The 241842-nt window shown below is 47.0% G+C and overlaps 3 protein-coding genes across 6 annotated transcripts; 2 read left to right on the top strand and 1 right to left on the bottom strand.

Annotated features, from left to right (window-relative positions):
• Positions 1-47704: 47704 nt before the first annotated feature.
• LOC142925150 (uncharacterized) lies at positions 47705-60951 on the top strand. Of its 3 annotated transcripts, XM_076068123.1 has the most exons (8): positions 47710-48044; positions 48935-48994; positions 49434-49513; positions 51113-51240; positions 53349-53435; positions 55577-55645; positions 57727-57865; positions 58723-60951. In XM_076068123.1, exons 3-8 carry the CDS (start codon positions 49485-49487, stop codon positions 58856-58858), a joined length of 588 nt encoding a protein of 195 aa, XP_075924238.1. In that variant the 5' UTR covers positions 47710-48044; positions 48935-48994; positions 49434-49484; the 3' UTR covers positions 58859-60951. The 3 variants fall into 3 exon arrangements, with proteins under 3 accessions (XP_075924237.1, XP_075924238.1, XP_075924239.1); XM_076068122.1 differs by lacking the exon at positions 49434-49513 and having other exon boundaries at positions 47705-48044; positions 51118-51240; XM_076068124.1 differs by lacking the exon at positions 49434-49513 and having other exon boundaries at positions 47719-48044.
• A 1210-nt stretch (positions 60952-62161) lies between these two features.
• On the top strand, positions 62162-98766 carry LOC116943742 (uncharacterized). 2 transcript variants are annotated; one of them, XM_032956873.2, is made up of 13 exons: positions 62162-63970; positions 67495-67516; positions 67652-67723; positions 75144-75274; positions 83664-83766; positions 84943-85034; positions 85831-85909; positions 89472-89630; positions 92309-92371; positions 93579-93803; positions 94482-94583; positions 95652-95739; positions 97663-98766. In XM_032956873.2, exons 1-13 carry the CDS (start codon positions 63918-63920, stop codon positions 97749-97751), a joined length of 1278 nt encoding a protein of 425 aa, XP_032812764.1. In that variant the 5' UTR covers positions 62162-63917; the 3' UTR covers positions 97752-98766. The 2 variants fall into 2 exon arrangements, with proteins under 2 accessions (XP_032812764.1, XP_032812763.1); XM_032956872.2 differs by having other exon boundaries at positions 62177-63970; positions 84943-85061.
• Positions 98767-103254: 4488 nt separating this feature from the next.
• On the bottom strand, positions 103255-234927 carry LOC116943733 (receptor tyrosine-protein kinase erbB-4-like). The gene is made up of 28 exons (XM_076068121.1): positions 234705-234927; positions 177695-177846; positions 173502-173697; positions 170004-170141; positions 166234-166299; positions 164645-164763; positions 162676-162817; positions 160760-160879; positions 159532-159658; positions 157539-157612; positions 157009-157099; positions 153663-153856; positions 150757-150889; positions 145555-145645; positions 136020-136177; positions 133495-133545; positions 130045-130183; positions 128423-128545; positions 126708-126806; positions 120931-121116; positions 119132-119287; positions 118303-118378; positions 117232-117378; positions 114231-114328; positions 113832-114014; positions 111448-111498; positions 109674-110019; positions 103255-107434 (listed from the first exon to the last, which is right to left on the bottom strand). Exons 1-28 carry the CDS (start codon positions 234772-234774, stop codon positions 106815-106817), a joined length of 4146 nt encoding a protein of 1381 aa, XP_075924236.1. The 5' UTR covers positions 234775-234927; the 3' UTR covers positions 103255-106814.
• Between the last annotated feature and the right edge of the window lie 6915 nt (positions 234928-241842).

Raw genomic sequence — 241842 nt, 5'->3', positions numbered from 1 at the left:
CTGGGTGAGTTTGTGCCTGGGTGAGTTTGTGACTGGGTGAGTTTGTGCCTGGGTGAGTTTGTGCCTGGGTGAGTTTGTGCCTGGGTGAGTTTGTGACTGGGTGAGTTTGTGACTGGGTGAGTTTGTGCCTGGGTGAGTTTGTGACTGGGTGAGTTTGTGCCTGGGTGAGTTTGTGCCTGGGTGAGTTTGTGACTGGGTGAGTTTGTGACTGGGTGAGTTTGTGACTGGGTGAGTTTGTGCCTGGGTGAGTTTGTGACTGGGTGAGTTTGTGCCTGGGTGAGTTTGTGCCTGGGTGAGTTTGTGACTGGGTGAGTTTGTGACTGGGTGAGTTTGTGCCTGGGTGAGTTTGTGACTGGGTGAGTTTGTGACTGGGTGAGTTTGTGACTGGGTGAGTTTGTGACTGGGTGAGTTTGTGCCTGGGTGAGTTTGTGCCTGGGTGAGTTTGTGACTGGGTGAGTTTGTGCCTGGGTGAGTTTGTGCCTGGGTGAGTTTGTGACTGGGTGAGTTTGTGCCTGGGTGAGTTTGTGCCTGGGTGAGTTTGTGCCTGGGTGAGTTTGTGCCTGGGTGAGTTTGTGACTGGGTGAGTTTGTGACTGGGTGAGTTTGTGCCTGGGTGAGTTTGTGACTGGGTGAGTTTGTGCCTGGGTGAGTTTGTGCCTGGGTGAGTTTGTGACTGGGTGAGTTTGTGACTGGGTGAGTTTGTGACTGGGTGAGTTTGTGCCTGGGTGAGTTTGTGACTGGGTGAGTTTGTGCCTGGGTGAGTTTGTGCCTGGGTGAGTTTGTGCCTGGGTGAGTTTGTGACTGGGTGAGTTTGTGCCTGGGTGAGTTTGTGCCTGGGTGAGTTTGTGCCTGGGTGAGTTTGTGCCTGGGTGAGTTTGTGACTGGGTGAGTTTGTGACTGGGTGAGTTTGTGCCTGGGTGAGTTTGTGACTGGGTGAGTTTGTGACTGGGTGAGTTTGTGCCTGGGTGAGTTTGTGCCTGGGTGAGTTTGTGACTGGGTGAGTTTGTGCCTGGGTGAGTTTGTGACTGGGTGAGTTTGTGACTGGGTGAGTTTGTGACTGGGTGAGTTTGTGACTGGGTGAGTTTGTGACTGGGTGAGTTTGTGCCTGGGTGAGTTTGTGACTGGGTGAGTTTGTGACTGGGTGAGTTTGTGACTGGGTGAGTTTGTGACTGGGTGAGTTTGTGACTGGGTGAGTTTGTGACTGGGTGAGTTTGTGACTGGGTGAGTTTGTGACTGGGTGAGTTTGTGCCTGGGTGAGTTTGTGACTGGGTGAGTTTGTGCCTGGGTGAGTTTGTGACTGGGTGAGTTTGTGACTGGGTGAGTTTGTGCCTGGGTGAGTGTGTCGGTGAGGGAGTGAGCAGTTAGCGTGCTGCACTGCGAACCCGGCCACCCAGGTTCGATTCACCACTCACGACCAACACCAGGGACGATTGTCTGAACGGGTCCTAGGCCTCCCCCCTAGGTCGACTCAGCCTCAAATGCGTACCTGGTGCAGTGTGTAAACATCGCCACTAGGGAGACAAAGGCAGGCGGGCGTGTGCCGTGCCGGCCTTCATAGGTGCTCGCTAACAGCGCTTGCCCCAACAGTCAGTTTCAGTCTATACGGGGGGATCTTTGTGTTGTTGTGACCTGCTGTGTGTTGCCTGGACACTATGGATGAGACAAACCAGTCAGTCTGGTAGTCCGAGTCCTCGACGTGGTGGAAGGAATCAGCGAGTGGAGCTCACGGGAACAGCAACCACGGTAGTAGCGACAGAAGAGTGATACGGAGGTGACTGACCACCGGTGCAGCACAGCTCTGCTCTGAGTGCAGGTGAGCCAGTGACTGAAGTGAATCGGTGAGTGCGGAGATGAATCACCCTGCATGCTCCATATCACATACTATCGAATACAATGTGACAAATTGTGGCAGAGAAATTTGTACGAAAAATTGCATTGTTTGCTCAATACAGTGTTAGGATCACGAGGATATATATTTTCCATCAGACGTCAATAGCACATCCAACACTCCCTCGTAATGTCGATGCTGGATTGCAGGGGGGTGAGACTGGATTGCAGGGTGGTGAGACTGGATTGCAGGGGGGTGAGACTGGATTGCAGGGGGGTGAGACTGGATTGCAGGGGGGTGAGACTGGATTGCAGGGGGGTGAGACTGGATTGCAGGGGGTGAGACTGGATTGCAGGGGGTGAGACTGGATTGCAGGGGGGTGAGACTGGATTGCAGGGGGGGGGGTGAGACTGGATTGCAGGGGGTGAGACTGGATTGCAGGGGGGGGGGGGTGAGACTGGATTGCAGGGGGTGAGACTGGATTGCAGGGTGGTGAGACTGGATTGCAGGGTGGTGAGACTGGATTGCAGGGGGTGAGACTGGATTGCAGGGGGGTGAGACTAGATTGCAGGGTGGTGAGACTGGATTGCAGGGTGGTGAGACTGGATTGCAGGGTGGTGAGACTGGATTGCAGGGTGGTGAGACTGGATTGCAGGGGGTGAGACTGGATTGCAGGGGGGGGGGGTGAGACTGGATTGCAGGGTGGTGAGACTGGATTGCAGGGTGGTGAGACTGGATTGCAGGGTGGTGAGACTGGATTGCAGGGGGTGAGACTGGATTGCAGGGGGTGAGACTGGATTGCAGGGGGGGGGGGTGAGACTGGATTGCAGGGTGGTGAGACTGGATTGCAGGGTGGTGAGACTGGATTGCAGGGTGGTGAGACTGGATTGCAGGGTGGTGAGACTGGATTGCAGGGTGGTGAGACTGGATTGCAGGGGGTGAGACTGGATTGCAGGGGGGGGGGGTGAGACTGGATTGCAGGGTGGTGAGACTGGATTGCAGGGTGGTGAGACTGGATTGCAGGGGGGTGAGACTGGATTGCAGGGTGGTGAGACTGGATTGCAGGGGGGTGAGACTGGATTGCAGGGTGGTGAGACTGGATTGCAGGGGGTGAGACTGGATTGCAGGGGGTGAGACTGGATTGCAGGGTGGTGAGACTGGATTGCAGGGTGGTGAGACTGGATTGCAGGGGGTGAGACTGGATTGCAGGGAGTGAGACTGGATTGCAGGGTGGTGAGACTGGATTGCAGGGTGGTGAGACTGGATTGCAGGGTGGTGAGACTGGATTGCAGGGGGTGAGACTGGATTGCAGGGGGGTGAGACTGGATTGCAGGGGGGTGAGACTGGATTGCAGGGGGGTGAGACTGGATTGCAGGGGGTGAGACTGGATTGCAGGGGGGGTGAGACTGGATTGCAGGGGGGTGAGATTGGATTGCAGGGTGGTGAGACTGGATTGCAGGGGGGTGAGACTGGATTGCAGGGGGGTGAGACTGGATTGCAGGGGGTGAGACTGGATTGCAGGGGGGGGTGAGACTGGATTGCAGGGGGGGGTGAGACTGGATTGCAGGGGGTGAGACTTGATTGCAGGGGGGTGAGACTGGATTGCAGGGGGGGGGGGGGTGAGACTGGATTGCAGGGGGGTGAGACTGGATTGCAGGGGGGTGAGACTGGATTGCAGGGGGGTGAGACTGGATTGCAGGGGGGTGAGACTGGATTGCAGGGGGTGAGACTGGATTGCAGGGGGTGAGACTGTTATCGGAGAAATATCTGTGGGGAATTTACTATTCATCTCCTAATTTGCACTAACAGGAAAACCAGTTCACAAATTACAGGAAGAATTACAGACAGGCCAAGCCTAGTGCATACCAAGATGTGCTGATCAAAATTTCCACTTCACATAACCATGTTAACATTGCTCGTGGTCTCGATGCTAGTTGAGCTAATTACTTACCACCGTTCACAACAACAGAGCTTTGTGTTCTGTGACATTCTTGCCAATGGACTGAGCACTTCGCTTGATGCTGTGCGCGAAGTCCAATCTTGAACAATCCGTGGTTAGCCAAGGCACTCTGCGGTTAGTGGCTACTGTACACACGTGAGAGTCATTGACCTGCAATTACCTAATACCGTCATAGCAGCTTGGAGCACAGATGTTAATTCACAGATGATGATGATGACGATGAATTCTCTGCACACTTGTTTTTGCCGTATATTGTTCCTAATATTCTAAATGCAGTGCTTACAAATGAGCCTTTGGTCACCTCCCATGTGAGAACACCACCTACATCTTCTGTATCGCGTTCGTCATTGTCCATATCGGCAATATCACTGTCATCATAAGCAGCAGCAAAAACAATCATAACAGCAGCGTCATCACCATAATCAATATAATCATCATTACAATCTTCATCATCATCATTCAAACCTACAGCATAAGTCATAATTCTATACGTAGGTTTTCACAACCAATACAATTAATGTCGTTTCTTTTGGGTTAGTTAATGTTGGTATAACTATTCTGGATGTAATATGCAGCCAAATGCAGTCCAAAATAGGAAACATTTTCCTTTTGAACATTCCAGTTTTGCTGATAAACTGAAACAATTGGCATACAGTATTTGCCCTTCATTTGATTGACTATGTCGGGTGGTAGAGGGTTATAGTTAAACACATTTACATTCCACCCACCCGATGTAACCCAAAATAAACGAATTATGAATCAGCATTAGTGAAAAGATCATAATTAGGTTTAATCATCATCGGCATCTCCTTTGTGTTGCCACCTTCACGCAGCAAAGCCAACAGCGAGGAAACATTCCGCTCGAAATTTTACGTCGAAATCTCAAGCGGCGGCGCGCAATGGAGCACAACCAGACGCGCACATGAATGTGTGCGGTGTCCCCCCTACCTCCACCGACCCGCTCCAACACACATCCTCTCCAGCTGCTCCCCACACAACATAGAGACGTCATCGTGACTAAAGCCATTGATGCCACCACGACCAGAGGAGCACTTCCCAGCCAACGGATTCTGCCACCCGCCGGCAGTCCGCAGCCGCGCTGCACCGCAGACACGCGGCGACCACCAAAATCCCGCAGCCGGACAGCCTCCCAACCCCCTGCTCTCGGTCTTCTCTTCCCTCTTGGTCGCCGTACCCGACACCACAAGCCACACCAGCCGAGTCTTCTTTTGTTGTCCTTCTCCCCGGCACCTCCGATTAGCGTGGCTGGCTACGTGCGGTTCCATTGGACATTTATAAAGAATATTTATAAAAGTCAAAGATCCCCCCCCGTGTCATCTTCAACAAACCGTTGGGGAAACGTGTTATAAGCGAGCACCTATTAAGGGCAGCATGACGAGGGATGGTGGCTAACAACACCCCCCCCCCCCCCCGCTGCTTTTGTTTCTCCTATGGGGCCGTCCATAAATGACGTCACGCGATTTTGGACGATTTTTGACCCCCCCCTCGTCACACGGCGTCACAAAAAGTCAGACCCCCCCTCTCAAATATGACGTCACAAAGCTCTGCCCCCCCCCCCCCCAAATAAATAAAACATGCTTCAAATCGCTTTAAACTATTGTCATTGTAGTGCGTATTTAATGTGGCGCTGCACTCTGATGTTGTAGGAGAAAACATTTATTAAAAAGTCTATTTAATTAAGTAGAACATGTTGTCTATATTTATTTAAAGTTGCGCTTTTTGATGTGACGTCACATTTCTCAACCCACCCCCACTTCGTCACGCATCGTCACAAATGTCTGACCCCCCCCCCCCAGGTGCGTGACGTCATTTATGGACGGCCCCTATGCTGATGTGCGCAAACATCACACTGGGTATTCATTTATGGTTGAGTCGACCTAGGAGAGAGACCCAGGACCGGTTCAAATATTTAGAAGTTCGACACATACAGTGAGGGAAAAAAGTATTTGATCCCCTGCTGATTTTGTACGTTTGCCCACTGACAAAGAAATGATCAGTCTATAATTTTAATGGTAGGTTTATTTAAACAGTGAGAGACAGAATAACAACAAAAAGATCCAGAAAAAAACGCATGTCAAAAATGTTATAAATTTATTTGCATTTTAATGAGGGAAATAAGTATTTGACCCCTCTGCAAAACATGACTTAGTACTTGGTGGCAAAACCCTTGTTGGCAATCACAGAGGTCAGACGTTTCTTGTAGTTGGCCACCAGGTTTGCACACATCTCAGGAGGGATTTTGTCCCACTCCTCTTTGTAGATCTTCTCCAAGTCATTATGGTTTCGAGGGTGGCGTTTGGCAACTCGAACCTCCAGCTCCCTCCACAGATTCTCTATGGGATTAAGGTCTAGAGACTGGCTAGGCCACTCCAGGACCTTCATGTGCTTCTTCTTGAGCCACTCGTTTGTTGCCTTGGCCGTGTGATTTGGGTCATTGTCATGCTGGAATACCCATCCACGACCCATTTTCAATGCCCTGGCTGAGGGAAGAAGGTTCTCACCCAAGATTTGACGGCACATGGCCCCGTCCATCGTCCCTTTGATGCGGTGAAGTTGTCCTGTCCCCTTAGCAGAAAAACACCCCCAAAGCAATAATGTTTCCACCTCCATGTTTGACGGTGGGGATGGTGTTCTTGGGGTCATAGGCAGCATTCCTCCTCATTCAAACACGGCGAGTTGAGTTGATGCCAAAGAGCTCCATTTTGGTCTCATCTGACCACAACACTTTCACCCAGTTGTCCTCTGAATCATTCAGATGTTCATTGGCAAACTTCAGACGGGCATGTATATGTGCTTTGTTGAGCAGGGGGACCTTGCGGGCGCTGCAGGATTTCAGTCCTTCACGGCGTAGTGTGTTACCAAATGTTTTCTTGGTGACTATGGTCCCAGCTGCCTTGAGATCATTGACAAGATCCTCCCGTGTAGTTATGGGATGATTCCTCACCGTTCTCATGATCATTGTAACTCCACGAGGTGAGATCTTGCATGGAGCCCCAGGCCGAGGGAGATTGACAGTTCTTTTGTGTTTCTTCCATTTGCGAATAATCGCACCAACTGTTGCACCTGCTCACCACGCTGCTTGGCAATGGTCTTGTAGCCCATTCCAGCCTTGTGTAGGTCTACAATCTTGTCCCTGACATCCTTGGAGAGCTCTTTGGTCTTGGCCATGGTGGAGAGTTTGGAATCTGATTGATTGATTGTTTCTGTGGACAGGTGTCTTTTATACAAGTAACAAGCTGAGATTAGGAGCACTCCCTTTAAGAGTGTGCTCCTAATCTCAGCTCGTTGCCTGTATAAAAGACACCTGGGAGCCAGAAATCTTTCTGATTGAGAGGGGGTCAAATTCTTATTTCCCTCATTAAAATGCAAATCAATTTATAACATTTTCGACATGCGTTTTTCTGGATTTTGTTGTTGTTATTCTGTCTGTCACTGTTCAAATAAAGCTCCCATTAAAATTATAGACTGATAATTTCTTTGTCAGTGGGCAAACGTACAAAATCAGCAGGGGATCAAATACTTTTTTTCCCTCACTGTATATAGTTATTTTTCAGAAGCGATCTGTCCACAGATGATAGCTCAACCAAGTGGCTTATCCCGTGTAAATGTATAGCAGCCAAATACTCTAAACGCGTGATGTTGATTCTAAATGTGGAGGGGAAAAAAACCGGAGGTGCCGGAGAAAAATCCACGTGACCACGGGGAGAGAGACACACAAACTCCAAATAGACAACAGGTCGGGATCGGACCCACGACCTCCTGCACTCCAGGCGAGGTGGTTAACATCTCGCCACCGTGGCCCCAATACGAGAGCGGGTGGGGGGGGGGGCACTGGCAGCAAGGTTCCACATATTTGCGTAACCTTTTGCTGTTGCCGGCTCCGTTCGTAAAACTCTCCCGTTATGGTACCATGCCACCACTATGCCTTGAGGAGCGCGTTGATTGGAGCGAAATTTATCGTTAAGGAATTGGCCGCACATGAATTGTAAAACGAGGCGAAGGTTTTTTTGTTTACGATTTCGTACGAAATTGGCCATCGTTCTGCCAAACAAGTGGTGGAATGACGTCCAAAGTAGCGACACGACTTGGGTCCCTGAGTTAATAAGGACATCTTCTAAGCCAGTGCTTCTTCTTAACCTGGGGTGCACGCACTCCCTGGTGGGGGGGGGGGGGGGGGGGGGTGGGAGATGTCCTTTCTGGGGTTGCGGGACATGGCCAGATTTTTTTTAGAAGATAAACCATCGAAAACACAAATGAGCACGGGCACGTAAGTACAATGTACGTTGTTTCATCAAACCCTCTGGCGTATGTGTTAGCATTCTACATTGTTTAACGAATGAGAACCAAAGGGGTGCAAGGCCGCAGTAGAGGTTAAGAAGCACTGCTCTAAAACATTCTATAACTGGACGGCGAATCGATTTCAAAACCCGATGAAACAACGCAGAAAATGCCGCGCGTAATTTTGCACCGCACCGATATCGTTGCGATTAACCGAAGGGTTGTACACAACTAAAGAGTCGATGTCTGTCAGCACACCAAGATATGCAGGCCATCGAGAGGAGAGGGGTACATGCTTCCATGCGATTGCTTTGGCCTTACAGTGACACCCACTGACCGGCGTATTAGGTCCAGCCATGTCGTTTGAACTCTGTTGCCCAAAAAAAATATAGCGCGAAAAATAAACACGCTCCTGTGTTACTAGAATGTGGTCCTACTGTAACAGCATATTGTATACATAATGGCAACATTTGTTCAACAACTGCTTGCCATTAATCAGGACACGCAAAGCATGCTAATATCACGTGAAGCAAGTACCTAAGAACAATATGGAGCAATGAAAACCTATTAAAAATAACTGAAAAACTTACACCGTGCTTTGATTTCCTGTCGATGCATATCACTTAATTATGTATTTAAAACCGTTGAAATGACCAATTCCAACCAACGTTCAGATACATTCTAAACTTTATTTATTTATTTCCCCAGTCCTCCTGTTACCGAGAAAACAATAAAAACGCCCGTTTCGGGGAAACCATTTCAGTCGCTACCACGCACTTCCACTCCGAGATCAGCCCGTTCCACCAGTTTGCAAACGGCACCACGTGGGATCTATCGAGTTGTCACCGTATTGCGGGGTTTTTTTTCTCTTCGAAATGTTGTTTCAATTAATCTAAGTGTTTGTACATTTTTTTTTTTTGGGGGGGGGGGGGGGGGGTTTCGAGCGTGTACCTCGTTCGACAAAACACAACAATCGCGCAGGTTACATTCTTAACGAAAATAATCAATTCTGCCCCTTTCGTGTATTCAAAACGCAAGTCATCGGCTTCAGCTACATTCTTAGGCACGAGAACGACATCTGCACTGTAATGTGTTTTTTTTCTCTGGTGGTCTTTTCAAAGAAATTGTAAGGAGTAGTTTCTTACTCCACCCCCCAACCCCCCCCCCCCCCCCCCCGAAACCGTAGCCGTAGCTGGGCCACATCATATGCGTGTGCAATGCAAAGTAGTTGTCATGATTCCATCCCCACGTGGGAGGTCAGCCCACTCGTGACCCACGCATTTTACAGACAGGGGCGCATTTTACAGCAAGCGCTCAATTGACGGGGGTGGAAAAAACATCGCGTTACTATTTTTTTCACTCAAATTGGAAGCAGATGTTCAAGAAACCTGCAAGTGTACAAGGTCTAGGCATGCTTAGAAAATCCCGAACGCTGTTTTTCTTCTTTCTGACAAAGAAAACCCAGTAGCTCCCTTAAGATTGGGCTTCTCATATCTATAACACAAACAAAGCGTGTACGCGCGTATGTGTGTATGGGGTGATGGTGGGGGGGGGGGTGTCCTGCGGTGCTTAGCGCAATGTAATGCCACAAAGCCCGATTACCGAGTTCGATTGCCCACTCACGACCAATAACGGTGGTCGACTCAACCTTAAATGAGTACCCAGTGCTGACGTGCGCGCACATCAGCACTGGATGTTGGCCTCCCAGCCCCGTCATGCGCCATGCTGGCATTAATAGGGGCTCGCTAACAGCACGTTCTACAACGGTCTGTTCAAGAATATACAGGGGGGGGGGGTCTTTGTCTTTTATAAATACTATTACAATTTTTTGTAATGGGCAAATGCAGCCGTATCTGAGTGGACTGTACATGGAAAAGAGACTTGCCAACGGTGAGGTTTTTGGAGAATAAGGGGATATATCTTTTATTGAAGGTAAAATGGGAGTTTATGGGCGTGGAGGGTAGGAATTGGAGGGTGTTGGATGGGGTCTAAGAGGGTTGAGGTACAGGATAGGTGAGAATGAATGGGGGGCACCACGGTGACTAGGAGATGTTAACTACCTCGCCTGGTACACAGGAGGTCGTGGGTTCGATCCCGACTGACGCGAGCTGTATATTTGGAGTTGGCGTGTCTTTCTTCACGTGGTCGCGTGGATTTTTCTCCGGGTCCTCCGGTTTCCCCCGCAGGTTTATAAACACGCGTTTAGAGTATTTGGCTGCTATACGTGTCCACAAGATAAGCCGCTTCGTTGAGTTATCATTTGGGATAGCCAGGTCGCTTCTGAAAAAGAGCTACAGAGCTCAGTGGGGCCTTACCTGGTAAAAAAAAATAGTTTAGTTTAGAAGATACTGCAGAGAAATACATAAAACAAAGAAGATCAGAAGCTTAAACCTGCCTGGACCTCAGCGGGCTCAGGGGATCCGGCAGTATGGATAGCCAGCGCGGTTGTCATTTCTGAGAGCTCTTCCTTTATCCTCATTGCCAAAAACATATTTTTACTTGGCAGCCGCCTTTAAACCAGGCCAACTTTTTGCCTTGCACCGATGTATGTCAGATCCTGTGTTTTGCCATTGACCATTGGCTGGCTGATTTGGAACCCCAACAGCGACCCTCGTGCGAGAGAATGCTCCAGGCCGGTGGCAACTGCTTCCCGTGTTCTGCAGCCACAATATTAACGCGTGTCGCTGCTGCTGCTGCCGCTGCTACACAAGCCAACCTGGTCCGTAGCAAGCGGCTGGTACAGAGTAGCGATCGGTGAGCGTCACATCTGTGCTTGCTCGCAACATCAACATTGCCCATCCTGTTTCATTCCCACCCCTGATTCGTTCGTTTGCTTGTGTGTGGGGGGGGGGGTAACGGAGACCGGGGTGGAAGGAGGGCGAATTGAGCAATGCCTGGTGATGAATTCACACGCACATTCACGTTAAAATAATCACCTAACATCTGAAAATTGGGTTGGCACGCGTTAGAGATTGAGTACATTTTTATTTGTTACTCGGATGATGATCCCGTTTTGGCAGTTGCCCAGCTATTTTACACCGGAGATCCGTGGTGCTGCGCGAGCCGCAGCAGCAGCAACAAAGCAGAAGACAAAATCATCAACATTGCAGAGAAAAATAGTCCAGGGTCCTTAAGAAACATCGCACGACTAACAGACGAGGTATTTAACAGCTGTAGACGAAACACCGTCGCTAAGAATCAATCATAGGCAGCAAAAAAGGCCATTGGACAAATGCTAAAAAGCGCTCAAAGGAGCGTGGCGAGATGCACACTTGGAATTAGCCTGAGAGACAGGAAGAGGAGCGTGTGGATTCGAGAACACACTGCCAATAAAAGACTGCCAAGCAATGTACGTGATCCCAGCAGAACGCATCCCCACAAGGGATGATGGCCCACGTACCAGAAGCAGAATCAGAATATTTATTTATCCTTGAGGCATAAATATCCTAATTGGTACGTTTTGTTTACGTGACACACCTTACTAATTGGCTACATCGGGTGGTGGCGGGTTAACGACACGTTTATACTTACGCGATCTAGCCCCAAAAAAAACCTCTATTATGAATATCCCGGAGAAATCCGATGAGCTACGAAGCTCTTTTTTCACAGAATGTCCAGGAGGGGTGGGTGAGCACATGAGAACAACACACAATACATCAACACGATCGGAGTGCGTGGATGCTGATGCCAGGCAAAGGAGGGGACGCGCCTGAGAGGACAACCACCGTAGAGATGGAGCTAATGTGACCGCGGCGTCATATGGATCGTGGCATCGTATGAGGAGGCCATCATCCAGCAGTGGACAGAAAATGGACAATTTTGATAATAGGGGTTTCCCCTTTTTTCTGGCAACAAAACAGGTGTTAAGATATTCTTAGTTTTTTCGGTAAAGTCACGTTGAAGAGAAACAACAAAATAACAAAATATATATAAAACAATAAAAAATTCTCACGACGTTTCGACCATAACTCAAACGGTCATCATCAGGTGTGTCGGTTTGCATAAATTTATTTTGAAAACGGCATATTTATTTATATATAAATATAACGTTTGCGTCACGCCCAACGATTGGCTGTTTGCCAGGACTAGTCCATCTATTTTTTGAAAAGAGGAGGGGGGAGACGAAATTTTTTTTTATGTATGCTGTCTGAAAGCCACTGTAAGCGTGAACAATCAATCAAGAACTGAAATGATTTATCAAATCTTTCCAATGATTGCTAAGATAGAATCCATCTTCTCGGTTGAAATTGTCTCTGTGTTTGTATATGTGGATAGCCTCATGAACGAATCTCTCATGGAAGCCAGATGGCTTACAAAGAACCTCCGTCTTGGAAAAGTCAATGGCATGTGAGCCTACTGAATTAGAACAATGATCTGCTACGGCCGAGGTGTTGGTCCTACCGTGTTTAAGGTCTGCTTTATGTTCACGAATGCGGTCCGAGATATGGCGTTTGGTTTCTCCAATGTAACTACTACCACAGAGGCAACTTAGTTTGTAGACACCAGGGTATTGTATGTCCGGAATCACATCTTTTACAGACGGAACCAGATCACGGATTTTATGTAATGTGTTGAAACGGACCTGGATCTTGTGTTTATTCAAGATTTTGGAGATCTTTTTTGTGATCCCAGCAATGTAGGGTAAAGTGATGGTTTTGAAAGGCTCCTCAAGAGGGTTCTTCTTCATGGTTTGAGTGATAGCTTTGCGGATTGTATAGTCGGAGTAACCATTAGCCCTAAGAGCTTGGTGTACGTGCTTGAGTTCACTGCTTATGTGTTCCTGGTCGGATATGCATTGGGCTCTATGATACAGAGTCTTGATGAGAGAATTCTTCTGTGATGGATGGTGGTGGGAATCCGGTTTCAGATAAGCATCCGTATGGGTAGCTTTCCTGTAGACAGAGTGGCTCATTGAACCATCAGGTCTCTTTTTAATTAGGACATCCAAAAAAGGTATCTTGCCATCTATTTCGACTTCCATGGTAAATCTGATGGCTGGGTGTATGGAATTGATGTGGTCGAAGAATTGGTCTAGAGCAGGCCGGCCATGTGGCCAGATGACAAAAGTGTCATCCACGTACCTCTTCCATAAGGTTGGGCGCAGAGTGGCAGTCTGGATGGCGTCGGTCTCAAATTTCTCCATGAAAATGTTAGCTATAACTGGAGAAAGGGGGGAGCCCATTGGGGTGCCCTCAGTTTGTTTGTAGAAAGTTCCATTCCAAGTGAAGTATGTATTGGTTAAACAGTGTCTCACCAGGGGGGGTACCTCAGTGTTTAGTCCTTGATGAACCAAGTCTTCAATGATTGCAATGGTGTCAGGTACAGGAACCTTGGTGAATAAGGAAACTACATCAAAGACTTGGTTCATCAAGGACTAAACACTGAGGTACCCCCCCTGGTGAGACACTGTTTAACCAATACATACTTCACTTGGAATGGAACTTTCTACAAACAAACTGAGGGCACCCCAATGGGCTCCCCCCTTTCTCCAGTTATAGCTAACATTTTCATGGAGAAATTTGAGACTGACGCCATCCAGACTGCCACTCTGCGCCCAACCTTATGGAAGAGGTACGTGGATGACACTTTTGTCATCTGGCCACATGGCCGGCCTGCTCTAGACCAATTCTTCGACCACATCAATTCCATACACCCAGCCATCAGATTTACCATGGAAGTCGAAATAGATGGCAAGATACCTTTTTTGGATGTCCTAATTAAAAAGAGACCTGATGGTTCAATGAGCCACTCTGTCTACAGGAAAGCTACCCATACGGATGCTTATCTGAAACCGGATTCCCACCACCATCCATCACAGAAGAATTCTCTCATCAAGACTCTGTATCATAGAGCCCAATGCATATCCGACCAGGAACACATAAGCAGTGAACTCAAGCACGTACACCAAGCTCTTAGGGCTAATGGTTACTCCGACTATACAATCCGCAAAGCTATCACTCAAACCATGAAGAAGAACCCTCTTGAGGAGCCTTTCAAAACCATCACTTTACCCTACATTGCTGGGATCACAAAAAAGATCTCCAAAATCTTGAATAAACACAAGATCCAGGTCCGTTTCAACACATTACATAAAATCCGTGATCTGGTTCCGTCTGTAAAAGATGTGATTCCGGACATACAATACCCTGGTGTCTACAAACTAAGTTGCCTCTGTGGTAGTAGTTACATTGGAGAAACCAAACGCCATATCTCGGACCGCATTCGTGAACATAAAGCAGACCTTAAACACGGTAGGACCAACACCTCGGCCGTAGCAGATCATTGTTCTAATTCAGTAGGCTCACATGCCATTGACTTTTCCAAGACGGAGGTTCTTTGTAAGCCATCTGGCTTCCATGAGAGATTCGTTCATGAGGCTATCCACATATACAAACACAGAGACAATTTCAACCGAGAAGATGGATTCTATCTTAGCAATCATTGGAAAGATTTGATAAATCATTTCAGTTCTTGATTGATTGTTCACGCTTACAGTGGCTTTCAGACAGCATACATAAAAACAAATTTCATCTCCCCCCTCCTCTTTTCAAAAAATAGATGGACTAGTCCTGGCAAACAGCCAATCGTTGCGCGTGACGCAAACGTTATTTTTATATATAAATATATAAATAAATATGCCGTTTTCAAAATAAATTTATGCAAACCGACACACCTGATGATGACCGTTTGAGTTATGGTCGAAACGTCGTGAGAATTTTTTATTGTTTTATATATATTTTGTTATTTTGTTGTTTCTCTTCAACGTGACTTTACCGAAAAAACTAAGAATATGAATTACTGCAGTCACGAAAGCTTTAAATCAAAATTTAATCGCCTCTACGGGGAGGGTTTTCACATAACTTTAAGATCCTTCAACAAACTCCGGGATAAGAAAGCTCAGCTGATCGAGTCTCTCACCTTCCTGAAGAGATGCCGCGACTCTGGGGTAATACCAATCGCATTTACACTCACCTCTGCTACTGTAACTTCTTCTAATGCGAAACGAATTCTTTTCAAAACTAGCTTAGCTCTTATCTCAGAAAAAATCAGACTTATACGCACAGAACTAGATCAGTTAGACAAGACACTCTACAAATCACACTTATCATTGACGGCAATAATGTCCACATCGGATTGGGAACATGTAGACAATATGACTGCCTCTTCAGCTGCTACTATGTCGACCAAATGTAAGGAAAACCTGATTTCCAAATTTAACCTCCTCTTCAACAAAAGACCGGACCCACACACTAAAAAGTTAGACGTTAATAAAGTCGTAATTAATCGCAGTAACAGTTCTATTTCCGATGGTCTGAAATCCGTTTTAGCTAAAGGTCTAAACTTTGCAGTCACACCTAAACACATACCAGTTAATGATATAATTGCCCAAGTAGACGTTGCTCTCAGGGGCCTGGGTCACATCGCTGCAGACGTAGCAAGATCTGAAATCGCTGCAACCCTCAAAAACGCTAAGATGCCAGCTAGCAACCTCAGCAAAGATGAGCGTTTTGAATTATATAAATTAAAAAAGAGGAATGATATTGTAGTTCTCTCAGCTGACAAAGGCAATGCTACTGTTATCATGGATAAAATAGAATACAACAACAAAATTAAAGAATTACTCGACGATGGTAGTTATACAAAAATAAAAAGAGATCCCACCAACAGCCTCGTCACACAAACCAACAAAATAATTTCTGATTCAACCGCATTAATTGATCAATCTAAACAGTTTTCGTTGAAACCTTCTGCTGCCAGGCCACCAAGATTATACGGCTTACCAAAAATACATAAAGTTGATACACCTCTTCGTCCCATAGTCTCTACTATCAGCTCCCCCACCTACAAACTAGCTCGTTTTTTGTCTGAAATCCTGCGTCCTTTCACTGGAAAGACCACCTCTACGGTACAAAATTCTACTCACCTGGTATCAACAATCAAGGGTATTTCCCTGTCCCCAGACGACCTGCTTGTCAGTTTTGATGTAGTTTCCTTATTCACCAAGGTTCCTGTACCTAACACCATTGCAATCATTGAAGACTTGGTTCATCAAGGACTAAACACTGAGGTACCCCCCCTGGTGAGACACTGTTTAACCAATACATACTTCACTTGGAATGGAACTTTCTACAAACAAACTGAGGGCACCCCAATGGGCTCCCCCCTTTCTCCAGTTATAGCTAACATTTTCATGGAGAAATTTGAGACTGACGCCATCCAGACTGCCACTCTGCGCCCAACCTTATGGAAGAGGTACGTGGATGACACTTTTGTCATCTGGCCACATGGCCGGCCTGCTCTAGACCAATTCTTCGACCACATCAATTCCATACACCCAGCCATCAGATTTACCATGGAAGTCGAAATAGATGGCAAGATACCTTTTTTGGATGTCCTAATTAAAAAGAGACCTGATGGTTCAATGAGCCACTCTGTCTACAGGAAAGCTACCCATACGGATGCTTATCTGAAACCGGATTCCCACCACCATCCATCACAGAAGAATTCTCTCATCAAGACTCTGTATCATAGAGCCCAATGCATATCCGACCAGGAACACATAAGCAGTGAACTCAAGCACGTACACCAAGCTCTTAGGGCTAATGGTTACTCCGACTATACAATCCGCAAAGCTATCACTCAAACCATGAAGAAGAACCCTCTTGAGGAGCCTTTCAAAACCATCACTTTACCCTACATTGCTGGGATCACAAAAAAGATCTCCAAAATCTTGAATAAACACAAGATCCAGGTCCGTTTCAACACATTACATAAAATCCGTGATCTGGTTCCGTCTGTAAAAGATGTGATTCCGGACATACAATACCCTGGTGTCTACAAACTAAGTTGCCTCTGTGGTAGTAGTTACATTGGAGAAACCAAACGCCATATCTCGGACCGCATTCGTGAACATAAAGCAGACCTTAAACACGGTAGGACCAACACCTCGGCCGTAGCAGATCATTGTTCTAATTCAGTAGGCTCACATGCCATTGACTTTTCCAAGACGGAGGTTCTTTGTAAGCCATCTGGCTTCCATGAGAGATTCGTTCATGAGGCTATCCACATATACAAACACAGAGACAATTTCAACCGAGAAGATGGATTCTATCTTAGCAATCATTGGAAAGATTTGATAAATCATTTCAGTTCTTGATTGATTGTTCACGCTTACAGTGGCTTTCAGACAGCATACATAAAAACAAATTTCGTCTCCCCCCTCCTCTTTTCAAAAAATAGATGGACTAGTCCTGGCAAACAGCCAATCGTTGCGCGTGACGCAAACGTTATTTATATATAAATAAATAAATATGCCGTTTTCAAAATAAATTTATGCAAACCGACACACCTGATGATGACCGTTTGAGTTATGGTCGAAACGTCGTGAGAATTTTTTATTGTTTTATATATATTTTGTTATTTTGTTGTTTCTCTTCAACGTGACTTTACCGAAAAAACTAAGAATATGAATTACTGCAGTCACGAAAGCTTTAAATCAAAATTTAGGTGTTAAGATGTTAAAACACCAAACTGAAACCTTTTACAAAGAATCATGTCTGCAATAACCACAATGCTTGTGGTCAGAATTCAAACAAAAAAACATTCTCTGATAATATCAATGCATTGTCCTTGAAACTGATTGGTCCACGCTCTTTGGTTCTTTCGGTAAAGGAGAAAAACCTATTATCATATTTTGGTACTGGCAAAGGAGGTCCCATGAAATGGACAATTATATTTAGGCTCGTGGCATGCAGGATGCTGTTATGATGACCTCATTTGTTAATGTTTACAAATGACAAATACGTTGGTAATTTATTAAAAGTTGGCTAACATTTGATAGAAAACAAAGTCAATTTTACCACCTCCAGACACGTTGAGTCATGTGTCGTCTCTGTTGGCAACTGTGATGGACCGTGGGGGTCATGATGTGCGTACTTTTCTTTGAGCACGTAAACTTGTCACATCTTTGTAACATTGAAAAGCAATGTCTGTCTTTCGTCAATTGAAGCTATTTGCCTGCCCGGAAGAGGGAGGATTGTCAGGTAATTAGTGTCCAGACACCACTGCCCACAGCGCGGAGTGAGTAATGTTTCAGTGCCTTGGATACCAAACATTTTATTAAACACATTCAATAATAACACTGTGGCCATAAATGGAGGGGAAAAAACCTAAAATAGGTGACGTTTCAGGCAATAGCCCTTCTTCATAGCATGTATAGTGGGTGGCCAGAGTCAAGAGTGGATAATAAGAGTTAGAAACTGCACTTCATGCCATGGAGTCTAATGACAATAATTTTTTTCGATGACCAGTTTTGTTTTTAATCGACGTACAAATAGTTACGTAACATGTTTGCACGGCGAGCTGAGAGAAGATATTGTGCAAAATCTATCACCAACATCGTCTTGTGTCAGCTCGGCGTGCGGACAGCCATTGTCCAACCCAAGTGGCTCGCCACTTCAACAGCACGGACCACAGCCCCAGTGACATCTCGGTGTGCGGCCTCGTCGGGATCTCTGATGGGGGCAATGAGACCAGGCATGGGGCAGAGGGCTTCTTATTCAAACTGAACGCGACATTCCCTCGTTATTCGCGAGGGATGCGTTTCCGGAGATGCTCGTGAAGAGCAAATTACGCGGATGTATGTACGCATACAGTTCGTGTTGAACTTTTTTCGCACCGTATGTAGCCAGGCCCGTGCTAATCGGAGGTACGGGCGAAGGACAACCACACTAAACACAAAAAAGCAGTTCGAAAGAAATTGATTTTCAATCTAATATCAGAAGGAAAGATAATGATCTTGGCCTATGAAAACTTTTAATTAACTTTAAATATACATAAATAAGCTATTATAAATAAGCTATTAAATACATGCTAATTTTCATGATCATACAAAAATGGTTATAATAAGCATGGAGTAAATGAAAGAAAATAGTAAGTATTAAATACTAGTTTATAAATGAACTTACCTTAAATTATGATGATGCTATGTTTCATCACTTTATCTCATCACTTTCTCACATCACATTCTCTATCATAACTTTGTCTCATCACTTTATATTCATCACTTTCTTTCTTTCTCTCTCGATACAATAGTCGTGTAGAGTTCCAGCTGCGATTCGTGGATAGCCAAAATCGCGGATAGCAAATTAGTGAATAACGAGAGAATGCTGAATACCGCTCAGCTGGCAGAACTGAGTGAACCCCTAACCTTTACTTGAAGCATTGCTGTATTTTTATTATGTACTAGACACACATTATTCCCTTTTTAGTGTCGTTTCATTAAAATGGCATATACAGTTGACTCTTGATTATCCGCGTGCGGCTTGGAACTGTTTATTGCAAATCGTGTGCTTAAACCGAACAAAGATGTGCTCTGGTTAATCCAAAATTTACGTGATCGCCTCTACAGTACAGTAGTTGCAGATCCTTACAACAGTGGGCAGAGTTTGATTGATGTTGATTGGCGTGGCTCTGCTGCTGTCCACTTTGTGGGCCGAGTCTTATGCGCGGGAACAGGAAAATGTTATCATTGAGCACACGTATCGATCGATCATTTGTATTTGTTTTAAATCGAAAGAGTATTCTTTTAACTTTAACTGTACAGTATTAGTGTGTTTTAGCGCGATTTTGAATTACGTGCGGCCATCCTCCGCGTCATTAGCTTGGATAATCTAGCGTCTGCTGTATGTATACCTCACATATATGAAATTAGTTTCCGTAGCAGCAATAGGCTGATGCACAGCACGTGTAGTGAAAACCCCCATAGAAAATTAAATAATACTAATAACCTGGGTTTGTTGTTCTGAGTTTCCTGTTTGTTTCTATAGAAAGGCTGTTTGTAAAGACAATACCTTTGGAGGTGACATCTTAGACGAGACCTGAACCAATAAACAGTGCTGAGTGATTTATTTACAACAGATAAACAATAACAACAAACAACATCAGAATCCATTGCATGGCCGTGAAACAATGAGTCTCAAGGCTAATCCGTGAGATTTTAAATATGTACAAATATGTTTTTAAGTGGGATACATTTAAACACTATGGTAAAACCAGGGAAAATGCAACAATATAATAAAGTACTATAGGTCATATGCAGTTATATTCTGCACAGTTATTACAACTTTAAATGCACTTACGACATCAATAAATGAGGGCCCTCTTTGAAAAAATACAATCTTTGGTCAACAAAATTTGACTGTGTAATTATGATCAATGAAAGTTGTGTCTTATGAAGGGACATCATGAAAAGGGCGCACAAACATTTGGTAATGGGAGTCACGTGACATGGCCACTTTTTTTGTTCGCAAAACAAGCAAATGCCCATTGCGGCAACAATTTAACCGGGGAGACTCCCCTCGCCTCACAATCCCAGGGACGCACAGGAAACAAAAAGGCATGCCTGGGCAACGTTAGCCAAGCTCGGGAAAAGTGGGCCGGTGTTAAATTAGTTTTGAACAAAGGGTTTCCCAACTTCATGAAATGCACATAACGTACCAAGGAAATCACAATAGGAATTAAGTGAGTTAAACACGCAGTTGACTTTCACGACAAATAATATGTGTAATAAATGTTTTTTTTGTTACATCGCGTAAATATTAATGTATTGTTAAACCCACCACCACACGAAAGAATTTTGGATAATCGCCTGGTGAAGCTGGTTGTAATCACCAGCAAAAATGTTAAACTCGAATTGTAAATGTTGTGTGTTTACTCTCCAACGCACCAGGTGTGCTGAAGTAGTAACTAACTGGCATGTTTTATTTACGTGACAAATCTTACTAATTGGCTGTGTCGGGTGGTGGCGGGTTTAACGACACATTTATATTCACGTGATCTAACCCCCCCCCCCTCCAAAAACCCCTCTTTTTTTAGTAATTGAGTGCGACGATAGAGGTAAATACCGCAGGTTGCCTTAAAAACAAGCTCAACACAATCATCAGTGACACCGTGGCCTACAAAGGAAGATGCATATAATAGGTGACGTTTCAAGGAATTACCCTTTTTCGTAGCACGTACATAGAGAGACCACAGAGAGATAGAGTTTATGGATATTGCAATTTACAACAAGGACTTGATTAAAATGTAATTTCAAATGTTTGCCACGTGAATAGTTACCTAATATCAGCTATTGGGTAACAGACAAACTCTTCAATTATCAAAAAGTATTACTAAATTAACTAATTTATAGTAAAAGTATATATATTTTATTTTGCTGGCACATTTCATTGAAGGAAGATTTGTTCTCGTGAGGACCAGGCACAACCTCCCCAGCAATGCATTTCTGGGCCCAATCACCATCTCTACAACAGGAACTTAACAATCCTATGTTCAGAGGAATCTGATAAATAAAATGTGAAGTACACATGTGATACAGAAAAAATACAATCAAACAAAAAAGAGATAGAGTTAATCTAGCTTCATTGCGAGGCCGAAGGCCACTGGCGGCCCCTGGTGGCCTTTAGTGCGGCCCCTGACGTGCGGCGTTTCTCATGAGACGGTGGGCAAGTGTGGGTGGATTGACAGTTGGAAAAGTCAGCAGACTATAATAATGCACCCAGGTTCACCTGCGGAGATTCACCTGACCGGTTCACCTGGGGGAGATTCATCCGACTGGTTCACCTGGGGGAGATTCATCCGACTGGTTCGCCTGGGGGAGATTCACCCAACTGGTTCACCTGGGGGAGATTCACCCAACTGGTTCACCTGGGGGAGATTCACCAGACTGGTTCACCTGGAAAGATTCACCCGACCGGTTCACCTGGGGGAGATTCACCCGACTGGTTCACCTGGAAAGATTCACCCGACTGGTTAACCTCGGGGAGATTCATCCGAATGGCTCACCTGGGGGAGATTCATCTGACTGGTTCACCTGGGGGGAGATTCACCTGACTGGTTCACCTGGGGCAGATTCACCCGACTGGTTCACCTGGAAAGATTCAGCCGACCGGTTCACCTGAGGGAGATTCACCTGAACGGTTCACCTGGAAAGATTTACCCAACTGGTTCACCTGGGGGAGATTCACCTGACTGGTTCACCTGGAAGATTCATCCGACTGGTTAACCTGGAAAGATTCACCCGACTGTACGGACCCAATTTGAAGGAAATAATGATGAAGGAAATGATGATGAACGAAGTGATGATGAAGTCACTTCCATTTGGATTGCAGTGAGTGAGGTGAATCATCTGCACGCGCCACCTGCGAGTGGGGAAAACCCGAGGCGGAGGTTCGCGTTTCTCCTAACCGGAGCAGCTCTCTCGCTCTCTTTCTCGTTGTATGGGATCAGTGCACGAGAAAAAAAATGCGCGTAATTAATTATTTTTTTTCGATTTAAAGCTTTCGTGACTGCAATGATTAATCTTCTTTGGTTCTTTCGGTAAAGTCACGTAGAATGAGAATAAAATAATAAATTGATAAAATAAAATAACACAATATTTGTTTTTTAAATATCCCACCTGGAACATCTCGTTTGCGATAATCTAGAGGGTGTCAAGTGACACACACACATGGCAAACACATGACGACACTCGTGTACCAACATTTGACATCGATAACGTATACCGTGTGTATTGATTCAGTGAAAATCGCACCCGGTCAATTAAATCAACGCATAACTAATTCCTTGGTGCACACCGCGGGTTTGCATAGAATGTACTCAAGCCGCAGCAGTCGCAAATGTCGTGTGGTCTTTAATTGCAGATTGTAAATCAACTGAAACTGGCAGCTTATTTTGCTCCGCCTGGGAAATGGTTCCGTGCGGTGAAAGCGACGCTCTTGTCGGTGTTAGAATCCACGACTGAGCCGAACTAAGCTGGGCGCGGGGCGGTAGAAATACGCAAAAGCTTCAAAGTCTTCTTATTCCACGCGTTCGTCCCACTCATGTGGGGGGTTCTGCTGCCCTTGCCGCTCTGTCTGTCTCCACGCCGCCCTGTCCTGCACCATCCCTCTTTCCGCGACTCAGGCCACCATGTCCGATCGCACCACATCGCCCCACCTCTTCTTCTGCCCTCCTCTTTATCTCTTTGCCTCCCCTTGCATCACTTGCAACCTTCTGACCGACGTAATTTTCCTGTCGTCTCTCAACATGACCGAAGTCAAAAATGTAAAAGTGTTCCGATACCGAAACCAACTTTGGGCTATTCGTTCAGATTACACATTACTGTGGCAAGGGATCTAACGTTGAGGATCTACGGCGTCTGAGTGTGTCCCCTGGGTAGCAGATGTATATTTGGAGTTTGCACGTCTCTCTCCCCGTGGTGGCATGTATTTTTATCCGGGCCCTTCATTTTTCCACCTCTACATTTAGAATCGCACTTTTAGAGTATTTGGTTGCTATACATTTCAACGTGATAAGCCACTTCGTTGAGTTAGCATTCGTGGTCAGATCGCTTCTAAAAAAATAAAGCTGTATAGCTTAGTTGGCCCTACCTGATGAAATAAATACAGTTTAGTTGTTTTAGTCTAGGAGGAAAACTACGACTTCACACCCGGGTGGGCTGGCCTCGTAAGCTTTTCTTGACAAGTAGCCAGCCCAGGAAAAGGACAACTTCAAAGACAAATCTCTTTGCCTTATGAGTCAGATCTTTGGAGGATCAAAGGCTCGGTCCACTACCACCACCACGCACATCGGTGGTTAGCAATCAGGAAGGGCATCTGGCGGTAAAACTTGCGCTCCAAATCGTTTTGTCGGGGACTCTCTTGAACGCGACAGAGCTGAGGGCATTCTCGATAGGCGACGGGGCAGCCCGGCTGGCTGTGGTAAGTGGGTGAGGGGGGTGGCAGCGATAAACTCAACACTTTATTTTGTTTTACCAGCTCAGGCCCACTATTGAGCTACGTAGATATTTTTCAGAAGCGACCTGGCCATCACAAATGATCGCTCGACGAAGTGGCTCATCACGTGGAAATATATAGCAGCCAGATACTCGAAATGCGTAATAATGCTTGTTTTGAATAATAGCTGCTCAAAATTATGCACACCCAGAAGGCCGTCGGGCTGATGGTTGTGTAAATTAATGCCGAACTTTTGTTGTTAATGTCGAGAGACAGATACGCGAAGGAGTCATATTGTCCGTTTATCTGTTTTGATACTAGATTATAACGGAATGATTCTTGGGGCAGACTTAAATGCGAATTTTGGAAAGAAAAAAAAACCAGAGCGAGGATTCGTCCTCGTGGTCCGTGAAGGAAAGAAGGATGTGGACGAAGAAAAGAGGGAGGAGAGAATATACTTGAGATGGCAGAGAGCAACTTCCCACGGATAAGGAGTTGATGACAGACAAAATTTGAACAACATAATATTCAGAAGACCACTCGTTTGAAGAGTACCATGCGAGGCATTCATATAATAATAACCTCTATTTTATAAAGTGCCTTTCGTATTGAAGTATCTCAAAGCGCAGCACATAAAAATAAAACTACGCTCACAAATATAGATAACATCTAAGCGAAGTAGAAAGCTGATAGTAATCTGATAATAACACTATGTAACAGTTTTTTTGTTGATGGGAGACTACATTTGGGGGCTGATTCGTGAAAGTGATTTACAGTAGAATCGTAAATCTCTAAAAACTACTCACTTCTAAATCTTTTGTAGTAATTTTTGTTTTACTTTAGTATAAATACATGTTAATTTTGATTCATATGTTTTTTTCTGACTTTATGTGAAGGAATGACACAAATTCGTCCGTTTTCTCATTGAAGATAGGTATATTTCAAAATACCACTGTCCTGGTAACAAAAGCAAAGTTTGTGGGGAATAATGGGCATTTTTTGTACTTTTGAGGCATAAGCAATTAGGAAATGACACCTACTACCCAGGAACAAAAAAAATGGTTACGCAGTGTAAAAATATCAATGACAACTCTCAGTCGTAACAACACGGGCTGTTGGTAACTTGCACAAAGCGTGAACAATAGCAGAAGAAGAAAATGAGAAAAAAAAAACTCAGGAGAGAGAGTTAAACTGTCGAAGCGGAAAGGAGATGACATTAAAACATGCAAAGCAAACAAAAAATTGAAGAGAACAGAGGGCGCAACTGGAAGATGCATCACAGAGCTTTGAATGAATGAGGGAGCGGGCGACGCGATGGGAGACAACACGAAGAGAAACGGTGACGAACTGTGCGGAGGATTTTCTGTGGCTTTGTTATTGTTAAATCGTGGCAAGAACATGAGCCCGGTACAACGCGCCGGAGGATTTCTGGAGGGGAGAACAGAAAACCCCCAGGGAGATGGAGCGGGGTGGTACTATCGGGACTTCAGGACCAGACTTAGGTGGGCTCGTTGCCCCGACCAAGTGGAGTTTTTTACGTCGTGGGGATGAGAGTGAGGGCTTATATATAGGAGGGGGGGGGCAAAGAAGGGAAGAGATAACCAACATTCGAAGGGGAGACTGTGCGGAGTTTTTTTTTTAATAAAAAAAATGATTACAGGAAGGATAGAGAGAGGAAAGTTGAAGATGATATGGAAGGGTAACATGACCAGGAAATACGTGCGAGTGGCTTGAGGTGACAACATCGGGGGGTGGCGGCCGTCCACAGCCGGGTGGAGGATGAGGAGGGAGGCCTAGGTGGCTGACCCCCATAGCAAAGCGAGGACATCGGCCGTGAGGATATGGCTAGGACAGGGACGAGTCTGCCCACACGAGAGTCACAGCTGACTCTTGTGAAGGCAGTAGTTACGAGTTTTCTCGACCTCCGGCCAAAAACAAGTTGACGTTCCCAACTTTATAATTTCCCAACTTTCCCACTGTGAAAGTTGGGAACATCGCAGCACCACCTGGATGGTTTGCAGGACGATGGATTTCCTAAAAGTGGCCTCTACCACTTTACTGCGTCCGTGCTGGTAACGTTCTGAATGCACGAGTGAGGCATATGTTAGTTATTACTGGCAGGCTCAACGTTTCTGAACAACAATAAAAAAAACCTGCTCCTTTGGGGGATGGTGAAAACAAGGTTCCACAGGAAACTTTATTGAGCATTATATGCAGCAGACCTTTCAGCACATTACTGACTTCAATGCCTTTTATTGACAGCAGCAAATGGCTGCATCTACACACACTGAGCTCTTCATCTTGATAAAACACGTATTTCTTTTAATCATCCACATGCTATGAAGAAGGCATATTGCCCAAAACGTTGTCTATTATATACAGGGGGTGTCCGAAAATGAATACACCAAAAATAAAGTTGAATCGTTTTATTGCTATTCGAGATACTGACACAAATTTGATATGAGTATATGCATTGCACTTTAAAGTTTTCATTTTTTATTTAAAGCTTTCGTGACTGCAGGGATTCATATTCTTGGTTCTTTCGGTAAAGTCACGTAGAAGGGAAACAATAAAATAATAAAAAATGAAGTTTTTGTTTGTTGTGAATATTGAATTAGTTATTTCTGTTTCAGGAGAAACCCCACTTTCTGATACGATGACATGTCCGCCCACTCACCCGACTTAACGCCATTAGATTTGTTTTTATCTCCGGTTTAAAAAAAAAAGTAGTTAAGTCTTACACTATCAAACCAAGGGACATTAAAGAACTTAAACATCGTATTGTTGATACTGCTGCTGCCCTGTGATCATCCATCCCTACAGCTGTATTGGAACGTGTTTTCTCAGAGTTTCGAACGCCAAATTTGATTGCTTATAGTGAACGATCGACCACATGTAGAAGTTTATTAATACTTCGAGATATCTAATCAATACCATGCTTTTTTTTTTACAAACTAAAATTCATAAGCCTCTATGTATGTCGATATCTCGAATAACAATACAACTATTCAACGTTACTTTGTTGGCATTTTCGGTGAGACCCCTTCCAAGGCCAAAGTACGATTGATGGATGAGTCGGGGGTGATCGTTATTCGTGCTTTGTGTGCAACCACTGCCAAAGCAGCATCGCCAAAGCATTTGCTTATCGCTCTATTGCAAGGTCACTTTTTGATTTTCTGGCAGAGACACCGCGTCCTCGTGATTTTATACTATGCGATGTTTGTTTTCAAATTGGCTTCAATTTTCTTCTTCTTCGTCTTCTGCTATTGTAATAAAAAAAACCGCGAGCCTGCCGCACAACCGGGTGTCGTCACATCTCCCCGACGGGAGGACAACAGTCCCGATGCAACTGGACCATGCAAAGGTGGAGGTAAAATGTGTGTGTGTGGGGGGGGGGATATAGGGGGAGGGGAAGTATAACCAACCTAATGTGGGAGACATATGGTAGGGGTGGGGTGGGATTAGCTAATCATTTTAATATCTCCTACTGTGAAGCGTTAGCATCTGGTGGGCCTGTCCAACGAAACACACACACTTTCTCCTTCACTCAAATCACCACAAAGTAAAGCTCCGGCAAGCCTCACACCAATTACTACATTCACGTGCGGTGTTGAAACATCGTTTGAGGTTCATCTTAAGTAGATTTAAGGTGTCTGCGGCTTTGATTATGATTATTTTCTGGGTACGACTGGATATATTTTTTTTAAATAAGATAATGCACCTTCATAGGGTGTGGCTTATTGGGGAGTTCTTATTCTAGACGTTATGTTACCCACAATATTGCAGGTGGCAGAATTAATTTTGGTTACACGTTGGTTTTCCATAAAAAACTAAATACAAATAATCAATATACAGTCCTGTAGTATCCTTGAAACAATTTTTTTCACAAATTAGCAATGATCTTCTCCACCATGCGTTTGACCTTGTTTGAATGTATTCAATATGTTGACGAGGGCGAACACATACGTATGTAATATACTACATTATTTTCTTAAACAATATAGCATATTCTATGGTTGTCACCTGTCTGAGCTTGACCCAGTTTGACCCAGACAATGTGGGAATTGCCACCTATGTTCAGGTGGCAAGAACTGATTTGTATCGAGATGCCCGGCTACTGTGTCTGGTGGTACAGTATTGCTTTGAACTGATAGGCACCCAGGCGGCGAGCTGGTGCCAACAATAGCCCAAGCTCTGCAGTCCTCTATATCGTAAGATGTTTTCAGCCAATGATGGTGTGTTTATAGGTGACGTCTTGCACAGCGGCCCTTCTTTAAAACACATGAAGGTCCATAGCTATGAAAATGGGTCATTGCCATACCTGTCAACCCCTTATCAGTGCCCTACCTTATTACAGACTAATTCAGACCTTACTGGTCACCCCGTGCCCTTATAATTATCAACGTTCATCCTACAAAGTTCCCATCACAAGGGAAAAACACAAATAGACAAAAATTAGGATTTGTTTTGCTGTACGCCATGCGGACCTCAAAATTTCCCCGTACAAGAATACAGAAAAACAGCACTGGTCGACACGGTATGCAATTGCCTGCAATGTCGCCTATTGTGTTTCAATGTTTCGTTCTTTTTGTTATTGCCGAATGCGATCAGTCTGTTTTGTTCCTTGTGCTTGTGCACCACTGACAATGGTGCAGCGCCAACACAAATGTGCTGCACCGTACGTAGTATTAACACATTCTCCTGCGGAGGGAGCTGGTAGGAACGTTGGGTTGCTCGGTCAATGGCCAGGGTCAACGGCGGCACCACGTGGTGTATTCCACACAATATGCCCGACTGTGAGGGCGGGCACAAGCCGGCGTGAGTAGGTTAAACGTTGAGTTTTATAAGGGCACCACGGGGTGACCAGCCCCTCCCCACCCAGCCCCACCCCTCCCACCCCCACCCAGCCCCACCCTCCCAACCCAGCCCCTCCCCACCCAGCCCCTCCCCACCCAGCCCCTCCCCACCCTCCCCTCCCCACCCAGCCCCTCCCTCCCCACCCAGCCACTCCCCACCCTCCCCTCTCCACCCAGCCCCACCCCTCCCATTTTTGGATGCACGACGGATGGACGGACACAATAATCCCCTGTGGGCTGGTGTAACCAGGAGGTTCCTACCAGTATTATTCTTCTGCTATGGTCCTTGTACCGTAGAATGTACTCCCGCGCGGTTTACACTTTCAGTGGACGGCGCTGCGTGAACGCCGCTCCGCGCAGTGCAAGCACGAGCGGCGATTTTCTGCACGCAGCATCTGCGTGGTTCAAGCAGAATTGCATTTGCACATGATATTCACGAGATCGTTACTCTGGTTTAAAAAAAACCGCAGTTGCCTGAGCACTTGGTGCTACGGTCTGCAAAAATATGGCTCTGCTAGAAGTCCAACAAAAAAACAATCCCATGTCAATTATTTTTGAAACCCACAAAACAGCAGCTGCTGTAGCAACCACGATAACACTAACATCAGCACATCGCACTATAAAAAAAAATCCAAATCAAATACCACAGAAAACAGGGAGCCTAGTTGATACACCAACAATCAGTACAAGCGATGAAACATGGGCCCAGTCGTTGGCTAAACAACAGATACTAATTGTACGTGGTGAACATCAGTAACAAAATAAATACACCGATAATTCACCTTCCCATATCTTTCCCTACATACACACACAATTGAAGTTTTTTTTCACATCCCATCTGAATGGCATAAGACACTAAATGGTGAAACCGATCCAGTTTACTTGTGGTTCAATCGACGCTGCTAAAACTATGCACTCCCAGAAGGCTGTGTGGCAAGTGGGCTGTGTAAAAAAAAAAAGTTACATTTTAATGTGGGTGGACAGATATCGGATGTAGGCGTATTGCCTACGGATTTATATCATTTTACTTAATTGCATGTGTACGGCAGTACGTGTAGAAACCCTTCTGAAGAATGCAAACTGTAACGGCTACGGAATATGCTCATGAGTCACCCGAAAACTCTCCTCTCGCTTGGAGAGGAGCATCGCGTGGGCAGATGTCTTGATGAGCCTAACGGCTGTCGTCGTTCTTGGAATATTTGCTTCCCTCGATAATTCGAAGATACTTTGGCAAACTGGAGGGGAAAAATACGCAGGGGTTTCTCCTTGAGTTTATCAGGCTTGAGCTTCCTGTTTCAATGCAGTTGCACCACGTTGAGGAGTCGGGGCAAAGGATGCCATGGTGGCTAGGAGATGTTAACTTCCTCGCCTGGCATGCAAGGAGGACGTGGGTTCGATCCCGACCCTGACGCCTTCTGCTGTATATTTGGAGTTTGCATGTTCACCCCGTGGTCGCGTGGATTTTTCTTTGGGTCCTCAGGTTTTTTTCCCCTCCACGTTTTGAATCAACATCACGTGTTTAGAGTATTTGGCGGCTATACATGTCCACGTGATACGCCAGTTCGTTCAGCTATCATTTGTGATGGCCAGGTCGTTTCTGAAAAAAAGAGCTATACTGTATAGTTCAGTCGGCCGTACCTGGTAAAATAAAAATAGTAAAACAAATTATGAAATGTCTATTTTCCTAAGGAGACGGCTTGCTGTTGTCCAATTTTTTTCTCCATACATAAATGTGGAACACGTCAAGATGTGGACACTGAGTAGCAGAAGAGACACTGCTCTGCCGGCTAAAGAATGCCGTTTACATCCATGGCGCAGTGTGTGTGTAATGGGGAACGGTAGTGTCGTGGTTAGGGGCCATTCATTTATTGGTACGCAAAAATTTGTCAAAACTTGACCCCTCCCCTCCTCCCTGTACGCACCCGGACTTTATACCCCCCCCCCACCTGCCTACGTTCGCCTGACGCGCCCCCCCCCCCCCCCGATTCCTATAGAACGGCAGATATTTAATCCACATAAAACGATCAAGGATTAATACTATTAACGTGTTTAAGCATATAGATAGTCCGCATCGCCGGACTATCTAACTAATTTGAAGGCCAATGTAGACAAATTATTGTCGAGGCTTCACCCCCCCCTCCCGTTTCCTATGCGTACGTACATTGTCAGTAGACCCCCCATACACAAGCGTACGCATTTGGGTTAAACAACCTCCCCTTTCCCCTCCATGCGTACGTACTAAATGGATGACCCCTTATAGCGACCAATAACAATGGCGAATATATGAACCGATCCTGGGCATCCTCTATGTCGACTCAGCCTCAAATGAGTACCTGGAGCGGTGTTTAAACATCACTACTGCGGAGACAAAGTCAGCCGGGCGTTGTACGGGCCACCCACCCTCGAGTGTGACGTGCCTGCATTCACAGGTGCTCGCTAACAGCACTTGCACCGACAGTCTGTTGAATGGATGATCTGGATGATCTTTTGACTTTTGGAGTGGGATCTATATTTTTAGAAAATTTCACCGCAACTGCTTTGTAATGGTCGATGCAAAATCACAGTGTTTGACTTACAATCACGTCATTAAATCTTAACATGATCAAGGACTGATGCAGCCGATCATCTTTTTGGGTAGATCAAATAAGTACCACCCTGTGAGACGTCAAAGTGGTGGTCTTCCAGATTAAACTGATCTCTATCATAGGAATGTGGAATTTCCACCAGAGTTTGAGGACAATCACACAGTGGTCCATTGCATCAAAATATTAATTAATACTGGAGGAATCCGATGAGCTATAAAGTTATTTTTCACCGATGTCCGGTTGAGTGATCATAAACTGATTTCATGACTCATGACTGCTACAATTCCCTTGTGGAGCAGCTGTTCATGTGATCAGGGTTCCGTTGCAAATGGCATAACTTGTGGACAAGAGAAGTTATCTTTATATGGTAAAAATGAGGCGATCTGTAGTCTGCATTTTATTGGCGTATGTGATCGGTTCAGTATGGGATTGGTCTGATTCAAATTATCCGTGGCTGTTACTCATTGCTCCTGTAGCTCAGTGGTTAGATTACCTCATCCTAATTCATGTTGCGTCAAACTAGTGGTTCCATATAGTTGAGAGGGCACCTGCCTCTAAGATTGTGGCAGTTGACCAGCATTGCTTTGTGGCAAGCCTGACTCTGCCGATGAGACACTGCGTGTCGAGCCTGGTCCAAGGGTTGCTTGTCTTTAATCAATGCTGCTGAAATCATGTACTCCCAGGAGGCCATGTTTCAATGAGTTGTGTGAGAAGTACTTTACTTTTCTATATGTGGAGAGACGGATATGTGATGAATACTTATTGTGACTGCTAATCTGGTTTGTTATTTATATTTCCCACAATGATGCTCTAACTATTATGAGTTCCGTAGGTTTTGAGTTTTGAATGTAATTGAGGATATGTTTATGTTGTCATACAATTAAAATGTATCTGATTAAAAAAAAACACTTCTGTTCAAAAATACATTCCAATCATGCCAAGTTTTTAAGGCGTTCAATCTGAAACGTGCAGGTTCAAGGTACACAACACAAACTCAGCATGGGCGTCGTTGGGTACGAGTAGGTGAGTTGGCCTCAGAATTTAGCCTTCCTAGGTGGCAACCAATGACAGCATAGCATCTTTTTTTCTAGTTACGTAATGCTCATGAAAAATAAACGTACGTACAAATATATTCGTCTGAAACAAATATTTAGCCGAATATATTGGTCTTTTTTTATTTGTATCGGTCGGAGCAGACTGCTGAATACGTGGTAAATACATGAACTAAGCACACCAAGGGCGGCTTGTGTGTGCGCCAGCCACTTGGGCTGGACCTGAGCAACGTGCAGGGAACCGCTTTCTGCTCGTGCAAGCGGCTCATGTCACACTACACACGGGCAGGCAGAGGGGAGGGGGGGCAGAGGGAGTGGGGAAAGGGGCAATGCAAGTCAGCGGGGGAAGAGAGGAGCGACTGTGACTCACTCCTTTCGCAAGATGACTAGACAGTGTCTATTGTCGGTCTATTAGACACCTGCTAGTCTGTGTGTGAGCTGGGTGCAATTTGATGGGGAATGAATTCCCTGGCTCGTGATTTGTCTTTTTGGGTTTGTAACCTCAGGGATACACCTTCAGTTGTCATTCTGGTTGCTTGAGCCTGTGTGAGTGTATTCGTGCTCGTGGTCAGGATTGACGAGCGTTAGCTGAGCGGCGATTGCGAATCCGGGCAGTGGTGGCGATGCACGCCCGTGATCGAGCACTGGGGAGGCAGTGAGGGTTGGTGGATCACATACAGATGTCGTGTCGGTCCCTTACCATGTGCGTCGATGTGCCCATCTCCCCTGGATTGCCAGGAGAAGGCAGCAGTGCAGAGAATGTCGACTCCACACCAGTTCAGGCTCATCTTGTCTTTAACGAAATTTACACCAACGTGTGAATGTAATGGTGGAGATTAAGTGAATACAATAGATGAGAGGAAACAATATAATGGGAATATGAAGAGGGAAGAGTAACGGCGGTGGTTATGAGGGGGTTATTAAGGGGTCGTGGGGTGAGCTCTGGAACTATAAGTGAGTTTTGAGTGCGGAGCGGAAACGAGAGAGCGAAGTTGACTGCTTAATGTGGAAGGGCAGTTTGTTCCAGTGAAAGGGGGCGAGAAGAGAGAACGCGTGGATTGAGCACAAGGAGAAGGAGGAACGGAGATAGAGTGTTGCCCCCTCACACACACGGATATTCTACATGTGCTCCAGTTCCCCCCCCGCCCCCCCACAGTGTAAGCATTCATAGGCTGATAGCACCTTAATATATAGAGGACTGCAGAGCTTGGGGGACTGACCGCCTGGCTGCCTTTCCCGCTGGTCTGTGGTTCCTCATGCCTGAGTCATTCTCTGCCTTCGAGAGTAAGTTAATACTGTGCAGGGCTTTACAATTTACGTAAGCAACTGATTATTAAAAATGAGTGCCACGGTAGCGAGATGTTAACTACCTCGCCTGGTATACAGGAGGTCGTGGGTTCGATCCCGACCCTGACGCCTGTATATTTTCGGTTTGCATGTTCTCCCCGTGGTCGCGTGGAATTTTCTTCGGGTCCTACGGTTATTCCCTCCACATTCAGAAACACGCGTTTAGAGTATTTTGCTGCTATCAGTTTCCATATGATCACCCACTTCGTTGAGCTATCATTTGTGATAGCTAGGTCGCTTCTGAAAAAGAGCTATATAGTTCAGTGGGTCTTAGCTGGTTAAATAAAAATCGTTCTCAAATCGTATTCGCACGGTTGCCTACGTACGGTGCAAAATAAGTTCAACAACACATACACGTTTAAACAATATTTTATTTATTAATAATACATGTTAGTGAGTGGTGACTGACGGGTATTAGTTTTAGAGACAGCGGAGCTTATTCTTGGGCACACACAGGTGCCCCAGACACTGCGGCCCCATGAACCTAGACTCCAGAGACCGATGATTAGTCACCATTAACAGCGCGCCATTCATCACGAGCCAGCCTGGGGAACCGAGGTCGTGCGGTGGTCTCCAGCATGAGCTCGTCGCTGTCTGCAGCCGATATCAACCTGCCCGCGGACGATGAAATCATGCGGAGCAACGCGCTTCTGTCAAATCCCCCCCACCACCTACCCACACCGCAATCGCCGAGTTGTGCGTAGGCGAGCGGCCCCATATGCCCTTAAAAGGTTTCATCCCACCAAGGGGTTTGGAGGGGGGGGGGGGGTACGAGAGCGAGCAGCGGGCGGTCAACGTTAAAGCGAGTTGTGGGTGAGTGAGTCATCATTTGGTGGGTGCTGCCCTATTTGTTGCGAACGGTCATTCCACGGCTGTGCTGATAAAACACCGCTCCAGAGGGGTTTAAAAAAAAAACGTAGAACCAATGCTACTGAAATCGTGCACCGCAAAAGCGTACCACTCACTCACGTTTACCAAGCTGGTACCTTTAACTAATAGAGCCCTAACCCGTGTAAACTCTGACGAGGGGCAGAACGGGGCAAGTGAGTGGCGCGTGAGGGTTTCGCAAAGCCGAGGCGGCTCCAATTGTGGCACATTTTGACCTGGCAACGTTTGCTATCGTATTTCCAAGCGGCTGGAATTTCTTTAACGTGACTGATGTGTACGAGACGAGCAACGTTGTACCCGTGGCACGCACCACGCGAAAGGGAGTAGAGTCAAGGATATGTTGCACGGGAGAATAAAACGAGGAATGGAAAAGTTTCGAGAGAATATAAAGAACGTGAATAAGATGACAAAAAGGATAAGAACGGAATGGAAAAGGAGGAACAAAGGGGCCAGAAAAGTTGAGGGCATCAAGGCCTCGACACTGCCGCATGGAGCGGCGTCTGTTTTCTGCAGCGGGCGGGGAGAGGGGTGGGATTCAGAGTGGGAGTGGCCACTCGATTTACGGGAGGCTTGGGGTCATCTAAATAAAGCGATATCTATATTATGTATCGTAAGCTTATAACACAGTAAGAGGCTGAGGCTTCGTAGCTCGTATGCTGGTTACCGCTGGTCATTACCAAAGCACATTTGATGTATGTACGTTGAACTTTTCGCACCGTACATAGCCAACCGTGCTAATCGGAGGTGTGATGTAATGAGATGAACTAGACAGCGTGACATTTTTAATAGGCAAGACTGTGTGCAGATGGAGTGGAATTTAAAAACCTCCCGAGTGATCTCAGCTGAGTCCATGCGGAATTTCTGCAACTGGCTTAGAGGCACCGAATATGCTAAGAACAAAACGAACTATTCCACAGGCATTTGTGCAGGGGAGCCACTGAACTATACCCAAAACCCTGTGTCCAGAGACAAGACCTATTCTTTTCAACGCATGTGGTCTTTAATTTTGGAGGTATGCCATTTCCGTAAATAAGTGATATTGCCTTTTAAGGCAGTCATTTAGGCTTCACTGTTAATACGCTGCAGATGGTTTCAGCTACTCTTACAGGCCCCACCACAGAAAGTCACGGATGTTAATGGATGTGATTTGCTGGAGGTCACGGTGGATGCCATAAATAAGGCAAATGGAATTGTTGGAGCAATGGGAGCACTCTCAATTTTAAAGACCCAGTACGCGAGTACCTTAGCTCCGAATAAGGCCATTGTCACCGTAGCTTCGTATAAGGCCATTGTCACCGTGTATTATTTCACGTGTGTAAAGTGCGGCCCTTTTTGTCAACCCACTGCTATATGAGGGCCTCTGCACACACTACGGATCGTGGGATTATTTTGAGCATCCTTCCCTTTGCTGGGTATTTCAATGAGCAGACCTCCGCTTAGGTGTTACAATATTAACATGTTCATCTATCCGTATATGTGTGACACGGCCTATGAGCCAAATTTCCAGTAGTGTGCAAATCCTGCAAAGGTCGTGGAAGCTTTGTAGGGTTGATCCTGGACAGTTCTCGAATTGGTGAGCATACCATGTACGCAGTGCCGGATTATCCCCGGAGCAAAAGTAGCTACATATGTAGCTACGGGCTCCGCGCTAAATGATTTCAAGCCATCAATTCCGGTTCAGTGATTCTGCACTTGCTCTATTACTATAGTACTATACTGCCTTCAACGTTTATGAACGACTGGGTGTTTAAGGTTAGCGAATTGTCGTTATTATCTGGCTGTATAGCAAATGAAAAAATACAATTACTTTACTGTGCAAGTAAAAAATTCTTGTTTTAATTTTTTTTTATTTAGGGCCCCTTAATAACTTATACTACAGGCCCCGCACTAGCTTAATCCGGCACAGCATGCACGACAGGCTGTGTTATACGCGGCTACGGGGTGGGCAGCAAGTGGCAGTGTAGAAAACACCCATTGTTGTACTGTAAACCTATGCTCTTTGCCTTCACCAACCAGCACTGACCAACGTGGTGAAGTTATGATCAGATAGCTCCCACGAGCCACATGACGTGGGGTGGCCCTCGTTCGGCAGTGGATTGACCAAGGGGTGGTACTTGTACATTTAAGGTTACTTTGATTAATATGGAAAGAATATCTAAATTCTCTCCATTTTAATCATTGAAGCAGTGTGCCCAAGTGGATAAGCTGATCACAATGAGTCAGCGTGTATTCTGGTTAACGTAAGCATTTGTTGTGTTACAATTGTACGGAGGAAAAAAAACTCATGGACATGAATAAAATATGATTGTGACATAGCAGTAGTAGATTCTCAGGTCTCCACAGTCAATAATTAGCCGAACGAATGAACACATTGTGAGGTTGCACTCCTTACACACAAAGTGCTTGCCACAAATGAGCCACAATACCTTGATGATCTCGTCAAGGAGCATACACCATCACGCGAACTCTCACGGTCATCATAGCAGCAGCGGCTTCTGGCTGGCCAATGAACAAAGACGGTCACTGCATCGCGCGCTTTCAGATGCCCTTCTGCGGCCGTCTGGAACGCTCTTCTTTACCATATTAGGAATTCACTGGAGCTACGCACTTTCAAATCTAAATTGAAACTCATTTCTTTAGAATAGCATTGTGTGTTTGGTTTTTTTCTCCTTCCCCCGTCACCTCCGATCAGCACGGTTGGCTACATACGGTGCGAAATAAGTTCAACATACGTACATGTTGTCATGCACAATGTTGGTGAATGCGTCCGTGACTCGTGCACACGCGGCAAAATTCACGCAGTTTTTCAGTTATTTTTAGTTTAATTTATTTGGTATAGCCCTGTGGGCCATTCGGCTCTTGAATCGGGTGCAACCGCAACAAACAAAAAACATGAACAAGAAAACATCTTAAAGTGACTATGCGCAAACAGAAAAATCCAGGAAAAAACAGCAAAATCTTCCAGAAAAAGCACCATACACCAACGCTGTCTGCAAAAATCCCAGTGGGATGCAAGTCAAACAACAACAACAACCACAAGACAACTTAGATTAAAGCCATCAGTTTAACTCCGTACTACAACAAACATGACCAAACCAAAAAACGTTTCTAAATCACCAAAATAAAGCCATAAAAACAATGTAACAGTGATCATAGGAACTGTGACCGAAATTTCACAATAAACGACATAAACAACATGTACCACCAAACCCTGTAGCCATAGCTGGCTGCATGAGTCACTCCACAACAGCAGGAGCATCAGTCGGAGACATCGAAAAGCAGGCACACGCAAGGTGTCAACAACAAATGTCAGCCTTCGCAGAGCACTTTATATTCCTAATGGCTGGTACAAAGGCACCGTATTAATGTACTGTAAATTATTGTTACGGTGTGAACAATAGCTGAGACCTCACAATCTGCGTAAACGTTTACCCACTTAGCAGACTTCAACACCACCCGGGTATCACCACGTCTGTGCCGCTTTTTTGCCGAAGGCATTAAACCAGGCTGGGGACAACGTGAGCCGGCTACACAACAACCGCCATTCGCCACTAAGTGTCGGTGACGTCCCACGACGCTTGTGCCAGGCTATGTACACCTTGAGGCCACGTGAAGTGTCGAACGCCCGCTGGAAGGTCACGGGGCAGACCCAGGTGCCACGGGTCGGCTGACTGAGATGACTGGCTGATGCACCACCTGTGCCCCCTACTGTGCCAACTTGCTGTGCTTTAGCCACCCGGCGCTCCGCTAGTTGTTGTGAGCGTCGCTCCTCCGCCCTCCGTTGTTTTTGGAGGGCGACTGCCTCCAACGTCCTTCACGAGCCTCCTCCACTGAGGCCGATCTTGACACCGCTGGTACCAGTCATCGGCAAGTCCACTCAGCTCCACGTCTTCCTGTACCACATAACTCCATCTCTTCTCTAGCCCGTGCCGCGCCCGTTTAGCCCCCTCTATCCGGCTGAACAAAAGCTGTTTAGGCATGCAGTGGCTGGGCATGCAGGTTATATGACCCAGCCAACGCAGCCATGCCTGCCGGAGGAGCTCACCGATGGGACTTTGCCCAGATCTTTCAAGGATTTGTGAGCTCACACAATCCAGGATGGATCGTAGGCAGGCCAGCCTAAATGTTTCTAACCGGCGAAGATGTTCCATTAGGGGGGGTCCACGTTTCGCAAGCGTAGAGAAGGGAAGGAATGACCGTGGCCGAGAAGACCTGAAGCTTCGTGTGGAGTGACAGACCAGGTAGCTTCCACCCGGCTACACCCACACTGTGACAGGCTACACCCACACTGTGACACAGGGGAGGCTCAGAACAGGTTCAGACAATCGTCACTGATGTTGGCCGTGAGCGAGAATCTAACTCGGGTGGCCAGGTTCGTAGTGCAGCGTAGCGCTGACCGAGTCTGGCTCTACCCAGACTCGGCGTTGGGGTCTAGGGCCCTACCTCCAACTTTACTGCTGATGATGAAGCAGCAGCAGCAGCAGCTGTCACGTGTACAAATATGTATATAAAGCGTGGAAATCCAACTGTTCTTTCTTTCTACCAGACCTAACAAGAGGTTCACAATAGCTTATATATATATTACCTATCATTATTTTCACTGTGAAATGTTATACAACACGCAAAGTGCCAATGGGGGTTTCCCCTCCCACAGTCAAAGTTAATTCGGAGTCTCGCGTGGCTCTTCCGTGAAGAAATCTCCCTCGGGAAGATCACGCCATTTCCAGTGAAACAACGCAAGGGCCCCGAGCTTCCAGACTTAATGCGAGGGGCCATCCATTGAGTCGGCAACACAAAAATCTGTCAAAACTTAACCCCCCCCCCCCACCTGCGTACGTACAGCCTGACGCACCCCCCCCCCCCACCCCGAATCCTATAGAACGGCCGATATTTAATCCACGCAGAAAAGATCAAGGATTAATAATATTAACGTGTTTAAGCAAACAGTCCACCGCCGGACTATCTCACTCATTTGAAGGCCAATGTAGACAAATTATTATCGAGGCTTCCCCCCCCGTTTCCTAGGCGTACATTGTCAGTATACCCCCCCATACACAAGCTACGCATTTGGATTAACCCCCCCCCTACCTCCTCCATGCGCACGTGTAATGTAGCTCTCTCAGAGACACCGCCTTGTCTTCTGCATATTTATTATGAATAACTAGTAACCACGAGCTAGTGAGACGACTCTACTCAGAGACAACGTAGCTTCTGGTCTCCAAGACAACTCGCAGACGATGGAGACGACCCCGTTCCAAGGCGACTTCGGTGATTCCCCCCCACACACCAAGAGCCACCGGCTCGCGACGGCTCTTAAGCCTCGCCCGGTCCGGCCACGTCCCCCATTCTGGAATCCTCTTCGCCGCACTTGCCTCCTGTCAATCACCGCCCTGATTACACTTCCCGTGCTTCCCTTCACGTGACCCTGTCGACGCTCGTCCCATCAATCATCATGAGCACGTCCATTCGTAATAATGGTCCCGGGGAACCATACTGGCCCACTATCGCTCCGTAATGTCTTTACATACGTGCTCAATGGACGGCGCCTGACTGGTTCCCTCCCCGCCCTCCATCCTTGTTTTGTTTCATGCATGGCAGAGCCGAGAGAGGATGTAATCTGCTTCGATTTAAAGCTTTCGTGACTGCAAGGATTCATCTTCTTTGGTTCTTTCGGTAAAGTCACGTAGAATGAGAATAAAATAATAAATTGATAAAATAAAATAACACAATAATATTCTCACGACGTTTCGGCCACAACACAAGCGGCCTTCATCAGGTGAAGGGGACGAGTGTCTGGACGACAGCGCTGGAGTGAGAATATTATTGTGTTATTTTATTTTATCAATTTATTATTTCATTCTCATTCTACGTGACTTTACCGAAAGAACCAAAGAAGATGTAATCTGCTGTTCACTCACTCCCTTCGTGCGCCGTCCCGGCCTTCACAGATGCCACTCGCAAACGGCACTTGCCCCGAAAGTCTGTTAAAGGATATAGGGGGAATATTTGTCTTTGAAAGTGCCTGAACTTGACTACATAACGAGACAATATGCATTCGGCACCCTCTCCACAAGATAATCAGAATACTATTCCATTGTTATCCTTCTTCATGTGTTGGTGACGACGCTTCTGCTCCTTCGTGTGATCACCCTGCAATGATGTCCCGAAGATTCAATAGACAGCGCTTCGTGAACTTCCATGTTCCATGTTGGTTTTCAGTTCCCGCACCGAACCGCAGTGTGAGATCGAGGCGTGGAGGTGCGGCCACCGCCTCCTCCTCCTCCTCCACGCCCGGGAATTCAGGGAATGCAAATCTGAATTGTGACTGTCGTGAAGTGCAGTCCATCACTCACACACCGCGCTGTGCTGTACAGTGTGTGCCTCTTTGTGAGACTGTACTTGAGAGCCTGTGGGTCTCTCTGCGAATATCTATCATCAGTGTACTTACTTGATAGATATTCACCAGTCACAATTAAAAGAAGTATCATTGTGATTGGTGAAGAGAAATCCAGCACAGCACATTGTGTTGTACGGTATGGGTCTCTTTGTGAGACTTTATGTGAGTCTGTGGGTACCCTATGTGAGTATCTATCATACGTCGAATTGTGACTAGTGAATATCAATCCATCACTCACAGCACATTGACTTTTTGTATAGTATATGTCTGTGTGAATCTGTGGGTCTCTTTGTGAAGTCTGTGGGTTTCTCTGTCTCTGTAATGTGTATTCGTGACTGCAGTACAATCCATCACACCACTGATCATTGCCCAATCCATGTTATTGCAGGAAGTCCAAATGTTATCTATCTGGTGACCCCAGACACCACCAAATGGCGTTTCCAAACTCAAAAACAAACAACATCCGCATAGCCTTAACAGATTTGAGGCAAGTGCTTGTTAGTGAGCACCACCTATGAAGGCCGGCACGGCACACGAGGGGGCAGGTGGCCAGCACCACGCCCGAGCGCCTTTGTCTCACCAGTGGTTTACACACTGCACTAAGTACTAATTTGAGGCTGAGTCTACCTAGGGGAGGCCCATGACCGCTTCAAATATTCGCACTATTCCTGGTCGTGAGCGGGAATGGAGTTTGTAGCGCAGCACGCCAACCACTGCGCCACCAAACTCAACGCACCGGTACAAACACAATTTATTGATCAAGCGCCTTACAAAAGAAAGACTGCATGATTTCATTTCTTAAATTGCTCTCATTCACACTGTACAATACTTTATACAATGCAATACAGTAAATGGTACTGTAGTGCATTGCGAAAACACATTTCCTAATGTGTAAGGGGTTTACGTTCAGCATGACTACAGTACTTCTGTGCCAGGAACAGCAAACGTCGATCCAGAGCGGTTGAGCCTGGGGGAATTAAATTCCATATGTGTCTTCTTTTTGGAATTTGGCTGCAGTCTGGCTGGCTCACGTTCAGCTGGAATATTGAGAAGCGAGTAACAAGACAGCCCCCTCCTCCCCCCTTCCAAATGCACCACTCCAACTATCCACCGTTTTAATCTTCCCAGATCGCAGCGTAGCATCAATTTGTTTAGCTCAACACGCCGGTTGTTCTTACATTATACACGATGCAGTGCCAGGTACCGACAATCACGTGCTGGACTTTCAAATGCCCTTGCCACCCTTTTCTCACGTGAACATCGGTCACCTCATTGTTGCAATGCCACATGTCGCCAGTTTTGGCTGTCCAGTTTTTACCAGTTTATGCCAGTCCAGTTCATACCAGCTTATGCCAGTCCAGTTCATACGAGTTCATGCGAGTCCGGTTTATATCAGTTTTTGCCAGTCCAGGTTATACCAGTTTATACCAGGTTATGCCAGTCCAGTTCATTTATGCCAGTCCAGTTCATACCAGTTTATATCAGTTTTTGCCAGTCCAGGTTATACCAATTTCTGCCAGTCCTGTCATAGCTGTGTTTGCCAGTCCAGTTGATTAACACTAGCTGCCCCGCCCATCTCTAAACCTGTATAAACAGTTTGCCCTCAGATGCTAACCTCCCTGTTCCTGATGACGACCGCTTGTGTTGCGATCGAAACGTCATGACATTTTATTATTTTTGATTCACTTTATTTTTTTTCTATCTACGTGACTTTACGGAAAGAACCATAGAATATGCCAGTCAAGTTTATACCAGTTCACGTTTTGGGCAATGGCCCTTCTTCGTGTCCCATGAAGAAGGGCCGTCGCCCTAAACGTCGGCTGCTATATATTTGTTCGTCGAAGTCAGTTGTCATCGACGAACGCGTTGCGGGTTTTTTGTGTGAATAGCGGAGAGCAGAGTGCATTGTTCCACTGGACGGTACCGCATGGTGGCGCTCACCACCACTCCTGTCTGCAACTCTCGATGATGGAAAAGTAGGCATGTCAATGCATACCTGTCAGTCCCTTATCAGCGCCTACCTTATTACAGACCAATTCAGACCGTATTGGTCGCCCCGTGCCCTCATGCATCTCAACATTCATCCTACGAAGTTCCATCACAAGGGATAAATTCAAACATATAGACCTTTTTTTGCCCGTATTGAAACAGGTTTACGCCGTATGGACCTGAAAACTCAATTTCCCTGTCTAAGAATACGGGTAAACCATATGGGTTGACATCAGGGACGTGCGGTCAGGGGAGCCAGGGGAGGCAGAGCCTCACCTGTCATACTCCAATGAAAATAGCTGTTACGAAAAGTAAAAAAAAAGAATTATCAAATACAATAAATATTAAGATTTTTCCACTGATGTGTTATAAATGTCATTTTTGTACGATTCCAATCATTTTTATAGTCAAAAACGCCAAATTTGCGGAGCTCCGCTGCAAATACAGGAAGAGACGAGGGGTGAGGCAGCGACGAACTCAGCCTCCCCTCTGATTGCGCAACCCCTCAGTAACTGGATGGAGCGCAGGCAATAATCGCGTGCCTGTTACTATCTGAGTATGTCACCTTAATTTCATGTCCTCGCCTTCCATACTCCAGGTAACTTATTTCACGTATGTGTATAAATATATTTAGGTTCGCTGGTCACGTCGTGAAACTGCAATGAAAAAGCACCAGGGGAGGCAGTTATCACATCTGCCTCACTGAGGGGGGACGTGTCTAACACGCCCCCCTCAGTGAGGACACGCCCCCTCAGTGAGGCCACGCCCCCCCTCAGTGTGTGAATCTGGCTCTGACACTAGCCAGTGCCTCCCAGCCACTGACCTCACCGCACGTCACTGGTTGACACGGTATGTCAATGACTATTGCAGCTTTGCCTACCTGCACGGTCCGATTCTACAACCGTGCGTGACGTGCCATCTGCGATGCAACGCACGGTGGGTCATGTGGAATTGTAAGACTTCAAAACCACGTGGTTTCAAGAGAGGGCAGTACAACAAATGGCTGTGTCCAGCCACCTGTGGTGGACTTTCAGTGCTCCGGTTTCCCCCCCACACAAAAACAAGTTTCTATAGGAACGAATTCTGTCTAATATACCGACGCATGGCCCTCCTTCGTGTGTCTTGAGACTCGAGATAATAATAATGACATTTAGAACGCGCCAGATTTTGCAGACGAGTCAACAACTCAGAGGCGTGGAGTCAAGCTCAGGGCTGCTCAAAAGCCCTGACCCAAATCAGATAGAGGCCTTTAGATGTTCATGCTGCGGATGTGCAAAAAGATTCGAGAGTTCCACCCTGAGGGGGGGGGGGGGGGGTGGCAGCGCAGAGAACCAATGTGAGACTGTAACAGTTTGAGACCATTTATCCAGATACCTTTCTGATACCAGATACCTTTCTGGATAAATGCTGTAATGAAAATAATAATTGTTTATTATGATAATGCGATTTAAGTTTGCACCAGTGAGTAACGATGTAATACGCTGCATGCTTCACGATGCACAGCTGAACATGCGCGCACCGACTGCCTTGCAATCTACAGCAGCGTTCCTCATTAGCAAGGCCCGCGATGCCACTGGCGTCCCCCTGGTGGCCTTTAGTGCGGCCCCTGACATGCGGGCCCCCTACAATACACACAACACGTGACAACACCTCCCATCATCATCATCATCAACCCCCCAATGGGTTTCAAATGTGTGGCGGCCCTCCCACTAGTGATGTATTATCGGAAAAAGTGCCACCCACCCCCCCTAAAAATTAGTGAAGAACATTGGTCGACAGGGTTGTCCAGATGTCTTGTGACCCCCCCCCCCCCCCTTAATTAATTGACCCCTAACATTTTTTCAACCTTTGCATATTAATTTCTGTTTTGAATAAACCTTCCTTACAAAAAAATTCAGCTTCGGAGAATTAAATGGGGGGTCACAATACATCGGGACCACCTTTTTACGTACAGAGTACATAACTCGTGGAGCATGCAGGGACAGCGGATTGTCGATTTGCGCATCCTACACGGAACGCGATGCACGCGTTCAGATCGGGATGAACTCGGCCCTTTGTTGACATCGTAATGCACGTATGTTGAACTTCTTTCTCACCGTATCCAACCGTGCTAATTCATTTGTGGGCAATGCTAATCGTGACCGACAAATCGGTAATGTCTGGCAACTTGGAAGCGCACGTGGTGACATTTTATCTGTGTACAAAAACAGCAATGGAAAAGCTGCAAGACGCAACACTGGAGCCCGTGTATTTAGGCTGTGATGAATAAACACATCTCTTCTTATCTGCTCCTTGTCAATCCACTGTCTGGATAAAGCCACCGCCCCCCCCCCCCCCCTCGTCGCCCCCCAAACGACCTTTCAGTGATTGGCGGTTGGTTGACCATACTTCACTACGCCGGTCAGTGCGGGAGCATGGGGCACCCAGGACCGGTTCGAATATAACTCGCCGCTGATGTTGGCCGTGGCCTGGAATCATACTCGGGTCAATGGATTTCAACGTCAATGCAGCACTCACCAGGACCTCCACTAGAGGAAGCTGTCTCGAGATTGCCCTAGATCAGTGGTATTCTTAACCTGGGGTGCACGCACTCCACTGTCGAGATTTCGAGATGCCCTTTCAGAGGGTGCGAGACGTGGCCACAGTGTAAACAATCGAAAACACAAATTAAGCACGTGCACGTAAGTACAGCTTAAGTTGTTTCATGAAAAACGATGTATCTGTTAACATTATACGTTTTTAATTTTGACTTAAAACTTTCGTGATTGCAGGAATTCGTATTCTTTGGTTCTTTCGGTAAAGTCACGTAGATCTCCGTGACTTTACCGAAAGCACCAAAGAATATAACATTATAAATTATAGATTGTTTAACAATTGGGACCCATGGGGGTGCAAGGCTGCAGCAAACGTTAAGAAGCAATGATCCAGAGCAGGGGTCGGCAGACTACGACTCCCTCGCCAGAACGAGGCTCTTTGGCTGCCCCCTTGCGGCTCTTTGGCTGCCCCTTTGCGGGCAGCACGTTTTAAAGAACATTTTAAATTTAAATCTTAAACATAATTGAACGTTAAGATAATGTATTAAATATCGCGGAGAATGGAGTCACTGTGGAATGTCTTGGTGACAACGAACTGTACAACAGTCAAACTGTATTGCTAAAGGGTAACTCGGGAGAGGGGGGTGGGGACGAATAATAAATGTGACCTAAGGTCCTCGCTCATTTACCAGCTTCACATTCCTTATTGCCGTACAAATACTGGAGGAAGGGCCTTTGCTGTTGATGCCCCCAGGGTCTGGAATGCTATCGCCAATAAACGGCAACTTGGATCATTACCTGTGAGATCTACACCCCTAGGTGCCACTGCTATGCAGGGTGGACCGAAATCAATTGCATCATTCCGGATAACCGCTGCAAAGTATGATCTTGAGTTGTGATTTTAGTGTGCTGATCTTTAAAGGTGCATTGAAAAATGTTGATACTCCTGTTATGGAGTGACTCAAGCTGCCAGCTATGGCTGCAAAGTTTGGCCGTACATGCTATGTATATCGTTTATTGTTAAATTTGAATCCTATGATCAGTTACATTGTTTTTACAGCTTTATTTGGTGATTTCGAAAACGTATGGTTTATCCATGTTTGTTTGTTGAAGTAAAGAATTGGCCTGATAACTTTAATCTAAATTGTCTTATGGTTGCTATTGTTTGACTTTCATCCCACTGGGATTTCTGCACACAGCGTTGATATACGCTGTTATTTCCTGTATTTTTCTGTTGCGTGTAGTCCCTTTAAGATGTTCTTGTTCATGTTTTTGTTTGTTGCGGTTGCACCCGAGTCAAGAGCCGCATGGCTCACAGGGCTATACTTAATACAGGAAACTGAAAACTTAAACTGAAATCGACGCAGTTTTATTCCATTACCTATTTTGTTTATTTAAGTCAGAGTGTGTTGTTGTTGTTATCTGCTGTGTTTGGGTACAAGTAGCTCCGCGTGTGATGCGCCTCTCGGAACAATTTATAAAATGCTCTTATTCTTCCTCGCAGTCGTCGGCAGTAACACTTCATGTTATTATTCTGCTAGTTTGCCCAGACAAGAAAGCCTCCCTGAGTCTCCAGACTATTGTTTCAGGAGGGAATTAGCATCTCGCCACCTAGGCGCCCCGAATCAATGGCAAAAAAACTCACCTTAGTCAATTAAACTGCCTTCGAAGAAAAATATACAATCGGAGAAGTTTCGAGCAATGGACCTTCACATCCTATGAAGATGCTCTTTATAACCACCTAAGGTCCCACTGAGTCCTGGATTATCTTTTCCAAGAACGACCTTGGTTTAAAAAAGATGGGTCATTAACGCGTCATTGCCAGAAATGTTGTCGATTATATATGTTTTTTTGTTCTTGTGCGCCACCGCCAACGCAGCATGACCAAATCCTTAATGTGCAGTATTTTATAATGGCAAAGCCCCATCCAAGCGCGTTCAACGCGGTCGCATGTCGCCATCTGCTGGCAGATAAACGCCGCATGCAGGGGGAGGGGCGGGGGCGGTGACGGGGGGAGGGGACCCCGCCCCTACGGCTAGCGGGTGCGAGGTGGGGGGTGGAGAGAGGGGGTGGGGACGCGCGAGGACGCGTCACGTGACGCGCTCGCGCGCTGGCAGATTTGACGGGTGACAGTTGACGGGTGACAGTTGACAGGTGACCATTGACATGTGCCCGTTGACTTGACCGTTGACATGTGACAGTTGACAGGTGACCGTTGACATGTGACAGTTGACATGTGACAGTAGACAGGTGACCGTTGACATGTGACAGTTGACATATGACCGTTGACATATGACAGTTGACAGGTGACCGTTGACATGTGACCATTGACATGTGACAATTGACGTGACAGTTTACATGTGACAGTTGACAGGTGACCTTTGACATGTGACAGGTGACCATTGACATGTGCCCGTTGACTTTACCGTTGGCATGTGACAGGTGACATGTGACCGTTGACAGTTGACAGGTGACGGACGTGACACGGGTCAGTTAGGAGATGGTCAGAGCTGACAGCGGGCGTGCTCTACAGGGTGGGTCTATGGGTTAACCTTCGGGTTAATGAGTAACGAGTTACATTTCATGTCGCGTTTGTAATTACGTGTGTGTGTGTAAGTCCATGTGTGTGTGTGTCAGTCCACGTGTGTGTGGCTCTATGTGCGTGTGTCAGTCGATGTGTGTGCGCCAATGTGTGTATGTGTGACAGTCCATGTGTGTGTGCGTCGATGTGTGTGTGTGCGTCCATATGTGTGTGTAGTGTGTACATTCATGTGTGTGTGAGTCTATGTGTGTGTGTGAGTCCATGTGTGTGTGTAATTCCATGTGTGTGTGTCTTAGTCCATATGTGTGTCTTTGTAAGTACATATGTGTGTGTAGGTCAATGTGTGTGTGAATTTATGTATGTGAGTGTGTGAGTCGATATGCGTGTGTAAGTCTATGTGTGTGTGAGTCGATGTGTGTGTGTGCGTCACTCCATGTGTGTGTGTCTAAAGTCGATGTCTCTATGTGTGAGTCCATATGTGTGTGTGTGTGCGTCTAAATCGATGTGTTTATATGTGTGTGGGTCGATGTCTGCGTGTTAGTCGATGTGTGTGTCTGTCTTTTTCGCCCGGGCAACGCCGGGTACTTACCGCTAGTGCTGAATATTCCGATGTATACTAAGACTACTACAACAATAATTACATAATGTATTAATCAATATTGTTCAGCCCATCTTGACCTCGCTTCAAGTGGTGTCCGATTCATATTGCACGAGTCTTAGATCGACGACTACATTTTATTCGCAATTTCTAACAATTGCTGTATGCCGAGACTTATCTGTAAAGTAATGACCCTTACATATTTTTCATTTTAAGTGATTATTGGACGAACGTGTTGAGTTTTTTTTTCATCCTCTTAGCTTTGTTTACAATTGTGTTTGCAGACGATCCGTGGATGCGGGGCACATACTGTAGCAGCGGAAAACTGGCGTCTCCAGAGCCACGTGCGCCTCTTGACACTATCCACATTGCGGCTCTATCCACATTGCGGCTCGATCGAAGGGGAATTTCGTGGAACAAACTATCAGTGTAGTAGCAAAGAGCAATGAGCGTCTCCCGTGCTGTGCCGAAAACTGTGAATAGATTACTTATATATGATACGCTTCGCTCTGTGCAGTACTCACGGATACTTTTTGGCTCTCGGTTTGTAACAGGTTGGCCAATCCCTAGCCTGTAGAGCAATTATTACTGTTCGTAGCGTGTACAGTATTCAAGGATGATGTTACACAATTTAAAGTTATTTCTGAAATAATCGTATTAATTCGCGTCAACAATTCTGCCGTAAAAGAAAATATATAATCGCCGACGTTTCGGGCTATGGCCCATCTTCGTAGCACGTGATTTGTTGTTGTTCATTATGCTTGTGTCCCACTGCCAACCAAGGAGCAGCAGCAGCAGCAGCATCAAATCATCTCTTAATCATTCTACAAGGCAATGGTGAAGCCTCAGTTGCACACCTTCAGGTTTAACTTTTTGACTCGTTTACACCATCTTCTTGGTCACGTAGAAGGGTCACGTAGAAGGGAAATAATAAAATAATAAAAATAAAACATTATAAAATAAAATTCTCACGACGTTTCGACCGACAGCTGTCTTTTTGACAGCTCTGTTTCTTCACCTGAGGACGGCTGCTTGTGTTGTGGCCGAAACGTCGTGAGAATTTTATTTTATTATGTTTTATTTTTATAATTTTGTTATTTCCCTTCTACGTGACTTTACCGAAAGAACCAAGAAGATGAATCCCTGCAGTCACGAAAGCTTTAAATCGTTTACACCAATTATGTATTTATTGCATGTAGCATATTCATATAGAGTTCGCCGTGACCCAACGTTCTTCACGCTACGTAAATATTGTTTGGAAAGTTAACGCGTTGGAGGCTTTTTCGATCAATATTATTAATAGTAGAGGTTTTGGGGTTAGAGTGCGTAAATATAAATGCGTCGTTAAACCCGCCACCACCCGACACAGCCAATTAGTAAGGTTTGTCACGTGAATCAAACGTGCCAATTCGTTATTAGTTGAGCACAGCGGTTTAGAGAGTAAATCCACTAAGACATTTGCAACGCGAGTACCGACACGTTTCTCCAATAATAACAACCGGCATGGTTAGGTGACAGCCAGAGTTGTGTTCGCTCTCCAACACACCGGTGTGCTGAACTAGTAACCCATTTGCGTGTTCTTTTTACGTGACAAACCTTACTAATTGGCTTTGTTGGGTGGTGGCGGGTTTAACGACACATTCATGTTTACCCGATCTAACCCAAAATCCTCCATTAGGTATTGTTAGGGAATTCTCACATTAAGCCATACATAGAATGAACAACGATCATCATCAATGTATCACGATATTTTGCGAAACGGACTACACGACTCCACTGGTCGTCGTATCCCGACACTCCCCTAATCACCAATCATTAAACTCACGACGATAACAATGAACGCGGACTGCGACGGCATAACCGATATATTGCTGATATTAGACAATGGAATTAAGGGGCGCGTGTCACGTCATTACTCGATCCATGCACTGATTGGCAATGAATCGACAACCCGCAAATTATTATTAACCCGGTACGGGGACTCCTCTACTTACGAACGAGTTAGGTTCCAGAAGGTCTGCCCGTAAGTCGATTTATTCGTGAGTACAACTTTACTCCTGTCGATTTTAAACACGTTGTACGGCATGTACACTAAACACGGAGAATGGCTTTAAAAGTTGTATATTCTCCTGAAGATGTCACTGGTTATTCATGTTCTGCAGATGTAGATGCCACCACTGCCCTCTATTGCGCGGCGGCTGAACCTACGACTCTCGATCCGAATAGGCAACTTGACATACGGACGGGTTTGTTCGTATCTCTGAAAGTTCGTAAGTCGACTGTTCGTAAGTAGAGGAGTCCCTGTATTTTTTTATTTGTGTTTATTATGGATAGACTGAAGCGAAATCGATACAATTGATCTCGATCAACGATCCACGATCACCATATATAGGGGGGTGGGGTCGTGGGGGGAATCTCTGCTCGATTATTTTGTCGGGTGCCCGATTTTATCGCTCTCTTAGAGCAGCACCACGTGCCGAGCTGTGGCCTCGTGCTCCACCCCGCGGCACAATGACCCAACCGCTGCTGCTGGGCGTCGCTCTCCTCCTCGTTCTCTCCCCCTGCGCCCTCGCCCTGCCGCTGCCCCAGGGTGAGTGACCCAGCGCGTTGTCAATTCACACGACGGGTGAATGCCTCATCCAGCCTGCCCCCCACCCCCACGCCGGCACACTGGCCGCCGTTGGTGCGGCTGTTTTTGACCGCGATTCACGCCGATTCGATCAGTGCGAGTTGGTATTGCTGGCCACTGATGTGATCATGCAGTTGCCATATGTCTGGCTTTGTTAGATGGACGAAATATTTTAGTTTGCTTCAGATGCCCAACGCCTCACCAGGTTAGGCCTTGTTTGCCTACGTTCATTTGTTACATGCCGCATTTGTGATTTTCTTGTCATTACGACTTTTTTTTAATTCCTGCCAAAAAGGCAAAGCGTTCCCAAAAAGTAACGTGTTGAAGATTGTGCAAATTGTAGCTGTTTAAAGAATAAGTACAGTTACCGAGGCATGTTATACCTTTTTAAAAAAAAATGCTCATACAGAAGAGCATATACGTACATTACAGGACAGAAGAGGGTAATCACCTTTTAAGTTCAATACAAAATGGGATAGTTTTAAGCATTGAGGATATACTGTGTTTTCCCGCATATAACCCGCGGGGTATACCACTTTTTACAAACAAAACAAGACCCTGCTGGGTATATGGAGGTGCGGGCTATCCCAAAAATATTTTACACGTGTGACATGTCATGAATCGTTTAATGTTTTCATGGTAGGACTATCCACTATGCAACACTTACTGAGCACTGCTGAATAAACCACTCACACTAAAATTGCACATGTTATCACGTTTTAAATTATTTGAATTGTTTGTACAATGAAACGACAATGTTTGAAGTGGGCACACTTTGTTTACCGTAATACTTTCAGTGGCTGTAGGGGGCTGCGAAAGTTTCAGCTGAGGCTATGGATTGCACAATGGGAAGGGCCTTAACAAGCGTCTACCAGACGTGGAATCATAATTGCCGAGTCCCTTAGGCCGCTGCGATTGGCTGAGCACTATACAGTCGCGACCATGAGCTTTGTTTCAAACTTCCAATGGCTTTGTTGCCAGGAGGCAATGGCGTTACCGTAGTGCCACTATTGTCTGCGCAGTGCGCAATCTACCGGTGCTAAAACTGTACAGGGGTAACTACCGGTCCAGTAGCTGTAATATGATGAGGTCGAATGCTGGTAAGCCTAACAGTACGCTTACTTACTTATCTACCAGTTATGTGTTACTTATTTATTAGATATCTACTTTTGTTACTTATTTACTGTTTTAAGTTAACTTGTTTCCGGTTAGTTTGTTTTCTTTGTGCACGTTATGATTTTAATGTTAACAATTGACGTTAAAGATATGAATGCATGCGGGGTATATGGAGGTGCGGGCTATCTGAAATTTGTTTTACACATAACGCTATTTTTGCGGGGTATATGCGTGTGCGGGTTATATGCGTATGCGGGCTATACGCGGGAAAATACGATAATCCAGGAGAGGGGCGAGATACGACACATGCAGGATGGAGGAGATTCACGTTTATTGATTTTACCAGTTGAATACTCAAGAGACCAGGATAATCGCATTTGCACGAGTGACGATGGGAATTCGTCCGCCAGTACGGAGCAATGAATGGTTGCTGCGTACAATTCCAATTAAGTAATTTACGGGTAAATTTCAAAGTTAGATACCCTGATGCCAGCCCGCAATAACCTACAGGTGTGAATGACGCGGAGGGGATATTTAACGTCCACTGTGAATTTATACGATCATTACATCCATCGTAATAACCAGGGCGACTGCTGGATTGGAACCGTGAAGCTCTGCTACAAGCGGCGAAATTCCTGCGACCAGACCTTGCCACCGCCCTCGAGGAGGGAAGATTTCTGAGGCTGGCATTAGAGTAGTCCCCATATATCACTGAGCAAGTCAGAAGGTGGAATGTAGAATGAGTGTACCACAAAGGTCGGATGTAGCCTTGGCAACAATTATGACATCTTGTAGAGAAAACTAATGCTGGAGTAGTTCCACTCACAACAGTGGCCTTGGTGACCTTGACCTTGGTGACCTTGACCTTGGGCCTATGCACTCCGGTTACTGTAAAAAATAAAGCTGAACATATTACATGCCAAACGACCTAACAATTATTTATGTTGATGCAGAACCACCGGAACATCTCGGAAAACAGGAAACCATGAACAGGCGACTGAAGGCCATACAAGAAGCGCTCATCAAACTTAATAATGAAAGTATGATTTATTACGAAAAAAATGAATTTACTGCACCAGTACAGTAATTGTATCTTGATGTGGCATGCATTCTCAATTTATATACATTTATTTGTATGTATGTAAGTACAGTATGTTGAACGTATTTTTTCGCACGGTACGTAGCCAATCGTGCTAATTAGCGGAGGTGCAGGGGGAAGGGCAACAACACTAAACACAAAAAACAAGAAATTAATTGTCAATCTAGAATCTTTGAGAAATAGTGAATCAAAGAAACACTGGTCTACGTAATACGATGGAAGTTAATGACAACACGTAACAGTATTGCTCTTAACTCTCGAACTTATTTGTAGTAATTTCTGTACAACTATTCATTCGGATGGTAATATAGAATGTATATAAAATACTGTAATCGTGGAACTGCATCAAGTGAAGATATAATTGTCCCAAAAATATGACCCAATGCATAATTTATTAATGTCAGTTGTAAAGATGTTTTTTAGAAATTACTATATCTGGAGTTGGTAAGGAATTATTTTTAAAAACACGAAATAATCGAACAAATTATTTTGCATAAAGTGTTTGCGTCTGTATCAAACCCCAGCTCTACTGATTAACAGCTGTTGAGCAGACAGGCTACAATTCAGTTCAACCACAATATTTGTGAAAATGAGTCGTTAAGGATCTAATTGTTACCAAGGTGTCCGGATGGCTTTGGGGGGTGGGGGGGTAATGCCACTTCATTGGCGATGAGAAAATGAATGCTGAGATGCTGGGTTCACGTCCAGGTTCCCAACACCAATGATACATAATAAAGGTTTTTGGGTTAGATCGTGTAAGTATAAATGTGTCGGAAGCGTATTATTAAGTAATACATCTTACAACTGCATTCCTTATAGAGGAAACACATCTATTATATAATTACAATACCTCCCCCCCCTACTCCGCTTCTGATCTCTGCACCTGATGGGTTCAGTGATGACGTCGTCCTGCTGCTGCTGCTGCTCTATTTAAGACAGGAAGCAGGTGGATGGCTTCACTACTCTGGCAAATCGCCCGATGATGCTGAATGTAATTACCAGCGAAACATCGTACTTACATTGTAAATGTGTGGCTTTACTCTCCAACACACCGGTGGGCTGAAGTAGTAACTAATTGCCGCGTTGTTTACGTGACAAACCTTGCTGGCTGTGTCGGGTGGTGGAGGGTTACGACACATTTACACTTACGCGACCTAACCCAAAGACCTTTATTATGAATAATATTGGCCGCGAAAGTCTGCTACGTGATAAACCGATGAAACAACCAGTTCTCAAGTTTAATCCGTTGATGGTCTCAGCCTTATTGCAAATGTGTATGAAAACATTGAGTTTTTCGTTTACTTTTGCTTATCCTAGCTTGATTAACAGACAGTGAACGCTGTTTGCATTCTACGTATGTATGTTGAACTTCTTTTACACCATACGTAGCCAACCGTGCTAATCGAAGGTGCAGGGGAAGGGGAACGTTGTGGATAAGTGGCTAAACGGCAAGTGGACTATGAGGCCCACAGAAACTATTGAGTTCGTAGCAGATGTGGTCCACAGGAAGCATGAGATCTAGCGAGCCCATAGAGTCCACAGGAACTACGACATCACAAGCCGTTGAACCTACAGAAGTCGCAAGGTTCCCGAAGTTCTCCTTCTAGGCCTATACAAGTTAGAGCAGTGACAGTGGGCGCAGAGAATACATTGGTCTCAGGAATAAATAAGTAAAAACTGGATGTATAACTGATGCGGAAATCCACCGTTTGCTTCCTCCGAGTGCGCAAGGAAACTCACAAAAATAAACCCCTCGGTGATATATCTCAATTTTATTTTTTTCCGTTATTATTACTACCGTGCTAGTTTATCCAGGAATGCCTTACTAAGTGTCATGACTTTTCAGGACGGTTTTCGTAAGAGGGGAGGGAGGGATGATTGCTCTGTATATTACAATTAAGTAAAAACAATAGTTTTACTTATACAATCAACGGTTTACACAATCTAATTCAATGTCATAACAATGTAAGTCATCGTGTCTGGAAGCACTGCAACTCTAAGAAAAAAAAAACAAATACCCGATTCAAAGAATACAATAACGACGTTAACGCAATAACGGATATTTTTTATTTCCATTCGCAGGAATTCAGAAGGGAATGCTGAAAATGGCAATGAGAAATAAAACCCATTCTGGTTCGCCAATCAATCAAGGTAAAGTGTTTGTGGTCCGTAGAACATTAAGTTCCCAATTGGAGCCCTCGATTAAAACATGAAACGCATCTCTCTTGTCTGTTGCTACTCCACGGGTAATGAATCGTATTCATTCACCAGATTCTGACGATAACGTGTGTTCAGATTAAGGTGCGTTTCCATTGAGTGTTACAGATCCTTGTGAACACATCTTGGGAAGTTTATGTGCCGTGCGTTATGTAATGCCACGATCACACACACTGACTGTACTTTACACAAACTGATTCAATGAACAAGTCCAGTTTGCTTGCAGGTGAGGCTAGTTCATGGTGGCGAGATGTTAACTCCCTCACGTGGTATACAGGAGGTCGTGTGTTCGATCCTGACCCTAACGCCTGTATATTTGGAGTTTGCGTGTTCTCCCCGTGGTCGCGTGGAATTTTATCCAGGTCCTCCGGTCTTTCTCTCCACATTTATTCGGCTGCTATAAATTTGCACGTGATAAGCCACTTCGTTAAGCGATCATTTGTGGCCAGGTCGCTTCTGAAAAAGAGCTATATAGCTCAGGAGGCCTATCTGGTAAAATAAAAAAAATAGTTTTCGTTTAAATCGTTTTAATTGAGTGAAATAGACGTAGACAATTGGCTACGCTTTTGAATAACACTAATCGTATGTTTCGATTTAAAGCTTTCGTGACTGCAGGGAATCATCTTCTTTGGTTCTTTCGGTAAAGTCACGTAGAATGAGAATAAAATAATAAAATAAAAATAAGACAATAAAATTCTCACGACGTTTCGGCCACAACACAAGCGGCCTTCTTCAGGTGAAAGAACAACTGTCAGGACGACAGTGCTTCAATGTATTGTCTTATTTTTATTTTATTATTTTATTCTCATTCTACGTGACTTTACCGAAAGAACCAAAGAAGACTAATCGTATGAACAACCCGCTCAATGGTTACTGAGAAGACAATAATATGAATTTACATTTGTAAGGGTAATTTTATCCATAGATCCCAACGCACCACGTATGGAAAGCAGGAAATAAACAGAACCTGCAGGGCAAACGGCCAGAACTAGGGGGTAAAGATCAGTTTACAGAGGGGAGTTTTCAAGACCGCACTTAAATATATCTAACGACTCTTGTCTTATTTGAAAAGGCAAGGATTCCAAAGCTTGGGAGCTGCACCGTCGCAAAATCCCCATCAGCCCAGGAACAGAGAGAGCCTTGCCCTCTGAGTGCTTGGTAGAGATGTCAAGAGTGTAGTGGGTAAAACACGATTTAGCAATAGTAAACTTTGGTGCACACAATACATTTTTGTACAGATTTAGTGTCATATTACCGTAGTGTTAAAGCAAACAATGCTAATTTAATTGTTATTTAAAAATGAAATGTTTGGCAATGGCCACGAATGCCACGAGGTTGTGCTGTACGTGTATGCATCGCATTTTAGCTCTTCTGTAGGGAGAATTGGGGGGGGGGGGGAATCGTGCGAATAACCGGGGAGGTCTTCCTGTTATCTACCTTTTTACTTACAAATGAAGAGTAGGTGAATGATAAATTAGTTCTGTTGTGTACAATATTGTGGATAAATATTTAGTCGACGAGGAGAGTTTTTCTTCTGTTTTTATCACGGATAAGAGCATCAAAACGTATTTCTCCCATAGGAGAAATCCCACAGCATTTCTAAAAATGTATTATGTTGATTATTGGTGTAAATTGACGATGTATTGACCTATATAGTATGATAACTGTTTGGATAAAATCAGGAAGCAATGATGTTTTCACTATCTCTTGGATACAAACTTTGTTGTCACTATGCATGCTCATTAGTTACACCCTGCCAACTGCGCATTTCGTTGTTGGTCGTGTAGTACAGAGCGATCTCTTTACATGCATATATATAATAAGAATGCTAGGTGAAGATTAATAAACTGGTTATAACAACGGGTACATGCTGTGGGTAACGCAACCTTCCACTACACAAGGATCTTAACAAGTACTCACGGTAACGGTTAGTGCAGATACTCATTTCAGTGATGGTTGCGTGTCTGTGCATGCAGATGATCATTTCAGTGATGATTGCGTGTCTGTGCATGCAGATGCTGGTTGCAAGAGGGGATATTTGTCGTCCAGTGCAATCACAGGGATGACGGAATTCATCCTTGCCAGCTTCTGTGGCTGTATGTGCATCATCCTCGTTTTGTTTGTGGTGAAAATCTCATTGGGACAAAATAACAGGTAAGTGACGATGCTTGAATGCACCTTAAACACAATTGTTTTATATACAGTATATAGAAATTGTTTAGAATATTAGGCTGTTCCTAATAATTAACACAAGGACAGATTTTAATGTTAGCTTCACCTCTAAGGTTTGTTCCATGAAAAATGCTGGTGCCATGGTTAATATTGGGCATAATTTTGCACAATTCAAAACAGTTAAACATTTTAACTTTTGAGCGTTGTTGTTTTTGAAGCTGTATCTGGAGCTTTTTGAGGGTGCTGAATCTCCAAACATGATATTCGATTAAACATGCCAAATTTAACATTTTGGGCACATTTCAGTTTTGAGAGGTAATATTTATGAACCTTTAAATTGTTTAACCAAGGCCAACGAATTTGTGTTCCTTTAAGTTTTTCAATGAGGACATTTTTGGGTACTTTTTGGAAGTGTCATTTAAAAATATTTTACCTGGAAAATCCCTTAAGATGGAGCATCTCATTCACAAAGGTTGCCCAGAAGATAATGGGAGAATGCCATGTTTTATGAGAGTGACAACCTTTTATGCTACACACAAGGAAAACTTCAAGTTAACAAAATCACATGGAAACAGTGCCGTGATGACAACTATAGTTCCAACTCAAAATTAAATTAATCATAAAAACGATGTAGATATCATGGGGGAAATGTAACCATTTTGGAAAAAAAAGTTTTTGTTAAAATCATAGATTTGACTATTGATTTCAAATTTCAGCTTTATAGCTCTTCTAACACATTAGAATGTGCACGCGTCATTTATTCATTCATGATCATCTACAGGTATGTAACATTCATCTTTTTTACGGTGCGTTTAATCCCTTGTTTTGTCACCGTCTAGAACTCCTGCCGTCCGCGGTGAAGTGAGGGAGCGCGTCAGGGTTATGAGTGACGAACTTGACACCGCGTGGCCAAGCCCCTCACGTGCCACATCCCCGGTGGAACAGCAGCAGCAGCAGCGGCAGAGGACTCCTTAGGGGCCACTCCCTTTCATCCAAAGGGGGTGCACCAGTCAAGGAGCCAGGAAGTGTCCCATTGCACCCACATGGGAGGGTAAACAAGCCATCTCATCTTACCACTCCACCCTTAGGCCCCACCATTAAACAAACCACCCGGGATGCAAGAGGCAAAAGCATTAGGTTGAACTAACTCCAGTGTGCGGCATGTATTCCTAGATGGGTTGTAACGATAGCTGAGTTGATGCTCTGAGGCAGCGGGGTTTTTTAGGTGACTCGGAGTCACACACCCAGCAACTGGTGACTCCAGAAAGATGGACTCGAGCAAGGCTCGGTGCTGGCACCAGCTTTGTTGAACGTATTCACCCTTGACCTGGCAAAACATCAGTCTCCAGGCGGTTTAATTATGCTCGTGAGAACTGTTTGGTCTCAAGAGACTGAGACTTCTTCGAAAAGATCAAAGAGATCTTAAACACAGCCATGAATATCAAGAATGACTCTAAACGGTGGCCATCTAGGAGTTCCTGCTCTTTGTTCCTCATGTGTCTCCCCGAATTTTAAGAGCTCAGCTCACCTAATGATAAAATGTTTTAAAAAGTATCAATTATACCATTGCCATCATGGCATGATAATTTATGTTTATTCTTAATTTATTTACATATGGCATTTTAAAAAAGCAGCAGGCTAAATTTGTATTTTTTTATATAAGCCATTTAGGGTAGCTGATCAGAGACCGTTTGCTCTGCCGGAATCCGCATGTGTTGGACAGTCGTCGGTGAAATGCCTGATGCTCGCTGTTTGGCGAGTCCTTGAGCTTGCATTTATGGAGGAATGTCTACACTGTTCCACGTCCGTTTATATGCTATGTTAGTAACGGATTACTAACATAGCATATAATCACTAACACACATTACAACTCATTACTAATCTACAACTCATTACTAATCATAACCATTGACTGATTACTAATCGATTATATAATTACAATACCCCCCCTCCACCTCAAATCACTGCACCTGAAATGAGTTAAATGATGACGTCACCCTGCTGCTCTATTTAAAACCGGGAGCAAGTGAGGGCTTTACCATTCTGGCGAATTGCCCGATGATGCTGGATGTAATTACCAGCGAAACGTCGTACTCAAACTGTAAATGTTGTGGATTCACTCTTCAACACACCGGTGGGCTAAAGTAGTGAATTATTTGTCTTTTGTCAACGTGACACTTTTTTTGCTGATTGGCCGTGTCGGGTGGTGGAGGGTTACGACACATTTATAAATAACGCGATCTAACCCAAACACCTTTATTATGAATACTGTTCCACGTGTTATTGGGACTGTTTAGAGCGGTTCTTGTTTGGGACTCCACTGCTTCTCACGTCTCCTGCCATTGGGTGGCGGGGATATTTACTGAGTCCAGGAATGTGTCCAACTTGAATCTCTCGATTTCAAACAAGAGGGCGGTGGAGATTTGATGTTCATATACAGAGGGAGATCTTAAACGTCCTAATTGTTGCAACATCCCGTCAGATGTTCGATGATGGGGTGTTGGCAGCCACTGCGGTGGCATAGATTACAGGAAGCCATTTGCCACATGCAGCCACAGTGTTGATTTTGGTGTCAACGAGCCGGCTTCTACAGCTGTTGTACCAGCCAAGACAAGTGGAGCAATATTCTGCCGTCGGGCCTATGTTGATGTACGAAGGGTCCCAGTGTCACATCCCCAGGAAGTCCCTGCCAACTTTTTGGATGGCGTTGACCCTGGATTTCATCTTCTTGCTGGTGACTTCGAGGTGATGGTAATAGCTGTGAGTCTGGTCAAGGGTGACTCCAAGGTATTGGGGTTTTTGGTCATGGGAAGGTGAGGGGGGGGGGGGTCACAGAATTTGACCTTGCGTGACCGAGCTTTCGATGTTGTTCGAATAGAAGGAGACCACAGACACCTTCCCCTGCATCGGGCATCGCGTGCCACAGCCGTTCTCTCTGTTGCCTCGAATGTAGAGAGGCTTGGGTTGCCGGTCACAATGTCGTCCACACATGAATTTGATATTCGCAAGACTTTGTCAATGAAATGTCACTGAGTGTCAAGGTACAATAAAGCCGGAGCCAGGGTGGACCCGAGTAGGAGCCCCCCCGCGCGGCCCTTTGAAATGCCAGGGCGCACGTTGAGAGTTCGGTTGCTCGGCATTGCGTCGATGAGAATGATGGTGGGGCGACGTCGGATGACGCGCGGCAGCTCCGGCCGACGCTCGTGAGACGACCTCCTCGCGCCGCGCTCTCGTGCGAGCGCAGCACGAGGTTTTGACAACGCGGGACGACCCCAAGAGGATCGTCACCACAGACAACGTGCACCCGTGTCTCGGCATGTTCGGTTATTCTCATCGTCCGGCAGACGCGCAGCGTGATCGCACCACGAGAATTATCGCGGGCACGTTGAAACGCAGGCAACCCCCCCCTCCCGGGCGGTAACGAGGCCTCGCAGTAGCGCGTCCGCCGCTCGTTGCAGAGGTTCACGGTTCGAATTGCAGCATTTGCCCTGATTAGTAGCGTGCGTGGGTAATACAAATACGCGCCATCTTTTTCACAGTGGACATTGACTGATCTAACTTGCCTCAGAGATGCTACTGGGATCGTGTTAAATAAATCAAAGTACATGACGCCTTTCTCAAATGAACGTTGAGACGATGCACCTCTCCTCTCTGCAACCCTATGGAGGAGCCGAGTGGCACTTATTTTATAGTCCCCGGAGGGATGATGGGCTGGGTCAACCTGCAGTCAGGTTTTGAACCTTCACGCTACCGATTGTGAGCCGCTTGCTCGACTGCTTAGCGACCTCACCGATTAAGTGCTGCTGGGAAATCTCACCTGGTAGGTGACAGATCAATTTAGTGGCGCTATGGTAACACGAGAGCGTGCAATGTATTATCTTTATAATGAGCAGGTAAGTACGCTACTCTATCAGATGTTTATATTTGTATTACTCCTGGGGCCTGGCCACAACCTCTCCTCATGAGGAATTACCACCACCGATGTCAGCTGCGATGTTGCCAATCTGGCTTAATGAACCCCTCGATGAAATCCGTGACGTTAACTGATGATAGACCTTTTGATTTAAAGCTGTCGTGACTGCAGGGATTCATATTCTTGGTTCTTTCGGTAAAGTCACACCTGATGATGATTGCTTGTGTTGCAGTCGAAACGTCGTGAGCATTTGATTGTTTTATATTTTTTATTATTTTATTGTTTCCCTTCTACGTGACTTTACCGAAAGAACCAAGAATATGATGATAGACCGTGACAATACGATATCACTGAATGTTTTTATTATCACCGTTGTTGAACACAGTGGCCAAACGTCCAAAACGTGAAGCGACCGGCAACGAACAGCACTAGCAACGTAACAGAAAAGAGCGTTACAAATCCTGGATTGATTGAGTGAACACGTTTCTTGGATTGAGCAAATTTATTCGAAGAACTTGGGAAGAGAGATGACGGGGGGAGGGATTTACACTGCAGTGTGGTGAGTGAGTGGATGGGTGTGTAATGTGACCTGCAGTGTGGTGAGTGAGTGTGTGTGTACTGTGACCTGCAGTGTGGTGCGTGAGTGGGTGTGTACTGTAACCTGCAGTATGGTGAGTGAGTGGATGGGTGTGTAATGTGACCTGCAGTGTGGTGAGTGAGTGGGTGTGTGTGTACTGTGACCTGCAGTGTGGTGAGTGAGTGGGTGTGTACTGTGACCTGCAGTGTGGTGCGTGAGTGGATGGGTGTGTAATGTGACCTGCAGTGTGGTGAGTGAGTGGGTGTGTACTGTGACCTGCAGTGTGGTGAGTGAGTGGATGAGGTGTGTACTGTGACCTGCAGTGTGGTGAGTGGATGTGTGTGTAATATGACCTGCAGTGTGGTGGGTGGTTGAGTGAGTGTATTGTATGCATGTTGAACTTCTTTTGCACCGTACGCAGCCAACCATGCTAATCGGAGGTGCGGAGGAATTACCGCCACTGATGTCATCCATGATGTGACGTGCATTATGGTGGTTGGCCAGAGTGTGGATGGGATCTGAATCAGAATTATATATTCATACTTGAGGAATCTGATGAGCTTCAAAGCTCTTTTCCCAGATGTCCAGTCGTCACAAATGTCCAGTAGTGAAACAGCCAGTCTGGTTAATTGCTGTTGTGATTTCTGCTGGGAATGATGAGAGTTGAGGGCATCCACTACCTTACCTATCCCCCACCCCCATCATTCCAATTCTGATTAGCTCCACCAGTTTTAAAGCTTTTAAAGCTAAGCTTTAAAACTGGTGGAGGTCAGTCGGCACAACAACAAGAAGAAGCAAAACATTCGTGAACATCTAGTCGGCTTCAAAAGACAACAAAATACGCCGGCCAATGCAGTTATTAGGCGTCGCAGCACGTGCAATGGTTAAATAAAAAAAGGCATTCGGAGGCCACACAACCAACCACGCTCGCACATGCGGTCTTCAATTGTCCACCCGCCGCTTAAGCGGCGCTCGTGTGTGTGTTTATCTTTTTTTTATCAAGTCGAGCCTCTAGCAAACACTCGAGGACGACGTTGTGTGCTTCAGCGACGAGAACTGGAAATGTTCGTCGATGTTTTAATTCGCCTTCACTTGCAACTGGTGGACGTGCGTGGCACGTATGCAGCCTTCAGCTCGAGCCAGCTCCACACAAGGCGGCATGGACAGGACGCCAGCGGTGAATGGACGCCAGGTTACGTGACGTCGTCGTTTTGTCACAACAATGAGGCTCAAAGATAACACCGCGCAGCCCGTTGCACGAGTCCAGAAAAGGGGGGACAATGGCCCTCGCTTCTGCCCCACATGACTCGCAGCTTTACGGTTTGTTGTTGGATACTGGAGTCCATGGAAACATGTCTATGTCATAAAGACTCAGGGGCAGGTCAGCACAACAACAACCCAACAAACAAAAAAGGCAGGCATGTGGCCCTGCCTGTGGCTTTGGTTTTACAGACGCTATGGGAATAATTTGAACTGCTTTAAAATATATATATAAAAATTGCAGACCATTTAGACGCTTTAGGTGCAACGGTTAAACGTTAATAATGGGAGTGTCGTTTCCGGACACGCCACATTACTACACCTGGGCTGAGTTAAGGTAAGACTTAAATACCCTTCTGTGCACGTTCGGTCCAGACTGGCTTGATTAAAGGTGACATGGACTGTGTAGTTGTGTATACACTGTGTTTGACAGGTAGTACAATTACAATGTTTTATTGATGTGTTTAAGTGGATTATTTTAATAATTGATTATGGAGGGTTGGTTTTTTTACATTCTTACAAAATGTTACGTAGAATTACATTGTGAATACATGAGCGACCGTCATTTTCTTTGATTTGATCGGTATTTACGTGACAACTTTAAATCTTGATTTGCACAAAGCCGAACCAAATGTGTGTTTTCCCACACACTGCCACTGATTCACTGTGGTCAGTTTGCATTGCCCAATTTTGCAGTCATTGCAGTGTCAGCAATGCCATTTTCCTGCCATGGTACCAATTGCACGTCTGGAGATGGCCTGATAAATACACTATACGTGGAACGATGCTTTGTTTACATTGATGATACTATATGATTGCACCTTGCTGATGTATTTATTACTCGTTCATAAAGCCTGTCTTCGCCAGGCAAACGTTTAAAATAAATCTAATAATGGACCTCATGATTTTTGACAATTATGATCGACGATCAGACACTAACAACTACTCCAAAAATGTATCTTTTTACGCAAAAAATGTTTTGTTGACGATTTCATTCAACTTAATAGATTTAAAAACGTACTCATCGGAAACCACTCAATTTCAAGATTCCGTTCTTTTTTTTATTAGAAAGAATAAAATTAAATAACTTAATTCTCTACGAAGGGAAGCTCTCCTATCTTTTACTGTTTTGGAATAATTCAGATTTGAACATTGTAAAATGCGTATTTTTTTCGTTCAAAACTACTTGAATCCGAAATATCTAAAAAACAATCAAAGATAGAATAGTGGTTCTCGCTTTAATTGTGTTTGCTGTTTAACGCTCTATCAAATGAAAAAAAACCGCAATGTTATATTTTGAACGGTTTCTGAATGACACCGGGCACAAACATTTTTTGGGGCACTAAAAATCGAGATTTGGGGGCCTAAGGTCACAATTACCCACGTAAAGATGATCCAAAACGGGCAAGACTTTAAATTAAAGTGGCGTTGCTAGGAGGGACTTACCCGGCAGAAAACTGGCAACATTTTCCAAACGGTTGCCAAAAATAGCCACGATCCATAGCGAAGTATTTCAAATATGAAAACGCATTTTGTCCTGACGGCAGGCTACCCGTCAGCTTCTGTACCGCTAATTAAATACGAAGAGAAAACGCGTGTTATAAAGGGTCACACACAATCCACGCCAGTGTTCTTAACAAATTTACCAAGTGGGAGGGGGGGGGGCACTTTCGCCGATAAGACATCATCAGTGCGAGGGCCACCACACATTTGAAACCATTGGGGATTTTCAGAATTCTCTGCCCGTTGTTTGTCTCCTAAAAGCTGCCTATGTACCAAATGTCAGCTTTCTACCTTGTCGAGGTTTTTGAGACATACATACAGATTAAGGTCTTCATTTACATAGAAGATAAAATGGCATTATTCTACGAAATGTATCGACAGCATCGTGACTGTTGAACAAAAGCAGCGCGATAGCTGACCGGAAAATCACGCACACTGTGAATTGCGTAACTATTCAAATGTCAATTTCAAAACTGCTCATCGGAAAACAATGTTTTAATCCAATTCTCATCAGGCCCGTGGTGTAAAGAGCAGCCTCCAAGGCTTATTCACTTTACCTCGGTGGCCTCTCTGTGCACCACGAAGAAGGGCCATTGTCCCAAACCTTTGCCTTTTGTATACTGCACTTCCCTTTAAGGGAGTGTAACGTGTTTAGCTTCAAGTGAGAAGTTGGCTCTCCTCTCTAAATGAATCCGATGTCGAGATGTCTTTCCTTCTCCGCTGTTGTCCACAATGTCTGAACTCGCTTCCCTGGCCATCCGCGTCGTCGACTTACCTTACTCACCTCAATCACCTGCCCCTGTTCCAAGTCCAGGCTCAACACATTCCTTTTCTCCTCTCTGTATGTATGAAAGTTGACCTTCTTTCGCACCGTACGTAGCCAACCGTGCTAATCGGAGGCGCGGGGGAAGGACAACAAACTAAACACAAAAAGCAGTTCTAAATAAATTCGTTTTTTCAATCTGGATGTAAAGTGCATAGCTCCAGTGACTTGCTAATATCGGAAGGAAGAGTGTTCCAGACGGCCGCAGAAGCGCATCTAAAAGCGCGCAATGTAGTAACCGTCTTTGTTCGATGGCCAGCCACGGTCTTCAACCGAAAACATGTTTCGATTGTGCCTCAAATTAAGAATACACACACACACACACCAGTTGTGTAGCGTCGTGAGAAGCAGTTGCATAGAAACGCTAAACAGCATTGTAACTGTATACATCCACATCTCGTTTTCCATTCGCCTTTAACGCCCACACGTTCCATCAGCAGCTGTCATTGCGCTGCAGTCTGCAGTTAATACCTTTCAAATGCTCTCTACTCGACTGTATTGATATTCCAGTGGGCACAATGCAGCTCAGTCTCTTGAACAGGTGGAAGATTGCCCAACGTATCATCTCGATTCCCGCATTTCAGTCCACGCTCCGTCTCGCCCTCTGCGTTCACAATCCCAGCTGTCGTCTCTCTGTCTCTGTTCCCCCTCCTCCTTGTGCCCAATCACCATTCCCTTCTTTCTCGCTTGTGGTCCCCGTAAACTGGAACAAACTGCCCCGTACACGGTCAAACAATCACCCCCAGTATGAAAAATAAGAATACGTTTTTATCATGTCTGACAATAAAACAGATGTTAAAATGGTCAAACACCAAATAGATACCTTGTGCAAGGAAACAAGTCTGCATCAACCACATGTGTACCTGTGGCAAAAACATGCAAACTGATCATTATGAAACTGATTGGCCTACACCAGACAGCCTTCTGTATGGCCTTGTCTCACCACCAGTGTTATCATTCACCCACCTATCCATCTATCCACCCAGCCACCCATCCACCTACCAGAGGACGCCTCTCCGTCATTCCATCCACATTTTAAACAAATCCACTTAAAGATATCAGAATCACCCTCACTGTTTCTTTTTCGTTCTTCCCTTAAAGCACTCACTTATCGCTCTCGCTAACCCAAACACCTCTTCCCCCCTCCCTTCCCCATCATCAACACCGTCATGCCCTCTTCTTCCCAACTTTTGCCGACCCATTCATCATTACACGCACTCATCATTAACCCACTCATTGTCACTTTCATCGTCCTTTATTTCACGCATAATCCTATTCATCATGCACGACCATCCTCATCAACTCATCATCTCATAACTCCTTCAGTGTCATCAAATCATCTCACTTTCTTGCACCCCGATTGAGTTTTCGCCTATTTGGGCCACGTGGAAGTTTGACCGAAACGAATCCTGCCGACTGTGACGGAGAGAAACCGACGCTGATTACCGTGGGGTGAATTGCTTACCGTCCGTGTTATTGAGACTTAAACACGCGATACTAAAAATGTATAACCATGGTTTCTCCTCCCTTCCCAGGATCCTTGCAACAGCATTGGGAGTAAGTAGTCCAGCTGCACATTTTACTTTTGAACAGGACAAATGACTGCACAACTTTCGTTTTAATTGTATGTGTATTACAGTACTGTATCAATTCATTAAATTAATAAATAGTGTTGTTTTCTCTTTCCATCAGTACCCAAGGAATACAATTGTAAACTGCTTGCACAGCATTGGCTACAGCAGCGAACTGGGCCTGAGCTCAAAGGTAATGAATGGATACCTCTTGAGTACACATTACAGCGTATTTCGAAATCCTTTGAATAAATACGAAAGTCAACGTTCACCGGCACTGTATATAAGTTGTTGGCCTGCTCAAATGTATCACGTGCTAGCTTTACTAGCCGGCTTCGCCCGAGACTTCGACTCTTGTCTTGGATTAATGCACGGCCTACGCGAAGGGTGGGGGGGTGCGTGACGTCAGCAGGCACACTGCGTGACGCTGCCGCATGCGGGTGACATCACAGATGTGACGTCACCGCTCACTTGCCGTGCAAAGTATGACCAATATTGCGCCCCGCTCCCCTCCCCCCAAAAAATACAAAAGTCTATGTTTATACTTTTTCCATTTTGTACAGTCTGGAAGCTACCCACATGCCAAATTTCAAGTTTGTTGCATGTTCGCAAGTATGCTAAACATTTCGAACAGACACACATGCTCACAAATTTCTCTTTTATGTATACTGTATACAGATTACTTAAAGAGACGCTAAAATGTTGTGGGTGGGGAAATGGTAGCCGTCACGCATCCCACATGACGTGTATCATAGCTCGACTAATCCATAATGCAGGTTGTTTTGGGTTAATACCACCACTTGTGGCTTTTTATTTGGAAAGCGTTTATAATATGTCGTTTATATATGTTTAATTTCAAGTACCGTACGTGCATGTGTAAATCCCGTCTGTGGGTAAAAAAAAAACTACTTATTTTAAAGTACCAAAAAAGCATCCCAAGAAGAGTGGAACCTGAGAATAGGGTTTCCCCTTTCTTCTGGCAACAAAACAGCGGTGTTAAGATGTTAAAACACCAAACTGAAACCTTTTACCAGGAATCATATCTGCATTAAGGGGCCGTCCATAAATGACGTCACGCACCTAGGCGGGGAGGGGGTCAGACATTTGTGACGATGTGTGACGATTGGGGGGGGGGTGTTTGAGAAATGTGACGTCACATCAAAATGCGCAACTTTAAATAAATATAGACAACACGTTCTACTTAATTAAATAGACTTTTTTAATAAATGTTTACTCCTACAACATCATAGTGCAGCGCCACATTAAATACGCACGACAATGATAATAGTTTAAAGCGATTTGAAGCATGTTTTTTTTTGGGGGGGGGAAGTTTTGTGACGTCACATTTGAGGGGGGGTCTGACTTTTTGTGACGCCGTGTGACGAAGGGGGGGGGGGTCAAAAAATAGTCCAAAATCACGTGACGTCATTTATGGACGGCCCCTAACCACAATGCTTGTGGTCAGAATGCAAACAAAAACACACACTCTGATAATATATGCATTATCTTTGAAACCGATTGGTTCACACCAGAGACAGCTTTCTTTTGAGCCTCGTCTCAAAACGGTTTAGACCAGAGGACGCCATAAGGCGAGACCCAGAGACTACTCACACAACAGAGACTACTCACAGAGCAGAGACAACTCATACAGCAGAGACTACTCACACAGCAGAGACTACTCATACAGCAGAGACTACTCACACAGCAGAGACTACTCATACAGCAGAGACTACTCATACAGCAGAGACTACTCATACAGAGACTACTCACACAGCAGAGACTACTCATACAGCAGAGACTACTCATACAGCAGAGACTACTCATACAGCAGAGACTACTCATACAGCAGAGACTACTCACACAGCAGAGACTACTCATACAGCAGAGACTACTCATACAGCAGAGACTACTCATACAGCAGAGACTACTCATACAGCAGAGACTACTCACACAGCAGAGACTACTCACACAACAGAGACTACTCATACAGCAGAGACTACTCATACAGCAGAGACTACTCACACAGCAGAGACAACTCACACAACAGAGACTACTCATACAGCAGAGACTACTCACACAGCAGAGACTACTCATACAGCAGAGACTACTCATACAGCAGAGACTACTCATACAGAGACTACTCACACAGCAGAGACTACTCATACAGCAGAGACTACTCATACAGCAGATACTACTCATACAGCAGAGACTACTCATACAGCAGAGACTACTCACACAGCAGAGACTACTCATACAGCAGAGACTACTCATACAGCAGAGACTACTCATACAGCAGAGACTACTCATACAGCAGAGACTACTCATACAGAGACTACTCACACAGCAGAGACTACTCATACAGCAGAGACTACTCATACATCAGAGACAACTCACACAGCAGAGACAACTCACACAGCAGAGACTACTCACACAGCAGAGACTACTCACACAGCAGAGACTACTCACACAGCAGAGACTACTCATACAGCAGAGACAACTCATACAGCAGAGACTACTCATACAGCAGAGACTACTCATACAGCAGAGACTACTCATACAGCAGAGACTACTCACACAGCAGAGACTACTCATACAGCAGAGACTACTCACACAGCAGAGACTACTCATACAGCAGAGACTACTCACACAGCAGAGACTACTCATACAGCAGAGACTACTCATACAGCAGAGACTACTCACACAGCAGAGACTACTCATACAGCAGAGACTACTCATACAGCAGAGACTACTCATACAGCAGAGACTACTCACACAACAGAGACAATTCATACAGAGACTACTCACACAGCAGAGACAACTCATACAGCAGAGACTACTCACACAGCAGAGACTACTCATACAGCAGAGACTACTCACACAGCAGAGACTACTCATACAGCAGAGACTACTCATACAGCAGAGACTACTCATACAGCAGAGACTACTCATACAGCAGAGACTACTCATACAGCAGAGATTACTCATACAGCAGAGACTACTCATACAGCAGAGACTACTCACACAGCAGAGACTACTCATACAGCAGAGACTACTCATACAGCAGAGACTACTCATACAGCAGAGACTACTCATACAGCAGAGACTACTCATACAGCAGAGATTACTCATACAGCAGAGACTACTCACACATCAGAGACTACTCACACATCAGAGACTACTCATACAGCAGAGACTACTCACACAGCAGAGACTACTCACACATCAGAGACTACTCACACAGCAGAGACTACTCATACAGCAGAGACTACTCATACAGCAGAGACTACTCATACAGCAGAGACAACTCATACAGCAGAGACTACTCACACAACAGAGACTACTCATACAGCAGAGACTACTCATACATCAGAGATTACTCATACAGCAGAGACTACTCATACATCAGAGACTACTCACACAGCAGAGACTACTCACACATCAGAGACTACTCATACAGCAGAGACTACTCATACAACAGAGACTACTCATACAGAGACTACTCATACAGCAGAGACTACTCATACAGCAGAGACAACTCACACAACAGAGACAACTCATACAGCAGAGACTACTCATACAGCAGAGACTACTCACACAGCAGAGACAACTCACACAACAGAGACTACTCATACAGCAGAGACTACTCATACAGCAGAGACTACTCATACAGCAGAGACTACTCATACAGCAGAGACTACTCATACAACAGAGACTACTCACACAGCAGAGACTACTCATACAGCAGAGATTACTCATACAGCAGAGACTACTCATACAGCAGAGACTACTCATACAGCAGAGACAACTCACACAACAGAGACTACTCATACAGCAGAGACTCCTCGTTTGTTGTCCTTCCTCCGCACCTCTGATTAGCACAGTTGGCTACGTACGGTGTAAAAGAAGTTCAACATATAGTACATACATACAGCTCACACCTAAGAGCAGGGTTGCCTTAAGAATATCTCCTCACTTTTCCCTTAAATTGCTTTCTGAAACATGTTTAGATCAGGTAAGCTTCAGGAAAGTAGAAAACTGAGGTTAAAGGTCACTCATTGATATGATGCTGCAATGTTTTATCGTTTTCGTCATATCCTACGTTTGTTGAACCCACAACGTCCTGTATACCAGGCGAGGCAGGTAACATCTCGCCACCATGGCGACACTGTTTAAATATGTGGCTACTATCAATCTGTATCAGGTTAACAGGTAAAAACGCGTTCCCTGATGGTGATTGTGAATGCGTGAATCTGGGCTGCGCCAATAGTACATGTGTTTTAATCACTGTGCGTGCCACTACAAGTCATAAGACTAGCCCTGTCAATCATGTCTTTTTTTGTATGTTATGCCCTCTTTTTTTAAGAGCTTTAACCGGTTTATTATCAGCATAAACGTGCGTTTAACACTTTTTAATGTTGCTCTTGGGCTTGATGACATATCTTTCAGGAGCATAATGAATACTTAGACTCCTATCCTTTGATGGAACGCTTTTTAGAGGTAGTTATCGTTCCGATGCCCGGATATGAAGGGCAGTGCATCCAGTATGTCGTTACACAGTGCAGCAGAGCGGATATCTACCCGGAGGCTGTCAATGTTTCACGTGTAGCAAATGAATACAGTGTACATCGTACGATTCTGCAATCATTGGCCAGAGGCAGTTGTGAAGCATTTGCTTGTACAGTGCTGTATATATGTTAAACTTCGTTCGCACCGTACGCAGCCAACCGTGCTAATCATTATAGCGTGGTAAGTTTAGTTTTTTTCTTTTCTTGTGGGACTTTAAATGAATTCGCGTCATGCTCATCATAGCAGTCTGGGAGATGAATGGCTTCAAAGTAACAAAATAAATAAGCAGACCAGACTGCCTCCTCCGCAATAATGTGTCTGTCCCTCAACATAAACCAACTTTGTTTTACACATCCCACCAGCCACACAGCCTTCTGGGAGTTCATAATTTCAGCAGCATTGGTTTATGTTCCAGATTTGACGAAAAAAATGACCCCACAAAGTGCTCAATTGAGATTACACGTAACATCAATCATCACCCCCATACTGACAGACTCACACTTATCCGGACTGGTGCTGAGTCACTCTGTGCGGACAGAAACAGCTGCCACTCGGGGTTGCCCTTTCAAATTTGTTTTTAAAGGCCATGAGATGTGAGGGAGCGCCGCAGTGGCGAGATGTTAACTACCTCTCCTGGTATACAGGACGTCGTGGGTTTGATCCCGATCCTGATGCCTGCTGTATATTTGGAGTTTGCGTCTCTCTCTCCTTGTAGTCGCGGGGATTTTCTCCGGGTCCTCTGCTTTTTCCCTCCACATTTAGAATCAACATCACGCGTTTAGAGTATGTATTGTCTATAAATGCCCACGTAATAAGCCACTTCGTTGAGCTATCATCCGTGGTCAGGTCGCTTCGGAAAAAGAGTGCTATGGCTCAGTGGGCCTTACCGTGGTAATACAAAAAATAGTTTAGATTAGAGTTGATCCTGGCATTTAAAGTGCTCTGAGACGCCCCAGGGTATCATGGCTCAAAAAAAAAATAATAATGACTATTAACACAAAAGTAAGTAAGAGTCAGACTTTATTCATATTCATTGATGCGCAAATTGTGGTGGTGGGGTTTGTGGATAGAAACTCCTATCATCTGCGATCCTATTCTTCCTGTAAATTTTTCCATAAGTCTTTGTGGAACCGCATTAGATTTGCGATATATTTGCGGATAAGAGGAGTCTCAAATACATCAAATTATCCGTGAATGATTCACGATTTGGTTTTTATATAGGCACTGCCGTCAAAGCAAGTGAATGAATGGGATCTGCTTTGATCACCCAATACACCAGACAACACAGACACACATTGGGACACTATCGCTCGAACAGACACACACACACAGATGGAGAAGGTATTCAGCAAAGTGCAGACTCATATCATCTGCCCCATCTGGGGGGCTCTGGTTTCCTCCCTCAAGTATAAACACTCATTATTTGTATGAATATATCTCAATATATATGCATCTAAAAATCATGATAAGCCCATTATTCCCTGATACCGTTACACAATCTCTGGGCTGCCCTTGCTGCTCAACAAATCACTCAAATGAACGAGCTCAAAAACATTGCAGCTCTGTAATTTTCTGGCCATAAAAAGCCAGTTTCTTTCCCAGGTTAGAGCACCCGATGGATATACACAGATTGTAGGAACACAAACCAAAGCAGACGGCTTGCTCATATCTATTTCAAATGTAGTGTTAGCTTTACACGTAGGTTTTCGCAACCAAGATTATAATTCACAATCGATTATATTGGTTTAGGCCCAAACCTGAGGATGCTTGACGTAGTTTCAAGCGAAACTTCGGATCTAATTACTAAATTTGGTTGTGAAAATTGTTCTTCAACTCACAGGTGAGCTGAAACAATAAGAATAACAGAAGAGCTAAACGCTTGTACGCGTGACTATTTAATTTGTTTGGCCATGTCGGGTGGTGGAGGGTTCCACGACAAAAAAATCTGGCATAGATCATTACGCGGCCCGACCCAAAAATGAAATACAAATCGTAAAATGTTGCGTCTGTGGCAAGGGTTAAACAGACTAGAGTCGCGTGTGCCCATTAAGCAGTCGCACGCGGGCACGTGGGAGCGAGATTTCGATGCTGGCAGGGCAAGCGACCTCCGAGGTCCAATTTGGAGTCGCCGAGGGGGGCCATGAGGTTTGGTAATCGAGGGGGGGGTACCACACGTGACTCACCGCCTCTGTCGAAAAACGGTGAGAGGGCTTCTTTCCACAGTGGCACAAGCATCATGTACCTACGTACGTGTGTTGAACTTATTTCGCACGACCGTACGCAGCCAACGGTGTCTAATCGGAGGTGCGGGGGGACAACAAACGGAACACAACAAGGAGTTCTAAAGAATTTAGTTATCAATCTAGGATGGGCTTTTTTGTTGTTGAGCAAGTTTATTCTAAGAACTTTGGAAAAGGGATAACGGTAGGAAGGAATTCCACCGTGTGAGGGAAGAAACAGAATGAGAAGTGAGATGACCTGCAGTGTGATGAGTGGGTGAGCTAGCTAGTGAGTGAGTGGGTGGTGGAGTGGGTGAGCTAGCTAGTGTGTGACTGGGTGAGTGAGTGGGTGGTTGAGTAAGTAAGTGGGTAAGTGTGAGTGTATTGTACGTATGTATGTTGAACTCCCTTCGCACCACCCTACGTAGCCAACCGTGGATAATCGGAGGCGCGGGGGAAGGACAACAAACTAAACACAACAAGCAATTTTAAAGAAATTCGGTTTTCAATTTAGAATGTGTTTAACGACATTCCATATTGATATGGTTTGATATTCAATCCAAATTCACCAATGTATATACGTGTACTGTCACACCACTCATCGTGCTATTTTGTGTGATTGGTAAGGAAGTGTTACTCCCAGCATTTGTTGGGAAGGCGGTTTTGAGTAACTCATTCAAAATGTTTGGCTTCCTCTCATTGAAAAACAACTTACATGCAGACTGCTACACTTCAAGTGGCATTTTTAGACAGTTAGGAGCATTGAATTAAAGCGAAACATCGGTTTGCAGCCGATGGACAAGCGTCACGGCGTGCTCCGTGTTGCAGGACCTGTTGAAGCACATCGAGTTGGGCCAGCTATACGAACCCCTTCACTTCACGTACAACCTGAAGACCGGCTACCACAACGCGGCCGTCATTAGGAAATGCATCGAGCTGCTGGATGCCAGAGTACTGAGGTGAGACGCGTCATTACACAAACAGGCAACGTGGCCCGTTTGGAAAGAGGCCGTGGGTTGTCCTCCTACTCGTAGTCCCAGCGCGCGTGGAGCAGCGAGCCCAATTTCTCCCCCCCCCCCCCCCATCTCTGGACCCAGGAGGGCTGAGTTGGGGCTTTAGTCCGCAGAGATTTTGTATCTCCCCTCCCTTTGTCGCGATTCTTGTTTGCGTTGCAAAAAAAATTAAACGGGCCATGCTGCCTCCAACTTACTCGCTCGGAGGTACCCGAACATTCTGCTTCAATACGAATCTCTCACGCGTGCTCAGCGCTGTCTAGCCGGGCCTCTGCTATTCTTGGTTTCCCGCATTGGGGACACATTCTGCGAGCCACCCGGTCAACTCATCATGAGTGACCCCAGGCTTGCTGTCTCAGCCTGCAGCCCAAATGCAGACCTGGGGAAAATGACAAATAAAATCCTCGGAATGCAAAGAGCATCCGTCATTTTAGCTGGGTAGTGGTGGCTACGCACACCTGTAACTGGGCCCTCCGGGTTTTCTCTCCACATTTAAAAACATGCTTTTAGATAATTTTGCTGCTGTTAATGACCACGTGATAAGCCACTTTGTTAAGCTATCATTTGTGGCCAGGTCGCTTCTGAAAAATAAGCTGGTAAAATAAAAAAAAATTGTTTAGTTTTATTTGTGTATATATATATTTTTTAAAATTTTTGACTTAAAACTTTCGTGACTGCAGAAATTCATATTCTTTGGTTCTTTCGGTAAAGTCACGTAGATAGAACAATAAAATAAAAAGAAAAAAGAATAAAAAATTAATAATAATAAAAATGTAATAAAAACACAAAAACTTACGACGTTTTGATCGCAACACAAGCGGTCGTCATCAGGCAGAGACGACCGTTTGTGTTGCGATCGAAACGTCATAAGTTTTTATGTTTTTTATTAAATTGTTATTATTATAGATTTTTTATTCTTTTTATTTATTTTCATGTAAAATTAACAATTTAATTTTTTACTTTATTTTTATTATTTCTTTAGGTTTTTTTTTTAATATATGTGACTTTACCGAAAAAAACAAAGAATATTTATATTTTTTAAGTTTATCTTTGGGGCCGTTCATAAATGACGTCACGCGATTTTGGACGATTTCCCCCCCCCCTTTGTCACACGGCGTCACAAAACGTCAGACCCCCCCTCAAATATAACGTCACAAAGCTCTGCCCCCCCCCAAAAAAAAAAAACATGCTTCATATCGCTTTAAACTATTGTCATTGTAGTGCGTATGTAATGTGGCGCTGCACTCTGATGTTGTGGGACAAAACATGTATTAACAAGTATATTTAATTAAGTAGAACGTGTTGTCTATATTTATTTAAAGTTGCACATTTTGGTGTGACGTCACATTTCTCCAAATCCCCCCCCCCCCTCGTAACACATCGTCACAAATGTCTGACCCCCCCCCACACCCGAGGTGCCTGACGTCATTTATGGACGGCCCCTTTCCTCTACTTAATACTCCTCTCTTGTTTTGTACTGTTTGTTTTTGTAACGTTCTGACCCGCCTCTACTTGACATCTGTGAATAAGAGCTTTATAGCTCATCGGATTCATGCTGTGGAGGCGGTGAGGGTTGTTGGATCACACAAATGTTGATCAATTCCCTTCCCTGTGGGCGTCAACGAGATGATGGCACAGCGAGATGCCACCTGGGATGCAGTGTTGCCCCCTCGCACTTGTGGATTTTCAATGGGGGCTATGGTTTGCTCCCACGTGTCAACACTCATTAATTAGCCGATAACACCTTAATGTCTAGAGAACCGCAGAAGTTTAACACGTAGGCTTTCGCGACCAATATTATTCATAATAAAGGTTTTTGGGTTAGATCGCGTTTATTTATAAATGTGTCGTAACCCTCCACCACCCGACACGGCCAATCAGCAAAGAAAAGTGTCACGTTGACAAAAGACAAATAATTCACTACTTCAGCCCACCGGTGTGTTGAAGAGTTAATCCACATTTACAGTTTGAGTACGACGTTTCGCTGGTAAATACTTCCAGCATCATCGGGCAATTCGCCAGAATGGTAAAGCCCTCGCTTGCTCCCGGTTTTATATAGAGCAGAAGAGTGACGTCATCACTTAACTCATCAGGTGCAGTGATTAGAGGCGGAGGGGGGGGTAATGTAATTATATAATCGATTAGTAATCAGTCATTGGTTATGATTAGTAATGAGTTGTAGATTAGTAATTCTTTAAATCAAAATGTAATGTGTATTATTTAATAATACGCTTCCAGGCCGCACTGAGCCGGTAGCTGTCAGAGCGATTAAAGTTATTCTTGTTCCTCTCAATTTCAATGGATTCTCTAATTAGTCTTTGCCAGTAATAATTAGTTTTACACACCACTGCAACATTGTCAAAATCAATTGAGTGTCCTTGTTGACAAGCATGTTCTGCCACTGCCGACAGTTGTGTTTGAGATAATTTAATATTTCTCTGATGTTCTTTTAGTCTTACGCTGATGTTACGTCCCGTCTGCCCAATGTAGCAGCTGCCACATGAACAATTAATCCGATATACACCTTCTGTTGATAGTTTAGGTAATGCGTCTTTAGTGCAAGATACTAGTTTTTGAATTTTGTGTACTGTACCAAATCTTACTGTAATGTTTCGCTTTTGCAAAACGCGGGCTAATTTGTCAGTTACTCCTGAGATATATGGAATTTTTATTGTTTTAACAATCTGGTCGCTTTCAGTAGTATTGCTTTGCGATCGTGATTTGGCATTCAGTGCTCTGTTAATTTGAGCATTATTGTAGCCATTCTGTCGTAGTGCGTCTTTAACGTGTTTAATCTCTCTCACTAGACTCTCACCATCTGACACTGTTTTCGCCCGATGCACGAGCGTCTTAATAAGAGAGGATTTTTGAGCTGGATGATGATGTGATTCTGCATTCAGATAGGCATCAGTGTGCGTTTGCTTTCTGTAAACGCTGTGTGTTATTTTACCGTTTAGGCCATGTCCAAGCAAAATATCTAGGAATGGGAGTGTATTATTCACCTCCATTTCCATGGTGAACTGGATGGCCGGGTTTTGTGCATTGAGATGATTTAGAAAATCATTAAGTGTATCTTTACCATGTGGCCAGACAACCAAAGTGTCATCCACATACCTAAACCAAAAGGATGGTTTTAATGTGCTCGAGGCAAGTGCTCTTATTTCAAAGTTTTCCATGTACAAATTTGCTATAGCAGGGGATAAAGGAGAACCCATTGCTGCTCCTTCCTTTTGTTTAAAGAAATCCCCTCTCCATAAGAAGTAAGTGTTATTTAAGCAATGGCCAGCAAGTTTCGGAATATCTTTTTGTAAACCGGTATTCTTTACTAGTGTATCAAGTAATTTAAGCGATTCGTCCACTGGAACCTTAGTGAATAGAGAAATCACATCAAAGCTTACCAGAATATCATCAGGAGTAAGTTTAATATCTTTAATCACATTCACAAGATGTTCTGAATTTTTTATGAATGAAGATGTCTTACCGATGTAGGGCTGTATTTGTTTGGTTATATATTTTGCCAATTGATATGTGGCAGAGCCAATTGTACTGACTATGGGTCGTAATGGGATGCCGATTTTATGAATCTTTGGTAGCCCATAGAGTCTAGGTGGTTTTGAGGCCCTTGGCTTAATTAGGTATTGCTCATTTTTAGGGATTAATGAATTTGCAATTATTGCAGTGGTCTTACGTTCTAAAGTATTAGTTGGATCTCGTTTAATTTTAATGTAGGTACTTTCCTCTAGTAAATTTCTAATTTTATTATCATAATCGGCTCGTGACATCAGTACAGTAGTGCGGCCTTTATCAGCTGCTAGGATTTGGATATCCTTATTTACACGCAGCTCTCTTAAGGCTTTTGCCTCGTTAGAGCTAATATTTACTTTTGGAACTTTGCTATTCTCAATTATTTTAGCAACCTCATGTCTAGTCATCTCTGCCTCATTATGTGGAAGGAGTCTAACTGCTGATTCTACCTCAGCAATTATCTCATCCACTGGAATTGTGCGTGGGGTAACGGCAAAGTTAAGGCCTTTAGAAAGGATAGAGACCATGTCACCGGTTAATACAGTGTTGGTCAAGTTCAGTACAGTTTTGTTTTTACATTTTTGGTTTTCAGTAGGGATTTGTTTATTATGTAGTCTAGAAAATTTATTAATTTGGTTAGTTTTTGTTAGTTTAAACACATTATCAGCCGATTGTTGTGTTATGTTATCGATTATATTCCAATAATGCATAGATACACTATTGCTTATATCTAAGTGTAACTGCTTTAGCGATTCCGAAATGTAAGATAATTCACTCCTATTGTGCTGTATTCTCTCTATTAATAATAATTCGCTAGCTTTGTGTAGTATTTGGTTAGCTTTAGAAGACTTTATGTGATGTGTTATTTTAACTGCGTTTGGTATTACCTTTGAATCTCTGCACCTTTTGAGGAACGCCAGTGAAGATATCAATTTCATCCGCTTAATGCGAAGCTTCTCCAATTTTCTGGTTTTAAGAAAAGTATCCTCCCCATAGAGGTTAGTCAGTTTAACACGTAGGCTTTCGCGACCAATATTATTCATAATAAAGGTTTTTGGGTTAGATCTAGCGAATTATTATTAATAGAGAGAATACAGCACAATAGGAGTGAATTATCTTACATTTCGGAATCGCTAAAGCAGTTACACTTAGATATAAGCAATAGTGTATCTATGCATTATTGGAATATAATCGATAACATAACACAACAATCGGCTGATAATGTGTTTAAACTAACAAAAACTAACCAAATTAATAAATTTTCTAGACTACATAATAAACAAATCCCTACTGAAAACCAAAAATGTAAAAACAAAACTGTACTGAACTTGACCAACACTGTATTAACCGGTGACATGGTCTCTATCCTTTCTAAAGGCCTTAACTTTGCCGTTACCCCACGCACAATTCCAGTGGATGAGATAATTGCTGAGGTAGAATCAGCAGTTAGACTCCTTCCACATAATGAGGCAGAGATGACTAGACATGAGGTTGCTAAAATAATTGAGAATAGCAAAGTTCCAAAAGTAAATATTAGCTCTAACGAGGCAAAAGCCTTAAGAGAGCTGCGTGTAAATAAGGATATCCAAATCCTAGCAGCTGATAAAGGCCGCACTACTGTACTGATGTCACGAGCCGATTATGATAATAAAATTAGAAATTTACTAGAGGAAAGTACCTACATTAAAATTAAACGAGATCCAACTAATACTTTAGAACGTAAGACCACTGCAATAATTGCAAATTCATTAATCCCTAAAAAATGAGCAATACCTAATTAAGCCAAGGGCCTCAAAACCACCTAGACTCTATGGGCTACCAAAGATTCATAAAATCGGCATCCCATTACGACCCATAGTCAGTACAATTGGCTCTGCCACATATCAATTGGCAAAATATATAACCAAACAAATACAGCCCTACATCGGTAAGACATCTTCATTCATAAAAAATTCAGAACATCTTGTGAATGTGATTAAAGATATTAAACTTGCTCCTGATGATATTCTGGTAAGCTTTGATGTGATTTCTCTATTCACTAAGGTTCCAGTGGACGAATCGCTTAAATTACTTGATACACTAGTAAAGAATACCGGTTTACAAAAAGATATTCCGAAACTTGCTGGCCATTGCTTAAATAACACTTACTTCTTATGGAGAGGGGATTTCTTTAAACAAAAGGAAGGAGCAGCAATGGGTTCTCCTTTATCCCCTGCTATAGCAAATTTGTACATGGAAAACTTTGAAATAAGAGCACTTGCCTCGAGCACATTAAAACCATCCTTTTGGTTTAGGTATGTGGATGACACTTTGGTTGTCTGGCCACATGGTAAAGATACACTTAATGATTTTCTAAATCATCTCAATGCACAAAACCCGGCCATCCAGTTCACCATGGAAATGGAGGTGAATAATACACTCCCATTCCTAGATATTTTGCTTGGACATGGCCTAAACGGTAAAATAACACACAGCGTTTACAGAAAGCAAACGCACACTGATGCCTATCTGAATGCAGAATCACATCATCATCCAGCTCAAAAATCCTCTCTTATTAAGACGCTCGTGCATCGGGCGAAAACAGTGTCAGATGGTGAGAGTCTAGTGAGAGAGATTAAACACGTTAAAGACGCACTACGACAGAATGGCTACAATAATGCTCAAATTAACAGAGCACTGAATGCCAAATCACGATCACAAAGCAATACTACTGAAAGCGACCAGATTGTTAAAACAATAAAAATTCCATATATCTCAGGAGTAACTGACAAATTAGCCCGCGTTTTGCAAAAGCAAAACATTACAGTAAGATTTGGTACAGTACACAAAATTCAAAAACTAGTATCTTGCACTAAAGACGCATTACCTAAACTATCAACAGAAGGTGTATATCGGATTAATTGTTCATGTGGCAGCTGCTACATTGGGCAGACGGGACGTAACATCAGCGTAAGACTAAAAGAACATCAGAGAAATATTAAATTATCTCAAACACAACTGTCGGCAGTGGCAGAACATGCTTGTCAACAAGGACACTCAATTGATTTTGACAATGTTGCAGTGGTGTGTAAAACTAATTATTACTGGCAAAGACTAATTAGAGAATCCATTGAAATTGAGAGGAACAAGAATAACTTTAATCGCTCTGACAGCTACCGGCTCAGTGCGGCCTGGAAGCGTATTATTAAATAATACACATTACATTTTGATTTAAAGAATTACTAATCTACAACTCATTACTAATCATAACCAATGACTGATTACTAATCGATTATATAATTACATTACCCCCCCCTCCGCCTCTAATCACTGCACCTGATGAGTTAAGTGATGACGTCACTCTTCTGCTCTATATAAAACCGGGAGCAAGCGAGGGCTTTACCATTCTGGCGAATTGCCCGATGATGCTGGAAGTATTTACCAGCGAAACGTCGTACTCAAACTGTAAATGTGGATTAACTCTTCAACACACCGGTGGGCTGAAGTAGTGAATTATTTGTCTTTTGTCAACGTGACACTTTTCTTTGCTGATTGGCCGTGTCGGGTGGTGGAGGGTTACGACACATTTATAAATAAACGCGATCTAACCCAAAAACCTTTATTATGAAGAACCGCAGAACTTTGGGGAGGGAGGGGGGGATTGGCACCGGCTCACCACGTGGCTGCCTTTCCCGCTTGTCCGTGGTTCCTCCTCCAGCCTCTGAGCCATTGTCTGTCTTCAAGAGCGAATGAATACCGTGCGGTGCTTTACAAGTTGAAATTATTACTATTGTTGCTCCAGTAGAACCCCTCTTAACGACCACCCCTGTTCACGACTAATTGCTTAACGACAAGCCTCCACACAGCCCAGTGTGTAGAGTAGTGCATTGTAGTGGAGAGTTGTGTAGTGCCTCCATAGAGCCCAATGTGTTCGCTTACCGACCATTCCCCTGTTAACGACAGGCTTTTGTTGGTACAATGAATATTAATTAATGCACTGATTAACCGTGTTTCTTTTAATATTATGTGTTTATAATGTTGTTAGTATCTTTATGTATGAATATCCATTGTTTAAATATTGTAAAATATGTTTTTTGGGTGAAAATGGGTAACTTTCGATGCCATCGGAACGAATGAAGCCTTTAACCTGCATTTTCTATACTCACTTAGCGACCAAATGACTTCAGGTTCTACTCTATTACACAACCGTTAAAATTTAGATTTAAAGCTTTCGTGACTGCAGGGATTCATATTCTTGGTTCTTTCAGTAAAGTCACGTAGAAGGGAAACAATAAAATAATAAAAATATAAGACAATAAAATTATAACGACGTTTCGACTGCAACACAAGCAATCATCATCAGGTGTGAAACCTACAGCAAGAAAATTTGAAAAAAGTGGCGTTTTTTTTTTTAGCAATCATTGGAAGGATTTGATAAACCATTTCGGGTCTTAATTGATTGTTCACGCTTACGGTGGCTTTCAGACCGCATCCATTATTTTCGTCTCCCCCCTCCTCTTTTCCGAACATAGATGGACTCGTCCATCTGAATAACTGCCAAATCGCTCTCCGTGGTGCTAACGTTAAAAAAAACGCCACTTTTTTTTCAAATGTTCTTGCTGTGGTTTTCACACCTGATGATGATTGCTTGTGTTGCAGTCGAAACGTCGTGAGAATTGTATTGTTTTATATTTTTATTATTTTATTGTTTCCCTTCTACGTGACTTTACCGAAAGAACCAAGAATATGAACCGTTAAAATGTTGAAATAAGTGAATTAAGTTTTAGCGAACCGTGTTTGTGCGCTACTATGTTGTTATCATCCATGGCAGCTTTCCCGAAATACGGAGCGTTGCTCTGGCTTTCACGGCGTACGACCACTTGGACCAGAAAGGGATTGAGGTGGAGGAGCGAACCCTAATACGGGCACTCAAGGTATAACGACCTCCACTGTCATCCTGTGTCATCCTTTGTCGTATTAATGGACTTTCCAAAAATAAAAATAAAAACTTCACACTTCCACGTCCCGCTATAACTTCAGCTTGTTTTCAAAACTGTGCGCGTTACAAGTTGTCATACTATAATTATCATAAGATGTTTTTGATGTCCCTTGTTTTGGTCGCATTGTCCATTTCCTCCCACCTTTTTTATTTGTTAAGTAGTTTTTTATTATTATTATCTGTGTATGGAACTGGATAATTATTGATGTGCAGCGTTGTGGGATGCAATTGTATGAATGACGCTCTATAACATGAAATTATTATTATTACCTGCTTCTGGAGATAATCGAATGTTGAAACATTTATTTTTTTACTTTGTGCAGTTACCCTTGAATGGGGCCCAAATTCTCTCCTGCTGTTCTCTAGCAGGCTGCTCAAGGATCTTTCCGCTCGTATTAGGAACTGTTTCAGGAAGATGTTCGATCGGAAGGAGCCACAGAAAGTTGAATCACCAAAAACGTCAATCAGTGGCAGAAAAGTACTTTAAAAAAAACTAAAAACATCACTGAATTATTTAAACTGAATAAAAACAGGAGGATTTCTCCACAGCTCTGGCAGTCGCCTGATGATGGTCGTTGTAATTACTGGCGAAATGTCGTACTCGAATTGTAAATGTTGTGGGTTTACTCTCCAACACACAACCGCTGTGCAGTACTAGTAACGAATTGGCACGTTTTGTTCACGTGGCAAACCTTACTAATTGGCTGTGTCGGGTGGTGTTGGGTTTAACGACGCATTTATATTCTTGGTTCTTTCGGTAAAGTCACGTGACTTTACCGATAGAACCAAGAATATGAATCCCTGCAGTCACGAAAGCTTTAAATCAAAATTTGACGCATTTATATTTATGCAATCTAACCCAAAACCTATATTACGAGGAACGGAATTATTCTGGAATACGTAGATCCATGGTCGGAGTTTGACTTCTATATAAGGGTTCGCGAAGTGCATCGAGCAACAACCGCTTTTACGTCACGAAGCGGCGGTTCACTCCAGCACCGTCACGCCTGTTAAACGCCCTTTGCAGCATGTTGTCATGTAACGGTTGACAAGAAGTGCCGCTGCATATCCTCAGCGCTGTGTGCGCCGCTTGCTACTGCTGCTCGTACAGATGTGCGGACGGATCACAGCCCCGCGGCGGTTAATGCAGTACATCCACAGCAAGCAAAGCGAAGGATACGTGGAGCCCGGCAGAATCCAGATGTACGAATTCATGGACCTTCTGCCTCTGTGAGATATTTTCATTTCCGAATAACCATGGGGTCCCACCGCCCACATTTCAGTTCATTATTTGTTATTTTGCTATGAATAAAGGGCCATTGGCCAGATTGTCAGCTATTTTATATATACTGTATCTTTCTTTTTTTACTTATAAGGCAGTAGTACGTTTTTTTCAACATTTGAGGATAGTTAAGATCTTGCTTAATATGTCGCTTTCTTCACGTTCGTGTTGGTATAACAGCAACGCGCGGCGTCGTTGAATATTTCAAACAACGTAGAGTGAAAATAGCACGTCTTACACAATGATTTTATGTCATGCATCATTCTCATTTAACTGTATACCCAGTAAACACGGAACGTTGAACCAACGTTGGGTCCAACGTTCTGGCCAACGGTTCCAACCTTTATGCCAACATTTGGCCTACATTGAGTTGTTCATTGGGTAAACGCTTTTGCAGTTCTACTGCTAAATGTACATTTTCTACTTGCGGGGTATTAACAAAATTCCTACCTACGTGACTTTGCCGAAAGAACCAACGAGTATGGATCCCTGCAGTCACGAAAACTTCAAATCTAGATTGGATATTAACAAGCTATGCTAGGCGCCGCGGTTATGCAGGAATTTGCTCTGTTATAATCGTCAGCGTGTGCGCTCCATCAGGTGTGACTTTTCCTCTTGCTCATTCCTCGAGTTGTCCCTGCCTGGAGCAAATTGCTGTCTGCCTGCGGGATCACACCCGGCAGTGCTGCCTTACAACGGGTGTCTCTTTGTGCGCAGCTGCGTGGCTTTGGACACCATTCACCTGCACGAGACGAGGGTCGGAACCACGGAAAAAAGCTTCAGAGGAATTTACGAGGTGAGAATCGATGTCGAGCAAAACGAACGTGTGGCCAATACGCCACGGGCGTTTTCACGAGCAGTTAAAACCCCTCTCACCTCGAATCCTCTCATTTCACGACGTCTGCGAAGTTCGGCGAACTAAGTGTACATTGCTTTTGGCGTTCTCTGGTCTAATACTTTGAGACTAGGCTCCAAAGCTGTCTCTGGTGTGGACCAATCCATTTCAAAGACAATGCATATATAATTATCAGAGCATGTTTTTTTTTGTCTGCATGTTCACCACAAGTACGCGTGGTTAATGCAGACAGGATTCATTGAAAAAGGATTCTGTTTGGTGTTTTAACATCTTAACACTTGTTTTATTGCCAGAAATGGTAAAACCAGTAAAACCTATTGTTAGATATTCTATGGTTCTTTCGGTAAAGCCACGTACATAGAAAAAAATAACAATAAAATAATAAAAAGAAAGTGTTAGACTCACAAAGTTTAAAGGCAATGCATGTCAGGGAATCCTGCCGCTATGTTACGTGTAACATGAAGAAGAGTTCTGCATTTCATTCATAGTTACCCAAAAATTGTTCACACACACACATATATATAATCATGTTTTATCCGCTGTTAGTATAATGCTTTTAAAAGTCAACAACTGACTCCCAAAGGTTGTGAGTGCTAAGTGCACTTTTCACAGATGGCTCCAATGCTGCCAAGCATGCTCTCAGGTGAAGTCGGGCTTATTTGGGCCGTCACAATGATCTGCCGATGCGGCAGTTTGAAGAACTGATGCCATAAACAAATTGGTTGGCAGAAAAGTGTTCCTCTTAACCAGTTTAGTTTTTTTTGACGGGTGCGAAGTGGCGTTCGCAGAAATAACAAACTCAACGTATTGTGGATATGAAGAGTAAAGGGTGGCACAGTGGTGAGACGTTAACTCTCTTGCCTGGTATACAGGAGGTCGTGAGTTCGATCCTGACTCTGATGCCTGTATATATTTGGAGTTTGCATGTTCTCCCCGTGGTCGTGTGGGAAAAATAAAAAAACTCCACACTTCCACGTCCCGCTATAACTTCAGCTTGTTTGCAAAACTGTGCGCGTTACAATTTGCCTAATTATTATAATAATTATTATAATTATTGTTATAAGATGGTTTTGCTGTACCTTGATTTGGTCGCATCGTCCATTTCCTCCCACCTTTTTTTATTTGTTAAGTCGTTTATTATTATTATCTGTGTACGGAACTGGATAATTATTGATGTGCAGCGTTGTGGGATGAAATTGCATGAATGATGCTCTATAACATCAAATTATTATTATTACCTGCTTCTGGAAATAATCGCATCTTGAAACAGTTCGATCCTGACTCTGATGCCTGGTGTATATTTGGAGTTTGCATGTTCTCCTAATGGTCGTGTAGATGTTTTTCTCCAGGTCCTCCAGTTTTCCCCTCCACATTGGAGAATCAACATCACGCCTCCCGCGTATTTGGCCGCTCTACATTTCCACGCGATAAGCCCCCTTTGTTGAGCTAGCATTTGTGATGGCCAGAATTGGTGCAGTGGTTAGTGAGCTGCGCTATGCACGTGGCCACTTGGGTTTGATTCCCGGCTAAGGTCTAACACCACCAGTGGTGAGTGGTATCAGAACTGGATCACCCCCAACCCCCTCCCCCACTGCCTTTACTCCAGCATATATTGGTGAATTATGGTCAAACAACCCCATGACAGATGCAGTGTGACATGGTTTGTATCCAGCAGTGGATTGAAAATGGTATGTAATGACGATTAGTTAGAAATATGTTCTACTGTTGAAGGATCTTAAGGTTATGTGGAAATTTAACCGCCTCTACGGGGAGGGATTCCACGTAACCTTAAGATCCTTCAACAAACTATTACTTCGTGTCCATTCTACGTGACTTTACCGAAAGAACTAAGAAGATGAATCCCTGCAGTCACGAAAGCTTTCAATCGAAATATGTTCTACTGTGTTCATCAAATATCTATATCTTTTAAAATATGGTCTATTTCTCTTTCAACGGTGCGTGTCTTCATAACGCGAATTGGATATAATGCAATGAATGTATCAGGGAACACATTTTTTATAACGTGGATGTGAACAGAACTACGTCGCGCGAGTAGGAATAAGCAGTACGGCTGCCTCGGCGTAGCATCGCACGAGGCATTGGGATGCTGCTGGATGCTTCTAGATGCTACCCACGCGCCTCAGTCTTTGTTCAACCTGCGTACGCATCTCACTTGTTATCGCTGACTGCTCTTTACCCCATACCTGTCAACCCACACGGTTTACCCCGTATTCTTGTACAGGGAAATTGAGTATTCAGGTCCATACGGCGTACAGCGGTTTCAATACGGACAATTTATGTTGTATATTTGTTTGTGTTTCTCCCTTGTAATGGGACTTTTTAGGATGAACATTAAGATTTAAAAGGGCGACCAATAAATGTCTGAATTGGTCTTTAATAAAGTAGGCACTGTTAAGGGTTTTACAGGCATGGCTTTGCCCTATATTATATATTATTTATTATAACACCATTCTTGTTCTTTAGGAACGCAAACTACCGTCTTTTAGGAAAATGCCAATTCTTACGAAAGGCTAATAATTCTGGCTGCAGTCTGCAATAGTGGATGCTAGAGATTAGCTTCCAATTTCCAGATGAATCCAACACAATCCCAAAAAACCAGGCCAAGATTCACATTTAGGATGTTTCAAAGAATATATGTTTCAGATTGATCCGAATTGAGATGTAACAGGAAGTGATGTCACTTTCATGACATCACATGAATGCTTTTACCGCCAAAAAGTTCCGTCACAATGACGCCACTTTTGTTTAAATTATGAAAACACGAAAAATATTAACATTAAAATGATTGTTTCACTGTTGAATTTTATATGTTCGAACGCATATGATGCAGTTACTAATGGGGCTAAACCTCCTACACTTCGTTACTCAAGAAGATGTAACGTGAAACCCATGCCACGTGTCTATGGTATGCTGAAATATCTATTTTTTATTATTACATGTGAATAAAAAAAATTGGGACTAAAATTTTAACATTCCGTGACGCAAGATCAACGTGAAACACATGCCGCGTGTCTACGGTGTGTTGAAAGTTAATTTTAATTATTACATGTGAATTAAAAAAATATGCAATAATTGGGACTAAAATTTCAACATTCCGTTATGCAAAAACATCAACGTGAAACACATGCCGCTTGTTTACGCTGTTGTGTTGTCCCCCGTTATGGGGAGCGGTAGTGTAGCGGTTAGCGCGCTGCGCTATGAACCTGGCGACCCGGGTTCGATTCCCGCTCACGGTCAACACCAGTGACGATTATCTGAACCGGTCCCGGGCCTCCCCTGGGTCGACTCAGCCTCAAATGAGTACCTGGTGCGGTGTGTAGTAAACATTGCCACTAGGGAGACAAAGGCGGTCGGGCGTGGTGCTGGCCACCCACCCCCTCGTGTACCGTTCCGGCCTTCATAGGTGCTCGCTAACAGCACTTGCCCCTACAGTCTGTTAAGGCTATATGGGGGATCTTTGCCTTTGTTGTCCCCCGTACAGCTGGACGACATGAAGGCCCTGCTGCTGACCCTCGACGCCAAGCGACTGGAGCACATGAACAAGCTGTACCGGCAGGAGCAGCGAGCCCAGCGCGAGCAGCGCGGTGGGAGCGCCGCTGTCAAGGCCTTCGGCGGGGCAGACGAGACATGGAAGCAGCAGGTGTGACGAGAAGAACAAATAAAACCTAATATTTTTTTTATTTTACCAGGTAATGCCCCATTGAGTTGTAAAGCTCTTTTTCCAAAGCGATCTGGCTATCGAAAATTAGAGCTCATTGAAGTGGCTTATCACGTGGAAATGTAGGGGAGATGTTAACTACCTCGCCTGGTATGTATGAGGTCGCAGGTTCGATCCCGACCCTGACGCCTGCTGTATATTTGGAGTTTGCAATTTCTCCCCGTGGTCGTGTGGATTTTTCTCCGGGTTCTCCGGGGTTTCCCTATGCATTTAGAAACATGCTAGAAAATATTTGGCTGCTATAAAGTACCACATGATAAGCCACTGCGTTGAGCTATAATTTGTGGCCACGGTCGCTTCTGAATAAGAGCTCAGTGGGCCTTACCCAGTAAAATAAAATAAAAAAGTTTTTATAGCAGCCAAATATTCTAAATGCACGTTGATTCTAAATGTGGAAGGAAAACCCTGAATTAAAAATCCACAATACCACGGGGAGAATATGCAACTTAAAATATACACCAGGCATCAGGGTTGGAATCGAACCCACGACCTCCTGTATAACAGGCAAAATAGTTAACATCTTGCCACCGTGGCATAGAAGTGTCTCGGCCCAGTTGCATAGAAGTGTAAATAATTATTACTGTTAAAGGCATCAAAAATGTGTTGAGTTTTCAAGTTTATTTTGCTTAACGCAGCTGAGAACTCAAGAGACCAAGGAACGTCTCATTTGCAAGAGTGACCTGGGTCAAGCAAACAACATGAAACTAAGTACGAAAATGAAGCAATTATAAATCAAGAGTACAAACAATAAAAGAAAAATTGGAGAGAAAAAACACAGCATGCGAAATTGAAAAGGGTGCAAAACCATAATCACTCAGATATAAATTGAATTTACAAACTACCCTTAATGTGGAATCTCACCGTATCTATTTTACTTAATTTGATGAGGCTGCTGTGCTATTCAGGTCACATATCCTTTATGTGAGTAGCAGGTGCCATCACCTACTACTACGCTATACTGTGATGACCAGGGCTGTCAGGTCCCACTTATTAATAAAGACAAATACAAAGATCCCCCATATAGCCTTTAACAGATTGTTAGGGCAAGTGCTCTGGACAATTTTGACTATCATTTTCAAAGTTTTGCTTTTCAACAATTGGCATATTTTTCCACGTGACAACTTGATTTGATTGACTCTTTCGGGCGAGGGAGGATTATAGCAAAACATTGAAATTATACCCACATGACGATCTAACCCGAATGAATTATGAAAAATGAAATTTATCATGAAAGCCTAAGTATGAAATTCATTTAAAATGCTTTGACTTTTCAAAGATCATATTTCATTCCTCTCCCACAAGATAGAAAATTGTCGCATGGGCAATCATCTTGAAGTCATCCATCACGAGTGACAACAGTCGGCACTGAAGCCTATTCTGGTCCTGATGATGATGAATATGAATCATATAACAACACACAGAAGCCCCAAAGAATACACACTTAATGATGTAATATTTAAACAAAGCAAGTCTTTGTGGCAGTTAATAAATTATAGATGTCTGCCAATAAAGTTAGGAATAGTTCTTGGAAAACACATGCCTGCATAGCCTCAACATAATATTGAAAAAAAATTCCCCCTCTGGCTCATAATGCCATATGCTTGTGAAAATGATCAGAACCTACCAGACAACTGAAATAACAATTTGAAACCTAACATCTGAGTGAGGTCAGTCTACTAGCGGCATGGTGTGACGGTTAGCACAGTGGACTTGCACAGTGGACTTACAATCCAGAAGTCGTCGATCGTAAAAAAGAAATGGTGCAACTTTCTCAGAATTCCCATCCCCTTCTTCTGGGCGCCAAGTTGAGAGTCTACCAGTGCTGTGTTTTGTTGGTGTCGTTGTACCGTGGTGTGGAGGCCTGGACATTGCTTCAAGCCGATTTGGATTGGTTGCAGTCCTTCCACACGCGATGCCAAAAGATGCCTCTGTGGCATCCGATGGCTCGACTTCGTCAGAAATGTCACCTTCAGCATCTGCGACCAGTCCCCTAGCGATCGAGAGCTCAGTTGGAGAGACACGGCTCTGTCACTCTGTGGACACGGGGCCCCGTCTTGATGCGCAAACTCCAGCAGCGAATTACGAAACTTCAGCTGGCGGTCGACGTTCGAAGCGGACTACGACCCTTAAAGGAACGGCGCTGCTCCCCGTGATCGCCCATCACCCCGTGATCGCCCTCCGTGGTCGCCCCCCCGCCCCCCTCCGTGCTGTGTACGGCAGCGAGAGCAGTTCATGCAAACTGCTGCTGCAAGAGGTCACAAGTTTAGCGCAATGCTCCTTCGCTGATTACGCGTGATGAGTTAATTAATCTTCTGTCCTCCCAACAATCTAAGTGGGTACATCACAGGTCGCCGATTGGCAGGTGGCTTGTGGTTGGGGTAAAGTTGCGGGTACTCCCAGCTTTTCCAAGACGTCTCGCCAGCATGGAAGAGTAGGCCAAAATACTTGGGCGAAGGCCCTTCCACCAGGCATGACGTAAGCAAGTAATCCCACGGCTGCACCATTTGAACGCGATGTTATTTCACATTTGGTCGCGTTTTGGTTCATGTCATTTTTTGAAGGTGTCACTGTTTTTTGTTTCCTCTGAAACTTCACGCTAGATGGAAGCTGAGAAATTACATCACCAGATGCTGAAGCAACAACTGCAACTCTCTGCTATTCAGGTGGCTAGTCACACTTTACCAGCCAACTATATACAATATGTTTGTACGTTGAACTTCTTTAGCACCCACAATTAATCCAGTTCTTAATTTTCCTGCTGTATATTAATTATAACCCGAAGAGATTTTGTTCATTGACAAACTGAACCAAAGATTTGTCATTATTTTTATTAACTCAAATTAAGCATTCGCATGGTAGTGGAAAATATGAATAACAAACTAAATAAGCAGACAATATATCTCCTTCACATCCCCTTCTCTTCACGTAAATAAAAAAGTATATCCTAGACAACCCAACAACCGCACAGCCTTCTGGGAATGCGTAATTTCAGCAGCGTTCTTTCAATCCAAGCAAACTCGACATGCAGTGCCTCATCAGCAGAGCCAGCCGCACTTGCTTCGATGATGGAGAACTGCCGATAGTACAGGCAAGGACCCTCCTCGCTTGACACTTTGGGGTCCTTAGTTCGATGCAAATTTATATCAAAATGCATAATAATCATTCATGCCATTTTGGACAGTACAAATGACAAAATAAGTAATCAGAAATGGAATAGCACTTTCATTTTATATAGCGTAATTTCTGCGAATAGCATCTCATAACGCTGTACATGGATTCTATATAAGGGGACCAAATCCCATATACAGCCATTACCAAACAAATGAAAACCCTACTACTACTAGCAAAATTATTTAAAATGAATAACAGAAATAAAGAAATGGCACTGAAAAAAAAGCACAAACAAGATAAAGGTTATCATTACAGAAATTAGTCCATTAGGTCACATCCCAGACGACAATACGTGCGTCTCCTTCATATACCCATCTTGACACGTAAAAAAAACAGTATTACTCTTTTAGTTTAAAATAAAATCATTAACCTCTTCAAAGCAATAATTCATCCTACAAAGGCAATGGGGTTTAATTATTCTCTGTGCGCACGTAAAGCTGAGCCCCCTTGGTCGGCACGAGCCGTTAACCCAGGGGTTGCGGGTCGGCAACCTGTGGCTCTGGAGATGAAGGTCCGCTGCTTCGCGACGTTATTTATTAAGGGACCACTGTCTCGTATTCACCACAGTGCATTGCGGCTCTTGAAATATTGAGTTTTTGTATGAAATAAAAAAAACATGGCCCTTCTTGTTATTTCGGGTTGCCGACCCCCCCCCCCCCCCACCCCTGGGTTAACCCAACCGCTGGCCGTTTGTCCCAGCTGCGCGGGGCGCGCACGCGCGACTCGCTCCGGACGTCGAGGCCCACGACCGCTCCGATGTTCCCGAGCCGCCCGACGAGCCACAGGAGTTTGCGAGCGTCCTCCCAGGCAGCCCGCCGGACGTCCCCTCGCAGCGCCGCCGTTCACGCGACGCCCGCCCAGGAGACGCCCGCGACACCCTCCGCCGACGCCCCCGCCGGCACCACCGCTCTGGTCTCCCGGCAGGTGTTTGCTGCGTTGCACAGCCAGACTCATTGGCAACATTGTCATCCGTGCAACACTTTGGCTTTTGCAGCCAATGGTAGCGATTCACAATAGCGGTTTTTTTTTTGGGGGGGGGGGTGGGTTAGGCCACTTAATTATCTGGCCTAATGTGTTTTGGTAAGAACCCTCTCTCCAGCACCGGACATAGCGCGATGAATTAAATTGTCACGTGGTGCACAGGCGTTCAACAACGTGCCAATCGTTATTATTTCAGCTTGATCACTGCTGAGTTAGAACACAATTCTCACAAATTCATTTAACAATTAGACACGTGGCGTTTCACTTGAAGCTTGTGCGAAGGATCTTCATGACAGAATTCAAGAAGTCAGAATAACTTTCTAAATTTGTCAGAATCGTTGTTCAACTTACCGGTGAGCTGAAACAATCGTAATTGATGTGTTAAAGGTTTGCCCACGTGACAATTAATTTGTATGGCTGTGTCGGGTGGTAGAGAAATACACAAATATGGCCGGTTCATTCTGTGGCCTAACCAAAAATATATATTTAATTACATGCTTTTGCATTACATATTTATTATAAACGATCAAATAAACCTTTTCAGCATTTCACCAAGCTCTGGCTTTTGTGCTCATGGCTCCAGCGAGATGCTCTGACCTCTTGTTTTTTATTTTTCTGCAGATGACGCCAGCAACAGAAAAAATGCATTTAAAATTTGCAGATGCTGTTAAAGATCACGTGACTTCGACGAATGAACCTGCGATATCTGGCACTCGTAACCAGGTGAGTCACTTGATTGCATTGCACAATCGTGCCTGTGGTGCAGTGGGGCTGAGCGTAGAGATCATGATGGTGGTTGCGTGATGGTGGTGGTTGTGTTCTGGGGAGCGGTAGTGTAGCAGTCAGTGCATTGCGCTATGAACCCAGGGACGATTATCTGAATTGGTTCTGGGCCTCCCCTCGGTGGACTCTGCCTCAAATGAGTACCTGTAGCAGTTTGTAAACATTGCCACTCGGGAGACAAAGGCGTCCGTTTGTGGTGCTGGCCACCCACCTCGTGTGCCTTGCCGGCCTTCATAGTTGCTCAGCAACAGCACTTGCCCCAACCGTCTGTTAAGGCTATACGGGAGATCTTTGTGTTCTGGTGGTGGTGATGATAATGGTGGTTTTAGTTGTTGTGGTGGCAAGGGTGGTGATTAAAATGGTGTTGGAATGATAATAGTGGTGGTGGTGGTATTGGCGATGGTTTTGGTGGCGATGGTGAGTATGGTAATTATGTTGGAATTGCTTGTGAATCCCCAGGCTCAGAACTCACCACTGAGCGGGGGCTTAGCAGATTGGGAGTGACGGAGAGGGAGAGAGAGCTATACACTGAGACAAACCAAATAGCCAGATAGCTTTAGAGATGCAAAGACGAAAATACAGAGAGACAGGAAGCCACTTAACATAGACATACAATCTTCTGTGTTATAGCAATCACATTATATCTGAGGAGATTTCCTCAATGTTTTTTTTTCCTGATATAATTACAAAACAAGAAGATTAGATTAGTCTGTCAGGGGGAATGAGACCCCCACCACCAACCCCCCCCCCCTCCAAACCCACTTTTCCATGCAGGAGTGGGGACTCAGCCCATGGACCCAAGGATGCTGCCACCACAATAAAAAAAAATAAGATCGCCCTTAGGACGTGGCACAAACCTTTCCACTCACTGCTGCTCTGAGCCGCTATCCCCAAGCATTCTCAATCGCACGCGAGGACACAACCGAATTCAGCAATGCTCCCAAACTGTTCGCGGATGCAGCCGTGAATTAACGTGCTCGTTGAATTGCTTATCTTGTTTGGTCTCAGCCAGAGAAAGACAGATGGGCACAGAAGAAGACGCTGGGCCATCGATTTCCAGGATACAGGGACCATTCTGCCCCAAGGCCTCTCACAGGTGCCACTGACAATTGAATTTGACATCCTCATCTTTGTCTACATCTTTCCTACAGCATTCTGTACACTCAAGCTTATTTTAGCCAGTGTTCCAGAGCAGGGCCTGATTTTTGGCACTGAACCGATCCAATTGCCACTGATAAATATTGTCTTGAGATGTTGCGATGCCTCCTCCGCCAGAGAGACGTGTGCGGGAGTGGTTGCGCACGACGATAATAGCCCACAGAAGTTTTCTGCGCGGTTGTAGATTCGGTGTGCAACACGAGTGCAGACATTGCTATCGAATTCAGAGTGTTTGTGCAGAAAGACTCCATGCATAGTGCTAATTCAGAATCGGAATATGTATTTATCCTGGAGGAATCCGATGAACTCTGAAGCTCTCTTTCACAGATATCCAGTAGGGACGGGTCAGAACGTTAAAAAAAAAATACAGAAATACGATAGGAGTGCAAAGTATAGGAAAGGTAAACAATCACACTAACAAAAATTCAACTGAACTATTTTGATTTTACCAGGTGAAGTCCCCTTCTTTATTTATTGCGGTCTGGCCACAAATGATAGCTCAACAAAGTACATTATAATCACGTGGACATATAAAGCAACCAGATTGTCTCGCCACTGTCTTGCCCGTGCTCCTTCCCATGTTCGTGCTGCCACATGCAGAATGCTGCGGTGCTGTAGGATCATCACGTATAGTATAATATCCACGTCTTTACCGCCCTACCCGCGCTTCGGTGGGTCACGTGGAATTGTAAGACTCCAAAACCACGTGGTTTCAGGAGATGGCAGCACAACGATTGGCTGTGTCCAGCCACCTGTGGTGGATTTTCAGTGCTCCGGTTTCCTCCCACACGAAAACAAGTCTCTTTATGAACGTATTCTGTCTAACATCTCGATGCAAGGCCCTCCTTAATGAGTCTTGAGACTTGCGATTCTTTTATGGATAAATGCTGTTATTAAAATGAAAATGATTTACTATTATGGTAATGCGATTTAAGTTTGCACCAGTGAGTATCGATGTAATACGCTGCATGCTTCATGATGCACAGCTGAACATGCGCGCACTGACTGCCTTGCAATCTACAGCAGCGTTCCTCATTAGCAAGGCCCGCGATGCCACTGACATCCCCCTGGTGGCCTTTAGTGCGGCCCCTGACGTGTGGCCCCCTACAATACATAAAAGTGAAAACACCCCCATCATCATCATCTTCATCATCGTGCTGCTGTCAAAGCCACAATGGTTTTAAATGAGGCGGCCCTCACACTGACGATGCCTTATTGGCGAAAGTGGCCCTCCTCTGAAAACGAGTGAAGAATACTGGTCTGCAGGGTGGTCCAGGTGTTTTGTGACCACAAATTCAGTGACCTCTAACTGTTTTTCCCTTCGCATATATATTTTCTATGTTTTAAATAAAATGCACTTACAAAAATATTACGTTTAAGATCATTGAATGGGGGTCACAAGACATCTGGACAATCATTTACAGCTAAATATAGAGGCCAGAGGTATAATAATGTATAATGACTCTGGAGCGATTCTACCTCTCTGGCTTCTGCATGTGCTATTCGGAAGGGTCATTGCCCAAAACGTCGCCTATTATATATTTCTGTTTCTTTTGAAGGCCACACAGTGTTATTGACGAATGTGTTGCGTTTGTTTGTCCTCTGTCCTAGTTAGATCGCCAAAATAATGTTTCCACAAATGCTGTTTTCTACCCGTTGGTGGCAGATCGACAGCTTAAACCACCACGCACATTGTGCCACTTTTTACGTGTTAAAACAATTACGCAACAATGCGTTTCAACCAATGATCAAATAAAACATCGGTCTGTGTCATTGCAAGCTCATTGGCGCCTCTCATTCGCACGGATGTCCTTTTGAATCGGAGCTCCCTGCTGACCTTCCACATTTGCATTCTTGTCAGCCCCGGCGGTGACTCGCAGGGTCCGAAGCGTCAGCACCGGGCATCGCACCACAGATGCCTGGGAGCGGCTGATGTCAAGCGGTAAATAGGTCGTCATCTGTAAGAGGTTTTTTGGGGTTAGATTGCATACATATAAATGTGTCGTTAAGCCCGTTACCACCCGACGCAGCCAATTCAGTAAGGTTTGTCACGTGAACAGAACATGTCGCCTGATGAATCTTGTTGTAATTACTGGTGAAACGTGGTACTCAGATTGTAAACGTTGTGGATTTGCTCTCCAACACATCGGTGTGCTGTACTAGTGTTGTGGTGCAAGTGACGACACTGACGCAGCGGTAGAGTTGCCACCTTGTGCGGGATTTACCCAGGCAGGTGGCAACCCGGATTTAACCTGAGCAGTGCAGGGAATTAGCATCAGTGTTCGGTTGGCAGGAACTGATCGTTACTGAGATCTGCGTACCGGTGTTGATTTCAACCACGTGACATTCTACTGCACAGTTTCCATACACCCAGGCTGACTGAGAAACAAATGCGCCTGCGAAAAATGTGGTGACCCGATTCTTTATAGCCGCCAGAGTGTTAGAAAGTTTAACATTGTAAGGGCTTAAGATTGTAGTGGAAACTAAAAACATGCATGGGGGTGGGGTGGGGGGTAGCGTTTTAAACAAGAATTTTCATGGTGAATGTCAAAGTAACATTTCTTGCCGTGCAAAGATGAAGACACGGCATTGCGCGTGACTCATGAAAAGCCTCCTGAGGCTCGAGTCCCAGGGTTGATGATCTTCCTATGTTCGCGCCTTACGCGATCGCCCATTCCTACCCAAGGCAAAAAAAAACCGAGGTCACTGACACCAATTAAGTGTAAAAGCACAACGTTGCGTTAACGATGACATTTAAACGAAGCTCGTGAACTAGGCTGTAATTAACTTTGCGTGACAGCCACTAGAGATATGTAATCCCAGTTCGAGCGAGCTGTTTGTGTAATAAACACCGATACTGTACTTTATTTAAAATGATGGCTCGCCCATGGTTGTGGAAAGTGGAGAAACGTGACCAGTGACATCAAATGGATTGTGGAATAAATAAATAAATTCATTTAACGATTCCGCGAGAATTTGTGTGTGTGACTTGCGGGTCTGCAACTTCAACGATACGGTGCGAGTCTGTTCCACCGTTCCCTTATCTGGGGAGCCATCCTGGTCGCAGAGTTCCCATAAGTCTCAGTCAGAATTCGGTGAATTCAAAATCTGACGTAGGGTGGTGGTGCGGGGTCAACGCAGCCCATCACCTCGCCAGGGTGGGCACCGACTTCTCCTGAGAGGTCCTCAGTGGTCGTTCTATCGAGAGACTGCTCCCTGCCATGTGGATGTTCGTTTGAGTTTGACTTCTCTATTTGTGGTGGGGGGGGGGGGGGTGTGCGGTAGGCAGTGGTTCGCTTTGTCCCTCACATTAGGAATCTAGGGTACATATAATTTATTTACAATCTTGATTGTAAACTACTGAAAATAAATTAATAATGGTGTACAATTTGGGAGGGGGGGCATTGCCCCCCACCGCGTGCCCCCCCCCCCAAAAAAAAACCTTCGACCATCGCTGAGGACTACCTCCCGAAATAACCCCACCAAACCTTCACCTCAGTCGAGCGACAACGGTTACCGTCACATTAAAACAAGGACGTCCATTATATAAACTTGGTAAATGTCTACCGTTGCAGAATTCCTCTCCCCCCCCCCCCCCCATTCGTAACGTTCCAGAATCCCGTGCCGCACTTGAGCGTCACCTCGCGCAGCGCTCGGAAGTGTGGGGGGGTGGTGGTGGTGGTGGACAAGTGCTCTCTCTCTCTCTCACTGCGCCCAATGCCTTCGAGACATCCTGGAACAAGCGGCTAGTCCACCTTGCAAACGTATTGACCCAGGCGCCGTGGGACATCATGAGAGAGCTCACACGTCAATCACAGCCTCTGCCCCGGCGCTGCGCTGGACCTTCAACTCGCGGCCACCGCCGTCTGCAGCTTACCACGCAATCTTGTTCTAGATAACAATATAAATACATTATCCGTAATAGAGGAGGGTTTTTTATTTTCTCGGGTTAGATCGCGTGCATATAAATGTGTCGTTAATCAACGCCACCACCCGACGCAGCCAATTCGTAAGGTTTGTTGCATAAACAGAGCACGCCAATTCGTTGCTAGTTCAGCACAGCCGTGTGTTGTAGCGCAAATCCACAACATTTGCAAACCGAGTATGACGTTTCGCCAGTAATTACAACGAGCAGCATCAGCATCATCAGGCGTGTTTAACGACGCGTTTATATTTACGCGATCTCACTTTAAAAAAACTGATGAAGCGAATTGTGTTGGTGATGCTGCTGCTGCATTGGCAGTGCTGCACAAGCACAATCAACAACCTCAACAATCTAGGTTTGAAACTTTCGTGACTGCAGGAATCCATACTCTTTGGTTCTTTCGGTAAAGTCACGTAGGTAGAAAATAAAACAAATTAAATTAAATCACGACGTTTCGGGCGCAACACAAGCGTCCGTCATCAAATGGGACAACCCCCTGGCTCCCCCCCCCCCCCTTACCTATATAGCCTCTTGTTACAGCAGCTCCTTTGCCCACTTCAGCAATTTGTTTCTAGCTGTGGTTGTCCCACCTGATGACGGACGCTTGTGTTGTGCCCGAAACGTCGTGATTTAATTTATTTTATTTTATACCTACCACGTGACTTTACCGAAAGAACCAAAGAGTGTGGAGCCCTGCAAGTCACGAAAACTTCAAATCAATATTGCATATTCCAATTTCAAAACTGGTTATCAGAATTTGTTTTTAAGATTTTGTTTTATTTAATTCTAATCAGGCCCCGTCGTGTAAACTAAGTACGCTCTCCAAATCTTGTCCACTACGGCCTGTGTATGTGTGTGCGATTAAGAAGAGTCATTGCCAAAGAAAATTAACCCGTCATATAAAACAAATTCCTCTTTAGGCCCACCACCATTGTTACTGAAGAATGTGATGAGATTTCAACGGAAATAACGAGGCTCACCCAGACGCCTGCGTTGCTTGCTTTGTAGGAGGGCATTCGAGCACACATCGAGTTTACTCAACAAGTAAAGCCCCAAACACGGCTTAACATTCTTTGGTTCGTCCGGTAAAGTCACGTAGAAAGAAAGTAAATAACAGAAATACGACGTCTCGATTGCAACACAAGCAACCATCATCAGGTACAAATGAATGAGAAAACAAACAGCGAACTTGGAAATACAATGCAATACAACACAGAGAGTAGGCTAACACAACAGTCAACACCCCACCTGGTTGATTACGTTCTTCCAAAGATTGCTAAATTTGAGAGAGAGACAAAACGCAGATACGGAGACACACAGACAGACACACAAGCTGAGAGAGACTCACACAGAGACAGAGAGAGACACACATAGGCACACAGAAAAACAACGTCTCTGTGTCGAGGCCTTAAATTGAGAGAGAGGGGGGGGCAGAGGGGGAGTTGTGTGGAATTCCTGTCCATAGGGGACGGATGAGCTGGTTGCTTGTGTTGCAATCGAAACGTCGTATTCTATTATTTAATTTATTTTCTTTCTACGTGACTTTACCAAAATAACCAAAGAGTAATTATTGCAGTCACGAAAGCTATGAATCTAGTTTGAACGGCTTAAATAGTGAACATCACATACGCAGTGAGGCTTCTGGTCGTCAATTATTGTTTAAACGACATGCAAGCTCTGTGTTTAGTGTGTTGTTCCCACCCCTCCTCCACGCACCTCCGATTAGCCACAGTTGGTGCGAAAGACGTTCAACACACACGCGCACACACGTGCATTATACACCAGAATACCAGGGCCCGCAAGTAACAATCTTGGAATTCATATTCTTGGTTCTTTCGGTAGAGTCACGTAGAAGGGAACTAATAAAATAAAACATAATAAAATAAAATTATCACGACGTTTCGGCCACAACGCAAGCAGCCGTCCTCAGGTCATTAGGACGCTGTCTTCCCTGCAGTCACGAAAGATTTACATCGAAATTTAAATCTTGTAATTGGAGAAAATGTTGGGTTGAAGGATGTGAATGCATGCCTGATATTTATTTATGTATTTCGCTGACCGGCATTGCAGCCGACGTCATCTGTAAACAAAAGACAAAGAACCCCCGTATAGCCTTAACATACTGTTGGGGCAAGTGCTGTTAGCGAGCGCCTATGAAGGCCGGCACGGTACATGAGGCGATGGGTGGCCAGCACCACACCCGGTAGCCTTGGTCTCACCACTGGCGATGTTTACACACACTCACCAGCTACTCATTTGAGGCTGAGTCGACCTAGGGGAGGCCTAGGACCGGTTCGAATAATTTTCACTGGCTTTGGCCGTGAGCGGAACATCGAACTCGGGTCGCCGGGTTCGTAGCGCAGCGCGCAAGCCACTATGCTACCGCTCCCCGTCATCTGCAATACAAATTCTTAATGTTGTGGATTCACTCTTCAAATACACGGGTGGGCTGTAGAAGTAACTAATTGGCGTTTTGTTAACGCGACACATTTTTTACTGATTGGCCGTGTCGGGTGGTGGAGGGTTGCGACGCATTTATAATAACGCGATCTAACCCAAAAACTTTTATTATGAATAATACTGGTCGCGAACGCCTACGTGTTAAACTGCAATATAAAAAAACTCACGCACACTCCTCGTGACCATAGTCCACTTAATCCGCGCTGTAAAGAAGCCCGGACGAAGATGAGAAGCTTGCACCGTGACAGCAGCCGCAGCCACGCCGTGTGTGGTCCATTCCCCTTGCTCAGTGTGACCCGCACTTGTCAGACGATGAGCTCAATTACAGTGCACCATCACTTATTCAGTTTTCTACCATCAGGGAACATTTGGTAATGTGGCGCCGTGGTGTAATGGCACTGCAATGCAGTATTTGTGTTTTCTCCTCCCCATGAGACACTTTCCCTCCTTGACGATGCAGTCCTAAAAGTAGTCAGCAACTCGGGAGCATGGTGCCACGTAGAAAGCCTCACTTAGTCTCAGGAGGGTCCTGTCGGGTTTCCTCAGCAAGGAGTGATGATTTTCTGCGCGTAAACAAACTGAGCAATTTGCAAATCCATTTTTTTATATTTGGGCCATGGCTTACTCTTCCGAATAACGTAATGGGATCTTTAAACGTCCGCTGTGAGGCAGATGGAGTGGAGTATTTCCGGTTAATACACCTGCAGTATTAACCAGGGCGACCACTCGTTTCGAACCGCGAAGCTCTGCAACAAGCGGCGAAAAAGCGCTACTGCAGTACCATAAGCAAGGTCTTCTTTGTCTGTCTTAACTCCACCTTTCCATGGTGTGCCACGGGTCAAAGGTTCCGCAGCAGCCATTCATTTGATGTGCGTGTGGTCATCTTTGGTTCACGCGCTTCGAGCTGTAGTCGCAAACCCTGGCTCGAGATGATTTTGCTTTGTACTCGGGGGGGAAAAAAATGTTCTGTGCTCTGCAGCCTTGCGCTGGTTCCGTCAACAAAGAGTTGTAGTAATTCGTGACAGCGAACGCGGGCAGGGGGGGGGGAAGGCACAGCGCAACAGCTCACACAGTCATGTGTAAGTTTTATTACGTCTCTGAATAATAGATGATACATCAGATTTGGGTCACTCTAATGGCCTCTATTTTAAGATCGCGAGAGTGATGCTACATTGCAATGCGGGAGGAGTGCTCTTACCCAAAAAGTATCCACCGGTGGTATTCCAACACTGTCATGATTACTTTCACGAGTAAATAATTCCCCCGCCCGCCCTTCCCAATAGTGCTCACAGACGCACGGCGCTGTCATTGTTGATGAAAAGTACCGTGATAAAAGTGGATGTCTCTCCACCTTTATCACGGTACTGCACCGGTGAATGCCCCCCATTCACCGGTGCAGTTAAAGAAGATTCTTAATTCTACATCACGGGAGGAAGAAAAAAAATGTACACACCCAAAAAAACACAATTAATTCATACAACTGTACCTGTTATCGTAAAAATTATACTACACGTCAATTTTAAATAGTCGCTATACAACAAAAAAAACACACATGAGCAATGCTACAACATTTTACAATCCGAAAATCATTCACGCTTAGACACTAGCATATCAAAACTGAAACGAGAATATAACCCAGCTATATTATATTTGTGTTAAAACAACGATATTATTTGGCGTACCATACATTATCCGTCGACACTCTGATATATTATTTAAAAGTAACGCACTTTCCAGAACTAAATGTAACCACAATAATTCGACTTGCTTTTTGCATTATTATTATTATTTTACGTGGAGGCATTTCCACATAGTTTATGATCATGATAATTAATTACAACGGAGGAGCTAAACAGGGATTAGATCTTCTTGGTTCTTTCGGTAAAGTCACGTAGAATGGAAATAAAATAATAAAAATAAAGCATAGTAAAATAAAATTCTCACGACGTTTCGGCCACAACACAAGTAGCCTTCTTCAGGTGAAGGAACAGAACTGTCGGGACGACAGCGCTTCAATGAACACTGCTAAGCTTCGCAGCATCTTTTAAGCTGGGTGGGAGGAGCAGAGCGCCTTGACAAAGAAGTTTACATATCAACAGAATAATTTAGCATTGAAGTAGCTGTGTTAATGTGTTGGATTAGCAGGGTGTTAAAGTCAGAAATTAGCATGTAACTGGGAGATTAGTATGATGTTAGTGTGAGGGATTAGCATGTAACTGGTCACGGAAGTAGCTATGTTAAAGTAAGAGTTTACATACCAACGGAGGCATTTAGTATATTGACGCTAAAGAACTGCAACTACCCAACTATCATATATGTTCAGTCAAGCACATTGAGTCAAATACGCCAAAATCAGAAGTGTAACAACTCTAAGCCTGAACGCTAGCAAAAGGAATGCTTGATAATACCCATTAACGCTGTACACACAAACACTAAATACTGCAATGTTTCCTGGAAAATAACTTACACGGCAAGGTGCTTGCTAATTCGTCTTCGTTTACTTTGTACAAGAGGATAATAATAAAACGACGAAACTCGCACAAAAAACAGCGATTGGCGGAGACTAACAAGACATTGCCTGTGGCTTAGCAGCTACTTTTAGTTTACAGCCAGGCCATCACGAGTCAACTGTGATGGAGTATATGCTACATATAACCCCCCCCACCCCCGTGTTGATATCAAATAGCTCAACACACTCGTCAACAACGCTGCCTTAAAGGATACTGTCAATATATATAATGGCTCTTCTTGACAGCACGTTTCAGGCAATGGCCCTTCATCATAGCGTGTGCCATGAAGAAGGGTGATTGCCCAAAACGTCGCCTATATATATTTTTGTATTGTTAAGGCAGTGTTTTCTGAAGGCTGCATTGAGCCGTCTGTTGCTTGCGCGTGTGCACCGCTTTCCAATGCAGCAGCGTCACCAGATGATCCGTTCACCTCGTCGATATCAAACACCGCAGCATTACAGTCGGAGCATCACTTTGCCGACCTTCGTTACTGCAAGTCCGGTAACCTTCAGTGTCAAAGCCCAGTCAGGGTCATCGCCGTGGCCGAGCTTCCTCTCGCACGAACAAATACAATTCCACCACCACGTCCCGTGACTGCTCACTGAGCTCGGTCGTGGCCTACGATTCTAGTCACACGCTCGACAAGAACTCGGTTGGCGATTGGGGACTTTGATTTAAACGAGTGGCTGTGAATCAGTGCACGGGAACCAGCGTCCGCTACACAGTAGTCACGACCCCAGCCAACGGTGGGCAGAACTTGGTAGGCAAACAGAGAGGTCAAAACGTAGTCATTGGAACTGGAGGGGAGGGCTAATCTCTCATTTTGGCTGGTACAAGTACTCATGCATCATAAGGGGGGGCATGAGGAGAACACTCAGCTCTGGGATTTACATAACTCTGCTTTAGAGTATGGGCAATGTTGTCAATAACGGATTGCGATATAATGTGATCACTTCCATTCTAGTGCAATCCTCTCATCGTGGCGATTCGCGAGCCTTGTACAAGGCGATGCACCAACCTATCCACTCGCCGACTCAATCTTTCCAACGGCGGTGCTTGCGAACCCTCTTACAATTAGTGCCGGTGTCTCACAATCACTGGGGAGACGGTAATCAAATAATGGAACGCATCATCATCATCATCAGTCGCCCACAGCGACACTTCAATAAAACCTCCATTTCATCAACAGCACCACCACCCGAAGCCGTGACGTGGCTCATGGCACCTTGACATTCAAGTTTAGCTTTTCACAGATAATTCCAGAAGAAGCATTTCCACGCTCCGAGGAGACATGGGGCAGTCCTGAGCCAGCGGCGGCCTTTCCCGATTCCTGACGCAGGGGGCTATTCTCTCCACCGGATGATCATTGCTGCCTACATCCAGTAAAATGGTTCATATTGTACTGACTCTGGAGGCAAGATGGGGTGAGCTAACACCCCCACTGGTTGAAAGCTAGGGTGCTTCTAACCGCAGTGCCACACAGCACTTGACACACAGCACTTCATATTGCTTCCGAGCCATGCTGTTTGCAATTCACCCTCGAGTGTGTGGGGGGGGGGGTGTTAATCTTAATGACCCAGTGGCTCTCTGGTTGCATTTTCATTAATGAGAGCAGTTGTCTATGTGAGTAATCTAATGATAACGAAAAACAGCATGACCGAACTACGTACGCATTCGTATGCATCGTTACACTTACGTATAGACATTCGCATATTTATGCAGGCGGTGATGTATTATCTGTGTTAATCCAAGTGACAAGGTTTCACAGTTTCAGGTGACAATATTGCCTTTTTTTACGTGACCAGGTGTGGTGAATATACATTTTTTTCTGCTGTCATTTTCAAATATTACCATATACTGCAGTGAGTTTTTTGTTAAATGGCATCCGCACGACATCTGTGTGTGAAACGCAGCCGATGACAGTGGCATTACAATTGTACGTATTTTTGTTCCCTCCAACCGTTCCAAAATCGCGACGACTGCCCCCCACGTAAACCGCAAAGGGTAGCCTGCGCTTCCCCTTCGCAAAAGTCTGAAGCCGCCGCGATCACGCGAAATCCGACAGGTACTCCAAGTTCTCCGCGGCGGAAAACTTGGAGTACCTGTCGGATTTCGCGATCACGCGAAATCCGACAGGTACTCCAAGTTCTCCGCGGCGGAAAACTTGACGTGTCGGCCGGGCTTGAGCAGCGACACGGCGAGCGCCGTCTGCAGATAGCTCGGAGTGCCCAAGCTGTCCCGGTTCGCCTCCGTGGGGAGGCTGTCGTGGCTCCTGTTAACCGCGTGGCCACTCTCACTGGCGCCGGGCGCGTCTGCCACCCCGAAGGCGGGCTGCGGCACGGGCGGCGACAGGTACTCCGCGCTCTCGTCCGGCGATCCGTCCATTTCCATGTACTCCGTCCCCCTGAGCGCGCCCGCTTGGTCCGGGTTCCCCCCCGCTCCCCCGGCGGCGCCGTCCGACGGCGAAGCGTCGCCCTTTGCGCCGTCTTCCGCCTCCCCGTCGCCCCGGCCGTCGGGGCCGACGTCCGAGCGGGCTCCGGAGAAGGCGACGGAGGGCGTCGGCTCGCGCGCCGAGGGCGCCGGGTGGCCCGCGGCGTCCCGCCCGGGGCTGCCGGGCACGGCGCGGGAGGGCGGCGGAGCGGGCGCTCGCAGAGGAGGCACGGAGTACTCCGACGGGCCGTCTCCCAGCGTCAACCGCTGGCCCGGCGGGGGCCCTGCCGGCAGAGGCCAGGAAGATTCTGGGGGGCAAAGGCACAAATTGGTCAATGAGAGGCGCAGGCGGGTATGGGTGAAGGTTACGGGTGAAGGGTACGGGTGAAGGGTACGAGTGAAGGGTACGGGTGAAGAGTACGGGTGAAGGGTACGGGTAATGGGTACGGGTGAAGGGTACGGGTGAAGGGTACGGGTGAAGGGTACGGGTGAAGCGTACGGGTGAAGGGTACGGGTGAAGGGTACGGGTGAAGGGTACGGGTGAAGGGTACGGGTGAAGAGTACGGGTGAAGGGTACGGGTGAAGGGTACGGGTCAAGGGTACGGGTGAAGGGTACGGGTGAAGGGTACGGGTGAAGGGTACGGGTGAAGGGTGCAAACCTGCTAGTGCTAGCCCACGCCGCCGCTAATGCCGCTGGCAAAAGGGGCCTCGACCAGAGCGAACGCTCGGAGGGTATTTGGTCTACTATTCCACGTTGACCATTTGCCTCACCTCACGCGACCTGCCAATCGACTGCCTGTGGTGTTCGACGTTACGCTGCTGGGTGAAAAAAGGCAGTGGGTGGGGGGGAGAGATTTGAGAAACTTGCTCCGATGTTTAAATTGCCGCGACAGGCGATAGCATCGAACCATTGGCCTCTGGATTGTAAGTTCGGTGCGTTAACTCTTACGCCAACGCAGCTCTATTGTATCAAATACCGATTTATTGAAATTGCTGTTTGAATGTTCACGCGTGGCTGTGGATGCTGTGTAATAGCACGCGTGGATGTGCATGCTATTTAATAGCATGCGTGGCTGTGGATGCTGTTTAATAGCACGCGTGGCTGTGCATGCTGTTTAATAGCACGCGTGGCCGTGGATGCTGTTTAATAGCACGTGTGGCTGTGGATACAAGTGGAGCATGTGAAATGTGGCTGCACGGTACAATTAGTGCACCCTGCCCGAGAGCACGACGTCATGACCAGTGAACTCAAAAGGTTAAAAATGTCAGACACATTTACTAATATTGATCAAAATCATCTTGCGAAGCCCGTCGTAAAGGTTACGGCACATGTGTGACAGTTATCAGGATGAGCTAGCTCCCTCCAGCTAACAACTGCAGCTTCACTATTCGGCCAACAATTCTTCCAGAGGAGGATTAAGGGAGCCAACAGTACGAGAGACGCAGACACAGTTTGCCTTCGGTAAGCCATACCCAGGTGTGGCCCCTGCCAATGAAAGCGCGGTCCGTTCAACATGGGAGAAGCACGCAGAGAAACGGCGAGGTGCTCGTAGGGAAACGGTGAGGAGCTCGTAGGGAAACGGTGAGGATCTCACAGACGAGTTCGTAGGGAAACGATGAGGAGCTCGTAGGAAAACGGTGAGGAGCTCGTAGGGTAAAGATGAGGATCTCACAGACATTAACTCTGATGACTTTGGGGTTCATCCAGTAAACGCCAAAAAACGGTTATTCCATCAATTTTGAAACAAAGTTGAAACAATCTGCAAATAGTTTATTTTGTTCACGTATTTTTGTTGTTAACTAAAATAACTGTTGTTTCATAAAACTAAAATATATATAAAAAACAGATAGCCTCATAAAGCAATGAGACCGTATCCTGGTCTCATGAGTTCTTACCTCGTTCAACAAAATAAAATAAACATGAAACATGTACCCATGGGGCACGACGGGAAGGGGAGTAGAGGCAAGCGATATAATAAACGGGAAAATAAACATTAAAGGAATAGGGAAGAGAGAAGAGAAAGAACGGAAAATAAGAGGAAGGGGATGGAAAAGTAACAGAAAAACTGTACAAAGGGTCAGGAAAGAAGAGGAGGCCCTCGACGTCGTTGCATTGAGCAGCGTCTCTTTTCACAGAGAGTGGCGGGGAGCAGCGGAGAGATTTAGAGTGGGGGTGGCCACACAGAAGTCATGTGGTGTATGGGGAGGCGTGAGCGGATTTAGATCGATAGAGAGATAAATAGATGAGAGGGGAGGGACCCAGGGTAGGGGTGGCCACATAGAAGTCACGTGATGTACGGGAGGCTTGAGAAGATCTAGATAGAGAGATATGTATGTTGAACTTCTTTCACACCGTATGTAGTCAACCGCGCTAATCGGAGGTGCGGGTGAAGGACAACAAACTGCATCCCTTCCCCTCTCACACAGATGACAGGGGTGACCGCACAAGAGTCAGGTGGTGTACGGGGAGGGCTTTAATTGGTTGACGCATAGAGCCGTGGCCACACGTGAAGGGATGCACGACGGCCGCGTGCAGTGGGCGCAGACCTGTCTCGCGGGGCGCCTGGCTGCATGGCAAGGGCGACACGTAGCCATCGCAGTCGGGGGACTCCACCTCAGCGAAGGCGGCGGCATCCGTCGGGTCCCGGCTGTAGCGCAGACTGCCGCCCTCCGCGTCTTCCGCGCCGTCCCGGCGGCCACGCTCCAGGCCGCGGGCCGCCGGCCACTTGCCGAGCGCCGTGGGGTCGGCGCGTCCCGCGGCCCCCGTGGCCGAGGCCGCCGCCGCCGCCGCGGGGCCCGGCGCCGACAACGTCTCCGAGCGGCGCGACAGGCTGCGCTTGATGCTCCGGTCGCACGCCGCAGGCGTCCCGCAATCCGGCTCGAAGTCGACGCTCTGTGGGATTGCACCACGTCACGGTCGCTTCGTAAGAACCCCCAACCCCCCCAAGGTTGTTTCGTAAAAAGTCGAAACGCTCCAAAAACACTCTGCGGAGCGACGTGGGTAAACTATACTGAGCATGTGGAAATCCGCGTGCTCAGCATAGCGGAGGGAAAAACCGGAGGACCCAGAGAAAAATACATGCGACCGCGAGGAGCGCATGTAAACTCCAAATATACAGGCCTGAAGGTCGGGATCAAACCTACTACCTCGTCCATACCAGGCGAGGTAGTTAACATCTCGCCACCATGGCGCCCCATACTCTTTGTTGATGTTTCTAACGTGCACATATTCTCTAATCCACTTATTCCTCTTTCAATCTTTCAATGTCATTCCAAGCATGTATTTCTGTGCTTCTTTGCAATACTTTTTAGCTCCTTAGGCAAAGTTATTTGTCCATCTCCCACGTTTCCGATCCATCCTTATAGTGATGATTTTGCACCCGCATTTTTTCACATTCATTTTCCAGAAAACGAAAATAACACTTAAATTAATTGAATATAAATAAAAATAAGAAATGAATATTAATCACAAAATGTACTGATAAGAGTAATGATAAGCAGACCACGTGGTGGGGCTTGATGCACGTTGATTGACAGCGGAATGTCGCATCCCATTGCGTGCCGCTCCATTGGTGCATGGACATTTAATAATTTCGGGTAGCCTTCCCAGCATGCCCCACATTCCACCATTTTCCGAGTTCAACTTGGTGGTTTCAATATGCGTCTCTCCACGCGTGTATTTGTGCGCGTTTCTGGCAAAACAATCTCCACCTCCTGGTGGTGCCAGACGCTAACGCTGCCGCTGCATCGTGAGCAATGTCGCGCGGGGGAAAGGCTGACGTTCGTCGTTTAAACGCGGGCATTTTCTCGTGTTGTAAAACACCGCGCAGCTTGTGTACCTGCCAGTGCTTGCATTTCCCCTGAGAAGTTTCCACTGAACTAATGTGAGCATTAATAATGCACACCTGCACTCTTCCACTCCAAGACCTTCATGCTCCATGGTTCCTACTGCCGAACTCACGATATCCTCATCCTGCAGATTTAACCTGGATAATAATGGATCACATTGGTCGCGAAAGCCTACGTGTTAAACTGAGTGTAACCTGAATACAGTTCTCCGATAACGCCGCGTGTTGTTTTCATCACGTGAATTGGATAGAACGCGATGAATGTATGAGGGAACGCATCGTTTAAAAGGGTTTCAATAAAAAAAAAACACAGAATGTGGTTTGCATCAAGGGCACAATGTGTTCCGGATTCTATGGAAAATGTCCAAATATTTGCTTGCGGTACGCGACGCAGATAATAATCTGCGCCGCACTCGAAATTGGAAAATGATGCGTTTTGAGGACTTGGAAAAGGGTTCGGTGTAAGCGCGTACCCCAGACATTGGCGTGTAGGGTGGCGGAGGTGAAGTCCCATCTTTGCTGCCCTGCAAAAAAACAAGCCGTTTGTAAAACATCACCTTGGATGAACGCGAGACGTTCTGTGATAGCCGGGCGGCGGTGGTCATGCACGTGGCCCGTAATCCAGCACAACACTGGAGGATCACACGAACGGTGTGAAACTCCCTTCCTGTGGGAGTCAAGGAGCCATACCCTGACTCGCCAGGAGAAGAAAAGGAGGGCACGCCGTGAGCCGGTACCAAATTCCCCCCCAGCCACCCCACCACAAGCTCTGCCGGTCCTTTATATATTCTATATTCTGTATTGGATCTATAAAGCACCTTTCAACAAGGCGCTTCACAATGCTTACCGACTACGGTACAAAATGGCAAGATAAGGGATGGGGATTGGGTAGTGGCAAAGAGTGGAGAGAGCGAGGTGGAGGCTGCGGCGGTGGGGGCGTTAGGGGTGTTAGGTGGTGCTGGTAGGGGTGGCGGGAGAGGAAGGGAAGAGGCGAGTAGAGAAAAGAGACAGGACCTGAGGGCAGTACGAAAAGCGGAAAGCGAGGGGCAGAGTCGGATGTGGAGAGGGAGTTTGTTCCAGTGTAAGGGGGCATGCTGAGAGAAGGAGCAAAAGCGAGATTGGGCACAGGGTGGAGGAGGGACAGCAAGAAGATAGGCAGCTTGTGACCGGAGCGGATGTGATGGGACATATAAGGAAATGAAAGCTTTGAAAACTAAGGTGAGCAATTTAAAGAGGCAGCGGTGATCGATAGGAAGCCAGTGAAATTGTTGAAGGAGTGGGGAGCAATGAGCGGTGGAATGGGAGGTTAAGGATGGTGCATGCAGCTGAGTTTTTTTTATTTGTTGTAGAGGGGCAAGGGAGTAGCAGGAAGACCGACTAGGAGCGAGTTGCAATAATCCAGACGAGTGAAACCTATGGAGTGCACAAGACGTTTAGCAGCGGTGATGGTGAATTTTCCTGATATTTAAAATATGGAAGCGGCAACGTGCGATTGGTGTTGGCGATGTCGGAAGTGAAGGAAAATGAGGATTCAAAGGTGACGCCAAGAATTCGTACGGAAGCGATCGAAGTTGGACTGAGCGTGGGGAAGATATGGAGGGGGGAGGAGAAGGTGGAGGAGAGCAGGAGGTGGGGAAGTAGAGCACGGTGGTTTTAGATGGATTAAGGGAGAGGAAATTTCGTGTCATCTATGCTCGGATGGCCATTAGGCAGGATGAGATACGAAATTGTTATTGGGAAATTCACGAGTGTTTACTTGTGGGCGGAAACCATTTGGGTGGGCAGGGAAATGTTTCTGCTGCTGTATTTATTCAAACACTCTTGTATTTACACCAAAAGGCAAAAAAAGACAGCTTGCACTATCTCGTGAAAAAGACCCCGCAATTTTAGTGTCATTATTTCATAAGCAGGCTGCTATGACAGGCTCTTCCCAGTTCAAATTCTATATCTACAGTTTGAACGTTTTAATTTTAGATCATATAAAAACATTAAACATAATTTGTTGATAATGCGTTGGCAGTCGTGCACAAGCACCAAATGACAAAAAAAATATCTCAACACATTGCTTGATAAAAATGTGGACGTAAAATGAATAAATAAAACGGGTCATCTTTCAGCCAATGGCCCTTGTATATCGGCCAGAGTGGTGCTAGAGTGACCTTCCTCGCTGGCCTCTCTCTGTGCTCTGCAGAAGGGCCATTGCCCGAAACATCGCCTATTTTTCATTTTAAGATCACAGTGTTATTAATTGATGAACGTGTTGAGTTTTTTGTGTTATTTTAACGTGATTTTCTGATGATTTCAGTGACTGCTGTTTGCTCCCTACCAGTCGCAAAGTCATTTTGGAGCTGTAGGTCTTGCATTAAACAGAGCTGTAAGATTGACCTGAGTCTGAGTATTAATTGATTCGTTACATGGATGGTCCAATTTAGCCAGCTTCATGCTTGACTTAAAGCTATCGTGACTGCAGGAATTCATACTCTTTGGGTCTTTCGGTAAAGTGACGTAGATAGAAAAATAATAAAATAATAAAAAAAATCGTCTTCAGGTGAAAAAATACAGCAGGCGGACTGCTGAGGCAGGAAGAAATACATGATATATATCATATAATAGCTCTAGGCTGCTTTGCAAAGGGAGATAGGTGGCGCGTGAGCACATCAACAACAACGTCAATATCCCTCAATGCATATTGCAACACTAATACAAATGAGGCATTTACCGCATTAGATGCTCGGTAAAAAAAAAGCCACCAATCACGACTGTGATTAATTTGTCAACGGAGAAGAGCTGGCGTTGCCACATCAGAGCTTTCCCAGGCCCCATCAGCGTGGGTGAAACTGGGAGCCATCCTGCTCACCAGTGTGGCGGTGTCATGCCGTCGGCCCGAAGGCGGAGGCATAAGGTGGAACGGGCGCGTGGAGGAGTTCAGGAAGGTCTCCTCATGCATAGAGACGACTCCCAGCTCCTCGTTGCTATCCTGCAGGAAGCTCTTGTAGAATTTGCTGTCCGTGGGGCTTGGCAAAGCCATAGGCTCATCTCCCTATAGCAACAGCAGCAACAGTAGCAGCAGCGGCGGTAGCGATAACGACATTTTAAGGAATGGGAACATTAATGCTTGAAGCAACAGTCTGATTTACCACAAGATGTGTGTGTATGTGTGTGTAGCCTGGCACAAGCGTCGTGGTGACGTCACCGACACTTAGTGGCGAATGGCGGTTGTTGTTGTATGTGTGTGTATGTGTGTGTGTGTTATCACCTGAATGACCAGGTATCTGGAAGGATCACGAGCCATCTTGGAAAAGTCGGTAGCCAGCTCGCTAAACCGGGGCCGGGACTCAGCATCGATCATCCAACCTGAATTGAGAAACCGTGACCAGATTACAGAAATTGTATTTATCCTGGAGAAATCCGATGAGCTATAAAGCTCTTTTCCACAAATGTTCAATAGGTGTAGGTCAAAAAGTAAAAAAAAAATAGAAAAAAGAATAGCACTGCAATGTAGAGGAAAGGTAAGCTAATCACTAAAATAAATATATAATTACTAATACATTAAGTATATAAGTAAAAATTGCGTAAGTACATCAATTTCCAAGCTTGGGCAAGGCAGAAAAACATCAGAAAAAAACAGTCTCAGAGCACACCAAGACTGGCAAAAAGATCCCATAGATATAACTGCTCGACCCGAGCTATAAGCGTTCCGATATGTGCATTGTCTTATTTACTGTTTGCCTTTTGGCGTTCTCTGGTCTGACACTGGTGAAACAAGGCCATAAATAAGGCTGTCTCTGGTACAGGCCAATGCATATATTATCAGATAATGTTTGTTTGCACGTTTTGCCACAAGTACGTGTGGTTAATGCATCAAGCCTTGCAAAATGTATTTATTTGGTGTTGAAGATCTTAACACCTATAATCTTGGTTATTTCGGGTAAGGTCACGTAGATAGAAAACAAAAATAGAAATTTAAAGAAAAAAAGACCCCACGACGTTTCAATCGCAACACAAGCGGTCTTCTTCAGGTGGAGAGAAAAGAGGGGGCAAGCTTCCAAATGCAGCTGCTTATAACACCTACAGTTTTCTTGCCAGAGAGGGTAACGCCTATTCTTGTTTTTCATCATTAACTGATACTGGCAACATTTTTTTCCATAGACATTAGTTATTATGCTCGTTTACCAAGAGGAGTCTCAGCAGGTCCTGTCAAGTTCCCGTGGTAGGGAGGCGATGTTGCTGCTCTGTGTAATCCCAAATGAGCAATTTACAGGGAATGTTTCAGCATTGGGATGTTTTGGCCAATACCAGTTACATTTTGTCGTTTTAATGTTTTAGCTATGACAGGACACCAGAAAACCCTGATATAACACATGCTGAAGAGGGGGGGAACATACAAAATGCACTCACAAAGAAAAAAACAGATCCCCCCCGTATAGCTTTAATAGTCTGTTTGGTTGAAAGTGCTGTCAGTGAGCACCTATGAAGGCAAGCACCACGCCCATTCACATTCACACGCACTCACACTCTGCAGAACAGGGGGAGAACATTGAAACTCCACGCAGAGTTTGGAATCAAACCCAGGACATTCTTGCTGTGAGGCACACGTGTTACCACGATGTCACCCCGCCGTCCATTCATATGAACATGTTGTGAACAACATCAAACTGGTTCATACCTTGTACCACCAGCCAATCAATGTAAATGAATATAAAATGCATATCTTCGCACTCCAAAGGGCTGAAGAATGTCAAACAAATGCATGACACAAATGTGTAACAAACAGCGATGATTGACAGAGCAGCAAAAAATAAAGTATATGGATACTCAGCAAGTGCGCATATTGCAGTGGTATATCCAGCAGGCAGCATTGCGATCACGCCCTCAACCGAGAAGCTATCTGACGCGGAGGATCAGGATTGTAAACGTTAAATAAATGCATTTGGTATTTATTATCCCTTCTAAATGTTAAGGGAAAAACTGGAGAACCCAGAGAAAAATCCACGTGACCACGGGGAGAGAGAGACGCAAACTCCAAATATACAGCAGCAGGCGTCAGGGTCGGGAGCGTACCCACGACCTCCTGCATACCAGGCGAGGTAGTCAACATCTCCTAGCCACCGTGATGATGATGATGAGAGAGAGACACGCAAACTCCAAATATACAGCAGCAGGCATCAGGGTCGGGAGCGTACCCACGACCTCCTGCATACCATGCGAGGTAGTCAACATCTCCTAGCCACCGTGATGATGATGATGATGAGAGAGAGACACGCAAACTCCAAATATACAGCAGCAGGCGTCAGGGTCGGGAGCGTACCCACAACCTCCTGCATACCAGGCAAGGTAGTTAACATCTCGCCACCATGGCGTCCATGCCTAACTCAATGCCACACTTAAAACGTGACCATCTGCCATCCTTTATCTCTTCTGTGCCGACAACCATTTGTCCATGGCTCTGTGCACATGCGCTTGATATAATTTCATATGGTCACCATTATAACCATGAGCAACTGTGTCCTCTCTTGCATGCAATTCGCATCACCAGCTCCGTCCTTTGGGGTGCCAGAGCCAATCTTGAGGAATGAATCACGTGAGTGGAAAGTATATATACCGTTTGTATGCTGAACTTATTTCGCACCGTACATAACCAACCGCGCTTACCGGAGGTGCGGGTGACGGACAACAAACTAGACACAAAAAGCAGCTCTAAAAACATTCGTTTTCAATGTAGCAACATCGTCCCCAACTGGCTAGACGTGCTCATCTGCGAAACACAGTGCCTCTGTGATAGCCTTGTGCTATAACAATGGTGCAGATACCAAAGTCAAGTAATTATTCATCTTATTAAGGGTAAAGACGGGGAAGGATTGGGGGGGGTTGCTGGGTTCATGAAGCCAAGCGGCCCATGCGACGCGAGGATTGGAACTCAGGTCCTTGTTGTTGCCGCTCGTGGGTCAGTCCTAGAACAGCCAGGCCCATCGTGCCAGCGCTCGTTAACACGTAGCGCCGCGACCAGCCTCACTCAAGGTGGGTTGCAGGTTAGCTTCACGTTACACGCTGACCTCACGGCACCGTCCGTAATCAGGGGGCCCCACGAGCCTGGGCCGTGTCACGCGTTACCATCGGGTCGACGTCACGAGTAAGTTTCCGGTTACAGCAAATCGCCAGCGCGGGCACGCTGAGTTGGCTTCCATCGCGCTGTACCCTGCTGCTCGTAGTGGTGGGGTGAAGGGGGGCGGTGGAGCGGGCCACGGGCTGCGACGTACATTTCACCATGATCATGTAGACGTCGATGGTGCACACCGGGGGCTGGGGGAGCCGCTCCCCCTTCTCCAGGAGCCCGGGGATGTCCCGCGCAGAGATCCCATCGTACGGCTTGCCTCCGAACGTCATGAGCTCCCACACGGTCACGCCTGTGACACGAGAAACCACCGTTGTCGTCGTCATCGTCAACTCGATTCTGATGCAGTGCCGACCGTAGAATAGGATGGGCACGGAGGACCAACCGATCATATTGCAACTAAGAAATATATATATCGACAACTAGTTACGAGCAATGTTAAAAACACAGTTCGTAAGCATGGATTCGTTAATGCTGGAGGTGCACCGAATATTCGCTTTTACTTCAAATTCAGCCAAAACACCAGCTATCTTTCACTCTTCATATTTCGCCGGACTAATGCCAATTATAGCTTTTGAATACCGAGGGCCACCATAGTCATGTGACCAACAGCGGGAAAAACGTTTCAAGTTAATTTTTTTAACCAGCTGAGACCGGGATAGTCGTCTTATATGCAAGGGTGGCCTGGGGCATTAGTCTGCCAGTAGGGGGGCGATGGTTGCTGCTGTGTGTGTAATCCCAATTCAGTAATTCATTGGTCATTTTCGATTTGGGAACAATTGTACCCTGACGCCGGCTCACAACGGCCTACTCTTGCGAATGACGTCAGGGAACATGACATCCACTATGAAGAATGGTTATGACATAAGGGTTTAAAATCAGTGGGCTTTACGTGGTAAAATCAAAAAGCTTAGTTGAGTAATTGAAATGACATTATCTCATTGGAAATGGCATTAAAAGCAATGACCTGGTATGAGTTTCACTTGCGCTATTTATATGTCAAGGTGGGGTAGCACTGAAGCACACGCAGCACGATATATCCGGCGACCCGGGTTCGATTCCTGGTTCTGGGCATCCACTTTACCAACCCGTGCTGAGCCGCATGGTAAAGTTCGGTCAAAACAACTCTCATGGCCAACATGGTGTGGGGGAGGCCTTCATCCAGCAATGGATTGGGCAGTAAATTATTACGTCAAGGTGGCTTACGGGTACGTACCATAGCTCCACACGTCGCTCTGGTGTGTAAATTTTCTGTACTGTATAGATTCGAGAGCCATCCACTTTATTGGCATCTGGAAAGAGCAACACAAAGCACGATTTAACATTTGATATTCATGGGCGCACAATGGACGTCGAGGAGGTGCCGTGCCATGGCTCGCCAGAAGGCGGTACAGCAAGTGGAGACAAACATGGTCCGTCTCTTCTGTAAGGGATAGAGCATTGCCCCCTCGCACGTTTATGTTTTCACCGGGTGCTCCAGTTTCTTCCCACATGCAGAAACGCTCATTAAGTGGCTGAAAACATCTTAATATAAAAGAAAAACAATGCAGGGCCCAAATGAAAAAAAAAGTCCTTGGACCCGGCATGGCTTCCTGGGTAAACAAGTCATTATTATAATTATAATATCCTTTCAGCACATGACCTGCACGTGATGGAGAAGGAGGCTGTCACATGGCTCTGTGGCTACGTGGGCTGATGTCCACTCACAATATAACATTGAGAAGCATATTTATAGATTTTTCGTGCATATCTGGTGCTCTAAATTAATTAATCAAACAAATTTCGAGGATCACAATTGTAAGAACTTTATAAGTAAAAAAAAAGCATCAGGAGATCAACAATGGTTGTACATAGTTACGTAATCTAAACACATCGTTTATTCAGCTCTTGACACTGTGCGGGATTTTCTTCGAGAAGAAATTCCCTGCCGCCGATTGTCGCACTGCGGCACTGCACATTAGCAATGGGGGGGGGGGGGGGGGGGGCAGTGTGCGGTGCTGCGCGGGGAGCGACGGCAATGACGGCGACGTGTGGGGGGCACGCACCTTGCCCCCCTCGGCCTGGTACTCCTGCTCGTTGACATCGAGGAGGCGCGCCAACCCAAAGTCGGTGATCTTCACGTGGTTGGGGGCCTTGACGAGCACATTGCGCGCGGCCAGGTCGCGATGCACCAGCCGCCTCTCCTCCAGGTACATGAGACCCTGGGGGGCACAGTGGCGGCAGGTGGCGGGAGGGGGGGGGGGTACCCACAAAACGTGAGGATGTAACGAGCTCGCGGCGTTAATGCCGAAGCGATTCACGTCGCGGTCGTGCCAATGTTTTGCGTCGTCGATGCTTTGAAAGAGATTCGCGCTCGCCAAAGTTATTCGGGGCGGCGTTCGCAGCGGCACCACAAGACGGACGAGATTAAAACAAGGCACGAACATAAACGCAGAGGTCGTTAACCATGTCAGATTTGCGTCTGACATCGTCACTGTAACAAGCAGTGGAGATGAACTACTGGGAACGACTGGAGACGCAAACTTCACACTACGCACGTGAAGCTGAACACGATGGGTTCAATGTTTGACCCGACCATGATCCTCCGCACGAGCTCATGATCGACTCCCCTTTTTGCGTGCAACCACTCTCGCGCTCACATGCCTTCAAAGTGCATTCGCTGCCACGCGCGATCACGCACAGGTGTGTAAACCGCTGTTTGTGCACTTGCACAGACAACTCGGCTGATGCTGTATTTCTAATTTGACAAAGCAGACCATTTGAAGGGCTTGGATCTCACTTGCATTATGACATAAACGCAATTTATTTTGTAAACGATGTTTTTTATTCGCTATGGATTGATGGGGTTTTTGTTATTTTGCAAACGTAAGATTCGTCTATGGGGTTCTTAAATGAGCAACATGTCCTATGTTGCTCATTCATAATAATAATAGTGTAATAGCAATGCCATTTATTTTTTTCCAGGTATTTGCTACGAGTCTCAGGTCACTCTTGCTAATGAGGCTATCCTGGTCTCTTGGGTACTGAAATGTTTTCACTTTTGGCTAACCATCGAACAAAAACGGTCACCGTATCGCGTGCTTTCCGATGCACTTCTATGGCCGCCTGGAACGCTCTTCCTCCCGATATTGGGAAGCCACTGGAGCTATGCATTTTAGACCTTGATTGAAATCTCATGTCTTTAGAACTGCTTTATGTGTTTAGTTTTTTGTCCTTCCCCTGCACCTCCAATGAGCACGGTTGACTACGTACGGTGCGAAAGAAGCTAAATATACATACATACAAATGCTCAAAAGGTCCACACCTATGGGTTCACGAACCCATTCCCTGGGTTTCTATGTGAGCGAGACGTAACGTTCACCTACAAATCCAGGGAATGGGTTCGTGAACCCATACGTGTAGACCTTTTGAGCTCACCAACTCACTCACCCACTCACCCATTCAGCTTCTTTCCTCACACTGCTCCACTTTGCAGGCTTATTTTTACTCTCATCGCTTTGTTCAATTCAAGAAACGAATGCTTACATTCTATTACACCTCTTCAAAAGTGCTGTTTGCGGCTTGGAATTTCGAGCCCTTTTGTGCCCGTAGCTCGGCAAGGGCCTTGGATTCTGAAGCGTGACACAATGAACAGCGACTACGGCGTCCATTGTCCGAGCACGAAAGCCACAGAACTGCTTCAGGTGACGCTAAACCAATTGTCGCCACTGCTGCGGCCTCCGCTGAATTTGCACAAGGCGGTGGCGGTTCGCAACGCGCTCCGCGGTTCGGTGCGCCGACTCCTCTCTCTCTCTCTCTCTCCCTCCCTCCCTCCACGGTCGCGTTTCCCAGCGTGGCCACTCACCTTGGCGATCTGCACGCACCAGTTGAGGATGAGCTGTGAGCCGACGCGGCCACGGTGCTCGCGCACGTACTCCAGCAGGCAGCCGTGCGGCATGAGCTGCGTCACGAGCTGCGTCGTCGAGCTCATGCAGATGCCCAGCAGCCGCACCAGGTGGGGGTGGTCCACGCTCGCCATCAGGTACGCCTCCTGCCACGTGCACGGAGATTACCGCGCGACCATCGCCAAGGGCCCCCCGATGACGATGGCGCTCGAGGCGCCTTGGCCGCCGAAAACGCGGGCGGAAGCGTGCGGTCGAGCGAGCGCGCGGAACGTCGTCGTTGTTGTGGAACGGCGTCGTTGTTGTGGATGTCGTCATTGTTGTTGTGGGACGTCATCGTTGTTGTGGAACGGCGTCGTTGTTGTTGTGGAACGTCATTGTTGTTGTGGGACGTCATCGTTGTTGTGGAACGTCATCGTTGTTGTGGAACGTCGTCGTCATTGTGGAACGTCGTCGTTGTAGTGGAACGTCGTCGTCGTCGTTGTGGAACGTCATCGTTGTAGTGGAACGTCATCGTTGTTGTTGTGGAACGTCATCGTTGTAGTGGAACGTCATCGTTGTTGTTGTGGAACGTCGTCGTTGTAGTGGAACGTCATCGTCGTTGTTGTGGAACGTCGTCGTTGTAGTGGAATGTCGTCGTTGTTGTGGAACGTTGTTTCGGAACATCGTCGTCGTTTCGTGATGATGTCATTTTGGGATGTCGCCATCGCGGAACATCGCCATCGCAGGACCTAGTTGTCGTGGAACGTCGTGCAAACGTCAGAACATTGTAGTTTTAGAACGTCGTCGTTACGAAACGTCATCGTGGAACGTCGTCGCTTCGGAACGTCGTCATTTCAGAACGTCATCATTTCAGAACGTCGTCATTTCAGAACGTCATCATTTCAGAACGTCGTCATTTCAGAACGTCATCATTTCAGAACGTCGTCATTTCAGAACGTCATCATTTCAGAACGTCGTTGCTTCAGAACGTCATCATTTCAGAACGTCATCATTTCAGAACGTCGTCATTTCAGAACGTCGTCATTTCAGAACGTCGTCATTTCAGAACGTCATCATTTCAGAACGTCGTCGCTTCGGAATGTCGTCATTTCAGAACGTCGTCATTTCAGAACGTCATCATTTCAGAACGTCATCATTTCAGAACGTCATCATTTCAGAACGTCGTCATTTCAGAACGTCATGGTCGTGGAAACGCTTTACCAGACGACGACCTCGAGAGCAGCGGCCTCAGGCTCAACCGCTGTGTGGAGCGAGACCCGAAGAAGCCCCGGATTTTCCAGCGCCCCGAGACGCCCTCGGAATGATTTAGCGTTTCTTACTTTGAAACTTCCATTGATTCAAGTGACGGGGGCACAACGGGAGGAACAAGTGTTTTTTCCCCATGGATGGTACTCGTCAGGGGGAGCGCAGGGGGGAATGCCTACTCCTCCATTGCGAAATGTTGTTTAAAGAGGGGGCTGCACCACTCTAACGCATACTCCCACCTTGGCATCCCTCCTCCTAGAAGTTTCCGCCCTGCTACGATGCAATGTCTCTGCTTTAACCGTTGACCGCAACAACACAGAAACAACCCGCTGGTTATTTATTAGTCCAGACTGGGGCTTTTTTTTTTTCTGGAACGTAAAGTGACGGAACAATTTATTTCCATTTTGCTTTGATGAATCAAGCGAACGGCCGAACCGTATCGGCACCTGCCGCTGAGTTTCTGAAGGGTGGTGCAGCTGCAGAGTGTCGACCGGCGGTAATGGCAGTCGGTGCTGAACATGGACGACGCCGCGATTGGGCTCAGGTACCACGGGCCACATAGTGCACATGACCCCCGCATGTTATCCCTGGGTGGTCACTCTACGCATTTCCGCTGTAGAGACCTCTTTCTATTCCCTTGGAGGAACGGCACCGTGGTTCCCCCGTGAATAAGATTACAAATGCGCGACACGCGCAGGACGCCTGTGAAATATAGTCAGACAGCTTATTTGGCCCATTCCTGATTAAATAAATAAGGTACAACTATCTGCCGTGAGCGAGTGCCACGACACAAATAAAGTTTGCGTGCTGAACGTGGCAAGAAGGACGAGCAGCAGCAGCAGCAGCACCACCACCACCACCACACGCTCTATTCTTCGGTGCATTAAACCCGTGGTGGAAATAGGTTACCTTCCTTTTAACCCTTTTTTTTCTGAAGCGAATCTCCCGATGCCGCCTCACCACACACACACACGCCACTCAAAACGTCCCCCGGCGTTTTTGGACGAGCAGAACGGGCACCGCGCGGGGCGAAGCCACGCGAGCCGACCGCCGAGCGGAGTGGGGGTTGGGGGGGGGGTGGAATTTCGTTGGCGGCGTGTGGCATGGCCCACCTCTGGGATTTGCAGGGTTTTGCGGGATGTTTACACGGTCGCGCGGGGTGGGGGACCCCTGGCCGGGCTCACGAGGGAACTTCAAATCTAGAACCGCAGGAGCTATAATAACGTCTGACGGTGCCACACTGCTGTGCGCGATTTTCACGTTGAGTCAATTAACGTTCATTCCACATGCAACTTGCTAAAAACAACGGAAAGTTAATGGCGAATGAAATGCGAATCGTGGTTAGCGTTAAGTAATATGACGTTCATCGAGTGCAAGCTTACTGTGAGAAAAAAATGTTGATTCGTAAACATCGTCAGCATTTCGAGGGCAATGGTGGTGGCGCAATTTTAAGTACCCTGTGCAATGAAGCCAGTGGGTAGAGTTGGATATAACTGAAATATAACTGAACCTCCCCTTCGCCAACCCCAGCATGGGCAGCCCTTCATCTAGCAGTGGATTGACAAATGCTCGGACATTATAATTATTATGATGATTAAAATTCTTGGCTTGGGATTGTTATTATGTGTACGGTACTGCGCTTGGCCTCCCATGACGTGGAGCGTGATTGTTGAACACACGGTACGCTGGCTTGGCTTGTGAACGTAGTGCAGGCTTGGCCAGGTATAAAGAATAACTATTGACAGTCAATTTGAAAGAAACACGTTCCAGAGTGGAAGTAAAATATTAACGGGATTAAACTTTTAAAACAATACGATACATAGTTGGCCGGGGTGGCGGTCTACATTTGCTCTTTGCAGGAGTTGATTCCATTAGCGTCGATGCTGGCGCCGGTCCCTGCAGGGCTGCTCACTTAGCAGGGCTCGCGTCGGCACGCGGCACGCGCCAGCCGCGTGCCGACTCCAGCACGCAATGCGCATCGCACCCAGTCGAACTGCGGCACTTAAGGGACGCTGGGGACCCCGTGTGCCATGCTGGAAAAACGCAGGGCAGCGGCCCAGACTGGCAACTATCACAAATAATCATTCCAACTTGCAACATGCGGCACGGTATTCGCTCGCGCTCGAAGAGGGAGAACGACTCCGAGGCACGGGGAGGAACCACAGACGCCCCCAGCAAGCTCTGCAATCCTACGTATATTAAGGTGCTATTGGCCACTTATTGAGGGTTTATTTGGGAAAGCGGTAGTGTAGCGGTTAGCGCAATGTGATACGAACCCGGCAACCCGAATTAATTTCCCACTCATGGCCAACACCGGTGATGATTATCTCAACCGGTCCTGGGCCTCTCCTCGATCGACTCAGCCTCAAATGAGTATCTGGTGTGGTGTGTTAACATCACCACTAGGGAGACAAAGGCGGCCTGGCGTGGTGTTGGCCACCCACCCCCTCGTGTGCTGTGCCGGCCTTCATAGGTGCTCGCTAACAGCACTTGCCCCAATAGTCTGCTCAGGCTTATACGGGGGGGATCTTTGTTTTTTGGACACCAAAGCACCTGGAGAAAACCCATGTGTGTGCAAGGGGGCAACACTCTATCCCATGGGAAGATAGGATATGGCTCCTCCTCGACACCCACGTGAAGGGAGTTCACAACATGCGTGTGATCCACCAACCCTTGCGATCTCCACACAGCTGGATTACAGTGGTGCAAAGCCGCCGCCAGGCAACCACTTGAAAAATGTTCAATATGTGCATTGTCCACGTTGAAATGAGGACAGCCAAGGGCAACGGGAGGTGCAACGTCCCACATTCGGTCATGGAAATTTCTCTTAGTTGAGGGCACCATTCCGTATGGGTAAGCTTTACCCAGGATACTGAAAATGAAAAAGCAGAAGCCAGTAGCGCTCTCTGCAATGCAGGCAATGTAACTTTTCCACATTTTAAGCCTTGACCAGAACCTGACCATCGCAATTGCAAAACATTCATTTCAGTCTAATTGAATGTGATAAGGTCCGCAAATTTTGATGCATTGTTGGTATCTGGACTATTAGGTAGGCAACGTTTATGGACATGATAATTACATAACAAGTCATGCCTTTGGAGTAAAAAATGCATTTTGTTCAATTTAAGAGCAAATATATTTTTACTACATTCCATTTGAGCAGCACACTGAAGATGAAAGGTGCATTAAGTATGGCATATGAACTGGACAGCATTTTTCTGTTGGACATGCCAACATAAAAATCCTTGGTCAATCTGGTTTAAATTGTTCCCTGTTGTCTCCCTGCGCTCCATCGCTTTGGGGTGGAGAGGCTTTGTGGTGAAAAAATGTGGCCCCTGTGAAGTCACAGCCGATTCAGAATTCTGAAACGTGTGATGAGCAAACACAAACACCTGCACAATCAGTCCCCATTCTCAAATGAGCAACGGGCTAAGTAATCAACACTCATTCACCAGGTTTTGAACTTACAAGTCATGTTTGTGTTAACCACAGCACCACTCAGCCGCTTGTGGCAAAGCAGAAACTCTTTGATCTGTGTGCGTGTGATTCGGCACATGCCCAATTGCTCCCCACACCCGGTATCCCACACCGCGTGGCTCGGGATGCGGTGACCGCTGGGTGTGAGCAGAGTGCCGCCATGCTCATCTCCATCGGCAGCCCTTAGCCTTCGGTATAAATTCCACATTCCCGTGACAGGGGCCAGCCTATCCGTAAGGACAACCGCAAAAACGTAGTTCAGGAACCGTTTGGTGGATTCTGGAGGGATGACAAACTTGGTCAACCCCGAGCTGGGCTCTCAGACTCATGACCACAACCACGAGCGGTGTCCTCTTTGCTCCATTGCCACTGGATGAGACATTGGGGCTCAGTGTGTGAGCACTGCTATGCTGGCTTATTACCCAGGAAAGCCTCATTGAGTCTCAAGACTGTTCTACTTTCAGGAGTGTCCTGCAAATGGTTTGTAGTTGATGATAATGTTGACGTGTGATCCTAATTGACTAAATTGCTGGTAATTTTTCAGCATTGGTATGTTTGTCCAATGCCAGTTACGATAGGAGGGCAAAGGAGATCACAGAGGAAACCCATGCAGAATGGCGAGAAAACATGCAAAGCCCACGCAGAAAGCCGCCTCAGTCGGGAATCAAACCCAGCCCCTTCTTGCTGTGTGGCACGAGTATTAGCACTGACTGCCCTGCCACCCACTGGGTAACATATGCGTGCATCCGAGTTCAAATCTTAGCGAAACGCCGTTCAAATGAACTCTATCGCAACACTGTACACGATCATGCCGACAATAAACCTCAAATGAACCCACAGTCAAATATCAAGAGTGACGGGTTTTTTTCCCAGCATCGGTGCCTTTTAGACTATTACATTACTCAAAACAAGCATGTTAATGGAGACAACTCCATCATCAATAGTACTTAAAACGTTTGGTGCTCGTTTAAAATATATACACACACGTGTGTACTTTATTGCGTTAAATACGTACATCAAGAATGTCCTTGTTGGCTTTCGAGGAGGCAGAGTCCCTCAGCACCTTCACGGCCACGGCGATCTTCACAGACTCCCCCTCGGGGACCCAGATTCCCTGCAGCGGAAGCAAAACTCTGCTCATCCTCACAGCGGCGGCTTTTTGGCTGGCCATCGAACAAGGACGGTTTCTGCGGCTGTCTGGAACGCTCTCCCTTCCGATATTAGGAAGCCAAATGGAGCAATGCACTTTTAAATCTAGGTTAAAAACGTATTTCGTTAGAACTGCTTTTTGCATTTAGTTTTCTGTCCTTTCTTGGCTACATACGGTGCCAAAGAAGTTCAACAAAGACACGGGGTTACCATGGCACGGCAGGCTCGCCAACACGATACACAAGCAAGCATTCCAAGCGCCACATTTTAGTTTCGTGATAATTATCCCTCATGGTTGTTTCTCCAACCATGACATTTACGCATCCGCACCAGGTACTGATTTAAGGCTGAGTCGACCTAGGGGAGACCAGGATCAGTTCAAATATTCGCCAGTAATTGGCCGTAAGTGGGAATGGAACTCAGGACGATGGATTCGTAGCGCAGTGCGCTAGCCACTGCAGTACCACTCTGTCTGTGTGTGGCTATCAAAGACAAAGATCCCCCGTATAGCCTTAACAGACTGTTGGGGAAAGTGCTGTTAGCGAGCACCTATGAAGACTGGCACGGCACACGAAGGCGTCAGTGGCCAGCACCATACCTGCCTGCCTTTATCTTCCTAGTGGCGATGTTTACACACCGCACCAGGCACTCATTTGAGGCTGAGTTGATCTAGGGGAGACCCAGGACCGGTTAAAATAATCGCCACTGGTATTGGCCGTGAGCGGGAATCAAACTCAGGACCCTGGGTTCGTAGCGCAGCGCGCTAACCGCACAGATATGTACACTCACACACAGACTGACGGACATTTTACAACATGCTTTTTGTCAATAATAAACTAATTCATGAAGTCAATTCATTTTGCAAATTATAGCTTTTGCTATGATCCACAAACACTTTAACACTTCCACATGGTCGAGACTCCCACCAACGGTGAACTGCATTGGTCATGAATTTTGATTTAAAGCTTTCGTGACTGCAGTAATTCATATTCTTAGCTCTTTCGGTAAAGTCACGTTGAAGGGAAACAATAAAATAATAAAATATATGAAAAACAATAAAAAGCACCTATATATTTTATTATTTTATTGTTTCCCTTCAACGTGACTTTACCAAAAGAGCTAAGAATATGCATTGGTCATGGTTGCCACCGTCCAACAGCCCACCCGCCCATCATCTCCTTCGGGTCAGAAAAATATGGCAGGTGATGTAGGGTTGTTACACTTTTCACTGCATACCAAACTCAGACATATTTCCCAATCAACCTAGGTCTATCAAAACTGTCAAGTATACTGAAATGCATTTCAACAAAACACCACCAGACGGTACAAATCAACGCCTGCCGCGCAAACACATGAGAATTCCCAGACTGGCTGGGTCAAACCCAGACAGAGGTGGCAACGCTGAGGAGTTCGGGCACCTCCTATTAGCACGGTTGGCTACGTACAGTGCGAAATAAGTTCAACATACATACATAAGCATTTAGCTGAGAATGAATGGGCTGCCAATGACAGTAGAGTGCCCGGTATGTTACAAGCTGCATAAAAGAGACGTCCGGATGTTGCCGCTGTATCTGCACTCACTTTGTAGACAGTTCCAAAGGCCCCAGAGCCGAGGACCTTCCCCTTTTTGAGCTCCGTTTCCTTGAGGATTCTCAACTGCGCTTGGTTCGGCTGCGCTCCACTTGGCGTCAGCGGCTGCACCAGCTGTGACCGATACAAAAGGAGCAGCAGCGGCAGCCTCGTTAATTTGACACAGCAAAAAAAGGTACACATCGTGGAACAGACGGCAGACAGCGAAACTGTGTGCTCACTTACACGAAATGCAACCTCGGACACGAATACGCGTTGTGCGATTATTTTCTCGTGAACCGGACCTGAACTACTGCTGGAACATGGTCCCTATTGAAGGGAGCAGTGTATCCGTAACCCAGCCTCAGTTGCCTTGTCACATATTAGTACACAAGGAGGTACTAAAGCCCGTTGTCTCTACGTGTAGTACACCGCTGTTCCAGGGAATTTCAGAGTCAGTATCCCATAATGATTCCTAAAGAGAATGATGCGTAGCCTTTATGGCCTAATGACAGAGTATTTGCTCAGTCATACCTGAATACATAAGTCTTAAAAAAAGACCCAAGAATAAGTCATAAACAAGTTGAGAATCCAGTTTCTCTGAAATTGTAATTTCTGGCCATTGAGAATAGGTGCTAGGAGAATGCTAACAACCTCATGGTAATATTGGAATAGAATGTAATAAGGCAGCGCTGTAGACCCAATGAACCAGAGGTCAGTGGTCGTAGTGAAGACCCCCAGTTAGCGAGGTGATGGACTGCCATAGCAGACCTGGGCGGACAGGGATAAGAGTTACAGGATCTGGCAAAAGAGGAAGTGATGACAAGTTGCGACCTCGTGATGTCAGTCACTCCTTGAACAGGAATAACATATTTCCAGATGCACTTTTATTTTACTCACCAGGAGACTGCACAATGTTTCATTTTAACTGCAAATTTGTTTTGCGAAATTTTACCCCACTGCCTGCATCACCGCTCCTCGTGCCCCTTGGGCTGGGCACTGTAAACTTTGCACAAAAACTCGCTCTGCCCAATTCATGATCACAATTACACAGAATTCCTCTGGAGAGAGGGGGGTCGTGCCTGTGTTTACTCGACAGACAGCAGCCGATGCTTAGAACAGGGCAGCATCTCAACAGGGTGTCACGGCACCACGGCTTAATGCCCTACCCTGGACAGAGCCACCCAATCAAAAGCCCCAATTGGTCTGACCCACAAATAATAAAACTCCTTATATTAACGACCCAATTATCCGTGATTCCTTTTATCCACTGCGGCTGTATGATCCCCGAAACTCCTATTATCTGTGGCCCTAGATTTGATATTATCCGTGCTTATCCACGATAAGTTACATCCTCTTTTCGATTATTTCTTCACGGGTAAGTAGATATCGCATGGCCAATTCATCTAATTTCCCACTACACAGCACGTGTTTGAAGCGCGGTCGAAGGGTGTTCGTAAAGCACAGGATGCGTTCGAAAAATAACTACCAATTCCCGCGGGTTTAACAACTCCTACCGTCTGCTATTTTCTTTTGCGGATACGTGAAATCACATGGCACGAGTGGAATAACAAAAAAAAAACGTCGATCAGCCGGCGGGGACGACGGGCGCGACATGAGACGGCTCCGCTCACCTCGTTCTCGACGTACTTGCGCAGCGTGCGCTTGCGCAGCGCGTTCTGGTGTCGCTTGTAGATGAAGAGCGCCAGCAGCAGCAGGAAGACGGCGAAGAGGCCGCTCACCACACCCGCCGCGATCACCGGCACCTTGTTGCTGCACGCAGAGCAACGGCGACACGCGCGGCGACACAGGCGCGATCCGAGTCAGCTGCCGAGTCAGCAGCCACGCGAGTAGTCGTCACGCACGGTTCAGATGGCCCCGGTAAATTTTTTGCGTACGACTCACCCCGGGAGCGGGATACAAGCACGACACTGCTGGCTTAAAATTATCGGCGATGCCAATCTCTTCAGAGTGCTATTAATTATTTGGAGATGCTGTCGCTGCTGCTGCTGCTGCTGCTGCTTCGTCAGCAGTGGTGCACAAGCACAATTAACAAAATAAACTCAACATTTTCGTCAAAACCACCGTGGCATTAAAAGGAAAAAGTGTATAATAGGTGACATTTTGAGCAATGGCCCGCCTTCATAGCACTTAAAAATTATATATTTTTGTTTGAAGGCCACAGTGTTATTGACAAACATGTTGAGTTTTTTTTTTATTAAGGCTGATATGATCGTTTAATCAACAAGTGCGTGAAAAACGTCACAAAAATCATCATCATTATCACCATGATCCATGGGCAGATAGCCTGTAAGTGTCCACTGCACATTTCGTCACTGGTTTCCACTTTCCTCTGTCTTGTTCCAATATGCTCCAGTAGTGCCACATCTTTCTGGCACCAATCTATTATGATGTCATCGTCAAGCCATTCTCTGTGAGGTCTTCCTCTCTTTCCTGTTCCTTCCATTTTTCTGAACAACACACTTTGAATTTCCCTGTTGTTGTCCATCCTACACGTGTGTGTAAAAATGGTGCCAGCTTCATTCTCATCACTGCCTGCACCATCAGGTCGTCTTCTATGCGCAAACTTTTCCTTACTTCTACGTTGGCCATTCTTTGGGGTCCAGTTTTAGATGCAGTATCCTTCTGTAGCAGTACATTTCTAGTGCCAATATCTTGAAATTGTCCACTGCGTGTTTCACGCATTAACGATAACGGTGAGATCCCAACCTACTGCTTCTCCATCATCTTTATCTGGCTTAACCTCTTCATCTATGAATAATCTTTGCGCTCACCCCTGTAGTAGGTGCTCACCTACAACCCCATGGCTTGCCTGCCTCAGTGGTGGAAGTTCATCATACACGTTCGCATTTCGCACATTGTTCCGGCCCCAATTGTCCCAGAAACGTGTCGCGAAAACTCACTCTTTCTTCATTCTCAGTCTCTTCATTTTGACATTCGTGGCATCAACCCAACCCCCACCCCCCCGATTAACCGAGCCTGGGCTCCGTAAAATCGTGTTGCCAGCGAGCAACCACCCACCCGGTAATCCGATCTTTACAGCCACGCTTGAACAGTTAATTGTGTTAGACGTCTGTGTCACGGCGCAGTGGTTTGTCCACAATTGGCTTATCAGACGCGCAATCATCTGCCCCCCCCCCCCCCCTTTGGGTTTTCAAAGCTACAATCAAACCCAGGTAGGGGGTGGAATGGGCCTGTCCCACCACCCTTGCTGCTGCTGATGCTGCTGCTGCTGTTGGTGCAATTGGCCCCTAGGAGGCACCCTTTGACTGGAGTTGCATTACAGGGGTAGTTGGGGTCGTCGGGCAAAGGCAAAACCTGCCGGCTTCCAAGGCCCCCCGCATTGATGTTGAACTTTCTTTCGCGCACCCTAAAGTAAGCCGACCGTGCTCATCATTGGAGGTGCCCGGGGTTTGTTGTAGCGGGGAAAGGACAAGAAGAGAATGGCGACTCTGTGAGGACGACTGACTTGCTTCGTGACGATATTTAGTGAGGAGCACCCGTCTCTCGTGTTCGCGTTGCATCGCGGCTCGTTAAATATTTGAGGCGTTCGGTTGCTTGTTTCACCGAATTCGAAAATAAAAGGCGATTTTGTTTGTGTTTTTTTTTTTAACACGTCGGCTTTCGCGACCCAAATATTATTCATAAGGAAGGGTTTTGAGTTAGATCGCGTAAGTGTAAATGTGTTGTCGTAACCCTCCACCACACGACACAGCAGGTAAGGTTTATATTCTTGGTTCTTTCGGTAAAGTCACGTATAAGGGAAACAATAAATAATAAAAATATAAAACAATATATTATTATTTTGTTACCCTTATACGGGACTTTACTGAAAGAACCAAGAATATGAATCCCTGCAGTCACGAAAGCTTTAAATCAAAATTCAGGTAAGGTTTGTCACATAAACAACAACGTGCGCCAATTTGTTTACGTGACAAACCTTACCGGCTGTGTCGGGTGGTGGAGGATTACGACACAACATTCATACTTTCGCGATCTAACGCAAAACTATTAATCTTTTGGTTATTTTCGTTTTGACGGACCCACCCTAGCCCTCGCTCTCCACATTCCCAACCTCCTCGTTCCCCTACCCATCGCGGCCTAGTATCTGACCCCAGTAGGGTGCACCTTTACTGGGCAGGAATCCAGGTCATGCCGGGGGGGGGGAGAGTGGAGTGGGGGACAATATATATTTTATTCTTAAAGCAAAGAAGCCTACAGGCGTTACTCGTGTTCATCTGCGCCTATCAGGCCTTTAGAGGTGACGTTCAAATCAATCCAATAATCTTACACATACACCAGCTAATGTCATCGTTTTCATCTCCGTGGAGGACATCCTGTCAGGCGCTCTCTCCTTTGGCTGCCACTCCGTGTCGAGATGTTGACCACCTCGCCTGGTACACAGGAGGTCATGGGTTCGATCCCGACCCTGACGATGCCTGCTGCTGTATATTTAGAGTTTGCGTCTCTCTCATCATCATCATCACAGTGGCTAGGAGATGTTGACCACCTCGCCTGGTACACAGGAGGTCATGGGCTCGATCCCGACCCTGACGATGCCTGCTGCTGTATATTTAGAGTTTGCGTCTCTCTCATCATCATCATCACAGTGGCTAGGAGATGTTGACCACCTCGCCTGGTACACAGGAGGTCGTGGGTTCGATCCTGACCCTGACGATGCCTGCTGCTGTATATTTAGAGTTTGCGTCTCTCATCATCATCACAGTGGCTAGAAACCAAAGAGTATGAATTCCTGCAGTCACGAAAGCTTTAAGTCAATATTTAACCGCCTCTACGGGGAGGGTTTCCACACAACGATTAGATCTTTTAACAGACTTCGAGACAAGAAGGCTCATCTGATCGGGTGCTCTTGCTGCGGTATTTTTCCTGCCTCAGCCTGCTGCATTTTTTCACCTGAAGACGATTGCTAGTGTTGCATTCGAAACGTCGTGGGGTTTTTTTTTTAAATTATGATTATCTTTCTATCTACTACGTGACTTTACCGAAAGACCCAAAGAGTATGAATTCGGAATGTTTTAGACGCTGTGTGAATCCGCCGTTACCTGGGCAGGTACGATGGTCCCTTGCAGTCTTCTTGAGTGGGCCCAACGCATCTGATGGAGCACAAGCCCCATGACACACAGAGACACGTCGTAGAAAAGCACGCACAGCGGAGGTTAGTTTGGCGATAGTCTTACGGTGAATAACGCACGTAATTAAAATAATTGTTTAAATTAATCAAGTCAATTTGGTTCGCGTGGGAAGGGCTGGTCTCTCTATGGATATAAGATTATAGAGCGAAATAACAAGAAGAGCCATTTTCTTCGAATTCGGTAACAAAAAAACTAAACATTTGAATACAAGTCGGTCCTGAATGAGTAACGTCAAAGCGTAAGTTTTGTGACCCCCTGTTTTAAGAACAGCGGACGCTGCTCTTAAAACAATGATTTGTAATGCGGCATTACAAATAATTGTTGGGCGTTTTGACATTCACCGCTTATCTATATAAATAATTATCTTAATCTTCTTTGGTTCTTTCGGTAAAGTCACGTAGAATGAGAATAAAATAATAAATTGATAAAATAAAATAACACAATAATATTCTCACGACGTTTTGGCCACAACACAAGCGGCCTTCATCAGGTGAAGGGACGAGACTGTCTGGTAGGACAGCGCTGGAGACAGTCTCGTCCCTTCACCTGATGAAGGCCGCTTGTGTTGTGGCCGAAACGTCGTGAGAATATTATTGTGTTATTTTATTTTATCAATTTATTATTTTATTCTCATTCTACGTGACTTTACCGAAAGAACCAAAGAAGATGAATCATTGCAGTCACGAAAGCTTTAAATCGAAAATTATCTTAATCTGCAGCTCAAAAACATCCAGGGTACTTCCTGACAAGATAGAAGGCCGAACTTTGGTAATATAGGTAGCTTTTAGGACACAAACAACAGGAAAAGTTCTGCAAATCCGAGATTTTTCATTTTAAGGCCTCCAAATCTCGATTTTAAGTGCCCCATAGACATGTTTGTTCGTGTCATTCAGAAACCGTTCAAAATATAACATTGCGGTGTTTTCGTTTGATAGAGTGTTAAACAGCAAGTAAAATTAAAGCGAGAACCATTCTATATTTTATTGTTTTTGAGATATTTAGGATTAAAGCGGCTTTGAACTAAAAATACGCATTTTATGATGTTCAAATTTGAATAATTCGAAATTAATAAAAGATAGGAGCATCCCCTCATATAGTATTAATTTCAATCATTTCTGTTCTTAATAAAAAATATAACGGAATCTTTCAGTTGAACGGTTTCCGATGGCTACGTTTTTAAATATAAGATGTTTAATCAAGTTGTCAACAATTTTTTTTTTTGTAGAAATTTTTTTTGGAGTCGTTGTAAGCGTCTGATCGTAGATAAAAATTGTAAAAAAAATCATATCAGGTTCATTATTATATTTATTGAACACTTTTGCCTGGCGAAGACAGGCTTTATGAAAGTCAAAAATAATTATCTTAATCCTTGCCTGCGTGTCACCTCTTCCCTTCACTGTTGCCACTCTGCAATGGCTTCCCCCAATCAATCCCTCACAGCAAATCTCTTAAATGGTCCAGAATGCCGTGGCTGCACTTGTTACCTGAACCTGTAACCACATTGCCTCGAGATTCATCAAATGCCACTGGCTCCAAATAGAATCCTCCATGGACCTGGCCCTGCCTACCTCTCCAATCTCATCTCATATTTGTTGTCCTTCCCCCGCACCTCCGATATAGCATGGTTAGCTACGTACGGTGCGAAAGAAGTTCGTCATACATCTCATGCTACTCCCTACCCTGTGCCCTTTATTTCAAGAACCAAGGCCTTCGATCAATGGGTTAAGACCTTCCCCTTTATCTCAGCCTACATCTCTCTATAAAGATCCAGCGTCTTCATCCTCATCTACACCTTGGTTGCAAGGACTTTAATTAATACATCACTTTCCTTTGAGTGAAATGTCTCTTCTTCATAGTCTACAAAGGCTACGTGTGATCGTATTTGATATAAATGTTGTGTGGTCGATGATGGCAGATATTCCCTAAACACAGCTTGCTGGCATCATTGATTGCCCATTATTCCATGTATGTATATTTGACAGGTCTATACTTTTTCCAGTCAGTGCTGCCTTATCTTTAAATTAAAGAATGATCGAGGCATTTAATTTTTATGTAAACATTAAATACGCCTGGTCATTTTGAATCAACATCTGTTCCCAGTTCATTGATAACATCTAAAGTTGTTCAATCTGGTTTGGAAGTTCTCATTTTGTTATACTGCAAAGGACAGTTTACTTATACAAGTGTGGTACTTCTTAATCTGATCAATTGTTCTGATCGAAGCGAATCCGCCTCATCAGCCGACTAAAACTTGATTTCTCACAAAGCCTGCATTCCTGAATGTTGACTGCGCACGAGAGTGCTGCGATATAAAAGTAATTCTGCACTGCGCTACCGAACGTGTATCTCTACAGTTGGAGCCGTCCACGTGAGTGTCCCACGTGGACGACCAAGGAACCACCGAGGCTCCGGCCGAGCGCGCGTCCACTGCTCACCCTTGCGTGCAGTTGTAATGGCACGGGTGGCAGACGCCGTCCTCGTCCGGGTATTTGTAGATGAGCTCGCCGGACTCCCCTGGAACTCCCTCCGGGCAGAATCCCACGCAGTGAGGGCCCTCCCTGTAGTTACGGCACCGCGTGCAATTGTCTGGACCCTGCCAGGGTTCACCGGAGCGGGGGAAAGTGGCGGCGGCGGGGTTGGGAGGAGGTCGGGAATTGGGATTCGGGGTTCGGGTAAATCGAGGAGTTTGGGGTGGTGAGGGTTGAAAGCGGGGGAGGGAGGGGGAGGGGGTCGTTTAGTGCGTGGAGAGATGACACGGAGGTAAGACAATTACGGGGGGCGGGGGGGGGGTAAAAGAGTTTTATGGGAGGGATTCATCCATGCGACGCCGTAAACGGTAGGGTGGTGTGCATTGGAAGGGGCATTAACAAGGCAAGTAGGAAAAATACAGCAACGTGTTCAAGAGAAGAGAGAAGGGGCGTGGTGTGAGAACAAACAAGAAGACAAGAGACCAAGCACTGGAATGATCTAGCGCTTGGGTGTTCAAACATGCTATAATGTGTGTTTGTATCTTCAAAGCCAACACCATCTGGATAAAACAGGACACCCGATGTACAAAACCACTCAGAATACGTCTCTCGTCACTTACTGTATGTCCTGTGCTGGGGCTATATCGTTTAATCAAACATTGTTGTGTCTGTACGCAAACATTTCCAATAAGTGTGAGAATTTGTATTCGTGCATTTGATCAAAGTGAGCTCCTCCAACATCAAAACGTCATACAAATACGTTTAATTGTATATCACCCTTGGATTGAAATTACACGTGACTTTACTTTAACACCACCTTGGTAACTGAGATGCTGTTCTCTTGTTTAATGTTCACGTCTAAATTTAACAACGCAAAAATATTTTCTGTTAGACAGCAGGAAGGCATGACTTCCATCGTGCCATGCATGCATGTCATGTGACCACCACACAGCATGTACAATAGTCACATCAAAGAGATGTCCTACTTAAATGAGCATTCAGGCATCTCCTTATCTCCTATTCACATCCTTGAGCCAGTGGCAGAGATTCCCCATTCCTATTGCGGGCCTGAGTATATCCATCGGACCATCACTGTTGACTTCCCCACGAAGCGATGACTCATTTAATCAATCCCGGACGGATGATGGGCTAAGTCAACCCCCAACGACGATTTGAACCTTCTGATTGATTCGCTGTTCGGTTTCAGTCGTGCGAGTAAAATGTCCATGAGATATATGCGCCCTCCACCACCCGACACAAACAAATATTCTCGTCGCCTGGTTGTTGTTTGTCAGCGAACAAATCATTGACAAGATCAGTGAGAGACAGAATAATAAAAAAATGCAGAAAAACGCATGTCAAAAATGTTATATGTGCTTTCTTGAGCAGGGGGACCTTGCGGGCGCTGCAGGATTTCAGTCCTTCACGGCGTAGTGTGTTACCAATTGTTTTCTTGGTGACTATGGTCCCAGCTGCCTTGAGATCATTGACAAAATCCTCCCGTGTAGTTCTGGGCTGATCTCTCACCGTTCTCATGATCATTGCAACTCCATGAGGTGAGATCTTGCATGGAGCCCTAGGCCGAGGGAGATTGACAGTTCTTTTGTGTTTCTTCCATTTGCGATTAATCGCACCAACTGTTGTCACCTTCTCACCAAGCTGCTTGGCAATGATCTTGTAGCCCATTCCAGCCTTGTGTAGGTCTACAATCTTGTCCCTGACATCCTTGGAGAGCTCTTTGGTCTTGGCCATGGTGGAGAGTTTGGAATCTGATTGATTGCTTCTGTGGACAGGTGTCTTTTATACAGGTAACAAGCTGAGATTAGGAGCACTCCCTTTAAGAGTGTGCTCCTAATCTCAGCTCGTTACCTGTATAAAAGACACCTGGGAGCCAGAAATCTTTCTGATTGAGAGGGGGTCAAATACTTATTTCCCTCATTAAAATGCAAATCAATTTATAACATTTTTGACATGCGTTTTTCTGGATTTTTGTTGTTGTTATTCTGTCTCTCACTGTTCAAATAAACCTACCATTAAAATTATAGACTGATCATTTCTTTGTCAGTGGGCAAACGTACAAAATCAGCAGGGGATCAAATACTTTTTTTCCCTCAACTGTATATTGAAAAAACAAGCAAAATTGTCAAATCTTCCTCGCTTTTGACAAATTCATTTGTTTGGTTGTGTCAGGTGATGGAGAGTGCACAGCTTTAATCGGCTTTATCCCCACACTACCTGTCCCAAAACACGAAATACGAATGATAATATCGGCCGGTAAAGCGTACGTACGCAATGAACCTTGCCGATTGTGAGTCGCTCGCTCTTGAGCCACCTGGCCGGATCGCGCGTACATCGCCCTCAGCCCTACCCGTGTAACCTCTGCGTGTTACGCAAGTGCGAGGATAGCTAATTATTCAAGCTGTGATGTCCCATCCTGCCCCCCCCCCCCCCCCCCCCAGCAAGAGATACTGCACCTTACTGAGGCTTTCTGATCTGTTCATGAATAAATGAGTTGAATTGTTACATTATACGTGTTATATGTATTGGTGGTGCAGGGTGCGGTGACTAATGCGATGGCGAACCCATTTGCTCCCCAGTGTCATAATGAGCGATCTTATCATCCGCTTGGAAGCAAACGTCTACCGCCGTCTTAGTTTTACATCGCGCAAGCCTCGCGCAAGAGTCAGCATTATTGGTCGACCTTCAATGTAATAATGTACGGGTTCAAGTGTCGTGGTCGACCACTGCGTTCTGTGAATTTGAACCTCCGTACGATTGCTGCGTGCATGCACAGTTACTAAGTAGGTCGTGCGCATGCGGCATACGTAGCGTGTGGCGATCGCTCGTGCAGTCAGTCGTAGCGACAGGTCGTCGTTGCAGCGTGTTCCTGGGCACTTTAAAACCACATCCATAATATTTAACAACAAAAAAAATAACAAAAGTTATATGCTGGGAAAAAGGGCCATTGCCCCAAAATGTCACCTGATTTTTTTTCTTTGAAGACCGCACAGTGTCATTGACGAACGTACTGATATTTTATTTTGTTAATAGTGCTCGTGCAAGAAAAGCAACAGCAGCAACATCACCAAATAATCCGTTCCGTAAAATGTAGCTTTGGCCTCTCTTTCTCCATGGTCAAAGCTGCTTGTATGGGATAGGTAAATATTTCCCCTCGGCTTTTGAAACGAATTCCGTAGTTTTTGTAATTACTCTGTGCATTTGGCACTCGTGAAAATCAGCCTGTCTCACTCTGCTACCCTGGTCTCTGAATATAATGCAGCTATAGAATTATTATTATTACCACTACATTTGTTTGTCCAGAAAAGCCTCACTCAGTCTCAATACTGTGTTCTATTTCAGGGAGGAGGGTTCCTGCCAATTTTTTGCAGAAGGGCGGCAATGTTGCTGCCATGTGTAATCCCTATTGCAATGTTTCTAGAGTACCAGGTGGTAGTCTTTGGTTCTTTCGGTAAAGTCACGTAGAAAGAAAATAAATAATATAGTACGACGTTTCGATTGCAACGCGAGCAATTGTCATCAGGTAGAACTAAATTTGAGAGAGAGACAAAACACAGACACGGAGACACACGTGCTTGTGTGTCTGTGTGCCTCCGTGTCTGTGTTTTGTCTCTCAAATTTAGTTATACCTGATGACGACTGCTCGCGTTGCAATCGAAACATCGTATTTTATTATTTAATTTGTTTTCTTTCTACGTGACTACCGAAAGAACCAAAGAGTAATTCCTGCAGTCACAAACGCTTCAAATCAAGTTAGTACCAGGTACATTTTAGCTATGGAATGAAACCGTAAAATCCCTGTAGAAACCCATGCATAAGAAGGAGGAGAAGGTACAAGGAGGTCCCATGATGTAGAACGGACAAACTCCACACACAAAAGGCACCAGTGGGGAGTCGAACCCGGGAATTTTCCTGCTGTGAGGCTCATGTGCTACCACTACGCCACCCTTACGCCCAGTAAACAATGTAAAAAAAACTCAATGTTACAGCCATGCTATTTTCTTTCTGAAGACACTGTGGGCAGAAGGGTTTCCGATAGAAGAGAGCTCTAGAAGAGTCATTCTAGAGGGTGTTTGGTCTATCCTTCCATGCTGGTCAGACTCAGAGATAACTCTTGTCATAATCTTGTGGCCTGTTGTCTGTAACACGATGGGTTGCACTCCTGTGCGAGAGATCCAAATGGATGCTTGGGGTCATTACGTAAGGTTGGTAGCCCACAGGGTGAATGACGAAGCATTGTTAGAGAAATACATCGTAGAATCCCTCCTATTTGTCATAAGCTCATCCACAAATAACGTTATCCAGCACGACCAAAGAATCCACCGATTCCCCCAAAACAGTCAAGACTATTTGGGTGATTGACGGGAAGATTTCCATTGCAGCACAGCTGTGGTTTAAGTCTCCAGATTTTTCATGAAATGAAAATGGGATGGAGCACGGTGAAAAAAAAAATCGGCAAAAATAAAACGCAGGAACCCGGTGCGTGACGGAGTGGAGGTGGGGGGGGGACACGGATTCCTATGATCGGAACGGGCCGTAATTACAGTGACCATGAATAAATAACCATTGAACTTTCACCTCTGTTCTCTCTCCCCGTGCATTTTGTGATCTATCGGAGCGACCGTAGGCACCCTGGGGAAGGAATGTGGAATGCCCACAGGTGGCTGTGCGTTCGAACAGCGATGACCAATGAAAGCCAGAAGTGATTTCCTGCTCAGATTTGCATTGCTGCTCACCAACTTTTCACGTGCCTGAGCCAAGTGGCAGAAATTCCACATTCCTATATCGGGGGCTAGCCTATCCAAAGGACAACTACGGATGGCATCCCCCCACAAAGTGGTCCCCATTTTACTAAACTCATGGATGAGCAGTCGCCCACCCTCATTTAAGCTATTTAACCACCTGACTGTAACAATATATACAGGTCAATAAACTATGACAAAAAAAATATGTTACTAGGTAAGGCCCACTGAGCTACGTATATAGCTCTTTTTCAGAAACGACCTGGCTATCACAAATGATTCCTCAATGAAGTGGTTTATCATTATGTGGAAATGTATCGCAGCCAAATACTTGAAACGCATGGTGATGATTCTAAATGTGGAGGGAAAAACCGGAGGGCCTAGATAAAAATCCACACGACCACGGGGAGAGAGACATGCACTCCAAATACAAAGCAGGCGATCCACTTATGGATGAGGTACTTCCCACACCATTTAGGTCGTGTGCGTTATTCAACCACGCTAGTGAGTGCAGGTTTTCTTGGAAGGTGGTAAGAACAGACATAGGTACGTGGACTTACACAATACCTGTCAAATATTTTTTTAAAGCAATACATATTTCTAATATGATACTGTCTGGCACTGTAACTTCTTGTTTTTATATAAATTACACCGCCGTGGCTGACGTAAATGCTTTTAAAATAAGCTGGGTTGCACCTAAATGAAGAAAAACCAGTCTCGCACATTTAAGGGCTCAATCCCCTAATACCGCGGCCGGCACAATTGACTGGCACATGTGGAACAGACAGTGAAGTCGAGCGACTGCTTGCAAGGGGCTTGGCCAGGGAACGAGCAGGCAACAAACTCTGATCCCCCTTAAAGCCACCCACAACAATTCACACACAATCGGGGTGGGCAATAAAAAAAACACCATTTTCAGTTCTCTGCATACCCACTGCTACATGAATCACTTCCCACAGCCAGTGGGAACTGCGCTGGCTCTGTGCTGGCCACGCTTCAGCTACTAGAGCCGTGTCCCCACGACAACCAGATGAGGCCTAGTGAAACTCAGACTCTTGGGCCCCTAGGGCTCTGCTTCTCAACCCAATCCACACACTTAAGGCCAGCTCTAGGGTTGTCACCTGCCCGGGTTTGATCCAGACAGTCCAGGAATTAGCCATCTGTGTTCGGGCGGCAGGAATTGTTTCGTACCGAGATCTGCTACCGGTAATGAGTTGAACTTATTTTACAGTCCACTGCACAATTTCGATAGACATAGGCTGAGTGAGAAATATGTACGGGTTAGGTCTACGGTGGAAAAGGTGGCGATGCTCGGCCAGGTGGACCCTGAAAACTGCTCGTGATGTCACAGTGTCAACTTGGAAGTGACACGCACTACCACCACCACCACCACCACGGTGTCACCCGAATGTCAATAACTTCAATAATTCTTATCCGCAATAACCCACAACCAGTAATTGATTCACAACCAACGTCTTAAATGTATGGAATTCACTGCCCTATACTGAATAAACCAAGCCAGAAAAAGGTTCTCCCTCAGCTGCGTCATGCGTATTAAGGCACTGTGGTTTGGATTTTAAAAAATTGCATGTGTACCACACCTGGCGCGATTGACTGCCAATTTTGAGTGTCAAAAAAGGCGAGGGTGGGATTATCCTAAAGCAACGTTTCAGCTCTCATTTTCCATCTCCTCAAGTGCCGCCTCACCTGAGAACCGTCAGCCCAAAAAAAAAACTGGCACGCAATTTTTTGGAACAGTTTTTTACATTCTGGGTCTCATCAGCTTGTTGTCGAAACCGGTCGAGAGTTTGCTTCCCTGAGGCAACCTATTATCCAACACCTTTCTAGAAAATTGTGAAATATTACGACTAACCTATTCAAATACGAGTTTGTTCCCTACGCAAAACATTTTTTCTTAGCACCACAGACGACTCACAGGCAGCGCGTGATCTCTTACACACACGAGGCCACGTCTTTAATTCTCCAGACCGGTGATTCTCAACTTTGTTAACTCCACGGTGCAGTCACTTTCTGGCTCCCCCGATCTCCACGGCACACGCCGTTTGCCCGACTGTGCATGCTCGACCGAGGGAGTTTATCAGACTCAGAATCAGATGATTTATCCTGGAGGATTCCGATGAGCTATAAAGCTTTTTTTCACAGATGTTCAGTCGGGGCGGGTCAGAAAGTTACAACAAACAATACTAAAACATCATAGGAATGTGTAAAGTATAGGAAAGGCAAGCAAAACACTAAAATGTGTCGACATAGCTATGTTTATTTTACGAGGTAAAGCCCACTGAGCTATTAGCTTATTTTACAGAAACGACCTGGCAACAAATGATAGCTCAACGAAGTGGCTTGTCACGTGGACATTTATAGGGCTGGGAACTGACGGGCGTCTACTGACGGACTACGTTGGGACCAACTGAGAGGGGAGGGCGGGTGGTGAGGTCTGGATCAGCCACTGGATGTCATGGAGGAGGAGGAGTTCGTCCGCCCCAGCTTGTAAACAGTGACGCTCTCTCCTTTCCGATGATTCAGAAAATACTGCGACACACCTGGGCTTTTACCGCGGCAAAGTGCGAGGTGTGGGCAGTGTCTTGGACGACAACATGGGAAACGGCCTACAGGCGGGTCCACAGCGAAGCGGCTTAACTGAATGCCATTGGGGTGCATGCAACCGAATCGCTGACGTGGATGCTTCTGCAAGCACAGCTATTCCCGTGGTTCCCGTGGAAGCAGAAGAAATACATCAAATGTGGGCTCCACCTGTTCCCTCTTGTGTTGGATGGTGTTTGTCCCCTCGCGTGTGTGAGCTTTCTCTGGGTGCTCCGGTTTGCTCCCGCAGGTAAACCTTCGTTCATTGGCTAATAAACATATTTAAATATATATAGAGGACCTCAGACCTTGGGGGGAGGGGGGAATTGGCACCGGCTCACTGCCTGGCTGCCTTCCTGCTCATCTGTGGTTCCCCGTGCCACCACCCCATCATTGTTTTCTCTCTCTTCCAGAGTAAGCAAACACTGTGCAGGCACATTACGAGTTGAAATTATGATTAATTATTAAGTTGCGCGATTTCAAGAGCAATTTGGGTTGCGCAACTGATAACCTAGGTGTGAGCCCGGCCTCGAATACATCAATAACCTGAGCAGCATTTTATGCAAGTCAACAATGCTACACATACTACGCCTAGACCGGGCCCTGTGACGGGAATGCTGGATTTCACCTTTCCCATGCTTGACCAGGCAACGTGCTATCCCATCTCGTGTTCCAGAGCAAGGGAACGCGAGATACCCGAGCAAGAGGGCAGCAAGAGGCTGTGGTCGCAGTCTCCCTTAAAGGAAACAACTTCCCCAGATGTGTTTCATCCACTTGATTGCTCTTGATTTAATAATCGCTCAATGGGCCCAGTGGCCACTCGCTGCTGCAGCCACAGAAACGGCGTGCAGCGAAACACTCGTGCCTGCCAAAAGCCCCAGAGTACCAAGTCATTTTGCGAACGGCCTTAATAGGCAAATTCAACAATAAAAATCAAACTGGCATGCAGAATAATCGCCGCCGTATGTATGAAAATAATTAATTTAGTAAATGTTTCACTGTGAAATAAATTAACTGGAAATCGTAGTGAGTGCATAACCCACTATTCGGGGCTAATAATGCAGGGCTCAGTGGGGCTACTCTCAAGGGCAAATGTCGATCGCTCCAATAACATTTTCCTTGGTTATTTAAAATCAGATTGAGTGGCACCGTCGGTGGAGTGCTTTACTGCCCACAATGAGAAGGTCTCGTCATCTCCCCTCCAGCATCAATACAACCGAGTTCCAAATATGAAAAGTCAACAATGATCCCATCACGCAATGCATTGGCCCCTCGTCAGGGCCGGATTACCCAATAGGCACAGGAGGCACTGTGTGGTAGGCACTGTGCCTAGGGCCAAAGAACAACTAAAGGGCTTATGAAGGAAATACGGCCATGCTTTTTTCTTTGTTCGTATGATAAACAAAAAAGTAACCGAGACATCTTCTTGAATAAATATATTTTACATCGCAAACACAGCCACGGTGTAGATACAAAGAGGCAGAGCCACGTCAATCGGCTTTTTTTTGTCTTTCAAAAAGGGTGAGAGAAATTAACACCGGAGATTAACTTGTCGAGATGTTTTCATTCCAAAATTACCGAGAACATCTTCAAATGGTGTTTTTCGCACAATCTCATTCTCAATAGAGAGTGGTGAAAGGGAAAACAAGGCGTTGTTATCCTTTGGTTGATCGGAGACAGTTTAAAAAAAAATCAGCTTTAGCGAGTGACAGCGGCAGTAGTAACATGGGGCAGCGGTAGCAAACGTACAGAGTTATCACTGAAGGTCTACGAAACAGAAGTGCCTAGGGCCTTACAAGAACCTCAATCCGGCCCTGCCCCTCATAATGATGGTAACTTGTAGGCGAGGATCATGGTTCACACTGAAATTGTGTAGTTCAGTTTCAGGTTGACAACTCAAGAGACCAGGATCGTCTCAATTGCAAGAGTAACCTGGGTCACAGTCGCGCGTGTGTGTGTGTGAGAGACACTGAACTGTGGAAGAGGCCTCAATATCCCTGTCAGAGGTACAGCAAATAGGTTTCTGCTTATTCTCCGTACTGAGTCGTATATGTGTAGTTCCTCCGAGCACTCTGCCATCCTGCACCGTGTGAAAATAGAGGCCCTGCAAGGAGGAGAGGTTTTTGTGCGTGGCGGGTTACCGGGCCGTGGCAGGTGAGGCTGCCGTTGATGAGCATGCACTCCGCGTGGCACGCGATGCACAGAGCGCCACTCACAAACTCGCGCTCGTCCCTGCAGCAGAGAGGCGGATAAACGAGCACACAACGACAAAGCAATGACAAAGATCTCCCCCTGTATAGCACCCAAGTAGGCCTACGTGGCTCCATGAACAATAACTCAAATGTGGCTTAAAGCTTTCGTGACTGCAGGAATTCATATTCTTTGGGTCTTTCGGTAAAGTCACGTAGATAGGTAAAAAATAAATAACAACAAAAAACTACGACGTTTCGATCACAACAAAGCAATCGCTTTGTTCGATCGGTTTGTTGTGATCGAAACGTCGTAGTTATTTATCATTATTTTTCAACCTATCAACGTGACTTTACCGAAAGACCCTAAGAATATAGCTCAAATGTGCACAAGCACGTGCAAGTTCACAGACGACAACAACAGTTCTACTGTGATCGATCTCTAACTGATCTCCCTATTCATGCGTGAAGTTGTTAATATCTTCTACCGCTTTCCAACCAACTTTGAAAGCGTTAATGCATCATCTCTGTAACGTGAGGTGATAACTTTCGTAAAGATTATTCAATATATAAATGTTACATTTTTCTACATATTTGTGTTGCTACTATGGGTTACTTCGTTCCTTATACAGTGAGGGAAAAAAAGTATTTGATCCCCTGCTGATTTTGTACGTTTGCCTACTGACAGAAATTATCAGTCTATAATTTTAATGGTAGGTTTATTTGAACAGTGAGAGACAGAATAACAACAAAAAATCCAGAAAAACGTATGTCAAAAATGTTATAAATTGATTTGCATTTTAATGAGGGTAATAAGTATTTGACCCCTCTGCAAAACATGACTTAGTACTTGGTGGCAAAACCCTTGTTGGCAATCACAGAGGTCAGACGTTTCTTGTCGTTGGCCACCAGGTTTGCACACATCTCAGGAGGGATTTTCTCCCACTCCTCTTTGCAGATCTTCTCCAAGTCATTAAGGTTTCGAGGCTGACGTTTGGCAACTCGAACCTTCAGCTCCCTCCAGACCTTAATGGGATTAAGGTCTGGAGACTGGCTAGGCCACTCCAGGACCTTAATGTGCTTCTTCTTGAGCCACTCCTTTGTTGCCTTGGCCGTGTGTTTTGGGTCATTGTCATGCTGGAATACCCATCCACGACCCATTTTCAATGCCCTGGCTGAGGGAAGGTTCTCACCCAAGATTTGACGGTAGATGGCCCCGTCCATCGTCCTTTTGATGCAGTGAAGTTGTCCTGTCCCCTTAGCAGAAAAACACCCCCAAAGCATAATGTTTCCACCTCCATGTTTGACGGTGGGGATGGTGTTCTTAGGGTCATAGGCAGCATTCCTCCTCCTCCAAACACGCGAGTTGAGTTGATGCCAAAGAGCTCCATTTTGGTCTCATCTGACCACAACACATTCACCCAGTTGTCCTCTGAATCATTCAGATGTTCATTGGCAAACCTCAGACGGGCATTTATATGTGCTTTCTTGAGCAAGGGGACCTTGCGGGTGCTGCAGGATTTCAGTCCTTCACGGCGTAGTGTGTTACCAATTGTTTTCTTGGTGACTATGGTCCCAGCTGCCTTGAGATCATTGACAAGATCCTCCCGTGTAGTTCTGGGCTGATTCCCCACCGTTCTCATGATCATTGCAACTCCACGAGGTGAGATCTTGCATGGAGCCCCAGGCCGAGGGAGATTGACAGTTCTTTTGTGTTTCTTCCATTTGCGATTAATCGCACCAACTGTTGTCACCTTCTCACCAAGCTGCTTGGCAATGGTCTTGTAGCCCATTCCAGCCTTGTGTAGGTCTACAATCTTGTCCCTGACATCCTTGGAGAGCTCTTTGGTCTTGGCCATGGTGGAGAGTTTGGAATCTGATTGATTGATTGCTTCTGTGGACAGGTGTCTTTTATACAGGTAACAAGCTGAGATTAGGAGCACTCCCTTTAAGAGTGTGCTCCTAATCTCAGCTCGTTACCTGTATAAAAGACACCTGGGAGCCAGAAATCTTTCTGATTGAGAGGGGGTCAAATACCTATTTCCCTCATTAAAATGCAAATCAATTTATAACATTTTTGACATGCGTTTTTCTGGATTTTGTTGTTGTTATTCTGTCTCTCACTGTTCAAATAAACCTACCATTAAAATTATAGACTGATAATTTATTTGTCAGTGAGCAAACGTACAAAATCAGCAGGGGATCAAATACTTTTTTCCCTCACTGTAAATGTTATGTTGGGCAAACAGGACGAATGATCAGCACGAGACTAAAAGAACATCAGATAAATATTAAATTCTCCCAAATGCAACTGTCAGCAGTAGCAGAACACCCGTGCCAACAAAGACACTCAATTGATTTTGATAATGTTGAAGTTTTGTGCAAAACTAGCTACGACTGGCCAAGGCTAATTAGAGAATCAATCGAAATTGAAAGAAATCAAAATAACTTTAACCATTCGGATAGCTACCGTCTTAGTGTTACGTGGAAGCGAATCATCAAATAATACATTATTTAAATGCATGCCTACAAAGGGCAGCGTACTTCAATAAGGATTGCCGTTGGTAGGGCTATTTTAATAAACACAATAGACAGGAAGGACAAGTTCAAAGGGCTCGCATAATGCACATGCATAATGTACGTTGCCTCAGTAATCCCGCCCCCCTCCCATCATTGTGCAAGAGTTTCATAGTTTCATAGTTTAATTTATTTGGTATAGCCCTGTGAGCCATTCGGCTCTTGAATCGGGTGCAACCGCAACAAACAAGAAAACAAAAACATGAACAAGAAAACATCTTAAAGTTACTATGTGACTGTGCTAAAAGAAAATCCAGGAAATAACATCAAAATATTCATGAAATAGCACCGCAGACCAACGCTGTGTGCAAAAATCCCAGTGGGATGCAAGTCAAACAACAACAACAAGAAAACTTAGATTAAGGCCATCAGTCTAACTCCGTACTACAATAAACAAAAACATGGCCAAACCAAACAACTTTTAGAAATCACCAAAATAAAGCCATAAATGCAATGTAACAGTGATCATTGGAACTGTGACCGAATTTTTAACAATAAACTACATCAATAACATGTAACACCAAACCCTAGAGCCATAGCTGGCTGCATGAGTCACTCCACAAACAACAGGAGCATCAGTCGGAGTATCACATTTTTCAATGCACCTTTAAGATCAGCACACTAAATCAAAATACAGATAATACTTTGCAGCGGTCATCCGGAGCGAAACATTTTATTTTATTTTAGGCCACTGAATAGCAGTGGCAGCTAGGGGTGTACAACTCCTCTAGAGCAGTTTTTAGTGAAGATCTCATAGGTAGTGATTCAAGTTGCAGTTTATTGGCAATAACATTCCAGACCCTGGGGGCATCAATAGCAAAGGCCCTTCCTCCGGTTTTTGTTAGGCAATAGGGAATGTGAAGCTGGTAGATGAGCGAAGACCTGAGGTCAAATTTGTTCTTTGAAACAGAGAGGAGATCCAGCAGGTAGTCTGCGGATTTTTTTGTAAGTACATCGTGAATAAATAAGATCTGGTGTACAAGCCGTCGAACATTAAGAGATGTTAAGTTTGACCCAATGTAGAGATCACAGTGGTGAGTCCTATATGGGCAGTTCAATGCAAATCTTAAGGCCGAGTGATAGATGGAATCAAGAGCGCAGAAGGGTGGTCAACACATCTACGCCTCTAAATAAGGAACGAAACAGTAAGACTTCTCCACAAATCTGGCTGTCGCCTGATGAAGTTAGTTGTAATTACTGGCGAAACGTCGTACTCAGTTAGTAAATGTTGTGGCTTGGCTCTCCAACACACCGGTGTGCTGTACTAGTGACGAATTGGCCGCATTCTGTTTACGTGACAACCCTTACTAGTTGGCTGTGTCGGGTGGTGGCGGATTTTAACGACACATTTATATATTTATGCGATCTAACCCAAAAACACCTTTGTTATGGATCCTTGATTTTGTATTCATCAAGGCTTAGTTGGGTACTGATAAATTGAATACATATGATGCCAAATTGAGGAATCGTTAAATTTTGATTTAAAGCTTTCGTGACTGCAGTAATTCATATTCTTAGCTCTTTCGGTAAAGTCACGTTGAAGGGAAACAATAAAATATATATAAAACAATAAAAATTCTCACGACGTTTCGACCATAACACAAACGGTCGACACACCTGATGACGACCGTTTGTGTTATGGTCGAAACGTCGTGAGAATTTTTTTTGTTTTATATATATAATTATTATTTTATTGTTTCCCTTCAACGTGACTTTACCGAAAGAGCTAAGAATATGAGGAATCGTTGTTGAGCACAGACACGTATCCAACGCTCTACAGGCAAGGGTTGGTGGCTCTCATAGACCGATTCAGTGCTTATCCCCCTGTTCGCAGCCTTGAGCCAGTGGTGCAAATATCACATCCCTAAGGTGGTGGCGACTCCATCCAAAGGGCAACTGTCATTGACAGGAGGTGGTGGAATCAACGTGCGTGTATGGTATTCGGCTGCTATACATTTCCACGTGATGAGCCACTTTGTTGAGCTATCATTTGTGCCTAGTTCGCTTCTATAAAGGAGCCACATAACTCAGTGGGCCTTTCCTGGTAAAATAAAAAAATAGTTTAGTTTATACAGTGTTCTCCTATAACTCGTGTTTTCATATTACGAATTGGATATAATGCAACGAATGTGATTGAGTGAAGATAACTGCATCGTGCCAGTAGCAATAAGCGGTCGTACGGCTGCCTCGGCATAGCATCACACAAGACGGGATGCTGCTGGATGCTTTTATATGCTACCCACGTGCCTCAGTCTTTGTTCAGCCTGCGTACGCATTTCACATATTTTATATGATTTATTATAACGCAATTTTTCCATAATGTGGTGTTCTTCAGGAAGGCAAATACGGTACCGCGTTCTAGGAGAACAGACCGTAGTTTAGTTTATAGACATGCCCACAAAGAGGGCACTCGTTTTCATCATCGCTGGAGGGTTGATGGGCCGAGTCAACCCGCCAACCTGGGACTTGAACTCGCAGCCTTGCGACCGCGAGGCCCCTCGCTCGCACCGCTGAGCCACCCGGCCAGTCTCCCCTCGCGGGGAAGGGGCTTCCCCTGCGGTGGAGCCGCGACCGTACCCGTCAAGCACGCTGCAGGACTCCACGCACGTCTTCCCACGCTTGTGGAACTTGCAGCTGAGGCACTGCATGGGCCCGGGGCCCCAGCAGCCCTCTGCCGAGCACAGGGCGTCGCAGACGTAGCCCTCTTTGCCTGGCCGGTCACACGCACAGCAGTGGCGTCCGTTGCTCTTTGTACAAAATAACAACAAGAATGGTTTATCCATAATAGAGGTTTCGTTTTTGTGGGGGGTTAGATCGCATAATAATCATTGTGTCATTTGTAAGGCCAAAACAGGAGGAATTCTCCACAATTCTGGCTATCGCCTGATGATGGTCGTTGTAATTACCAGCGAAACGTCACGGTACTCGAATTGTAAATGTTGTGGGTTTACTCTCCAACACACAACCGGTGTGCAGTACTAGTAACTAACTGACACATTTCATTTACGTGACAAGCCTTACGAATTGGCTGTGTCGGGTGGTGACGGGTTTAATGACACATTTATATTCACGTGATCGAACCCAAGAACAAAAACCTCTATTATGGATAATAATAATAATAATAAGACAGAAATTGTAAAACGACGCCGGTTTCTCGTTCACTGCTGTCATGTGAATGATTAACCATCGCAATTAGACAACAATGCACACCAATTGGCTCTCTCCACTTTGTGTTTCATTAAATAAAATATTTCAACGAAAACCCCCAAAAATCCCTCGAGATGAAACATCTCGTTTGAACGGCGTGTCCAGGCGATCAACCAAGGAATTCGTCCGTAGCTCAAGCCTCTGATTCACGCAATGTACTCAACATTACACTTCCCTGAGCATCGTCGTGAACTATTCTACCCACGTCTACCCATTGCCATGTGCACTATCAATACTCCTTCCTGCCACTAATGGTGCAACCGACCCATCTCGATCCTACACGCTGACTGATGTCACCCTGCTCCATCTCGACGGTTGGTCTTATTCTCCTCCAAAGATGTCACTTTGGCTGTCACTCTACAGTCGTGTTTTGGTACCGTGTGTTGCTGTAGCGTTCTTACCCGCCCATACTGGACATCTGTGAACAAGAGCTTATAGATCATTAGACCTTCTTTGCCAGTACCAAAATATAATAATAGGGTTTTTTCCCCCCTTTTTTCTGGCAACAAAACTGAAACCTTTTTACAATGATTAATGTCTGCATTAACCACAATACCTGCAGTCAAAATGCAAACAAAAATACATACTATGATAATATATGCATTGTCCTTGAAACTGATTGGTCCACACCAAGGGACGGCTTTCTTTTGAGCCTCGACCCAATTGGTGCTCGACAAGATGACGCCAATAGCCTTTTGGCGTTTTCACGAGCAGTTAAAACCCCTCTCACCTAGAATCCTCTCATTTCACGACGTCTGCGAGGTTGGGCGAACTAAGTGTACATTGCTTTCGGCGTTCTCTGGTCTAATACTTCGAGACTAGGCTCCAAAGCTGTCCCTTGGTGTGGACCAATCAGTTTCAAGGACAATGCATATATTATCATAGTATGTTTTTTGTTTGCATTTTGACTGCAGGTATTGTGGTTAATGCAGACATGAATCCTTGTAAAAGGTTTCAGTTTTGTTGCCAGAAAAAAAAGGGGAAAAACCCCTATTCTTGCAAGAGCTTATAGCTCATCGGATTCCTCCAGTATGAATACATATTCTGATTCCAATAAAAATGGAATATGCCAAACATCCCTTTGCAAGGAGTCTTGAGATGCAATTAAGCTTTTCTGGATAAAATAAAATAAATACAAAAATATGCAATTTGACCACGACTCATCTAGCAAGGCATCGCTAACATCCCGTAGTTATTCACTGCCATTGCCACGGCCATCCTTAAATGTGTAATTTGTAATATACCATTCACTACATACACACTCCTGTATTGTGCTTCAACTACGGAAAAAAAAACACTGAAACCAGCGTGTTTACAACTCTGCCTCGAACGTTTATAGGCTCCCCATTCCCTCGCGGCATTATTGGCCAGACATTCAGTGCGACTACGGGTGCACGAGAGGAATTCACGGAGATGGTCCAATGCGGTAAAACGCCCTAAGCGAGCGGTGCTTAATCAATAACTCGGTGAGGTCGCTGCAGACCACGGCATGCGTGAAGGAAAATAACCAATCGGTGAACGGCACCTTTTATCAGCTTTGCTGTTGCTTTTCAAATAGAACTCTGAAGGCGGCCGAAAAAAACAGGTCATCACATTGTACACAAACCGCCAGATTGCCAAAAAATGCAGATTATAAGCTCATGAGACTCTGCTGATGCGACTTAAAATGTCAAAACCGGTCCCGAGGATGTATGGGTTTTGACAGAAGGAAACAATGGCGAGATGTGATTGCATCAACAGCCTTGACCATGGTCAGTGGTGGATCCAAAGGGTGGAGTGGGGGGGGGCATGGGGGAAAAAGCCCCCTGCCTTGAGACCCCAAACGTTGGTATTTTAATAATATTCACCACAGGAAATCAATGGAATGCTACATCATGGGACCTCCTTTGCCAGTTCCAAAATATAAGAATAGGAATGGGATGAAACGAGGCTCAAAAGAAAGCCGTCTCTGGTGTGGACCATTCAATTTCAAGGAAATGCATATATTAGTGTGTTTTTTGTTTGCATTTTGACCACAACTATTGTGGTTAATGCACACATGATTCCTTGTAAAAGGTTTCAGTTTTGTTGCCAGAAAAGAGAAAAACCCTATTATTATATTTTGGTACTGGCAAAGGAGGTCTAATGATGTGGAATGGAATGCTTTGTATTATTATTATTGTAGAGCCCAATGAGAAAGTGTTGGGACTGCCCCTTCCCCCTTCCTTGGGAAGTTTCTAGATCCGCCTCTGGCCACTGTGACCCCGTGACCCTCCGGCTGCAGGGGCTGCACTCACTGCAGTTGTCTTTGGGCGGGTCGTAGAGCAGGTGCGGGCGACTTGACCTCAGCAGGCGGGTCCAGTTGACCGTGTTGTGGAAGCAGAGGTTCCTGTTCCGTCGAATGAAAATGCCGCCCTCGCTGATCTCCTCCAGAGACTGGAAGCTCAGCGATTTTATGTGCGGCAGGTTGGACACCAGGAAGGAATAGCCGCTGGGGGAAAAAAAAAAACGAAAATATAAAATACAGTTGCGTTAAATAATAGTTTTCCGGGTCAAATCGTGCCAGTGAAATGCCAATGTGTGCCGTACACGTTGGCATGGGGGAGGGTACACGACACACGTTGGCAATAGATATTTTTACATCATGAACTCACGTAACATTTTTTTTAATTACCCTTGAAAAACAAATCTTCAACAACTCGCACCTCCGAATAGCATGGTTGGCTACGTACGGTGGTAAGAGAGAAGCTCAACAAACATACGACTTGTTCACAGCAACCACCGATTGATGAGCGATACACATTTATTTAATTCGAGTGCAAGCCACCTCGAAAACACGCATCCTGTACGGGAATTTAAATAAATATCAAGAGGTATAAGTAGGAGAAATAACAGAAGTGTCGTTTTGAAATAAATAAACACAACTAATTGGTGTGGTAGCAGATTCACTGGGATGCTTCGAGGGGCACCTCGATGAGAATGAGATTCTAGAGTTGATCCGCTGCTCACAACTTAGGCAGCCGCACGGAGCTGAATGGCTCCTTTCGCTCTTTTTTTTTCTCCAAAAGTATTTTATTGACAAAACGACATCAGGTAGACAACGCAGAGGATATGAACAGGGTTCGACACAAGAACAAACACAGTACGGATTACATTGCAGTGGAAGCCTGTCTACAACCGCGATGTCTCAACTGTTTCGATAAACTCGACAACCCCCTGGCGTCTTCATAAGCTCTCCTGTAGGAGAAGGGAAAAACAGGGAGGGGAGGGGGGGGAGAAAACTGGGGGGGGGGGGGGTGGTGCCTAAATGCCCTCAAGAAAGCTCTTAAGAATCAATGCCCAGCCCGTCCGCTCCTTTGTAACCCTCCCTCATGCTCGCCAATAACCGTGTGATCTTATCGCCTGCACCTCCGATTAGCACGGTTGGCTACGTATGGTGGTGCGAAAGAAGTTCAACGTACATACTTATCCTACAGTACAAGTCCAGTAAGTAGACATCAAAGGGCCATTACCAGGAAATAATCAATGAAATACCGATATAAATGTGGACATATATTTTGAAATCCATTACGATTAAATAATCATTACATTAATAATCCTAACACAAGTGACACAATTACCAAATATTAACTCGTCGAATATAAACTGGACCCAAATAATGTTGAAACAAAACAAAAAATTGGATGCACTGTAGCAGTTACCTGGAAGCTCTTCACATACGTGCAGTAACGCATAACGACCAGACACCGCCGATGAGAATGGTGGCGATGACAGGTGAGTCGCAGCGACACATTCCTCCGAGGGAAACCGAGCGCCGTTCACCCTCGTGCAATGTCCTTGACCAAAGTGCATCGTGTCCGCTTTTGTCAACGATGAAGCCCGTCCCAATGGAGCGTGAATGCGAAGTGTGGGGAAGTATTGACCGCGGGTACTGGGGTCAAGGTGAATCCTTTGATGCGACCACTCCCTCCCCGGCGACGCTTCCTTCCCTTTTGCTCGACCTCGCAGCTGTGGCAGAGTCAAAGGCAGGCCTCTCACCGCCGCTATCTGAATGTTCCTCTTTGGCTTTTGGATCCCACTGCAGTGCCTGTCTCAGTGTCCTCCTGTCCTCCATCCCGCACACACATACACGTGACTCATCCAACGTATCCTCCTTTTTCCTGAGTATGCCGAAATAATAATAACGTCACATACTCAAGTACAATGTTGCTCTATACCAAACCCTAGCCTTACCCTTCCCCGAAATCCCGAGCATTCTTCAAGTGTATACTGTTAGACCAGACGAGAAGTCAAGAGACATGGATTATTCTCATTTGCAAGCATGACCTTGCATGAACAAGAGTGACTTATGGACCAGCAATACATGTAAACGCCAGAATTGTTTCCTAGATGGTTTACTTAAGTCCAGATGTAGCCCAGTGGTGCAAAGGTTAACACGCTGGACTTGCGGTCCACAGGTCAACAGTTCAATTCCATCGCAAAATCATGGGAAGTTCACCTGTCTCCAAAACTTAATCCGGGCGTGCAAATTGGGGAACATGGTGTGAGATGGTAAAACGCAGCGTGGGTAGCTAGCAAACTGTGGATAGAGATGAAGACCAAGCCCGCGGTGTTTGGAATTAGAGTACTAAGTCGATATAAATACAGGGACTCTTCTACTTACGAACGAGTTAGGTTCCAGGTCTGTTCGTAAGTGGATTTGTTCGTAAGTCCAACTTTACTCCCGTCGATTCCAAACGTGTCGTACGGCGTGTACACTAAACACGTGGGAATGGCTTTAAAAAAATGTATAATCTCATGTAGATGTAGATGCCTCTGGTTCTTCTTACTGCCACCTTCCACACTTTCACCACTCTTACGCTTCTGAGATATGATGGGGGTTAATAATGTTCGTGAAAAGAGCAGAGAACGTCGGAGTGAACCGCGCAACGACAACGCAACAACAGACAATGACGGCGGCCCAGGCAGAAATGCTGGGCAATGACACCAAACAACCACCACCGTCTATTGCGCGGCGGTTGGACTTACGACTCTCAGTCCAATCAGGCAACTGGACCATAGGTTTGTTCGTATCTCTGAAAGTTCATAAGTCAAATATTCATAAGTAGAGGACTCCTTGTAATAAAAAAGGCAACACCTGCCAACGTACGGGATAATGGTTCAGATATTCGGTGGCAAATATCTCAACCGGTCCTGGGCCTCCCCTGGGTCGACTCAGCCTCAAATGAGTACCTGGTGTGGTGTGTAAACATTGCCACTGGGGAGACAAAGGATGTTGGGCGTGGTGCTGGCCACCTACCCCGATGCGCACCGTTCAGGCCTTCATAGGTGCTCGCTAACAGTACTCGCCGCAACAGTCTATTAAGGCTATACGGGGGAATCTTTGTCTTTATCTTTGGATGTGAGTGAGTAGGTGAGTAGATGCGTTAGTGAGTGCATGATCTTGTGAGTGTGTGAGTGATCGCTTAAGTGAGTGGGCGTGTTGTCATGACCTGCAGTGTGGTGAGGGTGTGTACGATCAGGTGAGTGTGTGAGCAAGCTGCAGTGTGGTGGTTGAATACAGCATGACTGAGATGAAACGGCCAGTCCAGTGAATGGCCACACGTGGCTTAAAGTTCTTCTGACGTGGGCCAGCAGTCTCACCGTCTGGTGTCCCTGCCTCTCACCGTCCTCAGATTCTCCAAAACGCTCAGGTCTGTCCTGTTTTCTGGCCAAGCTTCAATGTTGAGGTAACCTTCAAAGCCGACGAGTGAGATCACGAGACAACAATGAGTTCGCGTTCATTTCATCAGTGATGGTCGCATGCTGGACAACTCTTACATGAACTCACTTGATTACCGTTGAGCCCAAGATAGACAAATTTCTTTACAGTGAATATACCACACTCATTATAATGAATACCACATTTTATTCCGACAAAAGTTAAGTTTAACACCGTATGAAAACGTTTTTTTTTACTTCATCAAGACATGCTATTTAATGCAATGCCAGGCATTATACCCCTAACATTATTCACATTGTCAAGGAAGTAATGATATCCAGTGTGCTGTCTATATATAGTACTTGTGTACAGGAGTACATCAGGGCAAACATTTAACCACTGTCGAAGCATCGTCTGTCATTGCCAAAATCCGACAAGACTAAGATAATGCCACAATGAGAAGCGGGCATACCTGTGACCTCTTGCACATTGTGGAATATATCGAGGGTGTCCGGGTCCAGAGGAGGAATGTTGTAATAGCGGTCGCTGAAACACAGGACATATCCCCGTTCACTCCAGGTTATCATGTGAACTATTGCACCATCGTACGACGGATGAGCTTGAATGCCCTTGCGACTTCAGCAGCGATCGGCTAGAGCACAACTTGAACCCCAGTGTGGCTCCTCCCAGAGCATGGGGTCCTTGCGATTCTATGCAAGCTCTAGGTAGATAGGTCCACAGTGATGACATCACCTTTACCCCTCTATTTAAGACCGAGGCAGGAAGACTTTATTCACAATTCTGGCTAATAGCCTCATGAAGCTGGTTGCAGCCACCAGCGTAATGTCGTACTCGAATTGTAAACGTTTTTGGTTTAACGACGCATTTGTATTAATGAAATCTAACCCAAAAAAAACATTTATTACAGAGAGGTCAGATTTATTACAGAGAGATCACTTTTATTACAGAGAGGTCACATTTACTACAGAGAGATCACATTTATTAAAGATATATCACATTTATTACAGAGAGATCACATTTATTACAGAGGTCACATTTATTAAAGAGATATCACATGATTAAAGAGATATCAGATTTATTACAGAGAGATCACATTTATTACAGAGGTCACATTTATTACAGAGAGATCACATTTATTAAAGAGATATCACATTTATTAAAGAGAGATCACATTTATTACAGAGAGGTCACATTTATTAAAGAGAGATCACATTTATTAAAGAGAGATCACATTTATTACAGAGAGATCACATTTATTAAAGAGAGATCACATTTATTAAAGATATATCACATTTATTACAGAGGTCACATTTATTACAGAGAGATCACATTCATTACAGAGAGGTCACATTTACTACAGAGAGATCACATTTATTAAAGATATATCACATTTATTAAAGAGATATCACATTTATTAAAGAGATATCACATTTATTAAAGAGATATCACATTTACTACAGAGATATCACATTTATTAAAGAGATATCACATTTATTACAGAGAGATCACATTTATTAAAGAGATATCACATTTATTACAGAGGTCACATTTATTACAGAGAGATCACATTCATTACAGAGAGATCACATTTATTACAGAGAGATCACATTTATTACAGATATATCACATTCATAAAAGAGAGGTCACATTTAATAAAGAGATATCACATGTATTAAAGAGATATCACATTTATTAAAGAGATATCACGGTCAACTGCTGTAGGCTTTGGCAACATCGTGGCTTGACGTGAATACCATTTTGAAAGCGGCAATTACTGAAAACATAATTGCACAATTTAGACCACTGCCTACAAAGTTAGCCTACCATATATATTCATATACTTATATTATAAGACTGTTACTAATGAAGATGGTGAGTTAGTTTAATTTTTTTTATAAATTCGCTCCCAATATTTTGTTGGGAAGTAACAGGGTTGTGTATGTCGGGCCATCCGGTGACTTTAGAGCTGCGAGCAATCTGACTCTCACACTGGCAGAGCAAACCTGGCAAGGTAGCAGTTGTGGAGTGGTCAACTCAGCTATAGAGCAGCAAGTTCAACTCCCAGACGGGGGGGGGGGGGTCAACACACTTCATTATCCTCTCTCGAGTACCGTAATTTCGGAGGCCAACACAAACTGCCGAATGGAGGGACTGCACTTGGCCCTTAGAATGTGGAATTACACCACTGGCTAGCTCAGGGCTAGCCAACAGCGACGAGCACACCACCCCACGCATATTTGAGCAGAGATACGCTGCGACCTGCACCAAGGGGAGATCTCCACAGCCCAGCCAGATGACAATGCTGTGACTCGCTCCCGGCCTGTGCGCCTCAGTTCAGTTAGAGCCCCTTAGAAATCGTACGAGTTCAGAATACGCAATGCACCGTGGGACTGCTTCGATGTGAGCATACAAACACGTGACGTCGTTTTGGAGGTGCCCATTACCCATCGAATCCATTTCGCAGGAAGATCAGGTTCCCACTGATGGTCGTGCAGTTCGAGAAGAAATGGATGTTTTTAGCGTCGACCGTTTGTGCCTCTTTCAGTTTTCCGGATCCAATGCCATCGCAAACTGTAGAGAGACACAGGTGCAATGCACGGGTGGAATCAACACGCGACAAGCTTGACTTTCAACAGAACTCCACGCAGAAATATTCGGAAGTTACAAGGAAATCTATGGTTAGAAATTATGAAAAAAAATATGTATTTGTGTAACTGACCATTTAAAATATGACCCCTTCTTTCTTGACCAGCCTTAATTTTTTTTTTAATAAAAATGCGTATAATATATAATAAAATATTGCCTGAATATGCCTAGTTTGGATAATTCGCTTCATGTTCAATAAAGTAGAAAGGGGCATTGTAATGCAGAAGTATTAAAATAAATATTTTGATACTTTATGTTATGATATATCACAGACGTTCACATACATCGTGAATGCCACTCAGTGTAGCAAATAAAGAACTTAAAAGTTAATTTTTACAGTATAAAGCAGTTCATGCTCGAAGAAAAATGGTCTTCATGTCACAAATGATTGTGCATCTACAATGACGCCGGCACTCAGTCAGAAAACAAATGCGAACCATTGCCGTAAACTCTTAAAATAATAAATACGCCTCCAGCGGCTTTGGCAAGCAAGCTCGCAAGTGTGATTCCAGTTTCTCTTCACAATTTCTAATCACGATGAGAACATCCCGAGAGAAACGCTGCAATTCCCGGGTAACAAAGGGTGACGGGGACGGGCGATAGCGCGTTTTCCGCTCGGTTTGGAAGGATTCACGGTTCGAAACCAGTGGTAACTAAATCGGCCACCCCGGTTATAACTGCGGTGCGCATATCCGTTAAAAGATATGGCGACGCCGTCCGCTTCATGTTGGAGATGTAGTTCGCGAGAGAAGGCCATCGTGTGCCAGCGACACCATCCAAATATTGCCTTTTTATTTTGTTATTAACCCTGCCAATGACTCTATTGTAGCAAACACAAGCAATCATCTGGCAACGACTGCAAAAACTTGGCAGGAAAAAAAAATGTTTGTCATGAGGCTTTCCGAAGTAAACATGCATCATAATAAATACAGTGCCAGCCTGGCTACTAAATGACTGTGGCGAGAGGTAGCTCAGCAGGTGCCCAATAATCCGCTGCGTTGCGACGCTCGCTCATGGGTGTGTGACCTTTAGGACAGAGATTGTCCGGGCAGGGTTTGCAGTGCTTCACTCCACTGCCATCTTCCACCTCGGTCTTGTTGACCGGGCACGAGCGCACGCAGGAGTTGTAGTCGACGACAAAATTCCCTGCGGGGAAATCGGCAACAACAACAACAAACGTCTGTCAATGAATTTCCCCATCCACACCGGTTTCGACCAATCGATCCAACGATTGTACTTACTTCATTGCCCCAACTGACAGCCCCCGCGGCCATCCGCCAATCCCACTCCAACATACATACATTTGTGGTCACGGCCTACATCAGTGGCGTGCGATATCTCAACCGGTCCCACCACCCCTCTCCCCCCCCCCGATTCCTCACCCACCTTTCACCAATCCGCTGCAACCAGCGTGGTAAAGTATGGTCAAACAACCCCTGTGACCCATTGCAAGCGTGCGAATGCCTTCATCCAACAGTGTATTGAGGAAAGTGCTAAAAATTATAATTTTTTAAAACCCATATTCCCCGTACATGCAGCGCATAAGGGTACAGATGTGTACATCAGTGTACAGATGTGTCGACACCGCTCAGGCAGTGTGCACAGAGGGCCCTACTGTGGACACGTATGCGCCTTTGCTGCACTATACTCGGCTCACGTGCATTATTATGAAAGCAATTTGCCCACCCCTAGATCACATGCCTATGCAAGTTGCATTATTTTATACTTCGCAGGAAGTACATTTCAATATTAAACCAGTTTTATTGTAATACACATACATATAAATGTGTCTTTAACTGTTCTGTTAATGGTAGCTCAGTGCATTGTTTCTTTCACAAATCCCATTAGATTATACACGTGTATATAACTCGAGTGGGTGTATTATTGAACATGCAATGTAAATTAGAAATACATATCTTGGAATTTGGTTCTAATTGCATTTAAACTCGAATGTTACTTAACTAGATATTTTCTAAATTCTGAAGCTCAAAATTGTCTTTTAGTGCTGAAGCAATCAATCACATTTGTGTGCATCCCTCAACAGCTTTAAATCTCCATGTTGCTTTTCAAGACCGAGGCCATAGTCGTCAGTGTTACCACCGCACCTCAAAAACAACACTTTTATCCAGTATTCTTCATTGCAGATCTATCTGTAATAAATGTGTGGCCTCCCGACAATGCACAAAATGTGAGAAACACCCCCCCCCCCCCCATCATCTTCATCATCGTGCTGCTGTCAAACCCCAGTGGTTTTAAATGTGTGGCAGCCCTCACACTGACGATGTCGTATCGGCGAAAGTGACCGCCCCTCCGAAAATTTGTGAAGAACACCGTTTTCATTTACACCTCTGCCTGATGCCACAGCTGCTGCCGCACAGTGACCTCCAAGGTCTGCCCTGGCAGTGCCCCACCATCTGCCCTTAGGTCTTCCCCTCGGTCGGTGGACCGGCTCGGCAACCATCTTTCCGCCTTCCCCCACACGTCCCACCCAGTCAAGGGTACGGCGACTTTCCCTATAGGTCCGGGGGCCTTGACAGAGCCTAGATCGGTGGTTCATAAACACCAATCCTAGACCATAATATTGATGCCCTGATGCTCCCATGTCTCAGATGCCCTACATGCATCCAGAACAGACCGTAACAACATATAACGATGAAACGCACAAGCAATGCACTCCGCTTCTCCTGACACGGTTGCCCGGCTTGACCACCTGTAATGTGAAGTTGTAGTCATTGCTCTGCATCTACATCAGCCGCCCTATGATGAGAAAAAAGTGCTTTCTGGAGTCCCCGATAATAACCCCCCTCCACAATCCGCCTTTGCGTGACAGTTGAAAATACCGCCTCTCTGAGCAATTGCCCCTTTTACAAGTGGCCCACGGTAGGCAGGAGGGGGGGGCGGGCGGGGGGGGGGGCGGGGGGGGGGGGGCAGGGGGCACGTACTGGGGCACTCCTTGACGCAGGATGCTCCGTAGCTGTACATGACGTTGGGGTTGGACTCCAGCTGGAAGGTGGACGGGTTGTAGAAGACCGGAGCCGGGCAGTGATCCACGCAGGCGCCGCTGTCGTTGAATATTCTGCACGCCTGCACGCGGACGGACACGGCGGGCACGGAGGTGTTGGAAGCCACGTGGCGTATCGGGCAAGCCCGAGCACACCCGCAGGTGTCTCACTCGGCGGCGACGGTTGGTGAAACGTTGAGGGGGGAGCACGCTCGATGTCGTCACATCGTCCCCCGCTGTGCCTGCCGCAGCGCGAGATTGCCGCGTGGGGGATTATCGAACTGATATTTGTATTCTGGAGAGCGCCTTCGCTCGAGGCGTTTGATGAGAGAGCTTACGAAGCGGTGACACAGAATGGAATGATGGGAGTCGGCAAGGGCGCGCTACGTCGTATGGCGGAATGAGTGACGGCGTTAGAGGGGGTACTTGGGGATCACGAAATGGTAGGGGAGGGACGGGAAGGAGCGGAGGGGGAGGGAAGAGGAAAAGAATGGGCAATGGAGAAGAGGTGAGGCTTTACGGGAGGAACGGAAGGAGGTTAAGGAGGGGGGGGGGGTACTTAATTCACAGGGCTATCGCACTGCAGGACGCACGGGCTCCGAATATCTACAGTCTGGCTGCTAATTAACGACGGGCTGTGTGAATTCTAAAGCACTAAAAACACGGACAGCACTTGCTTTTCACTGAGCATTGAGGACTTTGTAACGGTTGACCGGAACAACGCTTTGTCTTGAGCCCTTTCAGAGGAGGCAGGGAGACTGCTTTCTGGGGGGGCGGGGGGGGGATAGAGCCCTGGTTTCAAAGTTGATGGAGAGGCGACCCTCCCAGGTCCAATGATACATTCGGGCAAATACCGGCTCAGTTTGCAGGAGCAGGCGCGCGTGTTTATCTCCGGCTGCGGATGCTAATGCGGCGGCGTCACTCGCGAGGCGCTGCGTGGAAGCCAACTCGCCGTTTGAAAACGCGATGCATTTTTTCGTCTCTTTATCCCCCCGGTCGCACTTTTCCATTGCGGACAAAACAACTCCAGATAAATATGGACAGCGGCACGGTGTCGGGTTTTCGCGTTTGCTCTGATCAAAGGCCCGCTAAATGTGTTTAATGGCGCAGGCATCAACGTGTTATCGGCGTGGGCCGTGGCTCGATGTTAAAGAGCTTCACTCCGTCACCCATCAAAACAGCCGCGTAAAGCGGGGGGTGATTTTGTTTTTTAAAAAAAAAGTCGATTGATGGAACTTGTGTAGTTCGCCAATTAAATGTTGGTGATCGCGACGTGCATGTCGAATGCATGGCAATGGTTGAACACGTAGTAGGCTTTTGCGACCAATGTTATTACGCATCATAAAGGCTTTTTGGGCTAGATCGCCTAAGTATAAACGTGTCGTTAACCCGCCACATTTATATTCATGTGATCTAACCCAAAAAATACTTTATTTATGTTCACTACAATATATTACCAACCAATATAACGTACTGGGGGAAAGTTTTTTGCACAAATGTATTAACTTATAACCTTACAACCGGGCAGTGGGGGTGGATCTTACCAGCTGAAATAATAGTCACCGAGTCTGAGTTTCAACTAAGGTTGCCTTTAATCTCTACGTGTGTAGACCATGATTGTAATTTCCCCATGGATTTTAACTCTTCGGTTTTGTGCATTTGCCCGGTGTAGTCCCAAAGGCCCCAAAACCCCATCAAGCGGCCAGCGACAAAACGGCACCGTCCATAAATCGTGACGGAAAAAAAGAGCCCGCACAGCACGTTGTCTTGAATTGAGGCGCGGCTCCTCCAAGAGCTTGCTGGGTGAAAGGGAGGACGATGGGAGGAAATTCCCAAGCAGTGCAGGGTTTCCCCTGGAGTGAGCGAGGGCGAGAGCGCGATGGGATGGGAAGGCGGCGGGGGGGACTTACGAAGCAGTCGGTCTCGCGGGGGCCGGTGCAGCCGCTGGCACAGTGCTTGTGACAGCACTGGTTTGGGTCGAGGCCGTAGCAGCGCCCGTCGCACTGCTTGGCGCAGATTGTGCTGGTGACTGCGTCCCCGATGGGGTTACGGGAGCGGAACAATCACGACGGCAGCGTGAGCAGAAGACGTTTCTCCACAGGGCAGCAGATCCAGTGCGACGTTTCTCGAAAGGGCGCTAATTCTAGAACATTGCGCTGCTTACCGCAAACCCTATATGCACACCACTTGGATAGTATGTTACGTATGTTATATTTGTGTATTACGTGCAGTCCCACCTGCTGACACCTTTTGTGGAGTGAGGAATAAAATCACATTTAATCCGTTATTCAGGATGGTTATTAAGTCAAGCGAGATGTTAACTAATATAATGGCAATTTAAATAATAATGTACAAACCGTTGTCAGTACACTGCTGGATAAAAGCCTCCCCAAGCTGTGTCAGTGACCGGGTTTTATTAAACTATACTTCACCAAGCCGTGTCAGTGACGGGGTTTTATTAAACTATACTTCGCCAAATGAAACTATGAAACTAAACCAAGCCGGTCAGCGCGGACCGGTGAAGCGGTGCCCGACACCGATTTAGATGTCACTCACACCACCACCAACTCCAGGTCTACCAGCACGTCAGCCGCTCCGCCAGCTCTCCACCACCACAACAACAACCGGTTAACGCTCTGACGGACGCAACTTAATTGTACCCCCCTTGTCCATTCAAGCAAATTTAATTTGACGGCGTTTCGATATGAGTCGGTGGAACGCAATGTGTGCATTAACTGGCCCTGCGATTATCGGGGGTATTTGAAAACATGATGATACGTGGCTGTTAGCAATCTCAATGATGATGATGATGACAAAAATGTATATATATGTATTGTCACTGTTAGTGCAGCACTATGTCGCAGCGCTGCCTATTCACATTCTGAATGTGCAGTGTGCGTCGGTGAATTCGATCCCGACCCTGACGCCTGCTGTATATTTGGAGTTTGCGTGTTCTCCCCGTGGTCGCGTGGATTTTTCAGAAGCACCTCTGGCTTTTCCCTCCACATTTATAAACGTGCGTTTAGATTATTTGGATGCTATAAATTTCCACGTGATAAGCCACTTTGTTGAGCTATCATCTGTGGCCAGGTCACTTCTGAAAAGGAGCCACTCCATGGTGAGATGTTAACTACCTCGCCTTATATACAGGAGGTCGTGAGTTCGATCCCAACCCTGATGCCTGCTGTATATTTGGAATTTGCATGTTCCCTCCACATTTAGAAACATGCGCTTAGAGTATTTGGGAAGCTATAAATGTCCACTTCATTGAGCTATCATTTGTAATAGCCATGCCACTCCTGAAAATGAGCCACTATATAGCTCAGTGGGCTTTCCCTGGTAAAATAGAAAAAAATAGTTTTGTCTAATGCTGTGCCGAGATGCTCAGCACCGATCCTGCCCTGGTGTTGAGTTGGAGATGCGTGGCCGTGCTAAGGGGCGGCCGCGACGCGTGGCGAGCCGGTGGAGTGGTGATGCACGACGCGGACACGCCACGTACACGTTTGGCAGTACTGGGGTCCCGATCCCCAGCAGAAGTTCTTGCACGAAGGGTGGCACGGCTGGCCTGCAGACATCGGTTTTCACGCAGTCACTCACAGCAGGGACGTTGCCTTACGCATTTAACAACGAATTATTTTATACATGTTCGTAATTTGCATGCTTCTCTGGACAGCACGTACGCTCGTCCGAAGAACTCCTCCGAGGTTGTGTTGGCAGCAGTGCACAAGTACAAATAACGAGAATAACTCGAGACACTCGTCAATAACAAAATGCGTGGCATTAAAAAATGGAATATAATAGCCAACGTTTTGGGCAATGGCCCTTCTTCATAGCGCGTGCGTCACATGTTATGAAGAAGGGCCATTGCAATTGCCCGAAAAATAGATCATAGGTGCTGTTTTGAAACATCGTCTATAATGTTTCCTTTTAGGGCGGCATTGTTGATGAATGTGTTGAGGATTTTATTTATGTATTAATTGTTGCTTATGCACCACTCACCAACGCAGTAGCATCGTCAAATAATCCGTTCAACATTTAATAAGTAGCTACGTGAACAGCATAATCCAGTTGCTCTAAATATTTGTGGCACGGTGGCCTCTCAGTCAGGACCACCGGCCTGCCGCCTTCACCAACGCACGGGTGCACATTGTCCGCTGTGCTTCTCCAGGTGTGAACCTCCCAACAGAAATGTTTACCGGAGAGACGGAGCGGATAGTAAGAGTCGGAGACTCCACTCTGCACCATGGGGCCTGATGAGAATTACATTTTCTTTGTTTTTGATGACCAGTTTTAAAAAAAAAACTTGCCGATGAAAGTCACCCAGACGACGCCGCCAATTTCTCTGCCTCTCAACTTACGCTCAGCGCACGAACCTCGCTTTCAAACATTATCTTGCGAAACGTTGTGCATTTTTTTATTATTAACTCTTATTTGCGGTGCTCTTCTTGTGTTATTATTAACACGACGATAATTCGTGTTTTATCGTACAATCATCATTAATCACATTCACCAAACTGCAATACACAAATCGCAGGGAGGTGAATACATTCACTCTCAGTCATTGATTACTGTGAATATCATCGGGCTGCTTTCCTGGTAGTTTGCAAGTGTTGCTCAGACTGGAGTGATTATAATGAATCATTTTCCTGTGTCTCCGTGCCACAAGCCATACGGTGCCCATTGAGAGATATCCGATTTCTATTTAGCACAGGTACGAAACGGTGAGGACTTTTCCTTCCAAATTACATTTTAAAGAGCGTTGCTTTCAAAGTGCTCTGGAGAATAAATATGAGCGGTACCTTTCATTTTGCCCAACTAAAGCTTTTGGACGCACGTTAAGAGCCAAGAGCTACTCTTCGAAAATACGATTGCAATCAGCCAGACGGTCAACTGCATGTTATTTATCAAGCAATGTGTTTAAAAGTAACAACTTTTAAAGTTATATTACTCCCAAAAGTGGTGCCTGAAAGTGTTAACTCTTTCATATGGTAACTCATTTGTATCAACAGGGCAGTGGGTAACCCACAATCGCGTAGTGACTGCTTGTGTGATCACTGCACATCCACTGCACGATTGTCACTGCAAGGCCCCCAGTGCCTTTAAAGTACGAAGATCACTCCAATAATAATCCCGCACTAGACGAAACAGGTTTCATCATTCTGCGTGTGTTTTTAATGTCACATCAACTTGTGATTTACACGTCACTACCTATAGCAAAATATAAAACACGAGAATAATTTCCATTGCCATTCTCCCTTTAGGTTCTCAATCAATCAACCAAATATTCTGACTGATTATTTCCTGACAATGAAACGCTACTGAAGTCACAAGCTACCACAGGCAAAAAAACAAAAAGCACAATCGATGTCTTTCAGTGGGTGTAATGCAACGCCTCCTGCCTGTCACCTCAATGTCCACGAACGCAAATGTGCACAGAAAATCAGGAGCCAACACATTCTCCCATGGACTTCTAGACAATCTCCAAAATGTTACGACAAATACGCCAACCGGGAATGCCGCATCGCTCTCTCGACTGTTAGGTTGGCATGAAGAATTGTGGCTAAAATGAGGCTGCGACATTCTCTGTGATCTAAAATGTATTCGTGGGTTGGGCCACCGAATGATGTGGCCAGACTTAAAGAACAATTCCAAACTTTGCAATATGCAATCTGTATCTAAATACTAAATGTGTCTGTCCCTCAAATCACCGGTGAGTGAGGTGAAACACATAACAACTGGCTCTGTTGAGCGGTGGACGGGTTTCTCGACATGCATACATTCGCCCGATCGTTACAAGCCCTTAACGCAAACAAAAATGAAGTGAAGTTAACACAAAACGTGTTCGAAAATATGCACCCTCATGAACCAGAGAAAGAAGATGTCACCAACCCCAGTAATAACAACCAAAGTCTACGTGGAGTTTTCATTATGTAAATGTCCCCATCACCTTGCTTGTCTGATGGTTTTGCACGGCAGCCTGATATTCCTTGCATAAGCACGTTCACGGGACAAAGTCACACTCACGTATTAATTCCTTATATTATGAGTCGCTCACTGACCGACCCTGACATACACATTATTCAACAAATTATTTGGTGATGCTGCTGCTGCGTCACCAGCGGCGTGCAAGCACAAATAAATAAATAAATATGCAAATACTCAACACCCTTCGTCTATAACAACACTTTTGTGCCAGTTAAAAGGGTAAAACCTATTCCTATATCTTGTTTCTAGCAAAGAAGGTCTCATAATGTTAATGCTCACCCCGAGCCCTCAATACTCTGATAGTGCGCTGTTTTTGAGTTGTACGCCTTTTGGCGTCTTCTGGTCCAACACCAATGGAGACTAGGCTCTAAGAAAAGCTGTCTCGGGTGTGGACCAATCAAATTCAAGGACAGTGCATATTATTATCAGAATTGTCTTTTTTGTTTGCATTTTGACTGCTTGTGTTGTGGTTATTGCAAACATGATGCCTTGAATAAAGGTGTCAGTTTTTGTGCCAGTTAAAAGGGTAAAACCTATTCCCTAACACTTGTGCTCTTTAAACACCAAAGTGTATAATCGGTGATGTTTTGGGCTATGGCCCTTCTTCACTGCAGGAACCGTGCGCTATGAAGACGGACCATTGCCGGAAACGTCAATCATTAAATATTATTTTTAAGATATAATTTTTCATCTCATAAGGTCACCAGCGTCATTGACGAATGTGTTGAGTTACCTGTTTTTTTTTTGTAACTTTACACAGATTATTTAAGCTTCCACACGCGAACTCGAGGATCGACTCGGACAAATAAGTCCCCAACAACAACGTCGGGGCGATCCCCCCCACTCCCCTCCTCGACGCGAGTGCTTCGGTTCGCATCGCCGGTGCTTCAGGCGACCCTCTCGTCGCTCGTCGCAGCGCCGACGACGGGCCGGGCGGATGGACGGACAGACGTAGAGATGGATGGACGGATGGAGAGACGGACAGACGGACAAATGGACGGGCAGAGAGACAAAGAGACGGAGAGACGAACAGACGGAGAGACGGACAAATGGACGGGCAGAGAGACAAAGATACGGAGAGACGAACAGACGGAGAAACGGACAAATGGACGGGCAGAGAGACAAAGAGACGAACAGACGGAGAGACGGACAAATGGACGGGCAGAGAGACAAAGAGACGAACAGACGGAGAGACGGACAAATGGACGGGCAGAGAGACAAAGAGACGGAGAGACGAACAGACGGAGGGACGGACAAATGGACGGACGCGGCGCCGCCGCTCACAGGACTGGCTGGTGGTGAAGTTGAGGCGGCTGCTGAAGTTCTCCTTGCTGTTGCGGTTGCGGATGTCGTCCCAGTTGACGGTGTTGGCGTGGCACAGGAACTCATTGCTGCTCACGTAGACGCCTCCACGCAGGATTTCTGAGCGGTGGTGGGGCGTTGGGGGGTGGGAGTGGGTGACAGGGGAGGGGGTGTTGGAGCTATCGTGCACAAGCACGGCGCGTCGTCCCTGTTCGCGGTGCGTTAAGGTATATTGCACAGCAAAGGAGGTGGTTAATGGTCGTGAACGCAACAAGCGCGCAAGGTGAAAAAACCACGAGAGTGTGAGAGCAAGAGGAGCCAGAAAAAAATGGTCAGCCAATGCTGGCATCCCCACAGGCGGTACTCGTTGATCAGCCCCAGCGGGAATGAAGCGACCTGGCCACAAATGATAGCTCGATTAAACTGGCTTCTCATCATGTGGAATTTATAGCAGCCGAATACTCTAAATGCATGTTTGTAAATGTGGAGGGAAAAACCGGAGGACCTGGAGCAAAATCCACGCGACCACGGGAAGAGAGAGAGAGAGACACGCAAACTCCAAATATACAGCAGCAGGCGTCAGGGTCGGGATCGAACCCACGACCTCCTGTATACCAGGCGAGAGTGTCAACATCTCCTAGCCACCGTGATGATGATGAGAGAGAGACACCGCAAACTCCAAATATACAGCAGGCGTCAGGGTCGGGATCGAACCCACGACCTCCTGTATACCAGGCGAGAGTGTCAACATCTCCTAGCCACCGTGATGATGATGAGAGAGAGACACCGCAAACTCCAAATATACAGCAGGCGTCAGGGTCGGGATCGAACCCACGACCAGGCGAGGGCGTTAACATGTCGCCACACACAGGAGTATATCGTGTGAATGCTTACCGTACTAACCTCACATCCTCTTACTATCACTATACAGTATTACCATGAATTCCACTGTAATAGTGCAAAGTTATCATTCCCGCTACAATACTGTTAGAACTCAATTCCGTGAACCTACAGAAGGTTCAACAACCAGTTGTAACTTTAATTGTGGAATCAGCATTGTGTGCATTTTTTCTCAGGATCCTCCAGGTTTTCCCTCGACAGGCGTTAGGATATATTTGGCTGTTATAAATTTCCTGGTGATGATAAGCCACTTCGTTGAGCTATCATTTCCTGGATTTTCTGTTTGCACAGTCACATAATCACTTTAAGATGTTTTCTTGTTCATGTTTTTGTTTTTATGTTTGTTGCGGTTGCACCCGATTCAAGAGCCGAATGGCTCACAGCGCTATACCAAATAAATGAACTATGGAACCATTTGTGTCCGCCGGGTCGCTAGTGAAAAAGCGCTACATAGAGATCAGTGGGCCTTACTTGGTAAAATAAAAATAAATAGTTTTAGTTTAGTTAAGAGTTGCTGTTCGCTCTTCCAAACGCGAGAAGAAGTAGAAGATGACGAAGAAGAAGAAGAAGGTGGTGCGCTCGGCGCTCCACCGGCAACACGGCCGCAGCGGCACCGACATCATCATCATCATTCGTTAAAATTCGCGAAAACGTGTCGGCCGCGTGCCGGACTCCCACTTAGGAGGCACATTCCTCGGCGAGGCCCTGCTCACACGATCACACGCTGGGCTCGCGTAAGCAGTTTTTGTAACGGTGGCCGTAAATAAAAAAAGCCACCGTGCCTCCGAGTCAGCGTGCAGCGGCTATTCAATGGAGATTGTGAATGCACCTGTCGGGAATTTCCCATGCTAGTGATTGAGAGGCACGACGGATTGCCTTCACTCAGCCTGTGCAGCAACAACAGACGCTGCTGTCAGTCCGCCCAAGTGTGACCCATGGTAATTTCTAGCCCATGGCCCCAGGCCTAAACTTTTGGATGTGATCGCCAATTTAAACTGCTGCCAAATCCACTTATACTGAGGTGTTTTGCCTGCATCTCTTCGTGCATATACAGTCGCCAGGATCGTGGCCGTATATAGATGGCATAAAGAGGAATGGCAAATCATAATAAAGTAAAACATTAACACCGAATTTCAACACAAAAGCGAAATTCTGTTACGACAACTGGCCGATCGGGCGGGACTTTATCAGTGCAATGAGAAAGAAATGAAGAAAAAAAACACAACCGCGAAACGTGGAAATGTGTTAAAATGCCAAAACCCATGTGAGGGCCCACAGAACGATCGACACATCGCCTCTACATAGGCTTTGAGAACCCCCCGGGTGTGAGAACAGGGGGACATCTCATTCTTATAGTTCACAACGCCCTCTTGGTAGCCAGTGACCATATTCTGCGTGAACAAGTCTCGCTTTGGCGCAGTCGCCAAGGAGAAAGCACGGTAATGCGTCGACTTTTCCACCATTTAACATCCAATGGCGTGAGTCTCACGAAGGAGGGAGGGGGAGGGAGGTGGAATTCTCGTGGCAGAGATCCACGCGCTGACTCGACACACAAGCGCACACGCCCCCGCTGCGCGTGTGTGTGTGTGTGTCACCCCTTACAGTCACAGCTGATCTGTGCCCAATCCCTCCGACACGTATGGGTGACACGGTGGCTAGGAGATGTTATCTACGTCGCCAGGTATACAGGAGGTCGTGGGTTTGATCCTGATCCTGACGCCTGTATGTATTTGGAGTTTGCGTGTCTCTCTCCCCGTGGTCGCATGCATTTTTCTCCGGGTCCTCCGGTTTTTCCCTCCACATTTAGAAACATGCGTGTAGAGTTTGTGGCTGCTAGATATTTACACATGATAAGCCACTTCGCTGAGCTATCATTCGTGGCCAGGTCGCTTCTGAAAAAGAGCTATAAATAAAAAAAGAATGCATTTTCTAGTTTTTATGTATGCATGTTGAACTTCTTCTGCACCGTACGGAGCCAACTGCAGATGATGGAGCCTTTGAGGTCATTATTTATTATTCAACATCGACTGCACCTGTACCGATGAGGCTTAGGAGCCATCACCTAATGCACGATGAAGGATTTGTTTCTCTGGACGTGTGGTTGGCACTGCGAAGCAATTGGCATCTGACGTCGTTTGTCTGGAAGGTGTCACGGTAAATGGAGCTCCCAGCAGCGGCATTACCCAGCGAAGCATTACCCGTCAGGGCGTTACCCGTGAGGACGTTGCTCAAAGAGGGCATTACCGTCGATGGAGTTATCCGGGAGGGAGTTACCCGTGATTACGTTACCTGCGAGTGGGCGTTACCGGGGAAGGCGTTACTCACGAGGTGGCGCCACGCTGGTGAGATGTTAACTACATTGTCTGGTATACAGGAGGTCGTAGTTTCGATCCCGACCCTGATGCGTGTATATTTGGAATTTGCGGTGTCTCTCTCCCCGGTTTTTCCCTCCCGCATTTAAAATCAACAGCCACTTCGTCGGGCTATAATTTGTGACTGCCAGCTTCTGAAAAAGAGCTGTACGCAGCCCAGTAATGGACCTTACCCCTGGCAAATAAAAAAAAACAGTTTTAATTTTACCCGTGAGGCGAGTGAGCCGTAGCTCCTTGAGTCCGAGGCGCTCCTCGGGCACGGAGTCGTTGTAGTTGAGCAGCACGGTGAGGGCGTAGCGCTGGTCGTAGAGCCGGGTGCCGCGCACCACGCGAAGGTTCTCCAGCGGCACGTGGTCCACTTCGTTGAGCGCGATGAGCACGTAGCCCGACACCTCCCGGATCGTCTGTAGCACCCCCGCCCCCCATCGCGCACACCGGCACAGCGGCCGCGACGGCGGAAACGACAGGAGGGAGGGAGGATTTTTCCACAATTCTCTGGCTGTCACCTGATGAGGCTCGTTGTTGTTGGTGTTGTAATTACCGGCCGAAATGTCACGGTCCTCGAATTGTAAATGTTGTCGTGGGTTCACTCTCCGACACACCGGTTGTGCTGAACTTGAAACGAATTGGCACTTCTTGTTTATGCGAAAAACCTTAGCGATTGGCCATGTCGGGCGGTGGCGTGTTTAACGACACGTTTATTCTTAAGCGATCTAACCCAAAAAAACGTTCATTGCGGATGATATTGGTCGCAAAAGTCGACGACCACTACGTGTTAAACAGCGATCGACAGTGACGCCGCGACTCCAACAACTTGTAGAGAATTCGAGGATTTAAACGTTCAAGGTAACAGGCTCACGACGAATTACGCAGACACCGTCTATTCATAAGAAGAAAAAAAAGCCCTTTATTATGAATTATATTGGTCACGAAAGTAGTCTACCTTCTGTACATTTGGAATTAACGCTGTGGCCCTAAAAGGAGGAAAAAAATGCATATTCAGTATTCCCTCGTTCTTAAAGATCGTGCTATCCAATTCGCATCTGGAACTCTACACGACTGCATCGAGAGAAGGCAAGTGATGAGAGAGAATATGATGAGATAAAGGGATGAGATAAAGGGATGAGAGAGAACGTGATGAGATAAAGTGATGAGAATGTGATCAGATAAAGTGATGAGATAAAGCAATGAGAAAATGCGGTGAAATCAAGTGAAGAGAGATATCGTCGATATTTTAATAGCTTATTTATTTCAGGTGGCCCAATATCGTGCGAAATTCGCTCGTCACGAGCATCCCCAGAACGTATCTCTCGCGAATAACGAGGGGATGCTGTCATCTGCAATGTGTTGGGCAATAGCTCATCCATCCGAGTGCTAAGAAGAAGGGCCATTGCCTGTAACATTACCTGTTGTATCTACAATTCCTTGTAAGGCCACAATGTTATTGCTGACGAATGTGTTGTGGTGGTGTTGCTGTTGTTGTTATCTGTGCTTGTCCACCACTTCCAATGCAGCAGTAGCAGCAGCGTCACCACCACAAACATGTCATCTCATAAATCGAAAATTACTCTGAGGAACGTTTAATTTTTAAATTCAGGTATGTGCTCAGGTACTTACACGTATAGTTTTTTTTCCTTCCCCTGAGGGATTTTGGCAAAGTTCAGAGCAATGTGGTTACGTTTGCATAGGCATAGAAAGGCCAAGAATACAGTACAGTACGGTCCTAATAATGCATAAAACATACTTTGAGCCGTTTATTTAATTTGCAAAATTTTAAGTGAATCGTAAGAACCAAAGATGCTGATAACCGAGTAACTTATAAACAATTTGTATACTAATAATGATGATGAACTCATAAAAACGAAAGTATTTGATTTCGTCAGGTAAAGCTCACTCAGCTATTAGGTCTTTTTTTCAGAGGTAATCTGGCCACACGTGATAGCTCGTTGAAGTGGCTTATATCATCATTACGCGTGGGAATTTGGAGTCGCAACCAAATAATCTAAACGCACGTTGTTTCTCAATGTGTGAGGAGGAGGGCAAAACCGGAGGAACCCGACGAACAACCCCCACTACGACCACCACGGGGAAAAAAAGAGACCACGCCGACTCCAAACATCCAACAACAAGCATCGCCAGGGTCCGGCATCGAACCCATGTGCTCCTGCGCCCCAGGCGACGGAGATAACATCTCCTCGCCACCGTGGTGTGAACTTGCATCGGACGCAATGGTTATTTTTTTTGCCAATAAACCTTCTAACAGAGGCACAATGCGCTCAAAAAACAACAATGCAGCGGCGTTGATGCAAAACCACGGACACAGTAACATTAAACTATTAATGAATGCAATAAATGTGAGTGACGCGTGCGAGTTATTTGTACTCACTGCACCATGATTACAGACCAAGTCATTCTGCACATGCAAGCGGGCCCGTTCTGAAACAAGGGCCTTTGACGCCTCCGACAAAGGGGAACGTTTGACCCTCGTGCGGGTACAGGAATGGAATTCAATGTGAAGGGCCCCTATGTCAGCGATTCCCCCTTCTCTCCTTCCACCAGCTCCCGAAAACCCCACGCAGCTCGGCAATCCCTGCTCTTCCAGCTCGCAGCCGAGACACAAACACTCTCTCTGTCTCCACGTTTGTTTCTCTCTCACTATGCCTCTTCTCTCACGCGTGTCTAACCATCGAGAAAACTACGGTCACCGTAGTGACCGTCTGGAACGCTCTTCCTTCTGATATTAGGAAGCCGCTGGATCTATGAACTTTTAAAGCATCTAGATTGCAAGCTCACTTATTGAGAACTGTTTTTTGTGTTTAGCTTGTTGTCCTTTCCCCCACCCACACACTCCGATTAGCACGGTTGGCTACGTATGGTGCGAAAGATGTTCAACACACATACATACGTGTCTAATCTAGATTTAAAGATACGTGTCTCTTCCTCATCTTTTTAAAGCTCTACCCATCGGGTCTCTTTTACGTTGTCTCTGTGACTGCCGCTTGCCGAAATGGTTGCTTTTAACGTCTCCCTGTTTATTTCCTCAACCCAGTCTATTTATAAACTCTTTCTCTCCCCTGATATCTCTCTCGAAAAAAGTATTTTATCAATCTCCTTCGTATGTTGAACTGCTTTCGCACCACACGTAGCCAACCGTGCTAATCGGAGGTGCGGAGTAATAACAACAAAACTAAACACAACAACAAAGCAATTCTAAATAAATTAGTTTTCAATCTAGATGATTTAAAAGTGCATAGCTCCAGTGAGTTCCTAACATCGTGTTTCTCTTCCAACCACTCTTCTTCGTCATCTCTCTCTGTGTGTGTGTGTTTCCTGGCTCTCCCTGTGTCTCTCATGCGTTTCCTCTTGTTTACTGGAGCCCTTCTCTTCTGCCCTCATGCAGCCAGCTATGGCTCTAGGATTTGGTGTTACATGTTATTTATGTAGTTTATTGTTAAAAAATCGGTCACAGTCCCTATGATCACTGTTACAATGCATGTATAGCTTGATTTTGGTGATTTCGAAAAGTTTTTTGGTTTGGCCATGTTTTCGTTTATTGTAGTACGGAGTTAGACTGATGGCCTTAATCTTAGTTGTCTTGTGGTTGTTGTTGTTGTTTGACTTGCATCCCACTGGGATTTTTGCACACAGCGTTGGTGTACGGTGCTATTTCAGGAATATTTTGATGTTTTTTTTCCTGGATTTTCTGTTTGCACAGTCACATAGTCACTTTAAGATGTTTTCTTGTTCATGTTTTTGTTTTTTGTTTGTTGCGGTTGCACCCGATTCAAGAGCCGAATGGCTCACAGGGCTATACCAAATAGATGGAACTCAGGAACTCTCTCAACTCTCACCCAGCATCTCACGTGGCTATTGTTGTTACTCTCTCTCTCACTCTCTATACGACCTGACCACTTTCCTGCGCTTGTGTTCCCGAGTTGGGTCTCCTCCGTTCGTCTTTATTTTGATTGCCCCCTGTCCAGGTTAAGGTAACCTTTCGCCGTTCAGCTTGACCGCTGGCTTCTTCCGAATTACCGCCGCACGCGCGTTATCGCAGTCACTACTTGTAGCTTTCAAAATGTGGCGAGATGTCAACTACCTCGCCTGGAATGCAGGAGGTCGTGGGTTTGATCCAGACCCTGATTCCTGCTGTATATTTGGAGTTTGCCTGCGTTTAGAGTATTTGGCTGCGACTTCTTTGAGCTATCATTTGTGGCCAAGTCACTTGTGAAAAAGAGCTATACAGCTGAGTGGGCCTTACCTGGTAAAATACAAAAAAATATATAGTTTAGTTTACTTAAGAGTTGCTATTCGCTTTGCCAAAGAAGAAGATTAACAAGCCAAAAATATGTTGTCTGGGCCCGTGGCCCTAATGGATTTAGGGCCGCCGTTGGTCTGGCTCACCCGCAGGAAGGAGAGGTCGGAGCCGTTCCGGATGTAGGTGATCTCCAGGTTGCCCATGACCACCTCGCAGTTGGTGTACATGCTCCGCAGGGTGTTGTACTGCTTCTCGGCACTGCCCAGGAGGCTCATCTTGTTCTCAGTGCCCACGCAGTCTGCACAACAACAACAACACCACCGCACGGTTACCAACCGATGCAAACGCGCGTGGTTTCAACCGTCTGAGCTACGTATCCCCTCCGCGTCTTCTAATCGCCGTACGTATGTATGTGTGTGTGTACGATTAACCTCATCATGGGACCTCCTTTGCCAGTACCACAATATGAGGAGAGGTTTTCCCCTTTTTTCTGGCAACCAAACAGCTGTGTTAAGATGTTAAAACGCCAAACTGAAACCTTTTACAAGGATTCATGTCTGCATTACCCGCAATACTTGTTAGACGAGGCTCCAAAGAAAGCTGTCTCTCAAAGACAATGCATCATATATTATCAGAGTATGTTTTTTGTTTGCATTCTGACCACAAGTATTGTGGTTAATGCAGACATGATTCCTTGTAAAAGGTTTAAGTTTGGGGTTTTAACATCTTAATCACCTGTTTTGTTGCCAGAATAAAGGGGAAAATCTATTCTCATACGATTAACTTCTTTCACACCGTACGTGGCCAACCGTGCTAACCGGAGGTTTGGGGGGGAAGGACAACATACTAAACACAAAAAGCGGTTCTAAAGAAATGGGTCTCTGTGTGAATCTCTGGGTTTCTATGTGAGTCTATGTATGTATGTACGTTGAACTTATTTCGAACCGTACGTAGCCAACCGTGCTAATTGTAGGTGCCGGGGTGGAAAGGGAATCAGCACTAAAGCACGAAAACAAGTTCCGAAGAAATTAGTTTCCAATCCACTTTAAACAACTAAAATCCCCATCAATCACTCGGAGGCATCTATTTTTTTTACCGAACAAATGTCGTCAATCGCCGCGTCTGATAACGAACAGAGTCAATTTATATCGAATCAGGTTAAGACCCCTTGCAACGGGTGCGATTACGCAAAGCCGTCGATGTAGCGCGGGTCACGTTACACATTCCCATGAGTTCCGCAAGCAGGTGGAGGGATTTTTTTTTAAATAGACAAAAATGCCGCCAGCGCGACTGACACAGCCCATTAACGCGACAAGACAGCGAACACGGCGGGGTTAAGCGCCGCTTAAACACTCTGACGATGGCGACGAACGCCCCGAGGGGCCGTTGTCCCGAGACGTTTGATGACGGGCGTCTCGTCGGAGCAACGGGCCACTGGGTAACGCACACGCACGGAGCCCCAGGGGCGGTGGGGGGGCGGTCAGGGGAGAGGAGGAAGCCGGCGGACGGCGTTCGCACAGCCAGACGCGGCTTCTTCGGCGAGCTCGCCCGCTCCGAGGACACGGCGGGAATGCCCGACGCACGCCCCCGATTGTGCACACGGACGTCGGCACGCGTTGCACGTTCGAACTCAGTGGGGGCATTTTTTTTATTTTTCCAGGTAAGGCCCACCGAGCTACGTAGCTCTGTTTTTCAGAAGCGACCACTGGCTACCACAGATGAAAGGTCAACGAAGTGGCTTGTCATCACGTTCAATTTTATCGCAGCCAAATACTCTAAACGCGTGACGTTGATTCTAAATGTGGAGGGAATAATGGGAGGACCCAGAGAAAAAATCCACGCGACCACGGGGAGAGAGAGACACGCAAACTCCAAATATACAACAGGCGTCAGGGGTCGGGATCGAACCCAAGACCTGCTGTATTCCAGGCGAGGTAGTTAACACCGCGGCGCCCCCAAAATAATTTCTCCTCGAACAAAGAACTCGTCTTGAATCCGTCAGCGTGCTGTCACGTTTATTTCGTTATTTATTAATTTAATATTTTCAACCAGCGCAACATCGCCTTGAGACGATGGAGCATCCCGTTTTGGGGGAAACTGTTGGGAAATATTTCTCGGAGCTGGTTCACATTAATGGTAAAGCATTCACATGTGAAGATTCTTTGCAGCGAATGGACACAAAGGAATGAGTCTGGCTTAGTCATCCGTCACAAACACAGGGGCCACAAATGAGAAGTCATTATACTTTTTTCGTGTTTTAAACCATGATTCATTTCTAAGCAGCAAGCCTGACTCGCGTGTGAGTGTAAAGGCAGTTTCTGCTGAGATCTGAATACACAAAACACTGCGATTCTGCCTGTTATTGTCATTATTATAAAATCATTGTATCAACTCTGTTTGCACCAAGACATTCGTCAGGTGGAGACACTCATTTATTAGAACTTGAACCCAAGCACAACATTTGTTTTGTCAATTCCATCTCACTGACATCCTCTGCAAATAATCTCACACAGCAAGGAATATGTTCATATATATTGTATCGTATCGTCATTGGTTACACCCATACGGAACGTGTTCATGTTACAAGCAGGTAGTGGGGTGGCACTCACGCAGTGGCGTAGTACTCATCGATGGCCCTGAGCGAGGAAAGCACAAATTCCACATTCTTATGGCAGGGACAGCCACAATCAAAGGACATCCAATGTCGACTTCCCACAAAGTAGTAATTGCCTCGTTGAGATTGTAGGGGAACCAGTTGCCCCCCTCCCCCCCCGATTGTGATACGATTGTGAATGTGCATTTGGTGCTGTGCTAATATAATAATACAAGTGTAGGCTTATAGTGTACGCAGGATTCACGCGGTGAGCCGCTGACACGCGTCAGAGGTGCGGAGCGTCGCCTGAGACCTCTTCCGCACACGGAGGCGTCGTCAGCTGCCTCTTGACGAGCGGACCCGCTCGCTCATTGCGTACAACGCGCGGGGAGCGGGGGACGGTCGACCGAGGCTTCCGCTAAAGACGCGACGAGACGCGGGATGAGCTGGGAGTCCAGTATGAAGCCTCGTTGTAGAGCAGGCCATCCTCCCACGGCATGAGGCGACAGAGGCCAGAGAGACACGGTGGAGAACACTGCAGAGGTCGACCTCAAGACGCCTCTCACGCCAGAGCCAACATGCAAGACGATCCTGCAGCTGCAGAGGTGAGTGGCTCACCACGGTAGTGGGCCGATGTGCAGTTTGTGCGAGGCAAGATTAAGGGAATTAAGGCTAAACCGAAAATTGAGGTTTTGTGGAAGCGCTGAAATGTAATCTTTCGTAGCTCGTCATCGTTCGCGTGGAAGCCAACTGGTCCAAAAGGGGAAATGATTTCACGAGCCTGGTGGCATGCCAGTGCACGTTTAGTACGGAGTGCGCTCTGTGGCCCTAAACGATCCCGCATCCATCCGCTAAGCGAGCATGAACACGTGGTGACTCCAACCAGGTGGGGCTGTGGTGGTCACATTAACTCGTGGTGCTAAAGACAAAACCATTTCCTGTGCCTCCGGAGTGCATTCTCGCAGCATTACAAATGACTGCGCGAAACGACCATCACATAAATGAAGGCTTCTTTTTGTTCTGTGTAAGAGCTGACGGTTTTGCCAGGTCCAATGTTTGTTACTCCCACCCGAGAAGCACGGACTCTTTGCGTACGTTTACTATGCCTGTCTGGCTCTCGCTGTGAAGGGGAGAATTCGTAAATGCCCCATTTGCATTATCCAGCTGGGCAGTGGCACAGCGGTGGGGCACTTGGGCTGCAATCGGAGGCCTGCACCGGCTAAGGCAAACTCTGTCACTTTTGGCTTGTCATCGAACAAAGACGGCGGTGGTCACCGCATCGCGCCCTTTCAGATGCGCTTCTGCGACCGTCTGGAACGCTCTTCCCTCCGATATTTGTAAGCACTGGAGCTATGCGCTTTCAAATCATCTAGATGGAAACCTAATTTCATTCACCCACACCTCCGATGAGCGTGCGTATGGTGTGAAAGAAGTTCAACATACATACCTCCCCCCTTGTTGATATTAAATGAGCACCATCTTTTGAAAGGTGACCAGAAGCTGTCTGTGTATAGACTCACAACGCCCCCCCCCCCTGCCAAAGGAATGTGAAGTTTCCAGTCACAGCTCAGGGCTGTAATCTGGAGATGAGCCCCCAATTGCTGTGAGCGCAAGAGGGAAGCCACCACTGACCTCTTCGTGTTTACCGTCTCTCTACGGGGTGAGAAGCGGTACCAGTTGATACCGTGGGTCAGACAACACGGAAATATTGACACGACACCAGAAATGGGCTTGTTCAGGAATGGGTGAAAATAAATTAGGGTAGAGCTCCCATCACAGCAGTGAATCAGTTCAGTGTTCACCGTAACCGTGCCCAAACGCACATAATCCACGCCCTTTGGAAACTCGTTTAAAATATTATATTGTTAAGGAAAGCATCACTGTCTCAAAACTCTTTTCAAAAAGTTTCAGCATTGAAGTGTGTGGGGGGTTTTGGGCGATGGCCCTCATTCTTCACAGCACTCAAATGGAAAGGCCAGAAGAGAGACAGAGTGGATAGGGCCTTATGGGAATTTACATGATAATAACATCTTTTCTGATGACCACATTTTTTTTAATTGGCCATTTCAACGGTTGCCTGGGCCACAGACAAAAGCCTTGTCCGTGCACCGCTGCCACAACGCAGCGTCACCAAACGATCCGTCGCAGGTTTTACGCGCGGCGCTTCGCACGTGCGAAGCAAAACAGAGGCGCGGCGTGACGAAAACACCCAGAGAACCTACTCGCTGTACTCCCCATCCCCTGGAACACCCCCGCAGCTCGAGCGGGTTCCGGGGGCGTCTCGCTGCACGGCGTGGGGGATAAATTGTCGTTTACTCGCAGTTACGCCGCTGTTGCCGCTCAAGTCCAAGACGATTTACGTTCCTCGAGGTGCAGAGACTCGGCTTCTCCCCCAATAATCTATTTTTATTTTATTTTACCAGGTGAAGCCCACTGAGCTATATAGCTCTCTTTCAGAAGCGACTTGGCCACTAATCAGAATTAGAATCTGATGAGCTATGAAGCTCTTTTATTTTATTACGTTTTATTTATTTTTTATTTTTTTTCCATTCTACGTGACTTTACCGAAAGGAACCAAGAAGAAGACGTCCAGCAGTTTTCACAGATCTCCAATCGTTCAAAGATGTCCCAATGATAGCTTAACGCAGTGGCTTATCACGTGAACAATTAGAGCATCCAAAGACCCTAAACGCACGTTGATTCTAAATCTGGAGGGAAAAACCGGAGAAAAATCCACGTGACCAAGGGGAGAGAGGCACGCAGACTCCAAATATACAGCAGGCGTCAGGGTTGGCATTGAACCCACGACCTCCTGCATACCAGGCGAGGTAGTTAACAACGCTGAGTGGCTTGCACCGTCACGGGGCGACGTCCGCGCTCCCATGCTGACCTCACCACCTGCTGCCGGCGGTGGTTCACCACCGGCAAGCACCCTGCCTGCGCCAAACGCACATGCTAGCGTCACTGCAGGGAGCGGCAGCGCAGCAGTTAGAGCGCTACGTACCCGGAGTTTGATTCCCCGCTCACGACCAACAAGAGTGGTACTGGGTCCTCCCCCAGATAATCTCAGCCTTAAAGTAATACCTGTTGCGATGTGTAAAAATCAGCACTGGGGAGATAAAGGGTGGGTGCCGGCCACCCATCCCCTCGTGTGCCGTCAAGACCTTAATAGGTGCCCGCTAACAAATCTGTTCAGGCTATACGGGGGATCTTTGTCTTTGTTAGGGGCTGTGGCGCAATGGTAAGCGTTGTTATGCCGTTATATCTCCCATCTAACTTTCTAGTGTCGCTGCGAACAGCCTCAGTGAGTGTATATCCTCGCCAGATTTATCTTCTGAGTTGTAAACCGTTGCCTTCATGCCATCTCAGTGTGGCTGCCCCAGTGTCCTTCAGGAACGCAACTACCACCGCGTTATAGGAGAACAGATCGCACAGTCGGTCACGTTTTTACACGCACCGGTGGCACAGAATGTGTTCACTTTGCGGGCGGCAGTGTGGCACGGTGGGTACCACTTGTGCCTCGCCGCAAAGAGCACCTGGGTCGGATCGCTGGGCCGGCGCCTGCTCTGTGTGGCGTTCGAATGTTCTCCCCCTGTTCCGCGTTGGTTTTCCTCTGGGTACCTTCGGTGTTGTCCTCCCATAGTAAAAAAAATCACACAATGTCACTAAGTATCGGACGCACATTCCAATATAACAGGGCCCTGCTGAAGAAATGTTCTTCGAACTCAACGTGGCTTACTGGGTATGTAAGTCATCATTATTATTATAATCGGCCTGGCTATTGGCCCAGAAGCACCAACAAACAGGGTCAAGTGGCAGTGAGTCCTAATGACAAATGGATGCCTCGCAACTTCCTCGCATTGTGTTCCTTTGCAGGACAGCAACACGCAGTGTGGCCCACAGCCCACCCACACACAAACCGCCACCCCCACCCCCCCCCCCCCGCCGTGGGTCTTCCGTTGGCAAATTTGTATTCCAGAGAGGATGAGCAACTTGGCTCCAGGGACGCATAAAGCACCCGTGAAGCTGCCCATTGTTGAGAGGTGTCTCCAAAATGCACTCAACCGTTGTTTGCGTGAATCGTCTTTTGCTTTGAATGATCAAACCGTGGTGGTTTGAGCGTGGCAAAACAAAAAAAACAGCGGGGCTATAACGACAACGCACAACGTTAGTTTAAGTCCATGCGCTGATGCTGCTGCTGCTGCTACTGCGCTCGCTGTCCACTGATGGAGGTCTTTCCCCATCCTGTCCCAGTCAACGTGGGGGTGGTCTGAACCGTGCTTTCATCGGCGCTGGTCACCGTGCGTTGCTGTGAGGGGCTCCCAGCACCGGTTCAGATGTCACACGTCTCATGTGGGAGAAACCCGCGACAGCCAGAGACAACCCACGCATACGAAGGCAATCCTCCATCCCACAGAGATGAGTCAGGTGGAGGCCAAATTCTGCTGTAAAACAAAAAAAAATACCCACCAAAAAGGAAGTTTCACGACATAGTTTTCGTGTTGCACCAACCCTCGCATCCAAGCGCTGCTGAATCATAGGCGTGACATAGCCACCCACCACCAGGCACCACGGTTCGTGATGTCCATGCCTTTTTTCCAGACTCTAAAAAGCATGCACGATGTGGTCAATGTAAATATTGGCAACAGGGCTACCCCTCGCGGTCCCGTGCCCTCTACAGAAGGGCCCGCAGGGTTTCCGCTGCGTCCTTCGTGTTCATACCCCAACCATCCGCGGCCTCGTGGCTCTTGCAGGCCGGGCGATTTGTGTTTAACAAGCCACAGCGCCGTTCGCCGTGCCCCAACTGGCATGTACACACGGCGGTGACGTGCATGGCATGCGTGCGCCGACAGGCGGAAAACACGTTCATATATAGGGGGCCGCAGAGATTTGGGGGAGGAGTTTGGTGCCGCTGATCGCTGGCTCGCTCGCTCTCAAAGATAGCTTATCGTTACTGGTGTTGGTAGCTGTGAGCGGGAATTGAACTCGGGTCGCCGGGTTCGTTGGACAGCGCCCTGGCCACTGCATCACCGCATTGTCACAGAGGCCAGACAGACGCCAGGCACAGGCTGGCTGCCAGGCCGGGAGCTGCACAATTACAGCACGAGTTTTTACAATAGCGGAGGGAAAGGATTACATATCAGTTGACAGGACAATACTCCAGATGAGCCTCCAAAACGATGTTCCATCACCAGTGCAAAGCATTCCTCTCTCTCCCCAAGGTGTGCTGCACAGAGGAAACAGAATGGTAGGCGTTCTCCGGCATTGTAGAGCAAGGCTCGTGGATCCACATTGAGACGGCACTTTCATAACTGTACTCGTAACTTTAGGGTAAAAAAAAAAACTGACTTGTCTTCATAAGTTGGGAAATTCATTTGACAAAACTGCAATTGCGCGGCCTTAAACAAAAAGTCTGCAAATTCCTCCCGATGGCCAGAGTGGGAGTGAGAAACAAAGTATTGATTGAGCGCTGCGGCTGTTTTCTGTGCGGGAAGCCAAATGCATGAATGCTCCCTTTTCACACCCACGCTCAAAGGCTGAGCGCTTCTATTCCCAAAATGCCATCAAAGATGGATGGGAAAAATGGCCCCCACATTGAGCAAGCCTGAGACTCACTCCCACCCCCCCAACTCCACCACCCCTCCTCCTTCCCTACACCGTACCAAAATCAATATTCCTTCCCCGTGCTAACAGTTCAGTTGCGATGTTTGTGAGCGAGAAGGTTCTGCAATCAGAATCGGAATATTTTGATTACCCTGGAGGAATCCAATGAGCCGTAAAGCTCTTTTTTTAAACAGAAGTCCAGTAGGAGCGGGTAAAACGCCACAACGACAAACGGTACAAAAACACGATAGTCGTGCAAGGCACACGAAAGGTCAACAAATTACCCAAAAACATCCAAATACAACTAAGGTGTCCCCCATCCTACCAGGCAAAGCCCACAGAGGTATTAACTTCTTTTACAGAAGCGACCTGGCCACAAATCATAGCCGCTCAACAAAAGTGGCTCATCGTTGGGACATGTATAGCAGCAAAATAATCTAAAGAATCTAGATGCATGTTTCTAAATGCGGAGGGGGAAAAAACCAGAGAACCAGGAGATAAAATCTACACGACCACGAGCGCGGAGCCGCCAGCGAATCGCGATCACATTTGCGGCGCCGCGTCCTGGGTGCGCAACCCCGGAGTCAGACTCCAGTGAGCGCCGGGGCCCCCTCCGCTCCCGACCGTCAGCAGCCCCCGTGCGTGGCACCATAATTAGGCGATTGTGCGGTCTGACGCGCGAGCGTTCCCATCCCCTGAGCCGGCCGTGCAGAGCCGGCGCACAAAAGGGGGCATTCTTGGGCGGCCGCTGGCTTCCTCGCTCGGCAACCGCCTGGGAGGGCAGAGGCGGTGGTGGTGGTGGTGGTGGCGGTGGTGGTGGCGGTGGTGGCGGTGGCGGTGGTGGTGGTGGTGGTGGCGGTGGTGGTGGCGGTGGTGGTAGTGGTGGCGGTGTGGGCAGTGGTGATGGCAGTGGCAGTGGCGGTGGTGATGGCGGTAGTTGTAGCGGTGGTTGTAGCATTGGAGGTGGCAGTAGGGGTGGAGGTGGCAGTGGTGATGGCGGGCGGTGGTGGCAGTGGTGGCGGTGGTGGCGTGGTGGTGGCGTGTTGTGGTAGTGGCGGTGATGGAGTGGTGGTGGTAGTAGCGGTTGTAGCGGCGGTGGTGTTGGCGGTAATTGCCCAGCGATCATAACACAGCAGGGGGGGGGGGGGGGGGTGACATGTCGCCACAGTCCAGCAACACTGCAACGTACACTTTGTGAAATCGTCCTTGTTATTTATTTAGTTATTCAGCGGCTCCTGTTACCTGGACGGGAGCACACGTGGAGCGAATGTTCGGCAGCGCATTGTCCGCCGTGTTTGTGTCAATCGCTGGCTCACAGCGCAGAACTGCAGTTAAAGTTTAAACAACTATGTCACGTCTTAAGGCTGTCGTGACATGCAAAGCATGGAAGAAGCGACACTTAATGTCAATTACATGCCACTACTGCAGTATGTTGTATAATACACGCATAATTATAATCAGCATTTTTATATAAATGGTGTTTTTTTACCATAACTTCTCATACTCCGTATGTGCTTTACATTTGACGCAAAGTGACACGAAAATTGATGGTAAATTATTAATAGAGCCGTATAAAATGCTCCACTATACGTATAAAAATAACTTTGCTTTAAATGTCAAATGCAATCTAAATGTTTTCGTACTTTGAAAATAAATAGAAATTGATTTGCCAGAGTTTAATTTGGGAAACAGGAAAACCCACCCCGTTCTGGAATTCGTGTACAGTCGCGTAAAGTTTAGGGGGAGGGGTGGCACAGTGGTTAGCGCACTGGCGCTACAACCCAAGTGGCATGGGTTCTCTTCACAGATATCACTAATTTCAGCGGCGATTGATATCTGAATCTGTCCTGTGGGCCCTCTTTAAGCAACCCACACTGAATGGTGAAGAATGGTCCAACAATCCCCGTGATGACACCGAGTGGTGAGGCCTTCATCCTGCAGTGGATTGACAAAGGACTTCTGTGTTTGTATTTTTTGGTGGAACGGTAGCACAGGGTAACTAACTCGAATAGGACGAACATCAGTGGACGGTGATTCCAAAGGTGGTCCAGGCCCGCATTGACAAAGGGCTGTAAATCTTGATTAATTTACTATTGTGCCGCTGGGGCTTGATCTCTTGTGCACATTCAGAGATGGAACATGCTGCACCCGCTTGTCTCTTCACATGTACAATTTGCCACCGGGACTGGGGTCATGTGGTATTATTGTTCCTGTAACACTAGTCCCTCGTTGAGCTTTTTTTATTCGTTTCCACGAAAAGTACTGTTAACCTAAATAACTCTTAATCGAATTCACTTGTAAGTTGAAAAATACGTTTAAAAAAATAATTCAGTCTGCAAGAGAGCTGTTTCCACTGCCAAAACATAGACGTAATGTAAATCAAAGCAGTCGAGATCTAAAAGCTCATGAATGGGCGTCGCTGATTGGCCGAGGACATGGCTCAGCCCCACTTACGTCCGCGTGCATAACGTAAAAATGTTACCAGTCAGAAAGTTAACGTTCGTCGAAACCATGGGGTCACTACGGGAGGCGAAACGTTCACCGTAAAACCATGAACCGATGTCACTGTTAACCGAGGGACTGCTATACTCCCACGACTACGCCGGTCTACCCTGGACAACCTCACCGAGTCTCACCGGCTCTTTTTAAGCGAGGATCCTGCCAAGTGTCCGCAGTCCGGGAGCGAGAGATTCTCGCTGTGGAGATTCCCAATCGAGCAATCTGTGGGTAGTCATTCAAATGCGGACACCATGACGCTGGGGCACAGTGACACCACGGGATCGTTAACGTCCACTGCGGTGAAGTATTGTACGGTTATCACACGTACGTATGTATAATGTTTCGGAGGTGCGGGGGGGGGGGAACGGACAACAAACTAAACACAATAACAGGTACTGCTATTTTAGTGCACACGATCCACAGGAGGAACAATAACAATGGGGTTGCATAATGCGCATGCATAATGAACGTTGATTACCATATAAATAACTAAACCGGCAATGGATAGCCATTGTCATTTATATGCAGTCATGGTTCCCCCCCCCCCCCCCACTTCGCTGTGATGCCATCACATCTACCCCTCTATTTAAGGAGCTAAACAGGAGGGTTTCTCCACAAATCTGGCTGTCGCCTGATGAAGCTAGTTGTAATTAGTGGCGAAACGTCGTACTCAGATTGTAAATGTTGTGGCTTTGCTCTCCAACACACCGGTGTGCTGTACTTGTGTATTGTCAACGATTCAAAGACAGAGTTTCTAGGAGGCACTTTCTTTATTAACAACTTTCACGGTCCCATCCGCACGCTCTCCACAGTAGCTCAGCCGAACCTGTACACAACACTAGCCATCCAACACTGACGGCGCTGACTGGGATAGCCAACTACTCTCCTTCGTAGCGCAATATCTAGCGGAGACGTTTAGCGACGACGGCGACGACAAAGACGAGTCCGTTCCCAGAACCGGCAGCCTCGAGCCCTTGCTCTCGGCTACTTTTATTCTACCAGCGCGGCCTGGCTCCGCCCTGACTGCGCTTCCCTTCTCGAACCCACTAGCAGGTCTAGGGGCTTCCAGATGGGGTCCTCCGTGGCCCTTGCCCCAGTTCCTCCGCTCTGCCAACACACACCGTGCTCACGCTCACCGGCGTGTGCACTGTCTGTCCACCACAGCTGCCGCTGCTGTCCAACAGCCGGCGCTATTACACTGCACTAGTAACGAATTGGCATGTTCTGTTTACGTGACAAACCGTACTAATTGGCTGTGTCAGGTGGTGGCGGGTTTACCGACACATAATTAGGTGATCTAACCTAAAAAAAAAACCTGTATTATGGATGATATTGGTCGCGAAAGCCTACGTGTTAAACTAAACACAAAAAGCAGTTCTGAAAAATTCAGTTTTACAATCTAAATGATTGAACAAACACGTAGCTCCAGTGGCTTCCTAATGTCTGAAGGAAGAGCGTTCCAAAAAAAAAGAATACGTTTTACCCTTTCTGGCAATAAAGCAGGAGGTGTTAAAATGCTCAAACCCCAAATAAATTCATTTTGCAAGGAGTCAAGTCTGCATTAGCCACACATACTTGTTGTGAACATGCAAACAAATTCTGATAATATATTGGCATTGTCTTTGAAAGTGATTGCCCTACACCAGAGACAGCCTTCTTTATGGCCTAGTTGCACCAGTGTCCGACCAGGAACGCCAAAAGGCGAACAGTGCAAACACAATGCACTATCAGAGCATTTATAGTTCTGGGTATATCAATAGTGCTGTTCACCTATTCTTAATTTTCATACTTTGATACTGGAAAAAAGGTCCCATGACAAGAGCGTTCCAGACGGCCGCAGAAGCGCATGTGAAAGCGGCGTGCGATGCAGCGGCCGTTTTTGTTCGATGGCCGTATTAATCAGGGGCAGCCGCTGGAATCGAACCGAGAACCCCTCCTCCCCCCTCCCCCCCCCCCCCCCCCCCACTGCAACAAGCTGGCGAGCCGGACACGCGTTAGCACAGCCGATTCGCCGGTCCTACATAACATGTCCGTCTCCCCACATGCCCAGGACCGGTTAAAACAATCATCACTCGTGTTGGCAGTGAGCGGGACTCAAACTCGGGTCGTAGCTCACCACACACGTACATGCACGGGAACACACGCACACACAAAGACAAAGATCCCCCATATCGCCTGCATAGACTGTTGGGGCAAGTGCTGTTAGCGAGCACCTATGAAGACCGACAGGCCACACGAGGGGGTGGGTGGCCAGCACCACGCCCGACCGCCTTTATCTCCCCAGTGGCGATGTTTACACACTGCACCAGGTACTCATTTGAGGCTGAGTCGACCTAGGAGTGGCCCAGGACCGGTTAAGATTATCATCACCGATGTTGGCCGTGAGCGACTCAGGTCGCCGGGTTCGTAGCGCAGCGCGCTAACCGCTACACCACCGCTCCCTACACGTCGCACGCGCATCCACACACACACACCGGTGTTTGGTCTTCTTAACAATGACAATTGTCGTGAATTTTCATGAATAAAGCGGCTTTCTACGAGACGCTCAAAGCGCCGTTACTGTACACCTCAAAATAAATCAATTCGACGATTGTTGGCCGAGGGGAGGAAACACGAAAGGGGTATCGGAACTGACTGAGAAAAAGGAAAGTGAGAGAAAATAAATGCGTGTTGCTGTTGGGTTTCCTCCTGCACAAATATACAGGAGGAGTATCACGCTTTGCTGAGCACAAATATACAAATATACAGGAGTAATATTCACGCTTTGCTGAGGACAGGGCCAAACGCCCAAAACATCGAATGGCCAGCAACAAACTGCACTTTCAAGGTTGTAGTAGATAAGAGTGCCACACTTTTTCGCTTATTGTTATACGCGCTTGGGGAAAGAGGGAATTCCGAAGTGGAGCAGTGCGAGGGAAGAAGGAGGATTGTTTAACAAGCAGTGTGGTGAGTAGGTGGGCGAGTGGGTGGGTGAGCAAGTGCGTGGGTAACTGAATGAGTGTGCTGTTGTGACCTGCCTTGGTCGTGGTGGTGGTGGTTGAAGATGACACAGTCAGTCTGGTAGACCGAGTTCTTCAGCATGGCTAGAAGAATCAGCGAGGTGAAGTTCACGGCAACAGCAACCACGGTAGTAGCGATAGAAGAGTGATACGGAGGTGACTGGCCGCCGGTGAGCGTGTGACGGGAGTGCGGCCATAGGCATCGATGCGTTCTGCGGTGCAGAACAGTCCCGCACCGTTGCACCACATCACCCATCTCAGCACGTTTAAATCATCTAGATTCAAAACTCATTTCTTTAGAACTGCGTTTTGTGCTGTGATAAGCTATGCGTTGTATTTAAAACGGATTGGCCTACACCAAAGACAGCCTCTTTTATAGTCTTGTCTCACCAGTGTTAGACCTGAAAACGCCAAACGTAAAGGACACAAAGCCAAAAGCAAGTCTCAAAGCATTAACAGCTCGAATTGAGCAGTTATATCTATTATTGTTGTTCAACATCTTTTTATGTTTAATTGTTGTTCTTCCCTCCGCACCTCCGATCAGCACGGTTGGCTACGTACGGTGCGAAAGAAGTTCAAAGTACATGCAGAGGCAACAGGTGCGGCGGTTACCGAGTGGGAAAGACGGCTCAAGAGTGCCGGGCCCTGGGTCCTCCCACGGTACTCCGTTTCTTATTTATCGCGTGCGTTCTGCGCTGTCGCAGAGTTAACGCTCGTTGTTTCTGGTGTGAATTTTAAACAGAAACCCGAACTCCATTGCCCAGTATCCTGCGCGTGTGTTCTACGCCGTGCGTGTTCTACGCCGTGCGTGTTCTACGCCGCTGCACTCGAAACACGCATGGCTCGCGGGACTCGCATCTCCGATTAGCCGCGGCCGGCTACGTACGGGTGCGAAAGAAGTTCACAATATATAAGTACGTACGTATGTATATACAGACGACCCACGCAACCAAGGTAGGGCGTCTCTCCGAGTGCGGGCCACAAGGTCTCCCAACCACCAATTCGGATTCCCTCCGGACAGCTCTGACATTCACACGAAGCAGCACCCGCAACGCGCGCCCTCTCCCATCAGATATCGGACGCGAAGCAGTTCTTTTTTTGTGAGCCCGACAGGTGCTTGGATGGGTGACCACCACGTACGTGGGTAACAGAGGGCAACCAAGCCCCACTGACCAGCGTGGTGAAGTATGGTCAAACAACCCTCGCAGCCCGCACGCCGCGGGGAGGCCTCCACCCGGCAGTGGACCTGTCATACGGGCCGCACGCGTGCACTGTTTGCCTGTTTGAAACGCTGCGCGAGGAGACAAAATCAATCGCTCTTGTAAGGGCGGACCATAATCTCCAGACGTGTTACGTGACGCTTCGACTCAACTGGCTTAACGTCTCTCCAGTCAGTGCCGTTTCATAAACGTGACCTGCGATCTGACGCGTTATCTATGGCACGGCCCAAGCTGTCTCTTTAGAATGTACACAATTCGGGTTGGCCGGTTTACATTTCTGTACATCGGTCGTGGGGCACCACGGATAACAATTGTTTAAAATTCTCCCCAACTGGACATCTTTATATTCATATTCTTAGTTTTTTCGGTAAAGTCACGTTGAAGAGAAACAACAAAATAACAAAATATATATAAAACAATAAAAAATTCTCACGACGTTTCGACCATAACTCAAACGGTCATCATCAGGTGTGTCGGTTTGCATAAATTTATTTTGAAAACGGCATATTTATTTATATATATAAAAATAACGTTTGCGTCACGCGCAACGATGGCAGTTTGCCAGGACTAGTCCATCTATTTTTTTGAAAAGAGGAGGGGGGAGACGAAATTTGTTTTTATGTATGCTGTCTGAAAGGCACTGTAAGCGTGAACAATCAATCAAGAACTGAAATGATTTATCAAATCTTTCCAATGATTGCTAAGATAGAATCCATCTTCTCGGTTGAAATTGTCTCTGTGTTTGTATATGTGGATAGCCTCATGAACGAATCTCTCATGGAAGCCAGATGGCTTACAAAGAACCTCCGTCTTGGAAAAGTCAATGGCATGTGAGCCTACTGAATTAGAACAATGATCTGCTACGGCCGAGGTGTTGGTCCTACCGTGTTTAAGGTCTGCTTTATGTTCACGAATGCGGTCCGAGATATGGCGTTTGGTTTCTCCAATGTAACTACTACCACAAACCAAACGCCATATCTCGGACCGCATTCGTGAACATAAAGCAGACCTTAAACACGGTAGGACCAACACCTCGGCCGTAGCAGATCATTGTTCTAATTCAGTAGGCTCACATGCCATTGACTTTTCCAAGACGGAGGTTCTTTGTAAGCCATCTGGCTTCCATGAGAGATTCGTTCATGAGGCTATCCACATATACAAACACAGAGACAATTTCAACCGAGAAGATGGATTCTATCTTAGCAATCATTGGAAAGATTTGATAAATCATTTCAGTTCTTGATTGATTGTTCACGCTTACAGTGCCTTTCAGACAGCATACATAAAAACAAATTTCGTCTCCCCCCTCCTCTTTTCAAAAAAATAGATGGACTAGTCCTGGCAAACTGCCATCGTTGCGCGTGACGCAAACGTTATTTTTATATATATAAATAAATATGCCGTTTTCAAAATAAATTTATGCAAACCGACACACCTGATGATGACCGTTTGAGTTATGGTCGAAACGTCGTGAGAATTTTTTATTGTTTTATATATATTTTGTTATTTTGTTGTTTCTCTTCAACGTGACTTTACCGAAAAAACTAAGAATATGAATTACTGCAGTCACGAAAGCTTTAAATCAAAATCTTTATATTCCTCTTCTTCTTCTTCGTGTGGCTGATGTTGATGTCGAGCTGTAATTTAACATTGAGGTGGTTGGGCCAGGTGATTGGGTCAGGAGTAGTGGAGCGGTGCACCGACGCTGCTGTGACGAAACATCGTCCTTCATCCGAGCACGGTTGGCTACGTACGGTGCCAAGGAAGTCCAGCATAGTGCATATTTGCGAATCACGCGTCAAGTCGTTGCATGCTTCACGGTTCTCTCTCTCTGGGTGACCAGCAGTCTCTCTGCATGTTCCACCTGTGCATCACGTGCCAGCATCTGCTGCTGCTGCTGTTCGCGTGGACGCGGATTCCTCCTGTGACCTGCGGCGTGTCGCTTGAACGCAGACAGTGTGGATGAGACTTCGCAGTCAGCGGCCGCTAGACCCGAGTCCTCAACACGGCCAGGAGGAATCGGCGAGGCTGCCGTTCACGGGGGTTGGGGGAGGGGGGCAGGGGGCAGCAACCGCGGCAGGCCACGAGCGGCGACGACGATTCTCGGTGCTGTGGAGCCACGCTGTCGTGCGCGGATTCCGCGAGTTTCAAGGACTCGGCGTTTGTTACGAGCCGGGCGCACTCCGGTCCTGGCCAGGGACGGCCGTCCCCTCTCTCTCACTCGCCTCGCCGGGGCTCTGCTCTGTTCTGGCTGAGCAGCTTGGATCTGGTTTGCTGCTCGCGCGTGCCGGCGAGCGAACATGCGGGGGGGGGGGGGGAGTATGGAGGGGGGGGGAAGAGGATCCAGTGGCATTCCAGCGGTCGCTCTGGTGGAGTGTAAACATGTTGTGGTCACACCCTCGTGGGGTAGCACCCCCCCACCCCCCGCTCTCTCTTCTCTCTAACCCCGACAGGGGGTCTCTCCAGCGGGGTGAACGACACAGGTTGCGCCTCACAGTGTCGCTTTCCCCTTGTACCCTCACAAGCGTCGCGGTCGTCTTTGCCGATGAGGCGCTGAATGTCGAAACCGGTCCGGGGTCGAAACCAGTCCGGGGTTTGCGTGCGTGCGTGCTTGCGTTGAACCGATGCTGCTAAAATGATGCACTCCGAGAAGGCCGTGCAGCTACTGAGAATGTGTAACTAATACTTGTTTTTCAGGGACAGCTAAATGAAGGAGGCAAATTATTGTCTGTTTATCTATTTTGTTGCTGATATTCTCCGAAAAAGATGCTAATGCGTATTTTGTTGCTAATATATTAGTCTTCTGAGTTTTAACTTCGAGGAACATTTTACTTACACGAATGCCATTGTGGTGAGTCACTCGGAGACACCCATAGTAGGAGGCGATATATGTATTAGAACCTCCACAGGTACGAGGAGTAACTACACTGTGGTCAGGACAGCTAACAGGCTGCCTGGCCAACAACGCCGAGGAGGTGAAGGCGGTGACGAAGACTCCACCAGCACGGCGATTCCACTCCAAACAACAGCCCCGAACCACCGCTCGGGGTTCCACTTTCATCCACCCAGCGTGGCCTCGCTCCGCCCTCGGCCACGCCCCCCTTGTAGAACCCACTGGAAGGTTCCCGGGATTTTCCACACGGACCCCCTCTGCCCCCCTTGCCTCACGTGGCTCTCTCCGGCCTATCGCATCCCGCTGACAGCCAGGGCTACTTCACCGGCCGATGATCCCCTTCTGTGCCAGCAACCAGCGCTCTGCTCCGCAGTGACACATCCCATGTCACGAGACGATGAAAACGTTTCTCAACCTGAACAATCTGACGAAGACAATTTAATTACGACCAAACGATGCGTACATGGTACGGAACCCGCACGAACAGATAACCTCGCAGTAGTTTAAAGCGTTTTGTAGCATGTTTTATTTTCAAAATGGAAATATGGTTTTTGGGGGGGGGGGGTGGGGCAGAGCTTTGTGACGTCATATTTGAGAGGGAGTCTGACTTTTTGTGACGCCGTGTGACGAGGGGGGGGGGGGTAAAAAATCGTCCAAAATCGAGTGACGTCATTTATGGACGGCCCCAAAGCACCAAGGTAAATGCTTTTGTTTGTGAACAACATCAGCAGCCATCCACTGCTGGATGGAGGCGACCCAAAGCTGGAACCACCTCTCATGGCTCCCGCGATGTTAATAATCCACCCGGCATCAGCACACAAACTAATTTCATCGCTCCATCTCCCCGGGTTTCCCCTTCACGTTTAGAATCAACATCATGCGTTCAGAGTATTTGGCTGCTTATACATTTCCACGCGACGAGGCCACTTACTTCGAGCTATCATTTGTGATAGCCAGGTCGCTTCTGAATAAGAGCTATATCAGCTCAGTGGGCCATACCTGGTAAAACAAAAAATAAAGTCACACTCTCGAGCGCATGCCGTACCTTGGATGCCACCGTGTTATTATTTTGAACCAGATAAACTCTTTGTTTTTGTTCAGGCTTCTTGGTAAAGGGGAGTGGGGGGGGGGTTATTTTGTGAAGCTCAGGCACCCACGTGCAGACGCCGCATGCGGGCAAGCGCCAGAGTGGGTCGCGATCACGACTGCCGGTGTCACGAATAGCGTGCTCCAACCGCACCAAGGTGTCATTCTTTAATGATGCTGCAAAGGGATATTGGATTTCTGTGCTGGGGGGGGGGGGGGCAAGGGGCAAGCGCTCGTAATCATGAACCTGCTGCTTAGCCAACGGGTGTCGCGTAAACAACATCTTGCGGGCAAGTGGCGGCTCCTCGCGCGTAATCTCTGACGACGAATAGATCATCGGTGGTTCACTTCGCAATGAAGAGCAGTCCACCCATTCACATGCATACGGTGTACCTGCACAATCAATGCATCGAATCGTGCGGAGGAAAATTGATTGTAGACAATTCCTAGATGAGATTAAAAAAAACTGTTACCTGTGACACAACACGGGAAGGGCTTGGAGAGTAAACGGTGAAATGCACGGATATTTTTTTTTCTTTTTTACAGGAACAGGAAGCGGAGAAAGAAGAGAGAGAAGAGGAAGAGGAAAAGGATGGAAGAGGAATGGGTCAAGATGTCGGGGTTGAGAGGGTGATCGTGATGATGATGAGAGGGCAGGGAAGAGATATGGAAGGAGCGAGCAGAAGTCAGCTGCACGGAGGAGCGGCGTCTGTTTCCACGGAGGGCGGAGAGAGCGGAGGGATTTGGAGTGGGAGTGGCCACACACAAGTTACGTGATGTACAGGAGGCTTGAGCTGATTTAAATTGAGAGATATGCTGATATGGATCCCAGAGGGATGATTGGACGAGTCAATCCCCAAACCAGGATTTGAACTCGCCGCCTTAGGATTGCGAAATCTGCTCGCTACACCACTGAGCCACGTGGCCGGGTGTGTTTCATAGCGAGCTTAAACATCATCGCCATCTAGCCTCGTACACACAGGCCCACGAAGACAAAGATCCCCCGTATAGCCTTTAACTGACTGTCGGGACAAGTGCTGTTAGCAAGCACCTATTCAAGACCGGCACGGAATCACGAGGGGGTGGGTGGCCAGCACCACCGGCCGCCTTTATCTCCCTAGTGGCAGTATTTTAACACATCGCACGGTACTCATTTGAGGCTGAGTCGACCTAAGGGAGGAGGCCCAGGACCGGTTCAGATAATCGTCACCGGCGTTGCCCCTGAGCAGAAATCAAACTCGGGTCGCGAGGTTCGTAGAGCAGTGTGCTAACCGCAACACGACCGCTCCCGACACACACACACACACATCCGCAGACTGTGACAGTTCGTCAGTATGAGTGCTCGTGCGCAATGCGCTGATCCCACACACAGACACACACACGCACGCTCATTCCCCGGGAGGAACAATGTGCAAGCGGCAACGGCACCGAGCGCGGGGTGGACACGGTAACCTGTGGATGAATGAGCCGTCATCGTTTACGGTCGACAATAAATAACTTCTCGAGAGTGCAGCTTGCCCCCACAGAGGCTCACGCATTCCCAAGGACCACGCGCGCTCCCTCCACACAACCAAAAATGGTGGATTTGTCGCTCACATTTTAAGAAGCGCCAACGGCATATTATTCATTGTTAGCTTTGGAAATGATCCAGACTGACTAAATCTCAACGGGGCATAACTGCGGCAGTGTGTATTGTGCAGTCCGTGGCCTATTTGATGTAATCAGCCCCAATTACCCTCGGGCACTCCGGTTTTTATAGGGCTATGGGTCACGACACTTCAGGGACGGAAGACCAGAAACACTGCGATTACACAGGTGCCTGGGGACTCATTGGAAGTTGAGGGGGGGGGCGGGGGCTAGCAACCATGGGGGGCCCTGCTGGGTAGTCGGGGGAGGGGGGGCAAAAGACTTGTGAGGGGGCACAGAATGGCAGGGAGGGGCGGAGGGGGGGGGCAGTATCCCCCTATTTGCCCGACCTGCACAGCTCCTTGCTGTGCAGCTCTTTTCCCATGAGCGACCGACCTGGCCACAAATGATAGCCCAACGAAGTGGCTCATCGTCACGTGCTGTTGATTCTAAATGTGGAGGGGAAAAACCGGAGGAGCCGGAGAAAAATCCACGCGACCACGGGGGAGAGAGAGAGAGAGATAGACGCCGCAAACTCGGGATATACAGGCGTCAGGGTCGGGATCGAACCCACAACCCCCTCCATACAAGGCAAGGGAGATAACATCTCGCCACCACGGCGCCCCCTTTGCTAAGAATGTAATATCGCAGCGGTTTAACGTAAACAGCAGCAATAATAAACACTCATAAATGGGGGTCCAAATCGGATCATGTGACCACTCTGAGTTAACTTGAGACAAATGATGGAATGCATCTCCTGGCAAACACAGCAGAGCGATGGCTCGTTGGCTCAACGCGACGCAACCTGCATTGAAGGGCGAATGAACGTGGCTCCTGGACTACGCAACCTCTGCCCTTGTCCTGCCGTGCCAAGATTTGAGGACGACAATCGCCTCGGCCAACTGAAAAGGGCGATCGGTGACGGAGGTGCGGCGGTGGGCTGTCGCAGGTAAGGCCCCCTGAGCTATGTAGCTCGTTTTCAGAAGCAACCTGGTCATAACAAATGATAGGCAAATTAAGTGGCTCATCACGTGGAAACGTATAGCAAACAAAATACTCTAAACTCGTCACTTTTGATTCTAAATGTGGGAGGGGGGGGGGAACTGGAGAACCCGGAGAAAAATCCATGCAACCACAGGTAGAGAGACACGCAAACCCCAAATATACAGCTGGCGTAAGGGTCGGGATCGAACCAATACGAACTCCTGCACACCAGAGGAGGTAGTTCACAAATCTCGCCGCCCTGGATTCAAGAATCGCAACCACAACATTGTGCGACGCCCATCCTAGGGGAGAGGGATGACATGACAGGGAGCGGTGGCTTACACGGTTTAAATCTAGCAGGGCCATGATTCTCACGAATTTACAAAGTGCCCTCTTCCCTAAGCGCCCATGCAGCGCGGGGGGGGGGGGGGGGGTGGGGGGGTAGAGCTCCACGCTACGTCAGCAAGGGCTGAGCTCGGGTGAAAGTTTCCGCGTTCACATCGCAAAGGCCCCCCCCCCCCCGCTCCTCTCTCAACACAGCACAGCCCCGCCGCTGACCTCCCATAAAGGAGCGCTTTCATTTTTTATTGACCCCCAAAGGGTCAATGGGATGAGCGACCCTTCCAGAAGCAGAGCAAGACGTGGGATACATCGGCAGGAGCAACAGGAGCAGCAGCCATGGTCAATCCACTGTTGGATGAAGGCCTCCACAGGCCATCGTCATCCCCGGTGGTCTCGCGCGATAGCAAATTGGCCCGGGCGGGCACCCGCCCGCCCGCGAGCCGATTTCGTCGCTCCGTCTCTCCCCCGAGGTGGCGGCGTTCTCTTGGGGGGCGCGCATCCGCTCTCCCAGCCGGTGCCTCCACCACGGCCGTTCTGGAGCGCTCCGAGGGCCGAACTTGATGATGAAGCGGGGCGCCGCCAGGGGGTACGGCTCACGGAGTGGCGACTTTTATCGAGCCACTGGCTAATTTGCCGGCTCTGCTTTGCACTTATTGCTCCTTAAGTCCATTATCTATTCCTCGCGCGAGTTTAAGCAGAATTACCCTGCGAGGAGGATGATGCATAACGGCCCCTCCCACCCCCCGCGGTCCCCTACACATGGCGGGACGTCACTGATCCAGACACAAAGACACAATGCTGCTATTCTATGAACCTGCGAGCACCATGGGAAGAAATCAGTGGTTAAGCTGCAGCCCAACATTTCCTACCCCCCCACCCCCCGCTCAGACCCCCCACTCTCCACGCCGCGTACTCCCCCCCCCTTCTGAATCGCTCCCCCCCCCCCCCCCGGACGTCCTTTAAGAAGGACGCATTGCTAAGCATTTTGATGGAAGCGAGGCCCTTTGCAGTTTTCTGTGTGGAACAAATAGGCACCCAGGCCGTAGGTTGATGAGACTGTCCCTGCATTTAGTGGTGAGAACCGCTCTGTCTATTTCCCACCCCCCCCCCCCCCCCGCTTCTGCGGCCAGGACTGTGCACAGCAAAGTCTGCCGGTTGCTGCTGCACCCCGTGAAAAAATTGCAACCGCTGGTTCGGTCCCCCGCACGCGGCTGGCGAGGCCTCGCTGTGCAGACGAGCGTGGCTAAACAAAGGCAAAGCTCCCCCGTACAGCCTTAACAGACTGTTGGGGAAAGTGCTGTTAGCGAACACCTATGAAGGCCGGCACGGCACACGAAGGGGTGGGTGGCCAGCACCACGCCCGGCCGCCTTTGTCTCCCCAGTGACGAAGTTTACACACCGCACCAGGTGCTCATTTGAGGCTGAGTCGACCTAGGGGAGGACCAGGACCGGTTCTGATAATCGTCACTGCTGTTGGCTGTGAGCGGGAATCGAACTCGGGTATCCGCCGGATTCATAGCGCGACGCGCTGACCGCTACACTTCCGGCTAAACATAGAAGACAGACACAATACGATCCACTCATTTGTGGATGACAGCGTACTTCGTGTGTTGCACTCGTTTAAGATCACCCAGCTGAAAGAAATTGACATTTAGCTCCCCAACGCGCGGATACTTCACTATCAATCACCGCTGACTCGAAATACAATTCTTGAACTGAAAGAACACCCAGTCAATGGTAAGGCCAGAAATGCCACTGACTCGTATTGTCAATGGAAGATGATACGTCGTTAATAAAGAGCAGCAATCGTGTTGAAGACAAAACAGAGCCTTGAGGAACACCAGAGTTAATGGTGAAGGTTTTCAGAGTGGCTACCATGAACTCCCGCATATATTGACCCATCCATTAGGAAGCTAGACATACGAGCTTGCAGAATAGTGTGGGCTCGAATTTACATGACGACATCATAACATGATGTATGTATGTACGTTGAACTTCTTTCGTACCGTACGTAGCCAACACAGTCAATGGTGAGGCCAGAAATACCAGCGTTTCTCCCATCATATTTTATAATGTTATTATGAGCCATCGTAAAGCACATTAACCCGCTTGGCACAGCAATCCCATCTGGAATGGCTACGTCGCTCGTCTGGCAAGGTGAGGCATCGATGAAGAGTCTTTAATTTAACAACGACAACAAAAAATAATTACAGCTGCTGCTGTTGTACAAACCACAGCAGAAGCACCCAGCTCCTATCTCACTTATTAAACTTCAACGTAACGTAGTTTGGTGTACGAATGAGCCAGCAATCGCCGATCCACTCCAGTCACACGTTCACCAGTGGTCAGTTGTCTCCTTATCACTCTTCCGTCGCTACGACCATGTCTCGATGGGACTCTTGAGGACACGGTCTATGTATGCACCTATGTATGTTGAACTTATTTCGCACCGTACGTGGCCAACCGCGCTAATCAGACGATGAGACTGGGTCTTCTCTCCATGCTGTATTATGCGTCCGACCACCGTTATGCAGGTCGCAACATTTCTCTTTCTGCATCTCTCCACGCAATGCTTGACATCAAAATCATTAATTTACATACCAATTGACAGAGGTTGCTGCATGCTGTAAAAGAGTAGAAACACCCTCAGCGAGAGTCCTTTCCTCCACAAGCCGATCATTGGCGACTCCTATGACCCATAGTAACCAAGTGACACACAACAACAACTCCTACTAAGGGTTTCTCACAATCGGAGTGCGGCATGTCACGTTTTAATCGGTACGCGTCCATAGGAAAATCTGAGTCTCAACGCATATTCTCATAATTTCGGCTTGGGATGTTCGGGCAATTCCTTTTTCGATTCTTTGGGCACGGCAGGAACCTCTGCCGCCCAGAGAAAACTTGCGCATGCCAGCGAGAAAAGAAAAAAAAAACACGCTCAATCGGTCGCACATACAGGCAGAAGTCTACTTGCTGTGCCGCCACCCTACTGGCACCGCTCTTTCCCCCGCAGGTGGAAGTTCAATGATCCCCGCACGAATCATCGACGCAGTTTCCGACACCGTCGTCATTGGCGCGTGTTGCGCGGGCCGAGGTTCGTGACCACCACGGCGTGCGCCAGCGTTCACGCGGATTGCGTAGTGTGGCATTCTGGGAGAAAAGAAAAAAAAACCCCTGAGCGCTTATGGGAAAACTGCAGTGCTAAGAACAGCTATGGGACAGCAAGAAGGAGCACTCCTGCAGCCCACGTTGACATCACCTTCCGCGCAAGGTGCGGATGCCCTCTCAAACTGTCGTGCTAAAAAGCACAACGCAGAAGCCGAATTCTGGGCGGGTTGCACCTTAAACTTGAGAGAAAATTGCTGCCACGATCGTCCTTTGCTTCGTGACAGAGTACAGCCCTGTCTGGTGCCTTAAAAAAGGAGGCCAACAAACTTTTAAGAGAAAGATAACATCTTCCCATGGGTCACTGTTATTCCATCAGATCAACGGAAGCAGGGATCCCTGGGTTTGATCTTCCACGAAGCTTATGATCCACCCAAAACCGCATCCACTGCACAAACCATGGCAGATGCGGACCCCTAATGCACAAATGGAACATTAAAATATCTGCAGCAGAGTGCGACTGTGGTCATCCAGAACAGACCGTAACAAAGTATGCCGACGCAATGCCCCGATCCACAATTATGAGGGAGGCGTCAGGGCGACACACTCTGCTGCCCCTGACGTGGTTATCTCGCCTGACCACGTGAATTTAAAGTTACAGATGTTGCTCTGCATCGACACCAGCCGTATCAAATAAGAAGTAGGGTAGTGGCAAGAAGTCTGTGATTGTACACTCCGTGTGTGCGCTGTAGTCTACTCAAGCACCACACGTGGTATTGCCAGATTATGTCTCTGAGGGCTCTTGTCAGGAATTATGCTTCATTCCGAACAGTTGGAAGCAAGCCCAAGGTGCATTATGCGACGATGCCCGATGTTTGCGGGAGCTGCGTCAAAGGCCAAACAACGTCTGCTACGGGCCTTTGTTCATGTGTACAGAAAAAAAAATATTCAAAGAAACGTCGTCTCGCGACCACGGGCGTCTCTCTGCGCAAGTTTTGTCACTGAAGGTGAAGTCCACGTTGACAGTGGGTACAATGCCACCAGACTTTCTTCCCATGCCCGACGGAAGCAATGCCAACTCGAGGGAAAATGCGCGGTGGATTAAACCGACTTCTGTGGACGGGACCCAGTAAATCTCCAGTGAAGGTTCTCCAAAATCCGGCGAAATGTTGGGATTGTGGTCTGGGGTATGGAGACTGAACAGATTTATTTATTTTCTCTGCGATTATTATTTTCTTGTTGCGTGTATTTTTTCTCTCGTTATTTACGTATTCTTTTTTTTGCTAAGTAGTGGGGTTTTAGTCTTTGTTTTTTTTTCGGTAAACTCACGCAGAAATAATAAAAAATAAAATTACATAATATATTTCTACGTGACTTTACAAAAAAAAACAAAGATTAATTCCTGCAGTCACGAAAGCACCAAATCGAGTTAGTGGGGTTTTACTTTTGTATTTTTTGTACGGAACTGGATCATTGATGAGCAGCGTTGTGGGATGCAGCTTCCATGAATGACGCTATATAAAAGGAAATTACTATCTCTCCTGCAGTTGTCTCGCGAACACTAATCCCCAGTGAAAAAGACCAAGGTTGGATCCAACGTTGGTCCGACGTTGGACCAACGTTGGATCAACGTTGGATCAAAGTTGGATCAACGTTGGGCTAACGTTGGGTCAACGTTGAACGTTATCTGGGGAATTCGCGTTCACACCGGATGTCTGTGGGCACCAAGAGAAACGTCATCGTCGTCGTCACGATGGAGAAGCATTTCCACAACTGGGCACAAATTCGCGGTCTAGAAGTCGCAATTCGGGGAAGCACTCATCGTCAATGTCACTTTGATTGTTTACGGGTAAAGCTACGTATGGCAAATGTTAAATAAATAAAAACGCAACAACAGACGCACCGTGAAGGTCTAACAACAGACCTTCGTCGCAGCTGAAGGACACTTTAACAGCACGCGCCGCACAACCACGAGCAGGCGTTCGGCTCTAACCTTGCGCGACTGTGGTCGATGCAGCACTTCGCTTTTAAAAGTCCCCACAAGCCCGTCATCATTGCCTTCCTATGTTTAGAGTGACCTGGCCGAAGTGCCACTGTCAAAAAAATATATAAACCTGCCGGGCCACTTTCGTGGGCTTCAAGCTGCTGCTGCTGCTGCTACTACTGCTTGCTCCTGCAGAGCTGCCCCATTCGCCCGAGCTGTCCGGCTCGGTCTTGTCAGGCCGGCCGGCCAAGCCTCGCTGGCCCTGCCCCCCCCCCCCCCCCCCCCCCCCACAGCTGCGACGATCGCAGCAGCCGCTGGACGCTCACGTGACGGTCGCGGGTGATGCAAAACGACCGCCGTTGTGACCTTGGCTTGCTGATAGCACAGCGCAGCGTGGAACTGGACCGCTCTGCACATCTGTCAGGCGCGGTCTGCCCGAGGGCTGCGCGCCCACCCGCCCCCCCCCCCGCTCCCCCCAGCCCCCCACCCGCTCCCCCCATCCCCCCGCCCGTCCCCCCCCTCCCGTCCCCACGCCCCCCCCCCCCCGCCCGAGCACGTTGAGCTGTGGTGCGGCGATGGGGCTCGGATAAAAAACCACCACACAACAGACGGCCCCATGATGAACGCGACGCATCGCAATGCTGCCGGGCCGGCTTTAACCGCGTTCGTGCGCGTTACCGCAATATCGCCAATGTCACGTGGCTTGTTTGCGATCATAAATAAATCAATTACATATTTTAAATTAGCCTGGGGGAGGGCAATTTACATTATTTAGCGCACTGGCACATCAGCCACTTTACTTGAGAGTAGTTTTATTATTATTATTGTGCGGTTATTAAATGTGCTAAAACAAACTGATTGCAAGCAGTAAAAGGTCTTCATGCGTTCCATATGGCCCAGGTGATAGTCACGTGTAAGTGTGACTATCACCCGTGCTCTATATGGCACCTCCGATTGGCACGGTTGGCTACGTATGGTGCAAAAGAAGTTCAACATACATACAGCTGATCGTCACATGCAAGTGTTACTATCACCTGTGCCCTGCATGACACAGGTGATATCCACACTTTCCTGTGACTCATGGAAACTGTTCTCGTATGCCTCAGCTACCGCTGTATAGGGAGAGTAGCCATTATACCACTCAGGTATTGTATTTTCAGTTGGTTTATGAAGTGTATATTTATTATGATGAAAATGCACGTGGCTCCTCGTCTACACAGGGGCCCATCAAACGCTTCAACGTGCCACCCTTGCTTAGTTCACATTTCAATACGTTCGCCATCAGCAAACTAATGCTCATTCGGTGATCAGTGCCAAATACGTGGTTTACAAAAAAAATACAGGTTAGCTTTATGTTGTGAAAACTGTCTGGATAATTATTATCGCACAACGTTGCGTTGTCTTCACCGCCGTGAGTCTGAACACGTGTTTTTCGCGCAGTCTGATTAGTGCAGGCAAATCATGAATGCGCCGCGCTGTTCACACATTGCGAGCTCTGTGGAATAACAACACGGGGGGGGGTTAAGTCTGTTGCAAAACTGCTTCAGACTCAAGGACGAATCCCGAATACATCTGCCGTTAACTGGTTCCAAAAACTTTAGTGTCTTAATGACGATTGCCGTGCCAGTCATTTTATCTTTCATTCATGGGGGAAGGCATGTTTGTTTGTGTGAATACGTCCACGGAAATCATGAGCGATACGTCAAGTGAATTCTTACCTTGACCTACGTACGACCTTATCCGTGCGCTCGAAAGTTATTTGAGCCCAAAACATCGCAAAAAATGTAAAAGTGTAAACGGAATCAGGATTTTACATCCCGTGAGCAGAGGCGGTACAACTTTGTTGGGAACTCATCTCTCTGCAATAAATATTTTGAGTTTCAACGCCGCGATCGTGGGGAACAGGATGTTTGGACAGCGTTCTACCATTAGTGTCGAAAATTCTGGCCACTAAATTTATTTTGGAGAAAGAACAATTACAGTAGTGACTTAGAGAAATGACAATGGCTATTACTATTTACGTTACAAATGTTAACACAAAACAGAAACGATTCATGGGGACGGGGAAAAAACCCATTCTGCGTTTAAAAACAAACAAAAAAAATACATTCAAGAAAGTGATTTTTTTCTTTTACGTGACAAACTTGACAACTTCTTATGCGCGCGCTTTCTCGTCACATGACCGTGAGCGGACGCGGTCAGGGTATACAACGTGAGCGGTGGAACGTTGCTTGTTCTACACCGCTGCGTGGAAACTCGCGTGGCTTGGAGTGTCTCTCCAGGTACGGCCCACGAGGGCTCCCACCACCATTTTCATCCTCGCAGCAGCAGCAGCAGCAGCGGTGGCTTCTGGCTGGCCATCGAACAAACACGGTGGTGGTCACCGCATCGCGCGATTTCAGATGCGCTTCTGCGGCCGTCTGGAACGCTCTTCCTTTCGATATTAGGAAGCCACTGTGAGCTGTGCACTTTTAAATGAAATATTTTGATTGACAACTATTTTTTTTCAGAACTGCTTTTTGTGTTTAGTGATGTTGTCCTGCCTACCGCACCTCCGATTCGCACGGCTGGCGACGTACGGTGTGAAAGAAGTTCAACGAACAGTACATACATCGGCACATTCCGCTCGGCTTTACCCCTGGACAGCTCTCTGACATTCATACGAAGCAACACCCGCAACGCGCACCCTCCAATCGGATCTCGCAAGCTAAGCGGGTTTTGATCCTGGTCGGTGGTCGGATGGTTGAGAACCATGCACGGCAGGTTGCTATAAGCGGCTACGCGGTGGGCACCAGACGGGAGTGCAGAAAAAAAATCCATTGTTGAACTGTAACCCTATGCTCCTTGCCTTCACCAACGCGCGATGACTAGCGTGGTGAAGTATGGTCAAATAAACCCTCATGACGCGCACGCGTTTTTGTATTCTTTGTCAATGTGACGTTCTTACCCGCCCCAACGGGACAACTGCGATAAAAGGTGCTTGATAGCTCATGGCATTCCCCGAGTTTAAATATCTAATCGTGATTCTGAACAGTGGTCTGACAGACGGACTGCGCTTGTACTTGTGGTCTGGCTTTGTCAGAATAGTGGTAAAGCGATTTAGCTGATACCAACTCTCCGCCGAGCTGCCCGGCCACCTACAACAATGTGCTCTGAAGAAGGGCCACTGCCCGAAACGTCGCCTATTTTATATATTTATAATTTGCAGGCCACACTGTGTTACTGACGGATGTGTTGAGGTTTTTTTAGATGTGTTTATCTGTGCGTGTGTACCAATGCCAATGCTGCAGTAGCAGCATCACGGCCACATAATTAGTTGCACCTACGACAATAAGTCAACAAATGTAATTGTTGTTTAGCAGTTGCTATAATTTGCCTGCGTGATTCATTGCTAAAACAGTTACGTTCGTGATCGCCAATCAGTTTTTTCCCCAGGCGCAATGCTACTTGTATGTCTGTGTGCATGCTGAACTTATTTCGCACCGTACGTAGCCAGCTGGAGGTGCTTGCCAGAGAGGTGGCGGCGATGATCAAACGGAAAGAGAGAGTGGGAGGGAGAGGGAGATCGTTCCGCGTCGATGAGGCATTGCATTCACGCTGACATGTTCCACGCTCGGAATACGACACAGCGATTGTGAGGCGGCAAGTCTCAGATTGCAGGGCGATGGAGGGGGCTTCCCTTTTCGAGGAGCGACTCGCCGTTTGAAATCCGGCGGACGCTACGGGCGCTGCCGCGGACGAGGCCGCGTCAGAGATGAAGGCCCCTTCCCTTGGGACAGACTGCCGTGTCGGCCTCCCGTTCAGATGAAGGCCTCTTCCCTTGGGACAGACTGCCGTGTCGGCCTCCCGTTCAGATGAAGGCCCCATCCCTTGGGACAAACTGCTGTGTCGGCCTCCCCTTCAGATGAAGGCCTCTTCCCTTGGGACAGCCTGCCGTGTCGGCCTCCCCTTCAGATGAAGGCCCCTTCCCTTGGGACAGACTGCCGTGTCGGCCTCCCGTTCAGATGAAGGCCCCTTCCCTTGGGACAAACTGCCGTGTCGGCCTCCCGTTCAGATGAAGGCCCCTTCCCTTGGGACAGCCTGCCGTGTCTGCCAGGCTACACACGGTGTTGTTCTGATTGTTTGCTTCCTCAACACTCGTGCAGCTATCAGCGGTATTCTGAGCGTTGTATCGAATCTATTTACACTAAGTTCACAGTGCATAGTTTTTGTCGTTTTTAGATGTATATTAATTTGTTTTATTCCCAAATGCCCTGTCGCCAGAGTACTTCGAGTGCCCTGCGCATCAGTGAAGGGCTGCAGATGAGATTTGTCACAGACATTCTCCCTTTAAATTATCATTTACGCAGCAGAAAAGGACTCAACACATTAACCAAATAACACTGTAGTCTTCAATGGAATAAAACAACGCAACGTTTCGGACAATGGCCCTTCATATAAATTTACGCAGAAGGCGCCACAATTTCACATATACTCCGCTGCAAGACTATTTTGTTTCATCGCGGTGAAACTGAGATTTTCAATTCTGATCGCGGGATTTTTCTGCTATCGATCAACAGACGCACTGGAGAACCCGGTTTTATTACAGCCAGCTGCTCGGATTCGAACTGTAAGGATCTGAGCGGCGCTGGCTCTGACTTCTGACCCACCTGGCTCCTCATCTCAGAGTGTGTTTGGTGGTTCAATTGTAAGGCCGTGCGCTGGGGGGAGAATTAAACACAACGCCGCGCACACCCAGTGTGAGAGTCCCTCTTCTGGGGCGGCAATTGAACGTGATGCTTGTGACGAACAGTAAGAATGCCGAGTGCCAGGTCATCGTAAGATTCATTTACGCAAAATTTCACGGAGGTTGACAGCCAACGACCTCCCCCCCCTCCCCCTCTGCAATCCCTCCTCGTCGCAACTTCCCCCAACCGCACGCCGTCCCAGCAGCCAAGCGCTGTTGTTAAGCATCGGGCAGGTGTGGGGGGGGGTGTTGACCGGTTGGTGCTACAAGCAGCCCACTAGGGGGGGGGGGGGGACCGTTTCATCCGCGAACGGCAACGGGCCACCCGCGCCCCCCTCTCTTCGTCTTCTTCTTTCGTATGACGGCTGATGTCGATGGCAGAGCAAACGAATACAAGTTCACATTCAGGTGGGTCAAGGAGTAAAGCAGCGGAGGGGTGTACCATCGGCGTGATTTGTAGATCGGGGCTTTATTGCGTCATTATGCGTTGTTACGGTCTGGTCCGGGTGACCACAGTCGCACACTACCGGACAGTTTGATTTATTTATTTTTATTTACGAAACAATGTTTTTTTTTTTTTAACCAGGTAAGGACCACCGAGCGCTATAGCTCTTATTCAGAAGCCACCTGGCCACAGATGGTATCTCGAAGAAGTGGCTAATCGTGTGGAATTTAATATCAGCCAAATACTCGAAGCGCGTTGTTCTACAAGTGGAGGGAAAAAGCGGATGACCCGGAGAAAAAAACCACGCGACCACGGGGAGAAAGACACCGCAAACTCCAAATATGCAGCAGGCATCAGAATCGGGAAGGAACCCACGACCTCCTGTATACCAGGCGAGGTAGTTAACATCTCGCCACCCGTGGCCATTGGTACATCAGATATCCACATCTGGAATATCAAAACCACAGCGACCGTCCCCCGTTCGCTCGTGCGAGGGCGTGACAGCTCCTGCCCACGACAATCCCACTCACACCTCCCCGTCACATTCCACTCGTCGGTGTTCAATCAAGGACCGAACATCAACGGCGTCCCTGAACTGCTCCGACTCGCTATCATAAACCTACATTTAGCTCACTGCCCCTGTGTCAAGCCACCGCTCCATGGTGACTCGCTCCACTGCTGGATGGTAACTCAATCCCTCTTTGCGAAGTCCGCCGGGAACCGGGACGTGCTGGCCCAGCAGAGGCAGCACGGAAGCCGACCCCTTCATTACCTGGCATGCAACGGAGGCTCTGTGAGCCTCAACCCCTCCCCCCCCCCCGGCTCTGTGAGCCTCAACCCTCCCCCCCCCCCGGCTTTGTGAGCCTGAAACCCCCGGCTCTGCTCACCAGGTGACCCAGCTCACACCCCTGGCCCCGTGATCAATGGTCTTGGCTTAAAAATCGATCTCATAGCTGCTATTTAAAAAAAAAATTCAAAAAAAATTAATCGCGTTCCGATATTTTCAGACGACACACAACTTCTTGGTAAATGCCTGGGACCTGGAACGTGGAACACGTCTCGTTCTCTGCGAGGATGAACTCCACACGCGAGTGACAACAGGTGGAGATCATGGCAGCAGCAGCAGCAGCGCGCCCCGCAAGAGCGAGCCACTTCCCCCGCGGGGACACACGGAGCCTGGACACCGCTCCCGCACGGCGTGGTAACGAGACGTGAGTGGCGACGGGAAAACACGCTCCAGCGATCCAGTGTGTGTGTGTCTGTGTGTGTGTGGTAGGGTGTGTGGTAGGGTGGTGCAGCGGTTAGCGCGCTGCGCTACGAACCTGGCGATACGAGTTCGTATCCCGTTCACGGCACACACCAGTCACGATTATCAGAACCGGTCCTGGACCTTCCCTAGGTCGACTCATCCTCAAATGAGTACCTGGTGCGGTGTGTGTAAACTTCGCAACTAGTGAGACAAAAGCGGCCAGGCGTTAGGGCCTTCATAGGTACTTCGCTAACAGCACTTGCCCCAACACTCTGTTTAGGCTCTACTGGGGGATCTTTGTCTTTGTGCCTGTGTGTGTGCCTGTGTGTGTGCCTGTGTGTGTGCCTGTGTGTGTGCCTGTGTGTGAATGTGTGGCTGGGTCATGTAGCCCGCATACCCGGTCACCGCATGCCTCAAGCAGCTTTGTTTGGCCGGATAGAGGGGGCTAAACTGGCGCGGCACGGGCTAGAGAAGAGATGGAGTGATGTGGTATAAGAGGATGTGGAGCTGTGGACTTACTCTTTGTTTTTTTTTCGGTAAAGTCACGTAGAAATAAGAAATAATAATAAAATAAAATTACATAATATCAGACGATGACTGGTACCAGAGGTGTCAAGATCGGCCTCTGTGGAGGAGGCTCGTGAAGGACGCTAATGGGCAGTTGAAGACAGTCGCCCTCCAGCAACAATGGAGGGCGGAGGAGCGACGCTCACAACAACGAGCGGAGCGCCGGGCGGATAAAGCAGAGGAAGTTTCCACAGTAGGGGGCACAGGTGGTGCATCAGCCAGTCATCTCAGTCAGTCGACCCATGGCACCTGGGTCTGCCCCGTGACCTCCTGCCAGCGAGCGTTTGACACTTCACGTGGTCTTAACGTGCACATAGCCTGGCACAAGCGCCGTGGTGACGTCACCGCCACTTATTGCTGTGTGTGTGCGTCACGAACCCTGCGACCCTGGTTCGATTCCCGCTCACGGCCAACCCCAGTGACGATTATCTTAACCGGTCCTGGGCCTCCCCAAGGTCGACTCAGCCTCAAGTGAGCAACTGGTGCGGTGCGTAAAACATCGCCACTAGGGAGACAAAGACGGCCGGGCGTGGTGCTGGCCACCCACCCCATCGTGTGCCGTGCCGACCTTCATAGGTGTTACTCGCTCACAGCACTTGCCCCAACAGTCTGTTAAGGGCTATTCGGGGGCTCTTTGCCTTTGTCCGATAAACACTTTAATCCTTGCACCCAACTAGTAATTCCGCGCAGAGAACGTATTACCGAAGCACGCCGTGAGCTTGCGACGGCTACACTCCCGCTGACGAGTGCGTTCTGCGTTGGCCACGACGTCTCTCCGCAAGGCACAATCTAAATCCCGCGACATTTCGAAGAATGTCTCTGACAAACTTCGGTAAAGATCGGGCACTTTGCATTGCGAGTCTCTTGACACGCCGCCTCCCGGACTCTCCCTAAAGCCGAAAGAGAGATCAGCAGACGAACCGAGAGTTGTTCGCAGACGATGGGTGTATCGAGCAACTTCTCGTTCATCAGCGTCCGATGAGCACAGCAGAGTTGCTCTCGTAATTCGGGATAAGTTCAACTACCGGTACCCCTCAACACATTCTGTGAAAAGCGACCCCCCCCCCCGCCCCCCTAACGCAGCCGCGGAGAGTGGGGGATTAGACATTAGATGAGGGCAGGAATTCCAAACATCTCTCGAGTTGCTCTCCCTTATCCCCTCGTGTTCCATCCGGGCCGAAACAAACAAGCTAATATCTGACCGAGTTCACACCCTGTGCACGAAGCAAGACACAGGGACCCGCTACCATTCACGTGAAGCTCTACTCGTGTTCTCGCGGGGAGAAATAAAAAAAAATGGTCTGACCTAGCCTAGTACTGTAGTTCATGTATCGGGCGCCGCAGTGGCGAGATGTTAACTCCCTCGCCTGGTATACAGGAGGTCGTGGGTTCGATCCCGACCCTTGACGCCTGCTGCTGTATATTTGCAGTTTGCGTGTTCTCCCCATCTAGAAACACGCGTTTAGAGTATTTGGATGCTAGACATTTCCACGTGATAAGCCACTCCGTTGAGCTATCACTTGTGGCCAGGTCGCTCCTCTATACCAGGCGAGGCAGTTAACATCCCTCCCCCATCGACGGGCTGAGCCGACCGCCGATCAAGATCGTGGAGGCACAGGCCTTGGCTGCGGAGAACGGAGCACCCAACCCACCCAGCCTTCCAGTCACCCAGCCAAGCTGAGCAACGACTTCTTAAAGGTCCACGACGTTTCCCTTGCTCGCGGAAGACCAGAGGCTGTTCCCAACGCCAAAACACTGAGCCGAGCAGCTGTAAATGCTCGACGTCCCTGCACCGCAGGACAATCGCGCCGCAGGATAACCGCCACGCAGGTCTCGCACCACGCGAAGACGAACGGCTCAGGCGACGACGAACCAAGAAAGCTCGCGAGTCGTGCGCCTCCTTTGCCCGCAAGTGCCACGCGACTGCTTCATTATAATTATAAATACAAATTAGCGCAACCGGCACGAGACCGCGCACGATGATCGAGCTCATCGTGCGATGTGTGCGTGTCTGTGTTGAACTTCTTTCGCACCGTAGCAGCGGCTGCCCAAACTGGGCTGCCGCCGGAGGGAAGGAAACCCCCCCCCCCCCCCTGTGTGGGGGGCGGCGGGGGAGGGATAAAGCGGAGTGCCTAAAATTGTGAAGGATGAAAGACTTATTTTGATTACGAATGGGGTAGAACCAAAAACAACTCTGTAGAACCAAAAACAACTCTGCAGACATTTCAACTCAATGCTACAAATTGACACAAAATGACAGGCAAGCACGTGGCACGGGTGGGGGGGGGGTGAACGCGCCGCTGCCGCCCTGCTTTGTGAGCGCAATAAAGGAAACCTGCACTTGCAGACAAATGTCAAGTGCATTATATTGCCACGTGCGGAGAGATATCAGCAAACAAACACCTGCCAACACAACGTGCGGCCAAAAAAATACAAGCTGGCTTTTCTCAAGCGACGATGGTGCAGGACAAAGTAAGGGCAGCGTTTACACATAATAGCGACATAGTACCTGCTGACAAATTACTCATTTTCAGCGGAATGACAGTGTGTGTGGACGGAACACACTTACACAAGCACACGAGATGAATATTACCCCAGCACGTTCTTCATTCACGCTGCACAATAACAGAACGGTGGGCGCAGTGGTTAGCGCATTGTGTAATGAACTCAGTGACCTCAGTATTGATGCCTGGCCACGGCTAACATCAGTGGCGAGTGATATTTGAACCAGAGACTGGGTCTCCCCCTCGCCAATCTTTCCTGACCAACGTGGTTAAGTTTCAACTAAACTATTTTAAAACCATTGTTTTTTTATTTTACCAGGCAAGGCCCACTGAGCTATCTATCCCATTTTCAGAAGCAACCTGGCCACAAATAATAGCTCAACGTAGTGGCTTATCACGTGTATATTTATAGCAGCCACATACTCGAAACGCATGTTTCTAGATGTGGAGAAAAACCCCGAAGGACCCGTCAAAAAATCCACACGACCACGGGGAGAGAGACACGCAAACTCCAAATATACAGCAGGCGTCAGGGTCGGGACCGAACTCATGGCCCCCTGTGTACCAGGCGAGGTAGTTAACATCTCGCTACCTTTGCAAACGACTCCCATTATCGATACGGCGTGGGGAGGGAGTAATCCAGCAATGCGTCTACAAATGCCTTATCCACGTGAATGCAATACAAAACCTTGCACGCAACAATGAATCCATACGACCAGACGTGACCCCCTTCTAAAACTTGCGGAGCCACTGCTTAAACGTGAACACCAACTTTGTGCCATGCTCTTTATTTATTGACCAAAGTACACGAGCAATCAATACATTTTTTTATCTGAAATACTCGCACGGCATCTAGGACCGGCTCAGAATCGGAGTGTATCAAACCAGAACTACGCACCCCTAAGTGCATTACAGCGGTGTGTCGGGGTGGTGATCCGCTGTTCGTGAAGAAGCACATTTGTGGACGCCTGCTGACGGCATCGTTCGTCCTTTCTCGTTGTCCGTCGCCTCTCAGCCTTCGCCTCCACCTACGACCCTGTACATCGCTTTCGATATTCGTCGTCGCACCTTTCGTGTGAGCATGTACGTATATGTTTAACTTCTTTCGCACCATACGTAGCCAACCACGCTAATCGGAGGTGCGGGAATGCATCCCCTGATGTAAACCGGGGTGTTACAGCATGGTCTCCTATAACGCTGCGTGTTTTCACAACGGAGAATTGTATATAAGGCGATTCATGTATCAGGGAATACATTTTTCGTAACGCGGATTGCCCATTGGATATAACGCGATTGAGTGAACAGAACTGCGTCACGCGAGTAGGAATAAGCGTTTGTACGCCTGCCTCGGCGTGGCATCAAACAAGGCATTGGGATGCTCCTAGGTGCTACCCACGCGCCTCGGTCTTGATCCAGCCTGCGTACGCATCTCACGTGTTATCGCGGATTGTGCTTTACTCTAAGTTATATATTATTGATGACGCGATTTTTCCATAGCGCGGTGATCTTCAGGAACGCAACCACTACCACGTTCTAGGAGAACGCACTGGACTGTACAAGGATTGTCAATGTTGTCTTTGCAACGGCGGGGAGACAGTGACATCGTGGATCTTGGACCGAAGTTCAATCCCAGGCCGTGGCTGACGTCAGTGTTGACCGTCAAATTGAAAAGAGCTGTATAGCTCATCGGATTCCTCCAGCATAAAGATTTTGAGCCGGATTCTAAAATAGTTTGGGAGGTCTTCATAAAGCAGATTAATATTATTACCATTATTATTACACGTAGGCTTTCACGGACAAAATAATTCATGTTCTTTGGTTCTTTCGGTAAAGTCACGTAGAATGAGAATAAAATAATAAATTGATAAAATAAAATAACACAATATTTTATCATTCTACGTGACTTTACCGAAAGAACCAAAGAAGATGAATCATTGCAGTCACGAAAGCTTTAAATCGAAATTTAAAATTATTCATGGTATAGTTTAATGAAACAGATCACATGAATGCAATCTAGACCAATAAAAAAAGCTCCCCATGCATTATTGTTTGCAATGATCCACTCCAGCCTCTTCCCTTACAAACCGATTTTTTTGTTGTTGGATGTTTTGTCCGATTGAAGTCAGCGATGTGACGACACGTATAAATGAAAACACGAAAAAATGAATGCACAATCAAAAAGAATATTGATGAGCCGCGATGACGGCTTTTCATTTAGAATGTCTGGCGATGGGCCAAAAGTTCAGTGCTAAACCCCCAATTAAAGAGATGCAGCTAATTGGAATCCTAATGAGCAGGCATAATGGCCACAGAGAATAAAAGACCCAGCCAAGTCCAGACAATCGGAGGGTACAAAAACAGAATTTGGTGGCGAAAAGCGCTTCGGAGAGTGTGGGGAGAGAGTGTGGGGAGAGAGTGTGGGGAGAGAGTGTGGGGAGAGAGTGTGGGGAGAGAGTGTGGGGAGAGAGTGTGGGGAAAGAGCGTGGGGAGAGAGCATAGGGAGAGAGCGTGCGGAGAGAGCGTGCGGAGAGAGCGTGGGGAGAGAGCGTGGGGAGAGAGCGTGGGGAGAGAGCGTGGGGAGAGAGCGTGGGGAGAGAGCGTGTGGGGAGAGAGATGAAATAGAATGGGCCCACAATGGGCTCTCAGTGAAACGCCATGCGCGCTGCGTGCCAGACGCCTCCGTGAGACGGACACAAACAACTCGCTCGGATCCCGCCCCCCCACCACTGATCACCCCCCCCCTCGACCCCCCTCAACCCCCCTCAACCCCCCCCCCACCCCCCTCAACCCCCCCCCCCCGCTCTTTCGCGGTGTTCTCTACCGCCAATCGCGGGCGCGTGTTCGTAACCGCTCCTCCTTGCGTTTGTGACGCAAAGCGCACGCGTTGCTCCGTGTGGTCGTTATGCGTGTGTCGGGGAGGCGGTAATGTAGTAGCGGTGAGCGCGCTGCGCTACGAAGCCCGCCGACCCCAGTTCGATTCCCGCTCACAGCCGCCAAAAACTGGTGACGATTATCCGAACCGGTCCTGGGCAACCCTTGGTGCCATACGTAGTAATCATCGCCACTCGGGATACAAAGGCGGCCCTGGCTTGGTGCTGGCCACCCCACCCCCCCTTCGCACCTCGTGCCAGCCTTCGTAGGTGCTGCTACCCGCTAACAGCACTTGCCCCAACCGTCTGTGAAGGTTACACGGGGGATCTTTGTCTGTGTGTGTGTGCGTTGCGTGTCTTTGTTGCGTGCCAACATCAGTGACAATTATTTGAACCGTTCCTGGGCCTCCCCTAGGTCGACTCAGCCTCAAATGAGTACCTTGTGCGGTGTGTAAACATCGCCGCTGGGGAGACAAAGGCGGCCGGGCGTGGTGCTCGCCACCCCACCCCCTCGTGTGTCACAGTGCCGGCCTTCGTAGGCTGCTCGCTTAACAGCACTTGCCCCAACAGTCTGTGAAGGCTATACGGGGGAGGCGGGGGGAGGGGGCTCTTTATCTTTGTCGCGTGTACGCGGGTGCGCGCAGTTCCGCCGGCGTACAAAGGGGCCGTCCATAAATGACGTCATGCGATTCTGGACGATTTTTGACCCCCCCTCTCCATCGTCACACGGCGTCACAAAAAATCAGACCCCCCCCCTCAAATATGACGTCACAAAGCTCTGCCCCCCCCCCAAAAAAAAACATATTTCCATTTTAAAAATAAAGCATGCTTCAAATCGCTTTAAACTATTGTCATTGTCGTACGTATTTAATGTGGCGCTGCACTCCGATGTTGTAGGAGTGTTGTTATAACAATTAGTGTTGTTATAACAATTACTGTTGTTATAACAATTAGTGTTGTTATAACAATTCTATATTTCGATTTAAAGTTTTCGTGACTGCAAGGATTCATCTTCTTTGGTTCTTTCGGTAAAGTCACGTAGAATGAGAATAAAATAATAAATTGATCAAATAAAATAACACAATAATATTCTCACGACGAGATGAAGGCCGCTTGTGTTGTGGCCGAAACGTCGTGAGAATTTAATTGTGTTATTTTATTTTATCAATTTATTATTTTATTCTCATTCTACGTGACTTTACCGAAAGAACCAAAGAAGACGAATTCTATATATATTTAAAGTTGCGCCTTTTGATGTGACGTCACATTTCTCAAAACCATCCCCCCCACCCCCTCGTCACACATCGTCACAAATGTCTGACCCCCCCTTCCCCCTAGGTGCGTGACGTCATTTATGGTCGGCCCCAAAGCCCGCAGTGTCCGTCGCCTGGCTTTGGGGCCGTATGCGGAGAGATTCAAGATAAATAATCTCCACTGTCAGGACGTGGCATCAGTGCACATTGGGAAGACACGACACGTGTGGAGTCGTAGAAACAATGCTCAAGGTAGTTGAGCACGTGGTTACGTAAGCTCCTGAAGCGCTCGAAGATTATTTAGTTGTTGTTGTTTTTTTAACCTTGATTTTGTTGTTTTATATTTAAGTAAGACCGCCCGCTCTGATGTAGATTCTCTGGTGGAGCTGAACATCAAGATGTTAAACTTCATTCGCACCGTACGTAGCCAAACGCGCTAATCGGAGGTGCGGGGGAAGGACAACAAACTAACGTACACAACCTCAACAACAAGCGGTTGTAACGAAATGACTTTTCAAGCGAGAGATTTAAAAGTGCAAAGGCAATTCTCCTGTGACCATGAAATATACACGAAAAAAACACAAACAAACGCAGAAACATACACACGTACGACCACAGGAAACGTGTTGTTTTTTTGTCGTTTGAGCGACCTTGCACTGAGCGTGATATCAGATCCGTCAAACAGATATCGCGTTTCTCAAATACACTGTCTGGTGACGCTGCTGCGTTAATGTTGTTGTCGTCCTTCGCCCGCACCTCCGATCACGTTGGCTACGTGCGGTGCGAAAGAAGTTCAACACACACACACAAAGACAAAGACACCCCCCCCCCCGTATAGCCTCAACAGATTGTTGGGGCAAGTGCTGTTAGCGAGCACCTACGAAGGCCGGCACGGCACACGAGGAGCTAGGTGCCCAGCACCGCGCCCGGCCGCCTTTGTCTTCCTATTGACGATGTTTACGACACGCCGCACCAGGTACTCATTTGAGGCTGAGTTGACCGAGGGGAGGAAGCTCAGGACCCGGTTCAGATAATCGTCACTGGGTGTTGGCCATGAGCGGGAATCGAACTCGGGTGGCCGGGTTCATAGCGCAGCGCGCTAACCGCTACACTACCGCTCCCCATACAAAGATCCCCCATATAGCCTGTAACAGACTGTAGGGGCAAGTGCTGTTAGCGAGCTCCCCATACACACACTCATTCACACACACGAACACACATACAAGGGGTGCACCATCAACAACAGAACTCGATACACTCGTCTACGACGCCGTAGCGTTTGAGTGTGATGAGATCGTTGCGTTCTCAAACACTTGCAAACGCGATCATATACGTTCTACAGTATTGTCCTACAACGTCAACTCAAGTTTCACGTTGTAGGCTTTCGCGACCAATATTTATCCACGATATAGCTTTATGGGTGAATCATCCACCCGATAACAGATACCCATTGTAATTTATATGAACACATTTACCCCCCTCTATTTAAGACCGAAGCAGGAGGATTTCTCCACAACTGTGGCTGTCCGCCTGATGACGCTGGTTGTTGTAATTACCGGCGAAATGTCACGGTACTCGACTTGTAAACGTTGTCGTGGGTTCACTCTCCAGCACACAATCGGTGTGCTATACTATTAACTAATTGGCATGTTCTGTTTACGTGACAAATCTTACTAATTGGTTGTGTAAGGTGGTGGCGAATTTAACGACACATTTATATTTACGCGATCTTCCTCCCCCCCCCCCCCAAAAAAAACCCCTCCATTACGGATGACTCGAACTCCCGTTGATCGTTCCATTATTTTTAAACCGTTCTTCTTCCGGCACCGGGTACGAATCAACGTAAATGGCTGAACAAGCAAACAAATAAAATAAATCCCCGAGCCACGCTTCCTCGTGCAACGGGCCGCGAACAGACTCTCCTTGAATCGCGGGTTTTTTTTTTCCTTCTCATTGTGCAGCGCTCAAAGAATATCGCTATGGCGATAACTTGTGTGCGCAACAATGGCTGTGGTCAGCAGAATGTTGCTTTGGGGTGTGCGGGAGTGAGACTTAGACCCCCCCCCCCCCCACAGCCCCCCCACCACTCCCTTCAAGCAGTCACCACCACCACGATGCTCACAGAGGGGGGGGGGGGAGAGTTCCATTGACGCACCGTAGGGGATCCTGAGAAAATGTTCCTTTTGCTCAATCGAGGGACTGATCCCTCAAACATTCATCCCCTTTTGGTGGCACGGCTCAATGAACCGTGAGAGCCAATGGGAACAGGAGGTGGGTTTTAATCAGCCTCCGAGCGCACAATGGATCGCAAGGCACTCACACTTTGAAGTGACGCTATATGCATATATATGCACATGTGCAATATAAAGCAAATATATCTGATCGACACAATATTAGTCTGCCAGACGACGCGATCGTTTCTGCGACGGTAGCATTTAAAGCGCATCCGCGCTTAGCCAATTATTTTCTTGTCAAACCGATCATTTTTGTGTCTCCCTCCTCCCCCGTTACCCAGGGGTCACAACGCGGCGCACACGACGTGAAAACGCGACGAGGACACCGCGGAGGCCCCGTGGGAGCCAGCGTGAGCCAGCTGGCACCGGGGAGTAGAGACAGCGCTCACGGCACACAGAGAGCCCCCCCCCCCCACTGTGGGTCTCGAGCCGGGCCGCCAGCGCGCTGGGAGAGTGAGGTGACCAGAACGCATTTCGGAGCTCACCGAGGCGGCTTTCATCCGTCAATCGAGCAAGTGACTGTCGAGGATTGGCTTCTTTGTTTTCCTTCTGTTCGTTTTGTTTTTCATCTCGTTATAGCCGTGCTATAACAAATAGGAACAATAACAATTTCTATCATTTCGATGCAGAGAATTAATATTTTTCTTTCACAAAACGCCGAAGAATATTGGCATGCGGTGACTTTCAAAGTATATTGAAATGACCGGTGCTTTGGACTTTTTTTTAAAAAGGTGCGTAGTGCTTCTCGTGTAGTAATGAACTCTCGCTCACGGGAGATATTTCCAAGTCTTTCTTATTTGTATGACGGCACTTTATTTAGTTATCTAGGGTCTGCCCAGGTGGCTCAGTGGTAGAGCCAGGGGCTCGCAATCGGAAGGTTGTGAGTTCACATCCTGGCTGGGGGTTGACTAAGTCCATCATGCTTCTGGTGTTGATAAAAAATGAGTACTACTTTGTGGGAGAACACAGCAGTGGGTGTCCTATGGATAGACATGGCCCTACCAGAGGAATGAGGAATTTCCACGACTGGCTCAGGGATGTAAACAGGAGATGAGCACCGTTTCAATGCTCATTTGAGCAGCAGGAAGTCACTTTGACTTTGTATCTAGGAAAGCGTCAGTGAGTGTCAAGTCTTGTTTCAGAGGAGGTCCCGCAATGAGACGTCTAATTAATCCCTTCGTGCGCATTAAGCAGGTGCGAGGAACCCGGAGTAACCAGAAAAAAAAAACAATGAGTCCAAGCAGCGACCACTCATGAAGCCATACAGAGAGTACATGAACACCAGGCGAGGTATGCAGGTGGCACCCAACAACGCTAGTGACCCCTGAGCCACACGCCTGGATGGCTCGGCACGGCCCCAGTGCGGTTTCGGATGTGCCGGTCGGAAAGGGGAATCTGACACGTCAGCTCGCTGCGACGGCTACGGAACGTGGTTATATTGCGTGGCGCATCGTATACCGGAAGCGCGCGACGTCTCTCGGTTTCGCGATATTGTGGACAGGAGGATGACCCGTCAGTGCTTTCCATTTCTCTCACTTGTAACCATGCAGCAAATATGACAATCGAATAACTGGACAATGCCCAGGAAGCGCGGCTCCACGCACAGCTCCGGTTCCCTTCGCGTGATTTATCTGGCCCTTTCCCCGTTATTCACGTTACGCCGTTCCAGTTTCCGAAGTGGCAAAGCTTCATCGTTGCAGGCCAATCAGTCCCGCATATATTTTTTATAACATATATTTTTAAATTATTTTATTGCTTTTATCGTAACAAAACAGTACGCCGCATGACTCACTCAACCGGGTGTCACAATTCACGGGCGACAGTCCCCGACGCAAACTGAGCAACACAAATGAGACGGGGCAGGTGAGAGATGTGGGGAAAGGAGCCCACTGACCCCATCACGTGGGGTAGAGGATGAACATATAAATGGGGGGGGTAACTGGGGAAAGACGGGTTAACGCACCTGACGAGGGAAACCTGGGGATGGAGGGGGGGAAGCCCACACGTGTGTTTTATTCGTACGCCACTTCCCACACTCACACATGGCACGGGTGTTCAGATTTAGCCAGCCTCTGCCGATGGAACGAATCGTGAAAAAGGGGGTCGGAGATAAGAGGAACTCGACCGCAATTGGCTATTTACCGCCTGAAATGTTTCAACACGTCCGTCAATAACGCTGCGGTCTTAAAGGGAACACACATATATAAGCGACGTTTGTTCACGTGACAACTTTATTAATTGGCTGTGTGGGGTGGAACGAGGGTGTACTAAATACTCGTTTTGTTTATGCAATCTGACCCAGAAATCGATTATCAATCGTGACGGTGTGCATGTGGGTCCACTGGGACCATGTCAACCCTCCAGATGAGCACGGACGAGCACGGACGAGACGATTAATCTGTCACCCACGACAACAACCGCCGGGTGTATCCAAACTCTGGGGGAACAGTTGACGATCATCACCGTCACTGCCATCACCACCAACTACCAACGATAAACTCCACCATCACCACCACTGATACCGCCTCCACCACCAACTACTACCACCAACACCATCACTACTACCGTCCAAACCACCACCATCACCACCATTGCTGCCACCACCACCATCAACTAGCACCAACCGGACTGCCACCACCACCAACACCATTATCACCACGACCACCACTCCCACCGCAACCATTATCTACCGCTACCGATACCACCAACAGCAGCATCACCATCACCACTAACAACAACACGACTACCAAAAAACACCATCACGAACTACAAACTACCACCATCACAACCGCAACCAATATCGGTACCAACACTGCCACCACCAACCACCATCATCAGCAGCAGCAACCACTACCACCGTCACCAAATACCGAGAAACACTGCCACTTACCATCAACACAACCACCACCAAAATCCACTACTGCCATCAAAGACAAAGATTCCCCATACATCCTTAACATACTTTTGGGGCAAGTGCTATTTAGCGTGCACCTATGAAGGCCGGCACGGCACACAAGAAGGGGGTGGATGGCCAGCACCACGCCCGGACCGCCTTTGTCTCCCCGGTGGCGATGTTTACGCACCGCACCAGGTACTCGTTTGAGGCTGAGTCGACCTACTGCCAACACCAGCAACATCACTGCCATCGCCACCCACAGAGAATTACAGTGCTGTCTCACTGTCTCAATCAAAAGGTACACTATGCATTCGGTGAGGGATACAGCTTCACTGTATTTGTGTGAAATAAAAAAAAGAACTGATAATTTACGGAAATAAAATGTACAGCAGAGTAATCTGGGAGGCATACGGGCGCGATGTTACATAACCGTAGAAATGACATAACTCCTCTCCGGGTGAGGGATAATGTCAAATTCACACAATTGTTACCCATGTTGCCCCAGAGGCAATGTGTGCCACACGTTTTGACACACGTTGCCTGTAAGACGATACGCTTTTACCACGTGCCAGGTACATTGCAATAATCATACTAATAATAATGATTCCTGTTGCCTTCTCAAATTCAGTTCGCAGTGCACACAACGCGATGCTAAACACAAACACTTATGACGCTGCCTTCATAGCAACCGCAAAGTTAGCACAACGCGGGACGATAATAGCCGGAACAGTAGTAAAGAAGAATTGAAAATAACTCAACGCATTCGTCAATTTACGCGGTGTTTGTGTGGCCCTAAAAGAAACCAAATATATAACAGGCAACGTTTTGGGCAATGACCCTTGTTCATAGCACACGAGAGTGAGTGTAGAGTAGTTGAATTCTTGGGGAAAATACCAAGTTGCCATTTAAATCTCTCCGAGTCTTAGCGTGTTCTTAATCACCAGGTAACATTCGTTTGCGCAACGCCTGCGATCTTCTACAGCTATCGGGTGCATCGCACGCGAACCGGCGGCGTGCAAGCGCGCTCACTTAGTCCACGCACCTATTTATGTTTCTGACTGGGTGCGCGCGCATTAATTGGCGTGAACACAAACTGCATTCGTTATAGGCATGAGATTCTTTGAACGCGCGCGCCATCACGAATTTGTGGCCACGCAACCCAAACTACGGACCCGCAGAGCAAACCGCCGGCAGTCTGCGCATTCCTTCAACGGAGCAGGAACGGCAAAACGACGCGAAGACTCCCTCCTGAAGCCCTCTGGTTGTGGCCAGCGAACCTCGACATCGCCATATTAACGCCTGAAACAAATTGCTGCCATCGTACGCAAGAAGGGAAGAGAACCGCGTGTTTGTTGATGTCTGTGGTAGGTGATACCCTGGATACTCTTGCAAACGAGATGTGCCGTCTGAACGGACTTTCCAGGCGCAATATTTCATATTTTAACAATTGCATTTAATCTTGGCAGTAAACTTGCGTATTCTGGCTTGAAACAGATACTATTTAAACTAACACACTTCGTCATTTTACCAGGTAAGGCCCACCGAGCTATAATAGCTCTTTTTCAGAAGCGACCTGGCCACAAATGATAGCCCAACGAAGTGGCTTATCACGTGTAAATTTATAGCAGCCAAATACTCTTAAACGCGTGTTTCTAAATGTGAAGGGGAAACCCGGATGACCCGGAGATAAATTCACGCGACCACAGGGAGAACGTGCAAACTCCATATCTACAGCAGGCATCAGGGTCGGGATTGAACTACCCGTGGTGATATGGTGAACCAATATCACGGATCATATTATCCGCGGGGATATCCGCAATTTTGCCCCTCTTATCGTGGATAACCGCGGATAACAGGAGTAATTTGTTACGTGACCCCTCTTATCTGCAAAAAAAATATGGTTACTAGGAAGTCACTTCACTGTGCATTGTGGATAAAAACTCGGATTGCCTCGGATAACAGAAAGAAAGAGGGTCCACGATATTCCTATTATAATAGGAGATATCGTGGACCCTACAAGCTTCCGTGCATAATCGGAATCATGTATAATAGGGCCGTGGATAAGGGGAGTTCTCGTGTACAACCAACTCATCCGTCTGGTCCAATCAAGATCGAGTTGTATGCGGTATCATCTAGTACTCCGACCTGTGTGTAGCAGTGTCTGCTGCTCAGTACCTGTTCGCAATCAATCGCTCGGGACACGACAGTTGTGTTGATGGTGCTGATACGGCTGTTCTAGGTAGCGCAGATGTGAGCATGTTGTTCAGTCCAAACAGTCAGCTCATTGACAATGTTTAACAAATGTTGGCAAGATCTCGCTACGCGTGTACCTTTAGGAAAACATCGCTAAAGTTCTATTTCTTGGTTATATTAGCGCTACTTTTCCATGCACGCGGCCCTGAGCAAAAATTTGGCTATGAGTTCAGGGTCAATAGTTCATCACAGCTATTGCCAGTAACCTCAGCACAGCCATTGAATCCCAGATTCTGTGTCTGTCCCACAGGTAACACTTGATCCTCCAAGATCCGCAGCCATAGTCACCCCGCATATATAGGCTACGGTCTCTGCCTCTCTGTGTAACCCACCCAACTTTATTTTGTATCACTTACCCTTGTACCCATGGCAAACTCATCTCATAGGTTAACCCAGTAATCATGCCAACGTTGGACCAACGTTGGAATATGGTTAGACCAATGTTGGACCAATGTTGCTGCAACGTTCCAAATTTACTGAGTATCTCCACCATGCTTTCTTACCATGCCCTATTCTAATCTTCCAAGTTGCTCATCATATCAATCTTGATTTGAAGCTTTCGTGACTGCAGGAATCCATACTCTTTGGTTCTTTCGGTAAAGTCACGTAGGTAGAAAAATAATAGATCACGACGTTTCGATCGCAACACAAGCAATCGTCATCAGGTGGGACAACCAAAGCAAGAAAAAGTTGCTGAAGTAGGCGAGAGGTCTGCCGTGGCACGAGGTTATATAGTAGGCCTCGGCAGTAGGGGGGGGGGGGGGAGAGAAGGCGTGGGGGGGGGAGTAGGGCAGCATATAGAGAGTGAGAGACACAGAGAGTCGGAAATAACAGCTGACATGGGCAGGTAGGATGGAGACATCACAGTCAGTTAAGACTTTACCTGGTTAATAACGTCCTTCTAATGATTGCTTATCATATACGGTGTTGTCACATAATCAATAAACATGTCCCTCCACATTCACAAAAAAATACGCGTTATATTTTACACATCTCATCAGCCACACGGCCTTCATAGAAGTCCATAATTTCAGCAGCATTGGTTCAAACACAAGCACACTCTGGACCGGTTTCGACTTTCGGTGTCTCCTCAGAGTCAGGCTTACTTGAACCAACAAATGAATGCTGGTGAACTGCCTGATGTGTATAGGTAAGGGATCCTCTGTTCGATATGGATCCTGTGCTGGTGAATGTATGCACTCCCAGAAGGCGGCCGGGCGTGGTGCTGTCCACCCCCCTCCCCCCTTGGGCCGTGCTGCCCTTCATAGATGCTCGCGAACAGCACTTGCCGCAAAAATCTGTTACGGCTATACGGGGATCTTTGTTTGAACGTGTGTGTTTGTGTGTGCTGGCACAGTGGTTAGCGCGCTGCACAACGAACCCGGCAACCCGAGTTCGATTCCCGCTCATGGCCAACACCAGTAACGATTCTTTGAACCGGTCCTGGGCCTCCCCTAGGTCGAGTCAATATCAACTGAGTACCTGGTGCGGTGTGTAAACATTGCCAATGGGGAGACAAAGGCGACTGGGCGTGTTGCTGGCCACCCACCCCTCGTGGGCCATGCCGGCCTTCATAAGTGCTTGGTCACAGCACTTGCCCCAAAAGTCTGTAAAGGCTATACGGGGGATCTTTGTTGTGTGTGTGTGTGTACGTGCCGCTGTTGCACGGAGCTCCCACGTGCCAGTAGTGAACTTCGTGCCATTGCACACTTGATGCACCAGTGGACACTGTGGGTTCATCCGTGCCTCTTTGCCTCCGCCAATCAAAGGTGAAAATAAATGTTGCTGCTGCCGCAAATGTTTTACAAACAAAATGCAGAAATGACTCGGCGTATTCGGTTCAAAGGCTTATTCGTATATAAGTTGCGTACCATTCGCTCTTCCAAAAGGGAACGGGTTAACAAGTGGCCACTCTTGACGTAGTGAACGCGTTATGTTTTACTTAATAGTAGTGTCCTGATTGTAATAGTCCACGTGGCCAGGTGAGTTCTCTCACTCGTCGGTACCACCTGGGGTGGCAGAATTTGAGTGGTTCCTACTTGATGAGGTTGGTTGTAATTACCGGCAAAACGTCGAACCAAATTGTAAATGTTGTGGCTTTGCTCTCCAACACACCGGTGTGCTGAAATAGGAACCAATTGGCTGTCAGGTGTTGGTGAGCTCAACGACACGTTCATATTCTGCCAGTCTAGCCATTAAAAAAAAACCTCTATTATGGATAATATTGGTCGCGAAAGCCTACGTGTTCAACTGGTTCCTACTTCTTTGAGTGGTCAAAAACGGTGAATTACTGTGTGACAAGCATTTAAACTGAGTGAGGTTACCAATTAATTCACTCAGCCGTATAAGTCAATCGGTACGACTAAAGTCTTGCCACCTTAGGTAGTACCGATGTCTCCTCTGACCCAACTGATGGGATGGACTCAGTCACGTGTAGCTTAAATCTGAACGAAACTATAAGTGAATTTAACACGTAGGCTTTCGCGACCAATATTATTCATGATAAAAACAATTGGGTTAGATCGCGTAAATGAGTCGTAAAACCACACAAACGTACACCCAATTAGGTTTGCCACGTAAACGGAATGTGCCAATTTGTTACTCATTTAGCACGCCGGTGTGTGAGAGAACAAACCCACAACAATTGCCCTTTTTAAAGACCGTAAACGGAAAGACATTCACAGTACTGGCAATCGCTTGATGCTGCTGGTTTCAATCACCAGCAAAAACCTAGTTCTGAATTGCAAATCAACTATCTCTCTGGCCTCTCTACGTATATGCTCTGAAGAAAGGCAATTGATGACGTCGCATATTATATACTTTTTATATGTTATTGACGAATTTTCCCGAGTTGTGTTTTTTTTCTAACACTACAAGAAGTACACGTGCGTACGTGTTCACGACGATGGATGATGCATGCGTTCCGCACGCAGTGGCTTGCGGAGGAGAGAACACGCACGTGTGGAGGCCTCACACACGGCGCATTCACTTCCCTGGGACGCTCCCTCCATCCCCTGGTCCTGTGGTTGAGCGATTTGCCCTGGAAGCCGCCGTCCCGCAGCCACAATCTCACTGTGCCATCCACGTGACGCAGGAGCGGGTCTCCCACACTTGGCTACGTCATTCGCGTCTTTTAGGCTCGCCACGCGCTCGCTTGCTCGGTCGCTCGGTCGCTCACTCGCGCGCCAAGGGACACATAGGAGGACGAGGAGGAGGAGGACGAACCCAGGGTCAAGTCGAGTCAATAAAAAACGATTATTCTCTTTTTAATATTTTACCAGCTGAGGCCCACCGAGCTATATACAGTAGCTCTTTTCAGAAGCGACCTGGCACACAAATGAAAGCTCAACGAAGTGGCTTATCACGTGGAAATTTATAGCAGGAGCCAAATACTCTTGAGTGCACGTTCCTAGATGCGGAGGGCAAAACCGGAGGACCCGGAGCAAAATCCACGCGACCGCAGGGAGTACACGCAAACTCCAAATATACAGGCGTCAGGGTCGGTATCGAACTCACGACCTCCTGTATACCAGGCGAGGTAGTTAACATCTCGCCACCGTAGCGTCTTTCTGACACAAATCTGCCACTCAGAGCGCTATCATTGCATTAAGACTCAAAATTCAACAGAACATTTGAAAGATTCTAAACACTGAGAAAACGCATATATTTGCAAACTATCTACAATATTTTAAAATAAAACAAAACAATAATCAAGTTGCGCTTGTGAGTTAGCTGTTGTAATTGCAAGTGTAAAGAGATGTGTTGCTGAGTTGTGGCTTGAGCGTTGTGATGATGGAGTCGCGTGTGCGTGCGGATTGCTTCAGTGAGGTTGTTCCGGGGAAGTTGTTCAGCAAATGAGAGAGTTCTGTGTCGGCATCGCAGACTGAGGCCAGACTTGAAGCCAGATCCACAAGCAGCCACGGGACAACATTGTCTCTGGTTATAGAGCTATAGGCGTAGTAATGTATAAAGCCATAGGTGTAGTAATGTATATCAGGAGCTACTGGAACTATGCACTTTTAAATAATCTAGATTGACAAACTCATTTCTTTCTGTTTTTTTTTGTATTTCGTTTGTCCTTCTCCCGCACCTCCGATTAGCAAGGTTGGCTACATACGGTGCGAAAGAAATTCAACATATATACATCAAAGACAAAGATCCCACGTATAGCCTGAACAGACTGTAGGGGCAAGTGCTGTTAGCGAGTACCTATTAGGCTGGAACGGCACACGAGGGGTGAGTCGCCAGCAACCACGCCTGGCCGCCTTTGTCTCCCTAGTGGCGATGTTTACACACCGCACCACTCATTTAAGGCTGAGTCGACCTAGGGGAGGCCCAGGACCGGTTCAGATAATCGTCACCGGTGTTGGCCGTGAGCGGGAATCGAATCCAGTTCGCCAGGTTCGGTGCACAGCGGGTTAACCGTTACACTACCGCTCCCCACACACACACAGACACACACTAACACACACATTAACACGCACACACACTAACACGCACACACGTAGACGCACACCGGAGCCCGAAAGGGGGACACGAGCGGTCTCCAGCCACGGGACGGGTACCGGGGATGAGCTGGCAAGGCTCTGCGGGGGATGGAGACGCCGCGGTGACTAACTGGCCACGACCAAACGCAGCCGCGAGCCTCCCCGCGGACACTTTAACTAACTTCGAATGCCGCCACGCGTCTCGCATCCTCTGCGCTCCAGACAAGCACCATTGACTGCTTCCGATTATTAATAATCGATGGGGTTTTTTTTTGTTGCGTCGCCTCGCGTGAGTAGTGTGTGTCGTGACACCTTCTCCCCTCCACCCGACACAGTGGCGAGCAACATTTAAAAAAACAAAACAATGTTTGTCACTGAACGACCAAACCCGCGCCCGTCGTTCCACCGCCACCTTCGGCGCGATGCCTCAGAGCGCAAGACAGCGCGCAGAACTCTGAACGATCGCGGTGGGTTTGGGTTGGGGTGAGTGGGGGGAATGTTGGCGCGGGTGCCCCCTCCGCTGGCAAGTTTGCCACCAGCGGCCACAGGCGTCTGTCAGCCGCTGAAGAAGCGCGGGGCCGATTTGTGGCTCGCCGCCGATGGCTTTGCTGTTGCTCGCGACACCGGCGAAAAGGAACAGCGCCGGCTCCGCCGCGACGGAGGGTTGCGCTCCGATAGCGGGGTTTTGTTTTTGTTTGTATTTGTTTAAGTTTGTCGTTGTAACGTTCCTGCCCCATGCCCCGACTGCGCATCTCTGGGGATAAAAAGAGCTTTATAGCTCATCAGATTCCTCCGGTATAAATATAGATTCTGATTCTGCGTACGAGGTGCGGAACACGGAGAGGTGGAGGGGGGCCTTGGAGGAGCGATTGGGACCCTATTGCTATCAACTAAGCTACGCAAAATGTATTTTTTTTATTTTACCAGGTAAGGGCCCACTGAGCTCACTGTAGTTATGTTTTCAGAAGTGACCACTGGCCATCAGAAATGATAGCCCAACGAAGTGGCTTGTCGTCGTTTGGACATTTATAGCAAAACCCAAACACTCTAAACGTACGATGTTCATTCTACACGTGGAGGGGAAAAATCCACACGACCACGGGGAGAACGCGCAAACTCCAAATATACAGCTGCAGGCATTGTCAAGGTCGGGATCGAACCCACGACCTCCTGTATACCATGGAAGGTAGTTAACATCTCGTCACCGCGGGGCCCTATGATGATTGCAACTTGTAAGGCGCCGCGAAACAGTAGTGCGGAGAGAGAACGACTCAGAGGCGTGAAGAGGAACCACAGACAAACGGGGAAGGCAGTCACGCGGTTGAGTCGGCGCCGAATTACCCCCAAAGCTCTGCTGTCCTCTATATATTAAGGTGCCAAGGTGCATAAACCATCACGCGAACTCTAGTCATCCAGCAGCGGCTTCTGGCTGGCCATCGTACAAAGACGGTCACCACATCGCGCGCTTTCAGATGCGCTTCTGCGGCCATCGAGAACGCTCTTCCTTCCCCATATTAGGAAGCCACTGGAGCTGCACACTTTTAAATCTCGATTGAAAACTCATTTCCTTAGAACTGCTTTTCGTGTTTAGTTTGTTGTCCTTACCCCGCACCTCCGATTCGCACGGTTGGTTATACATACGGTGCAAAAGAAGTCCAAGATTAATTCATACGGTGCGAAAGAAGTTATACATTCGGTGCGAAAGAAGTTGAACGTGCATACGTGTTATTGGCCAATGAATTACTGTATTGTTTAAAAGTGGGAGAAAACCGGGGCGCGCAGAGAAAATTGAGGCGTGCGAGGGGGAAACCCTCTATTCCATACAGACGGAGCAATTGAAGCCCACATTTTTGCTGTACCTCATTCTCCTGGCAAGCCAGGGTTACAGCTCCTCTTGGACCCCCACGAGAAGGAAGTTTCACAACCATCTGTGGCGGTGGTCCACCAACCCCTCGCTGCTGCCTCCACAGCCATGGATGGTTGCAGGCAGCCACGTGCGTAGCGGGAGCCACCGCCGCCACCGGCCATGCTAATTTGATATTCGTGGCGTGGTTAATCGGCTCGCGAGCTCGTTACACAGACGCGAGCAGAGCTCTCTTCTGTCTCAACGCAGGCAAGGAGTCGAGCAATAACAGCAACAACGGACGTCTCGGGGAAATTCGGGAAATCCGCCCCAAGTGGCGTAGGATTTATATATGTAGGCACACAGCTCTCCACGGGCGGCGCTGCGGGTCAGATGCGAACCCCACAGGGCGAGACTCTCTCAAGCGCCCGGCTGCACGCAGTCTGTCGTGACTGTTGCGTAACGCAGTACGTGCCACGGCTTGTACACGCACACGATTATATACATACTGCACATCAACCAGCGGTATCCTTGGCGGCAGGTCTCGTTACGCGGGGGATTGTACCCAAGAAGTTCGTATTTTGCGAAACGCGGTGCCAGCCTGACTGCTACAGCTGACTGGTACGAGCTGGCAGACACCAGCTGGTAGGCACGAGCTGGTAGGCAGGGCCAGTAGGCACGATCTGGGAGACAGGAGCTGGTAGGCACGATCTGGGAGACAGGAGCTGGTAGGCACGAGCTGGTTGGCAGGGCTAGTAGACACGAGCTGGGAGACACGAGCTGGTAGACGCGAGCTGGTAGTCAGTGATAGTCGACAAGAGCTGGCAGACCAAACCTGCGTTACCTCTGCGTGTGTGTGGAGGGAGCGGTAGTGTAGCGGTGAGCGCACTGCGCTCCGAACCCAGCGACCCGAGTTCCCGATTCCATCAGTCTCGGCCAACACCGGTGACGAATATCCGAACCTGTCCCAGGCCTCTCCTAGGTCAACACAGCCTTAAATAGGTACCTGGTGCACCTCCGACAAGCACGGTTGGGCTACGTACGGTGCGAAAGAAGTTCAACACGCAGAACATACAAACATCAGCACTGTGGGAGACAAAGGCGACCGAGCGTGGTGCTGGCCCACCCCCGATTCCCTTTGTGCACCGTCCCGGCCTTCACACACAGGTGCTTGCCAACGGCACTTGCCCCCAACAGTCTGTTGAGGCTACGCGGGCGACCTTTGCTTTTGTTTGTGCCAAGCGCGCGCGCGCCCTCCCAAAGCCGCACGCACCACGAGCAAGGCGTCCTGTGCCCACGGATTTCGCGTCAATTCGACAACACCACCGGCGTGCTGCTGCCCGCACGGTGACCATGGTGTTGTCGTTTTCACCGCTTGGGCCACTCTTCGGCGATCAATGTACAAAGTAATAGAGCGCGCACTTGTTCTCTGAGAATTGTTACTTACCCTGCTTTGAAGCTTTCGAACAACAACAACAACAGCAGCAATAACCGCGTGCGGTGTTTAGTGATCTCGCGTTTACGTGAAAAAAACATCCCACGCAAAGGGATGAAGTTGAATAATAACAATGGTATATCGTGCCTTCTCTCCGGGGTGAGCAGAGTGCTGAGCAAATCAATCGCGAGCCACGCTTACACGCGTCAGGACGTCTACGTGTTCCATTTGTGGCACCTGGTGAATATATTTGGGTGAAAGCGTGGTGAGTGTGGGTGAGAGCGTGGTGAGTGTGGGTGAGAGTGTGGTGAGTGTAGGTGAGAGCCTGGTGAGTGTGGGTGAGTGTGGGTGAGTGTGGGTGAGAGCCTGGTGAGTGTGGGTGAGAGCCTGGTGAGTGTGGGTGAGAGCCTGGTGAGTGTGGGTGAGAGCCTGGTGAGTGTGGGTGAGAGCCTGGTGAGTGTGGGTGAGAGCCTGGTGAGTGTGGGTGAGAGCCTGGTGAGTGTGGGTGAGAGCCTGGTGAGTGTGGGTGAGAGCCTGGTGAGTGTGGGTGAGAGCGTGGTGAGTGTGGGTGAGAACCTGGTGAGTGAGTGTGGGTGAGTACCTGGTGAGTGTGGATGAGAGCCTGGTGAGTGAGTGTGGGTGAGAACCTGGTGAGTGTGGGTGAGAACCTGGTGAGTGTGGGCGAGAGCCTGGTGAGTGTGGGTGAGAGCCTGGTGAGTGTGGGTGAGAACCTGGTGAGTGTGAGTGAGAACCTGGTGAGTGTGGGTGAGAGCGTGGTGAGTGTGGGTGAGAGCCTGGTGAGTGTGGGTGAGAGCCTGGTGAGTGTGGGTGAGAGCCTGGTGAGTGTGGGTGAGAACCTGGTGAGTGTGAGTGAGAACCTGGTGAGTGTGGGTGAGAGCGTGGTGAGTGTGGGTGAGAGCCTGGTGAGTGTGGGTGAGAGCCTGGTGAGTGTGGGTGAGAACCTGGTGAGTGTGGGTGAGAGCCTGGTGAGTGTGGATGAGAGCCTGGTGAGTGTGGGTGAGAGCCTGGTGAGTGTGGGTGAGAGCCTGGTGAGTGTGGGTGAGCACCTGGTGAGTGTGGGTGAGAACCTGGTGAGTGTGGATGAGAGCGTGGTGAGTGTGGATGAGAGCCTGGTGAGTGTGGGTGAGCACCTGGTGAGTGTGGATGAGAGCCTGGTGAGTGTGGGTGAGCACCTGGTGAGTGTGGGTGAGAGCCTGCTGAGTGTGGATGAGAGCCTGGTGAGTGTGGGTGAGAACCTGGTGAGTGTGGGTGAGAGCCTGGTGAGTGTGGATGAGAGCCTGGTGAGTGTGGGTGAGAGCCTGGTGAGTGTGGATGAGAGCCTGGTGAGTGTGGATGAGAGCCTGGTGAGTGTGGGTGAGAGCCTGGTGAGTGTGGATGAGAGCCTGGTGAGTGTGGATGAGAGCCTGGTGAGTGAGTGTGGTTGAGCGCACGCTCGTACCCCTCTGCGCGCCGCGCACCGCACTCATCCCCAGCAGGAGGCACAGCACGGCCGGGAACCGCCTCGCCATCGCCAGCACCCCTCGGTCTCCTCCTGCCTGCCTCTCCTGCGACTCCAACAGCAGCAGCAACAGCAGCAGCAAGTCCACGTGCGTGGCGCTGGAGAGGAGTTGAGTGGACACCTCTCTCTCGGCGCGCGCTGCCCCGTCCTCTACAGCCACCCCCACGTCCCCACCCTCTCGTGCCGCGTGCCCTCAGGGGGTCTTCCCCCCCCCACCCACCTCCGTCTGAGTTGCAGAGTGTCACGGCAGCGCTGCCGAACTCCACCTCCACGCGTGTCGGGACCCAGAAGAAGCTCGCGTCCGCCCTCTCGTGGGTACCAATGCGCGCCTCGGCTTGCAGAATTAGTTCTCGTGCAAGCAGCAGCCAGCAGCAGCAAGCCCGCGACGGCCGTGCATGGCCTCCCTGGGGAGAGGGTTCACATTCTGGGGGCATTGCGGTCCAGCGACTGAGTTGGTAAGACCGCTTACAGATGTGTCAGAAATATATGTTTAAAATCGTCTTCTTCTTCTTTCGTATGGATGCTGATGTAGATGCAGAGCAATAACGACAAGCTCACATTCAGTTGGGTCAAGCCAGATAATCGCGTCAGGAGCAGCGGTCTGTATCATCGCCGTGATGTCTCCTACGTATTTGTGGATCGGGCATTGCGTAGTTAAACGTTGTTACGGTCTGTTCTGGATGACCACAGTCGCACACAGCCGGAGAGTTATTTATTTATTTTCAATTTCTGCATCAGGTATCCGCAAATACTGCCGTGCTTTGTGCAGTGGATGATGCTGTTTAGTGTGGAAGATGATATTCGTGGAAGACCAAACCCAGGGGATCTTCTGCCTTGGGTCCTCTTTTTTTGATGAGTACGTGGACAGGCAGATACCGGGAGAGAGCATATTGTCAACGTATGTGTTAATAAAAATACAACTATAATAGAGCTTTTTTTGGTGCTTTACACGATCTAACCCAAAAAAACCCTCTATATTATGGATGATATTGGTTGCGAAAGCCTCCTACGTGTTTAAAACGCACAACTCTTCTCTGTTGATTTTTCTCTTCCGCTGCCTCCACCCCTACCGGTTCCTTCAACCGCCCCGAACCCAGTCGCCCCATCCTCTTCCTCCGACAACTAATTCCTGACCGGGCTCTCACGTGTCGCTTTCTCTATGTGCAGATCTCTCCCCTCAGTCTCCACCGTATTCCTCAATCAGCCCAACTATCCGGCCACCAGATCTCTGCCCCTACCACCCTTCACCTAACCTCATCCATGCCCAGCCAGAGTACCCTATCTATCTTAACACTTCACGCGTGTGCCACATACCTCGATGCCTCTCATCCACGTTGCACTCATCTTTCACCCTCATTCACCGTCACACTCCACCTTTTTCCTCCTTCCCTAACCCTGCAACATTATGGCTCCATTCCCAGCCCCTGTCCCTCCATCCCTTCCGTCACCTCCCTCACCGACAGCCACTCCACCCCACCCGTGCATCCCCCTCGGCCCCTTTGTGTACCGCCGTCGACTTGCGTTGTCAATTGCCCTGACAGGGGCTCTATATTTTTCTTAAATAGAATCGAATGTATTTTACCACTCGCACGTCCTATGAAGAAACGCATCCCTGCCATGGGAAAGTGGATTTAACGCAACGCAGGAGGTAGCGTACTACCCCACGCCCATGTGTGTCGGAACACAATTTGACTCTCAAGAAAACATTTCTTCTACACCTAAATATTCGTTTAGTAACGTAAAAAAACAACGATAAAATAACTGTCGATAACAAACACTATTTACTTGTAAACAACCTAGTAAATATGGAATGTGCCAACGTTATGTCAACGTTGGCACAAACGTTGCATGTGTAGTGATGCACTTTAGAGACACTAGTATTTAGGAGGCACTCTGTTTAATATCGCCTTCACAGGCACAGGGAACGATATTAGGGTCAGGACAGCAACAGGCTGCCTGACCAACAACAATGAAGACGATGTCGAAGGTGATGACGAAGACTTGCGCAGCTCCACGGGTTCCACTTCAAACAACAGCAACAAGTCCTCTCCGGGGTCTCCCTTTGATCCCCCCCAGCCACGCCCCCTTCTAGAACCTACTAGAAGGTTCTCGGCATACTTCACCTGCCCCCTCTGTCATCCTTTCCCCACATTCCTTCCTCCAGCCTATCCCCTGACCTGCTGACCGACAGGGCTGCTTCAACAGCTGGTCCCCTTTTTGCCAGCAACCAGCGCTACACGCCATAGTGACCAATTCCAAATCACTACATCACCCCCCCCCCTTGTGAAAGAAAAAAAGAGCTGTCCCAGCTGACCTCCATACCCCGCACAGCGGAACAACGAATAAAACAACAACAGTTATCCCACTTGCGAGGCAATGAACAAGAACAATAAATATCCGGAAGGAAAATAATAAAGCAATCGCGGACGCACGATGATAACCCGGCCCCCAGGGATATACAACCCCGACAACCGTGCGTGTGGCGCAGCCCGCGAGCACAGGAAGGACCTCGGATCAACCAACAGCCACAGCCCGGGTCGCGTCTGCGACCACCCGCAAGACGGCATCGAAATAAACAGGAGAACGGGAAGGGTGGGTTATCTGAATCGAACAGTTTTTTAACGGATCCTCGTCGCTGGGCCCCCAGGCGGGACAAGAATGGGTTTCCTGGGGACCCCGGGGACGATTTGTAAATGGCCTAACGGGCGCGGCCCCTCCAGGGAAGAAGATGAAGGGGAAGAAGAGGCAACGGGTGGCGGTCGTTCCGTCCTCCCTGGCCCTCCTGTGGACGGCGCCGCTGGTGGTTCTGTGGTTGGCAGGCGCTGGAATCCTGTGGGTGGAGGAATAGAATCCCGCTGAGGCGCGACCTTCGTGACTGAACGCCCGGGCTCGTCGGACCAGCAGACACCCGGCCTTCAGGTAATGGGGATGAAACGACCTCGCAAGGTGGAGAATAGGGTTTCAGTCGTGACGGGTGCACATACCAGCGTCTGCGACTGACCTGGATCCGTACCCACTGCGGTCCTCCTGAACTCAATCAGCTCCACCGGGCGCTGCCATGGCTTATGTAATTTAAGGGAAGGAACCCAGGGGCACCTGGGGGCAATGCAGCCATGCCTTGTCCCCAGGTTTCCAGGGGTTTCCAGATCCCCGAAGTCCCACCAACTTTTCATTTGCAGCCTGCCGTTTTCGCCGAATTACCCCGAGATGCTTCCCAAGCTTCCGTAAATCGTTTCAGGGTAAGGTGAATGGGCATAGGCACAGTAACCTTCTTCCTAGTCGGCTCTATGTCTAACTGGGCCTCCACGGGGGGGTCGTATTCCCTCCCGTACATGAAGAAAAAGGGGGAAACCCCGGTGGAGGCGGGAGGGGCCATTCTGTATGCAGCAAGAACACCCGGAACGTGCAAGTCCCAATCGGACTGTGCCTCATTGACCTGTTGGCACAACATGAACGTGAGAGTCCTGTGGAAGCGCTCTACCATCCCGTGGTAGGGTGACGTCCGGATCTTTTTAGTGCCGAGGGAGTCGCACACCTCTTTTAATAAATTAGAAGAGAAATTCCGCCCTTGGTCCGTAAGGAGTCGCTCAGGGGTCCCTTTGTCCAAAAACAATACCCGTGTAGGAACGCGTCCGTGATGGATGTGGCCGACTGATCTGGCAAGGGCCAAGCCACCGGCAACCGTGACAGGTACTCCACCCCGACGGGCAAAATGTTTTCCCCTCGGAGTAGTGGAACATGGCCCGAGGATATCGAGGGCAACGAGCTCATTAACTCGTGACACCTCGATGGACTGCAACGGCGGCCGGTTCTGCCTCAGCGGGGGCTTGTGGCGAGCGCACTCAACACACCCGTTCAGCATATTATGGACATCCTCCGACATCCTGGGCCAACAAAGTCGCGTTATAGGGTCAACAAAGTTTTATGCACCCCGAGGTGCATCAATCGCACATGGGCAGCCTGCGTAATCCTACCCCGCAGAGCAGTCGGTACGACGATGCAGTAATGCTGCAACTCCCCATCCTATCTCATCAGCAGCCCCTCACGGAGGACCATAAGGGGCATACTCGCTGGCCCTATTCCACCACCCGTCGCTCCGATACGTCGCCGCATTTTCAAGAGGGATGCATCCTCCACTTGGGGTGTGTTTGAGGGTTAGAGCATGGGTTACGGGGGAGTGGTAGCGTAGTTGTTAGCGCACTTCGCGACGAACCTGGCGACCCAAGTTCGAATCCCGCTCACGGCCAACACCAGTGACGATTATCTGAACCGGTCCTGGGCCTCCCCTAGGTCGACTCAATCTCAAATGAGTGCCTGGTGCGGTGTGTAAACATCGCCACTGGGGAGACAAAGGTGGTCGGGCGTGGTGCTGACCAATCACCCCCTCGTGTACCGTGCTCGCTAACAGCACTTGCTCCAACAGTGTATTTAAGGCTATACGGGGGATCTTTGTCTTTGTTGTTTAGGATATAACATGGGGTCCAGCATTGGGTGGGTGTGAGTGAGAGCATGGGTCTGCATCGACATCGCTACAGCATGGGGCCCAGCATGGGTTGTAATAGCATGGGTTACAGCATGGGGTGTTTGTGAGTGAAATTATGGGTTAGAGCATGGGGTGGGTGTGAGAGCATGCGTTACAGCATGGGGTCTAGATCGAAATCGCTACAGCAAGGGGTCCAGCCTGGCGTATGTGTGAGATCACAGGTTGGAGCATGGGGTGAGTGTGAGTGAGAGCACACCCCATGCTGTAACAGCTGTGTCGAGTTCTGTTCCATTAGTTTATCCCGGCCGCATGAACACTGCCAGGATAAACTTATGTGGGCATGACACGCCTACTTTCCATTACAATGCATCGCTCGATATATCGCAGACTTTTTCTATAATTTTACAGGGCAATTCATCAGTCCATTCCCTCTCGCAATTATCACAATTATCGTTGCGTTGTCATTATTTGAGTTATTTGCTTTGTCTTACTTAGTAACGGTATTCGAAATGCAGTGTTGCTCACTCCACCTCTACATTTTAACATCAGAATTCTTCTCAGGGCACCATGGTATGTATTGCTCAGTCTCCAAATCTAAATAATTTGAACTCCCCAGTAAACATGCAAACTTTGGGCCAACGCAGCAAATTTACTGGGTCCACTAGCCTCTGTTTTATTTGCTTTAAAGAAGGGCCATTACCCAAAACGTCGTCTATTGTTTTTGCTGTTTAAGACCGCATTGTTGATGAAGATTGTGTCGAGTTTTGCTTTCGCTCCATGTAGAGTCTGCAGTGGCGTGGGTCTGTGGAGATGTACATGGTTGTCCAAATGTATTGCAACCCCCAATTAATTGACTCCTATGATTTTTTTCCCTATGCTTATATATTTCTGTTTTTACCACATTGGTATACAATATACAACGTTATAGAGAATTAAATGGGAGGAGGGGGATCACAAGACCTCTATTCCACCATGTACACTCTGATTGTTGAAAGGGAGTCCTTGAATCGGTCTGGTCAGCGAACTTTATTGCTACAGTCACCTAAGCCACGCACTCGCAGGAAGATACACCACCAAAATACCTCGGTGGCGAGATGTTAACTACTTCGCCTCGTATACATGAGGTCGTGGGTTCAATCATGACCCTGACGCCTGCTGTATCTTTGGAGTTTCCATGTCTCTCTCGCCCCCCGTTGTCGCGTGGATTTTTCTTCGGGTCCTCAAGTTTTTTTCCCTACACATTTAGAAACACGCGTTTACAGTATTTGTCTGCTATACATTTCCACACGATGATAAGCCACTTTCTTGAGCTCTCATTTGTGATGGCCAGGTGGCTTCTGAAAAAGAGATGTATAGCTCTGCGGGCCTTACCTGGTAAAATAAAAACATAGTTTATAGTTTAGTTTTAACCTTGTTCTTTCTCTAAGCCCCCCTGGTATCGTATCTCGCCCAGTTCCTTCCGGAACCCTCTAGAACAGTGTTTTATCAAACTCTAGTCCTCGTGACCCACCGCCAGGCTACGTCTTTCCCAGTTCACCAATTAACTCCGCATTCAAATACACCTGAACTCGTTCCACGCTGCACGCGCCCGATGATTGCGACACGCTGTCAGTGTCACGTGGAATACACGGAACGCACGCGTGACGCGACCACGCGCACTGAGATCTCAATCTTAACGCGAGTCGGCTCAATGAACGCAGACAGCGTTAATTGGTTAGCGGGTCGCGTCGGAGGTGCTTAACAATCATTGGGCGCAAGGCGGCAGTTAACTTGAATTTTGTTTCAGTTTTCAGTTTCATTTATTTGGTATAGCCCTGTGAGCCATTCGGTTCTTGAATCGGGTGCAACCGCAACAAACAAAAAAAACAAAAACATGAACAAGAAAACATCTTAAAGTGACTATGCGCAAACAGAAAAATCCAGGGAAAATCAGCAAAATCTTCCAGAAAAAGCACCGTACACCAACGCTGTGTGCAAAACATCCCAGTGAGATGCAAGTCAAACAACAACAACCACAAGACAACTTAGATTAAAGCCATCAGTCTAACTCCGTACTACAACAAACAAACATGGCCAAACCAAAAAAAAGTTTTCAAAATCACCAAAATAAAGCCATAAAAAGCAATGTAACAGTGATCATGGGAATTTGAATGGGGAGAGTTAATTGGTGGACGCGGAGAGTGGTAGCGTGGTGTTGAAACATACGAATCAATTGATTCTGCGCGCCGTTCAATTTCCACAGTACGGGAAGCGTCGTGTTTATTTTGTCACATGTTAAAATCACAACCGCATAGGAGTGTAGTGGGTAGCTTAACGTTGCCACTTAACTGGGTTAGACCCGGATAAGTAGTAGGGTTCAGTGTTGGCCTGACCCCGGACAGTCCGGAAATTGACATCTGTTTTCAGGTCCTAGAAATGTATTTGTAGCGAGGTCTGGTACCGGCAATTTCTGTGGTGAACTGTATTACACAGTAAACCGCACAGTTTTTATAGCGAAAGTGCTAAGCCTGGACTTGGTCTCCAACAGTGGTTTTTTAACCTGGGGTGCACGCACCCCCCTAGATGTGCGAAATGCCCTTTCTGGGGCTACGAGAA

Source organism: Petromyzon marinus, chromosome 19 (assembly GCF_048934315.1).
Source record: "Petromyzon marinus isolate PM22_M1 ecotype Great Lakes invasive population chromosome 19, UKy_Petmar_22M1.pri1.0, whole genome shotgun sequence".
In the NCBI taxonomy this organism is placed as follows: Eukaryota; Metazoa; Chordata; class Hyperoartia; order Petromyzontiformes; family Petromyzontidae; genus Petromyzon; species Petromyzon marinus.
The sequence above is the reverse complement of the archived record's forward strand: the minus strand, read 5'-3'. Positions and strand labels throughout refer to the sequence as shown.

What these genes read in the sequence shown, in the direction of transcription:
- LOC142925150 (XM_076068122.1), top strand. Translation starts at nt 48,011, where the DNA reads ATGGTCAGAGCTGACAGCGGGCGTGCTCTACAGG. An exon ending in CAGCGGGCGTGCTCTACAGG is followed by an intron (nt 48,045 to 48,934) that starts GTGGGTCTATGG and finishes TTGTGTTTGCAG; the next exon opens with ACGATCCGTGGATGCGGGGC. An exon ending in TGGTTCGCCAATCAATCAAG is followed by an intron (nt 55,646 to 57,726) that starts GTAAAGTGTTTG and finishes CTGTGCATGCAG; the next exon opens with ATGCTGGTTGCAAGAGGGGA.
- LOC116943742 (XM_032956872.2), top strand. Translation starts at nt 63,918, where the DNA reads ATGGGAGTGTCGTTTCCGGACACGCCACATTACTACACCTGGGCTGAG. An exon ending in TTCATGGACCTTCTGCCTCT is followed by an intron (nt 85,062 to 85,830) that starts GTGAGATATTTT and finishes CTTTGTGCGCAG; the next exon opens with CTGCGTGGCTTTGGACACCA. An exon ending in GCTTCAGAGGAATTTACGAG is followed by an intron (nt 85,910 to 89,471) that starts GTGAGAATCGAT and finishes TCCCCCGTACAG; the next exon opens with CTGGACGACATGAAGGCCCT.
- LOC116943733 (XM_076068121.1), bottom strand. Translation starts at nt 234,774, where the DNA reads ATGGCGAGGCGGTTCCCGGCCGTGCTGTGCCTCCTGCTGGGGATGAGT. An exon ending in ACGGCTCACTCGCCTCACGG is followed by an intron (nt 170,142 to 173,501) that starts GTAAAATTAAAA and finishes ACCACCGCTCAG; the next exon opens with AAATCCTGCGTGGAGGCGTC. An exon ending in CTTCACCACCAGCCAGTCCT is followed by an intron (nt 166,300 to 170,003) that starts GTGAGCGGCGGC and finishes CGATGTCTGCAG; the next exon opens with GCCAGCCGTGCCACCCTTCG.